This window comes from Myxocyprinus asiaticus, chromosome 5, assembly GCF_019703515.2.
Source record: "Myxocyprinus asiaticus isolate MX2 ecotype Aquarium Trade chromosome 5, UBuf_Myxa_2, whole genome shotgun sequence".
Classification (NCBI taxonomy): Eukaryota; Metazoa; Chordata; class Actinopteri; order Cypriniformes; family Catostomidae; genus Myxocyprinus; species Myxocyprinus asiaticus.
Genome location: NC_059348.1, coordinates 35,536,884 through 35,798,528, shown reverse-complemented (window position 1 = coordinate 35,798,528; position 261,645 = coordinate 35,536,884). Strand labels below are relative to the sequence as shown.

The window sequence follows — 261,645 nt, the reverse complement described above, 5'->3', positions numbered from 1 at the left end:
GATTGAAGGAGTCAATGTGTGCCCACTTTGAACATTTTTTTAAAACAAATCTATTTGCCCCGTTTAAAAAAATCCAATGTGTTTAATAGGGGCCTTTAGCCCCTGCAACAGGTGGGCTTTTACCCCAAATTAGTATTTTGTCTCAGAAGAAATGTGTTAATTTCAGGAATTTGTATTAGATTCATAAATTTACACCATTTAAAAATATATAAATTAAATAGATCAAATTGCCTTAAAATCAATCTTTAGACATTACATGCAATGAACTCATGGATCAGGAAAATTTTGCCATGTTACAAACAGATATTTTGGAAAGTGCTCTGGCCATTTTTGATGCTATTTAGTGTTCTGGGAGAAAATAAAATAAATGGAGCCTTTTACCCCGCAGAGCCATTAGCCCTTTTGTACCCTAGTACACTTCCCTTGTCTTGTTCAAAATACCAATGATTTCTTTCTTCTGTGGAATACTAAAGTTATTTTCATAAAATCATTATCAGGTTTAAGGTTTGGGTAAGGGGTTAAACTTAGTAAAACATTTTAATAACATGGATCATTAGTTTGTTTATTTTTTTTTCCTATGGCAGTCAAATTCAAACATTTTTGTATGAGCCAGCTAGTACGATTTCTTATGATTCCACCATTTCATACTATTATTATAGCTTGTCATGAGACAAGTTGAATGGGTTGTATGCAACCAATAATTCATCTCCTATAACATTCAGCTGTCATGGGAGTATATCAGCAATACAGCCATAGAAAACTATATAATGAATTTATGGATATTAAAGAAAAAGTGGAAAGACTACATTAGGTATCAGTAGCATTATTGCAAAAGAAACCCTTGATCACCCTGTCAGGGTTATTTACACAAGGCTAAATAAATAAATAAATTGACAATAAATAATTATGATTTGAAATTATTGTAATATGTGAGAAGAAAGAGGCCGCAGAGTGACACGAGAGACGTGAAACTCACACAGCTATGTAGGAAAATAAATTCCACAGAACAACGGTCAGTTATGCATTTTAACAGTCATTATACAAAAATATCTGGCTGCAGAATGCCACGAATGGCCAATGAGAAAGAATCAAGTATTCCAGAGAGCCATGTAATGAGTAATACTTAAAGCTGACATTATGCAGAGGATTTCTTTGGGATGGATGGCCACATATAATTCCTTCCTTTACTCTTCCTAAATGTGATCAGATATACTCAGAATTATCATTAACTAGTAATTCTGTGACTGGTTTTAAAATAATATTAAATCCTGTAAATGCTGGAACCGTTACACAATCCATTAGTGATCCTGCTACTGAGGCCAAAGGGAAACATTGATAAGCAGCCATGAGCTTTGACCACTTCTCAAAACAAGAGATGAAAAAGAAAAGAAGGTAATTTGTCTCATAGCTGGAGGGCGGTATCACCTTCTCATGATCATGCCTCCCTTCCCTTAAGTTTCTCTCACCTGTCTCAGAGTGACACTGCTCTGAAAATGACATTAGGTAATGTGGAAAAACAAAAAGAAAATACAAATGTAATAATGCAAAATATCAGATAAGAATTGAATGGTTACAGCAGTGCTGCTTGACATTTGACATTTCAAAGGCATGCGATGTGTTGCTGCCTAGTTTTAGCACATTGGTCAACCTCAGTCCAACACTTATATCTAAAGTAATGCACATATTCCCACAGCGTGGGGTGATTGTCAAGCATTTAATTCACAAAAAAGCAAGGTGCTGTCTTCACAGAGGTTTTGCTATTTGCCACATTTGCCATCTTAAAACCTTTCTTATCTAAAGGCTTATGCTTAATGAATGTTTTGTAGACAAAGGTGTCTATAAATGAATTTCTGAATAGTGGAGGAAAAGCAGCCAGTGAATGTCACCCTAACATGTGAACTTCTTCAATGCCACTTTAAATAAATAAAAGAAAAACAAGCATCCTGGGTGGATACCTCATGAAGTTGGCTAAAGGATAAGATAGTTTTGATTTGTTTAATATTTGTGCTTGCTATATAATGCACATATTATATAGAACAAAGAAAAAAATGGAAGGAAAAAAAAACCTTCTCCTAAGATCTCCTAAGAAATCATTAGATAACACTATACCACAGGTCTGTTGAAAGCTTCTGATTGGTTGATGGACATTCTAAGGAGTGCAATTAATTTTCAATAAACGCACGGCTAAGAAGCAGTTCCAGCTCTTGACAGCTTAAAAGTTCCATATCACTTCACCAAATTACTTCAGTAATTTCAAAGAGCTATACAGGCTACCAGAGCAGAATAGCAAAATAAAACAAAGACATTGGCTAAGTAAATCGGATAAGAATGACAAACAATTTCTATAATATTCTAAATGTATTTCAGTTTCTGTGGAAAGAACCCTTGCGGTCTCTCTTTCGCTCTCACTTACATTCACACACATAGGGCCTACATTTGCACACACATAGACACTCGCGAGCAACACACAGAACCTTTATGTTAATGCACCCCTGCAACTTAATCAATACAACAGTTTCTATATTATCCAAAATTAATTTTAATATCTGTGGAAAGCACCCTCGCTCTCTCTCTCTCGCTCTCACCAACACTCTCACACACTGACACACATACATACGCACACACATGGGTTCTGTTCTTGGAATGCTCTACATAGGCTGCAATGTCATGTGTTATTCATAGCACTCCTCACGCGCAGTTCAATGGAGATTCGACTTGCAATTGATTTCAATACAGGTGACGTGAGAGGAATTATGCAATACTCTAATAAGCATAAATATACATAGCACACACATTTTGAGTAAAAAAAAAAAAAAGACTATTATATGAAACAAATTATCGATACTTTTCAGTTATTATTCAGTCATTATTTATAAGTAAATTTATAATCAACATTTCTTTCACTTTATCCGCCATCTTAGATTTATTTTTCCACCGGGCTCATCAATTTCTCATTCATAATTTCATTATGTTGTATCAGAGACTATTTAGCAGAGACGGGACACTTCTATTAAAATTAATGGGAGAAATTGGAACGCCCAACCAAGGAGCTTGCGCCCAATGGAAAGGAAGTCCCACCTTACAGGTAAAAGAGCCAATCACCTTTTAGATGCAGACATCACCTGTCAATCAACTCGAGAATGTGCATGTGCATTAGCTATACAAGTGGAGAAAAATTTGTTTTTTAGCATAATATGCGGTAAAGAACCACAATTTACGATACCAGTTTTTTCAGATTTTACTGCTGATTTAAAATATGTTCTTTGATCACAATCTTGACCAACCGTTTTTAAGATTTCGGTGTTTCCCCATTCAAGTAGATAGGTACTGCACTGTCATGACTGGAAATAGCCTCCCAAGGGCGTTCCAAAGATGGCCGACAGTGGACTGATTTGGTTGTATCCTTGTTCATTTTGTAAGTCGTTTTAGATAAAAGCGCCTGCTAAATGAATAAACGTACATGTAAATCACAGTGCATTATGGGATCACATACCCAGGGAAGGATACACAAGATGATACATTCAAATTTGACCAAAAAGATAATTAAGATACCTACATTTTGGCATAGCCTTCATGTTGGGAGTGCACCTATGATGCCTTAAAATGCTGCCTTCAGAGGAAGCTTACTTTTAGGGATGAAAACCAGAAAAATCTTGATATAAAATTCTGAAAGATGTCTTGAGGTGTGGTAACCATGATATAAGCAGAATAATTGACTCCAGCCCATTGATATATTGAAAAATAATGCACAACCGTGGTGTGTAAAACAGTTTGCGTTGTAGCCCCATTACCACTTTGGGGTATGCATTATTTCCAACAATTCAACGGTCCGTACTCAATTATTCCTTACATGACCTCATATGCACTTACATCGCTGGGTTAAACTGAAGAAGAGTGTTTTTTTAAGGCCTAATAAATGCCTTTCCAAAGCTGTGGAAATCAGAATTTTTTGCAACCTTACATAAACTTATACATTCATAATTATTTTCCACAAAATTTTGATCAATACTTAATTACCATACCATACAGAAAAATAAGAAACACATATACATTATATAATGGAGCATAACTGATTTCTGGAAAAGGTTTGAGTAAACTGAAACAAAAAACACTGACAAAAGTACAACAAGAAAGCCTTAGTAAAGATTGTTTTGAGAATGAGGTGTTTATTTAGAGCATGACATACCCTGTGTCTACATGAAACATTGTTACATCTCTAACTTTACAAAATACTTTACAAACACTCTGCAGCAAAAATCTTATTTTACGCTACTTTCTCTGGGGCAGGAAAAATAACAACCTGCTTCTATAGATTTACACCAGTTTCCTTTTGAGTATCTTGGGTATGGTATTCACACTCCCCAGAAAACCCAGCCCATGTCTAACCCTGTCTGAGAAGATCCTACAGGAGACGCATGCACCATACTGTCCCACCACCATCATGTTGAGGAAGGTGTTCAGAAGGAACGTTGAGTGCTACCACTGATGAAAAATAGAGACTGCAGGGCTCAGATCTTATTGAGTCATTTTGGAGTTACTTGAATGTTCTGCAATAAAATTAAGCCAAGGATTTTGTCAACAACCTGTTCTGTAACAGATCTTCTATTTCCATTGTAACAGGAGACGCAGCTCAAGAAATGCCCCTATGGTTACATATAATCCCCTATAATTACAACAAGCCAAGCTAATTGTGTGAGAAAAATACAACTCCTACAAAACACACACTCATCACATTTTTCACGGGAAAATGTAAGAAAAAATTTAACACCTCATTACATAATGACTACACCCAGACAGAGCTGAAATTAAAGTAACAAATATATTTAATTTTTCGAAGCAAATAGGTTTCCTCACATGATGATTCTTCTCTAGACATTTGGATGAATCTGAGTCTAGGACAGCCCATTTCTGCTTATGCTGATTACAACACAAACTGAACCCAAGTTCGATATACACAGCTACTGTAAAGCTTTTGTGCACTAGAAAGTCAAAATGCAGTAACTACACTAACACTGAAACTGTAATGATGAGTCAGTGGAGTTGGGATCCATGTGCAGCTTTATTAACATTAAACATAGTAATATAGACAGGCAGGGGTCAATCACCAGCAATAGTAGTATCCAAGGTAAATCAGAGAGATCAGAGTCACAAAACAGGCAAGAGATCAGGGCAGGCGGCAAGCAATCACAGGTAATATCCAGGTAAACAAAGCAGTAACAGTAGGCAGGCAGCAAAGGGTCAAAACAGGGTAAACAGTCCGGGATCATACACAGGTTAGGCAGTAAATACAGATAACACTCAGAAATGTCAGCCAGGGCAAAACAAGACTTTGCAGTGATAGAGAGTGAGAGTGAGTCTTGCTGAGTAGATAGGCAACAGGTGAGGAGATAATCAGTGCCAGGTATGGGGATTATGGGAAATGGAGTCTGGAGAGTTAGTCAATACTCAGGTGATGGAGCCCTCTGGTGGTGAGTGGGAGGAACTACAGAGGTAGGATTCGTGACAGAGCCCCCCCCCCCCGTGAGCGGCTCCTGACACAAGGAGGCAGGCGACGCCGGGGTCTCCCTCAAGGTCGAGGGGCAGGTCTAAGCGGGCGAGTCCCATGAAACTCTGCAATGAGTGTGGGGTCGAGAATATCCTCAGAATTAACCTAGGACCGTTCCTCCGCACCGTACCCCTCCCAGTCAACAAGGTATTGTAGTGTCCTGCCCCGGCGCCTGGAATCCAAGAGATCTCGTACCTGATAGGCCTCCTCGCTGTCCAAGATGATGGGTGGAGGGCTTGAGCAATGAGACATGGAAAGTGGGAGGGATGCAGTAAGTGGGAGGCAAGGCAAGGTGGTATGATACAGGAGTTGTCTGTATTTGAGTATCCTGAAAGGACCAACATACCTGGGACTGAGCTTTTTGCAGGGTAGATGAAGTCTTAGATCACGGGTAGAGAGCCAGACCCATTGACCGGGGTTGTATTCAGGATTGGGGCAATGATGACGATTGGCTTGTTCCTCTTGTCTCCTGACGGCCCATTGAAGATGGACGTGTGCTTGATCCCAGGTGGCCTCGCTTCTGAGGAGCCAGTCACTGATGGCAGGAAGGTCCATGGGCTCCCCTGACCAGGGAAATAAGGGAGGCTGAAAACCAAGAACACACTGGAAGGGAGTTAGACCAGTTGATGGTTTGCAGATGGAATTCTGGGCATATTCAGCCCAAAGTAGATAGCGGCTCCAGTCAGATTGATTCTGATTGCAGTAGGTTCTGAGGAAGTGGGTCAACTCCTGATTCATGCGTTCAGTTCGGCCGTTGGATTGTGGATGGTACCCAGAAGTTAGGCTGAGATTTATGTTCAGTTGATGGAAGAAAGCTGTCCATAAGTGGGGGGTGAACTGAGGCCCTCGGTCAGAAACTATGTCCTCAGGTAGACCATAGAATCTGAATAAGTAGTTGCATAGATGTTCAGCAGTTTCAAAGGCAGTAGGTAACTTAGATAAAGGAAATAACTGGCAAGCCTTAGAGAAGCAATCTACTACTGTGAGAATGGTGGGGTGACCCTGAGAGAGAGGAAGATCCATGACAAAATCTATGGCAGTATGGGACCACTGACATTGAGGTATGGGTAGAGGCTGCAATAACCCAGCTGGAAGTTGTTTAGATGATTTGTTGATGTTGCAAGTGGAACAGTTCTGGACATCACAAATGGTGTCTGCCTGCAAGGTGGGCCACCAGAACTGGTTGCATACCAACTGAAGAGTGGCGGTGATACCCGGATGACCGGAGCTGAGCGAGGAGTGGACCCCCTGGATAACCCTCTTACGTAATGGGAGTGGGACATAGGTTCTGTCAGGAGGGCAGTCGGGAGGCGGTGGATCGTTGGAATGTGCATCAGTTATCTCTGTCATGATGTCCCATTGTACCGGAGCGATGATCGTTGTGGATGGTAAGATGGGTTCTTCGGTTGGAGCTTTCATATTGGTGAAAGAGAGCGTTAGCCTTGATGTTTTTAGAGCCAGGACGATATGTGACTGTGAAGTTGAAGTGTGTAAAGAATAGCACCCATCTTTCCTGTCTAGGGTTGAGTCTCTTGGCTGAATGTAAGTACTCTAGGTTCCGATGATCCGTCAAGATAAGGAAAGGATGTTTGGCTCCCTCCAACAAATGATGCCATTCATCGAATGCTGCTTTCATGGCTAATAATTCTCGATTCCCGACATCATAGTTCTGTTCAATGGAGCAGAGTTTGTGTGAGTAAAAGGCACATGGGAAGAGTTTAGGAGGTGTACCGTACTGCTGGGAGAGGATGGCTCCGATACCAGTGTTAGAGGCATCTACTTCGACAACGAATGGGCAATTAGGGTCTGGATGGTGAAGGATGGGTGCAGTGGTGAAACGTACTTTGAGATCCTGGAAGGATTGGAGAGCAGCTGGAGACCACGAGAGCCGAGAGCTCTTCCTCTTAAGCACTGACATCAGAGGCGCAGCCACAGTACTGAAACCTCTTATGAAGCACCTGTAGAAATTGGCAAAACCCAGGAAATGTTGCAATTCCTTTATTGTAGTAGGTTGTGGCCATTTCAAAACTGCTCTTACCTTGTTATCATCCATCGCCTGGCCCTCTGGGCTGATGACATAGCCTAGAAATGATACTGATGTTTGATGGAACTCAAATCCCTCAGCCTTGGCATACAGTTGATGGGTGATGAGACATTGCAGAACAGCTCGGAAGTGCTTGACATGCTATTCGTAAACGTTAGAATAGATGAGGATATCGTCTATATAAACGATTACTCCTTGATTCAGCAAGTCTCGGAAGACATCATTAATGAAGGCCTGAAACACTGATGGACTATTGACCAATCCGAAGGGCATGACCCGGTATTCATATTGCCCTGTGCTGGTTGAAAAAGCTGTCTTCCACTCGTCCCCCTCACGAATGCGGATGAGATTGTAGGCACTGCGAAGATAGAGTTTGGTGAAATACTTGGCAGAACAGAGTTGTTCAAGGGCAGCTGGAACCAGAGGCAGGGGGTAGCGAAACTTTACAGTGATTTCATTTAGACCAAGATAATCAATACATGGGCGAAGCCATCCCTCCTTCTTACTCACGAAGAAGAATCTGGCTGATGCTGGTGAGGTTGAGGGTCTGATAAATCCCTAGGAAAGTTCCTCCTCAATGTATGACTTCATAGCCTCGGACTCAGGTTGGGAAAATGGGAAAATCCTGCCTCATGGAGGTGAGGAACCAGGTAATAATTCTATGGCACAGTCACTGGAGCAGTGAGGAGGAAGTTGCAAGGATTTGGTTTTGCTGAAGGCTTCAACTAAGTCAAAATACTCAAGAGGTAGATTGGGAACTGTAGTAGGTTCAACTTGAACAGCAGTGGCTCTAATAGTCCAGGGAGAGATGGGCTTTAGGCAAGTGGAAATGCAGGTGCTGGACCGCTGGATAACTTGCTGATCACTCCAAGAGATCTGAGGGTTCTGTCTTTGCAGCCAAGGTAGTCCTAAGATTACTGAGTAATGAGGCGATGGGATGATATATAGGCGAATAGTTTCTGTGTGCAGTGCTCCAACTTGTAGAATATCTTTGGTAGTGTGTTGAACAAGATCATCACCAAGAGGGTGTCCGTCTAATGCTGCCACTGCCAAAAGAGAGTCACAAAGATTAAGCGGAATATTATGAGCTTTAGCGAATTCCTCGATGAAGTTACCCGCTGCCCCAGAGTCCAGCATGGCTGTAGTAATGACAGACCTCCCCGAAAATGTTAATATCACAGGTAATTCAACACATGAAGTAGAGCAGGTTAATGAACTATAGGAACTCACTGTAGTGGGGTGACGCTGAGATGGTTGGGCTGGGCAGGAAATCCACAGGTGTCCAGCTTGACCACAATACAGACACAGGTGCTGCTTAACACGACGACCTCTCTCCTCAGAGGTAAGGTGAGTGTGTCCAATGTGCATGGGTTCAGTTTCACTCAGGTTATATGAAGCGGTAGGATGTGATACAAGAGTGTTGGAGGGTCTTCGTGCTCGGAGGAGGTTATCAATGCGGATGGTCAACTCAATGAACTGATCCAAAGTCTTACCCTCATCACGATAAGCCAGCTCAGATTGAAGCTCAAAGTTCAGTCCTCTCTGAAAAAGCAGCTTCAAAGTATCATCCACCCACATGGTTTGAGCAGCGAGAGTACGGAAGTTGAGAGCGTATTCCGCAGTGGGAACATTACCCTGATGAAGAGAAAGCAGCTGATCTCCGGCGTCTTTGCCTCCCACTGGATGTTCAAAAACATTACAAAATCGAAAGAAGGGAATGTTGGTTGGTCATCGTTCCACACTGCTGTAACCCAGTCTAACACCTTACCGGTAAGTAGGGAACATACAAAGGAAATGCAGCTCTCATCAGTGGGGTATAGTGTGGGCTGTTGATTAACAAACAGTGAACATTGGAGCAGAAATCCCTTACAGGTGACCCATCAAATTTCTCAGGAAAAGCAAGGCGTGGGTTAGCGGTGAGTGTGCTAGATGAGGCCGGGTGTGCTGCTGGGTTAGATGAAGGAGCTGAAGGGTTTGGTGAGGGTAAACAGAGGTTCTGCAGGGTTTAACAAGCTCCTCTGTTAACAACGTCAGCCGGTCAAGCTGTTGGTGGTGTACGGCCAGTACATTCGCTTGGGCTGAAACCTCGGTGGTTAGTTGCAGAAAAGCCACTGGATCGGTTGGTGGCGAAGTCTTCTGTAATGATGAGTCAACGGAGTTGGGATCCATGTGCAGCTTTATTAAGAGTAAACAAAGTAATATAGACAGGCAGGGGTTAATCACCAGCAATAGTAGTATCCAAGGTAAATCAGAGAGATAGACACAAAACAGGCAAGAGGTCAGGGCAGGTGGCAAGCAATCACAGGTAATATCCAGGTAAACAAAGCAGTAACAGTAGGTAGGCAGCAAAGGGTCAAAACAGGGTAAACAGTCCAGGATAGGTTAGGCAGTAAATACAGATAACGCTCAGAAATGTCAGCCACAGAGAGTGAGAGTGAGTCTTAAATAGCTGAGTAGATAGGCAACAGGTGAGGAGGTAATCAGTGCCAGGTACGGGGATTATGAGAAATGGAGTCCAGAGAGTTAGAGTCAATACTCTAGGTGAGCGGGAGGAACTACAGAGGCTGGATTCGTGACAGAATTTGAGAAAAACAGCTTCAAATGCTTTTGAATGAAAAGCCAAATGTGGATTATAAAATAGTCTCACTCTGGTTTTCTCGAAATGTAAACGTTGTTGAGCCAAACCTGTCTGTCACTGGTTCTATATAAACCGGCAATATCAACCATCAGTTTTTCAGTTCAGCATTTTCATGCTTATGATCGCATAAGCTTGAAAATACTGGTATATAGTACAATCCCAAATTTGAAAAAGTTGGGACAGTATGGTACAGGCTAATAAAAACAAAAAGGAGTGATTTGTAAATTCTATTCACCCTGTGCTTTTTTAAAAGCACTACAACAACACATTATTTGATGTTTTACCTTGTGAACAGATTATTTTTTTCTTAATTGAAAATATACACTCATTTGAAATGAGATGATTGCAACATGATCCTAAAATGTTGAGACAGTCGTGTGTTTACCACTGTGTAACATCACCATTTCTTCTAATTAATTCTTATTAAGTGTATGGGCACTGAAGACACAAATTTGTTAAGTTTAGCAAGTCTAAATTCAATCTAGCACCTTCACTCTCTGCTTAGGCAGCCATTCACTTGTAATCCGGGCAGTATGTGGTTTGGCATTGTCCTGCTGGGAAACCATTTCTGAATGCGGTTGAAACTTTATTTGTCTGTAATGGATATCATAGCTTTGGTTGGGGAATACTTCAGTAAACCATTACTTACAAAAAGTAAGTCAGTCAAAACCATTTACACTTGTATCCACAGATGCAAGTTAAGGCTTTACTAAGCAAAGCAGAAGCCATAGATCAACACTGGCCAAAAGCGCCGCTGAGTTATCTCGGTCTCATCTGAGATAGAAAGTAGAACAGTGGAATCGTGTTTTGTGACAGACACAGTGCAGGGTGTGTGGCCCGAGTGATAGGGATCCAGCGACGGCCACACAAAATGTAATGATTGAAATAACCGTGGGCGCAACGGGCGATGAAAACGACAGTGGGGCAACCGGAAAATGCAATGAAAATAATTTGGTTCTTTTTATTTCATTTTATTTTTTTTACATTCATGGAAGACATTTTTCTTTCTCTGAAATTTTCCACAGACCCCCTAGATCCCCTTCACGGCCCCCTGGGGGTCCCCAGAACACAGTTTAAAAACCCCTGGTTTAAGAGACCTAATTTATTTACTGCATTTTTCCTTTGCACGGCAGTATAGGTCATCCTAATGCCTAGCATTTACCATAAAGCAGTGGTCATTAGCTTTAGTCCTTAATCACACACAATGCCCAATATAGATGTGGGACAGGTTAAATTAAAGGTTGGATTCTGGTGTGGTTTAGACTCACCTGCCCCACAGGTTTGGGGATGAGGTCTGAGAGTGGAGCGGTGCCCTCCTGGAGAGCAGCCGGAGGCTTCAAGGCGGTCCTGGGAAAGGAGCTGCATGCTGAGGCTCATGAGGAGCTCTCCGCCTCTCACGGCAGGGCCTCTGTCAGTCAGCGCTGGCCCCCTGCAGCTCACAAACTTGCCAGGACACAGCAAAGAGAACACACAGGTGAGTGTAAGGGAGAGGAAGGATCTCTGCGTGGGGGCTTAGATATAATACTGTATAATGTTCTCAAAGGAAAACAACTTGATGGACAAATAGGACATACTTGAGGACATTTCAGAGAGTGCTTTGTTTTCTTTGAAATTGACATTATTTTGTGATGCAATGGGGGAAATTAGAAATAGAGAAATTCTGTTGAAAAATATATTTAAAAAATGTTAGTTGAAGCAAAATAAGGTAATTTTCTAATAATGCAAGATTTATGAGCTTCTATGTTCTAGTGTAGAATCTAGTATGTACAGGTTTCAATCATTAGGTGTCATGTGCCTGTAGTTGTTTAAAAAATGTCAGGAATGAAATACCACACTTTGATAATGAAATAACAACAGTAGCATGTTTGAAGTGTATTTTCCATGCAGTCATGTGTAAAGTGGCAGTGCATGTCGCATTTAATCAGTTGGCACTCCTATAACAACCTGATGTTGTCTTGGAAATCAGCCTGAACTGTGAAAGTGTTTATTCATTTAAGATGCATTGCCATTTCTAATGCAAACTATGCCACATGGTTTGTTATGAACATCTGCACCATGCATCCCAAGCTGTTTTGTGAACAGAGTGTAGTGAACAGCTTGCAAAAATTCCATAAATCCTGGCAGGAGGTAGGGGTGTTTCCATGACTGTGACACTTTTGTGAAATGTTCCAAAATAAAAGCAAATTTTCCAAGGGAACAAATATAAAGGTTGAGGATAAAAATAAAAAAAAGAATAAAAAAAAAGAAAGAAATCAGCACTATTATCCTTTGTTAGCCAACACCAGCACCTATTGACATACAACATAATGTGCCATACTCCAATGTAAAGGCTTACAGTTATCAACAAAACCATTTATATATATATGATTTAATAGGACCACAACAGAATCTAATGAAATAATTAAGTGTACTGAGTCTGGAGATATTCACATTATGTAGATGTGTGTGCATGTGAGATTAATCACAAGTCAAAGCAGAACCCACCTAAGCCTGGGGAAGTGTGCAGAGGAACTGTTGGAACTCAGCTGGATGCAACTACCTGGACTATTAGTCATCAGACAATAGGTGCAAGTTATAATAACCGAAAGAAGAAAGAGACAGGATAAATATCATTATAGTTACTAACATGTTAGGAATTAAAAACATAAATGTTACAGATGAAATCCGAACAATGCTCAGACCTTCTGTCAAATTTCCTATTTAAATACTGTCCATCTCATTTAAGTGTCTAACTATCTCATTGTTTATTGGCTGGTGAGAAAATATGCATCCTTTGGACAGCAATTTGGATTAAGAAAATGCATTTTATAAGGACAGCAGTTATCCTGACCTGATGAAAGAAATTGCATGGTGAATTAAAAGGTCCATGGTGGTGAGCTGTCCAGGTGAGTAACAGGCAAACGTGGTGAAAGTGGTGCCACTGGTTTGTACAGGCCTGTTAATATGTCACGTAGACCATTGCATGCACATTCAGGTTCTGTTTGAGCCAACCTGGCACAGCAGAATGAGAAGTAGCTGACTCTATACACGCATTGACACTGTACATGGGTGCGGTTACACTAGTTCTAGATCAGCTAGTTCAAGGCTTAGTCAGACTGTACTATTGCCAAAACAGACACGTTGAGATGCACGTTTTGGACGGATGGTGGCACGTTGAACAACCATGTTTTCACAGTGTGACATACGTACACGTCGATGAAACTTACCGTAAACAATGTTAGATTTAAGTTAGGTAATATCTGCGGGTTGATAGTGAAGTATATAGCCAAATTTCAGGCTCATGCATGGCTAGACAGAAGGGGAGGTCAGCTAGTATCATGTCTCTTTTATGAGTGGTACCTGGTGGGATTCTTTAAGATTGCACCAGGCAGGGCGAGGCTGCCCACAGAGGAATGTTGTTGCTATTTTAAGTGACTATTACTACCTGCTGGCTCTCTTTCAGTCAGGCCTCTATTGCCTGGGGATTCGATTGGATTGGAGCTGTAAAGTCTTGTGGTCCATGGGGCTGGTCCCAGGGGTAAATTGATGGGAGGCAGGACCCTCATTCAGGCCCAGTGGGGGGCTACAATCACAGGCCTGCCCTAGCCTTTGGGCTGCCCTGCTTCCAGCTCAAGAGGCCTCAGCAGGACATGCTCTCCCAGTTCCACAGCTCAAGTGCCAAAGCAGCCCCTTACAAATCTATAGGTTTAGCTAATGAATCAACCGTTCATGCATTAAATGCGCATTGTACATCTGTACATTTCGTTAATTTGTACATTAAATCTAATATTTTTGTGGATTTGATGGATGTGTTGATATGCTGCGAACAAAAAACACTGCTTTATTCCCACAGGTGGAGCTGCACCAGATGCAGGCCTCCACCCTGACAGTTCCAATCCCACGCTTTTACTGGGGTATGATAAACACAGCTCTTGACATCCGCTTTGTAACTTAAAGCACACATAGAGCTAAAGGAAGAGGTGAGACCAGCCTTAAAAATCTCAAAAAATAACAACAAATAGTCAGCCTAATTCCAATGGGGCTATCCTGGGTGGTACAGGCCACTTAGGATGACATTTTGAAGTTTGAAGAGGTGAGGTGAAGGTGAAGTTCTTCATGTCAGATTTAGTGGTGGTCCTTACATGTGTGTGTTCATGCTGTTGAAGTCACTGGACATTAGTTTCTGCTTCAAACTTGGTGAAGTTCAAGTTTGTTAGGTCACTATTGACAGATGCCATGCTGTAGCCTTTAGTTGGCTTGCACTAATAATGGAAAGAAAACTCAACAGTTAAGCATACTGGACATCCTAATCTATGCCTTTAAAAATTCCTTAGTTAAAGAGTCATCCACTCTTCTAAAAAATGTTTTAACAATATAAATAGTCAAAACTTTTCCCATGCTGGGAAACTGTTGTCTTCACAATTTACAATCATTTTAATAATTAATATCTTAGTTGTTAAAAATTGTATAATTTTTAAGTTCAAAGTCATTTTGATGTTTTTTCTGAAGCTTTAAGACAAACATTTCTAAGTGGCGTAATCTTCCGGAAACAAATAAAATAAAATAATAAATACTTTGGAATTTCTTTAAAAAAAAAAAAAAAAAAAAGAAATGCTAGCATAAATAGTTTGGAAAAATATTTTATTATTATTTAACAAAATAAGCAGTGAAACAATTTTGTTTGAAAACATTATTAATATAAACTGTTTTATCCACCAAATCAAAATCAGGTGGTATAACAAACATACAAACAGGATCCCTTTAGACTATTATGATTTAGTGTAATGTTTAAACGATTTTGATATTTTTATGAAAAGGCACATTTTGTTCAGGTCAATTGGAGTACATCAGAAAACTTCCATCCATCCATCCATATATATATCCTAAAAAAATCGTTGTGTACACTCACATGTATTTAATGCGCATGGAAATTATTTAAATATAATTGAATATTATAATATTTAAATACCTTTTTCTTGATGGTACACCACTTGACATTGTTATAGTCATAAAATCAATTTATTTGTAGAATGCTTCAAAATAAGATTTCTAATTTATTCTTTGACAATGACCAGAATACAAAATAACAAAAGTCAAAAAAAGGTTCACAGTCGCAAGTATATATGCAAAGCAAACAGTGAACTTTTATGTATTAAAGACTGCATGACGAGAACATTCAAATGGAAGCAGCTGAAGAGGGCAGGCATGTTCCTGCAGTGTTTAACATTCAAGGTGATACTGTGGTTAAACTCTTGAGCGCCTCTTTGCTCGTTCCTCTGTTTTCACAGGTGTATGATGCTGGTTGTTTTAGGCAGAAGTGGGAACATTAGACTGAGCGATATGAGGAAAGAGGTGGACAGCCCACGTCATCACCTGCCCAGGGTCAGGTCTACTGAAATGAGGCAGAGAGCTCATGTCTAACAATGTATGAATCCTGATACAACAAGGCCGACACAAGGGTGCAAAATGTTTCCTCCAGACACATTTCTGCATCTTAGTCATAAAAGCCATAAACCAGATTTGTTATCCCATCTCATGGCCCAGGAGCCATACTGTTCTTCATAAAGCTTAGGAGAACATGGCACTCAGAGTGCATTTCCTACATCAATTGTCATGATTCATGTTTCTCTAGGGTGTAATTCAGAAAACAATCATGAAAATGCTGGTTATCATTTGATGTTCTGTTCTCTATGAAAGTTGAATCATTTAGGAATTAGCCTAAACAGAGAAGGCTTATAATACTGAACTAAATAAAAATTGTAATGTCACCTTTATGTTCAAAATTATTTTGTTATAATGGCTAAAATAGACCACAATGCACCATTTATCCCTGGCTTTATATCTACCTTAAATGACAGGTATGTAATGCCATAAAAAGTCCTCATTAACCACTTCAAACTTTCAGAAATAACACAGCATGGCTGCATATCAGGGTGAGTATTTAAGAACTGAGTAGCTCAGCAAGTAAAGATGCTGACTACCACACCTGGAGTCGCAAGTTCGAATCCAGGGCGTGCTGAGTGAATCTAGTCAGGTTTCCTAAGCAACCAATTGGCCTGGTTGCTAGGGTGGGTAGAGTCACGTTGGGTTAGCCTCCTCGTGGTCACTATAATGTGGTTCTTGCTCTCAGTGGGGCGCGTAGTCAGTTGTGTGTGGATGCCACGGAGAATAGCGTGAAGCCTCCGTGATAACGCACTCAACAAGCCACGTGATAAGATGCGCGGATTGATGGTCTCAGACGAGGAGGCAACTGAGATTCGTCCTCCGCCAGCTGGATTGAGGCGAGCAACTAAGCCACCACGAGGACTTAGAGCGCATTGGGAATCCCAAATTGGGGAGAAAAGGGGAGAAAAATAAAGAATTGAGGGCAGAGGATGACAAAAGGAAGGTAGCCCTGCAGACACAAGTGGACATGATAAAGATGTGGTCTAGCTTGGACACTGTTGCTGCTCCAGGGCAAGACAGTAGGATGAGTAAATATGTGCCATCAGATAAACTCGTCTCTCCTGTTCCTCCACATTACAGACCCCACTACAGGAATCCGCAGCAGTGCATTTAAATTGAGCCCACCTGCTCACAAAGCACAGCTACCATCCAGCCTCCAAGTAAACAGTTTTGTGAATCCCAAACATGGGCACAAATATTTTAACAGGTTTAATTGGGTACTTTAAAAGATTGTGATTTTGCTTTGTTAAACCTAAAAAACAGAAATTTTGAATTTTTGATACAATTTTGACTACAAAAATATAAGGGCTGTCAAGAAATGTCAATGACGTGAGGCAAATTTTTTGTCCAGTTCAGAACTACTACTTTAGACTAAAAAATCAAATTCACACACACACACACAAAATGACTCCTGTGTAACTGAAGCTCTATGATGAACAGTTTATTATTTTTTTTATTTCTAAATTCAAAATAATTTTAATATTTTTTTCTAGTGTAACTGTCCTGAGACAATAAATAAATAAATAAATAAAAGTTAAAAGCTGAAAGTAATAATAATAATAATAATAATAATAATAATAATAATAATAATAAAAATAAAAAGAATGTTGGTATAAATAGTTTGGAATAATCTTTTATTATTAGATTACAGCGAGGACCCTAAAAATAATGAATCTTGTAATTAACATCTTAACATATTCAGTTACTTTTTAAGGAAACAAAAAAATTATAATTTTAAGATTTATCCATTTGTGTGGATGACACTTTTAGCGAAGCATATGTGCATACTGTGTATAAACACTCCATACAAGTGAATTTCTGAAATGATTTTTTATACTTGTTTCACTCAAGCTTCTCCACAATAATTCAATGCTCTTTCCTATTTTCATCCCATTAAATGTCTCAGCCAATCAAACAAATATTAAACTAAAAGCATTTAAAACAACAAATTCTAGATTTCTCTAGATTTCAAGTATTGACTGGTTTTAGTTTCAAAATGTTTCTAATATTGGCAATTTATAAAAATGAGAATGACATTCATGCAAAGTTGTATGCAGTTGCATAAAATAAAGGTTACTATAAATAAGCTTTTGCAAACTAAGTTGTACTTGGCGCATTCTACATTTCGCCGCAGTTTCCTGGTGATATTAACACTAGAGGAGCTCCAACAACTGTGTGTTTTACTTACTTTCACATAAATGAATAAAACACGTACGAGTACAATGGCTGATTATGACTTTATAAACACTTATTTTTCACACTATTACACACACACTGCTATGGCATGATATCAACACACTTTTACTCTAACGCATCATTTGAAAAACTATACATTTTAATGCTTGTTTTACAGACCAACCTACATTTACACACTTATTGCAACATGATGATTAGTTACCGTGGTAGCTCACCTAATAGAGTGTTGGACTTTGGACTCAGAAGGCAGCGGATTGAGCCAAGTCAAGCACGCAAGCTTACTCATGAGACTAAAGTGTCATAGAAGCTATACATGAAATGATGTGGTTGCATCAGAAAATGTGCTTTTCATGTAGAATTTGCTTTTAAAACACTGCCTATCGGTTAGGTTTTGGCGTTGGTTTAGGTTAACCAACTCTCATTATTCTTTGAGGACACTACTGAAGTTTAGGCTTGAGTTTTAGGCTAGAGAGGTACATTTTACTCATTAAAACCTCCATCTAATATTCACCTTACAATCCCTGTGTTACTACAACATAATTTCACTTGCTTTTGGTGCCACCCGCTGGACATTTGACTGGGAAACTGCAGCCAAATGTGTAATACAGCAGTAAATTTTGGTTTGCAAAAATGTTGCCATGGTCACGTAAATGTCATGAGATCAGGCTAGTTGTGTCACATGCTATATGAGTTAAAAGAAACACACTTTTGGTCTAGTGTTGATCAAGAGGTACTTACTGTTGGGGCTGTGGGGGTATACCTAAAAAAGGAAGGGAGGTTGGGAGGCTATGTATTTCACATTGAAGTCTTATGTGAGAACAAATCTTATGTGAGCTACAGCCCTGCATGTAGAGAACTGTTTTACTGCCCACTGTATGATCTGGATGAAAGCTTGGGCCCCTGCTAAGAGAATGAGATTGTGATCTTTAACTCCCACATCAGCACCTATCCGTCCCCACTAATTATAGAGAATAGCCATACCATTCACACCAGCAGTGACATTCTCTGATCAGGACCTCCATCATGTTGGACACATATTTTCCCCCCTACAGTCCTCTAGGGATTATCCTTCTCTCACTGCAATTCATCATTATTTTAGTTGAGGTGTGTTTTTTCTTTATTCTTTTTGTATAATGTTTGTAATCCATGGTATTACAATACTGTTGATTTAAATGTTAAATACACATCTAGAGCAATGTCAATAGAAGCATATTTTCCTGCAGTTAACTGGTGAAAATAGAACAGAACATAAGAATGAATGTGTGCAACAGGAAATGTGAAAACTTCAGAATACAAAATTCTTCTTTGAAAATTATAAACACGCTGTATGAAAGCAAATGTACCAATACTTGCTATGAATACAACAAGCAATGGCATCTGATCACCAATGCTAATACTGTAATTCCAGAATCAAGTCTTTCCAAAACAGGAATTACAATGTATTTTAGCAGTTGAAGAAGTGTTGTAAAACAGGATAGATTGTGATTCCAAACTGCAACTTCATCTGAGGTTAAGCCATTGGTTTAAAAGCTTGTCTGCATGTTTGTGTTGAATCTGACCCAATGCAAACAGCAGTCTTTGATGTCACTGTAGGTTCTAGGGCTCGTTTGGCGTGGGGACTGACAATGTACTCTGATTATTAACTGCACAGATGGTGAGACGGAAGTCCAGGAAGCAAGGGCAAGTAAAGGAGAGGCTCAGGATTGTTGATGGTTTAATGAAGTCTAAAGGTCTTTCACAAAGCAGAAAAGGAGGGCTCTGCAAGCTTTCATGGATGGACAAAACAACACCCTCACCCGCTTTGTAGCAGTGAAGCCTGGGAAAGACCTATTTTCTCCAGTAAAACGCAATGAGAGATAGTTTGGAGAAAACCTCTTTATGATCAAATGTAATCAATGGCTCAATTAAATAAAAGCAAAACATAATCAAACTAATTTCTAAATACAATTCTTAAATACTGATTATGACTTCTAAATACCTCTAAAATAATGAATTTGTGCTGTCAGTGTTCTACTGACCTCTGGGCTCCTCTTACCTTCCTCTTAACAAAAGGTTCCAAACAGTGCACATGTTTGCATATCTATTAGCCCTGAACAGATCTTGAATAATGTATGGTGATAAGAATAGTTTTAGTCTAAGCTTAGCTGTTCAACAGCAGAATACATTTGGTCAAGGAACAACTGTTCTAGTATCTCATTCCAAAAACAATACACAATATGAAGAGTGAGTGAGGAGGACCATTTACAATACAATTCAGAACAGTAACATTTACAGTACAGTTACCAAAAAGTTGATAACTTTTTTGTTGTTTTCTTGAACAGGTACTGCCCAAGTACTAAGATACTTCACAGCACTAGAACAAGGAATTTTTTTAACCATTCCAGTATCAAGCCCAAACACATTAATTAAGTACTGGCCAATCATAAGGGCCTCTGCTTTCTGATCTACTTCAGATCAGAGCACCAGGGGATACAGAGTGAAGTTTGGGGATTTCTATTTTTCCAGGAAATTTGTGACAAATTTAGGCAATTGCCTGTCTACCTTCCTCCTTTCCCACCTTTCACACTCTGCCTATTCACATCAAACAGTCCTGGATATGGGAAAAAGGGGAAAAGGGTGACAGGGAAAACCCCAGCGCCTCTGTCCCCCCTACATGGAGCCACGAAAGCCCTGGTGAGGGACGCGGGGGTTCAGGCCATGACCACTAACAGGCCCACTGCTGCAAGACTGCGTAGGACTAAGTTAAGGATCTGGCGGTTAACTGATGGAGACGCGGCACACGGAAGTGGACTGGTTCCCCTAGCGGACACAGAGGAAGCACCTCATGCCCCAATGCATATTAAAGTCAATTATGGAGAGCCTGAATGTGGGCCAGTCTGGCCCCTGTTAATGTTCAGTTACAGAGACCCATCATTTAAGATGGAAAATGTACAATGTTCATCATGCTGTTCATGTTCATAAGTAATGGAATATAATGCAGAATAGGCCAACAACATACACTGGCATACATATGCTACATTCCTCCAGATACATTTGTATTATTTATGCAACAATTTGTGAAATTCATTATCACAATATTTAGCCTTATTTAACTACAGGTAAAGCTAACAGAATGGCACTATGGCGACATAGCGGAGATGATACAAGTTCCCTCACATTCAGATCATTACTATTGCTATGATTTACATTGTGGGAACCTCAACTAGCACAAGATGGACAGAAAGATGGGTGGAATTCCTAGGATGAGTCAGAGTCATTCCAGCTGCACCCACACAACCCATGAGCTGTGTGTAGTATTAACCCTTGTCATCTGTTCATTGCTGACAGACTGAAATTTCTTTGGGCAAAATTCTCATGTAAAACAACACACTGAAGTTGTTGCAGAACACTGGGGAAAACATGATCGGACTTGAGAGAGTTGCTCATTAAATAATTTTCAGAGCCATTGACACGTGTCACAGTATGTCAAATGCAGACCTCTACATATTCGTCCCAGCTGTGCAAACCTGGTAAGATCTACCTGTGAGTCATCTCCATCATCCCCACTGTATGCAAACTGATCTTCGAAAGTTAATATAAGATTAAGAAATCCAACACTTATTCACCACATTAGTGGACCCATCAATCAACTTTCCAACATGGGCCACAATTGAATTTAGGAGAGATTGGTCAATATTTGTTTTTATTAGTTTTTCAGTTGCTCTGACAGGACCTCAGATAAGCATACAAAATTATTTGCCAATGACCTGACAGCATGTTTATACAAAGGGAACAAAAAGTGTAAGGAACAATTAAACACTTCATTAGCACCTTAAAATTCGCATACACTCTAAAGAGTATTTCAAAGGAAAAGAAAAAAATGTCTGACAATTAGAGTTTTACTTAAAATAGCATACCGTAAAAAAATTTGCCTCACTGCAACATTAACATGGTGTCTGTCAAAAAATCTGGGATTTATGTAGAAAAGTTCTGCCACTATTCTGAAGCCTATCAAACAAATATGCAAAAAAAAAAAAAAAGAAAGAAAAAGAAAGATAATGCAAACAATTAATTTTCAAAATCACCTTGAATGTTTTGAATAAATCTAGGAAAAACACATAGGAGGTATGTGTACTGGCAGGTTGCCAAAAACTCACAAAACACTCAAGATCCCATTCCCGCCTCTGCTGCCCACAAACTAAATGTGGTTAATGTGCTGTCAGTGTAAACACATTCACAAGCACTATGCATGTCAGTCTGCCCTGACAGAGTAATCTGCTGGAATGCAATGATGAGCTCCTAAGAAACTGATTGAACTGACTGACATACACCTTGTGAGAGAGTATCCCTGTTTTAAAGGTGCACGCAGTAATTTTTTCCTCATTAAAAAAGTTTAGCTTCTAAAGACATGGCCACTCACATAAGAAATGATGACTCCAGTCATATGAGTAACCTTATAAAAGCTCTTTTATTCTACATGTTGAGGGTCCACACAGGGGGCTGCCATGTTAGAATCACATGATCAAGCTAATAATACTCGCTTAAAGGTGCAGTATGTAACAATTTGCATGTAATACGGCTTATTTTTTGCTGATGTGTGAACGGCTTGTAACGCAACTTAAAAAATGAGCCCTTCCTGGACTTCCTAGGTTGCCTATTAAAGCCTGTAGACTGATTTTCATGCGAAGGGAGCGGGTCGGTTTTGCCGGAAAAATCCAAAGGATGTGATGTTTATGCATGCTCATGAGAGCCTTGCCTCAGTGCTTCTCTTCCGCTATTCAACAGCGATAACAAACTGCAACACTAGGTAACGTTATCTTACTGATGGAATCCAGCAAACATCTGGCTCCCAGCACAACACCGACTCCTACACAAACTCAGAGTAAGTAAAAAAAAAAAAAAACATTTATCTACTGAATCCCGTCTGGCTAAGCGGGAACGTGATCATGGTCGAGCGAAAACTAGAGTGAACATCGGCAGGGCATTTGATTTCAATAATTTCAACAATATTCTCTTTATACTAAATGTCAGGTATACATTATAAATTTAAGCAAATATGCTGGTTTCTTTATCGTAGTACAACATATGACATACAAAACATACAATAGTGCAACATAACAGTGCAGTGCAACAGTAAACTGTCTGGTAGAGTTCGGTAGTATGTAGCTGTATGTGCGTATCAGTATGCTATGTTAGCTGATAAGTAGTTTTAGTTTAGTCTCAAAGTTTGTAGTAAAACGATCATAACTGTGCAATTTTAATTATGCTATCTCATCTTTCAGCATGATGCCGGTGAATCACATTCAGTCTCTTTGTACGTTACGTCATTGTTTTGGCCGATGCTCGCTCGCTCACGTCCCTTTGGAGTGTGAGCACGAATGTGAGCACGAGCAACAGGTAGCTTGCTGCAGTTCACTTAACGGCCACAGGTGTCATTAATAACAAGGGTTTCTGAATCTTACATACTGCACCTTTAATCTCAGTAACCAGTCTGTTATTTGACACTTCCACGCATTGATTAAAGTAATCATGGCTGATTGTGAATACTAAATTTCTACAATGACATCTGAAACTGAAAACTATTGATTTTAAATTATGCTGCATCCAAGCCACTAGGTGTCAGTGTAAGTCCAAAATGACACAAAGACAAAAGTTACCGAGTGCACCTTTAAGCCAATTGCTGAGATCTTTAGAACAACAAACATGTTTCACTGATTACAGAAACATAATTTATGAAGCTACCCAGGCATTATTGTTGGCAAGACAAAACAAGTTCAAAGGCATAGACCTTTTCATATGCCACGTTTGCTGGATTGTGTTGCTCTGGGGCAGACTCACAGTTCAGTGGTACAGGCAACCAACGTTTCTTCCCAAAGGTCCATTCTGACATGACAACAAGTTAAAAAATAAACAAGTAGAAATACAGCAGTTAGAATGAGTAACTTAAGAGCGACTATTTTAGGCTCCCATCCTTACAGTTAACTTAGGGGAGTCTGCAGGGCAGTCCCTATAATACTTTTGTCCTTCAGGCATCAGAGGTTCAGACAAACCCTCATGACAGTGCTTTGAGTAAACTTGCAATCTCTGTGACAATGTCTCATTTGTTTTGATGGCAGTAGGAATTACTTCCCGCCAACGATGTTCAGTACCCTTTAAGTGCTTTAGATATACCCCCCGCAAATACCCATTTGTCTTTTTTAAATACGCACAATTTCTGCATTCCTTTGTCATTGTGCAAACACCACAGAGTTTATCTTCTTGTTCTGTCATATTTACTAACATTCAGCTATATAATCAATAACAAATTCAATGCATCCAACAAGGACATTTGAAAGCCTTAGGTAAAGATCCTTCAAAAACGCCCTTACAAAAATAGAATCTCAGAAGGTTGAGGACAGTCAGTCAACAGCAGAACTCAGGTTTATGTCCTGAAGAAGTAATAGTTTAATTAATCTTTATGAATGCATGGTTTTGAGGGAAAAAGAGATGTGAGGGTCCAAACCCAAGGGGCATGGAGGTATGTGGCTCTTCTCCAACTCATCTCTGGCATGGGCCACAGCACGTATTAAAGGCCCGAGGGATTGTCGACAACCAGCAGCTTCCAAACAGAAAAGAGGAAATTCAGTGATTTTACTACTGCGCAACATCAAAGGCCTGAGATAGAACGACAATTTCCACTTGAGATTTTCTATTTAGATGTTATTGGAATAGTGGCACCAGCACTACGAAAGACATCTGTATCACAGTCACACGTTTTGAATGGGAAGTTTGGGGCGATTTAGTCTCCTGTTGCACTTGGCACCAAACAAAATCCCGCCATTCTTGATTGTGACTCCAAACATCAAATGGAAAGTATATTCTGTGTAGGCTTTCTGAATCTGATAAATGGTTTGTTTGTGCTGGATTTTGATATGCATCTATGCCGTTAGTTGTTAAAAGCTGCAATCTCCCCTCTTGCGCAGAGCAGCAGCCGTGGCTTTGCAATCATTATAGCTCATGAACTAATAAGTAAGCAGTTGATAAGGAAGTGCAGCCAAGCTGGTAGACGTGACTGTGTAGCCCAGGGGAGCCCTATCAAAATTGTCACAGACTGTGCGAAACGAAAACGTCTTGTGTTCAAACAAGCTGATGACATTGATCAGGTATTTGATAATGCAAACTAATTTGTGGTTGTTACTGCATGTGACATGAAGTTATGTGACATGTACTGTAGATTATGATTATGGCTATTGCTATTTTCATTATTAATATTATGAAGAATCAAAAGATGATACATTTCTGTCAGCTTATTAAAGTCCATCAATGTTTTATGTATGGCCCCCAAAGTTGCCACTTAACAGATTCAAGAGCTCAACATTTTCAATAAAGTCAGCCTTGTTTTGCCAACACAGTGCGTCAGGACACCAAAATGTGATGTATATGAGCCGTTGAAGAAAGGAAAGGTGACCAAATGAATAATGATGTATGTAATTCTTGTAATCCTTTGCCTAATTAGTATAGCACTCTCAAGTGGTCTCAACAGTGCATCTGAAAGACTAATAGGACTAAATGTTTCCAACAGTGCTAACACGTGTGATATAAAACTGTTTAAAAGCTACTGCATACTGAGGACAAGTAAATAATTATATATATATATATATATATATATATATATATATATATATATATAACATTCTTATATTGAGGTAGCTGTAGCCTCTGATCAGGTTTCTGGTACTGAGTACCAGAGTCATGCATACAAATCTACTATACTATTTCTTAAGTCTTGCACAGGAAATTCTCATTGACTCTGCAACTCATGCATCTCTGCACTTGCACCAAAAGTTCATAATCATAAATGTAATGAAATATCATTATGTAAGTGCATTACACAAGGTTGAAGGTTTTTCTAAAGATCTTCAGAAAATGAATGTTATGCCAATGACTAATCCTTGTTTTATATATTTATGAACTGGAATCAACAAGAACAGAACAACAAACTTTGTTTAACTTAAAACGTCAAACCGGGACTATCTGATGTAGCTTGTCTTACTGATAAAGGATGGCTCTCATTTTAAGGACAGCATTGTTGACCAGTGTTTGGGCAATGGATAAATCTGTCAACACATCCAGATATTTTACACAGTGTCAGCAAGGCTGTCAGTGTAAATAAATCAAGTTCCAGATAACTGTGACTGATCAGTGAATTACAGCTCCACGATAGGGCATCGGTAGAATCTCTGAACTCTTTCAGGAGATGACTTCCAACTGGATGCACTGCACTTGACGCTTCATTGATTTGTGAGTGAAACTGGGGTAAAGCTCAAATTAAGAGATAGTTGGGAATGATCCTGAGTGCTTCAACAGAATGATGTCACTCATGTCATACATGCTCTTTTGATACAACGACAAACAGTAAAGCATTAAATACAATTTTTTTAAAGGGCATATCTGTGTCCTTTAATTGCCTCATTTTTACTCTTAAACCAAATGTAACTGACAGAATGAATGAAAGGTAGGCTATAGTTGTACCATAACAGTAGCACAGTTGTTGCCAGTTAATGGAACACACCCGTTTGTTCCCAAGGTTCCATGGTTGACAAAAAAGCACTAGTCTTTCAATGTTCTAGGTGCATTTAAGCAATAAGGATACCATTCAACAGTATTTCATGTCAAATGTAAATGACATAAACTTTGCAGTGCAACATTGATGTAAACACTTTGACTCATTTTACTGGTAAGGTCCACCAGCACTTCATGAGTGGGGTAATGCTCTTCGTGATTGTAGATTTTGACATGTAAACCTCCCTCAGCAGGGTATACAAAAAACACTTAATATGCCAAAAGTATGTAAAATCCACAAGCTCGAAGGAACTGATTGATCACACTTGACAGCATTTGAAAAAAAGGATTTGACAAGATTTTAAGCCCTCGTAATGAGTTACATGCTTTGTTTAAGCTATGTCATCCAAAAATAAAATTAAAGCACATACACACACTCTTATGAGAATTCACCTCCCACTGGACAAATACAGATGATAATCTGTGCATTTCATATTTTAGACGATAGACTCTTTGATAAATGCAAAGAGATACAAGACAAATGCAAATATTAGTTGATCTACAGATGGGCCGCTAGATAGATAGATAGATAGAGAGAGGGAGAGAGAGAGAGAGAGAGAGAGAGAGAGAATCTGGACAAGGGCCAGGTATGTGTCGGTTTGTGCCTGAGGAGCAGTGATCTGTCTGTCTGTGCGACTGACGCTTTCACTGATGAGACAGGTGCCCCTCTTGTATTAAGCCTGGCTACATCATCTCACTGATAATTGCCCTCAAGTGCTTTCTCTGAGCCATTCTTCTGTCAGCAGATCAACCTAATCTTCACCCTTAGTTCTGCAGTGAGCCATAAACTTGCAAAACATGCAAGTATGGCTTCCTGAACACAGAATGTCATAACAGAGAATAGTTTAAAGCAAATCTTTCTGATTAATTGTTCAAACAGCGGAGCTCTTGCATTAAGGAGCTTGAAGAGACATATTTAAAGGTGTAGAGTTGACTGGAACAGACTATCCAGAGCTTTGGGTAGAGTTGGGGGCCGAGAACAAGTGCTTATTCAGAAACAGTAACATTTAAAAAAAAAAAATTTCGGAACCAAATTAAGTTAATGACATTCGTTTTGTAAACGGCTCTTGAACATGCATTCTTCTGCCCATGCAGACAGAACACCATCCTTAAATACTCTGAAAGTGTTTCCTGCACTACCATTCAACAGCATTGCAACACTGCTACTAAATCAGCTGTGCAAACCATATAACGTGACACACGTAATCCGGCAATTCCCAAACGAATGACTCTTATGAGTCGGTTCTTGTAAATCTACAACTCAAAACAAACAGCGTGCCAGTGAAGCCTAATTTCTGAACAAAACATACAGCGCTACCTCCCAAGCAAATGACTCTTACCAACAGCTTACTGAATAACTTACTGAAATGTCATTCATTGTATCATGTCTGACTCAGAATGAGCCAAGAATTACTACTGTTATGTATACTTCTAGACTTACAACAGAACAATCACTGGATATTTGTTGATATGACAAAGAGTTGTTAAAGATTTAAATTTTTAAAAAATGTACTTACATTTAAGATTTAACCAGAGGAAGGCCTATTGAAATATATGTAAAAATACTGAATAAAATATCTTAATTAGTATGTGTAAACACCTTTCACAAGAAACTGTTTTGTTAAAATTTTAAATTATCTCATCAATTTGTAAAAGGCTGCTAAGGGCAGTAAATACAATATTAATTGCATTTATTATTTCCATATTTCTTTCTCAAAAGTACTAAATCATTCATGGAACCGTTAAGGAACTGGAATCGTTAAGAGGAATCTGATCAGTTAAAATCCCTATGATTCCCATCCCTAGCTTTGAGTGACTGTCTCTCTCATGGTTCGAAGTGTTGCGTAACATACATAACATCAGGTATTTCAGGAGATTTATAAGTTTACAGAATCTTTTAATACATCAATGCAATACACACCTTGAAATTAATAATTTAAATATATTACCCAACATTACCAATAAAAGGAAAATTAAAGAAAATTAAAACAATAAACAGAAAGTGAAGCTATCTTGTACTCCTCGCCTGTCGTAATTAGACTCTATTGGACAGTGGTGGACCACACCTTCATTGTCCATGTCTGTGCAATGTGTTGGTTAGTGGATATTGCCACATAACCTGAGTTCTAGCTTGGCCTAATAACAGACAAAGCTGGAGTGCTGTGTTTCTTGTTTCACTGCACATCGAGAACTTATATTACATTGTTACTAAACCGGACAGACTTCTTCCAGAATTCCTTGCTTGCCATTCACTTAACATAAAACAAACAAAACAGAATAAACACAAGCAGGCCTATAAAAAGCAGGTATAACATACAGAGAACATTCCCACAGTTCGTTATTGTTTACTACATTCATAAAGAAATGTATCACATGGAAATGCTAAAGTTAGCTGGAGTCGTCTGCTTATGTACACAACACATTGTTGTGCTTTGGCAACATGACCAATCTATCCATACACCAATTATACACAATAATACACTATTAAAAGCTAATCAATAATTTTTATTATTATTTAAATGTTTTGACAAGTCTTATTATGCAACATTGTTATGCAATGAACATAATCCATGCTTTGGATAAAAAAATTAAAAAAATACAAAAAAAAAAAATATTCAAGGTGCAGATAAGCATGTCTCACACATAGTTCTGGCAAACCATCAGGTTTTACAGTCCTCCTGAGGTATTATCTAGTTTGTGTTCTTCTTAAAATGCAATCCAGAAAGGGGGCTTGGGTAGCTCAGCAAGTAAAGATGCTGACTACCACACCTGGAGTTGCAAGTTTGAATCCAGGGCATGCTGAGTGACTCCAGTCAGGCTTCCTAAGCAACCAATTTGCCCGGTTGCTAGTGTGTGTAAAAAGTCATTTAATTCTCCCAGAACTAGAGCAGCATAGATCTGAATCTGTTGGCATTCAGTCTTGAAGGCAGTGTGCAGTAATATTCAGTATCTCCTCCAAGGATCCCCTTTAACAGCAAGAAGATTTAGCATATTTCCTGTGACAGGTATCTACATGCTGAAAGTGCCAATCATGGTTCTCTCATAACTGATCCTTATCTGCTGCTTACTTACATGATCCTATTTGACAGCTCTCCACACTCCACAAAACAAACCTACACTAGGTGTCTAATACACTCTTTAGCTTCAAACATCTAAACATGGTCTATATTAGGGACAAACCAGAAATGAGTGCTCTTGTTTGTATTTGTAAACTTTATAGCCCGAGAGAAGACTAAGCTGGGAGGGTTGAAAGGCCTTTAGCCTCTCCCATACAATGACAGAACTCCTATGACAAAAACACATTTTAGTATGACGCAAAGATATTAATGGACACACTAACTGTAAATCTATGCAAAGTTAAAATCGTTCAACCAAAAATTAAAATTCTGTCATCATCTACAGTACACGATCATCACTGACATCTTAAAGGGTTTTTTCACCCAAAAATAAAAATTCTCTCATCATTTACTCACCCTCATGCCATCCAAGATGTGTATGACTTTTCTTTCTTTCCATCCACCTTTTTCCTGGGGTCTTACTGGGGAAACGAATGTGGGTGGGACTTCCGCCAGAAGCCATTCTATAGCATTCCCTAGCTCTGGCTGCAGTTATTTTAGACCCTGTTCACAGCTGGTAATAAGACTCGTTTCGGATGATCCCATCGCAAATGGTCAGCGCTCAATATATTGTTGTAAACGGGACGCAAAATGTTTTGTGATTGAATCACAATAACACATACAGAGGTAGTCAAAAACCACATCACATTTGAGGTTTAAAATGGCGTCCTGATGCGTCTGGGATGGCAGTGAAGCACCATCTCTCACCAGTCAATCACCCACCAAACAAATGTTTAAACTTACGTGCGAATTTAGAAGGAAATAACCGTCCAATTGGAAAACTTGAAAAACAATTACATACCCAAGGACTTCCCGGCTCTTCCTCAGTGTGTCTGTCTGATATGAACATGCAGGGTGACAAGTACAACCACACACATCTGAAGCTGAACTAACATAGGTGCTCCACTAAAACAACAATTTTTCTCAAAATGTTGCATTTGTGCTTGGATTATATCTCAACTGCATCTGGGAGAAAAAGCACAGCGGTGTTGTTAGCACTTTCTTTGTCTTTATGACTTTTTTTGCAGTTTTTTTTTATCGTTCAGTAACACACTGATATAGTGACTGATGTATGTCCTCATGAAATCATACATGCTCTCCTCAAAATCCCAACACGCAATGAAAGAATAAATGGACGAATGCCACAACAGCTGTTTACTTGACAACCGAAGTAATGCCCACATTTCACGCTAAGCATCACGGGACATAGGAAAAAGGTGGATACAATGTAAGTGAAAGGGTGCAAAAATTTTAAAGCTCCAAAATCCACATACGGGCAATCTCAAAGTATTCCAGTCGACTTTTTTTTTTTACTATAAATACTCCTCCCTGCTCAGTCAATCTCCACTTCACTTTCACTTTCCAATTCTTCTTCTTCTGTTTTTGGTGATTCACATTCTTCGTGCAAATTGTCCCCTACTGGGCAGGGAGGAGAATTTATGATAAAAATGACTTAAATTTTGATCTGTTTCTCACCCACACCTATCATTTCGTGTCTGAAGATATGGATTTAACCACTGGAGCGGTATGGATTACTTTTATGCTCCCTTTATGTGGATTTTGGAGTTTCAAGTTTGGCACCCATTCACTTGCATTGTGAGGACCTAAAGACCTGAAATATTCTTCTAAATATCTTAATTTGTGTTCTGCAAAAGAAAGAAGGTCATACACATCTGGGATGCTAGGAGGGTGAGTAAATCATGAGAGAATTTTCATTTTTGGGTGAACTATCCCTTCAAGATTTTCAGTAAATAACAACTTTCTATCCATTCCTGACAAAAAGCTATGTATAGCATCAGAAAACTTGGAATTTAGTTGTATAGACTACTTTTATTGTACTTTTGTTTTAGCTAGACAGCTGTGGGTCACCATCTACTATCGTTGAATGGAAAAGAGCAGCTTTTAAAGAAAATTAACAGTATAACATGTTACTAACAACAAAAAGGTAAGCACATGGTTTTAGAATTTGGTGAACTATCATTTTAAGCAGTGGGGGCCTGGGTATTTCAGCGAGTAAAGACGCTGACTACCACCTCTGGAGCAGCAAGTTGTCCAGATATGCTGCGCGGATTGATGGTCTCAGACGCGGAGGCAACTGAGATTTATCCTCTGCCACCCGGATTAAGGCGAGTCACTACGCCACCACGAGAACTTAGAGCGCATTGGGAATTGGGCGTTCCAAATTGTGGAGATAAGGGGAGAGAGAGAGAGAAAAAAAAAGCTGAACTTTAAGCAGAAGTTTAAACAGGACTCAAATCTAGATATTCTATGTATTCAACAACACAAAGCTTGGTTCTCATGGACAAAAATAAATGAAGGAATTGTAGGCTGTTTCTAAATGGTAAAGCAATAAACTTTATCATATTGGTTTTTTTTTTTTTTTTTTAGATAAAAGCAGAAAAGAGAAAGTAAAACAACAATGGACCTGGCAGATGACCAAAACCTGTCATGCAGGAGGAGGGCCCCCTAGAGAGCCGTTTGATGTTCTCTCAATAAGCGAGATCCCCTTTTGTCATTATCTCTTTCTTCTTTCTTTTTCACTTTATTTGTGTGAATTTTTCCTGTGCCCTCAACCTAATCCCCCTCAAACCACACACACTCTTTAATCACACACATATGCTTATTAGGTCTTTACCATTTATCGCTGAGAACAAGCATTTCCAGGCTGGGACATGCACAAACTCATTGCAGTGGAGTGCCACTCTCACTGCCATGAACCACATCCTCCCTGTCAATCCCGTTTACCTGTCACCATGTCGCACCCTCTCATGCAGAAGTGTTGGAGTTGACACGCAGGAAGTAAACAGAATGCCTGAGCTCCACAGCATAACATACAGCCATGAGAGCATTCAATATACATCACACCTGCTGGCCCAGACTGCACATATCATGCCTCAATACCCTGTGAATGAGCACCACGGGAATTTTGAAGGATGGTTGGATGTCATCGCTTTTATTTAGCAAGTTAATATGGCTTTTTTAAGCAAATATTTTGTTCAGTCCGTTTCTCTCTTATGAATTATACATCCATGTGCCTCAGTTACAGTGGAAACACGAATAGATGTTTGAAACCTTTCCTTTGTGCAAGCAGACAAAAGACATTGTCCCATACAATGCCTTCTCTCCTGACAGAAAGCTCTGGTAGAAGCAAAGACGGCCATATCATATACACAGTTAACTCTGCGCATGTCAAGCAGGGGTCATTGGAGCCAAAGTTACCTGTGTAAATCACTGCACAATGCCTTGCAATCCTGGTATTCAACAGGTGGCATAAAGGACCTTTGGGAAGTATAGTTTCCACTGGTCCTATTCTGCAACAAAGGTTCTTAAACATCACTGCCTGAGGACAAATCATATGACACTCTCAAACAGGAAATCTCAAAATCGCCCATTGTCCAACACCACATCAAAAATCTCAATACACACAGGAAGGCAGGGGGAGGGCCATGCTACAGTCTGCTCCTCTTTATTGACAGAGGATATAGAAGGACTTTAAAGAGCACTTCGAAGAATAAATGTCCTCACACTGGAGCCGCGCTTGAACTAATGCCAGCCATTGCGTGTTGAATTGGAATCGTTTTTTGTGCCACCAGTTCTGCCAGTGTTTTGTGAGGGAGATTTATGCTGGTACAAACACAGCTAAAATGGTATTAGGCAAAAAACAAGCAAACATCAGAGTATTATTTTGCTCAGTCATAACTAATCTGATATAAGCTTAGATGATAACTCATGATAAAACAACAAGGCTGTCAAACATAACTTCTGTGAGTGTGAGAAAGTGACTTAGTTTAAAATATTCCCCATTAGGCTTACAGAAGTAAACACATGCACATACTTCAAAACTGACATCAAAAGCGACAAAACGGGGGAAATGATAGTAAGGGAACTTATATAGATACTTTCAGATTTGCCTCTTTTTTTCTGGTTAAGAGATAAAACATATCCAGTGGTAATTATTTGAAGAGAGATTATGATATCATTTTGCTTCAGCACTGGGTAAAAATACTGATGCAGCAGATGAATGACTTGTGGGAGAATAGATACTCAATTTGACAGTGTGCAGTAATTACAATTTTTCTTTAGCTTTACTTAATTGTAGAGAAAGAGAAAGGTTATGCCTGGCTTTTCCATGGGAAGATGAAAAACAGATAACATGGTCTAACATCCTGGTAGGTGATGAAACACACTAGCATTTTCATATTCAGAACTGTTTCGATATTTACATTGCAGAATTATTAGGAAGAATGATAGGGTGTGTTTGCACTCTTGGAATGTTTATGTTCACAATAAAGGAAGATGTTGTGTGAACCACAAAAAAGGGGAGGAAAACAACATTCCTTTATGTCCCTGTGACATAAATGGGATGGGGATTACACTTGTTTTTTTTTTTTCTTCCCTCTCTCTCTGCATACTCAAAACATTACTCTTCCTCTTCTGTAGTGTTGACGAGTACAAGTATCTGCAATTAAAAGAAGGACAGTTTACCATTGTAAAATATTCAGCCAAAGCTCCTCATTCCAAATATGTGTGGTTAATTATGAGAAAATAAAGGTGGCAGTCAGTAACAGAATACAGTGGATTTGGCGGATTTAAAACCAGTCTTTCCAACCCCCTGTTTGCACAGGTGAGCCATGGCCGCCTCAGGCCAACACACTCTACCTTTTCTTTAAAAGAGAAAGAGGATGATAAAGGAAGAGGGTAAAAGAGCATAATCACAATTCAGTCTGCTGCTACTGCTCTTTGCAAGTACCTGTATAGATTACATTCATATGCAAAACTACAACAAAAAAGTTTGAAGATATGCCACAGGAAAGAAAACTAGCTATCAAAAATGTGATGCCCTCGAAAAAATAAATAGATAGCTATACAAATAAATAAAATGTATAAGGTGGAAGTGGAACTCAAACTTTGTTATAAATCTATTTGCTGCCCTCTAGTGGATTTCACAGTGGAAGACAGGCAGCAACAAACCAAGGAATAGCCATGGAATGACTACATGCCACATAGAAAATAAGATGAGATTAATATACTCTTGAGTAGATAACACACTAAAACACACTGGAAGAAGACAGAGCAAATATCCATTCCCTAGCACCATTGGCAGACAGGTATCACAGGTAACAATGCTCCTCCTAGCAGGGATGATGGACGAGGCAGAGTCAACGTTTTCTGGACTCCCACTATTGACTGCAGGGATCAAGGCTGTTAGTGATAACAGAGTGCACAAGCTGACATCCCGCTGTCCTTATCTTACTACTCCTCTGAGTCTGTCTCGTGTACAACAGTTGCCCAATGCCTACTGTTTCTGTTTTTCTTGGACACCCAAGACGTGGATGATTAGAAGTGAATCTGATTCATTATGTTTTAGTCATACGTTAATCAGGTACAGGCCACAAAAAAACAAAAAATAATGATAATAAATTGTCTCATCTTAAAAAAAACAAGGTTGAAGTTTGGCCATGGTTATGTAGAGAAAAGTTGTTTTTTACCACAAAAACAAACAAAAAAATTCACCTACCATAAATAGTAAAACCACAAATATTAGCCACAAAGTATTAACCACAAAAACGGGAAAGACAACAATAATTCCTTTATGTTGCGACAAAGTTAATTTATTTCATAAGTTAGTCAGAGCAGTTTTAACCGTCAGGTACATTCCACTTGAATATATTTAATTCTTCTCATTCTGTGCAAACCAAGGATTAAGTTTGGCCATGATATTTAACCAAGTCTTTTAACCACACATTTACCATCAAACTCATGCCTCCACATTAAAAAAAAAACTTGAACTGTACTCAGTACTTTGTACTGTAGTGTAATTTGTACATGATCTCTAAATCCTTATGCATACTTACTTACAAGGGCCTAACATCAACAAGAACGTTTTACAATATTGGTGTAAGATTTCTAACGGTATAGTACACTGTTTCTTTACTCCAAAGCCCACTTTAAGTATGCATTGTGTTTGTGTTTGTTTGAGAGTAAGTGTAACGTTTGCTAACTGTTGTAAAAATCCCCTCATTAGAGGCTCTTCCCATTAAACACACTGAAGACCCGTCGCAGGATTATGTCATAATTTAATGTACACAAATAGTGGTATTATAACGCAATTAGCTGAGCACATCCTCACTAAGAGAAACAAAGTAACAGAGTGTGATGAGCTGTGGCAACAGAACTGTCCTGTAAGCACTGCTCATGAAAGAGTGACAAAACCAAACAAAGACATTATTTCAGACAGTTGTCTCAGTTAAGGCTGTTTGTGTACGATCACAAGCCTCTAAACTTGTGGTTTAAACAGCTGCTTTAACGTCTTTCTTTAAAGGAAGCGATTCAAGAGAGCTCACAAACTTAACAAACAACTTTGCAAGCTTTTGAACAGCATTGAACTACTTACAACAGATTAAAGTAAAACAATATTGCTGTTGAGTATGATCATGCAGTGGATGCATATGGGAATTGGGAACTGTAAGTCTAAATTTGCAGGTTGAAACTCATTTCAGCTGTCTTTATGTCCCCAATCAACTCATGAGTGGCACTATAGGCATAATGTGAGGCCATGCTAAGACCTGTCATTCACCTATCTTTCAGATAGACAGATACTGTAAGGCACATACAAATAGCAGTCCCACACACCCTACACCCCCAGCTCCCCAACGCACAGACAAAGGGCCAGTGTTTGCCCTCTGGGCAGACGAAAGATGAAAGGTGAGGTGATGAGCGGAGTAGATGAAACAGCCACTATAATGGCGGAAGCATCTCAGGCGGCAAAGTAAAAGGCTTCTCTTGTGTGAGCGGTGTGTGTGGAGTGGGTTGTGGATAGGCTACTGGGGGTCTACAGTTTCAGCTGCTTGTGCCCATGTGGGAGCTTAAAGATAGTAGGGGTGCAAGACATTGTAATATTACAGAGAAAAACAAATGGTTAGTGACTCAGACTGAGCTTATACATTGCAGTGTTTTATTACTGTACTAAATGCCAAGTTTTGTAGATGCAGACTACTTATGGAAAGTAGAAATTTATAGAATTTAGATGTTATAGATGCACAGAGAACAGTAAATGGGCTACAGAACAACAGGAACAGGGGAGACAGAGGCTAGTTGTCACACGGGGAAGGGCTATATCTCAGATGATAAGATTTGGAGCCAAAAGTAAACACTCATGTTTTCTCTAACAGAGGATTTGTATGTTGGTTTTTGTATATTACCTTTTCTATTTTTGTTGTTTCATGTATCATTTTGTGCCTCATAATTGTTTTATTTTTTTCTGAAAACCTATAATAGGCTGTTTAACGCAAGCGTAAATTTGTGGTTGTAAAACCCTGTTCACACCACCAGCGACTTTGTCGCTGCACGTCACTAGTCTCAGTACTGTGGCCGTTCCTACTGTTGTTTACCACAAAAAGGAGGGATGAGTCGAAATTAATTTTTGTGGTAACCAATATTATGCCACAAATGCTGTCGATTGCACTTAACTTGTATTGAACCCGGATCATTCCTTAAATATTCAAAATAGAGCTTAATAATAATAATACTGTGGTGTTGTCATAAAATTAAGTCTGAACTGCCCCTAGAATCATTCAGGTCTAACATCCTCTCAGGCGAGACTCTGAAATCAGTTTTGCAACAGGAAAATCGTTGTGTGTAATTTTCGCTTCCACAGGACTGCTATATCAAATATGACTTTGGATACAACATTAACAGTCTGTTTATGTGAATGAAAAGCCAAAGGATATAAAACATTCATAAAGTAACACAATTCAGTCCCTCTCTCTTTCCTAATTTGGTTTAACCTCATAAATATACACATACTTTAACTTAGCCATTAACCGTTTCACGGTGTACATTTTAGAAACTATTTAAACATTTTTACCGATGCTCAAGTTTACCTTTACCTTTAATCCTGCTTGACGGTTTCATAATCTTAAACAGAGATCAGCAGCGACCTCATGTGGTACCTTAGTGCTACAACAACATACGTGCAGGAAATAGATGAATAGCCTGTAGTGTAGGCTACTAACCGAAGTATTCTGTTTTGAATACTATTATGATGCTAGTGATACTTTGTAATACAGCACTTTTCATACCACTGTTTCCTAAGATGATTCGCTTATGTTTTCCTCTTTTGTAAGTCGCTTTGGGTAAAAGCGTCTGCCAAATGAATAAATGTAAATGTAAATGTAAGTATATCGTTAGAACGTAGAAGTCTGAGAATCAATCACCCCTAATTTAAAATAAAGCATGCAGACCACAGTTTTTAGGATGTGTCGTAATTTTTCATGTGTTTTCACACACTCAGACTACTAATAAACCTCATATGATGTTTATTAGCAGTCTGAGTGTGTGAAAACATTAAAAATTACGACACATCCTAAAAACTGTGGTATATATACGTATATATACAGTATGCAGCGTACATGAGTACACCACCTGAACATAAAGTTATCTTTCTATATCTAAATGATTACTATTACAATTCATGCAAAGATGACAAAATTGAAATGTGTTATATTTCATAACAAAATAGAAAGATATGTTATCAATATCTGTAAAATAATTAAATTAGGCAACTTTGCTTAAGAGTTGCAAAAATGAGCACACCCTAGAATAAATTCAAATAGTGTGCAATATTTTAGTACTTAGAAAATTCTCCATATTTTTCAAATACTGCTCTGACACTTCTTGACATCAAGTGTACAAGTTCATGACATATTGTCACATCTATCCTGTTCCACTCCTGGAGAATGACCTCCTTGAGTACTCTGATGTTTAACGGGGAGTGATGCTTGACTTACACCCCGCAGGTGCTCAAACAGGGTTAAAGTTGGGTGACATACTCTCTTGTTTATCGCTAGGAATGCAGCAGTTGCTTCAGAATAATTTTTATGGTCATTGTCATGGTAAAAAAGTGCCCGACAGCCCAGGGTGGGGAGAGAGGGTTGTATCTTCTCTTTTAAGATTTTGCTGAACATCTGTGAATTCATGTTGTCATTGATGAAGTACAATTCCCCCAGACCTTCAGCACTCATAAATCTCCATATAAGAACTTTATAACCACTGTACATCACTGTGGGTACCATGCACTTCCCACTGTACTCCTCCCCGTGTGACACCATGCATTTTGGATACCATCAGATACACACACACACACACACACAAAAGACTTTTGGCTCATGAGAGCAGCTTATAGATTCTCAAAGAATTTCCTGGTCAGGCCTTTAGGGTCAGCTGGTCTGGACCAGTTCAATGTTTTCATAATCTTTTGATGTCCACAGGATTGTGGTGTATTAAAGGGTTAGTTCACCCAAAAATTAAAATGATCTCATCACTTACTCACACTCATGCCATCCCAGATGTGTATGACTTGCTTTCTTCTGCTGAACACAGTATTTCTCAGCTCTTTTGGTCCTCACAATGTAAGTGAATGGGTGCCAACATTTTGGGCAAAATAAAAGTATTCCAGATGACTCTGGTGGTTAAATCCATATATTCTGAAGAGTTTTGATAGATGTGGGTGAGAAACAGATCAATATTTAAGTCTTTTTTTTTTTTTTTTTTACTATAAATTCTCCTCCCTGCTCAGTCAATTTCCACTTTACTTTCATTTTCTCCTTCTTCTGTTTTTGGTGATTCACATCCTTCTTGCATATTGCCCCCTAATGGGCAGGGAGGAGAATTTATTATAAAAATGACTTGATATGTTTCTCACCCACACCTATCATATCGTGTCTAAACACATGGATATAACCACTGGAGCCATATTGATTGCTTTTACGTTACTTTTTTAACGTTTTGACTGTTAAACGCAAATATAAAGGTCACCTAACATTGGCCGCTAATAAATAGGCCAAAGCTTATTTGCTAATGTTAAACAATTACATGCAAAAATGTTGGTACTCATTATCAAGGGGCCCTGCCTCCTCTCTTGCGGGCAGGACACCGCTGTTTGAGCTACGCTACTGGCTGTTCTCAGTATTTCCTATGTTACTCAGTTTAGGTCACATCCCTAGGTCAAATAAAAGGTGACAAGATAAGGTGGACAAGATAGGGTGATGCTGATCATTTAAAGCATTTTAACCTACACACTTGCTGTTCTCTTTAAGGGGGAAGTTGATGAACACTGGGAGAGGTGACAGAGGATACATTGCTCTGTGGATGTGTGTGGATGCATCTTGTCGCAGGTTTGTAAGACTCATCTTGTGATTGATACGTGTAATCTTAGAGAAGTAGCGGATATGAATGCTACAGCAGATTTTCTTTGGTAATAAATAGTTCTTGGGAGAGATTACTGAGCCTGGGGAGCAACACTCCCACGCTGCCTCATTAAGAGTCAACAGCAGCGCAGCCTTAATATCTCATCTTTCACGCAAGGAGGTTTATGGTAATCCTGTCAATGATAACACACGCACAGACATGCATGCACATGCATGCACACACACACACTCTGTCACCTACACAAACACGCAAACCATTTCACCTTACCTGGTTATGAAGCAAGCAGCACTGCTAAATCCTCATAATGTCACATGGCAATCTTTTAAGCATTTGTGAATATAAGAGCAATTCAGTAAGCTTGTAACCATGAAATTAGCTTTGTAATGGTAAAACACTGACAATCACACCAAGCACCTAATTTCTCCAGGCAATCTTCTGTTGAAAATTATTTATTATTAGCTGTAAAGTTGTTTAAATTGTCGTTTTGATGGTCGTTTTAGGGTTTACGGCATTACGTTGCAATGGCAATAAAGTTGTAAAATAGGATATAACTTTACACAAAAAAAGGTTAGTAAGCAATTTTATCATGCTAAAATCATGTTAATAGGCATATTGTTTATGTATTGTGGCTATACTTTTGAAACGGTGAGTATTTTTAACGTTTACAGATTGGCCCCATCCACTCATTGTGAGTGCCTCACTGTAAGATAGAATTTATTTATTTTTTAAGAAAAGGAGGGACAAGTTCCAAGTAATTTTAGTGGTATTCAGCATTATGCTAAAAATGTTGTTGATTGAGCTCAACTTGGTTGAAGTTTAGATTTTGCAGCTCTAAAGATGAGCAATTGAAAAATATACCATATGGACACACATTTCAACATTCCACAATTTCCTCTTCTAGTGAATAACAAAACACATAAAGCCTTTTTTTCTGTCAAGCACCTTGAGTGGATCGATCTTATAAAGAGGCTGAGAAGAGGAGAGGCTCCTAATTGAATGAGTTGTACAAGCACTTCAACCAGAGCCATGGAGGAAGTAGTGGACACCGAAGGGGAGGAGACACAGAGGGGGGCCTCAAGTCAAATTCCCACATGAAGGTGTAAATTACCATTGGTACAGACAGCCAGTGCAATCGAGGAATTACCCAACACGGCAGAGAAGGCCTGTCCTATTGATTGGTCTGTGGAGATGTTTGTAAACTGGCTATAATGGCCCCACACTTTATACTCCCCATCAGGGATGGCTTTGACCTCCAAAAGCTATTTCTATAGATCTGCTTCCACTCATCTGGCTTCTTCCTGGTTCCAGCGCCACTCAGGCCACAGGGTGGGCAGTAACCTGAGCCTGGACCACAGCCTGCCTAATGCACTCTATGGATCGCACTGCTGTCTGGAACGCAGCCTTTGACAGTAAGTAAAGACTTCGTTTAGATGGTAGAGAGGTGAGATGATCCAACCACAGTTACATACTTTCACCACCACATAGGAGACACATTACCACCTTCTTTCCTGACCCCATTTTGACCTCTGGTAATTCTGGTAATTGGAGATACACTAATTGTGCACTATAATTTAAGATATGCTACCTGTTCGATACAAGTTAAGCTTCAACACATTTGTTGATTACCACAAAAAAATAATTTTGAGCAAAAATCAATGGAAGTAAATGGGGCCAATCCCTAAACGTTAAAACTCTCAGTTTCAAAAGTATAGCCACAAGACATAAACACTATGCATGTTAACATGATTTTAGTCTGATTTTAGATTGCTTACTAACCTTTTCTATGTAAAGAGATATCCAATTGTACAACTTCCTTGCTATGACGATACCGTTAACCCTAAAACGACTATTAAATCGACGATTTAAACAACTTTACAGCTCAAATAATACAGTTTAGAATATTACAATTTAGAGAAGTGCTTTTGTAAAATTAGAAGCTTCACATTTCTGCCTTGCCTTTAACAATAAATAAATACATAAAAAAAAAATGGGATTAAAATGTATTCAATCAATGCTGTTTATTGAGCTTAACTTGTATTAAACCTGGAACATTCCTTTAAACTGCAGCAGCCTCAATTGCAGAACAGCCAATGTTTACTAGCAGGTTTCCCAAGCTTGTTGTGCTCCTTTCAGAAGAAAATAACCCACAGACACTTCCAAAAGAGGGTGGAGGAGAGCTGTAAGGATTTAAAATCAGCTCCTGCTGATTTTCCAACTTACCTATTAATACTTTGTAGGCATCTGAAAGTGCTTACAGATTCTGCTACTGCTTGCACCGCAGTGATGATGAAGTACCTAGTTTGGCCACAGTTCAGAGGGTCTTCTGTGGAGGTAGTGGGCTTCTTAAAGTTTACTCCTTGTAATTTCGTTAAATTTCTTTACGGTCCTTAATCTTTCAAATGAGCACTGTGTGCTTTGATACAGCTGTTCATGTAAAACATCGGCAGGTTATTTAACCTGGAAGAACACAACACTTCCTTTTCTCATCCAAAAAGATCATGATGCATTCTTTGAGTCTGGTATGGTATAAAATCAATAGAGACGTTTCAAAAGCTCATTATCGTTACTGGATGCAGTATAATGCATAACATGATAGTGTAATGGGCACTGTGTAGATTACAATATCTTTAGGAAGCCATTTCACAATCTGACGCTCATGAGACAAACAGTATACGGATGTACTTCAAAAGTTACGTTAAAATGTGGAACAAGTGGAGTCATTAAAAGTAACACAATTCGCAGCTTCACTTTTGGAGTCTTTATAACTGAGGATCTGAAACACTGAATAAGGCATCGCAAATGGGAATGAAGCCAGCACATGATGACCATTTCAGATTTACAGTCATTTAATTTATGTCTAATGTAGCTTACAAATGAGTAAGACACGTACCATTTTCAAGAATATATACAAGAACACAAATCATATTACACAATCACCTTGTGCAATCTGTCATCTTTGGGGCAGGAGCAAACTGTTCAGCAAAGGATAGTCATAATCTTTATTTACAACCTGTATTTTACAACATAGTTGCAGAGATCTGTCTGAAGAGTTTTGTTCTGAACAGTGATTCAAATTCTGTTGAAGACTGAGGTTTGTTTACTTGGTGAAAATGAATATATAACTTATGACTACTTGATCTTAAGGTATGACCCAGCCTTTGAGGAGAATTTATAGAATACTGAAATAAGTTATAACAAACGAACATTTGACTGTTTATTGTGGTGTTGGCATCAGCAATGACCTTTCGTTTCTTCCTTTTTTTTTTAGCACTTACATCAATACAGAAATCACAGAATACATAGATGTACAAATATAAAGCACACTGTCTCACTCCAAGGGAAAATGTGAGTTTTGACTCTTCCAGTTATGTAATCCATTTTAATGTAAAACGAAAAATCATCATGATTACCATCTTTATGTCTATGAGAGGAAATCTGAACATAACTTGTAAATGAGACCACCCTAATTGTTTGACATTTTCATAAAAGTTCATTTCAGAGGGAAGAAGCTGATTATTTGTGACTGGTCAGGGGTCATAATATGCTCATTGGAATGAACAAGCAATAATTTTAATCCTTTGTAACAGGCTGACAACATTCTGCAAGGTGGGCTGGAACAATATTATATTGGACAAAATATGTCCAGCAGAAAAATGAGAGTGAACAAAAGCAAATCCTCTCATTTCTTAGAAGTCAAAGAAAAAGATATTCTCCCATGCTTTAGGGTTAAATCTAGTTTTTACTGTATATTTCAACGAAAAATGTACACCTAAATCTTTAAGTCCTAGTCTGAGTAGTTTATTATTATTATTACTTAAATTTCTTCCTGTACAATGAAATACAACTTCAACAAGACAACATCTGTTTAAAAATACAGAGGGTTTTCTTTTCATTTTTTTCTTACCAAGATTGAAACACACCCATCCCTCCCAACCCAAACCACCCCCAACTAAATCTGGACCTTTCAATCAATATATACTTCTGTGTGTGTATGCATGTGTGTATTGTTCTCTATGTCATTTACTCACAACACTGTAAACATACAGAGACTATTATACATGTGCTTGCACTGATTCATTAAATTTGGTTGACATCACTAGAACACCACAAAATAAGTAATGATTTTGGGTGAAAACAGAACACAATGGAGAATAAAGAGAGCCTTAGATGGTCAGTCCGGCTGAGAACACACAAGTCTCTTCTTATCATCATTGGCTGATGTTCCAGTCAAGGCTGACAAGTGTGAAAAAGTTGCCAGAGGGAGAGAGAGTGGGAGACTAAGAGCAGCAGCAATGCGGATATCCTTCATTTGAGTAGATGACGTTCCAAAAACCATGTTGACTTTAAAGAGGGTGGACCATGGACCGACACAAGAGGGCAGTATCACACACACCTGCCCCTGTAGGGAGGCTAGGGCTTTTCAGACAAGCAATTACAGAGGATGACTGAGTCAACACAGTCCTCATGAGTCCTATGCTTGTTTAAGTCCCCATTTAGAGTCAAGTTTTAATCAGGGAGCTCATACCTCTTATGAGCATGAGGCTGGACAAAACATCACCCCCTCAGGAGGTGGGAAAACCAAAATACAACAGAGTAAATGTAAATAAAGGAAAAAAAAAAAAAAAAAGGAATCTGGGGTGTTTTGTTCACAAGTAGACACGCCTGAGGTCCCCTGGTGATGTGATGGTGTTGCATTGAGGGCAAAGTTTCTTGTTTCCCTGTTGGAAGAAAAATGGAGAAAGTGGGTGAGAAGCTTGTCTTTAAGATTTAAACAGGCAATTTCTGTTGTAAAATGTGAATACAATTGACTGCAGGTTACTATGCTAGTCTAGGTACTCTTAGTCTAATATAATACTGCATGTATATGTACTTGGACAAAAAAAAAAAAGTGTATGGCAGAGCTTGGTGTGCCAGGCGGCCCACCCAGTTCAACAGACATGTGTCCTTCCCACTACCACTCTGATGTTCAGCCAGTACCCATAAAGCCTGTGCATAAAAGCCTGAAGAACAGCAGGAGGAGTTAGAGGAGGAAGGTGAGCTGTGTGGTCTGCTGTCTATGCCACACACATGCTGCACAGGAGATTGACTGAATATCACACCAGGATCCAGTCTTAAATTCAGCAAAATATATACTCCGCTTCATAAAATACCACATCAATGGAGACTGTACAGGTTAACTGCTGTATGTTCCAAGCCATGAGGGATATAAAATACTCATGTTTGTGTGTGCCATCTCAAGAAATAGACCCGACTGTGAAGTGATGTTTAGACAGAGACGGTAGCGTTACATTGGGGAATCTCGCTACTATTCAAGATTATGTCCTTGCGCAACTTTTGCACAAATGTGCCATTGACACCGATTACACACAGGGTGCATTTCTCTCGGTCTCATATATCATAAAGCACCTATATGCACTGACAAGTTTAGGGTGGGTTAAAATGTGTAGGAGAGAATGACTACTTTGCCCCAGACTAAAGAGTACACAGACATGAGCAAATAGAGGAGTCTGGGAGCAGTAAGGATATCAGAGTGAGAACACTGCAGTCTGCATTCACATCAATCTGTTAAGAGGATTTGTGTCTACATATGACCCTGTAGTTCATGTCTACAGTATAGAGCACCAAAAGCTGGTCCATAGATCATCAAAGCACTAAGTGAAAGAGATCCAGTAAAACTCTATTTGGCTTGTGTTGCGCTTTATCTTGCAATGGGCAATTCAATTAGTCCAACACCATGCCTCAATTTCAATCAGTAAGGAAAGTGATAACAATGGCAAGTAAATTGCTAGGGATTACGTTACCGAGTATAGAAAGTATTTATAAAGAGAGAGTGTTAAATAAGGCAACTAATATTGTGAGAGAAAAGAGGCATCCTTTGGCCTCTACTTTTGAATAGTTGCCATCTGGCTGATGGTATTGTGATCCCCGTTGTATGAAAAACAGGTCCAAATTATCTTTTATCCCTCAAGCGATTACATTTTTTAATTCTTCTTTTAATAGTTGTTAACTGATGATCAGCTGGTCTGGTCATTCATTTATTCATTCATTCCATTCATTATTCCCTTTTTAAATATTGTGTATGTTGTTTATATGCCAACCGTGATTTCTGATGTCTGTGTGATTATGCTGCAAACTCATTTTCCCTACGGGGACAAATAAACTAACTCAATTTCAAATATGCAAATAATTGTGAACGCTTTAGGTTTGGCATCATGGTCTGACTATTAGAGTGGCTCATTTTGTAATTAACATTTTATTGATTCCTATGCATATGACTCAACACATATATAATGAATCAACATTTTACATTTAAACCCTACTAATACAATCCCACCCTGACCCCTAACGAACACCCCTGTGGTCCCACATAACATACACACAATCCTATATATATATATACACACACACATACATATACATACACACATATATACATATATACATATACATACATACACAGATACACATACATACACTTACATAAAATAAAATATATTATATATAAATGCATGACCGCCCCATCACCCAAAATACAGAGCCTGGGACAAAGCAAAACCTGAGTGTTCAAAACGTCACACAAATACCTCTGAACCCTCAACCAAAACTCCTGGATCTTAACACACCCCCAAAAGACATGGGTAGTGTCTCCAACTTCTGACTGGCATCGCTAGCAAGTGGGTGTGTCTTTAAGACCAAGCCTATATAATCTAGAGGGGGTCCAATAAAATCTATGTAAAATCTTAAATTGCATAAGGCGAACCCTTGCATCTCTAGATACAGACTTGACATTTTTAAGAATCTTAGTCCACACTCCATCCTCCAATACCAATTTCAAATCTTTTTCCCATACTCTCTTGAGAGAAGTCAAGGCTCCATCCCCAGACTCTGAATTAGTAGGGAGTAATACACTGATGCTTCATGGCCTTTTCCAAAAGCAGCAATCACCTCTCCCAAAGCACCTGCCGCTTTAGGGGGGTGCATGCCACTCCCAGAAATAGTGCAGAGTAGGTGGCGAAGCTGTAAATACTTATAAAACTGAGATCTGGGAATGCCAAAATGTTGAACCAAATTTTCAAAAGATCTCAATACTCCACCCTCATATAGGTCACCAAGTGCATTAACCCCCCTCACAATCCAATCTGACCAACAAAAAGGGGACTTATTAATACATAGTTTAGGGTTCTGCCATATGCTCGAGGCAACATTTAAATAAATATCAGAATTAAACACTCTGGACACTTTTGTCCATATCGAGTGCAAATGCAAAATAACGGGATGCGACTTAACCTCTCCGGCTAGTTTAATCGAAAGGCTATGCAGTGGCGAGATAGGGGCAAGAACTTCCTTTTCAATACAAAACCAGGGAGGGGCTCTCTCAGGTGGAAGCGACCAATGAGCCAAATGTCTAAGAACGAACGCATAATAATAAAACAAAATCTTGTGTAGGCCTAGCCCTCCTTTGTCAATTGGCCTATGTAACTTATTGAAATTTAACATGGGGCGCTTACCATTCCAAATAAAGGACTTCGCTATGCTATCAAATTGCTTGAAATAAGAGAGGGGGACATCTACAGGGAGAGACTGAAGCAGGTAGTTGAATTTTGGAATACAGTTCATTTTAATAACATTAACCTTCCCAATCATCGATAAATGTAATGAAGCCCACCTGCTGACATCGCTCGAAAACCTTTTTATTAAAGGGTCAAAATTAACTCAAATTTGCTGGGAATAAAATCCCCAAATACTTAATGCCCTGTTTGGGCCACTGGAAGGCGCCCGGCTGGAAAGCCGTTTCTGGGCAGTACGCTGTCAGCGCCAAAGCTTCGGATTTAGACCAATTGACTTTGTATCCTGAGAACTTGGAAAAGGAATTAATAATTCTTTGGAGGCAAGGCATAGATCTAGTAGGTTCAGAGACAAATAATAAAATATCATCTGCGTAAAGCAGAAGCTTATGCGCCGCACCTCCCGCTGTCACCCCTGGAAAATCATCCTCCTTTCTTATTGCAGCTGCTAATGGTTCCAGGGCAAGACAGAACAATAACAGGGAAAGTGGGCAACCCTGTCGAGTGCCCCTATCCAGAGTAAAATAATCTGAAATTAATCCATTTGTTTGTACCGCTGCTACAGGGTGTCTATAAAGTAACTTAATCCAACCAATAAATGTACTCCCGAACCCATACATTTCCAAAATCTTAAAAAGATAATCCCATTCTACCATATCAAATGGCTTTTCGGCATCAAGTGAGATGGCAGCGACCGGAGATTGTTCATTCGCCACTGACCACATGATATTGATGAGATGCCTGATGTTATCAGAAGAGCTGCGGCCCTGAATAAACCCCACCTGATCTATATGTATAAGAGATGTCATAACCTTACTTAATCGGTTAGCCAAAATTTTTGACAATATTTTTACATCTAGTTGAATCAGGAAGATTGGACAGTAACTTTTACACTCGCTTGGATCTTTGTCCTTTTTAAGAATCAGACTGATCCGGGCTTGAGTCATGGTTGGAGGAAGTTTTCCCTTCTTTAATGATTCAGTATAAACTACTAACAAAAGTGGGGCCAGTTCTGTAGCATAGGATCTAAAAAATTCTGTGGCAAAACCATCTGGCCCCGGAGCCTTGCCAGTAGGTAGGGACTTAATTACCTCGTTAAGCTCCTCCAAAGTTATCTCAGAATCAAGAGAGTTTTTTTGCTCAGTCGTCAGTTTAGGAAGATCTAATGGTTCCACAAAGTTTCTAATATCTTCATCAGTAGATGAAGACGTGGAACTATAAAGATCAATATAGAATTCTTTAAAAGCATTATTAATATCAATGGCCGAGGTAAATATTTCACCACCAGCAGATTTCACTGAGGGAATGATAGAAAGAGACTCTCTCTGCTTTATATATCTAGCCAAAAGCTTCCCTGCTTTGTCCCCCGACTCAAAGTATGACTGTCTTGCCCTGAATAACCAAAACTCCGCGACAGAACAGTATTATATCTATATCGGGTTAATTCTCTGAGGCCATCAGATGACATACGGCGCTTCAGCTCTGCCTCTGCACTTTTAATATTTCCTTCCAACTCCACAAGTTTTCGTGCTTCGGATTTTTTGATGAATGAGGCATACTGTATGATCCGGCCCCTAAGAACCGCTTTAAGTGCCTCCCAAGCCACGCTCACAGAGGATACTGAGGACCAGTTGGTCTCCATATAAACATTGATTTCAGTCTTTAACATTTGTTGGAAATCAGGATTTTGTAAAAAGGATACATTAAGGCGCCAACTATATGATTTCTTTTTCTCTATACGAGGCAACACCTCTAAACTCACCAGGGCATGATCCGAAACTAAAATGTTTCCAATTGAGCAATCAACAACAGATGAAATGAGGGATTTGGATATATATATATAAAAAAAAAATCTATTCTAGAATAAATCTTATGGACTGATGAAAAAAATGTATAAAAAAAATCAAAACAAACTACAGCCAGCAGGAGGAATAAGCACGAAGAACGAACAGATGAATTAACAGCTGTTCCAAAGGAATGTTATTCAACAGAACAAGCTCCAGCCGCTAGGCAGAACCAGTACAAAAAGAAACAAAACCGGCAATTCACTTGGAGGCTGCATAAAAGTAAATACCATGACTTACACAATCCGTCAGCTTTATAAAAGACATCCTTTGTGTGGGCATGTAAATATTTTGCGGTCATCCGTAGTTTCCACTCTCAAACTGGCCGGGAACTTCAATGCAAATGTAATCTTCCATCAATGCAAAAGTTTCTTTAAGGAAAAGTGTTATTCACAAAACAAGCTCCAGCCGCACGCCGGAGCCAATGCAAAAAACCCAAAATTTCACCCAGCTTCCTCAAGAGTTAGGTACAGCGAGTCAGGCCCACTCACATAAGAAACATCCAATGGTTTACTCAGTCACTGATTCTATAAAAGACATTGCCAGATTTGGACATGTGAATACTTTGCAACCGTTTTTCGTTTCTATTCTCAGTTTGGCAGCAAACATCAGAGCAAATGAGATCTTTTTCTGATGTAAGAGTTTCTTACATTCCTTGAACCGATCGCGTTTCTCTCGTCGAACTCGCAAAGTCTGGGAACAAGAAAACATTATGGTTCTTCCAAGAAAGCTTCCCTCCTCGCCTGGCGCGACACAAGATCTTTATCGGATGATCTCAGAAATCTGGCCAGAATCGATCTGGGCCAATCTCCCTCAGCAGATCTGTGAGCTCGCTCAATTTCCAGCTTGTGGCCTGATATGTCGAGCAGACTCGGGAAGAGCTCGTCCAGGAATTTCACCATATCTCTGCCCTCCTCATGCTCAGGAATTCCAACAATTCATATGTTATTCCTGCGGTTTCTATTTTCAAGATCTTTAAGCTTTTCAAGGAGATGTTCCAAATCAACTTTGGTCGCGGGCGGATTAGCGGATAATTCACTCTCCGAAGATTCCAGAAAATCGATTCGTTTTTCAACATTAGACACTCTTGTAACCAACTCAGAGAATTTTATTTCCATCGCCATGATCGATCGACGCATTACAGGGAGATCCTCCAAGTCAGCAAGAATCTTCGTCAACATCATCGACATGTTGGACAACTGAGGCTGGATCTCCTCTCCCGCCGTGCCATCCAAATCGAGTCCCCGGTCTGTAGGCCTGTCAAGGCTTTCATCCTGAACAAGTAAGTGTCTTTTAATATCTCCAGAGCCCGAGGATTTTGACTTCTTTGCCATGTTTTGCAACAAAGGACAAATGTGTAACTGGGTGTATCAAATTTCACCAGATTATAACATGAGAATAATCGGAAATTCAGCAAAGTGCGCAGAGCTCGTCGCTCACATGTCTGCTCCTTGCATGGCGTCCATTTTCCTCCTCGAGTGGCTTATTTTGATGTGGCCAGAGTAAGAGTAAGCGATGTGGAGATCTATGAAGCAGGTTCAATATAGGCTCATATTCAAAAAAAAAAAAAAAAAACGAAGTAGTAAAACTAAGCTCATGTGTCCTTCAAATTGATGCAGCAGTGTAGCAGCAACAATTCCTAATTCTATACCTTCCTTTCCTATTCACACCCTCCTTAACCACATTGCTTTAGACACAAAGAGGGCTTGGAATTTGTTTCCTTTGTTCTGGAAAGCAGGAGTTTACCTGCTTTTAATGAACATGGGCAGGTCATGGACTAAACACGGGTTCCTCACAGCAGCAGCAAGCGGCTGCTGCGCTCCATTAGCTTCATAAAACAAGGCTATCGCTAACGCTAAACAAATTACACACATTTACTTTGATCAAGACGCAAGGAGCCCCACCGTGCTACTTTTATTGCTGTCTTCAGGCAACAATTTTAATGCCTGCATTAGTAACAAGCCGCTGTGGCAGCACGAGCTGGCACACACACGTCTCTGATCCCCCGCTCATCAGCTTGCTGTACACAGACAGCATGTGATAAGCAGTGAGTAAAAGAGCTGATTTAATATATAGCAGGCTGAGGCTAGGAAACATTTCCTTAATTTTATTAATTGCTTCCATGTGTGGTGACAGAATGTGTTAGTGGCTAATGTGGATGGGTTCCTTAAAGAAGACTGGCTAAAATAGCTTAGCAAGAAGAGGAAGAGCCTGTGAGTGTAAATGTGGGGATTACAAATACACAAGCGGAGGCAATCACGTCTGATGATAAGAGGTTAGCTCAACATGCAACTTTGTCTAAAGGGATTAGAAAATGAAGAGCTATGTGAGGAATCTCACAGGTTTGGCTGAAGAGAGATACAGGTGAACTCTGCAGTCAAATACCAAAGCATTACCAAAATAAACTACTCCATTATCTACATTATACACTGGCCAAAGCCCTGAATGACTAATTCCATGAGGTAGTTTTGGACACTTTGCAATGCATAGGATTGAAATTTAATATGCACCAGAACTATCAGCACTTGAGAGCTTAGTCATTATTAGGGCTGCATGGTTAATCTAAATTAAATCGAAATCATGATAGGACCTTGTGCGATTATTAAACTACAAAGGGCTGTTATTTAATTACATAAATGAATAGTTTGCTCGCTTCAAAGTTTGTGTGTGATGTGCTGTCCTGTCTGTATTATGACAGTGTTTTCAGAGCGGTTCTGTTCTTCACAACTCCATCTCATGCTCAGAGTAACAGATTGTTTTCGTCAGATTACTACGAGTTTGGTTTTGTCTGCTTTGCTTACGTGCACTGAGTGCATTATATTTTAAGCTCATTAGGTCGATCTTGAAAACAGGCCAAAAAGGAAAGAGGACACAGAGATAGAAATAAAAATCTTGAGGATTGACTTTTTATTTCCTCGCTTCTACATCAGAGCGCTATCTGACTGACAGGCTGCATATGCATGTGTGTGTGCTTGATGCGCACGTGCTCTGACGGTGCTCATGATAATGCAGATGCGCGCCTAATCGGTCAAAATGCCCGTATTGGCGAGGTATTAATGTAAACACAGTCAGTTATGTCAAGTCAATGTAAACAGTGGGACAAATAAGCAGATTTATTTCAAAATGTCAGACTTGAAATATAAATGTAACATAATAGACCTGCCACTGTCTAGTATGTTGTTATAAAACTAATCAAACAATATTGGAAACAATGAAATGATACTTTAGTAGCTTTAAAAAGTATTAATGCATTATAATCATACAGTGAAGACCAGTACTAGTTTTATGTCACATTTAATTTCATTCTGAACATTTATTTGAATACTTGATAATGTTGTTAAAAAGCAGTTTTCTTAATTTGTATTTTTTGTTCTTATTTTATTACAAACTGTTTCCTTGTCTTGAATAATTACTTGAGAACATGAAACAGCACTTACTCTACATAATTAATAAATTAATATTAGTATAATTTTATTTTATTTGTTGTAGTATCCAAATTGGTATCGAGAGTCATCAAATTTCACTGCCAAATAATGACATTTTGGTATCATGACAACACTGCTTACATATTGTGCATGGTAGATCATGCTATAATAACATTATGAGAAAGTGAATCTCATTCCATGTGTGTGAGAAACCCTGTTTTAAGCGCTCCAGATTAACTTTAATTTCACTTTGCATAATTCCAAATATGTTTGGCCGCTACATGTTGATATACAAATAATACACCCCATGGTTCAGGGAGGACACGTTAAAATGAGAAGCATGTGATACAGCTGTTGTGAATTCAGCTACACACAGAAACACTTCATGTAGTTGACCACCAAAATAAAAGCTTGACAGTTTAGAATGCGTTGGTTTAAATGAACCAAATAGCAATGCCTTGTACATTACAAAAATATATTATCTTTGTATAATAAAAAAATCAAGATAACATTATATTACAATAACATCATTTTCAAGTTGATCGGGATCCAAAAAATGATGATGATGAATAGTGGGCTGAGACAGTATCATAAAGGCAAAACCAGGCACACAGTGGAAAGGTACAATATGAAGAAAACTGTTTTTTTTTTCTCTTTGTTTCACTGTTTTATTTCTTTATTTGTGGTAGAAATGAAATTAGTCTTTTTAAGAGGACTGAAGTGTGAACCCTCAAAGAGTAGTCTTTTTATTGGCAGTAGAAAATGGGCAAAACATTACAAAATGTTGGTCAAAAAGAATCATGTACTAGTTTTTTCTTTATCACATCGCAGTTCAAATCTCAATCGCGATATTTTTCAAAATAATTGCGATCTGATTTTTTGGGTCAAAAATCGAGCAGCCCTACTCTTTATTCATGTCATCAAGAGCCCTCCTTTACAAACAAGCACTGTTGCAGTACCACGGTACAGTAATAGAATCTTATGGTAACACCATTGAACTTTGATACCATGGTACTAAATGATTACAATTAATACATACTTCAAAAAAACATGTTAATACTGTTCTGGTATGTTTGTTAGTGTTGTATGTTGGCTGTATCCCACCACAGAGTGATACATTTACAGAATGATGAACATAAAAACAAACCAGGGAACAGCCTGTGATGTGTAACATATGAGAGAATGTGTGTGGTTCTTACCAGAGTCCTAAGCCAGCATTCTTCACAGTGAACATGCCAACACTGGATGGAGGTTAGAGGCATTGTATACGAGTCCTGAAAAAAAGAGAGAAACAAAAAGATAAGATTAATTTAACCAGGTCAAATGCATAAAATGCAAACACCCATAAACAACACAAGACATCACTACACAACACCAGCACAGTACAGTAAGCGGGGCAGGCAGGTAGGTAGTGAGGGAGCTTAAAAGAATAGTTCACCCAAAAATGAAAATTTGCTGATAATTTACTCACCCTCAGGCCATCTCCAAGATGTATCTGAGTTTCTTTCTTCATCAAAACAGAATTTAAGACTTTTAGGATTTCATATCAGGCCTCCTCCTTTAAACAATGCAAGTGAATGTACTCCATTTTTTGACGGTCCAAAATGCATATTTAGGGTGCATCAAAATATTCCACACAACTCCAGTCGACAAATAAAGTTCTTCTGAATGCAAATGATTATTTTCTGAAACAAAACAATACTTATATACTTTTTAACTACAAACGTTCGCTTCCGTACATCTCTGAGACATGCGCTCATGAGAGGGTTGGCGCAAGCTCGTTGGTAAGCATCACGTGGAGGAGGCAGGAAGCGCGTCATTGTTTACAAGAGGAGCACTGTACAAAAGTTGAATTGTCTTTGCTGTAGATTTGTATTTGTATAAGTGTATTGTTCAAAATGGTCATTGGTGTGTGTATCCTGGATGCTTCAACCTTCAGAAACCCCAAAGAAAATGCACGTGCTTCCTGCCTCCTCCTCTATGTGACGCGTGACCTTACCAACGAGCTTACGTCATCCCTCTCATGAGCGTGCATCACAGAGATGTACGGAAGCGAACATTTGTACTTAAAAAGTATATAAGTATTGTTTTGTTTCTCAAAATCAATCACGTCATGTGGATTATTCTGATGCAGCTGAAATATGCATTTTGGACCGTCAAAAAAATGGAGCACATTCACTTGCATTGTTTAAAAGAGGAGGCCTGAAATGAAATCCTAAAAAACTTAAATTCTGTTTTGATGAAGAAAGAAACTCAGATACATCTTGGATGGCCTGAGGGTGAGTAAATTATCAGCAAATTCTCATTTTTGGGCAAACTACTCCTTTAAGGGCAGTGCAGGGGTCAGGCAGGGTCAGGCCAGTGGGAGCACAGAGAGCCTTACCCTCCGGAGGGGCAGCAGTTTCTTAATCCTATTGCTGCCCGCAGTGGCAGTGCTGCAGCCCGCTACGTAGCTTCTGTACAAACAGTACACACTGAGCTGCAGGGCCTCTGCGCTCCCGCGCCTCTCAGCCACCTGATTCTTGCCGACAGCCCCTGTTTGGGATGGCTTCCGCTGCAGGGATATTCAAGAGCGGCACTAAGAACAAGAATGTGGCCGCCACAGAAGGCACAGACACACACATCAGACAAATGGATGTAGCTGTTGACACTGAGCTTGGATAAAGGACTTGATGGATGGAGTTTCTGTTGCATTTTGCATAAGTATTCAGTTTGGGTATCATGCTAGGCATCTGATGACTGCCAGACACAGATGTAAACACATTTACAAAACTTATTGTTGTCTGCAAGTAATTGTTTATAATTAATTTTTTGTAAGTGCCCTAGCATGCCTGCTACACCTCATAAAAGCAGCGGGTGGCAGTAGACCACCACTGGGAAATGCTTAACCCCAAAGGCTGCACAGTCCAAGTGAGCATTTACAAGCATCTTTATTCAAGACAATAAGATTCGTACTCTACGAGGCACAGAAAGATCAATCTGCACCTCTTTGTGACTTTCAGGAGGTGCTACAGTAACAGTTTTGGTTTAATGAAACTTAAAAGTAAATGAGAAATTCAATAAATTCAAGAGAGAATGGCTAATCAATCTCTTGGCCCATAGTGGGGGGGTCTTATCTGTAAGAAGCACCTCCAGGACCTAAAGCTGAAAAGGTGTGGCATAGATATCCATGACTCCTGTATGGCCACAAATTCTCAAGTGCAAAATAACCTCTTTGTGGGGGTAAATTTTTCAGGCCATACTTGATTAGTTTTAGCTGAATGAGGGAGACTTTAGCCAGCTGGGTTCACGATTGCGGGTGTTAGTTTATATCACAATGGCATCTTTTTAAGGATGGGTAACAAGCACACAAACACACCAACACACACAATATTGGCAAGCAAATAGTTCTCACCATGCAGATGAGACACTTGTATCTGTCTCCTCTGAGGATTTGTTTCTCTAGTTCTCGGATTCGGGCCTTTAGCGCCTCCAGCGTGGTCGCTGTGGAGTCCTCCGTGATCCTGCAGGTAAGGAACCAAAAGCTGTGGTTAAATCAGAGCAGTACAAACCAGCTTGGACTACCCCACAATGCTGAAAACTTTGGAATGCAAATTAATTTTTAAAACTTGTGCAAAGTCACACAAATTTGCAATTTCTACTTGCTAATGTGCAGCAAATATGTACCACAGCTTCAGTTCTGTTAAACTGACTGCAAACTCCAAACAACAGCAAGGTAAAATTAAAACCAGACTACTCAACTGGAAACAGTGAATTCACTGAGCTACAGAAGGACCATGATGTCAAAATGAACCAATACATTTCTGCTTTATTGCATTACAATGTCAATTGCAGATCTCATTATATTGGGCTTCCTTAGTCTTTGGAGGTCATGCTCTGACACGTTCCTACCTCACGTCTTCATTAAACATCAGACAAATGCCTCTCAGCTGGTGAATGTATATTTAACACTGTCCATAGCATATGAACTCTCAATAACTAAATCAATATGGCCACCATTGATTGTGCAGCAAGGCGCTTGGCTAGATGTTTATGGTGATCTGCTCATTTTCCAGCCAGATGGAGCACTGATCTACAGTATTGATTTAACGTTGCACCAGCGTTCTCCTAGGCACAACCCCCCCGATTAGTGCCTGCCATTCCACTGCCTTTTCCAATAGCTTCATTTATTACATGCCTGTGTGACTCTACAATGAGTCCAAGCTCCACACACACACAGGACACCGTTCTCTTTGCAATCAGGTAGCATTAGGATGTAAATCAAGGTAAGGTCATTAAAACAGGTAAAGTACCATTTATGGACTCAATCTCTACTATAGGGCCGACCTTAGGGAAGAACAATGACACTTTAAAAGAAGAATCATAGGGCTTTTCAAGAACCTAAGCTCAACAAGTTATTTTGTGCTCAACAAAAGAAAGTAATGCAAGTCTGGAACAACATGAAGGTGAGTAAAAATTTGACAAATTTTCTTCTTTAAAGGGATAGTCCACCCAAAAATGATAATTCTCTCATCATTTACTCACACCATCGTTTACTCACTAAGATATCCAAAGATATTTGAATCCCTTCTTTAGATGGAGATATGATGTGACTATATCCATACAATGCAAGTCAATGGGGTCCAACATTTCAAGCTCCAAATAGGACAAAGGCAACATAAAGGTAATCCATATGATTTAAGTGGTTTAATCCATGTCTTCTGAAGAGATACAATTGGCTTTGGGTGCGGTTCATGCTGTCTACCCACGTACATGCGCTGTAAACTCTCTCTGTGCATGCGTCAAGCGTGAGGAGCGTAAATCGAGCTTCAAATCATGCTCACGCCAAGAAGACTAGATATAAAGATTTATAGTGAATAGGGAGTTACATTTTGGTCTGTTGTTCTCACCCAAATTCTTTTGTCTTTTTTGGAGCTTGGAAATGTTGGACACCATTTACTTGCATTTTATGGATATGTTCACACCATATCTCCAACAAAATATCTTTGTGTTCCAAAGAAGAAAGTAATATAATACGAAAATAATACGAGTTTGAGACCGCAAAAGGCTGAATTAATGATGAGAGAATTACACATTTCGAGTAAAATATTCCTTAATATATACTCCACAATACTGAATAATCTGAAAGCAGTCTTCTTAGTCTAGGGTTCATTTTGGCCATGTTCACACAGTCATTGTTTAGGGTTTTATTTATTAACAGGTGTGAGTCTCAAAATGTCCTGTTCACACAACAGAGGCTTGAATAGTGTCTGTATAAAAGAATAACCAAAGTCACAACCGTATTCTCTTCTCCAAAACGTTTATTCACAATTGGTGCTGTGTTATTTAATAAACAAGGGCAATCGAGGTGCAAATTCACCCATAGGATCATAATTAATCGACAGAGGCTTTGAATGCATTTTAACCAAGTGCAGAGCTCAGTATTTGTGTTGTGCAGCTTGCACACTCGAGTAGCCCCGTTGGAAGACGGCGACTGGATTTTCGACACGCAGATCATATCTCTGTCTCTGTGAGGTAACAAAACAGTGCATGTAAACACACGAGATGCGCGTGTTTACAGCCTCTCACATTATATGACATGACACAACTATTTGTCCAGTGCAGTTCAAACAGCACGGGTCTGTTAAAAATGCAGTTGTGAGACCTGAAATCTTATTAGTAAATAACCGAATATGAGATGAATGTAACTGTATTAAGCACACAAATACAGGACTGACAATCTTATTCCGCTGCTGCGTGAATGTGGCCTTTGTCTCAAACCTTAAGCACTGGCAAGGCACCTTCCCAAGGTCATTCTTAACCTCACCCAGGTCTCTCTCTAAGACGCCAACCATGCCCAAGGACAGCAAGCCATCCGAATGGTCTATTCCCTATAGTCTAATCAGCACTAGGACTTTAAAGCTTTAAAATCTCCTCTTATTAGTGTCCGGCTTGTAAAAAGCATTTAGTCTTGATTAGCGTGCATGCTTATAAAGCAGACAGCAGAGTAGGTGTACCATGCTCCATGCCTGCTGTTTCTTTTTAACAGCTTCATAAATCGCCGTGGTTCACTTGCCCGCATGCCGTCACTGAGCCCAAGAAAGAATACAACTTTTCCCTAGTAATGCCTGACCCACTCCAACATGAATATTCATTATGTAGTGATTTAAAGAAAACCACATTCTAAAAGTTATTTAATTCCCCTCAAGTAATAAAAGGGTTTTACTTGGTCTTTATGTGGACAGAGAAAGAGAAGGGGGTTGGGAAAGAGTGCTGGGCTGCTGTGCCTTTAGAACAAAAGCAGGTGTAAAACCTGGACAGAGGTGGCTGAGTGAGTTCACCCACAAAGAAAATCAAAGTCCTAATGACAGTGTGGAAAGTTTAAATAGATTAACCAAACACTTAATATAGGTCTTCATCTCTGCTGTGCCATGGCGTGCTGGCTGAATAATGCCATGATGTCATTAGGAAAAGAATAATGTCATTCCAATCAGAAACTAAAGTTACTAAGAAACCACAATGAGGACTAACCTCCAAACTAATAATGGTACACCCTTTATATTAAAACAAGCAGATCTGATGCTTTATTCAGGCACTGCACTCTTGTTATGGTACATTTTAATCTGTAAAGGAACAAATCTGAAATTTAATCCAGTGTGGAGCTGGGAGGCATGCACAAGTTTAAACATGAAGTTGATGAGCCGGTGTTTCAGTGTTATTACAGCTCTAGGTCAGGGTGTGAAGCTATATCTCATTTCATTATCCATCCCCTTACACATCCGTCTCCATCAGAGCTGAGTCTTAACAGTAGAAGGCGGTCACATCTATAGCTCTACATAGCCCGAAATGAGAACACCACCAGATTTCTATGCTGACCTGTTTTATGTACAGACAGATACTGTATAAAGACATACAATAGATGTCTAAAGTTCTAGAGAATAATTCATTTTATTTATAGACGATAAGGGTCAATGCATACTTTAATAAAATCTTTAACATCTTCAATCAATTGTTTAAATCACAAAAAAGAGAAAACTACTTGAAAATAAAAGATGATTATTATAATATTTATAAGTACTTGTGCTCCAAAAATCGAAGACTGCTTACAGCAGGGTTTGTTGGAAAAATTTGTTGGGAGTCATGGAGGGATACCACTTTTTTTTTTAAAGAAATAATATGGGAGAGTAGAGGGGAGTCATCACTTATGAATTGGGGAAAAATCTGATTATTGTGGAAGCACACAGAAATCTGCTACACTGTTTCAAGCTGAGCATGAAATTTGGCAGCAGTTACATGGGTGGCAAAGGAGGCCTCATTTATCTTGTGGAATGAGCGGGGACAGAGAAGACCCTAGTACCCAGAAATCATTACCCATCTGTGCAATGAGAATTCATCAGCCCCCTCTGCCTTACAAAGACACTTGTATGTATACCATTTACACAACTCACCCTCTTACTCCAACACACACACACAATCCACAATGAATCAATGTAACTAAAGGGAACAAGTCTCATTTTCATTGCAGATTGAAATACATGTGTTTTTCAAACAATGGGGTCAGAATTGTTTTCAGGCTTGAGCTGGAATAAAACCATTCAGCTCCTTAGGTGGCCTCTTTAAAGCTTGCTTAAATCAAGACCCTTCACTTTAGGAAATTGGAATTGCAACTACAGCACAGCTATGCCGTTAAGTTTGCATGCTTCATCCATTTGAATGAAATTCCATAATATAAAATCTTTTGGACATGTAAAACAAAGCACAAGTAGGCCAAGATAATTCTTCAAAGCACCAACCATATGTCATGCCAAGTACAGATATAGCAACTTGGCAGGCTTTTCATATAACAATATCCAAAGTCAACAGACATGGTCCAATTACAACAACTGCGTTTAGCCAGGAAATAGTTAAAAGAACTTGCTCCCTCCTTTTCATGACCCCTCGGGATTTGATTAATGATATCATCATTGAGATTTATGTTCCTGGTCCCTTTCATGTTTTTTTTTTCTGCGTAACATCCTGTGATACCTGATCAAATCAGCAGAAGGCGAAAGGAGAGGTGCTCCACGGAGTAGAGAGGGCTCTACAATCGGGAAGAGATGGATAGATTCAGATGGAGGGCTGAGGAGGGCGGGCGCAGACTGGGAGAAATATTGCGGCCGATATTAAATAAACGAGTGTGTGTCACGTCTGGAGCTAAGCGCTAAGCTAATAAAGCGTGTGCGGGTGGGCTGCGCTCATTGCTCGCTCTTCTCTATGACATCAAACAGCTGCAGTGATTCATACCCCAGCAGGCAAAAACACTTAATGCCCCACGATACAACGCTACAGCAAGTCTAAATGGCTGCCTGCTGCTCTGTGCATGCGTGTCGGGGTGGGGGGCAATGAATCAATCTAAACTGTCACACTCCTGCAGCTCCACTTAGGAATACTGTTCGGTCCATTTTCATCCTCCTACTCAAACATCCACACCGAGACAGACACACACTTACACGAACACTGAGAGTGTTCATAACATCATCCACTTATATTCATGTCTACAAACTCAGTCGATCCTTTCAATCAATAGATGTGCATGCAATTCTTTACACAAAGTCATGCCTATTTGTAACCATTTTGTTTGTCTCGTGGTAAACATGGTTAACTAACACAGTTTAAATTGCAGGAACTGACATCAAGCCCATTCTACAGATGTAGTCATTTCAAGCAGACATACTTAACTGAAGATGGGAGAGAGGTACGTGCTCATGACTTGCTGAGGAGAAAAATCAATTGCGTTGGGTTTGATGCGCTAATTAACCAGTTATCCGCCCTGATATTTAATATGGGCCCACTGATGGCCACTCGCACCAGATTGATTCAGCTATACTAGAAGCCTCTCTCCAGAGATGAATGCTCAGAGGAGACAGAAGAGGGAGACAAAAAGGTGTACATATTGGTGGATGCATTTAAGAAATGTGAATCTTTTTAAGAGGATGCATAGACTTCATTAGCACCAGGCAGGATGTCACAACATTGTCATTTGTTTAAAGTCAGCATGAATTAAAATGGACCCAATTTACTTTATGAATAAGCATTCCTGGTCTTATTGTGATTGAATCTTCATTGATATTGCAAAAAAACAAACACCAACAAACATTTGTAATTTTAATCTTTCATCAGAATGCAACAATTGGCTCTGCCTCAGATTCAACCTTTTATTTTTGGCTGACGTTATTTTTTTAAAAACACTTCTCTCCAACCACCTGTCATATTGAGACCACTGCACAATCTACACTGGTGGCCAAAAGTTTAGAATAATGTACAGATGCTCTTAAGGAAAGAAATTGGTACTTTTATTAACCAAAGTGGCATTCAACTGATCACTATGTATAGTCAGGACATTAATAACGTGAAAAATTACTATTACAATTTGAAACAAATGTTCAGAACTTCTTAAACTAGTTTTCATCAAAAAATCCTCCACGTACAGCAATGACAGCTTTGCAGATCCTTGGCATTCTAGATGTCAGTTTGTCCAAATTCTCAGGTGACATTTCACCCCAAGCCTCCTGTAGCACTTGCCTTGTCGGGCCCTTCTCACGCACCTTACAGTCTAGCTGATCCCACAAAAGCTCAATGGGGTTAAGATCCATAACACTCTTTTCCATTTATCTGTTGTCCAATGTCTGTGTTTCTTTGCCCACTCTAACCTTTTCTTTTTATTTTTCTGTTTCAAAAGTGGCTTTTTCTTTGCAATTCTTCCCATAAGGCCTGCCCCCCTGAGTTTTCTCTTTACTGTTGAACATGAAACTGGTGAAGCTGTCAACTGAGTACATGTGAGGCGTCAGTTTCTCAAACTAGAGACTCTGATGTACTTATCTTCTTGTTTAGTTGTACATCTGGTCTTCCACATCTCTTTCTGTCCTTGTTAGAGCCAGTTGCCCTTTGTCTTTGAAGACTCTAGTGTGCACCTTTGTATGAAATCTTCAGTTTTTTGGCAATTTCAAGCATTGTATAGCCTTCATTCCTCAAAACAATGATTGACTGATGAGTTTCTAGAGAAAGCCATTTCTTTTTTGCCATTTTTGACCTAATATTGACCTTAAGACATGCCAGTCTATTGCATACTGTGGCAACTCAAAAACAAACACAGACAATGTTAAGCTTCATTTAAAGAACCAAATAGCTTTCAAATGTGTTTGATATAATGTCAAGGGATTTTCTAGTACCAAATTATCAATTTAGCATGATTACTCAAGGATAAGGTGTTGGAGTGATGGCTGCTGGAAATGGGGCCTGTCTAGATTTGATCAAAAATGTATTTTTGTTTTTTTTTCAAATAGTGATGGTGCTGTTTTTTACATCAGTAATGTCCTGACTATACTTTGTGATCAGTTGAATGCCACTTTGGTGAATTAAAGTACCAATTTCCTTCCGAAACAGCAACATTTTTACATTACTCCAAACCTTTGGCCGCCAGTGTAATTAATTCCTGACAAATAAAACCAAGTGCCACAATACATTTTATATTTTTAATATCCGTTTCTGAAATACGTCACATAAAGGGAACAAAATGGGTTGTAAACACCAACTTTAAACAATTACACACTCTGCAAACTTAAAAAATTGGAACAGGCATAAAGTCCTGCAAAGTGGGATTAAACAAGGATAGTGACAGGCCAATGGTCTTTTGGACTGACAGCTGTGCTATTGGGTAGGCAGACTGAGGCACAACTGCGACGAGTGCGCTGACCCCGCACCAGCTCTAGACAGCAGGGGGAGGTAGAACCAGGAAAGAGGATATTCACACCACCGTGTGTAAGGTGGCAATCAGCCCCTCTCTATCAGGAGCTACGCTCTGACCTCAATTACCTATTCAGTGGGGCTGGGTACCCACACACGCAAGTAGGAGGAGAGTTTAGCAGGAGCACATGTCAGGGAATATGGATGAGGATGCGGAGATGAGGGAATTACAGGGGCCGGCCTTTCACCCACTCAGGTTATTCAAATTTATCTGCGGCTGGAGGCAGCCTGCTACACTCCCTCCCTTTTGCTTTCACTCTCAGGGAGGTAGAGTGTAGAGATTCATCTCCCTTTCTCTGTGTTCTCCCATCGTTTGCTTGTTTGCTCAGTTTTTTTTGGAGGGCAACACTTTTTAACTCTGATCTGCAAGGAAACTGCCTTGCAAAACAAAACATCTGAGCATAGTTTAGGCAAGCCTGTCTGCCACAAGACATATCAAGGTCTAAGAGACTCAATTTAACTCAGTTTTGACTAAATGTGTAGGTATGTTTTACCTTTGCCATGCAGAATGAAACAGCTGGCTTGCTTTCACACTGTAAGTTTCATGCTACATGGAATTTTTTTTCTCTTTTAATATACTCTTAATTATAATAATGTCTCCCTGAGGTATGTCACAACTGTGTCTTTGTTCACTTGCTACAACAAGAGCTATCTGGCTTTTCTTGCTATGTAAAGCCGTAGTATGGAAATGTGTGGACTGTGGAGTAATATTAGCATTCCCGAGCTGTGCAGAGACTCAGGCCCAGACAAGGCTCAGCTGCCTGGGATCAATACTGGGAGCCACTCCCTGTGATCAAGCATGCTCCGGAGAGATGAGCACACTAAATGCATCATTTATGATCTTGCAGTCCTTACACAAACTAATCTCACCCCAATACACCAGCAAACACTCGCTTTGTGAGTGCTTGTACTCACTTCTCGATCTCGCTGTTTTTACAGGTCCTAGGTGTTGAGGACGAAGAGGAAGGGCTGGGTTCCTGTTTGCTACTTTCACCATTACTGGTAGAGGGCATTTCTACAAAAAAATAAGAGTGCATACAGTGAATGTAAGACAACAAAAGCAACATTTCATCCTACTAATTAAATTCTACAGACAAAAAAGAAAAACACACTATGAAATGAGCCTAACTCACCATCGTTGGCCCATTTGGAGAATTCAGGTGTTATTCTATTGGATGGCACACCACCACTAAAGAAGAATTAATTAATTTGAGTGTCAGGGTCTGCCACTTTAATGCCTGGTATGAAATAAACTCCTGATCTAATATAAAAACATGCTTACTTCAAAACTGCTCCACGCAACGCCTCACGCTCTTTGGCTTCTCCCTGGTCCTCTCCAGAACAAGGAATTATGTCTGCTTCAGTGTATCTGAGAGCCAGAGTTAAGGAACAACTGCATCTAATGTTATTTACTGTACAGCATCACTGAAGAGCAAGATGTCTACTGGCAAGCCGAAAAGGATACTGGGCTTTGCCATACTCCAATGTGTCATCTCCATCCACATCCAGGTCTGCATCACTGTCGTGGCTCTCCTTTGTGCTACACATGGCAAAGCCTGTTCCTAAATGGAGGAAATGGAGAAACAGACCGTGTTAACTAAAGCAATAAGCCACAAGAGGCACTGCAGCACAGTAATTTTACCATGGTTAGGAGGTTTGGATGCACAATGCAAAGCAATATGATAAAACAAATTCATATGATGAAACAGCAATATGATAGAAGACACACTTGTTTAATAAATAAATAATAAAAATCACAAATATTTCACCAAGTAATAGGGGTCGACTGATTATCGGACTGAAGTGCATACGGGTCCCAAATATCAGTTGCCGGTCTCCTTGATTACTAATAATCTTTATTGATATTGATTAAAAATTTAAATAAAAAAAAACATATCGGTCGACCCCTACAAGGTATATAGCCCATTAGCAAAACCGTAGCCAAACTACCAGTTTCATAAAATTCATTTTGGAATTAATAATAGTCACAAATGAATGGCATATGTGAATTGTGAACAGTTTGTCACATGTAATGATACAAATTTTAGGTTACAATACATCTTCCGTTGCTAGCAACCATATCTCACTGTCACTGGTTCAATCCACCACATCTCTGTCATGCTGGAGAAATACCAATTAAACAGGCCTGTGCATGCCCAGATTACTGCAGACAGGCCAGGGGCTTGATGCTCTGGACCCAAAGAGAGGCATCAGAGACTGTGAATGGGAGTTGTGTCAGGTGCCTGTCAGGTGGTGGGCCCTGAGCACTAGGGCGTGTAGCCTGAGTGGCACTTCTATAAATCCAGTGATGAGCACACAGGCAAACTCCAGCCGCGGACTGACTGGGTCCTTCAGTTCTGGTTAGGGAGAGGTTGGATCGGCAGCAGCCTGAAGGGTGGGAGAGGTCCACAGAGACCGGAGCCTGATTGAGCTGCAAAGGCCGGAATAGGCCAGGCCTCTCAGGGTCTGATGTAAGGATGTCAGGGCACTACTGTAGAACAGTTTTGTCATGGATGAGGAGCTGAGGTAGGTAATGGAAGTGAGGAACAGTGCTTTCTCTCGTTCCTCACGGGATGACTACTGCACAGTGTGGAGTGGTTAACTACAACCTTCAGGAAGAGGGAAAAATCTGGAGACACTTTTGGAGAAGAGACAGAATGAGAGAGTGGATGTGGTGGCCATGATGGTGGTCTCTCCCCCTCTTATTAAAGGGATCCAAATGAGACAGAGAAGTGACAAAAAGCATCACAAATGCTTGCCTCCTTTCTTTCTTTTTCTTTCTTTTTTTTTTTTTTTACAATGTGCCGATGGTTTTTAGTGATCAAATAAAAAGGGACCTTTTAAGTTTTATTTGGTCCCTGTGGGTGCAGAGGCATATGTGCACAATAGCTGAGCTACATAAATCTGAGCTGCTTGGGCAGAGAGCTCCACAGATATCAGAGAACAACCATGTTCAACCATTACCTCAGGGTTAAACTGTGCATGCCAGTCTAAATGTATTTTACTGTCCAACAACCCCTTCCACAATTTATTGATGGGTTTCTATTAGCTAATTATCTTGCTTATGAGTACTCTGATCAAACAATATTTGTCCAGGAACTAAGAAAAAACTTTAAATATCAATGATACTTTCTGATTGCTTTAATCAGGAATTTATAGATAAAACACTAAAATTGACATAACAGAATCATTATAAACAATTAACAATCATGGCTTAACTAAACATGGCTTGGTAAGAAATGGGAGTTGTTTAATGGGGTCCAAGAATGTAAATTTAAAAAAAAAAAAACAGCCTGTTTGACAGCATTAACAAAACAAATCGGTGTGGCACTGTGTTCTGTCACACTGTTGTTCATTTGACCCATGTACAGGTGGGCGAAGGGTGGCGGTGGGGGTTACTGGAAATAACAAACATACATAATCTACAAATGATAGAGAACATTTCATTAATGCATTGTGGACAAGCGGCAGAAAAGGCAGAGGAATAAATTGTGTATAAAACCTAATAAATAGATTGTTGTGACTACTAATGGCAGCCAGGCTGGGGGAAGATGTGGCAAGCCATAAAAAATAAAATAAATAAATAAATAAAAAAATCACTATTAATCCAATCAATTGATCAAGCTATGAATCCTAGCTAATGCATTGCTGGAGCTAGGCAGGAAGGATGTCATGTAGCACTGATTCAGCAGGGACTGGCTACTACAACAATACAGGAGGACTGTCCACTTTGGTGTGGACACTGATGAAATCCAGCTAAACAAAACAAAAAAGCAATAGACACCTAATCAAGCAAGCACAACATCAAAACAACCACCTGAATGGTGCATAGTAACCAAAGCAGTGCTGTATGTCTGACTGAAAGCTGGGGCTACTGTTAAGCGGTTTTGGCAGGCAATCTAATCTGTGCCGAAAAGGTCAGTGCCACTCTAACTGCCTCTCAGTCAAATTATGCATGCCACTGCACCGCCTCTCTGCCTGGCAGTCTCAGGGACATAAGCTTACTCCTTATTTCACACAATGGATCAATATAAAACTGCACTGTCTCACTTTATCACATAATGTAACCTGTATTTAACTGTATAGCTGTGCAATTCTGATCTAGTACTTTGTATGACAATACAAACTGTATTCTTCCACTTACAATGTGCCACCTTTAAAGGGTTAGTTCACCCAAAAATGAGCATTCTCTCATCATTTACTCACCCTCATGCCATTCCAGATGTGTATGACTTACTTTCTTCAGCAGGACACAAACAATGTTTAGAATAATATCTCAGCTCTGAAGGTCCATACAGTGCAAGTGGATGGTGATCAGCACTTTAAAGCTCCACAATGCACAGACAGCTGTAGTAAAAGTAATCCATTCGACTCCAGTGGTTAAATTAATGTCTTGTAAAACGATGACAGTAAACGCGTTCCATTTTGCTCTGCACGCGCTGGCGCTACTACTGCCAACATCACAAATAAACGGTCTAGAACATTCGACGCATCCAGAGTAGATAGCCTCAAGCCGTTGAGTCGCGTCAACAGACGTGCCCAGTGTAGGGTGTTGCCATATTCACATGAGAACAGACGCAATACAACCAGAAGTGCAGCTCAATCTGTTTACAAGAGAAAGATGCTCACAAGCTTCATTGCTTTTGCTTTCATTTGAACATGCCAGTACGCTCATGTCACGCAAGAGGCAGCGTGAACTAATTCCCCTGGAATAAAACGATTATAGTGAAAATGACTTAAATATTGATCTGCTTCTCACCCAAAGTGATCATATCATTACAGAAGACATTAATTTAACCACGGGAGTTGAAAAGATTATTTTTACTACGACTGTCCATGCTTTTTGGAGCTTTAAAGTGCTGATCACCATCCACTTGCAATGTATGGACCTACAAAGCTATTCTTCTAAAAATTTTCATTTGTGTTCTGCTGAAAAAAGAGAGTCATAGACATCTGGGATGGCATGAGGGTGAGTAAATGAAATAATTTTCATTTTTGGGTGAACTATCCCTTTAAACAGGTTGCAATAAACATCCTATTAAACGTATTACTGATCTGTTCCCAGTCTTTTTGATCAATAAACTTACATTGCTTTTCTAGTCATTTGTGATTACTGGATAAGGATTTTAAAAGTAATTTTATGGAGATTGCACTAAAACAAGAGAGCAATTTCTAGACAATTAAATATTTTAGATCATAGCAGGACTATTGAATTTATGACTTTTAAAAGGAACCGTAGCTCCAAAAATGAAAATTGTGTCAACATTCACTCACCCTCATGTTGTTCTAAACCCATATGTCTTTCTTCTGTGGAATATAAAAGAAAATGAAAGGCAGAATTTTGGCCTCAGTCACCACTCACTTTCTTTGATCTTTTTTCCATACAGTGAAAATGAATGGTGACTGAGGTTAACACACTGTCTAACATCTGTGCTTTTTGAGGAAATAAAGTCATACGTGTTTGAAAAAACATGTGGGTTATAAAGGATGACAGAATTTTCCTTTTTGGGTTAACTATCTGTACAAAAGTCCCGGCTTCACGCATGCACAAGGCGAACCAATCCGTTTAGTTCTGGCGCATGCGTGCATTCTCAGTTCTGCTGCTTCAGTGCGAGAGAGTTACAGTCTCCTGGCTTCATCTTTATTCGTCGACGGATCTACCAGTTATATTTTATCAAAAGTGTTTGTTTATCGTTACAAGTTTATTCTTTATTATATGTAAATGAAAAGTTTATTTCATACTTAGACCTTTTCACAGACTGTGATGATTTGTTGCCGCTTTATCGGCATAAATCTCGCAATTATTTTTTATATTATACATTTTTTAAATATTGAGTGTAAATTTATAACATTATGCTTTGTGTTATATTACCCTGGAATTAGTTTTAAAATTAATTACCACAGCTACGAGGGGGTTTCTTAAACAGCTGCTGAGAGAGTGACAGTAAATTTGGCATCTTCCCCCATCCAACTGTCTTAATCCACCACTCTCTATTTTTTTCTTCTTCTGGAATGTCATTCAAACATAAGTGGATTTTTTCTTTTGGTCTTGGAGCAAATGGGTAAGTGAAAATAATATTTGCTGTGGTCTCCCTTGAAGTTTACCATGCAAACGTTTACTTCCGCGTTCCAAAACCCGGCGTGTGAAAAAGGTCTATTAGTATTACAAGCGCTTCAGTATTATAACAAGCGCATCTGCCGGTGTCCGTGCAGAGATCGCCCACTTGTGTAACCCGACACTGCTAATCAGGAGAAACCACATACTTACACCATACATTCACACATCTTATGATTCTTTTTTCACAATAAATATTTTGGACTTTACTCTGGAGTAGCTACTATTCTTTCTAACAGAAGAATTAGGCCAGTTGGTGTACAAGCAGTCTACTATGCACAAAACATCCAACACTCTCCCTATAAAATTTTATTGATTTCCATGCCTTTTCCAGGCCTGGATATCACAATTTTAAAATTTACCATTTATTTCCAGGTTTCCATGACCATGGGAACTCTAATGTTTAACGCCTTTAAATGTTAAATCTAGACATGCATAACGTTCTTCCTTGTTGGGTCACATTTAGCAACCTGTTTTACATATGCCATAGTTGATGTTAAGTACTAATCTACATACGTCACCCGAGACAGGTGTGTCATGTCACTGCTGAGAGAGGGACACAAAGATCCCAGATGAACAGGACATGAAACATGGCCTCTCCTCCACCCTGTTGCCATGACAATTATCAGCCTTTCGCAGTATGTGTCGCAGGTCAGAGTTCATCCAATCAGGATGGCATTTACCATGTACGCCTGTCAGGGAGGGGGGCTCAAAGCGGCCATCTTTCAAGGTTCTTTACAAAGACAAGCAGTGGGCCTCTGTTCTTCTGGCTTTTCCGACTGCACCAAATCTCCTCCATCTCTATCTCTTCATCAGCACAACAGCCCTGCTAAGCCACAGACACAGGAGGCCTTATGGGCCTCCACCACAAACTGATCCTCTTCGATTTCTCTCTTCCTCTCTGTCTCCCTTTTCCCTTATCATGCTCTTTTTATTTGGTTTAAAGCATCTCCTCCCTGCTTTTTTCCTGGTCCTCAAAGAGAGAGAGGGGCTGGCGCTTCAGAGACGATAGGCTTCTTATCCCATTGAAGACCCCTTTCAAGCCCCCCTCCCCATCTTCCCCCAGTCTAGCTCCCCCTGGGCTGGAGGGATTCTGCAATGCAGGGCCGATTGAACACTAGAGGACTTCAGCTGAGCTTTCAAGGCAACAATCCACCTTCTGAGCATCATGGGGGGAGCTTTCAAGTGACCCCTGGGCCAGAGTCACTTCTCACTGGGTCCCCCTCTATCGCCATTACACCACTGTCCGCAGGAGAGTTTGTCTGTGTTAAAGATAAAGGGCTGGAGATCTCCTGTACAGACACACAGCTTCGTTCACATGCAGAATTGATCTGGCCACCATCCGTCTAGCCAGGCGTTAGAGGTGCAACTCCCATTTTTTTAATCCACACAGCTTTGCAATCTGTTTTCTCATTGGGATCGAACAGCCTTTCCATTAAAGAGCACAGAAGTTTACAAAAGACCACTAAGGGAGAAGAACTACTTTTCTAAATATAAAACTGTCAGTCTTGGAGATAAGCAAAACTGAGGTGTTTTTGATATACGTTCACTTAGCACTTCTCCAAACTGCCGAACTTTCAAACTGTGTATCAAAATAACTGATCTTGACACCAAGTTAAAAATAAAAAATCTTTAGTATAGAGGAATGACTGGCACTTCCTCCTATTTGTAAAAATAATCTTAGAATGTAAATTTATGAACCAACAAGAATTCCCTTGAAAATCTTTCAATGAAGGTGGCAGCACATCAAAAATGGTCTTAAGGAGTGTGTGTACACCAATCAGCCACAACATTAAAACCACCTGCCTAATATTGCATTGGTCCCCCTTGTGCCGCCAAACAGCACCAACCCGCATCTCAGAATAGCATTCTGTAATGCTATTCTTCTCACCACAATCGTACAGAGGGGTTATCTAAGTTACCATAGACTTAGTCAGTTTGAACCAGTCTGGCCATTCTCTGTTGACCTCTCTCATCAACAAGGCAGTTCCGTCCACAGAACTGCCACTCACTGGATGTTTTTTGTTTTTGGCACCATTTGGAGTAAATTCTAGAGACTGCTGTGTGTGAAAATCCCAGGAGATCAGCAGTTACAAAAATAGTCAAACCAGCTCATCTGGCACCAACAATCATCCATGCTATTATCTAATCAGCCATTCGTGTGGCAGCAGTGCAGTGCATAAAATCATGCAGATACAGGTCAGGAGTTTCAGTTACTGTTCACATCAACCATCAGAATGGGGACATGAACCTGGAAGAGGTGTTTTGACATGTTTTGGCAACATGAGTGGGACCTAAACAATATTAGGCAGGTGGTTTTAATGTTGTGGCTGATCGGTGTATTTGTGATAGAGAATGTCCCAGGTGAGCCGAGTTAGTTTGGGAGCTATAATTGCATTCCTGCAATGGGGGGAAGCCCAGGGGTCAGCGCCTATTTCTCTCGCACACATCTCTGTACTGGGTGAGGTGGGTCAATTGCAGAGCTAAATGTGTTTTCCTTTGACTCCTTAAAGGCAGTGCAGGGCCTGCCAGAGCTCACCTCGTCTGGACAACAGCTGATAGCCTTTAAATGAACATACTCATATACACACTCCATCTTGCACAGAAAGGTGTAGATACACGTATGTAGACATGTATGTACACATCTTGTACACACCCTCAAACAGCTTAAAATGTCATAGTGAGTTTTGACAGAAATTCTAACAACCTTGGGTTATAAACTTTCTTTAAAAATGACCAATACTAGCAAAATGCTTTTCTGTAGCATGTCAAAAGAATCTGAGGATTGCTTACCTCTGAAGCCACCTTCCAGTAAAGTGGTGGCTCGGACCCTCTTCTGTCCGCACCACTCGTACTCTTCAAACCGCGTTCCACTCTCTCCTTCAGCATCTGCAGAATCCTCTTCTATTCCACTTTCCCTCTGAGAAAATAAAACCACTTATCAAACACGCACCAACACACTTCAATCAGTCTATTCAATATAAAAAGACAAAACCACAGAGTGTGACTACATAAGAGGAAATCAAAGCAGGGCTTTAAAATTCACTAACTTCTAATGACATCTAAATTTAGGAGCTATCAGACCACATGCAATAGAACACCAAAAATCCAACCACCAAGAGTGCATTAGTATCATGAGAACTACTGGATTAGACAGGTTAAGAGGGACCCGCTATATAATAAAGGGCAAGTGGTGCATCCTGAACCACAGAAATGGCTAAAAAGGAAGCCAGCCAGACTGTGTGAACAACAGTTTCCATTAAACCCCTTTACAAAGTCAACGTCTGATGACTACTATATAGTAGAACATCTTTAAGTAGGTTCAGAATGCAAAACTGGCAACCAAATTTGCTTAAGTAGTGAGGAGGAACCCATTTCAGGAAAGAGCTAATCCATCCACTCTTCCCTGAACACCCATAAAGGAATGACACACGACTACATAACATCTTGAGCGCTAGACATAAGTAGAAAACTTCCAAGGGCACAAATGTGGGTGTGTTTTGGTTTGTGAACAGAGGCTGATGTCCAGGGAAAGGTGAGGGTAGAAAGGCCAAAATTTCTAGAGGAGGTTGGAGCCCAGTGGTCTGGGTTTATGAAGCTACCTTGAACAGACATTGTTCCACATGCCTACTCATTTCCTCCTCTGTCCCTGTCAGCGGGGCGTTGCATAGTGGACATACCTGCCCATCCTCAGGCTTCCGGCGCTTCATCTTCCCAATCCGGGCTACAGCACAAGAGAGAGGAGACACACTATGTGATACATCAATGGAGAAAAGTGAACATAAATACTCAATTATAAATAATCAATTATAAACATGAATACACTCATAAATCATAATAAAATAAACATGAACACCACAAAGAATAGATTTGTTTCACTGGACGCACAATAATTAAACTGCTAGGCTCAGTCAACTAACTAATTAACTAGCTACTAATTATCTAACAAACAAACAAGCTAATGACAAATCCATTATCACAAAAACAAAATGTACTGTGTCACAGTAAAGCTGGCTTACAAAATTTTAGAATATTTTATCTGCATCATGGCTTAGTTGCACCTTACTCATCAAAGGGTCCATACAGAATTGTGCTGGCAGTACCCCAGCGTTCAGAAATAGCAGGCAGCATTAAGCCCACATAAAAGTTAACCAAAAGTTAACTGCTTTATAGGACTAGCCTCAGGATAGCAGGCATCTCTAGTCAAGGATTTTACTGAGGCAAAGAAGATGGTGGTCTTTCACTCCCCCTCCCCTTCCCGAACACATAATTAGAAATTTAACACAGCAGAACAGCGCCTATTGCGCCGTAAGTCTCTGTCGCTTTTTCTTAACTGCAAATGGCGTGTGGGGACATTAATTTTTAGGTGGCTGTGATTGCGAATGGGGCCGAGGGGGACTGGGGGGAGAGGAGGGCTGTTCTGCTATTACCTCCAGGAAAAGGAGGAGAGAGAAGGAGGGACAACGTCTCAATCTCTCTGTGGCCACGTTGACGGTAATGTGTAGGGGGGACGGGCATCATTAAATAGGAAGAGAAAAGGGCAGATTAATTAGGCACGGCAGGAGTTTTTCCATCCAGCCCTCACTCTGAAACCACAGCGTCTCAGATGAGAGGTGATATACATTAACGTTGGCAAGGGTTTATACAAAGACAGCACCATTTACCCTTACAGTGCCTGCGGCTGCGTTAAATGGGGGGTGGGGGTCTTACCATGCCGCAGGCAGCAAGGTGCAAGGGGCACTCCTCTGGGCACAGGGATTGGGGGACTTTTGAAACTTTCCTGGGTGTAGCGCCTGCACCAGCAAAGGTCATCGACTGTTGACACATGAAAAAACCAAGGGTTAAGGTGATTCTCTGCTTGGGCAGGCGCTACAGTCAAGGGAAGTGCAAAAACATAGGGCTGATACAAGCAAGTAAACATATAAAGAGACATGTTTTTCACAGCAGAGCAGCTCAGGCTTGTTGAAATCTCTATATTGTTCCCATTAAAGGAATAGTTCACCCAAAAATGAAAATTTGCTGATAATTGACTCACCCTCAGGCCATCCAAGATGTATATGACTTTCTTCATCAGAATAGGATTTAAGATTTTTAGGAAACTATCCCAGGTTTTTAGCTTCATCCAATGCAAGTGAATGGACACCAATTTTGATGGTCCAAAAAGCATATTCAGGCAGCATCAAAGTAATCCACACAACTCAAGTCAATCAAGTAATGTCTTCTGAAGTTAATCGATACATGTGTGAAAAACAAATCGCTAATTAAAATATTTTAAACTTTAAATCGGCGCTTCCGCTGCTCTCTGTGGCTGTTCGAATTGACCTAACTCTCACATGAAGTACGTTCCTCTGTGGTAAACAGAGCGGAACTTCTGAATTCTCACGTGAATGCACCAACGTGATGATGTCACGCAACAGCTATGAGAGGCATTGAGTGTTTACAGGAAGCGAATGTTTAAAGTTAATAAAGTTTTAATTAGCAGTTCGTTTTTCACACAAATGTATCGATTCACTGGAGTTGTGTGGATAACTTAGATGCTGACTAAGTGTGCTTTTTGAACAGTCAAAAACTGGTGTCCATTCACTTGCATTGGATGAAGCTAAAAACCTGGGATACTTTCCTAAAAATCTTAAATTCTGTTCTGATGAAGAATGTCATATACATCTTGGATGGCCTGAGGGTGAATAAATTATCAGCAATTTTTCATTTTTGGTTGAACTAATCCTTTAATGACCAAAAGACTGCTACTCTTCTTAACATGGGACAGCTGTTGAGGTTGATATGTCTGTCAAGCTTCTGGCAAGGCCATATGACAGACACCAGTGCTGATGAGCATTTGGCTGATGCACACTGAGAGGTGAGAAGTTCCTCTCCATGTCAGACAGAAACAACTGGCCGCAGATGAGACAGCTTCAGGCTCACACCATTCATGCCTGAGTGTAGCAGTTCAATCACATCCACCAGCTAATGACTATGGCTGGTGTTAAGACTAAGCTCTGTTTTCAGACAAAATGAAAAGACTTCTGTTCTATTCTGATTAGTAACTGGTGACTGAGGCTAACGTTCTGCCTAATGTCTCCTTTTGTTTACAATGGAACAAAGTATGTCATATGGGTCTGGAACAACATCAGGGTGAGTAGATGACAGAATGTTACTTTGATCGGGTGCACTATCCCTTTAAGTGTCTAAAATAATGCTCAATAGAGCTATTCAGCCATGACGTCAATTTGTAGTTAAACCCAGAAGGCTAATTTGCCATGGGTTCCCTCTGGAATTTCCTATGGGTTTTTATGATATCAGTTTAGGATTTATGAATAAAGTCTGTGGTACATATATCTTTAAGATACTTGGATGTTTTGCTCTACAGCATAAATGACACATTTTCATAGCTTAAATGTGAATTTTGAAACTGACAGTTTGTATTTTTTTAAGTATGTTGCTTCAATACGACTTCAAAATTCATGTTTGAGGTATGACTGTGTGCAATTTATGCTGTAGAAAAAAAAAAGTATCTTCAAGTAATGTTTACCATAAACTTTATTTTACTTATTACTCCAAAACTGCCTTTAAAAAAACCTTTAGGAAAATCCCAAGGGAAACCATGGCGAATTCTCTTCCAGGTTTTTGGACTACAACTTGAACAGCTCTATTAATAAGCTTATAATAATGCTTCAATGATTACACAATGACATCTTCAAATGCCCATATAAACTAGTACAAAACCAACAATTTATTTCAATTTCATTCTTGTAATATAATATAATATATATATATATATATATACATACATACATATATATATATATACATACATACACACACATATACGTACATACACACACACACAGGCGGCCAAAAGTTTGGAATAATATAAAAATTTTGCTCTTATGGAAAGAAATTGGTACTTTTATTCACCAAAGTGGCATTCAACTGATCACAATGTATAGTCAGGACATTAATAACGTGAAAAATTACTATTACAATTTGAAAAAACTTCTTAAACTACTTCAAAGAGTTGAAGTAATCCTCCATGTGCAGCAATGACAGCTTTGAAGATCCTTGGCATTCTAGCTGTCAGTTTGTCCAGATATTCAGGTGACATTTCACCCCACGCTTGTGTAGCACTTGCAATAGATGTGGCTGTCTTGTTGGGCACTTCTCGCGCACCTTACATTCTAGCTGATCCCACAAAAGCTCAATGGGGTTAAGATCCATAACACTCTTTTCCAATTATCTGTTGTCCAATGTCTGTGTTTCTTTGCCCACTCTAACCTTTTCTTTTTGTTTTTCTGTTTCAAAAGTGGCTTTTTCTTTGCAATTCGTCCCATAAGGCCTACACCCCTGAGTTTTCTCTTTACTGTTGTACACAAAACTGGTGTTGAATGGGTAGAATTCAATGAAGCTGTCAGCTGAGGACATGTGAGGCATCTATTTCTCAAACTAGAGACTCTGATGTATTTATCCTCTTGTTTAGTTGTACATCTGGCCTTCCACATCTCTTTCTGTCCTTGTTAGAGCCAGTTGTCCTTTGTCTTCGAAGACTGTAGTGTACACCTTTGTATGAAATCTTCAGGTTTTTTTTTGGCAATTTCAAGCATTGTATAGCCTTCATTCCTCAAAACAATGATTGACTAATGAGTTTCTAGAGAAAAACATTTTTTTTTTTTTTTTGCCATTTTTGACCTTAAGACATGCCAGTCTATTGCATGCTGTGGCAACTCAAAAACAAACACAAAGACAATATTAAGCTTCATTTAACAAACCAATAGCTTTCAAATGTGTTTGATATAATGGCAAGTGATTTTCTAGTACCAAATTAGCAATTCAGCATGATTATTCAAGGATAAGGTGTTGGAGTGATGGCAGTTGGAAATGGGGCCTGTCTAGATTTGATCAAAAATGACTTTTTTCAAATAGTGATGGTGCTGTTTTCACATCAGTAATGTCCTGACTATACCTTGTGATCAGTTGAATTCCACTTTGGTGAATTAAAGTACCAATTTCCTTCCGAAACAGCAAAATCTGTACATTAATCCAAACTTTTGGCTGCCAGTGTATACATACATACATACATTACAGCATGCAAGCAGACCTGAGCAACCGATGAAAAATAACAATGCCGAAACATTTCATTTTAAGTCTAATAAAGGTTTTCACAGCAAGTGTTGCTGGATTCCTCTGTGCCATCATTAATTAACTTTACAGTTTCTTTGCTGACACAAGAATGCTAAAAATATCAGTGCATTCAAGTAGAGGCTACTGGGAAAAGGGAAAGCCTCTCCATATTCGGTGATATGTGCACTCTTGATGTTATGTATCAAGTTATTAAAGTTTTTAAAGGACAGATGACAACATATTAAAAGATTTAAAAAAAAAAATAGTCATAGTACATCACTTCTCATGTGTGCAGGGATGAAATATACATACCATTCAATCGTGTTTGCCTGTTTGCTCTCACTCGTAAAAATGTCTGCAAATTAAAAAAAAAAAAAAGTCAAAAAAAAAAGTCAGTTATTTAACTGTATTTGTAATGCATTTAAGAAGGCTTCAGTGAAACGCGTATCACTGGATTGCAATGGATTCTGCAGCACATCTCGGATGTCTGAATGTAAACAAAACCTACTTTTCTCTTGCCACTGCTCTCCACTTCCTCTTCCATTGCAAACGCCAGAACTCCACAAACTCATATGATTAACTACATCGTTAGACCAGTATAATACCCCAACAAAACGCCGATATAGGACTGAATAATCAATTTATGAAGGATGCAGAAAGATTGAAATTGCAGGCTCACTAAAGAAGTTCGTTTCAGCGCGCCACCGCCGCCATGTTGCTACCGGTCATGTGATCTTCACGTCAGGGTCAAAAGTCAAAACTGGCGTAGTTCCGTCTTCTGCCACTGGGGCGCAGCAGTATGTAAATGAAGCATCTACTGTGTTCCATTCATTTGATGTTTTATATAAGGTGCACTGAAGCTGATTTTTTGTGAATGACAAAGTGAAGCTTTAACATTCTCACAAAGTTATGCATTAATACTATCTACTTAAACAGCAAAACATGTTATTGCTTCTTTTTGTTTAAAAGAAGAAAACTAAGAAAAAAAAATATCCTATCAGCTGATTTATTTATTTATTTATTTATTTTTGTCTTATCAGCTGATTTCAACCATTCAGAAAGCCCTAATCAATCGTTTGATATTAAAAACGCATGTTCCATTTTCAAGAATAACTTAAAAATAAGGATATGTTCATTTAAGGCCTAATCAACATAAACATCATCATCTGTAAACTTCATTCTAGAGTTAACGTGATACACTTTACATTAAAGTTGTATATGTTAACATTAGTTAATGCAATAGTTAGCCTAACAATGTTATTAACTATTGAATTAATAATGTACAAAATGTATTAATCTTGGTTAATGTTAATTTCTACATATACCAATACATTTTTAATATTTAACATTGCATAAGTTAATTCAGTTTAAACTAACAATGAATAATAAAAATGAACATTAACCAAGATTAATAAATGCTGTAAAAAGCTATATAGCAGTATAGCTATGATACCTAATGCATCTAAAGTTAATGAATTTAATCTTTCTGTAAAGTGTCACCATTGAAATTGTGCTGAATGTAGCAAACTTATTCAGATTCCCTCTTCTAGATGTAGGTGGGCACAGGTTCAAACCACCCTCAAATACTTCTCATGTATCATGTCTACAGGCAGTCCTCTTTAGGAGCTCTTGAGCTATTGCTGGTCAAAGTCATTCTAATTTATGATGATACACTAACTGTTAATGGACCTGTGCATCCACACTAGACAGATTGTGTTACAAAAGAGAAAGTTCATGAATTTTAGTGGAAAAGCATCATTATCTTAATCATCTGAATGAGGCCATTTGAGCATCCTTGCTTTAAATGGTGCCATTGACTTTTCTTAGGCCTCAAGATAAGAATCATTATATACTAGTGTGCTTAATTACTTTCAGTTTTGTAAAGTTGGAGGCAAATTCTAAAGAATTATCAGAACCACACAGGGGGCCTTGTTATATTCAATGAGCAAAGATCTGTCTGGAGATTTTTAATTGAGAAATTCTGAGGATGAGGGACAGATAGAGATGGGGAGGAAAATGTCCCACAGAGCCACAGCTCATTGGGGAAGCACAGGAAGAAAACAAACATGTCAAGGACACTGGAGCACATAGATGATATCCAGGGCTCGTGGGCAGCGTAGATTAACCCAGGGTTAAACTATGGATGATTACATATCAGAGCAGAACACACATTACTGCCTGAGTAAACCTGGGGCTGGAGATTAACAGAACAGATCTCAGCCTGTATTACTACATCCAGCAGTCAGATCCAGCCTGGGATAAGATAGAGGATATTGTGGAGGAGAACAGCTGGATGCACACATAAACAAAATTCCATACACATTTATATATATATATATATATAATACGGGTGGGACATGTCCCTGGCACTTTTTGCCTTTGCCAGTTTTTTTATTTATTGTTTTATTTGTATAGGGACAGTGCAAAAACCTAATTTCAGCAAAACAAAAAAGAAGAAAATATGCATTGTACATTAATTTGCATCTCAGGTCCCTTGATAGGCTTTTTTCATTTAAAACTACATAAATCAAGCAATATAATCTAATCATATCAAAAATATTAATAAATGGCTAAAAAAATACTAAGGTTGCTCCCAACCCTGGTGACATATAAAAAATTTGACCAAAAATTCATTAAGAATTAAAAATAAGTACAGCTCTGGTTTCTTTTAAACCAGCGCTTAACCAATATTATGAAAGATTTTCTGTTACTGATTTTATTTCAGATGGTAGCATGTTCTAGAGTTGGGAACCCTTCACAGAAAAGCCCCTTTGCCCCTGAGTTGTTTTGCGATAGTCAACCCTACAGTTATCATTCGCTGTGCTCCTTGTTGTTCTACTACCATCCTGTCTATTTAGCAATTTACATAATACCTGTGGAGCTATATTGTGGATACATGTATACACCAATTTTATGTAGGACAAATTTATAAAAAAATTTAAACTAAGAAATTATTATTATTATTTTTAAATATTGCAATGATGCACATGATTTGGTTTATTGTCCATAATTTTTAAAGCCTGATTGTAAAGTGACATTATATGTTTTACTGTGGATTCACTTAATATAAAAAAATCCCTGAATAATAACATATATTGTTATATAATGCTCTAAATGTGATAAAGGCCCTAAATACTTTTTGGTATGTAAAAATGCATGGTTCTTTTAAAGTTTAAAAGAATTCTACTAACAATTATTATCTACATAACATAGACTGTCCACACTTTACATATTCTTTGCCACAAACTAGATTTGTGCAAGCAAAATATCTGATCAGCCTGAAATATACAATGTCACCTGAAATATACGGCATGGCAAGAAATGTAAAATATGGATTGTAATAGAGAAACAAGTTTGACATTTGTTTAATTGTTATTTAAATTTTTACAGCCTACTTCAGAGGTTGTTCATACAACACAACACTGCCTTATGGCTTTAGAAGTCTGTACCTTAAATACATCTTTATAATAGTTGTATTTTCTTTTTTGAAACTGGACAGCCCTGATCACTATAAATTATTGTTGTAGAATATAGCTGTGTAAAGATCTATTTATCATGTTCCAATAAAAAAAAAAAAAAAAAAAAAAACAGCATACAGGTTTGTAATAATATAAGGGTGAGAAAATGGCAGAATGTTTATTTTTAGATGAACTACTACTATAAGAAATGGCTGCTGTTTATGAGCCCTGGTCTCTTTTGAAAGAAGACACTTTTATAAAGAATGAATTTATAAAGAACATAGTTCAAGCTCAAATGTATTGTTAAATACTTGCAAAAATTTTTTTTGTAATATATCTAATATTACAAAATCCCTCCTGCCACTTTTTAAACTTAACAAACTTGTGTCTTCAGTGCCTAAATGCTTAATAAGTGTTATTAGAAGAAACGGTGATGTTTCTCAGTTGAAAACACTCAACTGTCCCAACTCTTTTGGAATGTGTTGCAATCATCTGATTTGAAATTACTGTACATAAAAATAAATAAATAAATAAATAAACAAAACAAAACAAAAAAACAATGAAATTCATTCATTCATAATGTTTAGTTGTAGTGCTTTCAGTATAGCAAAGGGTGAATATAATTTACAAATCACTCCTTTTTTGTTTTTATTAGCTTGTTTCACACTGTCCCAACTTTTCCGGAATTGGCGTTTATTAGTGGCAAAAGTACAACCACAAGACTATAACAGTATAACAGTTTGCTGATCCATGTATTTATCCACTGACTAACAAAATCCCAGGACTAACAGTGGCAAGTATAAAGTTATCAAATTAATTATGTGAAATATTTATTAGAGTGCTTGAATTGGTCATCAAGAAGGACTATTTTTCAAAACAGTAAAATATTATTTAAAATTATCTGTGCATATCCTAAATAATATTCATTAGTTTCGTGACATCACAACTAGCACAACCAGACCACAAACTGTCCCCACCACTTTTTAAAACAAAGTGACGCCATTGCATCCCAGTGAATGTCATCCTAAATATTAAATCTTTAAATCAAGGAAAGCAAAATCTTTTGACATGCTGCATGAAAATCCACTTCAGTTTTGAGGCTCCCACATAGCGAGACATTCTCAACAGGCTAAAACCAGCTGAATGAAATGCTGCATCAGAGTGGAGGGTTTCAGTGGTCTTTATGTGGAGTGATGTTCAGAGTGTCAGAACTGCACTGCACAGTCTGTATGTCTCTCTGCACCAGTGACAGTTTCGCTCTGTCTAAGGTTTCCCATCTCACCTGGTATCTGTCAGAATGGTGAGCTTCATCAGAGGAGAGCGGGGACACAACTGGAGACTCGCCCTCCCGTTTGATGTGCACTGACAACAGGAGAGACTAACGAGAGAAAAAAACACAAAGCGAGAGAAAGAGGTGAGCAACCATCTGCTAGATAAACATGTCATCCACAGAAGTGATGGTGTAGCCTGTAAAAAAAAAAACACCACTACAAGAACTCCAGAATGCCAGAAGTGGAGTGCTGAAACAATGTGACCGATGTTCATAAATGTTGACAGATAACCATTAACTGTCATTTCAGCTTCAAACTAGAAGTGTTGACAGGACATCAGTGTTTAGAGTAATGGACCAGGACACCAGACAGCATGACAGGACACTTTTGATAGGCTATAAAGCTACCTCTAAATGCACTAGGAGACGCAACAGGCCTGTCCTTCTGAAAACCAAATTGACTTAATTTCTCAAATGACTGGGGAAAGGGGGGAGGGGAAATACTGCTCACTTTAACGGGAGTGTTGATCTCCATCCTGCTTTTTATGAGGCGGCTGTAAAATATTTGTATTTACAATCTGTTCTGATTAATCAGAGTGAGAGGAGGGCTCGCGGCTTTAGTGGCTGACAACTGTAATCTAATATTAATATGTGAAAAATGGCAGCCTCTCTCAACAGGGACAGTAAATTAGACATTATGCATGGCTCCTTATGCTTTTGAATCGCAAGGTCAGGAAACAATTTATTTGTGATCTCAAAACCTTTAGAGCTCAGGGAATACGATGTGCATACTGAATGTGTGTTAAGTGTTCACATTGATCTACAGCATCTAGTGTCTGTAAAGTTGAATGGTTTCTTTGTTCGATGCAACTTGATAAAAGTCCACGATGGCACGTGAATGGCCACCTCGGCGTAAAACAATATCAGAACCTAAACTTACGTACCATTAAATTTACAAAAGAGTTCCAGTTTATATTAAGGATCCCGGATGCTGATTGGTCAGTTCAATGCTCCAGTTGAGCTAAAATACACAATATAGTAGCAATTATGACATGAAACATCTAGCTACTTTACAATACACACAGAGAACAACTATAAACATTAGCACTAGGTAGTTTTCGATAATAGGGCTATATCTTTCAGCAGAAGGATGGCACTTAATACATTTGGTTTATAAAATAACATTTTAATGAAAACATGTGTCTTTAATATGTATATTATGTCAAACATGTTGCTGGGTGGTGGGAAGCGTAACACGCTGTTGCGATGCTGCAGATATAAGCGTGGTAATTGTGCTGCCTACTGCCACTGGCCTTCGCCCCATTGGATTAGTAGCCGCACAGACTGGCATGGAGTCGCTATGGCAATGGCGGCTTGAGGGAAGGGTGAAGACGGGCCAACTTGGCCCAGGGTTAATCCCCTTTAGAACTAGCGAGCTGGGCCTGATCTGCCTGTGCGCCATCTTCTAAAGGAGAAGCATGGACCCCCTCCACCGTCCCAGCTAGCCTCTTCATTCTCCACACACTCCTGAGGAATACTAAACGTGGGCTATAGAATGCTCAGTCACGCCTCACACGGCTTGTTCTCTCACCCGTTCCTGTGTCTTCTGGCTCCCATGCTCTTTCCATACTCCCAGTTTCTCACTGACTGCCAGTCAGAACCAAAGGTTTGCCCTTTGGCTGAGGCACAATCTTACGAGGACGAAACAATTATGATCTCAATTCTGTCTCATTGAACGGTTTCTACACCAAGAAATGCCACTTGGGATTGCATTTAAATTGTGATAAAAAAATACAAATATTTCTCCGATAGTGTTCAGAATGCCTTCAGTAAATATAAGGTTGATGGCAGTTTGTCAGGTGTGCTGATCACTGGAAGCTAGAAATATCTCCAATGTTTAGAAAAGTTCATGGCATCATCAAATCTGTAAAAATAAAGAATACCTTTCTAATGTCCCTCAGTACTCTCCACTGATAATGTCATATATCCATATAAAGGCATATTTAGGCTCAACATCCTTAGTTGAAATGAAACATCTGTACTGTAAGCACATCAAAAAATCTCTCTGGTAAACCTTGTAGTGAATGCTCAAGACGTTACCATAAATGACAGTTTGTCGCATAATGTGCTGTACATAATTCAATTGACGCGGATGTGAATTCAATTGGGGAAATGTACTTTGACTCTTCCTCCATTTAGGAAAATGAGACAACAAAACATTGGTATCATTTTTCATGTCTAGGTCTGTTGAATAGCCCTGACAGGAAGCATTTAAAGCTCTCACTTTTCCATGTAAGTAAATTACTTCAGGAAATAAAGCCAGATGTTTGCATCCTCTCTTGTTTAGTTAAGTGAGACTCTTTTTACCTATTTGTGGAAAGAAATAGAGCTTTAATTGCCATTAATTGTGTCTGAGCCTATCAGTAGACATAATGATTTAAAATGGCTCCACAGAGGTGGCCATCTTACCTTCGGTGTGCCTGGAGCTGCATTGATGTCCTTGTGTGATGGGTTTTTACTGTGAGGAAAAAGGAAAGTTCAGAGTAAGTCACAAAAAAGTTTCAGATGGCTATGACAGATACTGTGTAATCACTGAGACTGTCAATTTGGAGTGTGTCTGTGTACATGTGTCTCTGCCTTCAGCAATCACTTTAGCTCAGCCACACTGAGCACTCCCTTGTTGGCCTCACTTAGGACCTGAACAGGCCTTAGAGAGGACAGCTGAGACAAAAGAGAACAAAGCCACACAAATCACACTTTTAATCATCTGGAGATGTGGAAAAAAATAAAAAAAATGTGAGCTGTTTCAAACCCATCCCCTGTGCCACTCAATCCAGGCAGCCCTGGGTCATGCTGCATTTGAAACAATTACTGTCCAAAAGTACGACTGCTAAGCAGATTTGGGTTATAATTTTTTTATTGAAGTAATCATTCTCATGGATGCTTCCATCCAGACTTGATCCCCCCACCCCTCCTGCAGTTAGACTAAGGCAGAAGGAAATAAATGATTTTGCGGTTATTTGATTTGTCAGTGAAACGCCTTGAGCACTTAGGACATTGAAATATGTTGAGGACAATGCACCAGCTTGTAAACATTGTATTAAAGAGGCAGAGAATGGTGGAAAGAGAGAAAAAAGGATGGGGGTTTACTCTCTCTCGAGTCGGGCTGGTGGATTGTACATTGAATCTTTGCTTCGTGGACATTGTGGATTGAGGATGACTGATTGGAAGGCAGGAATTATATTTTCTTTTTTTTCTTTTTCTCCCAATTTGGTTAGCCAAGTCCAATTTTAAGTCCTCGTGGTTGCGTAGTGATTTGCCTCAATCTGGGTGGCGGAGGACGATTCTCAGTTGCCTCTGCGTCTGAGACCGTCAACCTGCGCATCTTATCACGTGACTTGATGAGCGCGTTGCCACGGAGACATAGCGCATTTGGAGGCTTCACGCCATCCACCGCGGCATCCACGCTCAACTTACACGCCCCACCGAGAACAAACCACATTATAGCGACCACGAGGAGGTTACCCCATGTGACTCTACCCTCCCTAGCAACCAGGCCAATTTGGTTGCTTAGGAGACCTGGCTGGAGTCACTCAGCACGCCCTAGCATGGGGTTGTAGCCAGCGTCTTTTACCACTGAGCTACCAAGGCCCCTGGAAGGCAGGAATTATTAAACGGGGCTGCTAAAACATCCACTGACAATAGGGAAAGACACATCAAATCAGATCCCTCTCTGAAACATTAATATCCCTCCTGCTATCTCTTTTTTCCATTGCTTTCTTTTCTCTCTCATATGACAAACACATGTGTGTCATTCTAGCTGAATCTATTTTTAAGACCACCACCCCATGCCTCATAGTTGGGTCATTGCTGGGTGTTTATTAAGCAGCATGATGATGACCCGGGGAACAATGATGGGTAACGTCACCCTTGTCATGTTCACTCTGAGTCATGCATTGACACCCGGAGAAATGGTTGCTCTAGCCTGGCACTGAAATGGAATTAGCCTGCACCCTAATCTGAAAGTCTGATCTGCCAGGCGCACTTGTCACCCGAGTGGACAAATGAAATGGAGAATATAATGGAGCGAAGAGCAAAAGAGCAGGTAACATGGGCCCTGTTTATGCTCATTTAGATTAGAAAGAGCAAAATGAAACAAAGGAAAACAAAGACAGTTTCCTTTAAGGCAAGTGGCAGCTAGTTGTGCAAGTACTGAAATCTGAAATCTCCAAAACTGTTTGTCAATATTACATTTCTGTAACATGTAACATTTCCACAAAAATCTGACTGAGGCTCAAATTACACTAAAAACCTTTTTCTTTTCAGACTGATCAAGCTAATTGCCATGCATGATGAAGAATTGGAGGCGAATGGTTCTTTTGACTGAAAGGTGGGACTTCCATTCCTACATTGAGCATAGCAATTTTTCCCATTAGTTTTCTACAAGTGGTCCATCTCCTCCTCCTAATACTATCTTTTGGTGGACTCAGTGACTGACTAAATCTAACATGCCTAAAGAAACTCAGCTGTGCAGACTGACAGGTGGAGGCGGGGCTATATACTTTGTCCCACCCCTCTACTCAGGTAATAAGTCTCATGCCCACCTTTTCCACAGTCAGTATGATTGATCTGACACCCAGAGAAAGAAAGAAAGAGAAGGGGACAGAGGGAAAGGATGAAAGGAGACCAAAGAGACAACACAAATCAGGACCAGGCCTTGAGAGGGAATAAATTGCCCCATCGGTGACAGTGCACTGTTTGCAAGATAATAAACGGACTCTTCAGCATCATAAATCCACTGGCGTGGCACTGTGAATCTCAGTGACCTCACACATCTCCTCTTGTAAAAAAAAACCAAAAAAAAAAACTCTTCGATACACTCCATACATTGCAACATTTTAATTGTCCCCTCTACACTCATAGGACACCAAACTACCCCAAAGCCATCTTTTCTGCACTATTCGGGCCTGTGGGACAGGCAGGGAAGGTCAATGACAGAAAAACACTCTTTACCAGTTTAGAAATGTCACACAGCACCTGAGCAATTGGGCCTGTGGGATTTTATGTAATAGTAGATGTATAGAGCATGAGTTAATATAAGACTACTGTGTTGACATCAACGTTTAAATCTTGTTGGAATTTTGCAGTGAAATTACTGGAATTAAATTGAGGCCAAATTTCTAATGTAATCATCAGACAAGGTATACTTAAAAACACCAAAGGAAAACTCACAAATGGGGTAAAATGTGCTGCTTTGGGATGTTAATCCAAGGTAATAACAAAACGGACAATGAAAGAGTAAAGGAAAAGGGAGTAAGCAGAAGACTAATATCATTTGTTAACAGTAAACATCGGTTTAATGAGGCAACATTAAGGCCTTCACCATGACTGGAGGTGAAAGAGGGATGAGGATGCAAAGACAGTCCAGAATAACAAAAAAGATAGAGAGACAGAGAGAGAGATCAGAAGGAACAAACTTCTAAGTGTCTTTTTTGTATATGTTTGAATCTATACTAACGTTTATGTTTGCATAAGTTTACATCTGTACTACAGACATATATGTTTGCATCTATACTAATGTATATGTTTGGAAATGTTTGCTCTATACTAACGTATACTGTATGTTTGCATATGTTTGCATTTATAATAATGAATACGTTTGTATATGTTTGCATTTATACAAATACGTTTGTATATGTTTGCATCTATACTAACGTATGTTTGTTAATGTCTGCATCTATATTCATGTATATGTTTGTATATGTTATCATCTAAACAAACGTATATGTTTGTAAATGTTTGCATCTATACTAACGTATATCTGTGAATTTTTGCATCTATGCTAATGTATGTTTGTATATGTTAGCATCTACACTAAAGTGTATGTTTATATATGTTACAGTAGCATCTATACTAATGTACATGTTTGTATATGTTTGCATCTATACTAACTTATATATTTGCATATGTCTGCATCTATACTAATGTATATTTTTACATCTATACTCTATACATTTGTATATGTTTGCATCTATACTAACATACATGTTTGTATATGTGTGGAGCGGGACGTGGTCATGTGTCTGTCGCTGGGGAGAGAGGAAGCGGTAAGGGCCATCACCTGGTGATTAATGATATGTAACACCTGTGTCTTGTTACAGTGACGATGGAGATGGGCTTGAAAAGGCCGCCAAAAACGCCAGTGAGAGAGAGAGTCAGAGACAAACACACACCCGAAGTTGCAATCTGAAAAGCCAATACTTTGATTGTGAAGCTGAAAAGCCAATGCTTTGATTGTGAAGCTGGAAATGCTTCAATTCAAATGCAAAAGCTTGATTTACCTGGACTGCCACCCTGCTTCCCGCTTCCTTATTGTTGATTCCTCTACACTGGTGCCGAAACCCGGGATAAGGAAGAAGACTGGTCGCCATGGACACCTCATTGCTGGACAAAGTCATCCGTGCCCTGGCCAGCATCCAGGAGTCCCGCCATTAAGCCCTCCTCGCGCAAGGATGGCGCCCAGCTGGCCGAAGCCCACATGGTGGCCTACCCGGAAGTCGGCGAGCCGCAGTCCTGTTCTCTCTCTCTCTCTCTCTCTCACTCCCTCTTGCTCCTCCTCTTGCCCCTCCCTTTCCTCCCTCTCGCCCTACACCCGCTCCCTGGAAATGGGGAGCGGTTCCACCCAAGCCGGCGCCTCGCCTTCGCGGCTGCACTATGCGCTGGCCCCCTCCCCTACCCCTCTTCGTCATCCTTCCCAGGTTGATGTGTCCGCCACCACTGGTGCAGCTGGGAAGCCTGGTCCAGGACTGGCGTCCAGTGAAGGAGGTAGAGATGTGGATTCGGGTCCCCAACACGCCACAGTCTGCCCCCGGTTGAGCAGGGACATACAGGATACTGGTACAAATTAAGGGGTGTACATACCAAGCCCTGGTGGATTCAGGTTGTAATCAAACCTTGATCCACCACGGCTTGGTTCATGACGGGGCTTTGGGTACAAAACACAAGGTGATTAGTCAATATCGGGGAGTAAAGCATAGAGTGGAGGCCGTGGTTAATTCCTGCCTCACCCATCCACTGATTCTGGGAACCAATTAGCCGGTGTTTAAAAGATTATTAAAAGCATTGTGTGTGGATGGGTCCTGCGAACCAAAAACAAGGTGTGTGATGTGTGACGTGATGGCTGCAGAGACGGAGCCGGGGCCGTCCGTGTCAGCTCAAATCAAATCAAATTAAATCACTTTTATTGTCACACAGCCATATACACAAGTGCAATGGTGTGTGAAATTCTTGGGTGCAGTTCTGATCAACATAGCAGTCGTGACAGTGATGAGACATATACCAATTTACAATAACATCAAATTAACCCAGCACAATTTAAAGTCTAATATACACATAATTACACACAACACAATATACAAATAATAACATACACTGTACAGTATACAATACACACAATATAGATACACATTATTCAATAATAAAAAAAAGTATATATAGTAGTATATATAGAATGTACAGTAGGTTGTATTGTACTGTATTGACATTCAGGCTGTCGGTTGATAGTAAGTTGTTAAGATAGAATATAATATAATAATAATATAATTTATGACAGTCCGGTGTGAGATATAAGAGTAAGAGTAATAATAATATTAAAGTGCAGCGCTGATGTATTTTGATCGTGGGAGATCAAGAGTTCAAAAGTCTGATTGCTTGGGGGAAGAAGCTATCATGGAGTCAGTTGGTGCGGTTCCTGATGCTGCGATACCGCCTGCCTGATGGTAGCAGTGAGAATAGCCCTTGGCTCGGGTGGCTGGAGTCTCTGATGATCCTCCGAGCTTTTTTTCACACACCGCCTGGTATATATGTCATGGAGGGAGGGAAGCTCACCTCCGATGATGTGTCTGGCAGTTCACACCACCCTTTGCAGTGCTTTGCGGTTTTGGGCTGTGCTATTGCCGTACCAGGCAGAGATGCAGCCAGTCAGGATGCTCTCTACAGTGCAGGTGTAGAACCGTGTGAGGATGTGGCGGTTCATTCCAAACTTCCTCAGCCATCTCAGGAAGAAGAGGTGCTGATGAGCCTTCTTCACAACGACTTCAGTGCGGATGGACCATGTGAGTTCCTCAGTGATGTGGACACCCAGGAACTTGAAGCTGCTGACTCTCTCCACTGGTGCTCCATTGATGGTGATGGGACTGTGTTCTCTGTCTTTTCTTCTGAAGTCCACCACAAGCTCCTTTGTCTTACTGATGTTGAGGGAGAGGTTGTGCTCCTGACACCAGTGTGTCAGAGTGTGCACCTCCTCTCTGTAGGCTGTTTCATCATTGTCAGTGATCAGACCTACCACTGTCGTGTCATCAGCAAACTTAATGATGGCATTGGAGCTATGTGTTGCCACACAGTCATGTGTGTACAAGGAATACAAGAGTGGGCTGAGAACACAGCCCTGTGGGGCTCCAGTGTTGAGGGTCAGTGATGAGATGTTGCTGCCTATTCTAACCACCTGGCGTCTGCTTGACAGGAAGTCCAGGATCCAGCTGCACAGCGAGCTGTTTAAGCCCAGAGCCCAGAGTTTCTCATCTAGTTTGGAGGGCACTATGGTGTTGAATGCTGAGCTGTAGTCTACAAACAACATTCTCACATAAGTGTTCTTTTTTTCCAGGTGGGAGAGAGCAGTGTGTATTGTAGATGCAATGGCATCATCAGTGGAGCGGTTGCTGCGGTAAGCAAACTGCAATGGGTCTAGAGAGAGAGGCAGCACAGAGCAGATGTGATCTCTGATTAGTCTCTCAAAGCAATTGCTGATGATGGGGGTCAGAGCAACAGGACGCCAGTCATTTAAGCAAGTTATTTTTGATTGCTTTGGAACAGGCACAATGGTGGATGTTTTAAAGCATGTGGGGACTACAGACAAAGAGAGGGAAAGGTTGAAAATGTCTATAAAAACACCAGCCAGCTGGTTCGCGCATGCTTTGATGACGCGGCCCGGAATGCAGTCTGGACCCACGGCTTTGCGGATATTCACCCGTCGGAAGGATCGGGTTACATCTGCTACAGAGACGGAGAGTGAACTAACCTCTGTAGCTTCGGCCGTGAGAGCTCTCTCCGTGAGGGCGGTGTTATTTCCCTCAAAACGAGCATAAAAAGTATTTAGCTCATCCGGGAGAGAGGCAGCGGTGTTCATGGCGGAGTTTTTATTCCCTTTAAAGTTCGTGATGATGTTAATTCCCTGCCACATGCTTCTAGAGTTGGTGGTGTTAAACTGTCCTTCAATCTTGTTCCTGTACTGGCGTTTTGCTGTTCTGATAGTTTTTCGGAGGGCATAACTAGCTTGTTTATGCTCCTCCGCGTTCACGGAATTAAAAGCGGAGGTCCGCACATTAAGTACCGTGCGAACATCGCTATTTATCCATGGCTTCTGGTTCGGATAGATCCGTGTTGTTCTGGTCGGAACAACGTCCTCCACGCACTTTCTGATGAAACACATTACGCTATCAGCGTAAAGCTCGATGTCGTCATCAGAGGCGGACCGGAACATCTCCCAGTCCGTGTGATCAAAAGAGTCCTATAGCGTAGAGTCTGATTGGTCCGATCAGCACTGGATCGTTCTGAGGGTGGGTGCTTCCTGTTTCAGTTTCTGCCTGTAAGCGGGTTTGCCAAATGGTGGGCGGGGGAGGGATTTGTAGCCATCCCGGAAGGGAGAGTAGCAATGGTCCAAAACCCGGTCCCCTCATGTGTTGAAACTAATGTGCTGGTGGTATTTTGGTGCGACTGATTTGAAACTGGCTTTATTAAAGTCCCAGGTCACAATGAACGCAGCCTCAGGGTGCGTGGTTTCCTGCTCACTTATAATCCCATACAGTTCCTTGAGTGCCCGGTCTGTGTCGGCTTGTGGGGGGATGTACACAGCAGTGATAATGACCGCTGTGAATTCCCACGGTAGCCAGAATGGTCGACACAGAAGCATGAGAAATTCCAGATCAGGAGAGCAGAAAGACTTGATAGAATGTACGTTCCTCTGATCACACCAGGATTTGTTGATCATAAAACATACACCACCACCTCTGCTTTTACCTGAGAGGTCTTTCGTTCTGTCCGCTTGGTGCATGGAGAACCCCGCGGGTTCAATGGCTGAGTCTGGAATCTCCACAGACATCAAAGTTTCTGTAAGGCAGATGATGCAGCAGTCCCTCGTCTCTCATTGGAAAGAGATCCGTGCTTTCAGCTCGCAGTGCTTGTTATCCAGAGACTGAAAATTTGCCAGTAGAATACTGAGTAGTGGGGGTCGATTTGCGCGTCGTCTTACTCTGATGAGAACGCCGGCTCTGTTTCCCCTTTTCCTCCTGCGTTTCCGTGTCTGGACTGCCCAGACAAAGGGCTCCGCTTGCGTGTTTGTAAACAACGGGTCGGCATTGAGGAATTTGAAGTCCGGTTTATGGTGTGAAATTGCTGAACCAATGTCCAAAAGTGTTTGTCTGTCGTAGACAATAAGGCAGACAACATCCAAGACAAAAAACATAAGAATTGTAAACAAAACAAACAAAACACTACCATGTTGTGTTGGAGCTCGCAATGCAGCAGCCATATTCGGTGCCATCTTGAGTCCATCTTGAGCTCAGCATCAGAATGACGCAGGGGGGGAATCCTCCAGCATTCCCGCCCTTAGGGAATTCCCGGAGGGGGACTTCCCTCTTGAGCAGTCGCGTGACGAAACCCTTAGGTACGCCTTTGACCAAGTGGGAGTAATCGATGGCCAGCAGCTCCAGCTTGACGTCACCCTCACATATCCGTATTTTTCAATTATTAGGAACCGGTTGTATCGAGTGACGCAGGACACTCAAACCCATGAAAATACAATACAAGTTATACAAGTTATTAGTCCCGAGGAGCTGTCGGGAAACACTCACAATCCTATGGCGGGTCACTTAGGGCAAGAAAGAACACTACACCATTTAATGGCCTGCTTTTATTGGCCAGGCATTCATGGGAATGTGCGCAGATGGTGTGCTGCATGCCGCGAATGTCAGTTGGTGAATCCACCGGCAACCCCAAGAGCGCCATTGTGCCCGTTACCACTAATCGAGGTCCCCTTCGAAAGAATTGGCATGGACCTCGTGGGGCCATTAGAATGGTCAGCACACGGATATCGGTTTGTGTTAGTCCTGGTGGATTACACAACGCAATATCCTGAAGCAGTGCCCCTGTGCAACATCTCAGCACGCAGTGTTGCGGAGGCACTCTTCAAAATTATCTCCCGGGTGGGGATTCCGATAGAAATCCTCACCGACCAGGGTGCTATGTTTATGTCACACACACTACGCAAACTTTATGAATTGCTGGGGATTAAATCAATTCCAGCATTTATCACCCGCAAACTGACAGGCTGGTGGAACAATTTATTCGCACCCTAAAAAACATGATTCGTAAGTTCGTACATGAGGACACTAGAAATTGGGACAAGTGGCTGGACCCTCTATTATTTGCAGTCAGGGAGGTCCCATAAGCCTCCACGGGGTTTTCCCCCTTCGAGCTCCTGTATGGACGCCGGCCCTGCGGGGTCCTTGACGTGGGAGGAGGAACCTTACCAAAGCAAAAATGAAATTCAATATGTCCTTGATCTTCGAGTAAAGCTACACACACTGGGTCAGTTGTCACAACAGAATTTGCTCCAAGCAAAAGAGACACAAAGCCGGCTGTATAACAGGGGTGCCCAGCTACGGGAATTTGTACCGGGAGACAAAGTACTTGTATTACTCCCCACACTGAGCTCCCTTTGAGGTTACACGGCGAGTCAGGGACCTCAATTATGAAGTTAAACGAACGGGTAGAGGCAGGGCACGTCAAATTTATCACCTCATCCTCCTTAAATTATGGAGAGAGGTGGTCCCCGTGTCTATGGCGATGGTAGTTCAGGTGAGGGCAGAGCTTGGGCCAGAGGTGAAGTTCAAAGCCAATCCATTCACCCCAGTCCCTTGTGGAGACCACCTCTCGCCGTCCCAGCTCACGGAGGTGGCCAGGTTGCAAAAAGAGCTCGCGGACGTGTTCTCTCCTCTTCCCGGTCAGACTAATACAACACCATATCGAGACCCCACTGGGAGTGGTAGTGCGTAGTTGGCCATACCGCATACTCGAACACAAGAAAAAGGTGAATCGGGACGAATTCGAGGCAATGCTCAAGATGAGGGTAATAGAAGAATCGCACAGCGATTGGGCGAGCCCAGTTGTTCTTGTACCTAAGAGTGACGGGTCAGTCCGGTTCTGTGTTGATTACCGGAAATTCAACACAGTTTAAATTTGATGCGTACCCAATGCCCCGAAGTGACGAACTGCTCGATCGGTTGGGTGTGACTCAATTTTATTCGACACTGGATTTAACTAAAGGATATGGGCAGATCCCCTTAACTCCATTATCCCGAGAAAAAACAGCCTTTTCCACACCGTTCGGATTACACCAATTCTTCACTCTTCTGTTCGGTTTGTTCGGGGCTCCCGCCACGTTCCAGCGCTTAATGGATAAGATCCTCTGGCCAGATGCTGCGTATGCCGCTGCCTACTTAGAAGATATCATAATATACAGTAATGCAGCATCTGAGAGCTGTCCTGAAGTTGCTGAGGCGGGCGGGGCTAACGGCAATCCCAAAAAATTGCACAATTGGGCGTATGGAAGTATGGTATCTGGGCTTCCATTTGGGTCATGGGCAGGTACGTCGCCAAATTGATAAGACCGCAGCGATAGCGGCCTGCCCACGTCCCAAGTCCAAAAAGGAGGCAGTTCATGGGGCTGGCTATTACAGAAGGTTTGTCCCTAATTTTTCCGATGTCACCAGCCCCTTGACTGATCACACTAAAAAGGGGGCACCAGATTTGGTCCAGTGGGTGGAGGCGTGCCAACAGGCTTTCACGAGAGTGAAATATGCACTCTGTGGTGGGCCGCTTTTTCATGCTCCTAATTTCTCTCTCCCCTTATTTTACAGATGAATGCATCAGAGAGGGGGTTGGGGGCCGTGCTCTCGCAGGCGGTGGAGGGTGTGGAGCGCCCCGTGCTGTACATTAGTCGTAAGCTCTCTTTGAGAGAGACTAAGTACAGCACCATCGAGAAAGAGTGTCTTGCCATCAAGTAGGCGGTTCTAACGCTCCGCTACTACCTGCTGGGGCAGGCCTTCATCCTCTACTTGGATCACACCCCGCTTCAGTGGCTCCCCTGCATGAAGAATACCAATGTGCGGATCACTCGCTGGTACTTGGCGCTTCAGCCCTTCAAATTTAAGGTGGTCCATAGGCCAGGGCCACAGATGGTTGTGGCTGATTTCCTCTCCAAGAATGGGGGGGGATTTGGCAGGCTGGACGTTGCCCAGGACTGAGTCGGGCGGTGAGGGTATGTGGAACAGGACGTGGTCATGTGTCTGTCGCTGGGGAGAGAGGAAGCGGTAAGGGCCATCACCTGGTGATTAATGATACGTAACACCTGTGTCTCGTTACAGTGACGACAGAGATGAGCTTGAAAAGGCCGCCGAGAACGCCAGTGAGGGAGAGAGAGTCAGAGACAAACACACACCAGAAGTTGCAAGCTGAAAAGCCAATACTTTGATTGTGAAGCTGAAAAGCCAATGCTTTGAGTGTGAAGCTGGAAACGCTTAAATAAAAAGCTTGATTTACCTGGATTGCCACCCCGCTTCCCGCTTCCTTATTGTTGATTCCTCTACAATATGTTTGCATCTATACTAATAAGATGGATTCATATGAACATTCAACCTTCAATGACTTACCAATTAAACAGTTTTCATTGTTTAGCCTGTGGTGCTCAGTTAAGTGAGACTCTTTTTACCTCTTTGCGGAAAGAAATAGAGCTCTGATTGCCATTAATTGTGTTTGAGCCTATCAGTTCCATTATATGATCCCAAATTTTAAAATCTCTCACAAACTCCACACTCTGGACAAACCAAGCTTTCCCTTTCCCCCTCTTGCAGCCACTGAGACGAGAGAGGAAGAGTGAGAGAGAGAAAGAGAGGGAGCTGGTGAAAATTTAATAAATGCCACTCGACAGTTGGGGGGTTGTGAGCTGAAGATAAAGATTGCTTTTTGTGTCGTTTGCCACCCAGATCTCCCTCGCTCCGCTGGAGGCAAATTGATTACATGGAGAGGCTGGGAAAGGGTGAGGGAATATGTAGATTGCTGAGGCCCTCAGAGCAGGCAGACGGGTAAAGGGCATGATGGACTTCCATTTCCATACATGAAGAGCGGAGGACGAGTCAGGGAAGGGGGCATAGCAATGCAGCCACAAGGGAGAACGAGAGAGAGAGGGAGTGCAGCGGCGGGTCCCAATCTCACACACACTCACCCGCATCCACTCAGACATCTGCCTAATGCTACATCTTAAATAGCTTTCCCCATTTTACATGCACTCAAGTCTCATTTGTTGCAGAATGAAATGCTATCATTAAAGGGAGATTTACTACAAATTGCCACAAATTCCCATGTCACTTTCAATGATCTGTGTGTGCAAGTGTGTGTTGAGCACAGCCCTGTCTGAGAGGAAGTGTGCAGGGAAGGAAGTAACCCAGAGATACACAGTGATACCTGGAGGATTGGTGGAGCTATCTGGGGTCTAATCTGTGTTCTTTAGTGATGCCTAAATCTTGTGTAATCCCTGAATGCAAATGTTGTAAATGAATTAAAATGGGATAATCAAATCATGAGCTTCTTTAATATGTGATTCTGTGTGTCAATTTTGAATTTGTTGAAAACATCAATAACTTTTTTGCAATATTATTAACCCATGACACATTTTCCTTGACTAACACCAGTCCTAACCAAGTATGACCCGAAGAAGCATCAAGCGATAAATCCTCTTCCAAATGTTTTTGTCCCATTGTGCAGCATTTTTTATTTCTTTTATTTGCTTTACATTTGGTCAGAATAATTACTTGGCAACTTGTTACTTTGCGTCTAGTTAGGACGAGGTGTAACTGAACATTATCTCATATTCTTATATGCTTTTTAATTTATTTCTCTTTTTGTCTCTATTATGTTAGCATTTGTACAAATGCACAGTTTCAACTGGAGCTGACTTGTACACTGCAATGTTTTTCTTAATAAGTATTTTTGTCTTGTTTTCCAGTAAAAATATCTAAATATTTTTAAAACAAGATATATTTACTTGACAAGAAAAATATCAAAAGATGTAAGTCTTGTTTTCAGAGAAATCTAAATAAAAAATTGTAAACTTTGTGCTTAAAATTTTTTTTAAAAATCTGACAATGGGATAAGAAAAAGACATTTGTTTTCCCTTTGAAATAAGTTTATTTTACTCCATTGCCAGATAGTTTTTTTTTCTTGTTTTAAGAATAAACCTTACAAAATTTTGAAAGATTAATCTGAAAGCAATACAAAATATATTATACCATTTTGTTTGTAAATGTGTCTTAAGAATGTTTACATATTTTGTCAAAACAAGACAAAAAACTAAGACAATAATATTTTGTATTGCTGAAAAAGCATTTCACTGCTTCTGCACTGTGTGTATGTGACAAATAGTCAAACTTTGACTTTGAAAACACAGATTAAGTGGCCATTAACTAAGCATCATTTAGAGGATTTCAGGAAATTCTCAGGAAATCAGTAAAAATTCTGTAAGTGAATTCTATATTCTCATTATTCCTTTTATCTAAACTCTGCTTCCTTCTGAAATCCCTATATACATTCACAATTGCTCTTATTTCCCTTTCTCTCTTACTTTCACAGTATCCTAAATCAGTATTAAGCGATTGGGCTGCCTATGGCTTGTAGAGAGGAAATAACTCTCCCGGCTACAAGCAGGGGTTAAAAGGAGCCATGGGCCCGTAATGCTGAGCAGCATCCAACCCTGACAGACCAGGAGTGATGATGCTATTTCCTTAAATAACCGCCACCATCAAACAGGCAGGAGCGGCAGAGGCCCAGAGCCAAGTCAGTGTCCACAGCCACTGCCCGCAGGGGAGGGCGGCTTACTGCCCTTTATTAATTATTAAAAGATAACTCCTAGTTGCCGTGAGATGGATAACAATCGGGCAGGAAAGACATCCTGCTGAGAACTAATATCTCTCTCTCTCTTTCTCTTTCTGTTTCCCCCCATATTCTGTCCAGAGGCGTAATCTATTAAAAAGGAAAAGTGGACAGGGAGATGCTTAAAGGGGAATGTGTTCTGGTTCCTCTCATCACGATACACAGCGAGGGCTCGGTACATTGTTTCCTATTATGGCTAATATTCCTCCAGGCTCGCAGGATGAGACTTCCTGACTGAAGACAGGGTTTGGGTGGGCAAAGAGTGTTAGATGCTGTATGAAAAGAACACAGTGCTTTAACTTGCTCGGTTGGGTTGATCTACAAGCAGCATGGTCCTCTGCTCCATTGCTCCAAGCTGCCTTGCCCTGTCTGAATGCCTGAGGCAGTGAATGAATGATGGGTTCTGTGCTGGATCTCTGTGATCCTGTTGCCATGCTTAATCTGGTCATTTGAAAGGCCTAAATATATGTGGGCTGATGGATGATAGGAAGGAAAAGCACTTTGCTATCATTGGAACACTACACCAGTACCAGTTGTCCACACCACTAATTTCTCAGATACAACTTTTATGTAAGGGACAGCAGCCAAAGTGTTTCATTTGTTACAGGGAGGATTTGGGTAACCATGACAAGAACTGATGGAGCTGTCAGAATATGGCAAGTACAGATGTGTGTGTTGTACCTGATGTGCATGTGGGTGAGCCTCTCCATCTCCTGCTCCATGTGCTCCTGCAGTTCTCCTGGACGCAGCAACACCTGACAGATGGGGCAGATTGGTGCCTGACTGTCATAGAGTGACACCTTCTTCTTACCTGAAAAAAACAAAAACAAAAAAAAAACAAAAAAAAAAAGACAGAAAGGGAGAAGGAGGGAGACAACAAGGTTAACTTACGGAGTACAGAACTTCCTTGAGATCTACTTGTTGCAAGAATTCTATAAGTTAAAGGAATAGTTCACCCCAAAATTAAAATTCGCTCATCATTTACTCACAATCATGCCATCCCAGATGTGTATGACTTTATTTCTTCTGCTGAACACAAATGAAGATTTTTAGAAGAATTTTTCAGCTCTTTTGGTCCATACAATGCAAGTGAATGGGTGGCAAAATTTTGAAGCTCCAAAAATCACATAAGTCAGCATAAAAGTAATCCATAAGACTCCAGTATTTTAATCAATGTCTCCAGAAGAGATATGATATGTGTGTGTAAGAAACAGATCGCGTTCACATTCTTCATCTTGTGTTTTTGGTGATTCACATTCTTAATGCATATCACCCCCCTACCGGGAAGGGAGAATAATTTTAAGTTAGAAAGGACTTAAATATTGATCTGTTTCTCACCCACACATCATATCACTTCTGAAAATATGGATTAAAACACTGGAGTCAGATGGATTACTTTCATGCTGCCTTTATGTGCTTTTTGGAGTCAAAATGTTGGCACCCATTCACTTGCATTGTATGGACCTACAGAGATGAAATATTCTTTTAAAGATCTTAATTTGTGTTCAGCAGAAGAAAGAAAGTCATATACATCTGGAATGGCATGAGGGTGAGTAAATGATGAGAGAATTTTCATTTTTTGGTAAACTATCTCTTTAAGTTTTGACAAATTCAGGTTTCCTGACTGAAATCGACATGGTTACTAAACAGATTACATAGGATTCTTAAATTAGGATGTCTGTAATATAGCTGCAGGGACTTAAAGACTAGGCCACATTTTACTAATTTAATGAGAGTTTGGGAAATTTGTAGATATTACTGCATATCTTTTACATTCAAGAGTTGTGGTGCAGTGGTTAGTGCACATACTCCAGACACATTGAGCGGTGATGCTCATGTAGGAAATGCTGGTTCAAGTCGAAGTCTGCCTACATTGTCCCGATCCAATTTCCCCTTTGTCTCCCCCCAAAAATCTCTTGTGCCTTCTTCACCATCACTAATAAAAATGAGGCAAAAGTGCCTCTTGTCCAAAAAAACTCCCTTGAAAACAGACTTTGGCACAGTTTTGATTAAGTTTAGAGATGAGCATGGGTCAGATGAGTGCTCAGTGCTGTCTTTTTCTCTCTCTCTCTCTGGACTGTGCGGATTAAGTGGCTCAGATTTCTGCAGGAGAATCCGTCACCCTCTGCCTCCTGTCTCCTGTTCCCTCATTAAACAGATCCACAGCTCCGCACAGACAGTTACGCCACTGAACTTGTGACACTTCATCTCGATCTCGCACATACTTCATACACTTACATTATATACAACACACATATACACACATTGTTTTGTTTTGTATTTTGTATTGTAAATGGACAGTCAGGACTGCTGAAAGGATTATTGGTGCCCCCCTGCCCACCCTCCAAGACCTGTGCATCTCCAGAGTGAGGAAACATGCAGGTAGAATCTCTCTGGACCCCATACACCTCTTTTTGAACTGTTACCCTCTGGCAGGCGCTACAGAGCACTCAGCATCAGGACAGCCAGGATACAAGAACAGTTTTTACCACATGAACAATTAAACTGCCATCAGGACTCTCATACAGCAATAATATAGGCTATAAATATGTCATGTACATATATAAATTCACTCTTATTTAATTAAATAACTGTACATACCCCTACCTTGCACATTTATTACCACTTGCACATGTACATACGCCATTCTATGTTATATGTCCTATTTTTTTTTATATGTCTATTTATACTCTTACATTGTTTTATATTCTGTGTCTCACTGTAATATTCTGTGTGCACTTGCTTGTTTCTCCTATCACCAAAAAAAAAAAAAAAAAAAAAAATCCTTGTGTACGTGAGCACACTTGGCAATAAAGCTCATTCTGGTTCTGATTCTGATAATTTTGTATTTGCATATTGTATGATTTCTATTCTATTCTATTCTATTCAATAAACTTATACACAAAACAAAATTACATTTCATCATACAGTGTAATACAAAGTTATATGTACAACTGTTATCTTCAGTTATCTTAAAACGCAAAAGAAGAGAAAGATGTGACTTCATTTGTAAAAAAAAAAAAAAAACAAAAACAAAAAATAAAACAAGGAAAACAGTCAGATTCTTTGGTGTCTTTGTGCAGCTTTTTATAGTATATCCATAAACAAGCAGGCATGCGTTCATGAATCACATCTCTTTCAACATGCACAGGTGGTCATACTTATTTACGTCAAAGTCTATCCATATTCGAGAGAGCGCTTTGGTGGGTGTATGGTGGCTGTTTGTAAGTAGACTAACACGAATTTTGCATGTGAGTTATCTAAAAAGCTGCTGTGCAATTGTACAAATGAGCAAAAACAATCAGGGACGAGACTTCCTGTTTCCCTCTATTTCTAGATCTCTAAGATGTGGAACTAGCAAATCAAAGCAGCTATTTTTAACCCATTGGACAACAGATGCTCCCCTAAACAGGATACTCTGGATGAACTAAATGTTACCAACAGACTACAGCTGTAAGTCACATGGTGAGTCTGATCACCCAACTCTCAGCACTATGCTCACATAGTGTACACAAACACGAAGTGAGGAAATCACGCATGTCCCAATGTGCCCTTGGAAATTCTCTGAATTATACATGCACTATATAATTCATTAGTTGATACGAAATATATGATATGACACACACTTGTCAGATCATTTCTTCACCTGTCTGCTACAATTTTACAACAATGTCACTTCCATGAAAATGTTTACCGGTAATTCAGACTTAACATATATAAAGATGTTAACATTGTTTCCATTTCAGACACGGAAACTGCAGATGTATTGTGTCCAAATATCAAAGCATATAAATACATAACGAATGTCTGATCTTTTGCAGTTTGGTTCTAATGTCTGGGAGGCAGCTATTGATCGGTTGCAGCATGGGTTAGTGAGCATCTTTTCTAGAGATGATGAGGTAACTTGGGGGCAGATTGCACACAGATGTACAAACATGCACATAAACACACACAGTGGGGCTGTAATCTGTATTTTTTGGGGGGCTGTTTTTCTCTGTACATAAAGCCCCAGGCTCAGTATGAGCACGTCCTTGACTTCAGAGGGCACTATGCGTGTCTCTACATGAAGTGTGTACCATTTGAGAGTGTGATGGATCAGTAACACCTCTGTCGATGCACACACACACACACACACACACACACACACACACACACACACACACACACACGTTGGTGCAGATATCCTTACGAGGACTCTCCATAGACATAATGATTTTTATACTGTATGAACTATAGATTCTATCCCCTAACCCTAACCCTACCCCTAAACCTAACCCTCACAAAAAACTTTCTGAATTTTTACATTTTCAAAAAAAAAAACATTGTTTATAAGCCACATTTATAGCATAATACCCTTTTATTTACCAGTTTGTAGCCTAAAAAATTTCCTCGTAAACCACCCAAACCCGCCCACACACACGCACACACACACACTCACAGACAAACACACAACAAACACTTGAAAATGCACGCATGCACACAAGTGCGCATATATGCGGCAAAGTCCTTGTGGGGGCACATATCCTCAGCACACATATTGGACTGTCAGAACTATTTCCTGCAATGCCACAGATACATATGTGAGGAGCTAGCAGGGTCAGTGTTAGCATCCCAAAACTCCCCCTCCCTCCTCCATACATTTCTCCATCCTCCCCTCCCTCCCTCTCCTGTCCCCAGTCAAGCGTGCCTACACATACCCATCCCCTATATTCTCCAGCAGCACTACTTAACGGCCCCACACTCTGGACACTTTAAGTGACTTTGAAAAATAGGTAATCGATTACAATTCTGTGTGTCTCTGTTTCTCTCACCACCCTTTTCTCGCTCACCCCCCTTTCTCCCCCTTTTCTGTCCAGCAGCATCCTGCACATCTATTTCTCATTTTCTGGCCCTTTGCTTTATTTGTTTGCCATGCTCTCCACCGTCTTATCTCTCCTCACCTATTTCTATCCCTCATTTTCTTTCTTTCTTACTTTCTTTCTTTCTTTCTTACCTTCTTACAAAAATTAACCATTTTAATACCATGTTTTTTTTTTGTTTGTTTTTTTTTTTTGGAAAAGTGCAATGGTAATAACTTAAATACCACAGTATATAAATATGGAAACCATTTAGTAGCCTACCACTTAATATTTTAAAGAACCCTGGTATTACAATCTGATACATCACTGCACCATGAAGCTGCACCAAATAATTTTTTTTGTAAAGATCCTTTCTTTCTCATGTTCTGTACCAGGACTAAAATTGATCAAGAAATTAGGGCAAAAAAATCCCACTAAAAGTGACAAAAATACCCCATATATTTAAAATGTGGAGGCAAAAAATGGCCCTGTAGACAGTTAATTTTGTCTATTATCTAACCTTTTATATATAACATATTCACATACATATTCCATTTTAGGACTACTTAGTGGCCTAAGTTATGGTTTTAGCCACAATATAGTGACCATTTCAATAAATGGATGGCATTTAAAATAGAGGTAACACTTTTCAATAAAGTTGTGTTCATTAACATTAGATGACTACATTAGATAGCATAAACAAACGACTAATGTTAACAAGTACAACCTTAAAGTATTACTAAAATATATGACTTATATATATATGACAGAGTTTATGTTTATGTCAGACACTGTTTTCTACAATATAATTTTTTTTCATATATTTACAGTATATACCCATCTTTACCACATTTCCCTCTCTCTCTCTCTCTCTCTCTCTCTCTCTCTCTCCCTCCACCTCCTCCTTCTCCTTTCTCTCCTCCTCTCCTTTTCTCAGCAGCGGTCAGCTTTATTGCCCTGACAAGATAATTTGAGTTGTGCCAAAGCAATCACCGTCTGCAAGAGTAAACAAAGAGAGGTCCAGACCCATTCTACAGCAGATAAGTCTTTCCAATCCAACTCTTTTTCACACTGTTTCTCTAATGTGGCCATTTGCAAAATGAAATCAGACAACCTGACGTTAGGGTTTGTGTAAGAATGACATAGGTTGCCATTATTCAAAACACTTCACTGCTAAATTATTAAAAAATGTTTTACTCATTTGTTAATACTTGTTATTCATTAGTATTAATGTGTAATTACTATGTAATTAAAATGTACCATGAACACTAATGCAAATTGTAGCTATGTCATGTATTTTCATGTATATTTGTATTTTTCCCTCTTTTTTGTCTATTGACATGTCAGACGGTTTTCCTAATGGAGTGTTACTCTGACTCTGTTATGTGTGCATGATGGGATCTGTTAACAGAACATGTGATTGTGTGTGTGTGTGTGTGTGTGTGTGTCCCTCTGTCTGTGTGTGAGGAGAAAATTAGTGTGTGCCTCATGAAACTGGCTCTTTAATTCATCTGTACACAATCAATGGGCTCAGTAATGGAGTCATGATGGTTCGGTCAAGCGCTTGTCTGGACCTTAACCACCTCCCTGTCACTTGTCTCCCTGAACACACACACACACACACACACACATACACACACACACACACTCGCACATACAGACAGCTGGTCATTTGGCAGCTTTGATGTTAACACAAGACGGAGAGCAATCACACAATAGAAGACACACTAAATCATCTGTCCATCTTCGCAAAGACTCATGAATGGCAATAGAGCAAAGGGGTGTGTATTTGTGTGTGTGTTGTGTGTGTCAAAGTGGCCATGGGTTTGCAAACACCTTAAGTGTGTGTGTCACAAGCTTCACATATATCCATGTATGTGTGATTGTGTGTGTGTTAGTGTGGTGGTCTAATGTTTTTCCTATAGACCGAACCATTATGTGGCATGCAGTGTAGTGCTGGTGTCCACATCCTCCCCAGAGAGGATTGACTAATACATACAGCCAGTGATTAATCATTTCTCCCTAGTGAGGGCTGCAGGGCCACGGACATACATGCACACACACGCACGCACAAACACACAAGTATATAAAGACCTTCAACCTTAGACACACCCAAATACAAATTAAATTTGAATACGAAAAATATCACAAAAGTGCTGGGTTATTATAGCTTTTAATTTCTAATTCAGCTTTTGTTTCCATTTCATTTTCAATTTGTTCTTTCAAATTTGTTTCATTTTTGTTAGTTTTCCCTCTATTGTTCAGTGTACAGTTTTAGTTTTTGTAAGTGTTTTTCAGTAGCTATATGGTTTTATTTAAGGTTTAGTATTTTAAAGCTGCCATATATATATATATATATATATATATATATATATATATATATATATATATATATATATATATATATATATATCAATCAGTTAATTATATCATTAACTGATATAATGTGAATATGTTTAACAATGTTACATTTCTCAGGGCTGTCTAATTTTATCAGCTACAGTATCTAGCAGCATTTTCATGTTTAATCCAAGATGTTTGCAGTGATGTAATTTTTTTTTTTTATATATACTGTGAATCAAAAATAAAAACAAAAAAATATTTAAAATTATTATTTATTTAGTCATACAAATGAATTTTTAGTTAATACATTTTAGTTTACTATCAGTTTTTATAGTTATGAATTTGTACTTATTCATTTATTTATTTTGCTTTATTTTAGTTGACAAAATGTTCTCATATAGCTTTGCTTTCAGTTTTCCTTAACAATATTGGATAACACTGTCGGTTACCCCATCTACACCACATGCGGTCCCTAAAGTGTCCTTTTCCTCTTTCTTATTCCCTCCATCTCTCTCATTCGCTCTATCTAAGGAAGGTGAGTGATGGCTAGCAGAAGACAGAGAGATAAATCCTGAGGTATGGAGGGGGTTTGGCGCATGCTGCTTGTCAGCACGTTAAAGATGATTAATGTGGGATGCCCCTCTACGTCGGACCCCTGCTCGGAGAAAGGTGGGGACTCCGTTTAATCTGAGGGGCCAGCGAGACCAGCACACAGAGAGGGGCAATAACAAGGAAATAGGACTGACAGAACTTTTTAGTGCTGAGATTTCTCACCTAAATGCCATGCTGTGAGAGTGAGGCACAGAGAGAGAGCTAGAGAGAGATAGAGAGGGGGATGTCTGTGACAGCTCTGACTGAGTGTTAGCCTGATCTTCTCTAATTTGCTGAGATGGATCATCTCATCTCTTTCTCTCCCTTTCTAGCTCTCTCTCTCTCTCTTACCTCTTTTTTCTCTCTCATGACCATAGCACACCTTTATCAGAGTACATCCTTTCACCCAGACCTTCAGTGTGATAGCACAGCCAATGAGAGCCAGAGCTAGCGGCCTCTCTGTGCGTTAGACGCTCCCTAATTATTAAAAGCACTTTCATCACACATAACCTCTTCCTAACCCCACTGATAGCACAATTACACAATGGATGGCTGAGTTAGCGCATGTTAATATCCCTTGTTGGACTTCAGCAGAGAAAGAGCATCAGAATTGTTCTCTCTCTGCTCAGAATGAATATCCATGCTGGTCCAGGCTGGTTTATGCTGGCGTTTTATCCAAAACAAAACATGTACTGGTGTTTTGAACAGGGCTGTTTTTCTCACTGCTTCTGAGTAGGCAGAACTGAGCTAGCTTGGCCGCTGACTGTGTGGTGATGTAGCATTTGTGTCTAGCTGCCTCTGACACTCCTTGCATGTTGTTTTACAAGCCGCTGTGTAAAAAAGAGACAGAATAAGAGCTCCACAGAAGCTGCCTCAAACGCGCTCTCCCCTGGTAGCTGGCAGCCCGCCACCGGCAGCTCCGGCTGGGGCTGTAAGCTGTCTGCCTCTCCTCTCATTTAGCATCACGCAACATAACTCAAACAGTAAGCAGCTATTTATATAACTGCTTCCAAATGCACAATCAACCTCCACGCTTCCATATCTGTGTCTAGAATAGACAGCGCAGCAGATACAGTGAAATGTTTAGATAAAAAATGTATGTATAATGTATCAATGTACAAAGCATCAGTTAAAGATTTTATCGGCATACATTTATAATCACAGCAACACCCAGCGTGTAGGCAAGTCCTACTTTGAGCTTTTAAACATTACTTTCATAATTGCGGCAAATTCACTAGTTCAATGGCTTTAATAGTCTTCATCTGGTTTGCTTGGAGAAAGCAGTAAGTTCTGAGCATAGGTGTGTGTGCCACGCATGTGTGTGTGTGTGTGTGTTTGGTGAACTGAACAGAGAGCTCTTAACACACTGGCGAGAGAACAAAGCTGCCACCAATAGGCGCAGGGAGGCAACAGGCTTTTTGAAATCTCTTTTTGCTAACAGTGCACCCATGCTGAGCTGAGCTCAAGAGGGACGTGGTAGAGAAGGGCTACCCCACATATACAGTATACACACATCCTGCCAGGCTAACCTGGGAATGACTGAATTCACATGCCCCAACTGCCTCCTGTTAAAAGGATGTTTCTAGGCACAGGCGAGCTAGACGGTCATGCAGGGTGGCACCTGCTTGGGAGGGGGGTGGGGAATAATCAAAGAGGAAGCTGCCAACACCCCCCCCCTACAGGTGGGCACCCTAGAGATCTCTCCTAGGGTTCCAGAATAGTCTGAAATGGCCCTGACTGCACCCATATGCATACTATACCAAACAGATCCCAGCTTACATAAAACAAAAAACTGACCAAAGTCTGACCAAGGATGTAACCCTAAGTTTGGTGGAACCAAATGTCTATCTTTGAAAATCCTTTATATAGATTGACCACTATATACTAGTATATACATTTAAATATGAACAGACCTCTGAAATGAATGGAACACCAAAAGGGTAGATGGAAGTTTTGAAGTTTTTGATTTCTAATACTAATACCACAATTAGTGCTGTCACACATATTATCGGGTGCTCATGTGTACCAAATTTTTTATTATTAAGGTCTAAAGGTGCTAATATAAACTATATTAATTTGAAATACACCAGTCCTCCCCAGTTAAAAATATTTGCTCTCCTTTTCCACCCTGAATACCCATTTCATCTTTTCATACCAGAGCACAGTTAAACGTGCTTCCTAGCATGCATCAAGTGTTTAAGCGTGCCTCATTCTGTCCCCCATCCCTCTCTCCGCCTGCCCTTAAACACGCCAACATCAGTAAACAGTGAAATCTCTCAGCCTCTTACCGAATGTAACCACATTACATTGTCTGATAACGTCGTCAAATAATGCCCGATAAGAGGAATTTGATTTAATTCAGAGATGGCTTTTTTCTCTCCCTTTCAGAGGCTTCACTTTTCTTCTCCTTGCTTAAGGCCACACAGACACGCACACACACCTCTTTATACTCTGCATCTTCTAAAATGACACTGCCTTGTATGTGCAATCAAATAAATCCAGCGAGGCTGTCAACCTTCATTTTTTTGCCTCCTCTCCTCCCTAAATCAGAGCAAGGTGAGCTGCTACGAGTCATCTCCATAATGGGAAATATGTGCTTTATACGCAAAAGGAGGGGAATTAGACTGATAATGGGACCGGCCCAGGCTCTGTGTGTATGTGTGAGCTTTTCCACTTTATTGTAAGTGAGCAAATTGTAAGTGAGCAAAGGAAAGCTTAAGCAAGCTGGACAGTTGCTAGGCTGATTACTCAGGGTTAGGTGAAAAAAAGGGGAGGGGAATGAGGCATCTCGCCTCATTCGAGAGGACGTCTGATGAAATGGAACGAGGTCATCCTCAGTTTGGGACCTGACGAGTGCAGACACTGGCATCCGTGCTAACAGTGAACACGGAGGCCGATCAACGCTGACAGTGATGCATTGTGCTGTTAAACAGCAGCTATACACACCCCTGATCAAGCAGCACGCACATCACACACACATACGCAGGGTGTCATGTTTAAAAAGGCAAAATCAATCAGCACCAGAGAGAGGAGTGGTTCTCTGTCTGTATCGCTCCGTCATTCACTCTCAGTGGCTGGATCAGCAGGGAGGAGTGTTTTTCTGAAGATGATATCGGTTTGATGTGTGTAATCAGCATATGTGCAGGTGTACAGATGATGCGCTGGCAGTCGTGTGGAAATGGGAGCCAGTTATTAAGGCCAAATTCATAACAATGTTCATCAGAGGGGAGGAGACGTCATTGTCAAGACGCACAAACAACTTTAAGGACTTTTTAAAGGGCAAAATGGAAAATGACAAGTTTATATACTGTACATATATTGTTTGTCAGTGGTACATGTTTGTGCATTTAATTTGAGAGCATAGTCTTGAGAATAGCGAGAATATCGGTTACAATTTCGATAATGGTGTCCACTTGGCCAATTAACAGACGTGTTACTTCCTCATTTTGTCGATTACAAAATCTACCTTGTTAATAACAGCTTTGTCAATAGAGTGCAACAGTGCCCGTCAACGTTTTTAGCTGTCTTGGTTCTGGAAATGTCTTTCCCATTAATTTCTTTCCATTGGGCTTTCATAAAAGTCTTGACGAAAGTGTTCTAAGCCGTGAACCAAACCAACCAAATCCGTGGCGAATCACAAAATTGCAAGCTTTGATTAGAAGCAATGCAGTAATAAAAAATCTGATATGAAGATGAAGGTACAAGACTGTGTACTTACCGTCTTTAATGAGGGAAGGAATTACAATCCCATGAAGCATTGCAAATGGCGTAATCAATTAAAAAATTATGGAAATATATGAAACTATTGATTAAAAATAGTTGATTATAAGAAGCAATTTATTTATTGCAAAATATTCAGATATACACAAATACATAAGTAGTTTGAGAGTGTAGTGAGACCAACGCAATTGTGTTATTCAAATCACAAAATAAAAGTGGGCAGTTGCTGCAGAGGCATTTGCTGTGACTCACATATTGGTGGATCATGCTCTTCAGGATCATGGGTGTAGTTCTTCACCAGAAGTATCGCTACTAATCATGTTTTATTTTTTTATTATTATTTATTAAAATAATGCAGACTGATGCTTTAACAGGAGCAAATACCGTCGATTAACAGCCTCGGAGCTCATAAAAGGTCTGCCTTGAAAGATTTATAAGTTATTGTTAAAAATCCCCTAAGGAAAAGACAAATATGATTTTTACTTCTGGAACTGGACTGTTATAAGGAATAATTTCTGTTTTTGTCAAAACATTTTCTGTATTCTTTTTTTATTTATTTTTTTGTTAAACTTTTGAATAAATAATGTGTTGAATAAATATTCATTTTATTTTATACATCATTAAGTTGTATCATGTATATATAAGCATTTTATCATCCATTGAAAAACTCATTACTAGTAGTCGAGAAAGCAGTATGGCTTGTTTAAGTAGAATGGTGTTGAGAAGAGGGCTTGTTGTGGTGTGTGTGTTTGGTTTGAGTGCATGGTGTTCAGGATGAGTCTTGTGATGGTGGGTGTATGCGCTCACAGTAGTGACAGCTGTTTATTCAATCAATCACCTTGTGGATGGCACAGCAGAGTGAAACGGCTAGAGATTGAGTTTTGCCTCACAGGGGAAAATGGAGCAAATTAATAGACCATTACCCAGGCGCTGACCCAGGAAATGAGGGTGACACTGCAGGGTTAGATCTGCCAGCTTGCCTGCCTGCCTGTCTCTTTCTCTCTCTCTCTCTCCCTCTCTCTCTACCCAGTCCTTATACAAAGCTAGCAGCCTCAGTCCCAGCACCCCTTGCTCCTCCCTAGGGGTAAGAGCCATTACGACTCTGGCTTTGTGACTGAAAGTAGGCAGGGAAGGGCACTTCTCTACTTAAATATGGTTGGATTTGCTCAGCTCTATGAAATCATGTGTTTGTCTGAACAGGTGGGCCATGTTTGCTGAGTAGGCAGCCAGAGCAGGGTTGTGTCCCTGAGGAAGTCAGCCCTGCTGGGCTTTGGACATGTGGGGGAAAGCCTTTCGCTCTGGGCCATTCATCAACGAGCAGAATGCCTAGCGTCGAATAATATGCACCGTTACAGAGTTTACACACATACTGTGCTGCTCCTCACTCATAGCTGAATAGGAGAGATCCAGGATGCTATCCAAAATGGCCAGGCCAAGGGGTCATATCAGTCCCTTAAGAGTAGCTCTACAGTGAAAGCTGTTTGTGCTAACAAATCCAGTCCTGAGTAAGCAGGAATGCTAATGCTGAACTGACACTGCATTATAAAACCCACTCAAATGTGCGTTTGAAATGTGCAATGTAAAGCAGTGCCCATACTATGCCCTTAACAAATGTTCCAAGAACGAAATAATGCAACAATGCTTTCAAATATAGATTTGGCTTTGTGTTAGTCAAGTGTAAAAACACAAAGAACAAATGTAGCAAATTTTATTTTATATAAAAAAAAATAAAAAAAAGAGAGACAAAGACCTAGCCAGATGGCATATATTGTGTGCTGAGTTGTTGGGCTTTGTAACTGATGCCATGTGCTGCCTACTTAATGTCTGTCCATTAGTGGGCTTGTACACACACACACACACACACACACACACACACACACATACACACTGTTTCCTAAATAATGCCTAACCATAATTGATAGCACAAAGCCTCCAATAACCTCTACAGGTTTCTTTTCATCAGTACACTGCCGTCGGTCTGCCCCTCTAACAATCTCTCTCTCTCTCTCTTCCTTCTTGCTCGCATATGTTAGTGAGGGGGAATTAATTACTAGAGCCAATTTACTGTTTATACTCTGATGTTTTAACTAATTACCACTAATGGTGACAGAACAGCAGCCAGTGGAGTTAACTGAATTTAGACGGCTGGGCAGCAGGTCCTTTTGAATAGAGCCTCTCAGGAACTGTCATAACCGACCGCCCCCCACTTCTGCCCCTGTTAACACCCCTTCCCGTCACTGCATACACACACACCTACACACACATACACAATCAATCTGTCTCCCTCACTGTCTCAAAAACATGCATAAACACACACAAATTACATTCACACAACGCGTCTGCCCATTCTGCGTCACTTCTTTTTCACTTTTGCATGCTGTAACCTCATATCATGGATGGAAATAGATAATATCTCATTATCGTCTTTGGATGACATATGTCTTAACCAGGCATGATGCAGCCAGTGTCAAGTAATTTTTCTGTCCACAATGAAAGTGAAACGGCTGTGCAAAGTGACACAATTACAGCCAATCAGAAGATGTTTCATGTTTAATATACAGCTATATGGAGCGGGATTTTGGACCAATGAGATTCCACTGTGTGTGGAATTATCCAGAATAATGCAATAAAAATAAAAACCAAGTGACAGACAAAATGTATTGTTGCATGTCACATGTCGCACTCACAGATGGTAAGGACAAGAAATTGCAGCATGTTGCTGGAACACATTAGAATAAAGTTGAATTCTGCTCAACTTTTTCATATCACCAACGGTCACTCATGTCGCCTCAACTCTCATCTTAAAGGGGTAGTTTAACCAAAAATGAAATTTCTGTCATCATTTACTCACATTCCATTCATGTCATTTCTAATGCAAATGACTTTCTTTCTTTTGTGGAACACAGAAGGAGTTATCTAGCAGAATGTCAGCCTCAGTCACCATTCACTTTCATTATATGGAAAACAGATGCAATGAAAGTAAATGGTGACTAACGCTAAGATACAGCCTAAGATCTCCTTTTGTGTTCCACTGAAGAAAAAAAGAAGTAATAAGGGTTTGGAACAATATGAGGGTAACTAAATCATGACAGAATGTTCATTTTCGGGTGAACTATCCCTTTAACATGGCTGGTTAGGACATGGTATGACAGTAACATTAGATTGTGATACTTCCTGCCTATGCACAGGATGACCCCTGATTCAATGACTGAATAATTCTCAATACATCTTGTTTCAGGAATTTGCAGCAGCTAAGACATTCATATAAAATATTTCCAGGCAAAGTTATAAAAGAGCCGCCTGATACACTAAAGGTTTAATGATTTGAAAGTTACAAGAGAAAGTGCTGCGAGCTGTCACCATCAATCATATCTAGTACCGCCGCATACGCCAAACGGTCTGGTTGCTGAGCTCACTCTTTGCATGTGGCGCAAACACTCCTGGGCAGCTTCTGCAAGTGTGTGTAATGGTTAACCTCTCTCCCCCCTTCGACCCGGAGCGTCTGAGATGAATTCCTTTTTACACGTGTTAACCTGCTGGCCTCCTCCGCAATAGATCTGATAAATGGAGCTGAGGTGTAGTCACAGTCCTGGTGAGGAAACTGGCTTTGAAAGTGAGGCTGTGATTTGAATATGGAACCATGGTGAACACGCTGTAATCTCACTTGCGACTACAGTGTATTGAATGACTGTAAATTGATTTTCTGTTCGAAAAGCCACTTTTCCCATGTACTCGGCAGGTTGAGTGCAGCCCTAAATGAAGTTTCTGTCTCTGTTTCCAGCTTTAAGCCCTCGCTGTGGCATGCAGGGTTATAGATGATTAGTCCAATCTCACCGTACTGCTGCAGTCGCTCCAGCTCGGGTGTCGACAGAGGTTGAGGGATGGCGAAAGTGAGACATGGATTGATTTGTCATTGGAGAGTCTCCTGTGTCTGACTGTCTGCAGCTTGTGCCCAAAGCAGAGAGCTGTGAGCCTAACCCTGCAGTACGACAAGCCAGCCATCTCTCTTTATCTCTCCCTCCACCACACACACCCCTCTGGCTGTTAGGGCCAGGGCTTTCCTGTTCCTAGCCCCTGCTCAGCTGTCAGCTACAGCAAGGAGCTGACATGAGCTAACACCTCTATTCCACAAACCATTTAGAGCCTAAGCCTCCCTCTGCCACCTTCTTTCTCTCTCCTTCAGCCCTCTCTATTTCTGAGGGGAGGCCTGGCAGTTAACACGACACCTGACTGAGGATCAGGGGAGAGATCGGGAGAAATAAACCTATCCTGTTAGTTGACCCAAAAATGAAAATTCTGTCATTATTTACTGACCCTGCATTTCAAACCCAAATGACTTTCTTTCTTCTGTGGAACACGAGGAGAATTTTTAAAGAAGTTCATGCTGCTCTTTTTTTTCTTCCATACAATAAAAGTGAACTGTGATTTAGGCTGTCAGTCCCTAACATTCTGCCTCACATCTGCTTTTGTGCTCTGCAGAAGAAAGACAGTTATGCGGATTTAGAACAACATGAAGGTAAGTACTGTAAATGAGTAAATACCACACAAAAAACACACATACCTCAGCATCCTTTTTGTGTGTTGGTATATGTGTACTCATCTGTCAAAGGTAGTACAGCTCAGAAATATGTTCCTAGGGGTCACGGCAGTGGAGCAAAAGGCTAACAGGTAGACGTCTCTCAGAAAAAATGGGCTGTGATTTATCCTCAACACGGCAGCACAACTGCATACTGCCTGATTTCCCCAGCCTGGTCTCTATCACTCTATCCTGTCACCTATCAAATGCTACTGTCAGTCTTGCACTCAGTCTTTCTCTTGATATGCTTCCCAATTTTCAAAAACTATGGGCTTTAATGCACTATACTAACCAGGCACAGTGCAAGAAGTTTCAATTAAGCGACAAGCTATTTGTCTGTCCAAACTGAATACGAATTTGCCACACGATGAGACATAATCGCAGTCAATCAGATGATATTTTTTGTTTAATGCACAGTTATGAGGAGCAAGATTTTGGACCAATGATATAGGACCAATAAATCTTGATGCTTGTCGCTCATTGCTTGTCATGGTCAGACAGATATACATGGAAGAGCTCATGTTTCCATCATTATAATCATCATTATTATGATGAACCTCTATTTTTTGTGACTTTTGTATATGCCGCACACTCTGGCAGGGTGAGTACAGGAACAGATCTGGGGCCAGATTCACTAAAATCCTTTAAGTAAAAAAGATAAGAAAGTTTGTTAACGCTTCACAATAAGGTTGTATATGTGAACATTATTTAACTATATTAGTTTACATGAGCTACCAATGAACAATACTCTTGCAGCACTTATTAATCTTGGTTAATGTTTATTTCAACATATACTACTAAATTTTTTACATTAAAAGTTGTATATGCAAACAATAGTTAATGCATTCTTAACTTACATGAACCAAAATGAACAATACTAAATTGACATTAACCAAGATTAATAAATGCCATAAAAAATATTGTTAATTGTTAGTTCATAATACCTAATGCATTTCCTAACGTTAACAAATAATTTTACAAAAAATCCCAAATTACAGTCTTTTTGGTAATACAAAATATTCTTCACTTGTTCCTGAAGTTAAAAAATAAGAATAAAATAGAAGTAAATAAGAATTTTATTCTTAAGAATGTTTTGAATCCAGTTGCTGGTGTCATAGAAATTCAGCCATTTTTTGCTCTTCACGAGGTCAGTATGATGGATTGACAGCTCACCTATGTTATGCTGGAGCCCATTACAGATCTCAGCTGTTATCAGGCCTAGTCACCAATTGGAGACATTCACCTAATCATCCTACTGTGCTGCCATATCTGTATCTGTAGCTGGCATACATCTGTCACTCTAGCTTTCACCTTCTCTAGGAGTCTCTCTTTGTCTTTCCTCTCAATGGGCAGGCCTGGCAGTAGGGTTTAATAAAGGCCATATAGAGGAAATAAGGGCTGATCTGGGAGATGGTTATAAGGAGGACCACCTGATATAAAAAAGACCACAGGGTCCTCAAGGGGCCTCCTGAGGAATCAGACATGGCCGATTGTCTCACTAATATGAGCTGGTGGACACCGCAATGATCTTATCCATGTCTCCAGGGTCTACCACCACCAGCTATTCCATCAGATTTCATAAGGGTTAAGGTTAGAAAATTAATACAAATTATTATTAAAATAATAATAATAATAATAATAGTTTTCTAAATAAGTATTGTTGTCTTGTTTTTCAGTAAAAATGTCTAAAATTCAGAATTAAAGAAATCAAAACCTGTTTTCAGAGAATATATCTTGAATTAAAGGGATAATTCTCCAAAAAATGAAACTTCTGTCATTGTTTACTCAACATTCTTTTCTCCAAGGAACACACACAAAAAACAAAAGATGTTAGGCAGAATGATAGCGTCAGTCACCATTAACCTCCGGAGACCCCCACGTGATTGCTGTGTGCATTTTCCATTTCGATTTTTGATTTGTAACTAGTAGCACCTTATAAACAAGCAAATAATAATAATAATTCTCTAGAGCAAATAGTTTTCTCAAACAGGTTTCAGTGTGAAAACTTAAGCTGGTTTCTTACCAGATGTAATTTTGTCACGCGGGGTCCACATGCGTGTATGGGATGTATGGGATGAATATGTAATGGAGACTGAGGTTAATATTCTGCCTAGCATCTTTGTTTGTGCTCCACAGAAGAAAGACAGTCATAAGAGTTTGGAACAACCTGACAATTGTTATTTTTTGGGTGAAAAGTTTTTCTAATTCCTTCAGTAAAAAGTATTTTGTTTTATGAGCATAAATCTATAAAAAATTGAGGTTATGCTTAAAACAAGAAATAAAAATTGCCAATTGGTAAAGAAAAATAACCAACTTAAGTTTTTTATACAAATCTTATTTCTTACACAATTTTGCTTACATAAATTTTGTGTCTACAGGAAACAAGTAAAAAATACTGATTAAGAAAAGGATTGTTTTACACTGTAACAGCAGAGGGGGATGTTACCCCTTGGCTATGATATGCATGAGTGTGGTTAGCTGGCTGTTTAACCTCTCACCTTATGGACATTACTCACCCAGCATCTGCTCTCCCATGAGGAAGCCAAAGCAAAGGAAGGCAGAGAGAAGAAATGGTCTCAACTTCTCCCTCGAGCAGGAGAGTCCAGAACTCCATTCCCTACTCAAAGCAGGAGCACAACGATCAATAGAAAATTAAGAGACTCAAATGGTTCGGCTGCCTTTCACACACTAAACTCTTCACTCCTCTATCATCTACTTTTTCTCCATCTCTCGCTCCCATTTTTCTCCAGAACCCTGGTGTCTTCCCAGTGCACACGGTGACAAGCCATACAAGCCTATTTCCACTGCCCGAATACCGAGTCGGCATGGGAATGAGAGAAAGGATGGAAAAAAAAACCCTTGTGAGGGACTGACAGGAGATGGTGTTGTTTAGGAGTTTAAGCATTAAAAAGGGTGAAATAAAGCAATGGAGCAGCGTAATAGCGGAGAGCGAGGGAGGGAGCTTTAGCAGTCTGCTGGCTGTCTGGGGACTCAAATCTCAGAGCAATTTTCGGGCCGGGTGATTGGCAGCTTGATGTGTATTCTTCCCCTGCAGGAGCGGGGCGATAACTCTGGCCCAGTCGCGAATCTCGGGCCTGTTGTGGGGCTATTACAATGACAATGCCGATAAGGGACATTTATCACTCCTGTGGTGCGTTGACAGAGAGGCACCATCAACAAGTCTACCGGGGCCGGTGAGGCACGAGCAAGGAGAGGAGGTTCACTGAGCCTGAATTACGGGGCACACTCAGCCACATAACAATACGTTTATCACACACATAAGCACATACGCAGATAGATCCACACATTTTCACATTGCATACACACACAATGTAACAACCCAGATATGAAACACGATACAGACTGGACTTGTTCAAATGTTTTTTGAAATGTGTAATATACTATTGCTATTCATTATACATTTGTATTACTCATGTTCGTATTATTCTATAAACGTCAATCTTGTAATTGTGTGTCTAGCTGCTGTATTTCAGTAAGTACTGAAGCTTCTCTTACCAAGTGAAATTCCTTGGCCAATAAAACTCTATAGCCAATAAAATTCTACATTTGCTAACTTAGTATTAGTAGTTCTTAGTAGTCACTGGTTTTGACACATAGGATGTTTAAATAGTGAGAAATATCTAATTGTGCTGATCCCCTTTCCATGTCATAAAATACTATCTAGACTCCTCAAGTCTTATATAGTAAGTTTTTATGCAATCATTTGACACTTGAGAATGTCAAATAGTAGAGTAGGCCTTTGCCTTCAGTGGTGTGTGGTAACAATCGTATTGTGCTGCAATGTACAAAATGCAGTGCTCTTTGTGTCAGCCTGCCCTCTGCAATCAAAGGGCCTATTGTGACACGGGGAAGGTGGCACGGCTCGATCCACAGCTGTGGAGTGGTGGAGGCCAGAGGCTGGTCCAATATACAGCATCCTACATTGTGACAGTGGAAAATATTACGCTCCTGTAGGGAGCGCCAGTGGTGAGAGAACTGCTTGAAAATTAAAGACATCTGGCCAATGTGTCATTCAGATTGTGTGTCCACTTTCACGCTTGTGTCAACCCTTAACAGATCTCTGAAGGTGAGAGATATATTTTTCAAAGAAAACACCTTGATGGGGAGTGAATGAACACTTCTATGAAACAGAGTTTCAAAACGGGCTAAACGGTGATTTGCTGGGGTTTACCAGCAGGCTGTTGACAGCTGAATCTGAGGTTAAGCTCTGTTCACCCTGTGAATGAGGGCTCACATTAAGACTCTGAACCTTTCTCAGCCTAACCAAGAAGCACAGAGCCGAAAGCCTCTCTCACTCACTCTTTCCCAGTTTATGGCCCTAATCTTGAGCCATTAACACTACAAACCTCCAGACGAGCCAGATACTTTACAACACTGAGAGAGAGAGTTAAGAATGGTAGAGTCTGTGGTGACTATTTGGTTTCACAATTTTCTCTAGTCATCTGCACATGATTTTGTTAATTTAACAGAAATAACTATATAATCAGTCTGAGTTTTGAAACACGCATTCTTTATTATAATTTTTTTTATTTATTTATTTATTTTTTTTCCACATTTAAAATAATAGTAAAGTCATCAAAACTATGGAATAAAATAAATGGAACTATGGGAATTATGTTGTAACTAAACAAAATCCAAAATAAATCAAAACTGTGTTATATTTTAACACAGGGTATCACCCTGGGATGCTTTTTAAACAGTATTGAAGGAGTTCCCATCTATGTTGGGCACTTATTGGCTGCTTTTCTTTATTATTTAGTCCAAGTTTTTTTTTTTTATTAATTTTTTATAAAATTGTAGTTTTATAATGAAATAGATTAATATGGTGGCACAATTATATTTTTGTCTACAAAACTAATTTAAAACATTTAAGCATCTACAAACATGTAGAGAGAGAGAGAGTCATAAATAAATCACATTTAATACTTTATATTTTATAAAATGATATGTTATGTAGTAAGGTCATATTTTTTAACTATTTTTAGTTGTATCAAATTTGTATCTAATTTATAATAAATATAATATTATTTTTTGTATATAATAATATTAAATTATTATTAATACAACTACTAATACTACTAAATCATAAAGATATTCACAAATAATATTTAATAATATTATATTAATATTAATGTATTATTAATTGAAATTATATTTTAATGTAATTATAATTTTATATAATACTCCCGGTATTTTATAATTCAAAACTGTTCACTTATTGATTATAATTTTGCAATGTTTATAGCATGAAGGAATCACATGACTAGAACTGAACATCCGTCACCTAAAACTCAAACATTGAGAAGCATGAAGACACACACTTCCATGCACCAGAATAAACATGCAGAAGCGTTCTCCATTGATCAGTAGAAATCCAGCTCTGCCCACAGTGTGCTATCACCAAGCCACAGAAACAAACTGCTCCTGATGGATGAGCACTTCTCGGGCAATAAATGTATTAACTTTTAACTATCAGCTACTGCTTGGCATGAGTAGCGCCCGCGATGAATTAACCCCCCAGGTACTGCTCCATAACTCATGACCAAGTTTTTGCTCCCCTTGGTTTTGTCCATCTATCTCTATTTCTTCAGAAGGGCATTAGTCAGGTATCTATTACCCATTAGCCTTTTTCTTCACACAACACAGGAGACTAAATGCGGGGGAAAGGTCCAAAGCTGCCTCCATGCTCAACAACAGTCATTTCCTGCTATCAAAGTACAGTACAAACAAGCCGAGAGTGGCTCTTTTGAGCCTGTAAAACTCAATGGGGCTGTTGCCCCTATTGAAAAAGTATGTTTCAGTCAGTTTCTTGCAAGCATTAAGACATTAAAGGGGTGTTATGTTACAACTTAAAAGGATAGTTCACAGAAAAATGAAAGTTCTTTCATTTACTCACCTTTGTGACTTTCTTTTTTCCGTGGAACACAAAAGGAGATGTTAAGCAGAATGTTAGAGAGTGAAAACCCTTAGTCACCATACACTAAATGAGTAAATGACGACAGAATTTCTATTTTAGGGTGAACTATCACTTTAATATTTGTGAGGGGAAAATCATTAAAACATCACAAAAATTATCCAAAACCTTGAAATTGTGTATGCTTGTGTTGTGCCTTGTAATTGCCTGCAAAGAGGGAGTTGTTTAAAGTGTGTTAGTCAAAAGGTGAGTTGATAAGTGTTTTGTGTGATTTACACACTCACACACACAAACGCACACTTGACGCATTGCAGATTGACCTATGCCCTGTTTATTGACAGACTCCAGCCAGTCTGGAGTTCATATGGAGTCTCCACAATCTCTCCAGAGATGATTAAAAATTAATTGATCACAGCAATATTATCCATACTCCCCAACCAAACAGCACAGATGATAAGGCAGCTAATAAATGTTAATTACAGCTTTTTTTGCTTCCTGTTTTATGACCCCTACCAATCTTAGGCCCCCTGATATCAGGTTGTAAATTCATTAGAAACTAACACACCTAGCAAGGCCAGCTCATTTAGCAATGACAAACAAGATTAGGACAGGAGCGAGGGTTGGTCTTCACTCTGATTCCCAGCAAATCTCTAAGGCCTGATAAGAGTGTTCAGATCATCTTATACTCTTCTTTAGTTCTGCTTCACACAGGCAGGTGTCTGAGCTAGGACGCCCCAATCAATCAACCACTTTTCTTATTTCTTTTGAATGATTATGATGTGTGTTGTTGTGATTACAGCAAATAATTGTTGGCCTTTGTATGTATGTGAGTGTGTGTATGAGCATACATCTATAAGTATGTACACAGGGTGTGTGTGAGCTCTCATTTATGAAATTGCAAAGAATGAAATGCCAAATGAAAAAGACTTTCTCAAAAAACAAAACTGTCTGATCTCCTCTTTCAAATTCAAGAGCAATGCTTACTTTCAGCTGTTTGACTACATAATTATAAAATTGGCACCAGTGAATATAACAAATAAACATCTAGAGATCACATTCACAGAGAAACAGAATGGCTAGCACTGGAGGTTTTGTTTCATTAAAGCAAAATAGGCTTTGTCATAATCCAAGTAATACTTTTAGACATACATATGCATCCGAACACACTGATCGAACACAAAAAATCCACCAAAGCTTGTAACATTAAATTGCCAAATAATACCAGGCAGACTTCAGGCGGTCATGAGGTTAGGGTACTTAAATGCTGCTGTCTGTCTGTTTAGTGTAACAGTCAGCATAGCCAGAGGACATTTTGATGGCTAATTATACAGATTAATTAGAAATTAGGATGGATGGATGGATGGATGGATGGACAGACGGACGGACGGACAGACAGACAGATAGATAATATTTCAAACGCCAATGTTGTTTCAAACACCAAAGTTGTTTAAAGCTAAGCTCAATCTATTAAACGTCTCATTTTGCATTTCCTCCATGTGAGTTTTTTATGGGAGCTGTAAAGCATGTCTCCAGTTTCATCAGTCTATGGGACATTTACCTCATGACATTTCTCCACAATGCTCTGTGACATCTGCGTCAACAACTGGTGCATAGCGCCACTGAAGGTCAGGGATAATGGGAGAAAAGGCCAAGGAAATATTAGACTGCCTGAAAACAGTGGAGGCTCAGGCTCGTCAGCAACTGTCACTCGTAACGTAAGTGTATATGAAAGGCCAAGTCTGAGGAGTACTTTCCATCGGGTTGACAGGCTCCTTAAAGGCCTGGGTGGGCTGATGTACCAGGTTCCTGCAGAAGCTGCCTGTGATGGAGATCCTTTGAGTCAGTCTCTATCATAGGATTTTAATGTGTCCAAGGACTCATAGACCTTATTCACAGCAGTGCTATCTTTGACTTTTAACGGGAATGACAATGAGGCTGTGAGGGATAGACTTACAGTCTCTTCAATGGGCTCTACTGCAGTTTAAAGTGTTTTTGGATCATTCCATGGACAAAATATTGAAAAAATATATTTTTTAGTAGACAAAAAACTCCAGACAATATGAGTTGTGGAAAATCAGATGGGATCTAGGAGCTTAATACATCTTTATACCATGTGTGCCATTAAAGAGATGGTAAGTCTACCCCTCACAGCCTGGTTTTCATTCATGTTAAAAATCAAAATGGCGCTACTGTGAATAAAGTCTATTTATTGTTTATTGATTTTTCAATATTTATTGGGGTTTTATTGTGCAAATGTTTTTATCAGTCATATTTATTGTATTTATTGGTCTCTTGTTCTTATTTATTTATTAGATGTGAATTTATTACTAATGTGAATTTGTATAAGAATGGGAAGGTGAGGGCTAAATTTATGTTAAACAAAATGATATGTTCCAATTGGTAACGGTGGTGTATGGTGTATATATAATAAACAACATCTTTGGAACACCATTCCTGCTTCCTGGTGTGACCAGCTCTCCTTGTGACTGCCTTGGTCCCTATCACACTGCCCATGATGGCAAAGTGAAAACTGACATGGGTGAGTAAAGACATGTTGACTGTTTTTCAAAGGGTTTTATTCTAAGAAATTCTGAAAGTTGAGAGAGGGACTCCTCCAGACTATAATATGCTGAAAAAAACAACTTAAACCAGCCTAAGCTGGTTTGCTGGTCAGGCGGGTCTGTTGGCTGGTTTCAGAGGGGTTTTGGGCACTTGTAAGCTTGTCAGGTTGGGACACCAGTTTGAGACTAGTTTGGCCAGGCTGTAAAACCATCTTAAACCAACAAAGACCGTTTTTGTGTGTGTGTGTGTGTTTCATCAGGGATGGGTGGGACATGTTGACAGCTGATGGTATGTTTCATCAGGGCCTTATTGTTAGACATTTTGTCAATATATATTGAGTATAGAACGTATAGCCTTGAAGAGGAACTCCTCCTGAATATGCTGTACATCATAAGTCCCAGAGGAGATGTATGTCTGTTAAGCAATAGGAAGAAGAGGTGTACCTGTGGTAGGCTCATGCCGTTAGCTCATTTAAACCACATTACCAAAGGGCCTCTTCCTCAGGCTAACGGCCAGCCAGGTGGTGCTCTAGTCTGGGCTCCCTGCCTGCTCAGAAGGGTGAGAGAGTACAGGCGAGGGGTCTCCTTACAGGAAACCGAGGTTATGATGCCGCACTTTCTGAGAACACTGTCAAAATGCTGCTTTGAAATCGGCATCCGCACCAAAACCAGGATTAAATAACAGCAAGATCCTGCAGCTGAGAAGACAGGCCACACAATAGCGAGGGAGAGAGAAGCAGACACCAAACAGACACCTTGAGTCACCCAATCTCAACTGCTCCACCACAGAAAATGATTACATTTCCCTCAGTGTGTTATAGTCGGGCGCAGCAGTCCGGGGGGCTTCTGCCGCTGGAGTTTCCTCAGGTAAAGCATTTGCTATAGCATCCGTCATTAAACCCATCCTAATTCATTAGTCTACAGCTGCTCCTCATTAGCTCAAAAGTACTGGCCACAGTCTTTCTGCCACATATGCACACACTGGCTCTGTCCGAAAGCTGAAAAAGAAGGAAAAACGGTGCACATAAAAAGAAGAAAGACACGCACTGTCCTTGCTATATGCCACCGTTACAGGCTCTTCCCATAAAGCAGGTCTTTTACTCTCTGCACACTCTCTATAATATGGCCATCACCATTAAAGCTGTCAAGGCATAAGCACTAAGTGTTATAGCCCATACATTACCCACTAACACACACATACACATGCATTCGGTGGCCTTCCCACCCCTGAGAACTGACAACACCATCCCAGCTACCCTTAGTTCTACCTCTCGCTCTGTTGCGTCCTGCCTCATCTGTCCCAAAGCTTCACCTTGCTTAGGGCTTGTCCACTGCACTGTGGGATAGCAGTGGGAGGACAGCACTACTACAATTTACGAGTGTAAAGCTGGAACCCCTATGTGCATAAAAATGTATCTTTTATGTCCTCTGCGAGGCAATTCGCTATTCAAAAACATCACTTAACAGACTGAGATCAGAGGTCACCAATTTTAAAACCATAGAATACAGTTGAAGAAAAGGGTAATTTTGAATGGCGGTGGTAAAGGCATATCATCACAGCATGATGAAACAACCGTGCAAATAAAAATAAAAGGGAAACGAAACTGAAAAGTGCAGGTGGAAATGATAAAACTGTCAGGAAGGATATAAATGACAAAAATGACAACGGAAATTCTACAGTGTAGTCAGGTTGCAGGTTTTGATTCTTAAAATGTCACCACTTTTTCATATTCTTATGATTATTTAGCCTTTTTTTGTAGTTTATATTATATTTAAATAAGACTACAATAAGGTTGTATTTGTTAACATTTGTAAATGCATTAGGTATCATGAACTAATAATGAACCATGTTTTAATGATTAGTGGTTAATGTTAATTTATAAAAATACAATAGTTAATTATTAATTTGTGTACGTTCACAGTGCATTACCTAATGTTAACATATACAACTTTACATTTTAAAAAATGTATTAGTGTATATATTGAAATTAACATTAACCAATATTAGTAAGTGCTGTAAATTATGTTCATGTTAACTAATCAAACTGTGTATTGCTATATTTTTTTGACAGTTTTATAAATGCACTGTATATTTGCCCTGCAGATGAATCGAGCTGACAGATTCTAAACAACTACTCAAAAAACAACAACAACAACAATGCAGTTTCATTTAATTCAGGCAGATCAGCCCTTGTCAAATCATCCCATTTCTGTCATCCCACTCTGCAAACCTGACCTCCATCTTGCATTCCCCCCTCCCTTCCCTAATCACTGCTGACGTATTTACCACATTAGTATTAGTGCCTCTACCTGTCATTCTGCACTCGTAAGCCCGACTCAGACATGCTGTTTGTGGCCCCCCAGCAACCCCGAGGGGGAGTGATTTGGTTCCCCTTTCCCTTCACTGATAATTTTTCCCTCACCTTATACAATGCCAGAAAACAAGGCACAGTGCTGAGGGTTTCCTGTGAGACAAAGACTGCCAATGCCAGCTTCAATATGATAAGTGCCAGTGTTATCAAGACAGACGTGAGCAGCGATGGGCGGGGTGACCTTTCCCAAATGTCACATGTCATCAGAGTTTTATGTCACCCTCCAAACAATATGTCAGGGGCATAAAAAATCATTACACCCAAGAATTATGTTATACGGGGCAAAAATAATAATTAAGATGATATTATTCAAAGCCAAATGGAGATTTGGGAAATGTATGACTAATGGGAGCATTAGTAAAAGAATATTCCCATGCATGCCTTTACAAGTTCTCCTGAAGTCTAGTTATCAGAATCAAAACGACATCCCCTCTAGTCTCCAAGCTCATTTTAGTTTGCATTAGTCTTTGTCTGGCTGTATCCTTATACTACTTTAAAAATAAAGGCACTCATAATACACTACGAGTCTCTTCAAAGTCAAAGGTAAGGTTTCAATCGGTTAACAGGGGTTTAAGCAGGTCCTCTGTGTCCTTGACTCCACTGGCCACTGTGCAAATATCAGCATAAACCAACAAGCAGATCCTTAAAGGAGATGCCAGATATTATTAAACACATTATTGATCAACTGATGGAGCTGTTTTCTGGAGATAACGAAACAGAGGGTGAGCATATATCATAAGGAGTGTGATCTTTCCTTGTACCACATTGTGGGACAGAGTAAGTCCCAACGCACTGCTAAAAATTTGGCTGTACTTCAGCTCAGGTGTAACACTTAATTATTTCAGCAGTATAGATGAAGTCAATATGGTTGGACCTGTCCAATCAGCACTATGCAATGTCTGGGATCAAAGGTCAAGATGATGTCATACATTCTGACAACACAATAAAGATTCTGTCTGAACAAGCCTGGCTTGTGATCCCCTCTGTGTCCCTCGCTCTCTTTCTCCATGACTCCATCCCTCTCTCTCTCTCTTTCAGATGGTGTAATGGGCTCTTGTCTTTGTTAGCCCCCTACAAAAGACTGCCTTTTCCAAATCTGGCAGCGGTAATAAAGCACTCTGTGAAATCTTTATTGCTTTAATAAACAAGAAAGGGTGATTAATGTTGGTCTTCTCCTTTAGTGTTTCAATTTAAATTATGACAGCTTTGTATCCTGGTCAAAGCAGCAAAATCCCTATGAAACACGTCAAGAGTGGATGGATGGCCTGATCATACAAGTGCAAAAATTAGCCAAACAATGCCTGTGCTGTGTTCTGTAATCTGCTAAAAAGTACTTCAATTTGTCATGGTTTTTCAGGTTTATTTTAGAGGGGCCATTTCTTTTTTTCTTTCCCTCTGAGTGTTCCTACTTTTTGTTTGTCTCTCCTTGCCAGCTGGGTGAACATGAAAGCCTTTAAAGCCACACTGAGAAATATTGTGTTTGACTCGAAATGATGTTGGACAAAATGGAAGAGAACTATGACCCTGTACGTTTTGAAGGAAAATGCTTGTGCTGATGTTCTGGACACAGGGCTCATCATACTGAGTCATACGCTTTAAAAGAGCGAGACATGCGTCAGTCTGTAATGGTATGATGCTGATGGGAGCCTTTATTCTGACACTCCCTAACTGGTCATTATTAAATCAGATACTGAGGATTTCAGGTCCCACGACGGTGGTGAGGGTTTTCTAGTATTTTAGAAATGGAAGTTGAGTGCTGCATTATATTAACCACATTTAGAGCTTGCACTTTCATAGCTTGGGAGATTCTCATTTGTGTTTAATTTAAAGTATCAATAAGTATTTAATGTTTGTCCAAATGAGAAAGAGAAATAGAAATAAATTTGTCAAATGTTGTCATCCAGTAAAAGTTATACAGCTATCAAATTAATGTGGATAGCATTGCTTAGAAACTTTGGTCTTTAAGGGTTAGTTCACACACAAAGAAAAATAAAATCCTCTCATGATTTACTTACCTTTAAGCCATCATAGATGTGTATGACTTTCCTTCTTCAGCAGAACCAAAGTGAAGATTTCAGCTCAGTTTGTCCATACAATGCATGTAAATGGGTGCCATCAGCCTGCTGGCTGTTTGACGGTCCAAAAGGCATATTTAGGCAGCATAAAAGTAATCCACACAACTCAAGTCGATCAGTTAATGTCTTCTGTAGCAAACTGATAGGTTTGTGTAAAAAATAAATCAATAATTAAAACTTTATCAACTTTAAAAAATCACTTCCTGCCAGCATTTGACACATCAGTGATGTAAGCACAATGGCGCGTTCACGTGAGAAGTCGGAAGAGCATACTTTGTACACAACAGATGAATGAACGTCACGTGAGAGTTAGTTCATTTCAAACAGAAATACAGTGCTGGGCGGCAGCAATGATTTAAAGTTAAAACGTTTAAATTATCGATTTGTTTCTTACACAAACCTATCGGTTTGCTACAGAAGACATTAACTGATCGAAATGAGTCGTGTGGATTACTTTTATGCTGCCTAAATATGCCTTTTGGACCGTCAAACAGCCAGCAGACTGATGGCACCCATTTACATGCATTGTATGGACAAACTGAGCTGAAATCTGCTTATAACAATCTTCACTTCGGTTCTGCTGAAGAAGGAAAGTGATACGCATCTGTGATGGCTTAAAGGTAAGTAAATCATGAGAGATTTTAATTTTTGGGTGAACTAACCCTTTAAGAATTTTTTTTTTTAGATCACATTAAAATCTCTTGACTTGACTGCAGCATTTAGTATTTTGGCAAATCTGAGCACAATGTGAGAAATTTTTGATATCCGAAACTTTTTTTGGTTGTTTTTTTCAGGAGAAACATCTGAGAAGCAGGAGGCTTCAGCAAAAGTCTCCATTTACTTTCTATTTAATGTCACTGCTGACTATAGAAGAAACAAGTTACAAACAAGATATTAAAGACCTCTTACTTGTGATTTTTCTTGTTTGACTTGTTTCATGCTCTGGCCAATAAAGAGCTGAAGATCTGTCTGGATAGAGAATTTCTGTGTGTATATGTGTGTGTTGACCTGACTGCTTCATTTATTCGGTGTGAGCCAAATGCTGGCGGTCAGAGACAGGAAGGTCGAAGAGATGACACGCCTGTTTACCCACAACAGTCTCTGTGTTAAATGCGTTCCTCCATCGTTTAGTCTCCAACAGGGAATTCCTGTTGTACCATACCATATGCTGCCCAAGACAAATCGTACTAAGTTCACAGCTACCCATCTATGTCTCTAAACCCCAACTCTACCCCACCCAGCTTTTAATAGAGCGTTAGCATGTTCCACTGTGCTTTCCAAAGGCAGGACATTTCAGTTATTTCTCTAAAATCAAACCAGATATGCGGGCGTGATGAAAGGCACCCCGTGGTGTGGTTTATTCATTGAAGTCTGCTTTTATTAGCCCCTGCCTGGCAAGCCTGAACACTGGAATTGAGAAGGAGGGGGTCACATGGAGAACTTATCAAAGTTGGAAATAGGTACCCGTAAGCTGGCGAAAGCATTGTGTGTGTGCACAAGTTATTTTTTGGTGGAGCGTGGTTGTAGTAATTGAAATTCAGTGGAAGTTACATCATGCCCATCATCTATTTAAGGGAGGTGGGAATTACGCATCAAGCGTCTGAAGTGGAAAAGCACAGCTGGCAGAAAGGTTGCCACATGCTGAGGGGGTTGCCCCACAAATGATTGTGTGGCAGGAGGGAGTCATAGCGGGTGACTGTTGCCCTGAAGTGATAGCTGGGAACACAAGATGTCATTTCAACACAGACACGAGACCCTGACGCTCAGTTAAAGCACCACTACAGCTGCCCCCTGAGAAAAGTGCAGAAGAGAACGCTTCATCTACAAAGCTGTCAATCTGGAACCTTTTATGAGTACCGAATACTTTTTATATGAAGCAGCCATTAAACATTTCCTAGAAAAGGAAAAGCAAGAATAAACCGCCTATTATATTTGTAGCCTTGGGAAAAGGCACGTGGCGCCATACCTGATAGACTCAGCGGTGGTTAGAATGCTGAACGCTTTACAAGCTCTTTATGATCTCCGTCTTCTCAGTCTTTTTCTTTAATCAATTATTACTCCGTATAATGGAGGGAAGGGCCTCCCAATGTTCTCTGCACAATGGCTTTGGACACCTGGTACACAGGTAATGAAGTGGCTCCCTATAGGCCTAATACCCAGGTGCGGGTATCATCGGCCAGGAGGGTGTGTGCGTTTGTAAGTGAGTGTCTAATGGAGCTCCAGGAGGCATGCCAAGTGTGCCAGTCCCACAACCAACAAGGACTAGTGCATGACTGGTGCACTAAACAGAAACAGTCAGCTCAACAGAACTTAATGATGCACACACTAAGAACAGATGGATGGAAATAATAGCTATTATTAAGGGTCTTGGCTCGTCTCGAAGCTTTAAAAAAGAAATGATATTTTAAGGTTTTCTTCACCATGATGTCATGGAACGATACCACCTTTAATATACATTAAAAACAAGATTTAGTTTTTGTTCTTCTAAATGAATTTAAACTTCACCAATCAAATAATCTAAACCATTTCATAATGCACTAATATCTTCTTCCCTAACCATTACTTTACATACATCATCTAATACAGTCTTCGCAAATCTCAAATTCATCACCTTTACTTCTGACCCTATTTCACTGTAGAACTTCCAATTCTGACTTTCTGTCTAAGCTCAGCATTTTCTCTTCAGCAAGGGCCCAATTATCTGGGCCAATACATTACACGGAGGCTAATAGATTAGAATATCACACCAATACAATAATTTCATGGAGAAGTCAAAGGAGTCATCCCTCTTATTAGCCTTACTGAGGAATAGAGGTGGGAAATGTTCAAACAGGAATATTAATACCACTTTACATGTAATTGTCCCCTGCCATTCTTTCCACTGAAATATCTCTTTATTGAGAGGGTATAAATTATGAATGGAACGATTTTCTCCTAACACGCAAAAGTGAGGCATAATGAATCGTAATTCTTAATCATCTTACTGCCCCAGCCTCCTTGATCTATCTCTTTCTCTCACTTCTTCCCGTGAGGAAACAGGGAGGTAGTATATCTACGGAGGGGAACAAGGGAGCATTTCCCTTTTCATACAGAAGCAACTGTGTAACTTAAAGGGATAGTTCACCCAAAAATTAAAATTCTCTAAACAGTAACTCACCCTCATGCCATCCCAGATGTCTATGACTTTCTTTCTTCTGCAGAACACCAAGCGAAAATTATTAGAAGAATATCTCTGCTCTGTAGGTCCTTACAATTCAGGTGAATGGTGACCAGAACTTTGAATCCCCAAAAATAAAATAAGTCAGCAAAAACGTAATCTCCAGTGGTTAAATCCATGTCTTCAGAAGGGATATGGTAGATGTGGATGAGAAACATATCAATATCTAAGTCTTTTTCACTATAAATCTCCACCTTTGATCAGCCCCAACCAGTAGGTGGTGATATGCAAGAAGAAAGCGAATCGCTAAAAAATAAAAGAAAGTGAAAGTGGAGATTTATAGTAAAAAAGGACTTAGATATTGATATGTTTCTCATCCACATCTACCATATCTCTTCTGAAGATATGGACTTAACCACTGGAGTCGTATGCTTTACTTAATGCTGCCTTTATGTGCTTTTTGGAGATTCAACATACTGGTCACCATTTACTTGCATTGTATGGACCTACAGAGCTGAGATATTCTTCTAAAAATCTTCGTTTGTGTTCCACAGAAGAAAGTCATTCACATCTGGGATGGCATGATGGTGAGTAAATAATGAGAGAATTTTCATTTTTGGGTGAACTAATCCTTTAAGTACGACTGCTACAATCAAATATTATATTATTATCAGTTATCCAGAACATAAAATTATCAATCAGACAAACAGGCAATTATCAATCTTTGTCATAAACAGTGATTTTGACACTTAACAAAATGAAATACTTAATGTTTCACAGACAAAATGCCTCCAATTACTGTTGCAACTGGTTACAAAAATAATTTTGTTTTAAAAGTCCAAGTTAACAAATAGGCTAATTTGAAATATTAAATTTCATAAATACATTTTCATAAAGTAATTGTTACAGAGATTAGATTGATCATGTATAGTATGGGCATATTTTATGAATGAGTTTTTCCGCTGTCCTCATCTGGTGTTAAGACTTGGAGCTAAAATACTGTTGAGCACTGACTGGGGTACAGTGGTGAATTTCGTTCTAAGTAATTACATAATAAGAGTGCTACCGATTGCCTGAGGGTAGGGAGGCAGCTTGGGATTTTTGGCAAGCAATACGACGAAAATCGTTCTTTTTAAAGACTGGCTTTCCACACCTATGACGAACCGCTGCATTTGTTGAGTGCTGTACCCCCATTCCCTGGTCTGTTTTGTATTTAGAAGATCAAACGTTTCACTTCATTAGGGCCCTTTTGTGTTGCATTTGAAGCATGTTTTCCGAAACAAAAAAACTTTGAGGAAAAACGAAATCATGCAGTCTGTACCAGTTTTATTGGGGGAAATAATGGGCAATTGAGAGAAGGTATTTAATAGGAAAATCCAGCACAGAATTGCAAAACCTTTTGGTAAAAAGTGAGAGGCCATTTTTTCATTAAATGACAATTCTTTCCTGTACCTCTCCTATTGATACCCAGTGCAGTGCTGTCAGGATGAGTGATGTCATAAAGGAGGAGGGGTGTGAGTTGTACAGACTGGAGGGAATTTGAAGACTCACAGCCTGCTCTGCATATAAATGAAAAGAGAATGGACAGAAGGCAAAACATTCACTGATCAATACTCCAATATCTGGTGCAGGAAGACTCCAATAACTGCATCAGTGACCACTGATGGCTACATAGGGAAAATGATACACAATCCAAATGACCAACTAAGTGAATCAGTGCTCAGCCCTGTGAGATATCTTCCAACAACAAACCATTTTTTCAATAGGTTGAAAGAGACATTGGCAGAGCCAGATTTCAATATACCTCATAGTAAGTCTGTCACTGTAATGCACTCATCACAAGCTATGGGATGATTCCAAAAGTTATTAAGTGGAACCCATTAAACAAAGAGGCAAAAGGATGGACCCTGTACTAATCAGATCAGCGATGACTGAAGTGGACACAGAGTGCAGGGTAGTGACCTTTAGTGACCAGTGGTCGGTATGGAACTGACCACAAAGGGTCAATAGAACATGCCCACACCCCACAAATGGCACATTCACAGTCAAATCAATGTTGAATTATGGGTTATTTATTGAATAATCAAAAAGGTATTATCACCCAGGATGTGAAAGAGGCAGTCAGGGGGGAACACTATTTATCAGCCTCCTCTCAAAATTAGGGTAATCAGTTATCATGTAAACAAGAGCCAGCAGCTGCCTGCCAGTGCATGACTATTACTCACAGCTACTTAGCACCGCTTAGGAGTGGGTGCCTATGTGTGTGTTTTCAAAGTTGAGAATAAAATGTTTTCTAAACTGTAAAGCTTAGGCACCTCGAGTCCAGTGCTGTGGGAATATAACACACAGCCACAAACAGTCACAAACACATGTGATCTGAGTGCAGTGAAATGATAGAGCAGTGACGTGCACAGACCTTAGCAGAGGCAGGGGCAAAAGGACATGGAGAGAGTGTGAAGACAAATCTGCCATCAATAGTTGTTGAGCGGGGGGTGGGGTGGGGGGGCGTGTGGGTATTCCAAATTCACAAACAGTTTTTTTTTTTTTGTCTCGAACACAAAAGTTTGTGCAAAAAAAACTTGCATATACACTGAAACTCTAAATGTTTACATATCAGCTGATATAAATAACTATATTTCCAAAAATTAAAGAACATGGCAAATTTCAGATAGTAAATAATAAATAAATAAATAAAATCCTGAACACTGCTGCTGCTTGCGAATAAACAATTTCATTAATACAAAATTTGTCAGGTATTTATAAAAAAAAGAAAGTGTGTATCACATGCACATTTAAAATATGGAGTAGCTAATCAGTTACAGATACAAACTGTTGGCCAATGACAATCAGAAAAAAAGTGACAACCTACACATTTTTTATTTAGAAAGACATGTCCACTAGGAGGTGTATTCCTCTCTACTGTCTTTCTAAATGAAAAAAGAGGTAGGCTGTCACTCTTTTTCTGATTGTCATTTGCCGACATTGGCCGTTTTTGATTGGCTACTCCATATTTTAAATGTGCATGTGATACACTCTTTGTTTTCAAATACCTGATGTAGGTTGCATGACCAAAACGCTGTATTAATTAGATTGTTTATTCGCAAACAGCAGCAGTGTGCGGGATTTTGTTTCTTGTTTATTTACTTCAGTTATTTTTCCTATGCACCTGCTGATAATTTATCAGGTGTGCTGTGTTTTTTTCTTCTTTTTTGAACTTTCAGATAGGAAGAATTGTGCTCTTACTCTCCAATTGGAATACAGAGTGGGGGATTTTTCATTTATTTATTTATTTATTTTTTGTCAGATGGTGAGTTTTAAAAACTCCTCTGCTGCTCTTTACAAATAAAATAAATTGCAGTGCAGGTTGCTCTTAAACAGCCCTATCAATCAAATACACTTACATCTGCCATAAATTTCAAAGCAATCACTGGCCTCTCTAATGCATTGGCTGGAGCCACAATGGTTAAATCTATAGTTGTGGCCGGTCCTTCCAAACGTTTCTCCCGTTTACATTATTATCTGTCGCCAGATTTTGTTGTCCCTCAAAAGCATTAGAAAAGCTGATGTTGTCTCTCTAACCAGATTAAGATTGGTTTTTGTCTCAGCCACAAGGGAGGTAGAGTTACCGACAATAAGATAAAAATGAGCCAATTCCTTTTCTATTCTCATTCAAATGAAACAAAAGGGGCTAATAGCCCCAGCATCTGTGTCCAAAGAGGTGGCAGGTCGATATACACACTGATAGATGTGAGCCACAAAATTGCCGGTTATTATGGCAGTGAAAGGGCCTTGCTCGCTTTAAGTGGTCAGCGGCGATCATATCTCACTCCCTGAGATTATCTACCATAAGGCAGAGCTTTGTTCACTTATCGGAATGAAGAATGCGCTTGAGAAATGTTCTGATAAGAAATATTGGGTTATTGCAGAGCTGTGTGGAAGCAAATATCTAATATTGTATTCCAGTTATTACACTGTTTTGGTTGAACGGCAAATATTTTAAGCCATTTCTGTAACCACTGTACCAGCCTCCAAATGTCATGCCCTGTAGTGCAGATATTTCTTATTAGTTTTGCTGGTTTTCTTTTATTGGAAATACACTGATTAAACCAGCAGACTTTAAGGGCAGGTTAAAGCCCAGCTACCCACTCAGGTGAGTGATATAAGCTGTTATAATGTGGATTGTGCACTTACAGAGGACCAGGCAACGTTAGTCACATTGACCTGGCTTGCCTCACTTCAGGTCCTCTGGGCTTTCCGTATACCTTGCGTCAGTCTTCCCTGGGGAGCTATCGCCTCTCTCCCCGATTCAATTCCAGGCCGATTTCATTCTCTTGTTGCCAGCCCCAGGCCATGGCCACACCAGCGGCAACCTTGTCTTAACCCCACACTCACTGGTGTTAATTGCATTAAGGCCACAATGTAAGCCTTGTAAAGGGTCACCTCACAGGCAAGGCTGTACGCTGCTTACCTCACCCCATCCCAGCCCAATATAAAAGACTCTATTCCCTCTCATCCTCTCTCATTAAGCAGCATTAGTCAACTCCCCCGATCAGTCCTGGGCCGGGTCCACATAAGTGTGACAGTCTTGTAACTCTGTTACCACACTTGTTAGGAAAGCGGACACTCACACCCTCCTCCCTCCTCTTCTTCTTACATAGCTCTTCACCTCTGGCTCACCTCTCCTAAACCTTTGCCTTTCTGACCTCAAATTATGTTTATTTACTTTGTAGTAGATGTCATACCTCCGCAAATACTCAGATAGCAAAAGGCCCAGCCAGATAACCATTCCATCAACTTATAAACCTTTATTTGGCAGCACTCTGGGACTTTGTCCCATTGTCCCACCCTGATCGCAGAGGGGCATAGCAGCAAGAGAGTCTTTAAGAAGGAAAACAATGTAAGATAATTATATGACAGTATTTTCCAATCCTAATCCTGGAGTACCTACAATAATGCATGTTTTGGATGTCTCCCTTATTTGACACACCTATTTTAGGACATTGAGCCTCTACTAAGGAGCTGATGAGTTAAATCAGGTGTTTTAGATTGTGTTTTAGGACACTGTATATGTAATTGGCCTGGTTCTTTTAAAACTCTCCACTGACATTGATAGCTTGTTTTTATTCTCAGCAGAGATATAGTCTTGCATTGCGGTCCTCCCCAAACTATTACACTTGTGCTCTTTTATAAAGGACCAGTTGTGCTCATATAATGTAAATATGGTGCAGTTCTAAATTGATGGCAACAATCAACGATCTGCTGGCTGCCTAAGATTAAACATATTAATTGGAGCAGCCTGTAAATATGGCCTACTGTAAATATGTCCAGAGCAGAACCTTGGCCCCTCTTATGAGAGACACATAAAGTCCTGTGTCTCCAGGGGATCTCAGGCAATAAATATCATATCAAGCTTTGCCTCAAAAGCCACCCAAACCTCACTATAGTCTGACAGCTCGATTATACTAAGAGGACCGAGGGTCTTAAATGCCATAAATCTCCACTGCCCTCCCTCCTCTTCTCCCACGGACTGATGTGAGGTTAAGCAGCAAGATATGCATCTCAGGTCTGCATGCTCAGCTTTGCTTCTGGTCCTTGGCTGGGCTTGGGGCAAATGATGATCGAAAACGTGCTTGTATAAACGTCCTCGTAAAAATGACAGCTAGACATATGTATGGATCCCCATTAAAATTTTACTACTAATCACCCGGCTGGCAGACCTGCTGCCTAGGCTGCATAGGCTTTAGGTTCACAGGCAGAGCTGCGCCAAAGGGACCAGTTCTAAATAAAGACATCAGCTGCATCTCACTGCCTTCGCTAGCCATCATAAAAGACATTCAACAACACCTCGCTGACAGAGCCCTGTAATGGGCTTTTTATTTCGGTTTGATCATGGTGATGGGGGAAATTAAACCCAATTTAGTGTTTGGGGGACATGAGGCTCAAGGTCATGAAGAGTGAGTTCGAACCACTGAAAAAGAGACAATGTTACAATGTTCCCAAGTGTCATTGGACATTCATTTGGTTGATGGTTACTTGGAAATTTGATTTTCAGGGTCATGCCATTCTGTTGAATACTTTTGCTAGCTGTGCCCTCTCAAAAGATGCAAAAACTTTGACAAAGTTAATAACCACACTGTGAGACCCTATTTGATGTCACTGTTTGGGGAAGAGTTGTGGGGGGTCTAAAATATGTAGTAAAGTGGCTGATTTGTGGTCAAAGTTGGAATGTAGTTTTAGTTTGTGGAAACTGTCCAGAGAACTGTGGTATTCAGTAATTAGAGCGTGTAAGACACCAAACATGCTGGATTAAACTGTAAACAATGACAGGTGTCTGAGGGTGAAAAGTGCACCTGCATAAATGCACAGCCATCTGGGGTTTCTCTCACTGACTCGAACACAATTAACCAACTCTGAGAGATGACTTTGAAAAGCTTGTTATGACTGAAATTGACACTTCAATTGGTCTGTTTGGAAGTCCACACTCTGATCGAAGGCAGCATAATCTCACTCAGTTACCAATCAAGTGAACATGAGTAAGGATGTATTGCCACCAAATTGTCAAATTACAAGTATTATGTTGCTTAAAGTAAGCATTAATGGAACAGAGGAAAAGGTGGAGCTTACACAACCTGTGTCCAACACAACTCACCTCTCACCTTGCAAAGATTTGTTAAATAACGACATCTTAAGTTAATCTATGTAGTCCATCACAAATAACATGAAAGAGACAGTGTGAGAACAGAGGAGTCTAGTGTAGAAAGAGCCAAGCAAGGCAGGTCAGATTGAGGAGATACCCTCTAAATGAACCCCTTTTATTAACCCCTCCCACTGCACCACCACCACCCCCCATATTTAGAACACCTCTTCTCCCTCTATTACCTCGCTGCCCGTTTCATTATCCAGGCTGAACTCTGAATAACCCCCTGTGGTCATTTTTTATGTCACTTCGGGTACATGGTCCATGATTTAAACACACAGTTGCCATAATTTGATTTCTTCATGGGGTGCACCACGTAGAAGAGACAGGAGAGCGTCAGGGGGTTGGGTCTTTGGGGTCGACTTGGTAAGCCATAGCAGAATGACTTGAAGAGGCTAATAAAGTAATCAAGCCCTTCGTTACATGGTAATAATATTGCCCCTAAAACACTGATAACTATTACTTGGCCCAATGATTAAGAACATTAATGGCTTTTTGCTTTTTCTCACACTCTGTCTCGCTTTCACCTGCTTGGCTGGCAATTAGCAGTTAGATGAGCTAAATAAAAGTCTGTCTCTGCATGGCTGACAATGGAGCTTCAACAAATGACAGCGCAGTGGCCACCGAGGTCACCGGTTTGCAAGTTTGCAGACCAAACGGCCAGTATGGCACAACACTAACCCTATTTTATCTGCCCACAAAATGTGCTTATATAAAAGACTTAAGGAACTATATGAAGCTGTTAATCTTTAACAATTAATCTTATGTAATATTTGAGCTAGACACCTTTTTTTGATGCAATTTTCCTACATGTTCCAAACCATTTTAACAACAATATCTCTGTTTAATTTTTTTTTTTTTATTATTGTTTGTGATATTGTTTGTATATATTGTCCATGTCTACAATATGGTGTTTGTTTTGTAAGAGTGTTAAAGTTAACCCTCTGTCATCATTTACCCACCCTCACCCAACATGTATGACATTCTTGCTTCTGTGGAACTCAAAAGGAGATGTTAAACAGAATGACACATGACATTCACTTTCTTTGTTTGGAACAAAAATGTTATGGAAGTGAATGGTGACTGAGACAAACATACATCCTCATGTTTCCATTTGTGTTTGTAGGAAGAAGTCATACAGGTTTGGAACAACACAAGGGAGAGTAAATGACAGAATTTTCATTTATATGTGAACAGAACCTTTAATATCTTCTGCTTTTCTCTGTGTGTTGAATGATTGTCTAAATATAAGTGATTGTATTGTAATACTACACAATTCAAAATTTCAATATATATTAATTTCCTTTTAAAGACTCGTTTTCTAGCTTCAGATCCTCTTATGTCCTGATTTGCTGGTGCAGAGGCCATTCTCACAGGAGAGAGCTATTGAGCAGCCCTGATGCCAGAAAGGCCCGATTAGTCAAGTGCCATCAATATGACCCAGCTTGTTTACACCTGGAGAGGACATGACTGTGTAGTGGAAATCAATGGGAATCACCTGAGCAAGGGGAAATGGGGGAAAAGGAGGGACTAGTCCAAGAGATAGCCACTTAAACAAACACACACTCTCTCTCTTAGAGGTGAATGGCAAAGAACCATATTCTTTGTGATGGCTATCTGTTAAGAGTTCTAGTTTCTAAGGGGCCGTTTACACGACAACATTTTCAACTAAAAACGGAAAACTTTTTATGCGTTTTGGCTGTTCGTTTACATGACAATGGTGTTTTTGGTCCTGAAAATGCAAACTTTTGAAAACGGGTTTCAAAGTGCAAGTTTTTGAAAACAATGCCGTTATCGTCTCCGTGTAAACATACAAAAATGCGAATTTGTGAAAACGATGACGTCATGCGCACGCGTATTACGTGTTATATAAAAATTGATTGATATGCATCAATTTGAGATGTATAATTATCAATATGAATACTGGTGTCTGTGCAAATAACAATAATCAACAATTTATTCATTTGGAGTGTTTTGTATGGAGTGTGAACATTGTACAGCAGGCAGAACCTGCAATTTGAAAATCTTGAAATTAATGTATGGATTCAGATGGGAAAAATTTATTTGTATTTTAAATGTTATTTATTTATTTACTTAATTTTATTTGATGTACCTTTACCCTGCAATTCATTCACCCACCGCTTATGTATATAGCCTATAGACAGAGATGTTATGCCATGTACAGTATTCAGTGATATGCTTAGAATATGAAAACATGAGGCAGTGAAATTGCATGTTAGATCCAGTGTACACAAGACCTCTCTCCGTCAGAAGATATCCATATATCAGAGTTCTGTCTGATATCCAAAACCAGTCAACATCAACAGTTTATGTTAACTTACTCTCCTACCAAACCAAGAGTCAGCAGGGGGAATACAGAAGAAGGCAAGAGACGAAGTGATGGTAAAAATGAGCAGAGTTTATTGAATAATCTTGAGAGTTCAGTCTATTGGCATGTGCGCGAGTACTTCAAAACAACGCGCGAGACATTCAAAACTACAATGGTGGACTACAGGACTGTGTTTGTGCTGCTCAAGATTTTGAGTTTATTGACGCTTCTCCAGCAAATTAATTGTTGTAATAAAGCAACCTCTTCGTCCGTCCAGACAAAATTGCTCGATGCTTTCGCCATCTTCATTGTTTGTATTCACCGCTCCGTGGAAGAATGCTTATGTGCGCAGGCGCGTAGTGTTTCTTTACAAAATGACATCGCCAACTACTGACCTGGCATGCATAATACAGCATTTTTAGTCATTTTCGCGGATCCGTGTGAACGTGGATCATTTTGACAATGTTGTGGTCTGTACGCGAAACTTTTCAAAAACGCAAAGGAAAAACTTTTCTGTTTTAAGTACCCTAAGGGCACCTATGTTTAAAAGTGTGTGAAAGTTAGAGGTCTGAGCAAGAAAGGTGCCTGCTTCTTACCATGAGGCGACTCCATCAGGAGAGCAGACTTTAGGAACTTCTGCCATTACATTATATGAAAACATTCAGATGGAACACTGTTTGTGTTTGCTTGGAGTGGGTGGGCAATGAGGTGTCTGCATTCCGTTGCCTACATTCCTCTGGTAACACTTAAAAATTTTACTTACTGAGGAGTAATTGTTGTCTGTGCTGTCACACCCATGCAGGTGTCACAAAAGTTTTGAAATTGAGGGTTTCAATACAGAAAGAAGTCGGATTCGTCCAGTTCATACTTGCTAACACTTTACAAGAAGGTTGTATTCATAAACCACATTAGTTAACATGAACTAATAATGAGCAATAATTTGGCTGTAAATATAATTTCAGCATTTATTAATCTTGATAAATGTTAATTTCAACATATACCAATACTTTTTTCAAACTAGAAATGTTATATGTTAACCTTAGTTAATGCTTTATGAACTAACATTGACCAATTGTTTTTATAAATTAACATTAAGATTAATAAATGTAAAAATATATAGTTCAGTGTTAGTTCATGACACCTAATGCATTTACTCATTTTAACAAATAGAACCTTATTGTAAAATGTTGCCACATACTTTACATTTTTTACATAATCACTGCTCTTTAAATGAGCTTTTTAAGTTCATTGTAGTATTAACTTTGCAGAACTTACTGTATGTTGTTAGATTTATGAATAATAAAAACACTTACCTGATATGTGAGAATCATGATGGGGAAACATGCAAAAAAAGAAGAGAAAGTACATATTAACAGTCATCCACATTTTTTATTAATGAAGTTCTAATCACACATTTAAAAAAAAAAGTAAATTTTCACAATAAGTCCATAAATATAATATTAACATTTATTTGCAAAAATTCCACATCAAAATCCTGCCTAAGCTTATTTTTTGATTTTTCAAACACTTTTAAAATCTGTTGAGCAATATAATTTTTTTAGGACAGATGCTGAGTGGCTCTGGTGAATTCAGCTGTGAACAAAGTTTTCATCAAGGACACTCGTGGCCAGAGGCGGACTGGCCTTCGGGAGAACCAGGATTTTCCCGGTGGGTCGACCGCGAAATGAGGCCGCAATATGCCAAAGTGGACCGTGATATGCTGAAGGGGGCCGCGATAAGCTGAAGAAGACAGCAACACTACACCAATACAGGCTGCCTGTACTAGTTCATGTCTCGTGTCCCCTCCCGCGCCCTTGCGCTGTGGTGTAAACACACATTGTTAGGTTAGAGGTTAAAAGTGTTGTGCTTAGATTCTTTGACAGTAATCTAATTTCTCCTCTCCTACGCATCTATATTTATTTGGTTTTGTCAACACTCAGGGCTCTTTTTTCTCCCTTTTGCCTTCAGTGTATTGATCTCTCTAATGGATTGGATCTGATTCCAGAGCGTCTAACATGCTTTTGTATCCCTTTATTTTCACCCAGGAAAATCGATCAGGCAGGCCTGAAAATCAGCCAGGATCAGGTTTTAAGGGATCCACCATGGTGGGAACACTTGGTAAGCAATATAAAAGACCGGGGAACTTCTAACTAGCCAGTAGGGCATTTCGGAGACATTCTGGATATTTCTACTCTTCAAAGTTTTTTTTATTTATTTTTTAGTTGGATTTGCCTAGTGTTAGTTGTTTTCAGGATTTAATATATATATATATAATTATTATTATTATTATTATTTTTTTTTTCATTTATCAATTAATGTCATACAAAGTCCAGTAAACATAAAAAATCTAAATCACTATTTGGTGTGACCACCATTGCCTTCAAAACAGCACCAATTCTCCTAGGTACACCTGGATACAGCTTTTCTTGGTTGTTGGCAGATAGGATGTTCCAAGCTTCTTGGAGAATTTGCCACTGTCCTTCTATCTATTGCGGCTGTCTCAATTGCTTCTGTCTCTTCTTGTAATCTCAGACTGTCTCAATATTCAGTTAGGGGCTCTACGGGGACCATTCTATCTGTTGCAGGGCTCCCTGTTATTCTATTCTATTCTATTCTATTTGTAAAAGAAATGTTTGGGAATCTAAAATGTATATTTCCTATTGACACACTAAAGCTGAAAATATTATTAACCATCTTAAGACAAATGTTTTTGTGAAGCATCTTATGTGCCTAAGACTTTTGCACAGTACTGTATATATATATATATATATATATATATATATATATATATATATATATATATATATATATATATATACGTATACGTGTGTGTGTGTGTGTGTGTATGTATATACAGTTGAAGTCAGAAGTTTACATAGACTTAGGGTGAAGTCATTAAAACTCATTTTTTAACCACTCCACAGATTTCATATTAGCAATCTATAATACAAGTTGTTTAGGACATCTACTTTGTGCAAGACATGAGTAATTTTTCAAATAATTGTTAACAGACAGATTGTTTCACTTTTAATTGACTATATCACAATTCCAGCGGGTCAGAAGTTTACATTCACTAAGTTAACTGTGCCTTTAAGCAGCTTGGAAAAAATCACTTCGAATGCAGCCTTCGAATGTGACCTTCTTTCACGGGAATTCGGAGGATGCAAGAGGTGTATCCTTCGTGGGCTCTCACAACTCACAATTCTTTGCTTCAACGGAAATGTCTAAAAGAAATGACGCCAATTTGCCCATAAATATGATGTTCAAATGCAAGGAATGTTAATTCCCAAGTTGGAGTACCTCAGTAGATGGGTGCAGAGTATATAATATGTATAAATATATTAATATATAATTAAAATAAAGTATTAGACTAAAAGTACACCTGTAAAATCTATTTTCTTTTCTCTTTACATCATTATAACTCTGCTAAAATGTACCTCATGCATTCCCTTCCAGAGGGACTTTGTTCCCTTCTCACTCAAAGCGCTCGCGCTTGTTAAAGAGTGGCGTGCTGTAATAGCAACCATGTTATGTTCCATTTCCGTTCGTCCTACGAAGGCCGTCTTGTTTAAACGAGACTTGTTTAAAGGAGGACACTCGGTATACTGCAGCCTTCAAAGGACGCGACCTCCGGAGGACGCATCCTTCCAAACGAGACACAGACATTCTGTCTCCTAGAGATGAATGAAGTTTGGTGTGAAAAGTGCAAATCAATCCCAGAACAACAGCAAAGGACCTTGTGAAGATGCTGGAGGAAACAGTTAGACAAGTATCTAAATCCACAGTAAAATGAGTCCTATATCGACATAACCTGAAAGGCTGCTCAGCAAGGAAGAAGCCAATGCTCCAAAACCGCCATAAAAAAGCCAGACTACAGTTTGCAAGTGCACATGGGGACAAAGATCTTACTTTTTGGAGAAATTTCCTCTGGTCTGATGAAACAAAATTTTTACTTTTTGGCCATAATGACCATTCGTTATGTTTGGAGGAAAAAGGGTGAGACTTGCAAGGCGAAGAACACCATCCCAACCATGAAGCATGGGGGTGGCAGCATCATGTTGTGGGGTGCTTTGCTGCAGGAGGGACTGGTGCACTTCACAAAATAGATGGCATCATGAGGAAGGAAATATATGTGGATATATTGAAGCAAAATCTCAAGACATAAGCCATGAAGTTAAAGCTCAGTTTAAGGACAACAATGTCAAGGTATTGGAGTGGCCATCACAAAGCACTGACCTCAGTCCGATAGAAAATGTGTGGGCAGAACTGAAAAAGCATGTACGAGCAAGAAGGCCTACAAACCTGACTCAGTTACACCAGTTCTGTCCGGAGAAATGGGCCAAAATTCCAGCAACTTATTGTGAGAAGCTTGTGGAAGGCTACCCAAAACATTTGACCCAAGTTAAACAATTTAAAGGCAATGCTATTAAATACTAACAAAGTGTATATAAACTTCCGGGAATGTGAAATAAATAATTCTCTCTACTATTATCCTGACATTTCACATTCTTAAAATAAAGTTGTGATCCTAACTGACCTGAATACAGGCAATGTTTTCTATGATTAAATGTCAGGACTGGGTTTAATGTATTTGGCTAAGTTGTATGTAAACTTCTGACTTCAACTGTATATACTGACAGCAATCATTTAATTAATGAATAAAATGAAATGTGTGTGTTTCCCTTTTTTTCTACTTTGGATTGTTGCTTTTTTAATTCTGCAACCTATCATCTTTTGACTTTGATGTGCGTGCCTATTTTGTACTTTTTGGCTATATTGAAATGTGTAAAAGTTATTTATACAATGAGAGGGTAATGTTTGACTTTCCCATTCTGCACTTTCTAGAGAAGCTGTATGAAACCTGTGGAGCTCAGCCAATCAATGAAGAGATCTAAACTGCTGATATAGCATCTTCTCTTCTCTGTTGAGCCAATTGCTGATTAATTAATACTGTAGTATCTTTTTTTGTGTATTGGCAGTGCAAGGTCTTAATATTTCTTGGATTGCTGTCCCAGTGTTTACAGTCCTTTGGTGGTAGATTTGTATGTTTAATTAATAACATGGAAAACTGAACACATGTTGTAGCTGTAGCACAGACAAACACATACAAAAGTCTTGGTTGCCTCTCCCTTGAGGAGTAGAGTTGAATATGAGAAGTAGATCAATGACCAGGCTGGATTTGGTATGTGGCAGCATCTCAGACTACAAGCTTTGAGAAAGAGAGTGAGAAACAGTTAGTCCTGAGAAGACAAAGGGCATGGAAGGGCCCCCATCACTGAAATGTGAGTGTCAAGCATGATCATTTATAAAGGGAAATATTAATGATGCTTCACTTCCACACATGGTTGAGCAAATTGGAGGACTTGTAAGGAGTTGCATCAGGGGCAGCCAGGAACGTTGAAGAGGCAACCTAGCACTGAATCTGAGAATAACAATGCAGTCTTGGCTGAAAACAAACTGGTTCAGGCAGAGCAGAAGTTAGCAGGCACAGGTTCCCATTGGGTCTGTAAATACGCCACATGAGGAGTACCTGCTTCCTCATAGCTCTCTGGCAAACAGGTATAGGCAGGGGTTGGCAAGAAGGGCATGCTTGTTAAATGAACCTGATTCCTGTTCATGTTGTGTCTCGGGTTTGAGAGTGTGCAAAAATCCTTAACTGAGATGATGTCAAAATTGCTTATTTATAGACAATGTTAGCCTCAGCCACCATTCACTTTCATTGTATGGAAAAAAGATGCAATGAAAGTGAATGGTGACTCAAAAGTGGCAGGAAGTTAAAAAGTATAGTTCACCCAAAAAATGAAATTTCTGTCATCATTATGACTTTCTTTCTTCTGTAGAACACAAAAGGAGATGTAATGCTATCCTTAGTCACCATTCACTTTCATTGTATGGAAAAAAGATGCAATGAAAGTTAATGCTGACTCTGTGTTCTACACAAAAAATAAAATCATATGGGGATTGGAACAGCATGAGGGTAAATGATGACAGAATTGTAATTTTTCTTTGAACTATCCCTTTAAAGATTGATGAACTTGCGCAACCATATCCTGAATATGCCATATTACCAGATTGAGTTTTGTATCATGTTCAGAAACTAGCTGTTTTCACTTTGCTCTTTCTAAACCAGGTGGCCGGGTCAGTGTGAGAGGTGCTGCCCCATTTCCCCCGAGACAACTCTATTTGTGAGGCTGCCAAGGGATAACAGCGCAGAGAGCAGGAGTAATGAGAGGCCGGTGACATCTCATAAACTGTTCTACCTCATACACACAAATACACACGCACACACACCTGTGAGATCCCCTCTACCAAAGGACAGAGTGACATCACTCTGATATCTGACATGTGCTCCACAGTGGTTGCTGTTGTCTGATGGAGCTGCCCATCAAACCAGTTATGATGGTTGCTGGGGAACAGCAGCTGACATGAACTGCAACCTAAGGAGGGTTCATTTGATGATCACACAAATGATAAAATCATGTTGTAATCAGAAAAAACTACGAAAATCTCTCTGTCTTCCATATACACACTTGTCCTTCAAATGCCCTGATGTTACAGGTGATTGGTACGGAATCAGCACATACTCACAGTACAGGTGTGAAGTTGTCTGCTTTCCAGCCCCACATACCTAGTGGTGCTTGTCCTTTGAGGATGAGAGGAAATGAGAAGAGATGAAACACTCTCTCTTCCTCTTCCCATATACCTTGAGCAGATACTATCAGCCTCTGTGACATCTGACAGTGGCATATTAGAGGCCTGGTACTATGTTTTGGTTTCCCAAGAGCCACAACCAGGCTACATCTAAATCTGTGATTATCTGGGTAACATTCACCATAGGAATGTCAGAGTGGAAAAATATCACTCAGGCTTGACAATAATACTGAACACTAAGGTTACCCTTTTCCGTTGACACTTGTACACAACCCAGATCTGAATTAATTTCATTTTTATCTGGGTGATGATTTTCGGATTTGCAACGTGACAATCTTTGTTTTGTGTGAGGCTATGAATTATTGAATATTTGATAGAGGGCAGAAATGCAGATGACTGCGGACAAAGAATGTACTCATACATGTTTTAATGTGATGTGCATTTAGGGTGATGCCTTCCCACACACTGATCTTCACCAGTGTGAAATCGAATCCCTCAAATCTTGGAACGGCCTCTGTGTCTACACACACATATGCACAAGGAGTACTAACATTCAAACACACACACATGCAAAAAAGCCCCTTCTCACAGATTTATCACCCAAGCCCTGCTCCCGTCGGCATCACAGTGGCTGATTTTCTCATTTCATAGGCCACCGGGGTAGAACAGACATGTGCTTGTTCAAATCCACCCAGCAAGACGCACCGGTCTCAGCACACAACTTTCTCTTTAGCAGCTTAACAGATGCCAGGCAGGGGGGTAGCTCAGAAAGGGGTGCACATACGTGGAGGGGGGTACACACCCATCAAGGGTGAGCCCTCTTTACACACAAATATACACACAAGGTAGCGACAAAAGGGGAGAAATTAGGTTCCTGCGGCCGTACGCTCTAGCAACCATGACAGTGAGTGGAGGCAAGACAGTAAGGGTTTTAATCATCATTCTTTTCCAGTAGTTTTAAATGATAGCATGGTCGCTTCACTTTTTCAGCTCCCTTTTTTCTGTGTGAGCCAAGCAGAGCACAGCTTCTCTCCAAATATAGAGATCATGTTTGTATTGTTTGACACTGAGGCCTGATGGAGTGGTTATTCTGTTCCTGCCGACATGGGTAACCCCCTTCCTATGTGCACACAGCACCCTCCCTGGATCAGCTCTGAGTAAGAAAACACAGTATAAAGATGAGGCGGGCTATTACGGAGAGCTGGGACCCACATAAAAGACACTGGGGGACCAAAGCACATTCAACAAGAGGTGTGTATGTGTCCACGTAAGTGTGCCTACACATGCAGCAGAATTGCTGTTTATGTTGGCCAGACTGCTATTTTTTGTATTTATTTTTTTCAGGGGGAGTACTGCGGATTTAACTGTGCCCTTTTTAAATGTGCCGACTTATTGATGTAATGGTTTACTCATGGTGCGGTTGAGGAGTTACAGTTTAACAATAGGGGCTTGTTAGGAGTCACGGAGTCCTGTGCACAGCATCCACATTACTTAGTGGAAGCACACAGGCTTGTAATGAGGAGCAGGACCAGTCAAATGAGTCGCTCTGTTTGGGTTGTAGCTCAGTGCAGGACAATGTAAATGCCTGTTAGTCATTGTTAGCACTGGAACGTTGAGTCAGCGCTCAGATCCAGCTTGGTTACTTGGAACCTGCTAAGATGAAACAGAGGGCCTTAACTCACAAAAACAGTGAGTTATGAGAGACACTACGTATTTGGGCAAATTAAAACAGAGTTTCTATAATCACACCAAGATACCCTTACAGCTGACAAAACTGCCCTTTTTGTAGTTCCAGGAAGACAGATGTAGACATGAGTCAAAGTTCACACTTCGGATAGTTAAAAATGGGGTAACACACACACACACACACACACACACACACACACACACACACACACACACACACACATACTCACACAGTTTGGAACAGTAAATGATGAAAGTTGAATAACCAGAGGTAAACATGCCAGAGAAAAAGACTTGGCCTTTTTCTTGCAACCTTGGTGGTTTTCGGTAAAATAAAGGGAGGGGAGATTTTTTTCCTTTGATGGGATGCCAGATGGAGTAGCTGTGGATAAACAGAATGGAGCCAGAAAAATATACAAGGCCAGTGGTAAGGCCTGGGTCTCGCCTGAGGAGTCCAGCCATAGGAAGAACACTCGGTTAGGCATGAGTTCACCTGCTCTGGCCCTGCAGTGCCACACCAAGCACTAGCAGGACCAGCCACATAGAGGCTGTTATTGTAACATGGTGAACACATGCGAGAGCTCCGTAACCATTTATTTAATTCCAGTCCTCCAGCTGAGTCTTATATGGTACCGAGATCCAAAAGGAACCAACAGGAGCTCCTCTTCCACACAAAATAGCCAGACAGTGTTTTATCTTTTTTCAAAAAATGCATATATGGATAGACAGATGGACGGACAGACAGACAGACAGATAGATAGATAGACAGATAGATAGATAGATGACAAATTGTTCAAATTGAACTGTCCTCTGTTGTTTACTGTTGGTATGACTGTTTGTGCTGCCACAGGCAGACACACTCTGAGTGCCTGGCATCCCGGCTGCTGCCCACTGCACATGCTGGCCTATTGTACTTGGCAACCTTGTTCCCACAAACAGATCACAATGCACTGGCTCCCTCTGGCTGGCCTCATGTTTGCACTGGGAGCAGCTGTTGGTGAAATGGCCCTGTAAGCTCTTCCTAATTACCTAACATACTCTGTGTCTAAGCAGCCCTCCATTTAGTCCCTTTTTTCAGGGTTCCACACTGCCAGGCTTGCGCTGGGCAAACAAGTCCCACTTTCCAATGCAAGTGGGGGGTCAGAAAGAGTGAGAAGAGAGGGCAAAAGGGGATGGGTGGGGGTGGTGGACCATGCAGCCATTCGTGACCCACCTGCCCCCCCCCCTCACCTCCTTGGGTAAGCCTGATACTCTTCTAGATAATATATTAGGCTGCTGTTCCCATGGCAGCCTAGCCAGACCTCACACACAACACTCCAGGATAGCCACCCCCTTTTCTGCTCCCCAGTACTGCCACCTGGCCCCCTTCGCCCAGCCTCTCAAAGAGAGAGCCTCATCGCTCAGCTAGCAGTCCATTGTTCAGCTCATGAAGTGACTGCCGGCCAATTAGCAAGTTAACAAGTTAAGAGGTGGACTATGTCAAATGCAGAACTTTTTCACCCCAGGGTCATCAGTAGGGGGGTTACTTTCCCTATTCTGGGAGGGGCGCTTCATAAAATGGCAGCTGTCGAGTTACTGAGCCCACCAATACACTGAGACTTCAATCTATGTTTTTCTAAACGTTTCAGAGCCAATTTGGTTTATCTTCTAATCTTACTGATGCGTACAAAAGCTCAATTTAAGTGCTCTTTTACAACCTCTCAGAATCCAGAAAATAATTACAGTGGTGAGGTGTTTAGCTATTCAAGGTTGGTTTACAAGGTTTGCTGAGATTCATTTGTAACCAAATCCGCTTCCATAAAACTAGTCTGAGCTAGACCTTTTTTCCTGTGCATCAGCATTCCAGCTTACCTGTGGTCTAAAGAACTCTACAAGCTCGGTCAACCCACAGAAAATTGCTCCTTCACTCCTCTTTCAATTAAGTTGAGCGTTTCAATTTGAAACAAAAGCTCTACATATTTTCCTTTTAAACTGTGCAATTCACAATGCATTCTATAGCTCCCACATCCTTTCAATGTCAGAGGAGCCCCCACCCTCTCATGACACTTTCTCCTCCATTCCCCCTACCTCCTTGAGACAAAGACAAAGCCCCCAATTTGTCACGTCATGTCCAGCTGTTGACTGGTAAGACCCCTTAGACAGTGAAAAAAGCACAAGCTGGGGGAGCCAAATGGCTTTTTCCCCTTTCTGTGGGAATGTTTGTCCAAGGGAACAATGCCACCTCAATGGGGCAGGGTGGGGGGACTCCCAGGGGGGTATGCGCCAAGCACCTTGGGCTTTAACCCTTTTAGGGAGAGCTGTCCACCTTGAAATGGCTCGCCATTGAGCTGCTGCTGGGTGGCAGAATAGCATCATTAAGCTTCACTAACCTTACTGTGAATACTGGTACACTGATAGCGGTGATGCCTCACATAAATTTACTGCCAGATAATGGGTTTGTTTTCTCTCCCAAAAAGGAACTAGAAGAGAAGAGAGTCCCAGGCAGGACAAAAAAAATACAATCAGGGCAACCCAGCTACGAAGGGAGTGAGAGGGCTAGGAAGCTCTTAATGAAGAACTTATAATAAACTCCAGTGAGTTTACTCTCCCTAAACCCACTCCATGGGCTACCTCTGTCACTGCTAATTGAGAAAAAAATTGTTGGTTGCTTGACCCCTTCTAAACTAATAGCACCTGCAACCAATTTAGGAGATGATTAATTGATATTCATGTGACATATAGGTTGACCCCCTAAGACCTGTTCTGTGCCTGAATGTCTGCTTCCCTATTATATAGTATGCCAATAGTGGTATTTCAAACGAGCAGGATATACAAATCCTCAGTATTCATAAAATCAATAGGTGAAAAATTCCTAAATGACCTACTGCATCCACAGAGATTCTGAAATGTGCAACCACTGGACACTTTACTATCCCTGGGTATGTATTTATATTACGCACATGCATACCTAAAGAACTTACTTTGTTAAAGGCCAAGAGGTGTGTCCTTCATCAAATGCAGTTCTGTGACAGTATGCAAATTCGGACATAGGTCTAGTCTTGAGAAACCTCTCAAAGCCAAACCCCCCCCCCCCCCATATATGCAAAACCATACATTAAACTCATAACATGGGGTTCTTTAATGGTTCAGGCCAACACCTATAATCAGAGCTTTAGAAAGATCTCATATTGGACACAACAAGCCTTTTCATAAGTGTCTGCCCATCTGATGCTGAATCTTGTCAGCTTTTCCCCTTCTTCTTCCTTGACATTGTTCTTTCAGGAAAAACTAAGGAGGAGCAGATGTTCCTCACTCACCTTTTTGCTGCCGGCACACTGTGGGTTGCTACCGGCACACTGCACGAGTCTGTGTTTGTAGCTTGCTAGCCTGCTTAGCATTGCTTATACTTCTTATATGTTCATCATTTTATCCTTTGCCATTTTACAGCGTGCTTCTTTTTTTCCCGCTTTTCTACTGTTTCAACTGTGTGTATTTTACCGCGCACACCCGTTTTCTCTCTTTTTTCTCTGCTTGTCTACATTTCATGTCTCGACTGCGTGGATTCGTTTTCTCCACTGTGTTTTACATGGATTATTGCAACAATCTCAAACCTCTGCTGATCAGGAATCCCATCGAACCACATCGATCTCAAACCCTCGCCGCTCAAGAACAACCATAACAACAACAACAACAACAACAAATAACTGCGGTAAGTCATGGCATCCACTCATGTTATTTCTGCATGCCACATGTTTACTATAGCTTCTTCCGTAAACAGAGAGGGATTTACATGTGATAAATGCAAGGAATTAGTCAGGCTGACGGAGAAGGTTAATGAGTTAGAGACACGCATCTGAACGCTAGTGGAGGTCAGTGAGAAAGAGAAGCCAGTATATACCGTTTTGGATGTGGGTAGTACATCGAGCAACACACACACTTTGGTTGCAGCTGTAGAGCCCCTGCAGCAGGGCATTTGGGTGACATCTCGGCGGCATACTCGCTCAGCAAAGTGACACCACTCTCCCATTCCTGATAGGGTTTCCAATCGATTCTCCCCACTCAGTGATACACCCACTGAGAATCATTTTGAAAGAACCTTGGTCATAGGTGATTCTATTGTGAGGAACGTGAAATTAGAGACTCCAGCCACCATTGTTAAATGCATTTCCTGGGCTCGAGCATCTGACATCAGATCAAATTTACAAGTGCTGGATAATGCTAATCATAGATTTTCTAAAATTGTTACTCATGTTGGCACTAATGATGTCTGGCTTCACCAATCGGAGATCACTAAAGATAATGTTAAAGAGGTGTGTGAACTTGCAAAAATTATGTCAGACACTGTAATATGCTCTGGCCCCCTCCCTGCTTGTTGTGGTGACAAGGTTTATAGTAGATTAGTGTCACTGCATGGCTGGATGTCTGAGTGGTGTCCAGAGAATAGCATAGGATTTATAGACAATTGGAAAAGTTTTTGGGGTAGACCTGACCTGCTAAAAGAGATGAACTCCATCCCTCCAGGGAAGGTGCCACTCTCCTTTCTAGTAATTTGGCTCATAGTCTTAATAGTGATAGTATTTGACTAACTAGTGCCCAGGTCAGGAAGCAGACAAACTGGTTAATCCAAACATCTGCTAGCTGCCTTGAGACGTCACACAGGTCACATAAACTACAACACATAGAGACTGTATCACCTACAGTAGATATCATATAGAGACTGTGTCTGTTCCCCAAACTACCAAACACAAACACCTCACTAAATCATTTAGAAAAAATTTGATTATGGTCAAACTTGGAAAAAAAAAATAATAATTTTGAAGATAAACATCATATAAAGGTAGGGCTACTAAACATTAGATCTCTTTCATCCAAAGCACTAATTGTAAATTAAATTATTACAGATCATAGTTTGGATGCTCTCTGCATGACTGAAACCTGGCTTAAACTGGATGAATATATTAGTTTAAATGAATCTACTCCCCCAGGTTATTGTTATAAACATGAGCCTCATGAAGGGTCGAGGAGGAGGTGTTGCTACAATTTACAGTGATGTTTTTGGTGTTACTCAGAGGACAGAATATAAGTTTAAGTCTTTTGAACTAATAATGCTTAATGTGACACCGTCAGATATAAATAAAAAATCTCTGTCGTCTTTTGCCCTTGCTACAGTATATAGATCACCCGGGACATACTCAGATTTCCTTGGTGAATTTGCACATTTTCTATCAGAACTTGTAGTTACTGTAGATAGAGCTTTAATTGTTGGTGACTTCAACATTCACGTAGATAATGAAAATGACACATTAGGATTAGCATTTATTGATATTCTCAACTCTCTCTCAATTTGAAGTCAGACAAAATGTGACAGGACCAACTCATCCCCATAATCATACGCTAGATTTAATTCTGTCATATGGAGTTGATGTTGGTACTTTAGAAATTCTACAGCAGAGCGATGACATCTCAGATCATTACCTCCTCTCTTGTTTGCTGTGATCAGCTAATGTCACTCAATCTATACCATGCTATCGTTTAGGTAGAACTATTCTTTCAACCACTAAAGATAGCTACACTAAAAATCTTCCAGAATTGTCTCACATACTCAGCCAAAATGTCTAGAAGAACTTGATGTAATAACAGAAAATATAAATACAGTCTTCATTAGCACTCTTGATATTGTCGCACTCCTTCGATTAAAGAAAATTAAAGAAAAAAGCCTGCACTGGGTGTTTATTCAGTACTGTGGCTAAATTGGTAATGAATAAAGCATCGACTGAACCAGATATTCTGTCGCAGCACAATATTAATGACTTCATGAATTTCTTTACTGATAAAATAGAGTAAATCTCATCAGAAATAAAATTGGAATAATGCAATCAACTGTCACTGCACCTCAGAAAACAGTGTCTCATAAATTTCCTCACACTGTCATAGGTCATGATGAGCTAACAAAACTTTTACAAAAATCAAAAGCCACAACATATATGTTAGATCCAATACAAACTAAGCTCTTAAAAGAGGTATTCCCTGTAATCTCAGAACCTCTTCTTAATATTATTAACTCCTCGCTATCCTTAGGACATGTCCCAAGAAACTTTAAAATGGCAGTTATCAAACTGCTTATTAAGAAGCCACAGCTTGATCCTGGAGAATTGGCTTATTATAGACCGATTTCAAATCTCCCATTTATGTCGAAAATACTAGAAAATATAGTGTCATCCTAACTATGTTCATTTCTACAGAGAAAATTTCAGTCAAGATTTAGGCCCCATCACAGTACAGAGACAGCACTTATCAGAGTTACAAATGACTTGCTCTTAGCTGATCGTGGCTGCAATTCTCTTTTAGTGCTTTTAGATCTTAGTGCTGCCTTCGACACAATAGATCATGACATTATCTTGAATAGGCTGGATAATTATGTTGGCATTACTGGACTTGCATTAGCATGGTTTAGGGCCAACTTTTTAGACCGCTACCACTTTGAATGTGTAAATGAATTGTCAATTGTCAAGTCAAACAAAACTTAAGTATGGAGTGCCTCAGGGATCAGTTTTAGGGCCTCTGCTTTTCTCCTTATATATGCTTCCCTTGTGAGATATTATTAGGAATTATGGAATAAGTTTCCACTGTTATGCCGACAACACCCAACTTTATATTTCTTCTAAACCTGATGAAATTTCACAATTCTCCAAATTGAGTGTATCAATGAAATCAAAGATTGGATGGCCAGAAATTTCCTTCGACTCAATTCCGACAAAACAGAGGTACTAATTATTGGACCAAAAACCTCTAAAAATAAGCAGCTAAAATATAATTTGACTCTCGATGGATGTACTGTTATGTCATCTTCAACAGCAAAGAACTTAGGTGTTATATTTGATACCAATCTGTCCTTCAAATTTCTGAAAATAAAATTTCCAATGTTTGTAGAACAGCATTCTTCCACCTCACAAATATTGCTAAGTTACGACATATGCTCTCTGTTGCTGATGCCGAAAAACTAATTAATGCGTTCATAGACCTCTAGACTAGATTATTGTAATGCATAACTGGGAGGATGTACTGCAAGTTCAATAAATACATTTCAATTGGTTCAAAATGCAGCTGCCAGAGTGCTGACTAGAACCAAGAAATATGATCATATTTGCCCCATTCTATCGTCATTGCATTGGCTACCTGTTAAATTTTGTATTCATTTTAAAATTCTGTTAACTACATACAAAGCTTTAAATGGGGCAGCTCCACAGTACTTAAATGACCTTGTGTCACGCTATATTCCATCACGTTCATTATGATCACACAATTCTGGCCTGTTAATAGTTCCTAGAATATCAAAATCCACAAAAGGAGGTAGATCCTTTTCCTATTTGGCTCCTAAACTATGGAATAGTCTCCCTAACACTGTTTGGAATGCAGAAACACTCACTCAGTTTAAGTCTAGACTAGAGACTCATCTATTTAGTCAGGCATACACCTAATTTATCCATCAACTCATAATTAGGCTGCTTTATTTAGGTCTGCCGGAACCAGAAACATTTCTCAGAAACATTTCTCATAATCTATAACTCTGCAATAAATTTAATGGCATCTACACTAATATTATTCTATTTGTTTCCCTGTCTCAATCCCGGGATTCATATCCCGAGGTTACCAGAGCCGGTCAGATCCAGCTCCATTCCTGCCTGGTGTCGAACTCCACTGCTACTTGTGGCTGAGTGATGACGATAAACTACAGCCGGTGCTAGCCAGACATCACTTCTCTCAGAGGATGAACTGATGCCAAATCCAAATGTAAGACATCGGATACTTCATATGCCACTGCCTGAAACTTGGATTTAGGATGGACTCCACCGAACCTCACCGAAATGACCTGCCGGTTAAACTGTGATGCACCTCATTGATCTCTGCCTGCATCACCTTTGTTGAGGACTACACTTTTGAAATGGAATACATAGACTATCAATTCATTGCCAACAAAAGCCTTCATCAGCCAAGTAACAAAGGACAATACATCTATGTGAACTTCTGCAGTTAATCCAGGATGGACTTCAAAGACATGAATCATTAATCTTACAGTTCATACAAAATCTTTGTTTAAACACTGGACCTTTATACTTAGTTTACACATTTTAAACCATGACTTGCACTGCACAAAAATAACTAATATTGGCATTAGATTCATACTGTTTAGCCATAGGGGAACTGGCCCCCACAGTGAGCCTGGTTTCTCCCAAGGTTATTTTTATCCATTAGCCAACATCTTATGGAAGTTGCCTTCGGATTGCTCACTGGGGTTCTAAATACAATTATTATTTAATTATTTAATCATTTATTTTTATACACAATTTACAATCATATTTAATCAAACTACACAGTGATGACTCTAAGACTTTGTAGATATTACAGTTTCATTGTCTGTTAAAGCATGATTTTCTATAAAGCTTTTTTAAAACGATGTCTGTTGTGAAAAGCGCTATACAAATAAAAATGACTTGACTTTTAATGTGCTACACAATTACAGCTGTCACAGCACAAGCCTCGGTGCAGCCCGTTTCATTACCACCCTCCCTTCCCCTTTCAGTGTGTGAAATATAGAGGCAGGGAACAAACCTTCTGTCATAAATACCCTTTCTATGAGAGCCATCAGAGAGCAGCTTCATCATGGGAGGGGTAGGGGGTTAGTTGGTAGTGGGGGGAGCGAATGCTCCTCATAAATTATTTGGGTGTATAATAATATTTTCTTATATATTCTGGAATGCCAGAGCATCTATACTGTCATAAGGAGTCTACAGAGAAGAGAGGAAAGGAGAGGAGTGGCAGAATGGCCTTCTCATGTCAACACTGGCTGCTCTCCATACTTCTGAGGGCTCACATATCTTCCTCTGACAAAGAGTGGCCTGGTTTGGCTGACCAATCGTTGCCCTTGTGCAAACTCAAACTTGCACCAATTGACTCCCACTGCTCACAGTACAGAGACAGAGCCTAATCTCCCCACAGTGACTACGGCTGGGCAGAGCCCACTGTGCCTCTCTTGTTCCTCATCTAAAGCCATCAATATGCCAATAATCAGTCGAGCCAATATCACGGCCTGCATGTGCAAATGAACAAAGGTGTTATATGTCCTGCATCTCTCTGTTCTTCTCAAGTTAGGTCACATGGAAAATCAGGCACAAGGGCAACGTCTAGCCAGGAACCCAATTCAGACTGACATTTTTGGGCTGCAGGGTCAAAGGCCAGAATGTCCATTATGGACAACCAGTTCTCCTCACCAACTGTCTGCTTTCATCTGGGTTTATTGGCAGGTTGTGAAGCTTCAGACTACGAGGACTAATGTTCACCGCTCACAGTAAATACTGTTGCATATGTTCAAGATGAACCACACAGCCAGATCTTTCCAAATGTATTTCCTGTATGATATAGTCATGCCATGAACAACCACGTTTATTTGTGGCACTCACAAGGTAGCTTTACTAGCATTACCACCGCAGAAACCTTCAGCTGTTTGCGACTGGATGCACACAAAATGGCAAACTCATAAACACAGGGTTGCAATGCCGTGCATATTTTGTCACGCTTAACCTCATGGCATTCTAATTCACAGGAAATGGCACAGATTGGGCAGACACAATGACAGGTGGGCATAGACACCAATGAGGGGGCTCTATAAACAGGCAACTCCGAATCCATTGGATCGAGGGGAGGCGAAGAGCTTCTCAGTACTCTACTGTCATAATCAGACCCTTGTAATACACTAGTACTTGTGTGGTCCCCTGGGCTCATTTGCATACTAATTACCGATTGCAAATGAGATGGGGGTGCCGATTGCGTTCTGCCTGAGACGCCGTGACAGTGGAATATTCCAGTGATGCCACTAAGGAGCTTATCCAACGCGGCAAGCCGAGCAGAGCAGTGCCCTCCCCTGATATACAACCCCTCATTAGTATTAAAATGAAGGACATGAAAGACACATAAAACATTATATACTGCCAAAGTGTTGTTTTCATACCAATTAACACAGCTACTGATTTACTATCAGAAAGGACTGAAGATCTCTGAGGAACTCAGGAACATTTCTCATACACACACATGAGGGGGGACACAACCACACACATGGAGGACCATATAACAGCTAGACTCTGATGGCAAATCATCGTGTTATTCTGCACTGTTAACTGGTGTAACAAGCCACACAAACATGTACACACATACATACACCCACAATCACTCTCGTTCACCTGACACTATCTCTCACTCTCTCTACCATCCATTTTTCTTTCTTTTGAACAAAGCTCTTTGTTTTTTTACAGCTTACACTTTCGTTCGCCTGAAAGAAGGATGAGGCGATTGTGTGTGTCATAGCTCAGTCAGATGGATAGTGGGGTTAGCCAGTCAGTGGAGATGTGTGTGTTCAGCCATGTTTTTTTTTTTCAACCTCAACCTCTCTTCTGCCACTGGAGACCTGTTTTATAGATCTCTTTCACAGCTCTTCTGATTTGCCTGCAAACTGCAGTAGGGGGTCTTTACTCTTAACTTTGTAATAACAGGGGTGTGATATCAGTGGAGCGAGTGAAATAGAGCACAAGCACATCCACACACAAATGTCATGTTACACTTTTCAACAACCTATATACACATATAGACAAGATTTTCAATGAACACAAATATAACGGCAGAAAAGCAGAATAAGAATGCCACAAATGCATAAGCAATATTTTGCATTTGTGGCATGCTGTAAATGACTCTTTTAGCTTGCCACAACATGAGTGCAACATTATGGTAATACTCAAAATCCGTTTTTGTATTTGTATTTGTGTGTGGGTATGTGTGTGTGTGTGTGTGTGTGTGTGTGTGTGTGTGTGTGTGCGTGTGTGTGTGTGTGTGTGTGTGTTTTAAATGGCCCTGTGTAACAAATGAATTTTTAAAAGAACAAATATTCCATGTAGTCTCTAAATTATTATAATAAAAATTATAATAATAAAAATATAGGTTTAAAATACTTGGCAACACTTCAATACAATTGTATTTGTTAACATTAGTAAATACATTAGGTATCATGAGCTAACAGTGAATACAATTTATTAATTATATTAATAAATATATTAATCAGAATGTATTAATCTTGGTTAATTTTAATTTATAAAAATACAACTGTTCTCATATTGTTTGTTCATGTTAGATCATAAAGCATTGACTAAATTTAACATATATATGTTAACTTGTGTACTGTATATGGTGTAAACTAACATACTTTCGATATTAAAATTTATTAGTATGTGTAAAAATAAATATTAACCAAGATTAACAAGTGCTGTAAATGTGTTGTCCATTGTTAGTTCTTGTTAATTAATGTAGTTAACTACTGTTAACAAATACAACCTTATGGTAAAGTGTCATAAAATAATTGAAGAATAGAATAGAACAGAATAGAATAGAATAACTATAGCATGTCACACCATTGGACACTGCTGAAACAGATTAAAGTTCATGTCAAATACACTAATATCAGCTAAGCTGTACCATGCTAACATTAGCTATTCTAACCCCCAGTTGGAAGATGTCTTCTCTCTTCCTTGCTTTGAAGTGACTTGAACAGGGCAGAACACCTTGCTAGCTCTCTGTCTTCCCCTTACAGCGGTGCTAATGGGTCCTGTCCCCAGGCCTTCTTTAACAGGGGAATCAATCACATTGCGGCAGCCATTTCCAACCATTCTCACTCTCACTCAGTCTTAACCATTCCAAACAGCCCATTAACCTGCATTTAATCCCCACAATGTTTTCTGTGGCCAAACACTCACACATGTGGGATCCACCACAGCCAAACGCACACACCAGAGGCAAACAATATGACTGGTTTCAAATACAGGAACGGTCTGTTCAAGTGATATTTCACTGACATAGATACAGAGAAGTTTGTCTGAATTATGAGTTTAAATAACTTTCACATCAGTTGATCTGTGGGAAACATCTGTAGCAAAGCACAGTTTGGCTTGTTGCTTGACTCCAAAATAAGGATTAAACCCTCCTCTGTAATGAACATGATTTTTAATAACACACAGTGCATGTCTCTACGAAATATACGTATATCTTATCACACAACCTCATGGAGAGCTGTGAAAAGCCTAATAGGCAGAAATGTGAGTGCAGGGATTTTTGTTTGAAGTCCTCAAATTTTCTCTGCGCACCACTGGTGACACACATCTCTCGCTCCGCACGAGTCCCGTGCATGAGTATTATATCAGGCCTAATTTTCCCCTCCATTCAGTCGGCTGCTACGCAGGGTTAACACGGATCTTTATCAGCAATCTCTCTCCTTTGCCAAAAAAGTCTGTCTCTCTCTGACACAAATGCACAGTTTTCCCCCATTCTCTGTGGAGGTGTCACATCCCTGCTGAAAAATTATCTTAAACCAGCCAAAGATGGTTTGCTGGTCTAAGCTAGTCTTTCAGCCTGGTTTCAGTTTTAGATAGTCTTGTCAACTATATGGCTGGGACACCTGTTGGCAGACCAGCCAAACCACCAGAACACTATTTTGGCCAGGCTGGGAGAGCAGCTAAACGATCAAAACCCAGCTAAGACCAGCAAGCCAGCTGTTTTTTTCACAGGAATACACTTTCTCCTACTCTCTTTCTCACAAACTTATAAAAAGAGAGACACACTCTTTCTGTTTAACATTAATCTTAAATTAGGTGACTATGTTTTACCATCTATTTAATGTGAAGTCTTTTTGGCTTAGTGCACATCCTGACAATCTCATATATTACCATCAGCCAATAACTTCCCAAATCTGTGGCCATTATTACTTATCTGCAAAACGTCAAGGCAGGTAATACGATTAGCACGTTCAAATGAAATATCGAAGACCCCTGATGCAAGTAATGAAAAGAGGAGTAGTGAGTGTGTGATATGCATGTTTGTATGAACATACTGTATGTGTATGTAAATGTGTGTGTTTTTGTGTGTGATGAGGAAATGAGATAGGGGCAGGAGGCAGCAACAAAACAAATCGATTCTAGCAGTGTTAAAGAGGAAGGAGAATGGCGAGAGAAGAAGAAATAAAGAGAGAAATAAAGAATGGACAGACGCTAGAAGGCTAAGTGTTATCTCTTCTTATTGGGATGGGTGAGGAGATTTGCACTTTACAAAGGAGTAAGCACAGCTGTGGCCTCGCTGCAGGGTAGTCTTGGTGATAGTCTTGGTATGAGGATGTGTTTTTGTGGAGATGCAGAAAGTTTAAACGTGAGCTTGATGGTCTTTAAAGGGATAGTTCACCTAAAAATGAAAATTCAGTCATTATTTATTTACCATTGTGTTGATTCAAACTCTTATGACTTTCATAAGAAAGTCACACAGGTACAAGACAACACAATGTGACTGAATGATGGCAGAATTTTCATTTTTGGATGAACTATTCCTTTAAATCTAAACTAGCCCTTGACGAATATATGCACTCTAGCAGTGATAATAATGATGCACCGATAATAATAATTTTGATGACAGAAAAAAAAAGAAAAAAAATCTGTATTTCTCCACACAGTAAGTCTCGCTTGATAAAAAAGACAGAGAGGTCTTAATCTTGCTGTCTACTGCTGTTGTCTTTGGTGTGTGGAGTGGTGTGGATTTCCAGACGTGCTCCAGGGATGGGAGGGCCCATCCCAGCCCACCCACTCTCCCTGTCCTCTCGCCTGTCCTTCATAAAAGTGCCGGCTCTTCCGGATGGTAATGAAGGTTTACAGCTCAGCACAGCCTGCTAATTACCCAGACTAACTACCAACCCCAGACACCTGTCTGCCTGCCTGGGGCTGAGATGCAACCCAGCCTAAACATAGCAAAGGGAAAAACCAGGCTCTGTAAAAAATTATTTAAAAAAAATATAATAAAAAAATTAAAGTCAAGTATATCTGCATCATACACTCCTAACTATATGTATGACTAACTAATTAAAGAAGATTCCTAATAACACATCAACCTTTAAAAACAATGCAAAGCAAAGCAAAACAAAGCAAAAATAGAGCAGCACTTAACAAAAAATTTTTTTTTACTGACAGGGTTAGAGAGGTTAAAAGGGACCTATTCCGAAGAATTACATTTACAGAAGTCCCACACCTCCTAGAGGGGGACACCTATTGTTTGACCTCATGCTAACCTTTCCCAGAATGAGGGAAAGGACATAGGTTTGGAGAAAATCTAGGATAGCTCTTGCACCACTAAGGTGTATTCAAGCAGTCCCTGGGTTTACCCCCATCAGCCGACGACCACCTAACTGCCCTATGCAGACCAATAAATCCCTCTTCATAAACAATGCCTGCAAGAGAAAGCGTGTGGGGGCAGAGAATGATGAGTGAAGAGAGAAGAAAGAACGAGAGAAGCAGAAAGAGAGAAAGACAGCCAGACTCAAATAGAAAGATGAGTTTATCTGTTGATCTGTGAGGTACAGTCTGCTGCCTGACTGAGGCTGGATGGGTCATTAGGGGCTGACCATTTACTACGGCATCACGACTCATTAGAGTGGGCAGCACAGAGGAAGGAAGGGCTACAAAGACTTCCCCAGATGGGACAGGACAGACAGGAAGTGCTCAAGGAGTCAAAAAAGACCAACCTCAATATTAACAAACATACCCTGAAAGCTCTTTTCAACCTGAGACTTAGACATTAGACAATAGGGAGATCTTCAGGTCATCTTGGGAAACTTCATGGGAAACTTTTAAAAGAAATCTAAAAGTATTGACATTTATTAACTGGAAATATATTAAATGCAATTCCTGTAAAATGTTCTGGGTTGCATTCTGAGGGATGACCTAAGCCTTTGTCTCAAAGTCAGCCAGAAGTGTTGGTGGAAAGTTGCACTGCCTTACTCCTCTCAAAAATACACATCATAATGTTTGGAGAGATGCTGTCATGTTGTGGTGATGGCGTCACCACAAAACTACAATTGCACTGTGGCCACATCACAGAGATATAATGGAAACATGGCTGAAGTTCGGCCTGGGCATTCTCCTCAGCGAGCCTGCTACAGTATACTGCAGTTGGAAATTGAGGCTGAGAGGGTGCCATAAAACATTTAATTACTGTAACTTTATCCAAACCAGGACATACATTTCTTCAAATGCAGCTATTTTACCCTTTTGGCTAGACAGATCTTGAAGCATCCGGGGATAGATTGCTCAACTTAAGACCAAAAAATAGAAAAGGATGATGCTGCAAAACACTTCTGTACAGCACAGGAGAGTTCAAGTGCCTTCATTCCATTATCTTGATCGTGACTGTACATCAAGCTTTTTAACTTTTCAATGCTGGCCTCTGAGATTCCTTCGGTTGAACTCAGAGAGTTTCTTAGGCTTGTGGGAGCTAGCGGTCTTCAGTGAGACCTGCCGACTAAGCCTTTGAAAGCAGATGGCTTCTTATCGGAGCACAGGAGCCACGTAAGAACTCCTCTACTATTAGTTTTACTGGTAAGGCAATTAGCCCCAGAGGCTTTGTTCAGCAGCCCCTTCAGAATGTTTCCAATACTGTAAAATACAGAGCCCAAGGACAGGCCACCAGCACCCTGGCTCAAACACATTTAGACACTGAACAGGCCTGAATGGGTACATATGAATTTACAAGCCAAAATGTCAGTGAAGAGCATCAATCTTCACCAATCACATCACTGTGATGTCACTCCAGGCACAATCACATTGACAGATATGCACATGAAAGGTAACTCTATCATTCGCATACAAAAGCTTGTCTGGCATTTCAGGACTTCTCCTAGTTGCACATGTGCAGAGATAGCAGAGGGCTAAGTTGAGTCTTGTGCTCCATTGCAGGGCATTCCTCCCTTTTAAACCAGCTTTAGCACTGCATGTCCACTACTCAGTATTTGCTTCAATGATTTGTGGACTCCAGGGACAAGGGATGTGCCTTTTTGTTGTAAGCCAACAATCTGAACCCCCCTTCTTCCGCTCTCTCTTCTGAATGCTTTTAGTCTCTTCCCTGCTGTCTTTGAACTGAGATCAGAGAGAAACATTTTGGCACACATGATGCTGGTCGATCAGGTGCAGGGCTAGCCTTCTTTTGAGTGGTCTGTTGTTTTAATAATGTACCCCCCCACCCCCCCCACCACACACACACCAAATCTTTTCCTAGCACTGCTCTCCATGCACCCCTCCTGTGTCTCTCTTCCCCTTTCAAAACCATTACGGCCCCCTTTGGTTTTCTTTCATGCCACGCAATTATTTCTCATACAAAGGGAAAAAAGTAAGGGCAGTTTGGGAACGTGGGTCCAGAGGCTTTGGACAGGAGTGGAGGGGGAGCACTTAGGATCTAGGAGGGAGGGGTCAGAGTTCACGCTAACCCCAAGCCATGCCTGGGACCAAATGAGTGGAACCTCTTTTAGGAGATTAAACTGTGACCGGCTGAGATCGTTTTCCCCTCGCTCCCTGGTGCTTGAAACAGAGAGGCTCTTAACATGAAGTGATGATATAAAAGTCGATGGTTTGAGAAGTGACCTCGTAAAAAAAATCAGGCAACAGAATTGTGGTTGCAGAAAATTCCATAGATTCTCTGAAATAACAAGTCAACTGCATCTTCATGGTTCAGGGGGAAAGATTGAATAAAGAAGAGGGTGGTTTTCTCTAGCGTGAAGAGAAAGGAGGTTACAGATGTGGTCTAATTGAATAGTGCCGGGGTTGAGATTCTTTGTCTTCAATTAAGGTGCCAAACTGCCATTTTAAGAAAAACAAATCTTTGATGCACAAATGAAACCGAACAGAAATAATAATATGAAAAATGGTAAAAGGAGCGAGAGTGTGTGTGTGTGGGGGGGGGGGGGGTATCTTGTTTAACTACCCCTTTTTACACCTGTCAAGCCTTCCAAAGCCCGTGCTCTGCTCTGTTTTTCTGGATAAAAAAGACAGCTTTGATTGAGTAAATCAGAGAGAGAAATGTCGGTAGCTGAACGGTGGGCAGCAAAACAGCCGGTTTCAGCGCAGTGCTGCAATTTGGTGTAAATTTGACCTGAAAAACACAGGGTGTTTATTGTGTGCTATCATATAGGCCCTGTCAAAGCACTGGCAATTATTGCCATTAGGCTTCCATCATGTCAGTGGCTGTGCCTCTCCAGCGGCCTGCCCCCTTTTTCCAAGCCCTATAATCTGAACACACTTTTGCTCCATCACAACAGCCCGAAACAGGCAGATTGTTAAACCGGCACCCATCTTCCTCTCTCTCTCTTTCCAGCCATCAGAAAGAAGGCGAGAGCTGGGTGCTAAGTCACCGTCAGTCGCTCTTTTCTTTTTCATTTGCAACCATCCATTCCTGGCACTTCAGCGACTCTGACAGGCGTTTGGGGACCTGACTGATGTTTGTATTGTGTGCGCTGAATTGAAAAGGAAATGGCCATTAAAGAATGGGAGATGGTGGTATGTGAGGGTGGATAAGTGTTGAGGTGTGTGTGTGGGGGGGGGGGATTGTGTGTTACTGTCTATGCTGTGAAGCAGTTTCTGTCCGAGTATTCTTCAACTATGCTCTAGACTGCATTTTAACATGCTTCACTGGCACTGCAAGTTCACAGATACTGGATGAATTGTCTTGTGCATTAAATTTTTGAGTCCCCCATGGTCACCCAGAGAGATAAAAGAGTGTAAGAACTCTCCTTCCGGATGATGTCATCCTCCGCCCTTTCCACAAACGCCCCTCTTCCCGAAAGACCTTGTTTCCCAACTGACGCCCAGCTCTCCCTCCTCCTCCTCTTGGTTCGCATCAGTACCCCAATACACACCCTAAATCCTCCCAGCCGCCCTCACACAAATGCACCACTCCAGCTGGGCTTGATGCAGGGGGGAAAGAGGACCACCACCTGTTATACTTCTCTGTATCCATAACACATGGCCTCTCAAACCTGATTAAATCAGCATAAACTCTGAGAGCATTGTTCAGTCATTTACCTGAGTGATAATCATGAAAAATGATACAGGTATAATCAGTTTTAAAACAAATTATTCATGTCAAGATATTCCAAAAGTTTTCCCTTGCTAGATGTGACTAAAGGAAGCAGAATCCTTACTTCAGTCAAGGCTTGAGCCAGCTGGCTAAAATGGGGGTCTCCTGTAGGCCCGAGGCCATTTGGACAAAGATCAGGAAAGGAGAGCTTTGTGTAGAAGTACACAAACACACTCACTAACACTGTGAGAGTGGTGTCAGTGTGCACGGCTGCAGATCAGTGAGCGTTCAGGTGCGCAATGTGGATAGTGTTCTGTGTGGATCATTAGGGCTATCGGAGGCACTGGAGTGGGATTAAGTGACTTTGAAAGGTAGCCGGCTCAAGCCGCAGACTCTGCCTGGTGGCCACTTAAAAGCAATAAGGTCTCTGGCACTGTGATGTCAGACTGTCATCACTGAGACTGATACTGTCTCACAGCTGCTGAGATATTCTTTCTTTCTTTCACAATAAATAAGAAACAGTGACAAATTAGTTATATATCCTGGTCACTGCCAACAGTTTCCCCTTGAGGATGGAGCAAAGTTATCTGAGTACTGCTGAGCTTGCTTTGTTATACACAAACATGTGTATGGACAAAAATGCTCAAACACACACAATTGTGGGAGGTGATAGAGAAAAGAGAGTGAAAAGAAGAGTGGGAAGGTTATATACTTTTACATTTGTCCCCAAAGGACTAGGTTCTTTTTTACTCTTCTTTCTTATTGTCCTCCTTATAGTATCCATATGGCATGATATTTCACAATCGGGCATACTGTACATATTTGATTGTTTGTTTGCTTGTTTTTGATGCCAGTGTCAAAGCATTATGTTTTTTTTTTTTTTTTTGTACCAAGATATGGAAAACACATAATTGTACTATATTAGTGTAATTCTTTTTATTAATGTTTAGGCTATTAGTAAAATATAATATTAACAAAAGGGAAACTATATATTTTTTGCTTTGTACTTTATAGGATCTGCAACTCTTCTAGTGCAAGCGAAATATAATTCCCAATTTTCAGGTCAGCTAGAACCAGCATGTGTAAAGCATTATCAACCCACTGTCTTTCAGGAAACAATACTTTTCTTACAAAATACAAACAAACCTACCGATGTACAAAGCTGCTTGCATTGTCCAATGAATACAAAATGAGTCGCAGATGGTTCATAAGAATTGGACACAAATGCTTTCCTCTCTCGCTCCTACTCCCTTCCTTGAACAGACTTAAGAAAGCGCTGCAGTGTGGATAGAGTAGTGGAACACAAAGGGTCGGTTTCTTTGCGGCTCTTTTCAGTGCTGCTGGTGGATAATGTCCGTCCTCTGTTTTGTGTTTGCATTTTCAGGGTCACAGAGGAGGGCACATTAAGCCAGCATTGCCAAGATGGTCATTTCACTGCTACTTCTGCTGGCAATTTCCACCTCCCTCTTTCAATTTCTCTGTTCTCTTTCCTTTCTAACACAGCACCAGGGTCTAATAGGCCTCAATTGCTGTGTGGGCATGGGGTCTTTATTGAGACACTGGAGTGTTTAAAACAAGAGATGAAGGTGGAGAGAGTTGTTGGTTAGCTACCTTTACCTCACAAAACTCTCGCTCTCTCTGATAGAAGGAAAAGAAGAAGGGAAACGGTAGCTAGTGACTCTTTCCTGAACCCCACCCCCACCCCCGCCCCGCCAGGATGAAAGCTGCCTCCACTTTAAAGTGGATTAGGGAGCAAAACACTGAAACAATGAGAGGTGAAAAATCAAATTAGGCTCTTAAACATCAAAAAGGGGCCTTGAACAGTTAAGCTTCCTCTCCTCAAATCTGTTTACATTAAGTCAACTATATATTCACAATCACAACCTGTTTCTCCACAAGCTTGGCACAAGAATCCAAGTCTGTTCCTGTCACTTGAAACAGTCCAGGGACTGTAACGCTGTCTTCACAAACACAGGGCAAAAGGGCAAAGCAAGTCTGTGTGGTTTAGTCTAAAGTGCTTTAAAATGATCACTTTTGAGAGGAAACTCTTGAGAGCCTAAATACTGCAGTGTGTAAGCAGTTAGTGCTGCTGCTCTTGCTTTTTTTGCTTTCTTTCTTTCTTTTTACTCTGTTTTCTCTTTGCTTCCCCCTCTCTAAATCTCTCTCTTTCTCTCTCAATTCAATTTTCAATTAAAAGTACTTTATTAGCATGATTGTGTTTACATAAAATATTGCCAAAACATTAATACACAAAACAGATAATGAGAAGACAAAAAAATAATAAAAAAAAACAGTAACAAATAACAATAGAAACAGAATTAAAATAAGGTGCCAGGTAATGAATAAAAACATATATATATATATATATATATATATATATATATATATATATATATATATATATATATATATTAACAATATGCACTATACAATATAAAATAAAATTAGCATTTAACAAGACATTATGAACATAAAAAAAATACTGTGTACCAAAGTACATTAAGGCAGTGACTCTTTATCTCTCTCTCTCTCTCTCTCTCTCTCTCCCATCATCCAGCAGGGGTGATTTTCACTAAAGAAAGCCCCAGCAGTATTCCATGTTGCATTGTTCACGCTCTGCCTCCAATTTGCTTTCCACATTCTGCAGCCCGTCCGAGACGTTACGCTGACTTAAGAGACAAATCGCACACACACACAAAAAAGGGAAAAAATGGGGAGAGGAGAAAGGGGCAGACCTTCACAGCAAAGCAATTATCGCAGCATTTGATGCCGGTGGTCGCCACTGCTGGCTTTTGTAGTGTGGCTTCTGCTCTTCTCTGCTGCCCTGTACTCCACCAGTGCACCTAATAGCCATGGAAGCAGTGATTTTTACGGTACAAGACATTAACATGGCTACACTCCCCAACAATGCCCACATTCAATAGGACTTAAAAAAGAGAGGTGGCTTCGCCTACTTAAGTAAGCCAGAACCTGCCACTGAGAGAGACAGTCTGTGAGTTTATTACACCTTTAGAGAGAGTGGAAGAAAGTGAGAGAGAGAGGGAGAGAGAGAGAGAGAGAGACTTCAAGATGCTCGAAGTCTTACCCCAAAACTAAAGCATTTCTGCTCACTAATGACACATTTATTAAATGGTACAAATAAGCTGCAGGCAACCCAAAAGTGACTTCACATCTGTCTTTCTCTCTAAACATATTTGTTTAGGCTATTTATTTAGGCTAATTATAAAATTGGTATAAAAAAAAAAAAAAATGTGCATGATCATATTTCAGCAATGAAATTAAGGAAAATTCCAGGTTCAATACAAGTTAAACTCAACTGACTGTATTTGTGGCATAATGTGGATTACCACAAAAATTTAATTTTGACTTGGAAAAAAAAAAAGTTAATCCATAAATGTTAAAATATAAACATTCAAAAATTTGTATACAAAATAAAATTCAAAAGCATATCCACAAGAGGTAAACAATATGTGTTAACATGACTTTAGAGTGATAAAATTGCTTACTAAACTTTTATGTGAACTTCGTTGCCATGACGACGTAACATTGTAAACCCTAAAACGACAATAAAAATTATGATTTAAACAACTTTACAGCAAAAATAAGTTATTTTATAAATTATAAGCTTCACATTTCTGCCTTGAAACCCCTTAAAAAATTTTCCCTATTCAGTTCCATTTTAAATGCCTCACTGTAGCCTCAGTTTTTATTTTTTTAAGAAAGAAGGAATATTGAAATACATTTTGTGGTAAACAACATTATGACACAAATGCTGTCGATTGAGCTTAACTTGTATTGAACCCAGAATATTCCTTTAAACTAGCCCATATCAGGAAATAAAAACAAACTATTCTGAGAAATTGCCTAAAATAACCAAGAGAACAAGTTTCTGCTTCCAGTTGCTGATATTCTGCTCTACACGGTTACAGATGCAATACATAGAAGAAGAGAGAAAGATAGAGAAAGAGAGAGAGAGAGAGAGAGAGAGGCGGAGGAAAGGAGTGGAGGAGGCGGAGGTGACAAGAGGGGCAGATGAGCTGGAGGGGGGTGCTTTTACAAAGACGATGGGAAGAGAAAGTTAGACACAAAGAAACAACGAGGAGCAAAATGTGGGACACAGAGAAAAGAGAGCTGCCAGGGCTATTCAAAAGACCATCTGTGATTTGAAATGGATGAGTGTTGTGAGTGCTGTGTTTTTTCCTTATCCAGTGCTGAATGGATAGAAACCAGTCAGTAACTTAAAAAGACCATAAACAAATACAGTAAATGTGGAAAAAGAGACTTTCACGGTCCCCTTCACCACACAGATTACACGGGGTGAGCTGCCACAACACAGCTTTAAAAAATAAATAAAAAATGAAATCAGGAATTAACCTTCAAAGAATTATGAATAATGAGCATATAAACAAATGGCAGTAGTAAAACGGACTGCAACAGATGTTAGAAAATACATGAAAATAGCAAAGAAACACTAACAGTACAAGCTGAAATGCATAGCGAATGAGCTGATAATAGTATTTATTATAATTATCATTAGTGTTTTTTTTTCTCTACATATGAGTAATAATTTTATTGTTGGTTGTAATAGCAATAATACTAACAACAATCATGCAGTGCACTAATCCTAATTTAAATTCATGTTACCAGACAATTCAAAGAAAATTAAAATGACCTTTGATACAAAATTACTAATGCATAATTATTACATGCTAATGGCTGTTTATAAATAAAGAGAACACATTAATTGATTGACAAAAAACATGTAAATAAAATAAAGCAATTAATCTAAAGTGTTAATACTCACTTTTATTGTTAAATTGTTAAACAATTAGATAATGGTATTATTTTGCCAAAGAGAGGCAAAGCTTAACATTGTCTGTCCACAAATTTTGTCTGCCCATTATAGATTATTTTAAAATAAATTATTCAAACACTTATATTAATACAGTAGTAATTATTTCAATAAGCAAAACATTTATCATTGCTATTATTATTATTATTATTTTTATTATTATTATTATTAATAATAATAATAATAATAATAATAATAATGCTTTTATTGAGTGAGCATTGTAAAAATAATTCCTTATGAAGTCAGACCTACAAAAGTCTTTTGGTCAATTATTAAGTTAGGCATATAACAACTTTGTATACATTACAGAATATTAAAGCAAAATAATAGACTTCTCTAAAAGCATAACTCATTAAAAGCATCTGCATGGAGCTAAACTGAGACAATGAATTACTTTTCGATTCATAAAGTAATGTGAAATATCGCATATTTTAATCAACTTCAAAAGTATTGTCATCCTCAAATTTTGGACGAGTGCCAAACACATTCATGGCAGTTTAATTAAATTAACTCATGGTACATCTATGATTTGTACCCATTAAAAATACAATTTTATGGCTCAATTTGAAAAAGCATCATAGAAGGTTAATGACTAAAAGTGGGGCATAAGAAGCTTAATTGCGGATGGAAAAAGCGGACAGTATTTTATTGTGTAAAGCTAAATTCAAGACACCAATTTTGCAGCTAAGAGGCATTAAATCACAGGGTACCCTGAGACAACTGCTCTAAAGGACATCTTTTAAGTATATGAAACATGAATGAACTTTTTAAATGCCTCAACTGAGGATTTAATTTAGCATTTTATTGCTGGACTTTGCTTTTACAAATAGTTAAGCAGAATCAACTTACCACATGGATTTAATAATATCTGAATTAACAACAACAAACCTTTTAAAATTAATTATAAAAAACAAAACAAATTTAATAAAGACAAAAGAAAAAAGAGAAAGTGAGAAAAAGATAAACAATATTTTAATATTAGTCAGTGTGTGCAATCTGCTCTACTACCTGCATCAGGCCTTTTACATATACAAATAATGGCTTATAATTTAAACATACATTTATAGCTATGTAATAACACATTTCATTGACTTCTCCAATTGCAATGTATCCAGATAAGTATGAATGCCAAATCTAATTATTAAATGTATTTTATCCATCTTCTGATGCTGAAACGCATCTAAACCGAAGGTTCTTAATATGCTCATTTTAGATTTTAAAGGGGACCTAGTATGCCTCTTTTTACATGATGTAATATAAGTCTCAGGTATCCCCAGAATGTGTCTGTCAAGTTTCAACTTAAAATACCTCACAGATCATTTATTCTACCATGATTTTATACCCCTGTTTTGTAGCCCTGTTCCAAACGGGCTGTTTTAGCGTCTGTAGCTTTAAATGCAATGGAGCTGGAAGTGGGCTGTGCCTTTCCTGCTGGTGCCATGGATACCCCGGCGACAACAATGCAGGAGAACTTAAACAGGTAAAAAATTATAAATAACACGGAGAACTCACATGTCAATTATCTTACTGTATTGTGCATAACAAAGGTCAAGTTATGAAATATGAAAAACAGCTATAGTTGTTGAAAAAACCACTATCGTTTCATAATCGTTTTTGAAATAATGACTGGTTTTATTACACGGAAAATCTTCATTGCATGACCACTCAAGCGGGACTGTGGAGGACGCCAATCAGTTTATATCGTAACCGAAACAGAGCTACAGGTTCATTGTTATGGAATTAGGTAGTTAGGGACTAGTTGCTACGTTACACAAAGCACAATGTTTTCACAATAAGCGTTTTTTGCGCAACGTACAAACAAATTGCCAAATTGCAAACATTAAAAAAGTATAAAGTGTGAATCTTACGACTTGCAAATCTGAAGTTGGGTCACGGAGAGTTTGTATCGATCCATCCTTGATCCTTAGCTTTGAAGCAAATCCAGCCTTTTGTTGACCATCGTTGATGAAGCAGTCCGAGTTAACACAAGCGGCTCTAGCGAGGAGATAAATATGGCGGTCTGTGCGTTGCACGCTCAGGTTTTAATGTGGGCAGATCTAACCTACTCAGGCAGATCTCTTTGCCAGCCGTGGGCGGTACCTTTCCCCTTTTGACATCAGAAGGGGCTGCAAGCCTGAACGGCTCGTTCGGAGACACTGTTTTTTATTGATGGGGAAAGGAAAGAAACGAGGGAATGGTCTTTTACCATATTTTGTGGTTGTCTACACACATTGGGGACTAGGGCTGCACAATTAATCGAAAAACTAATCACGATTATGGCTGCCACGATTATATAATCATGAAAACTGACGATTACAGCGTTCAGTTTAAGTCTGCTCCTGTTGCGTCAATGGTTTCTATTTACAACGTGCTTTGCAGCAGTTGAGTATTCTAACCAATCACTAACATATCCGTTGAGCAATGAAATGGCAATGGCCTATCAGAGCTGCTTAAATTAGTCCTCTGTCCTATCAGTAATGACAACTGATCCTAATGCGCAAGTTTTAAACCGTCTGAATGCCCAGATGCTTGCTTTATGTTCCACCTCTGTTCGCGGTGGCACATGAAAATTAATTCTGAAGAAACATCACCTGACACTCGAAAAGAAGCCGTAGAACAAGAGCGAAAAGCACTTTTGGATTCATTGCATTTTGCGCCGCTCGCTTTGAACGTAGATGTTAAATACACTGCAAATGAGCCATTGTGAAACTGATTTGTACAAAATAGCAATAAAGTAATTCAGCTTAACTGTTCTAAGTTTGTTTTGGAGGTGTAGCCAACATAAAGAATATGGCATGAATAGCATATTTCAGGAATCACTGTTATTGTTATCGCGTCTGCTCTAATAAGACCCATTTGCAACGCAGCTGGTATTAGTAGATTTAACATTTTCACGAATCGCATAAACTCCAATTGCAAATGACTGTTTTTAATTTCCAAAGTGCAACCACTGAGGCCAAAAATGATTTAACGATGATCTTACATAAACAAGATCACCACTGAAGATCTAACGGGATGAATGGTCCCCTATACCATGTCATAATATTTACTGTATGTGGATTAATAATTTAAGCAGTAATTTAGCAATAATTAAATTTATTCTATACAATAGATATCCATTTAAATAATTTTTATTTGGTCTGACATTAACAAATATTATTACAATATTTAATGCTTAAAAGATGCTTAAAAAAAACTGGAGCACAGCTCATTTCCACCATTGAAATCTGCTATTTTGAAGAACTGCACGGTTGCTTACTTTGTGACATCACGGTAATTTAATATTTTAATTGACAGTAATAATTGTGATTACAATATCAAGGGCAATAATCAACAATTATGATTTTTGCTATAATCATGCAGCCCTACTGGGGACACATAATGATGTTTCTAAAAAAAAATTAAAGTGGATTTTGCATAATATGTCCTCTTTAAAGGATTACAGTGCTTGGCACAATGAGAGTGTTGAGTTCAATCTAACCTATAGGTGAGGCAGGCTAACTAACTCGGCAGGAATGAGCTGATGACAGTAGTGCATACTGAAGGGATAACATTAGTTGTAAATATAATGATGCAGTGGTCTATCTCTCACTGCTAGGATCAGCTGCATTATGAAGTCAGTTAGGCAAGAGCAGAGGAGTCGTACTGACCAGGGGGAGTTTGCCGAGCACTAAATTCTCAGCAATAACAATGTAGTGAATGGGTGAGAAAGGAAAGAGAGAAGAGATCAGCCTGCAGTGTGACCTAAGATGGGGTGGCCTAGGTTTAGGGAGAAAGGAAGGATGAGGGGGGCATACAGGGCTGACGGCTAGTCTCTTGACCTCCCGTGGTCATCGGTCCTCCTGGTGCGAACCTAAAATGACAGGACCCCCCACCTTTTCTCCCATGCACTTTCTCTTTTACTCACTTTCACTCATTTTAGAAGTATTATCACATGTAAAATTTAATTAGGTAAATTAAAAAATGTGCAGACAAATTCAGTAGTATTCAAGACAAAAATATTATTTAATGACTGAATCATCCTGACTACATTAGGTAACGCCAACAAAAGTCATTTTTAAGGGTTAGAGCAGATAGAAATAGCCTTAAAGTAACAACTGCATGTATACACTCTTTGCACTGATACACATAAGCAAACACATAGTGGACAATATTCTGCTTTATCTAGATGGATTAAGAGTCTTACAAAGAAGAAACAAAACTTTTATTACCTTAGAAGTTAATATAAATTGTTATCTCTGGAGGTATCTGTCAGAACTCAAATTCCAAATATTACAGTATAAATATTCAAAACTGCTGGCCCTGACACATTAGTACATTGTGAGGGCACAGAAATAGAAAGTGCAATAGAGAAATAAACAGCGAAGAAAAGAGGTAAACAAAACATCCCCTAATGGATGGGAGTGCAGGGGTTTTAAAAGCAGTCTACAGAAGCCATTAACAGATTATACCAATTTGGCCTGATCAGCAAAGCATGACTACAAACTACTCCTAACTACTAGCAAACTGCTCCGAAACACTGCTGCCATATTCCTGACACAATTTTGAGAATCTGAAACAGTCTGAGAATCTTCAGCAGTTAAGGAAAAAAGTGTAAAGATGGGGTAATGAAGGATTGGGTCTGACCCGCATGACTGCGCCCTCCCTCAATGGTCCCCCACCACCACACACACACAATGTCAGGAGGTAGTTCCAGCCTGGTTGTTGGCAGGGCTCTCTGATTTCACGGCAGGCTGGGTGGTGCCATTGAGCAGTCATCATGCTCTTTTTCAGCCTTTTAGACTACAATCACACCCTCCCCCCACCCCCACCCCACCACCCGCTACCTCACACATACAAACAGAAGCAAACCCTAACATACACGTTCCAACATACTCATCCAAGCACTATTATGACCCTGCCCTGTTATTAAGCACTGTCATAACATTGTTTCCAAAGATCTCACACTGCTTCCTAAGATTTTCAGTGTTCACATTTTAAAATATTAAATCTGACTAAGGTAGGCTAACACTAACCCCTATACACATTACAGAGACATGACATATTTCAGATGCCATCTGAGGCAAGAGAACTGTGTGCAAAGGGTGACCCAGTGAGGTAACAACCTCTTTCTCGCCCCCTTTTCCCTATTCTCTCTTCCTCTCCTATGAAAGTGCACCCGAGTAAAGCTGTTTTTTGTTTGCAAGTAAAGTTTTCTCCTCTTCTTTGAGTGGGGCTGGAGAAAGTCTCCCTTCTCTCCTTTATCAAACTCCCCTCTCTTCTCTGAGACTTCCAGCAGGCTAATTAACATGCAACAGGGTGACTTTTCCCCTCTTGTGTTTCTCTCTCTCTCTAAAGGGTACTTAATAAAATGTGAGTCTGCGGAACGCAACAAAGGCGCAGCTTCATTTCCATTAGAGAGGCCTCCAGCTCTCACACTAACGCCTGGACCTGCAGTTCATTCTCCCAGATCGGCCCGACAACAGGTGGGAGATACACAGTGAGAGACAGAGAGAAAAAGGAAGCTAGAATGAAAGATTACAGAGCTAAAACTGATTTAGAGACAGTGGTGGTCAGTGTAGTGCTACATGAAAGATTCTAAAAAATACAATCTTAAAGGGTTAGTTTACCCAAAAATGCAAATTATGTCATCTTTTACTCAACCTCGTGTAGTTATAAACCTGCTTGACTTGCTTTTGAGGAATGTTGACACTGCTCTGTGTTCCATACAGTGAAAGTAAACGCAGACTGAGACTGTCAGTTTCTAACATTTTGCCTTGTATTACTTGTATTACCTTTTGTTCCACAAAAGAAGAAAAAAGAAGCCATACTGGTTTAAAACCAAAAATGATGGTGTGTAAATGATGACAGAATTTTTGTTTTTGGCTGAAATACCCCTTCCCCTGCCTGAACAATATCCTAGCAATATCTTTAATTTTCAGTTGATGTTCAATGTTCAGTTGCCTTTTGGGTCAGTTTGGGGCTAAGTCAATCAGCCAAAGCCTGGCTGGGACTTAAAGACAAATAGTGTTTACTTAAACTATCCCATCATCACCCGATTAAAAATTCCATTTGTTAAAATTGTGCAAATATGTGTTTCATTACTCATGACTAATAGCTTGTGTATTAATGAAACACTTTCAAAGGTAAGGAATTAATAAAAGAAGAGACAACTGAAATAAAGTATTAAAAGTTATTGAAGTACAGTAATTGTGGCTCAAAATTGTTTGACTAAGATTAATCTTGCTGCTGCTTGAGAGTTAAGGCGAGTGATGACGCCCAACTGTAATTCAAATGCTTGAATCACAGCTCCAGCTACACAGTTGCTAGTTATGCGATCATTGTGGTACGATTTCCAATGGGAGGAAAATCTGCACCACAAAACAAGAGTGGTTTTCTTCTCAACTTCATCTCTTATAACCGTACTGTATGTCCCTGGTGCCTGGCTCTCCCTAAAATCCATTCTAAATTATTCACAATCAGCTCTGCAGTAGGCTTGATTAAGTTTTAATTTCAGCAAATTACCAATCAGCAGGAGGCCACCCTAGTAAATCATATGGTTGGTGAGTTATTTATCAGAGCTGAGGAGGTGTGGTACTTCACTGCTCCCCACTCTCTAATCTACTGGACACTGACCTGGAATTCATTGTGCAAGCAGTCAAAATGTCATGGCTCCGACGTTTGCCGATTCATTCTGTTTGTTTTTCTCTCTCCCTCGTGTTTCACAGGTGGAGTCAGTGAGCATAATCGGCGGGCCATGGGAACGCCCGGGGAGGCGTCAATTACGGTAATGGGTTTCTCACACACTCCACCTGTCTTTCTCTGATTACACGCCCTACTTTCTCCCTTGTGTGTTCCCTGTATGTTTGCTGGTTTATTGTTTGCTGTACCTTAATGCTGTTCTCCTGTTTAGTGTGAAGTTCCTTTCTGTTAGTTGCTTTGTCTCTGAGTGGTGTTTGCCCATCAGATCGCCGCAGCCTGGTGATCACGCTCAAGGAGGATTCCTTGGATTCTGCCCACGTGTCGGGAGACTTGTTCTGGGCTCTGCTTCGCACCACATCACCCTTCAATGGATTGTCCAGACCTCCACAGCACTACACACTGACGAACACACTATCCTTGTCCCAGTGGCTTCCTTATTGAGCTCAACCGAGCTGGCACTGAAGCATTTTGTGTTGACTGTTAATTAAAGACTTGTGAGTTTTACCTCTGCGTTTGGGTCCTGTTTTCCCCCCAGTGTGACAGAATAAACCAGCCAGCTATGGACCCAGCTGAGGAGACCGCTGTTCGCTCTGCCCTGTCTCAGCAAGGGGCTCTGATTGGTCGATATCAAGACCATATTTCCACATTGAACCGCGCCATGGAAATGATGGCCTCACAGCTCACGGAGCCAACTATGCCTCCCTCCTGATCCTCCTCAATGGGCAGATCCGATGTGCAAATCCTTACCCCAGCTCCATACTTGGGTGAAGGATCTGTAACTCTTCTTCTCCATGCAGCCCTCTACCTTTACGTCTGACACCATGAAGATTGCATGTGTTATCACACTCATTTCCAGGAAGGCTGGAGAACGGGGAACGGCGATGTGAGACAACCATCATGCCTGCTGCTCATCCTATGAGGCTTTTTCAACTGAGCTCCACCGGGTTTTCGATTACACTGCTCAGGGCCGGGAGGCAGGGAGAGTGTTGTCTGGACTTTCCTAGGGGAACCGGTTGGTGGTGGACTTCACGATTGAGTTTCGCACACTGACTGGCCCCAGTGACTGGAATGACCACTCTATGTGGGACCGCTTTTTGCGGGTATTATCTGACTCCATCCAGGATGAAATTTATTCACTTGATTTCCCCCTTGATTTGATGACTTAGTGGACTTAGCCATTCGAGTTGATCAGCGCCTGGTTCAATGCCGAGAACATCGCTGATGCCTCATCTGCTTGGACTGCTGAGGCTCACCCTCTTGCCACTCCTCTCGTCTCTCCTGACCATCATCCTTCTCCTGAACCAATGCAAGTGTGCAGGCTCCCAGTTTCACATAGAGAGAAGCAACGTCGGCTCCTCAAGGTTTGTGTTTCACTCTCAGCTGCATGTCCGTTAAAAGACCCCACTCATCGGTAGCAAGGGGGTTACTGGCGAGCACAACACCCCTAGACAAAGCCCCCGGACTTCGCACTCTCCTTCTGGTTTGCTTGCAGAGTGGTATTAGCTGCAACGCAATCTCAGCTCTGGTGGATTCCGGCGCAGAGTGAAATTTCATTGACACGGACTTAGCCCTAAAATGCAGCTTCCCAGATTCTGACTGAACGAACCAATCACTGCACACATGCTTAGTGGAATGCCCTTCTCTGTCATCACCCACTCTACCAAGCCTGTTATCATGGTTTCCGGGAATCACACTGAAAAACTGTCATCCTTCCTCATACAGCTACCCCAGTTGTTCTTGGACACCCATGGTTGGTAACACACAACCCTCACATTGATTGGGCAACCAACTCTGTTTTGTCTTGGAACTCTTTCTGTTCTTCACACTGTCTTAACTCTGCTGTCTCCCCTGTCCAGTCTTGTGTTTCATTGCAGGATGAGCCGGCAGATATTCCAGGAGTTCCACTGGAGTGTCGCGACTTGAGAGCGGTATTCAGCCGATCCCGCGCCTCGACCCTTCCTCCTCATCGCCCGTATGACTGCACTATTGAATTGCGTCCTGACACCTCTCCACCTCGAGGGCGGTTGTATTTGCTCTCTGCCCCCTAGAGGGAGGCCATGAACAGGTATATAAATGATTCTTTAGCAGCCGGTCTCATCTGCTCTTTCTCATCACCCACAGGGGCGGAGTTCCTCTTTGTGGAGAAGGATGGCACGCTTAGACCCTGCATAAATTATCGAGGTCTGAATGACATCATGGTTAAGAACCGTTACCCTCTGCCACTTATGTCCTCAGCTTTCGAACTCTTGCAGGGGGCATCCATCTTTACGAAGTTGGACTTACGGAATGCTTACCATCTGGACCGTATTAGGAAGGGGGATGAGTGGAAGACGGTATTTAACACCCATAGGGGGAACTTTGAATATTTGGTCATGCCTTTCGGATTGGTTAACACCCCCACCATCTTCCAGGGGCTCATGAATGAAGTACTTCGAGACATGGTCGATCGTTTTGTTTTCATTTATCTCGACAATATTCTGATCTTCTCCCAGAATATGCAAGACCATGTGAGGCACGTCAGGCAGGTTCTTCAGCGACTGCTAGAGAATCAGCTGTTTGTCAAGGCGGAGAAATGCGCGTTTCATACACAGTCAGTTACGTTTCTGGGATTCATCGTTTCATCCGAGGGAGTGCGTATGGACCCGGCTAAGGTTAAAGCCATTGCTGAGTGGCCGACCCCAGATTCTCCCAAGTCTTTGTAGAAGTTTCTGGGGTTTGCTAACTTTTATCGAAGATTTATAAGGACCTACAGCCAAATCGCCGCACCACTGACGGATCTTTCCTCCATACTTTAGTTGGTCTCTGTGGGCAGAGTCCACATTTGCTAAACACAAGGAGTGGTTTTCCACCGCACCCATTTTAATTACCCCTGACCCTGCTTTACAGTTCGTGGTGGAGGTGGATGCATCAGAGGTCGGTGTTGGAGTGGTTCTCTCTCAACACTCTCCCTTAGATGGAAAGGTGCATTCTTGTGCATTCTTTTTGCACCGGTTAACTCCGGCCGAACGAATTACGTTACGTATGTTGGAAACCAGGAATTACTGGCTGTCTTGTTGGCCTTGGGTGAGTGACGTCATTGGTTAGAGGGTGCAGGGATACCTTTCGTGGTTTGGACTGATCATTAGAACCTAGAGTACATCCATAGAACTAAACGTCTTAACTCTAGGCAGGCTTGCTGGACGTTATATTTCACTCTCTCCTATCATCCAGGCTCCAAAAACGTCAAGCCCGATTCCCTTTCTCGATGTTTCAAAATCGAGACCTCAACCACCCCAGCAGACACCATTCTCCCAGATCCTCGAGTGGTGGGCATGGTATCCTGGGAGGTGGAGGCTAAAGTCTGCACCATGCTACATAACACCGCGTTGCCAGCCACATGCCCAGCGGGTAAGCTGTTTGTTCTGATCAGTTTGAACGCACGTCCTTCAGTGGGGTCACTCGTCCAATGTCGCTGCCACCCAGGGACTGCTCGTACTCAAACGCTCATTAGACAGTGTTTTTGGTGGCCATCGCTTGTGAAGGATGTCCCCCCGGCCAGGCTCCTCCAACTGTTGTCAGTCCCTTCAAGACCCTGGTCACACATAGCCATGGATTTAGTAACTGGTCCATAGCGCACATCCATAGCGCTAAACGTCTTAACTCTAGGCGCTAAACCCATCGCTGCACATAATCATATGTAGCCAGGCACAGGTAGAAGCTGTGGGACAGGGTAGCTTTGGGGAAGGGGTTAAAGTATAGTTAGGGAAATGGTGATTAGATCAAGATGCTTATTTGAGTCTAGAATTAAACTTCAGGAAGTATTTGTGCGCTTGTGTGTTTGCATATACTCTAAAAATTTAAAATGTGAAAATGTTATCTTAAAGAGCTATTTCTACCTGACCTAACCCTGAACAATTACTTTCATTGGTGTAAACCAGTGTTTCCAAACTTATTTTCTCAAAGGTACCCCTACAACCCAATCAGTAAGGTTAAAGCACCCCTTCATCGACACCAAACCAAAAGTGTGTTAATTTTAAAAAAAATGTTTAGAGTGTATGAATATAATGCAGTGACATAGTAGGCACTATTTCATTCTACAGTCACAGAGCTGAAAATTGCACTCCCAACCTACTAAAATCATGTGTGGAGTACAGATTACTACTCAACACACTGTAAATTACATTGTGGTCTCATTAAGGCCTAATAGCATCTTATTACTCTAATTTACAGATATAGGCGTTTGAAGGGCTAGCAGTGGCACTCCATACCACCGCTAACTCTGTGCTTATGGATTAGCGCTCTCCTTCACAATAATCAAACACTAACTGCAGGTAGTAATTTAGCACTCAGGATAATTACTACTAATGATCACATTGGTGTCTGCGTAAGGGAGCATGTGCATGTTATTCTGTGTATTCACGTGGCATTTTTGCGTTAGCACAAATCAACAACTGCTGTTGATTTGTGTGTGTGCTTGAAAAACAGCATCCGTCATCAGCAGCTTTTCAGCAGCGGTGTGAAGCGCAGTAGCTCATAACCCATTAGCCTGAGTGTGGGGAGGCAGCCAGGGCCCTGCGTCGGATTTATCATGCTCTCCCTGGGTGATTGTCCAACATGGCTTTCCTGTAGCTCTGACAATAGGGCTGGGATTAACGGGGCCTGTCAGTTTCCCCCACACTACAGATCTTTTTGTCCTCGTTAAAAGCTCCTCTAATTATCACATTGGGGCTTCACTGCTATCTGCTATCACTCAGACACCACAGGGTTATATCGGGAAAAAGGAAGGCATTTTTCCTCTTGGTTTCTATGGCCAACACACACATGCACACACAAAAGCCCCATTACGGCCTAGGAGATATCAGTGCTCCCCTTTCTGTGGCTTTAAGCACACCACTCATAGATCTTATTCATGGGCTGTATTGCCTTATCACGGTCTTGGCTTTAATGAGACATAATAAGGGGGGCATTTTGTAGCAACACGCCGCTCTTTTTTTATTTGCTGAACCGTATCTTTCTTTTTCTCTCTCTCTCTCTCTCCCTCCCACTCTCGCTAGCTTGGCAGATGAATCATATCTCTCTCCCTACATATGCTAAAGCCATGTAATTACAGGCCACCCTAAATACAACAAGTCTTAAAGCTGTCGGTGGAATTATACCCTGAAACAAGACAGGCGGCTCTGTAACCAAGCTGTCACTGTTAAAATTAATTAATCATGGGACAGAGTTAAAGGGAGGGAGACAGAGAGAAAGAGAGCTGTGAAATAATTTGGCACAGGAAGGCTAGAAGATGTAACAATGTGAATTAAATGGGGACAGAACGACAGAATAACTGAAATAAAAAAAAAGCCTGGCCCCTGAAGGATGGGGTAGGATGTCGGTACGATGCATCCCACACAAAATAATTTTTTCCCCTATGTGTTTCTGTTATGTTTTTAAACCACCTTCGCATTCCAGCCTACTTTGTGCAGTGATTTCTGCCTCTGATTGACTAAACTCTGTTTGTGATGTTGCATGGGTAAGGACATGCAGAAATAAAAAGGTGTGTTTTGAAGGCATCTGAAGTTTGATGTACAATGGCAATTATTGGGTTGAGTGGTTACAATTTGGGGGACAAATTTGTCCCCGGAAGTTACAGTAGCTAAATGAGAGAGAGAAAAAAATATATATATTTTTTGGAATATGTGGGGATGTCCTCATTTGGAAATAAATACGTAAATAAATAAATATTATTTATTATACATATTATTGGTTTTATATTAAATAATAACAATAAAAATAATAATAATTAGGGGCCAAGCACCAAAGGTGCGTAAGCACCCTTTGTATCCATTAGTTTTGTTCTTTTTTTTTAAAATTTAAAAAAAAAAAATTAATTATTTTTCTGTAATGTAGTGTATGGGAACCCATAGAACCATACATAGGAAAATTATGAAATTTGGTACACTGATAGAGGACACTCTCAGATGTATCTGACCCAAATCTGGGGTCTCTACCTCATATCTACCTCTAGCGCCACCAACTGTTCAAAGTTTCACTTACGTTTTGGGCTATAACCTTTAAAATGTAAGTTTTCCAAAATTCTTTTTTCCTGTGATTCCTTGGGTCAAGCCAGTCGTCTTAGACCGTTCATCCGATTTGCTCGAAATGTATTGTGTATCATCTAGGGACAGTGCTGACAAAAAGTCATCAAAAGCTTTTTGATAGACCACACCATTTGCAAATTACGCTTTCACAAATTTGACTGTGAACACGCCAAAATGGACGTGAGGCTATAACTACGCAATGCATTAGTGCAATGACAAGAAATTTACTACCTGTCAACACAGGCATACCCTAAGTGTACCTGCAGTGTTTCCCCACAGTGCCGCCTAGTGGTCAGGAGATATGAAAAAATTTTCTTTTTTTGCTTATAACTTATGAATAGTTTGGCCTAAAATGATGAGGCTGGTCTCTTCATATTCCTTGGGTCATGCCGAATATGCTGATACAAAATTTTCCATGGCCACCCATACTTCCTGTCCAAAATTTTGAATTTAATTGAAAACCCATTTTTTTCAAACTCCTCCTAGGCCGTATGTCCGATTCACACAAAATTTGTCGTGTATCATCTAGGTACACTATTGAAAAAATGTTTTTATCAAAAGCTTTTCAATAGATGAAACGGTTCTCGAACAGCACACCAACAAAATTGATGGCAAGTTGCCAAAAAAGCATCTGAGGCTATATCTCTGCAGCTTTTCCATATTTTCATGAAACTTTGTTTGTGTCATTATGACCACACCCTGACATAACTATATACATTTGGTGACAGCGCCACCTACTAGTAAAAGTTATAATATATTGTATTTAAACTTTAGCAATTCTACCCTTCCTTAAAGTCATAATCACTGATGTTCAGTGACACTTCCATACATGTCGTTATTGTGCTTGGTGTGCTTGGCTCCGGTAATTGCTGTTTGCAGCTATATTTATTATTATTATTACTATTGCTGTTATTATTACAATTATAAAGGTAACACCTCACAATAAGGTTTAATTTGCTAACATTAGTTAACAATATTAGTTACCATGAACTAACAAGGAGCAATACTTTTACTTTTACTTTTTACTTTTATTAATCTTGGTTAATGTTAATTTCATATAAAATCTAAAGTTGTATGTTAACATTAGCCAATGCACTATGAACTAACATGAATTAACAATGAACAATTTTATTTTTTTTAACTAACATTAACAAAGATTAATAAATGCTGTAAAAAAAAATTAAAAATAAAAGTTTCCCTTAGGGGATGGGTTAGGGTTAATCTATAATAATAATACATTTTATATGTAAAAAATAGAAGTCTACGGCATATTCTCATTTAGATAGCTACGTTGATGTGAAAGCGTTTTTGTGGTTCAGCTCAGTTTCAGCTCCCCCATCCTGGCTGCTAAAGGCTTTAATTCATCAGCGGGCTGCCTGATTGATCTGCTTCTCATGGGCCGCATGGCCGCTGTTGATGCTGCAGAGCACGTGTGGACGGCTGGCAAAATAAAGAGTAGCAGTTGTGTGGCTGGCTGCGAGAGTGGAGGGGACATTTTTTAAAACATATTAATCGCCTTGCCTGATGAGGCCCTGAGTGCTGCAGACAGGCCCAGTCAGAGACAGAGAGAGATGGTAAATGCAAGTCTCTGAAGGGCCGCTACTCACACCTACAATCACAGCTGAATCCCTCTGTTCTCCAAAGAATAAACACACACACAAAATCAAACACACACCCTCGCAGTCAGCATGCATGAAAGAGCATACGGCTCTCTTATGATCATAATTGGGCTTCGATATCAGCAATTCCCTGAACGTTAAACAAGCTCCATGAAGGAAAAGCAATTTGTCATAGTTATGTTTTTCTTCCCTCTCGATGTTATTTGCAATGCCCTCAAAGCTACATGATTAATGCATTATAATGGCAGTATTATTTCACTTTTCCTGGCTGTTTGTCTTTCTCTGTTTTTTCAGAGACACACAATTCAGTCCTTAATTGCAGGGGGACCCAGGGAGGAATAGCAATGAGATACCCACAAGACGAATTGTAATACACAGTGTTTTCGGCCCATTAACACAGAAGGATTTGCTACTGTGGTTATGCTACATCAGAGCTTGGCTGTATGGGTATGTGACGGCTCTGTTTAAGACGTTTGTGGTTACGCACTGTGCAACTGGTGGTGGATTAACCAATCAACTCCCTAGCTTGCCCTTCTGAAGTGAATGAACTTCCAGAATAGAGATATTTTCAGCGAAATTAAGAAAATCTAGAGAGCAATGAGCGAAAACTACAGCATACAGGACTATAAAACGCAAAGAGAAAAGCCATACAGACACATATGCCCACACACATACAGTACACAATGACTCCAACGCTAGGTAGTGTTGTGTTGGTACAGAGTGCATGAATCTTAAAGGAAGAAGACAGTTTAAACAGACAAGCTATTAATTGTCGGGCTACAAATGCACACCACAAATGTAGTACGGAAGCCATTTCTGATTGAATGATCATTGACTGGAACAGGGGAAGAGGGAGGAGCCAGGGATGAGAAAGAGAGGGAAAGAGGGTGTGTGGTCCTGGCCTCACCGGCTCCTGGGGTGTTTCACTACACTGAGGACAACTGAGGGAAGTGAGAGGAGGGAGCCAATGTGGCGAATGAGAAGGGAAGATGACAAGACATAAGGGAGAGTGCAATTAATTATTTATAAGGCCAATGATGGGCAGGCTGATGATGGGGGGGGGGGGGGGGGGGTTGGGATCAGTCAAGGGGAGGGGTAGACAGTAGAAACCAGGGACTCTTTCATGCTGTGCCCTCACATATACATGCAGACAGATGCACACGCAAGCCACCAGCTGTTGTGAGCCAGTCTGGAGAGGTAGGTTGATGGGACACTTTTTGATTGTAACAAAACCCAGGCATAAGCAGCAAGCTTCAGAGATCACGAGGAGCATGTCTGAGCATATACACTGTCCTGAGATATGAAATTCACCAGTAGGTAGTACCAAGCTCAAAAAATAAAATAAAAAAGAGAACTGTCACCATTGTTCACAGTTCTTGGCCATAAAAAGACAGTATGTTTAACCTCAGTTCCCTACCAGGGCTCCGGGCCTTGTTCTGGGTAGATGTGAGTGATGTAGTGTTGAAAGCTCGGAGCTCACATGACCGCTCTGTAGGTGTTGTGCGAGCACAGGGCCAAGGAGCTGAGGGGGGCTAGGACTGGTTAAAGCAGGGATGATGAATATTTAACCCTTGTAGATGAGAGGTGGTTAATTTGTCAGGTCCGCTGGTTAAATGCCACAATTAGCATTGGGCCCCGTTATTGACGGGTGGAGGCTGGAGGCAGGGATGATGGATGCAGCCCAAACCAGACAGCCGGCTCATCACGTCGCTGTATTGACAGAATATTATTAACACAGCAGCAGAGCACAGCTACAATAGGTATAAGTGTGAGAAAAGACCCCTGAGGGTGGACATACATTGATACCCCAACGTGCACACAAACGCACATACACAAAGCTGATAATGTACATACAAGCTAATACATGACAAGCTTAAAGTGAATGATCCAGGTTAAATAAATAAAGTTAAGCTTAATCGACAGCATTTGTGGCATATTGTTGATTACCACAACAGAGTTTTGACTCATCTCTTGTTTGTGTTTTGTTTTGTGTAATGCACTTACAATGGAAGTGAAAGGGGCCAGTTCATAAACATTAAAATACACGACGTTTCAAAAGTATAGCCACAAGACGTAAACTTTATTCATGTTAACATTAATTTAGTTTGATAAAATCAGGGATTTACTGGTGTTACAGCGTGTGACAAATTACATTGATTATCGGCGTTATGTTGTCCTGACAACAAAGTTGTAATATTGCATATAACTTTATTATATGTTATCACACTTGTTAACATATATAATGTTTATGTCTTGAGGCTATACTTTTGAAACTGTTTGTATTTTAATGTTTATGGACTGGCCCCATTCACTTCCATTGTAAATGCCTCACTGTATTGCCACAAATGTGATTCGATTGAGCTTAACTTGTATTAAACCTATGTTATAAATTATCATTATAATTTAGCTATACCATATTTTTTTTAATCTATAATAAATTTAAGCATTACATTTTATCAAGTAAATGTTTAAATTAAATTAAACTTAAATTTAATGTAGCAGTCATTGAGAAATAAGGTTGTCCGTTGTGATAAAGCATATAAATATTTTAAAAATCTGGTTTAATACACGTGTCAAGTTCGTAGACATGTAATTGACTTTGAGTTCATGTTGTTTTTTTGTTTTTGTTTTTAATTGAAAAACATTTAAAGCATTTTTTACAATAAATAAATAAATAATAAGATTTAATGACTTTAAAAATGTCTTTTTTTTTTTTTTTTTTTTACAAATCTCATGAATTTTTATGTCAAGAATATCAATAAGTTTTCTCATGGTTGCACTAAATGACCTGAACAAAATGTGCCTTTTCATTAAAATGTCAAAATATTGATATTTAATGATAAATAATGATTTGTTTTTAAATCTTCACATGGTGTCTAAAGAGATTTGTTTTATTTTTGTCACATGTAAACAAAATCTCTACCTACATTAGTTGCACCACATGACTTTGATTTGGTGGACAAAAGTTCTTCAAATATTAATCATATTTTAAAATAAAATTGTTTCACTGCATTTTTTTAATAGAAATAATCATAAAAGATTATTCAGCACAACTCATGCCAACATTTATTTTTTCAAGAATATCAGCTTTTAATGAGACTAAATTTTTTTACTGATGGTTGTTACATTTTTTACTTTCAGCCCCAGAAAAAATATCAAAATGACTTTGAACTCAGCAATTGAAAATATGTACATCATAGAAGAGGTGTATTCAAGTAATTGTTTTGTGTGAATTGCATTTGTAATGTATTTTGAATAATTTATTAGACATGGACAAAACAATTTGCATCAGGTTATTGACCTATTTACATCAACCTGCCAATGTACTTTTTAATTGTATTTTTTTACTTTTATTTATTTATTTAGCCATTTTATAGATCATATGGATAGTAGAAAAAGGACAGGAAATTATGTTGAGAAGAAGGGGGAACAGGATGGCAGCCAGATTCAAACTCATATCACCTACATTAGCACCATGAGCTCCACCTATCCGAGCATATGTGCTAACTGCTAGGCCACAGCTCCAACCCAACTGCCCTTTAACTATTTATGAAGTAAAACAAAAAAGACATTTGTAGCACAAATAGTTTTCTTAACCATTACTTCAATGTCCTTTTCACGCTTTCATGTCTTTTACTTTTTGTGTAACCCCTTTCAACACCTCTCAGCAGTACAGGGCTGGGAGTAAGGGTCATGTCAGTGGTGTTCAGACAGCCGCAGGTAAACCCCTCCCCATGCTCCACTCCCTGCCATTACTCTGCACAGCAAACCCTGAGCCCCGACCAAAACAGTTCCCACCATGGAATCTGCCTGAGGAACGCAGATGTCCCAGCCCACCGCGGTGTCTGCCCCAACCCCATCAATTGCCCATTACCACAGATATAACACCAGGTTGCTGTGTGAGGCCGTTTCTTCCCAGACACCTGCTACTGGTGCGGGCTCATAACATCACTCCAGTTGTTACTGTGACATTGCTGTAAAGACAGGACTGTTTTAAAACCTCCACTTAACAGGCTCCTCTGCTATTCACACGGTATGTCCCATTGTCTACATCCACTCCTGATGCAAACAGCCTCTTGCTGTCATTATGAAAATTCTGTTGGAGTTGTAACAGTTTGGAACAGATTTTTTGAAAATCCACCAGGGGGAGAAAAAAAACAAGAGGAAAAAACAAATCTTGTATTTCTTTGTGCATCATTCCGTGAAACACAAACACATCTGAGAAAACGAAGTGGAATATTCCACCGTGCTCACCCTAGCTCGGCAAGTCATTGGTGGCAGGTTTGTTGAAGCCTGACTGAACAAACAGTCTAGTCTCAAAAACAAGCCTGTCTTCTCTGGTGCTGTGAGAAGACCATTTCTTTTCTGTTTTCTCTTGCTCTCATTTTTTCTATCTGTCTGCCTGTACATCCCTTTCTTTCCTCCTGTCTCTTTCTCTCATGGCTTAGTCCAGTGTACTGAAGGATAGACCCACACTGAGAGGCATAGGCCCTTCTCCCCTGATACTGTTTGTTTGTACATGCTTGCTTTGTTTTCCTACTCTCTGCTCCATAGATCTTTGCATTTTGTCAGACTCTCTATGTATCTCTATGAGGGGAGCAGTAAACAAAAGTTAAAGGAGTCATGCATGGGGGGCCTGGATCAGCCCAGCTAAGCCCCACGAAAGCAAACTAGACACACGCAGGACCAAAAAAGGAGCCAAGTAAAAGCGAAGGCCCCACACGAGGAGCAAGCACGCTGTCATACATGTACAGAAAAATGGTCTCATACTGAGAAATCTTTAAAGGTGGGAGCAGAGGAGGCAAGTGCCTTTTGATTATTTGCTCTTGTTTGATGTCCCTGCAAGAAGGACAGAGACAAGACGTGTTTAACTTCTCAAAGAGAGCGTTATGCTGTGTCCAAGCTATACAACCACTATCACTAAACCCCACTCAGCCTTCCGCTTGTTAGACAGAGCACTGGAAAATCAATATATCTTTGAATGGAGGTCAGAAGGGTGGCCGCTTTGGAAGAAGTGACAGATTTGCTCTCTTTTGCTCTCTAAGCCCACCCCCTCCTCCAGACCCCATTCGTAGGCTTGACTGTGCCCCCCTCCACCCCTGTTCCCCCACAGGAGTGGATGCCATGCATTCTGCCATGGGGATGTGGTATTAGACAGCCTGTATCCAAATGACACCCGCAGAGCTGCGTGAGCACAGGAGCCAAGGGCCGACATGACTACAGGATTACACAGCAGCAGGTGTGAAACACAGCTTAACTCACAAAAGCACATATACACACACTCAGCTCATGTCAGACAGAAAAGGAGGGCCCAGTAAAGAACGTGTTCAGATTAGCCCCTGCTCGCCACTTTTAGGTGCCGTTTTCAATGGCGACAATTTTCAGCTCTGTGGTTTTCAGCTCTGAAATTGTCAGGGCTCAGGTCAGCAGGCGCACAGAACACCGGGCTGAAAATGACCGACTGAAGGGGAGCAGTTAGGGGCTTTGATAGGGATAAAGTGGAGGGGTCTCTGGTAAAGAAGATTTTTGACCCCCCTGGAGGAGATGCGGACAAATATCATCTGAGCTTTTTGATGTGTCACAAAAATAAACTTGCTCTCATGGGCTGCAAAGAACATGGTCAGGCTTGCAGAATATATACAGACAGGAAGACCGCTCAGTGCATGAGATCACACTTAATCACTGTGTCTTCCCTGTCCAATACTGTATCACTCACACTGAACAGACACAGAAAGGAACAAAGGACGGTGGTGAAAACAGTGATCTAATGAATCAATAGTCAACCTGCCAATAAATAAGCAGAAATGGACGATCGCCTCAGACTTGTCAATTACAAAACCTTAAAAGGAATAGTTCATCCAAAATGAACATTCTGTAATTATTTGCACACCCTCATGCCATTCCAAACCTTTCAAAATGTTTACAATGCAATTACAATGAATAGGGACTGAAGCATTCAAGCTTCAAACAGGACACAAAGGCGAACAATACAAAAAAATCTCAGATCTCAATTAAAGAAAGCAAGTCATAAGGTTAGAGGTGTCCCAAAACCTATAGTGGTATCAGTATCAGGTCCGATATCGCACTCTTGTACTGGTACTCGTACTCGTAAAAATGCTCTGATACCAAAAACCGATACCACCTTATGTACGAATGTCATTGCGTAAACATTCAGCCCACAAATCATGTTATGTCCTAGTGAGATTATTTAACTACAAAAGCTGCCATTTAATCAGATAAATATATAGTTTGCATGTTATTCAAATGTGAGCACTTGTGAATGTGTGGAGACAGTGTCGTGCCAATGGTAACAGCTCATACCTTTTAAAGCTCCTCCTGGCTCATACAGGGAAAACACCATCATGAGCACTGCACGCTCTGTTTGTAGCAGATGACAGTAAACAAAGTGCAAATTCATGTTGTAGCGTGAGGCTCATACAGAGTACATATTTAATTAAATAGCAGCCTTTTGCGGTTTAATAATAACTCTGTGTGGGAATCTGCCTTCACAACGTTAGAGTTTCAAAACAACACAGAAACACTCAAAATAAAATCTCTGTCAAAATTAAAGGTAAATTTATAGGAAAAAAGTATGACAGAAATATATCACTACTGTAAAGTTATGTAATATTCACTGTAATAATACTACTACTATACTACTAATAATAATAAATCAGTAGTAATTGTATTATACTTGAGCAGTGTCTAACATCTGTGAGGCTCTGTTATGCAGCACTCTTTTTGACAAAATATAACTCCAATGTTGTATTTTGGATTGTGCTGTGAGGTTCTGTATACAAGCACTTAATTTGATTAAAAAAAATAATAATATAATATTATGTTGAAAATGAATTGTTATATTTTCATTTGATTAAAGTTGTAATGAATTAATTTATTTAAATACTATTTTGATGATAAAATTGAAATAAACTGCTGATATGGATAAAAAATAATAATAAAAAAAAAAACAGATATCGGACTCGGTATCAGCGAATGCCAAAAACAAAGCATCGGTACTCGTACTCATTTAAAAAACATTTTTATTTTTATTCCTGTGTTAACTATTTCTTTAAGAAATGCATTAATTGTATTCAAAATGTTTATATTTTGGGTGTTTTCTTTTCGATATAGTTCCATTCAAATCTTGAAAGATGGAGATGCTAAAATACTGTGATGGGCTACAACTGTGGTTCAATGATATCCTGAAATGCAAATGGTTTGATTACAGCACCATGCCAGCTGACAGGAAAATATGTCCATGGATCCATGCTCACGAAATGAAAGGAAGAGTAAAAAGGAAGCGGAAAGGAGAGACAGAGAAAGAGGGAGGGATTACAGAAGAAGAGAAGAAGCCAATTTGTAATGTATACTACAGGAGGCATTGATGATTGCAATTATCAAATACGTAGCTGTTTTAAAAGGCCATTGATTTGTGTCATTAACTCAGTGAGTGTTTACTGATTGCTGCATTTGCACGATCACTCATGCTGGGAGCTCGGGCATCTGTTCTGATTAGCCCTGAAGAGGAGTGGGCCATCAAAGGAAGGATATATGCTCACACACCTCCAGCTGGCAGTGAGCATGTGGACATGCACACAGAATTACTCAAGACTTAGCATAGACACATTGAGCAAAGCACATATTAAAGGGATAGTTCAACCAAAAATAAAAATGTTGTCATCATTTACCCACCCTCAAGTTGTTCCGAACCTGTACGACCTGTATAAAACACGCAAGGAGATGTTGGGTAGAATGTTAGACTCAGTCCCAATTCACTTCCATTATATTTTTTCATACAATGAAAGTGAATTAGTGACTCAAACATTCTGGGTTTGGAACCATTTGAAGGACCTTTAATAAAACAGATATACAGTTCCAGCATGTGCACGCACACACACACACACACAGAATTCTCAGACCTACCATTGTACATTGGCTGGTACTTGAAACACTTATCTACTCAGGGCTACTGTATTCAATTATGTCAAAAGCCTTGTTAGGACACAACGGAGAACATAGCATAACCCATCATGATAGGAGAAGAGGGAGGGCGTTCTTAAGTGCCTACTTTAACAGTTTTCTCCCAGGCTGCCTGGCTACCAGCCCACCCTCAAATGGCCCTCTTTATTGGCATGTAAAAGCCCAGCTTCAGGGGCCTGGCCAGACAGACCAGCCTGACAACTGCAGGAGCGTTTTGGCTTCTTAACTGCCCCAGAGTCTGGCCCTTTCACTAACCTCATACAGCCACGGCAACCAGCTGACACAGTGCTCTTATCAGCGGGCCGCCTCCTGTCACCACAACAAACAAGCTCCTACTATCACCACACAACCACCAACACAGAGTTAGAGAGAGACAGAGATAGAGGGATGAAAGTGAAAGTGCAAGTGCAAGAGAGAGTGAGAACAGGTAACACAAAAGTCAAAAAGTAAGAGGAAATGGGTATGAAACCAAGAAAGGTAACACCAAAAATGGATACTGTGACCAGAGTTATTGAAATGAAAGACTTACAGTGGCCACAAAAAGTATTTGGGCACTTAAGTCTTTGCCACAAATAACAAAATATAAAACCAAGAGGCATTTATTTTAAAGAAATGTAGCACAAACACACTTTGCAAGCGATTCATTTCACAAAAATGTATATACAGATATACTGTTCAAAATAAGACAAAAATATTTGGATACTTCCTGTATGTCGAACGTAATGCAACATTTCACCTGTGGTTAATCTGCTAGAACACCTGTGTGAACTTGCGGGGAACTGACTTCATACATCCACTAGAAATGATATTGGTTTTAACTTAGTTGATTAAAAGTAACTGAAAAAAAAAACCTCCAAAAAAGGTTTGCAGATGCCCACTTGGTTTGATATTTTATTATCTAATGCAATGAAATTCATAAATTTTTAAGTGCGACTTAAGTGTCCAAAAGTGTACCAATCCTTTCGAGGCAACTGTATATACGATGTTTCACGATTTCTCCTGAACTCTTACTTCTCTCCTTCATTCCAGCTCGCTTTCGTTCTCAGCCAACTTTTTTTCAGAATAAAACCACTTTCAATGTGTCACCTTAAAAACAGTAGTGTGGTCACACCTGAGAGGAGGCGAAAGATACACTGTCACTTTCTCTCAGCACAGCTGTAGCATAACACGTCTCTGAAACGTAACCGTAACAGGAGACGCGAAATTCGCCCATGTTGCACGGAGCACTGGCAGTCAGACGCAGTGACAGCCATTGAATTTAAATATGAGCTAGCCACTGCGAGAGGATGCACAATTAGAATGCAGGATTGGATCAATAGGCATGCTGACAGATGGATTACTAAGGTAAATAGATGATACATGCTGCTAAATAATTAATCAGGCCTCTACGAGCGCCTGGACAGAGAGTAACGGGAAGAGGGAACAAAATGGCAACACTTTCTAATGTGTGCGAGCTATTGGCATTCAAAGGAGTGCACGGTGTCTCCATGCAGATTCTCCCAAGCCGCCTTTCCACCCCAGGTCTTGCCGACCGGTAATGAACAATGATCACACATACGCGGCCCCTCAGAAGTAATAAAGCAGTGCTTGAAGGTTCGTTAGCACCCAAAATCAAGCTCCAAACAGCTACAGGTGTAAGGGATAATGTTTCTAATGTTTGGCGAGGAGTGCCGCTTTCATTAAAGACATTTCTCATGCAAGATGTCATTGTTTTAATCTTTGAGTGCCGTGACAACCATCTGCAACTCCTGGAGCTGCCAGAAGCCCTCAACACATCCAGGTCAGTAATCACTGCTGTTCAATAATTCACATTTAAGGGAAGCAATAAATATATATAATATGTATGTCCTTTAGCCAAGTCGGCTTTTTGGAAACTAGTCTGTCACAGAAGACTGCACCCACACACGGAGAGAAGATTAGATTACAGGGGGAGTAAGAAAGAGCGAGGAGGGGTAAAGTAAGAGAGAGAAGGATAAAGAGAGCGAATCTGGGATGGATCTGCTCTGCTCTGGGTGGTGAACCTGTTAGCGAGAGTGAAGTTTCATCCCCAGCCTCTTTAAGGGACTCTGGGGGGAGAGGCTTTTCAGCACATCTGCATTAGTCCAGGATGGGCAGAATGAGGGGCTGGGGCTCATGTGAGAGTTTGAGCCTGATCTGAGGCGGTTCCTGGTTGCCAGTGGCCCAGAACTAAACTAGGGCCTCTCTAATGATGGACAGCCCACTGTGCTCCGACTGTGGTTCCGTGACCGGCTCCCTGACCCCGGGGCATCTGCAGAATGGAACTACTGCCAGCTGTGTACTTCTACAGGACTCAGCGGACTGCTTTCGGCTTGCTTTTAAAGCAAAGTGTGACATCACCACAAGGCCCACATTCAGGCCATGGGAACAAGCCTGACCAAGAACCTGGGAGACTGGTGCATATGTATGAATGACATAACCCCATTTACAGCTGAATGTACAGATCTGCCAAGAGCTTACATTAATGAATGGATATCATATAGGTCATAATGCATTTTTCAATTCTTTTAAACCACAAATAAAACACAACAAGCAACTACCTCTGCAATTTCATACCAGGCAAGTGCTGTGTTTGTCAGACTATAAAAAGCTACTGTATATTCATTAGTGTTGTGCTGTGGAGTACAAGATCATCACGGTTTACGTTCATTCACTCGTTCACTCTGATCCCAGCTGTTCGTCTGCAGAGGATGCCTGATCTCATCTCATTTCCCCCATTAATTTCCCTAACAGTGGCTCCACAAACCAGCCTGTGTCCAATTCAAGTGGATCTGCCAACAAAACTGAGACAGGAAGCGCTAATCCTTGATCTGCATCATGCCACAACAATGGCCCAGCCCAGAGCTCCTTTACACCGCACAGAGCACAGAGTCATGCCCTGCTGCTCTGACACCTGCTGTCTCTTGCCAACAGAAACCAGAGAGAAAGATGGAATGGGAAAGTAATACTCATCACTACTTATAAGAGGCAGAGAAATAACTGAGCTTAAAAGGTGAAAGGGGTAAATTTTGTGCAACTTGCACCACCGACCGGAATTACAAAAATAATGATGCCAAACACTCTCCTTGTCTGCCATTGGACGAACAAACAGATGGTCATGCTATTGTTTAAACCAGTGTTGCTGGGCAGACTGGTTGGGACGCTCAAACAAACAGAGCAATGTTTTGGTAGAACCACGGAGCCACAGTGTTTATATTGTTCGGTGAAATCAACCTATGAATGGTTTACTTTCACCCTGTCTACACCCTGTCTATAATAGAACTCATTATAATAAATGATGCTGTCTACACTGGAAGCGTCCATTGCAATGTCCCTTTCTGTAAACGCATGTCCCTTTCCACTTTGTGCTGCACATGCTGGCGCTACTACTGCCAACAACACAAATAAACAGTTTAGAACATTCATGTCGACGCGTCCAGTGTTGACAGCCTCAAGCCATTGAGTTGTGTCAATGGACATCGGTGTAGACAGGGTGTTATAATTGTTTCTTCACATTAGGTTGGGATAGGAGGTATTTTTAACATAAAAAACACCTTTAAGATAAAGAACAAAATAAAACTCTCTTGATGTTGGTTGCTAGCATATCGTCGCTGTCTGATGAAAGGCATATACCTCCAAAAAAGATATTTTTCAAGAGCATGAAAAAACTCTTTTTCTCATAAACAATCTTACAAAATGAATCAGAAATAACATAATTAGTCACCTTTAGCACCACAAATAGAATTCTATCATTAAACATCTGTTAGTGAACTGTTTGATATTTTAATTGGACTTACAGTACATGGATTTTTGTTAGTGAACGTGGACATACATGGTTTTCTTGGGTTCATGGGTTCCGATGACACATGTTCAGTTACAGACTCAAGTCTAACTGTTTGTGTTCCCAGAACTCAGTTGGTAGAGAATTTATTTTGGGATATAATCTGAGCTTTCACTTACTATTTTAGATCGAACTCAGTTTTATGACTAGGATTTCTAGTCCAGTTGTTGAGTGGACAGTTCGGTTTCGAGACACATTTCCCAGAATGTGGAATTCTTTCACTCGTTTTCGCAAGGATGGATATCTATGGCTGGTATAGTCCACTATTTAAAGCCACCTGACATTGTGTGTGCATGTTGTCAGGGAAATCACAGAGCCAGCGTGATGTAGGCAATCTTCTCTACACTTCAGCCGGACAGCTGAGGTAAATTACTTGATGCTCTTCAAAACATAAGGGTGGGACATACGCGGTTTTGATGGGACACTTCTCAAGGCCAGTGGAGATCCTTGTTAAACAGATTGGTCATTTTGATGACCAATTCAAACAGTAGGAAGAGGTCATTCAGCACATTCTGTCTGTGGTAAAAAGTCAAAATTGGCAAAAGTGGAAATATGTGTTTTTCATCGGACAGCGATGATATGTTAAAGGCCCAGTTTTGTTGCTTCACCATGCTATTGTGATCAGAGAACAGCTGTGCGATGAGTTAGATAAGAAAAAAGAAGATAAAGGGATGGAAAGACAAAGGGATGGAAAGAAAGAAAATAAGATGGCAAAAAGGGAAAATTGGAGTGGTTAAAACTCCAAGGTGCAGCTACAGCTCAGGGAGGGAAGAGAGGTCTAGTAGAGAGAACAGGGAAGAGAGGGACAGAGAGGGAGGTATGCAGGGTGGAGGGGGTACTGACAGGGAGGCAACATAAGACGACAAGCCTTTTAACATCTGGGTAAGCACAGACGAGCGACCGTTCTGCAGCCTAATTATTAGAACATTCTTACTTAACTTAACCTCGCCACTAGACCATGACAGAGAAAGGGAGGGAGCAGGAACCAGAGCAGGACAGAGGGAGGGAGGGGGGTATTTTTGTTCGGATGACAATGTGGATCTCCTTAACTCTTCACCTGCCAGATACGAGTGACAATGATGTCTGCTTGACATCTTGAAGAAGAAACTTTCATGTGGCTGAAATATGGAGAAAGACTAGCATTTTTCAGTTTAAAATATGGTTCTCTCAAGTCAAAATAACTCCTTAAAGGAATAGTTCGCCTCAAAATGAAAATATTGTCATAATTTACTCACCCTCTTGTTACAAACCATGAATGAAACACAAAAAGAGATGTTAGACAGAATGTTAGCCTCAGTCACCATTTGCTTTCATTGCATCTTTTTTCCATACAATGAAACTGAATAGTGACTTCGATTGACCAATTTATCTAACATCTACTTTTTTCCTGTGGGAATAAGAAAGTAATACGGATTTGGATTCGGATTCGTAACAACAATAGGGTGAGTATATGATGACAGAATTTTCATTTTTGGGTAAACTATTCCTTTAAGGTAAAAACTGCACATATCCTCTTTTTACACTGTGTTTGACAATAACAGATTTCCATTATTAAGATGAATCCTGGTGTACTTGCGATTTACTACTTCCACTGCAACTGTTTCCAAAGTTTTCAATACATCCAAAAGAAAAACACACACAAACACACCACTGACATCTGCTTTCTGACAAAAAAAAAGAAAGAAAAAAGAAAAGGAAAAAAAGAGGCAAAAAACAACAACTGTGTGTTTTAACAGCTGTCAGTGCACACTGCTTTTTAGAGCTTCTGAAAGGGAAAAGACGGCGGAATAACTATACACTGACAGATCTGTGCGGCCCAATCGAAAAACATGAAAACAAGAATCAATCACACAGACAAAGTGGGGAGTGAGGAGAAAGAGAGAGAGAGAGAGACAGAGTGAGCAGGAGCAGGAAAAAAAGAGACAGAGAAAGAGCACCGGCAAATAATTAAAGGCTCGAGCCCAGTGGCTGACTGGCAACTACAAAGCCAGACAGAGACAGGGAGACGCAATGCAAAAAATAACTATACTAACACAATACGTCTCTGCTCAGCAGCCGTGTAAATTAAAGGACAAGTCCCCACCAGGTTTGCCACTGTAACAATATATCCTCAGGATTTCAGTTCAGGGAGGACATGGGAGAATCTTTTAACGTGTTGATGTGTGCTATAATCTGATATATATCGACCTGAGCAGAAATAATTTAAAGTTCAGGATGAGCACATAGAAATAGCAGCAGCTCCACAGGGAAGGATGGGTGGCCAGTGGACCTGCTTTAAGGCCTGATAGCCCAGGCGGCTCACTGCTAGGGTGGTGGGGGTAAAGCACGGAGCTGTCAACCACCCAGTTCCCCGTAAATCAGCGTGGATTTATGGAGACAGGCCCACATGGATCACGAGCTGGTCACATCAGGAAGGAAGCCCGTGTGGCTTTGCTCTGTTGTCTTAAGAATTTTTTCACTTTTTATTTCAGCAGCTCAGGAAGACAGCTGCAGTCTGCGTTTCAGCTCACAGCGCTGCTGATTGCTCATCCCCTGCCTTTTATTATTTTTTATCTTTCTTTCTTCTTGCTCTCCCCCATTCCTTTCTGTCTCTCCATCTATTACTTGCTCTCATGTCTTCTCTTTCTCACTAAGGGTCTGAAAATTAAAAACACAGGTTACACATTATTGGACTGCCTCTCTTTACGACACAGACATGTACGCACACCAGCTTTCCCTCTGGATGTAGTGCTGGAATAGCTGTCCTGGGTCAGGTTCAGTGCGCAACTCTGTCGCGCTAATGTGTGCAGGGAGAATGGCAAACAAATAGCCTCAGCTGTCACACACACACAAATGAACATGTCCACACTAACACAAAAACACTAAAGTCCCATGTATATACAGTGAGGTCCAAAAGTCTGATACCACTTGTGAAAATGCTTCTATTTCACATTTTTCAAATTTAACATGATCAATGTCACTAATTCGTTATTTGATTAGGGACCTAGAGGTAGTGCAAATGGTACAGATTTCAAATTTGCTTTACTTAATTGTGCTGCTTTACCATAATGCTTACTTTTTTCTTTTTTTTTTTCAGTTTTACATTAGACTTTGAATGCCATATTTTTAACATGGTCTCAGACTTTTTTGACCCCACCATACATACAAACAACAGCAAACTTACATATACAGTACACTGTAAACATTTTGTCAGTTAACCTAAAACATCTATTTCATATGGTCACATCTAAATGAACGTGTTTTTATTAAAGTCAAAGATATTATTCCATATTAATAAATGAACCCCCAATACATTAGGTTAAATCAAAATTTGAAAAAGTAATTTTCAAAGGTCAAATAATGTAGCTACATTAGGTAACAACTGCACTCTGTACAGTGTGTTTCCTTGCAAGCATAGCAAACTTCATGCTTGGATGCTCTAGGTGCGATGTATTGTAAATCTATAAGCAAAACCTGAGATATAAATACCCACAGGGTGAGGCTGTCATATTGCATGTATCTGCAGGAATTGTGTGTGTCATGATAGGACTTCATACTGTGGTTCAACAGCGTTGAGGCTGAGAATCACACTAGCTGCAGTACAGTGCAGATTTGGAGCTTAACACCCAGAGAAAGGACAGGGCTCCTGAAGTGACAGCCAGTACCATGGTACCCAGTCAAGGGGAACCCAATTTAAGTCTCTTCTAGAACACTGCTGGAAATTCAATTGCATTAGAGCCCTTGGTGGGCCTAAGGTTTAATCTAATTAGATTCAGCTTCAAAAGAGAGAGGAAGAGATTGAGAGAGGCAGAGAGTGAGAAAGCAAAACTGTCTACCACTCTCCAAATCGTTGTATTTTAAAACTCTCTATCTTCTCTCCACAGAGAGCAGACTGGGGTTTTCCTATCCCTTCCACCACTCTAATCCCCTCTCATTTCAGCAAAAGATGCCGCTGCTCTTATCTGATTGTATGAATGTCAGATTACAGCCCAATGAGAGACTTGGATTATACCTGGAATGGCCCTCGAGAGCCACTATCTGTGCTTGATATGAGTTGAAGGTGAAGGTGTTATAATCTGTCTACACAAATGGACCGGCACTGTATCGCTGCTTCCTGTACGGCTGGCAGTTCAAAAGCGCTACTGTGGAAGTCTTAAAGAGTGCTCTCAAATGAGACCCCCTCAGAGGGGAAATTCTAGATGAGATACTGGACACAGTTTCCTCTAGTCTGTCTCTCTTCCTCCCTCACACTCCTGCCTTCCTCCCTCGTTTCTTGCTGGGTGTCATTCATGGTCCTGCCAGCCTGCGTGCTGCTGTTTTCACCGGATCAGTCTCAGCTCACCGCCCTTTTCTCTCAAATGTTCGATCAAGGGCGCTTCCATCGCTCCCTCTCTCTCTCTCTCTTTCTGTCTCTCTCTTTCCTCAAAGTAAGAGAAGGGATGATTAAAGTGAATTCTAAATCTAAAAAAATCTTTTGAAAATGTTAAAGTTTAAACATTTTAAATTTTGAACATTTGAACATTTGAACATTTGGAATTTGAAGGTTAGAAAAAAAAAAAGGAAAAAAAAGCCAAGGCAGCAGACAGACACATAAACCAAGAAATATAAAATAAAGCTGGATAAAGAAAACAGGGAATAAAATGCACATCGTTCAGCAAGACCTGCAACTCTGCATTTAACAATGACCAGACACAGCAATGAGGCCCCACACACAGTCTCTACAAAGACATACACTTTTGCCTATGTACCGTATGTGTACTGTATGTGCATACTTAGCTACACGTTGGGGACAAAACTGTCCCCAAAAGTGAGCTAAATATGTCAAAAATAATTTCTAAAAAAAATTGTTGGGGTAGGGTTTGTGTGTATTAATTATAATTAGCTTTATATAAAAACAGTAGAGGTCTATGGCTGTGCCCATTTAGATAGCTAATTAAACGTGTGTATTTGTGTGTGTGGGCAGGTTTGCGATATCTTTTTTTTAGGTTACAAACTGGTAATTACAAGGGTATTATGCTATAAATGTGGTTTATGAGGACATTTCTAGTGTCCCCATAATTCAAATCACTTAAAAAACATACTAAACAATGTTTTATTGAAAATGTAAAAATGCAGAAAGTTTTTTTGTGAGGGTTAGGTTTAGGGGTACGGTTAGGGGATAGAATCTATAGTTTGTACAGTATAAAAATCATTATGTCTATGGAGAGTCCTCATAATGACAGCTGCACCAACATGTGTGTGTGTGTGTGCGCGCGCGCATGTGTGGGCTTCTACTCTGCAGAGGTCTTATGAATCTGTGCACACATTTCACATTTTCTCACCAACGCACATACACACTCTCTCACCAAAGAAAAAACTCCAATACATTTATGAGTTTTATCTGTGAAATATATCTGTTCTGTAGTGGCAGCAGGGCACACTCTCTAAACATTCCCAGCAGTATGACTTGTGACATGGGAAACACTTTCTACATTATAGGGATAACATTTCATGGCAAGAAATTTACGGGGTAAGCTGTGCTACAATATTTGTTGAAAAAACTTGTAAAGAAGTCAAGTTTTTAACTTGAAGCTTTGGTGGAATTTATTTTACTATTTGGGGTTTTGTTTCTAATAATTAACCTTATTAATTTAAAATTATTTTGGTAAAAGTGTAATTTGTTATTAAAAGCTGTTTCTTTTTCAGCTCAATTTATTTTCTATTTTTGTTATGTTCATTCCTTTAATAATTAAATCAGACCACAATTAACAAATACCAGCTCAGTGTCAGCTATTGTGATCTAATGTGAATATGAGACCCATTTAAGAGAGTAACTATAGCTTAGAAAGAATAACCAGCAAAAAGAAAAAAAGAAAAAAATCTTTGTTTGTTTGTGCAGTAAAACAAAAATGGAAGAAATGTGTGCAGTTCATCACTTGTGCAAAAAGGAATAAAAGTGTTTTGGGATCTCAAAGCCTCTTAAGTAGCTAATGTGATTTAAGATAGTTCCAATGTTTTGTGTCATGTTAAAAGTGCACTTTGTTTCAAATGTAAAAGAGTACTCACAGCGCTCAATGCGATCCTCTGGGCTGGACGAGGTCTCCCGGTCTGACAGCAGGCCTGACACTGCAAAGATCTTCTTCCCAGCGTCTTCCACAGCTTTGAGAGCACTAGGCGAACTGGAGGGAATCTGAGAACCACCAAAGTCATACTCTTTCCCTTCCGCATCTGAGTAGCGCAGGTGCGGTGAGGCCTCTGCCTCTAGGCAGCCCTTTAGCCGCTTGGCTGGGGTGAAGGCAGACTGGTATCCCACCCCTGTTCCATCACGGTCCTCAGGAGGAGAGGCAAAGGGCCGGAAGGCCCCAACACCGCTGTGGTTAAGCATGCTTATGGGGGAGCAGTCCAGATTGGGTGGGGCAAACTGGTGGTGGAGGTGTAGGAGAGATGGAGGGAAATCCCTGTTGGGGAAGCCTGGCGGTACAGCGCCCTGCCTATGGTACAAGGAGGCAAAGGTGTAGGAACCGTTGTTGAAGGGGAGGTGAACGTCCTTCTCCACAGACACTGGCACACCAAACGGGCGAGGCTGCTGACAGGGGATGGAGGCGTCACGGCTGGCCTCCGCTGTCGATGCTAGCACCATTAGTGCTGGGGATGCTAATGGGTTGGGCAGGTAGGAGGAGCTCTCCATTTTGAAAGCTGCCCGGTGCAAGTCCATTTTGGTGATTGGGCTGGGGTTGGGCAGAGGTGGGGTTAGGGGTGAGAGCAGAGGGGTGTGGGGAAGGGGTGGAGAGAACAGAGACAGGGTAAAGGGTATGGGCAGAATGGTGCAAACTGTTCCGTTGTCAATTCTCTCTCAGAATTGGGTTCGCCGGAAGGAGTTTGGATCGCTCTCACTGATGGCTCATCTTCAATGGTCCTGCACCTAAAGAAAGTTGAACAGAGCAGGAGTTACATACCACTTCAAAAAACACTCAGAAACTCCTACCTACTTTTCCCTCTCCAAAAAAGAAAGTTTCTTTCTGCAGATCTGAGGTTCAGATCACATATAAGCCTCTTACTCCATCTCCCTGTCTGTGGAGCAGAACGGCGTCTGAGGCAGATAAGAGCAGCGTGCTGATCAGATAAAAGTGCAGCCTTGCTCGTGTGAACACTCTGGTCCTCTGCCTCCGATGGGATTCTTATACTGATATCATATCAGCCTGCCATCTGCACAGGAAATTTGACTGAATGAATAAATTAGCCACACTTCACCCCTTGACCCCTGCTGCAGCCAAACAGCCCAAGAAGCCCGGGAGAATAGCATCCACTCATTGGCAAAAGTGTGAGTAGATTTAATAAGAAGCGTTTTAGAGAATCTGTGTCTATTTGTGTGCGTATGTGTGAGTCTGTCTGTCTGTCATTCAAAACTCCCTTGAGAGTGACCCGAAAGCGATCTTCTATTACAAGTTAAATGGACACTTAAATTACCGGTACATGAAATTCACAAATGAGCGTAATGCTTAATATTAATATATTATTAATAGGTAAAAAAAAAAAAAAAAAAAAAAATACATACAATTTATACAATCCAATTTCATTATCAAAAGAGCATTTAAAAGAGTTAAAATAATGTAAACACTCTTTTTGAGAGTATAAAGAGGAAATATGTATAGGAGCAGGTAGGGAAAACAGAATTGTATCCATGCATCTGAAGAACAGTCTTCCAATTCAGAGTAATTCAAATGGATGGGCCTTTAGACTTGTGTCATGGTGAGGCCATTTCAAATGCCACACAGAATATCAGACGGCATCAGAGGAACTCCAGGGGAATTTATCAGGGCATTTTTACAGATATCAGCTGTCCAGAACACTCTTTGAAATCAATTTTAAAATTCGATCTGCACACACACACACACACACACACACACACACACACACACACACACAGTGTCCCAGTAAAAAGAGCTTTACATTATCACATACATGGCAGGGGAATGTGTGCTGTTTCCTGTCTGTAGAAAACGGGTTACACTACACCGCTTGATGCTGGCGGGAAGCCCAAGATTCGCATTACATTTCTTCTTCTCTCCCAATCTAGCTGGGAAAATAGCACCTTGAAAATGTACCAATATCATTTTTTTTTCTGTCCCTCACTCCTCAGGTCTTCGCCTCTGTATCGTATCTCTTTCCTCAGATAACCTCTAAAAAATGAGTGCGGGTGGGTGTTGATAGCAAGGTAATACAGTGATAAGTACCTGGATATTTCAATTTTATTATCATTACCATCAGCACAGTCAGGCATTGTGAAACTGACAATCCAATAAAAGGACATAGGATATCCCCCAATGACGCACACGAGAGAGAGAGAGAGAGAGAGAAGTCGAATAACTAGGCTAAGTGTTGTACAGATGTACTAATCATTTCGGTGACTGCGGCCGGTCTGCCTGGTGCCCCAGCTAAACACACGCACAAAAGCATGCACAAACTGAGCAGCCAGTGTCCCAGAGCAACCGGAGAGAGCAGTGAGTCAGCCTGACACACACTGACACGCCAGAAAGAGTGTGTGTGCGGGCAAGAGAAAGAGAGAGTGTGAAAGGTCGTAAGGGGGGTAGTACCACAACATCCAACACAACTCTTGTATTTCTCTCCTCTCTGATGCTTTTTAATTCTAAGCAAAATGCACAGCAGATCCAAGAAACCATTTTAAATGTCCCAAAATAAAATCCTCCATTACAGACAGTTCAGCGTGGAAAAGTATTTAATCATCTCTATCTGTTTCACAAACATTATTAGAAAATAAAGAGTCTTAGAATTATTAATCTTATTATAATAAAATAACTCTGCAAGAAACATATTTGTCATAGAACCTCACAATAAAATTGAGATTGATTAACCAGGGGGAAATATAAATAGTGTATACAGCTCTGGAAAAATTTAAGAGAGCACTGCAAAAATCAGTTTCTCTGGATTTACTATTTATAGGTATGTGTTTGAGTAAAATGACATTTTTGTTTTTTATTCTATAAAGTACTGACAACATTTCTCCCAAATTCCAAATAAAAATATTGTCATTTAGAGCATTTATTTGCAGAAAATCACAACTGGTCAAAATAACAAAAAAGATGCCGTGTTTTCAGACCTCGAATAATGCAACGATAACAAGTTCATATTCATTTTTAAACAACACAATGCTAAAGTTTTAACTTAGGAATAGTTCAGAAATCAATATTTGGGGGAATAATCCTGATTTTCAATCACAGCTTTCATGCATCTTGGCATACTCTCTGCCAGTCTTTCACACTGCTGTTGGGTGACATTATGCCACTCCTGGCACAAAAATTTGAGCAGCTCGGTTTTGTTTGATGGCTTGTGGCCATCCATTTTCCTCTTGATCACATTCCAGAGGTTTTCAATGGGGCTCAGGTCTGGAGATTGGACTGGACATGACAGGGTCTTGATCTGGTGGTCCTCCATCCACACCTTAATTGACCTGGCTGTGTGGCATGGAGCATTGTCCTGCTGGAAAAACCAGTTGTCATTTTCTGCGAATAAATGCTCTAAATGACAATATTTTTATTTGGAATTTAAGATAAGTGTTGTCAGTACTTTATAGAATAAAACAAATGTTCATTTTACTCAGACACATACCTATAAATAGTAAATCCAGAGAAACTGATAATTTTGCAGTGGTCTCTTAATTTTTTCCAGAGCTCTAGCTCTCTCTCTCTCTCTCTCTCTCTCTCTCTCTCTCTCTCTCTCTCTCTATAGAGAGAGAGAGAGAGAGAGAGAGAGAGAGAGTGATATAAATTCAGTGACAGATTTCTTTAGTTTATATATATATATGTGTGTGTGTGTGTGTATGTGTGATATATATATATATATATATATATATATATATATATATATATATATATATATATATATATATATATATATATATATATATATATATATATATATATATATATATATATATATATATATATACATACACACACACACACACACACACACACACATATATATATAAACTAAATAAATCTGTCACTGAATTTTTTGATAAATCTAGAATTGTATTTTCCTTTCCAAATTACATTGTTATGATATTGCACTGTCAGTTATGGTGACAATGTCTTCTCTCTCAGAAAGTTAGTGATGTAAGGAATCAGAAAGGACATCTGCAAGATACAAAGACAAATAAGAAGTTGTCAACAATACATTTGCTTGCCGCAGCTCTGGGAAAGATTGCAAATGAATCCAATTTCATAGAAAACAAACAATAGCCAGATTTGACTGCTGAGAGAAAATGCAACAAGTTTCGGCAGAGGGGTGTCATTCAAACTGCAGCTCCTGCTCCTCTGCCTGTCTGTCAGTATATTTAGATTGCTGACAACCGTGAAAGTGCCACTCTTACATTTTATTACAGGACAGGGTAGACACTGTCATTCTATACTCTCAGAAAGCACACACAAACTTAAACCCACACATCTCTACCTCACTGAGCAAGTCAGCACACCATCTGAAAAGACAAAAATGGCAACAGTTACAAGAATGTGCACAACTAAAGGATTTTATGCTAATTACTTCCCCAAATTAAGCCATGCCAGTGATTTTCCACGCTTTTTTAACTTCCACTGAAATGCTTCCAGCACTGTCAAAAAATATGATGTGGTATGAAGGCTGTTATGTATGCAGCTGCTAAAATGGAGAGCCCTCAAACGATGTTGCAGGAAATAACATAGTGTGGAGCACATTTTAACTACTTTGCTCTTGAAAACTTCCCAAACGCCACTGTCTGAAGGGTCTTAAGAGCACTCCAACTCATTATGTTTTTTAATCATCCTGAAGGGTAAACTTATGTTTATCCACAACTGGCTTCTTGAGTGTCCACTTGAAATGGCTGCTGTCACGTAGACATAAACATGGTACTCCATCCTCCCCTCAGCTTGTCAATCAGGGAGCGTGTGGAGGGTAAAGGTGGTGTGTGTATCGCTTGGGCTGCACTTGCATGGACAGCTCACTCAGTATTCCAAAGGAAGCACTTTTGAACCAAAAACAGAGGACTGTCGATATTATTGAAAATACATTCATTCACCATCGGCTGGCCTGCAACTTAGGACCACACAGATAATATATCCTGCTGAATTAGGATCAAAGCCCTCGCAATATGAAATCTAACACAGAACAATTCAATAATGTGCAGCAGCTGCAGTGTGAGACATAAAGAGATGAACGCCCGCATTCTGAAGACACGAAAGTGAGATTTAATGACAGAGTGAGAACGCAGTGAAGCATAATGGCACTTGGACATACAGCTAACTAAATCAATAATGATAGTACAAGCTGTGCCTCAACACTCCAGTTCACTATCAACAAATAAATTCCCCACAGTGTATGACACACAATAAAACCCAGCAATAAATAGTGGTAATCAATCACTGCTTTATTGGATCTTATCTTCTGCATAAGTCTACCAAGGCCCTGCCTCTAAACTTTCGGAATTTTTTTTTTTTCCAGACAAAATTTGCACAATTTACTCTCAGATAAAAAAAAAAAAAAAAGCGCCATCCAGCACGAGCTGTCAGAGTAAGTGAGGATTTGCTTTTCAAATAGAGATTTGCGGCGGGCATCGGGGAACATTGATTCATTGTGAACAAAATGATTTTCAAAGTTTCCTGTCCTGCCTGCCCTAGTCATTTCAGGGGCTGATGGACTGTTTGTCTCATCCCACCCACCTGAGCCAAGTAATTCCTCACTAAGCCCAGATTATTTGCAAGGTGTCTGGATCCTCGGTGCTTCGAGCCAGCACTGGACTGCAAAGAAGCCACACCACCCCCACCCCACCGTCCCTTACAGCTGTCCACTGCTGCCTGCCACTCTGTACTGAGACAGAGAGAGGGAGAGACTTTACATTGTTTTGATTTCATCTGGTTTGAACACTGGTGAGCACACTGTTAGCCAACCAGAGGCTCGTCAATAATAGATAACGAAGCACAATGAAAAAGCAGCCTGCCACAAAAGCTCCGAACAATAACTTGTTGGCCAGCCAGTCGTATATAACACAACATTAATTTAACTAGCACGGTCAGTCTCTTATTCCAAAATCTGTTCCACAACATATGGATGGTGCATTTTAATACCTTGTCTACAAAGTATGAAAATAAAATTAATTGCATGCACATCCTTCAATGTTTCTCTCAACATTCTTATTTGTTAAACAAAGGAACCCATTAAAGTGTGCATGCCGGTAGACTTAAGTCTAAACTATTAATAAGTAAATAACATTTCCAAATATCTCCAATGGTGAGATGAGCTCTGTCTCACTCATCGTCTAATGTTCTGTGGGAAGACAACAAGCAACACCGGGACAAGCAAACAGATATATGCCTCTTATTGATCCCAGGCAAATGCACTGGTAATTCCTTGTGGGAGAGGGTGTAAAATGAACTTATTCTACAGCACTAAAACTCACATCCAAATAATGGACAGGTGGGTAAATCAAAAAGGACAAATTACAAAAAGCTGTTGTTGACTACAGTGCAGTATCTCTATCAGCTCAGCATTTTGCATTTAAACAGTCTTTTAAAGAGATCTCACTGCATGAAATATACAGTGAGAGTTTTGACTTTATTTGTGATATATAAAGATTTTGTCTTCATTTTCATTTCAGCTTTTTATTTTTATTTTTTTTTGGAGAAAAAAAGACATATATATATATATATATATATATATATATATATATATATATATATATATATATATATATTATGCTCTATGCTCTTCAAAATAAAAAGAATGTGCTTGGCCAACGCCCCATTGTGTCACAGCAAAACATGAAGCCAAAGAAATAATAAAACTGTATATAAGGTTATTATGAGTCAATTTAATATAGTAGTAATCAATTAATTAAATGTAAACAGACATGGTAAAAACAATGTATGAGTAGTTTAAACCGACGAAAAACATTACTTGCAGACTGATTATAAAAACAAAAAAGAATAGCATGTCATGACCAGAATACAAAAGTAATATAATACTTAATAATAACAATCACAAAAATATATTTAAATAGACAAGCTAATAAGTGAAGACGAAAGCAATCATCAGTATTCAAAACCTCAGAGTATCACAAGATTTAATACAAAGGCATTACTGCGGTTGGGGCGGTTTACCTAACAAACAAAGTATCTCACTCACCATAAAATTTCAAATGTTCCGCCTCGAGACTGAATAAAAAGGTACATGAATAGGCGTGTCTGCACGCTTCAAAACATAATGGAAGGGGACATGGTGAAGTTAGGCAATCCAAGGACTACACCTGATCATTTTCATCAATGTACAGCCGTCCAAACACTTGTCACACAAGCGCATCTAAATATTTCTGAAGCGACTTCAGGTTTCCGATGGTTTCCAAAGAATCCTTCAGAGGACACGGCCTTTCGCTATACCCAAACAGTATTTGTAGATTATTTTAATTGCATCCCATCCCACCATCTGCATGACAAATGAGCTTTCAGTGAAGTGTTTATTAGCACGTGAAAACATAAACATGCGCGAGGGAGGGTGGATATGAGTCAACGGGGTTAATTCTGGCTTAATTTGTTGGGAATAGCACGCTTGCCGATAACAAAAAGGTAATCTAGCCGGTGCATTTGAGAAATGTGATCTTATATACTTTCGATGCGCCGTGTCTGATGGATTTGTGTATAGAACCCAGACCAGTAAGAATTTTTCACAGTAAGAGTTGGAGCAACAACACTAAGTCTTGCCGTTTACGCCCTCGCTCTCTATGGGAAGGATGCTCTCCCCTTCTCCTAATTATTAACAAGAATAAAAATGTTTGATTCCGCCTGCTCGCTCTCTGAATTTATTTTATTTATTTTTTTATTTTATTTTTAAATTCCACGCAGGGCACAAATCCAGATTAAAAGAACTCTGGCCATTGATCCGGCCACTGGAATCGACATTAATTTTAGTTCACTTCTCACTTTGCAAGGGGATCAATGAGAAGCAATAACAACTGACATCGGGGCTGAAAAGGATAGAAAAGAAGAGGCCGGGCTGAAAATCGAAACGCTGACGAATAAATCATCTGTTACTTTTCTTTCATCCTACTCGTGTGTTGTCTGTCTCACCGGCTCCAGCCATCGGGACTAGACCCCAACTCTTGTGTCAGATAATTTGAGGCAAGCAAAATAAATGTGCGCCTTTATAAGATCAAATCAGATGGAATTAAATGAATTGCACTTTTAGAATGGTATAGGCTGGTTGCAAGAGTGCAACAGGGTGCCATGTTTTAATTGTTGTTTTTAAAATTAATTAATTGGATAAAGTTGTTTAAAAAAAAAAAACGTGTTGTTTTAAAATCGATAGAAATAAGACTCAAATTTGCTTAAATTATAGACACTAATATATATATATATATATATATATATATATATATATATATATATATATATATATATATATTTCTAATATAGAATCGCAGTCTTTATATAGAGGGTTTGCATAGGACATAATGTAAATTAATAACATATTAACATGAACTTGTTTTAAGAAAATGCAGTAGATTTCACAAGACTCCTCCTAATCCCGCAGTCCATTTTAGTATCACTTTATTTCATTTAACACTCCGGAAATATCAGTTAACACATTTATCTTAGAAGACACTGTAACCTTTTGAGGACGATAATTTCATATTTTCGAGATTAAAAACGTAACACATTTTATGTTATTTAAATATCTAAGTGGCCATCCAACATGGTCCAATAAAATTATTAAGTGTAATAATAAAGATTCATGACTAAAATCTATAATTAATTATAGAGGAAATTAAGCGTGTAATCTTGAAAAATGATTCTGCTTGTATCCCTGTCTGAATGAAAGCGCGCGTAAAATAAAGTGCGTTCCTGTCCTGTAGAAGCATTTCAAAATAAAAGAGTAAAACATAATAAACAGTCTGAAGCACTACACTTCTGTATCATTATTTTTGAGACTATAAATAATAATAATAATAGGCCAAATAACAGTAATAATAATAGCCTAATAATAACAATAATATAGCCAACTAAATTATAAAACGAATCATCACAGTAGACTAGGCCTATTCACAATTGTAAACTGTTTAATAGTGTCCTGTTTACTAAGGACATACATTAATGAGCTAATAAGCTCTTATTTTCAAATGTAAATTCAAAATTCATGAACTAAAACTGTTAAATGTATTATGCTATTTATTAAATAACAAATGTAATCTGTGATTACAAATATTAATAATTGATGTGACTGTGCATCTAAAAAGAAAAAGCAGCTGATGTGTTGCTCTTCCCTATCACTTGACTAAAATGATTAAATGGATGAAATAAATCTATTAATGTAAATATACTATTACGCAAAAGGCTTCCCAAGTTTTGCCTAATATGTTTGATTTAAAGACAAATGTTTTTATCGTCTTTGCTTGTTTGTATATTTTCCAATAAAACATTGTTTATTTTTTGTTAATCATTTATTAAATGTAATTATTTGACTAAACATAACGCATTTAAGATTTATTATTATTATTATTTAATTAATAAAAATATAGCAAGTAACGGCCCCTTTGTTGTACATTTTTTTATTTTTTTTTTTATAATTATTTTTTAGATTAGATACACTAAAGGATAAGTCTGAAAACTTTGCTTAGGATTTTCCTTGGAATTAACAAATTATGAGTAAAGGGGAAACACTCCAGTCGGTGCTGTGTAAATTGTAGTGACCCATACAAAACAGGTGTTTCCTTGCACCATGTTTCCTTACTGCATGGATTTGATACATTTTCCTCATAAGTGCTGTCGAACTTGCCCTATGCAGGCCTCTAGTTTTCCTATTTAAGAACGATTGTTGACAGATTCATTTAAAACGAAACATTTCTTTTTCAATTAGCACACATGGACACGAAGAGAGAAAAACAGAGAGTGTTACGCGGGCCAACAGTCTATTGTGGTTTCAGTACAAAATATTAATTATCCGCAACATTGGTCTCTTGCGCATTCATTCCCGGTCTGATTACAGACTATAAATGGACAGAGGACTATAAACGGAATAGTAAAATCTCCACTCACAGTAGTTCTCACGTCCACCAGTCACAAATGAGTTGGGAGTCTGTGGGAGTGTAACAGAACTAACCAAGCAGTTGGTTTTAAAGCATCCGTAGACTGAGCTCGTCTGCTCTTAACGTTTAGTTATTAAAATAAACCACCAAACATCACATGCAACCGTGTTATTTTCATGGGTGGCCGCAGACACACGAACAACACCACAGGCTTCATTAGAACAGTTTTACATTGCTCCTCCATCTTTCAGTTCTGTCAACTTAAACATTGGTATTTCAATGACTTCTGCAAGCTGCCACGAAACGCGCGATTTCAAGACGAAGGAAGAATAGCAGCCTTTGTTTACAAACTTTGTCGGCATTTTTGAAAGACTACGCCATGTCATTTTATTATAGTTTAGAGCAGTTACACTCTCAAATCAATGTCTGTAGCCTATACATTACAGTTAGTCACCCACGGGGTCAATCGTGCAATTTTAGTAAACTGAGGTAAAAGTCCAACCAAAGTAAGCAGCTGAAATGTTTTAGGAGTTCAGTAACTCTTTCTCACTAAAAGCGGCACTGCTCCATAAAGACAGTCACTAAAGTAATTGCTGCAATCAAGCCATTAAGCGCGAAAGAAACATATCTGTTCGAGATCTATTGATATGACACAGGGATTCATAAAGTTGCGCATATTTACCTTGTGCTTAACTCTATTTCCATAAAAATAAAAAAAGACAGATAGCAATAACAACAATGTAATGCTATCCTGGAGCATGGGTCGGCCGCGCTAGATAAATGAGGCTCGCGGTCACTCATTATTAAACAGTTAGATAAAAGTAGATTTCTTCACAGATACATGAACACATTGGACGCGGGCAAGTTCCCGTTACACCACAAAACAATCTCTGTCAAGACATTCGAAGCACTTACGTTGTTTAAAAATCCTTTTGAAGGCTTGAGCTGTCCTTTTATCCCCACAACCGAAACTTTTCAAAAGAGCCGAGCGAAAGCACCGGAAATCACCCCGCGAAGCATGAGAAGCGAGGTTGAGTCGCACCTCGCGGAAAGAATGCGAGTCGGTCGCTGCGCGTGAGACTGAGTTCCCGGGTCGTGGCGCGTGTTGAAAGTTGCTTGTACCGATGAGAGCGAGTGTGCGTTTAGCGGCAAAGAAGAGACGATAGGCAGAGATTGGATATCAGAGGTGGATACAGTGTTGGAGGTGCAGTGCTGCCGCTCAGCGCCAGGTTCGCTCATTGACTGACATTCATCTCTCCTCCTTGCGGAGACCCTGACCCCCCTCTCCACGCTTTCGTGGGGGATCTCGTGGGCTGTTTTGTGAGCACGGAATGAATTATCCGCTCTCTTCACCATTTAGAAGACCAAGAAAATGAAGTCCACGGCAAAACAAAAGACGTTTCGACAATATGCGGGGAGATAGGTGAGTCTGTGTTGCCTGAACGGGATTTTTCGCGTGTAATAATTCACAGTATAAAACGATTTTAGAGGAAAAGTAGTCATAATATACTTTTTGCTTATTTGTCGCAAAAACTACTAAATCTTGTTGCTATGCATGTTGGGAACATTTGTCAAGCAGCAAAACCCGGGAATATGGCTCTGATTTCTGAAAGAAATTACCATATAAAACATTGCATAAAATAGATATTTTAAAGCTATAATATAATGTTTAACAGGTTTACCCAAGTTAAATGAGATGATGGGGAAACATGTTCAAACTGTATGGGCTCCTTATGAATCCAGTGTTCACCTGACACAACAAACAGAAAATACCATCCACCTGCTGGACAGTGCTGGAATTACACACTGCACAAGTTTAGAAATGCCAACAAGTTTCTTATTCGTTAAAGCATGCGGGAATTTATTATTGTACTTTATTATTTTTAACAATGAGAGAACATACTTATTCCGTCAAGCTTGTTCTATGTGTTCCATTGCTTGCTGTAAGTTCTCAGTCAAGTGGGTCGGAGAGAGTGCAGGTTTGGGGTGATGGGAGAAGTGTAGCCAGTAGCCATACATATGTGCATTACTGCATTACATTAGCGCTCTCTTGTATTGCTAATGACCTCTGTTAAAGCATCAGTGAAATAGAGGAAACAGCCCATCCATGCCCAAGGTCCCTTTCCATTCAAAATCAAATGTCAGGCAGGCCTCAGTCTCTTAACATGTCTCCAAATAGACTGGTGTGGATTGGTGAAGTGCTTTGATGACAGCTCTTTTTACCAGGCTTAAGCACAAATCCTCTTCTCCATTTCCAGAGCCCCCTGATTCGATTTAAATTATTTTACATTCTCTCTGGACTGTATCAAATAACAAAACATATTACTATGACATGATTGAATCCATTACAAGTAAAGCTGGGACATTCATAAGTGTACTACACTACAGTCTATATAAAAGTGAAGGTAGCTGGAGAGCATCTAATTGTAAATTATCTGCTTTTCTCTTGATGATAGAGACTTTAACAGCACGTTACAAGTTTGTAGAGGCTTCCTACTTTTATGGTTTCAGTAACCAGTTTCAACACTGAAAATGTTTGAACACTGATATTAGAGAAAATTTTGTCACTGTAACTTACTAACATTTCTATACCAAATATATACCAAAAGGTGCCCCAAATCATGCCACCACGCCCCGCACAGAGCTCGCAAGATCGTGATGGGGGAAATGTGCCCCGAGATGTTCCTGACAGGCTACTTAGCCTAAAAGGCTCTAAATGGTTAGGATTATAGATGTTCATAATGCATTCTTACATTCTGAACAAACATAAGATAAACATAATCAGCAGTATAGGTACACCATGACACAGGATCGACTCAGTGGTCTTGAGAAAATAAGTATCAACCATGTGATTGCTGGGCATATTTGACAAAGTCATTGATGATTTTGCATCAATGAAAACTAGGAGGGGAGTGTTAAATTTAAAATTAGGAATTATGTGTAATAGCACAAACAGCAATCTGTAAGTATTCTCTTATTCTCTATAATTTAATTGTGCAATTTAAGTTCTGTATATATAATGTACATATTAATATAATTTGCCAAATATATATATATATATATATATATATATATATATATATATATATATATATATATATATATACATGTATAGTTATTTCATTTCTATATTCATTGTCTAGTTATACCCAAAAATGAAAATTCTCTTATCATTTACTCACCCTCATGCCATTCCAGATACACGGCTTTCTTTCTTTTGCAGAATGCAGATGAAGATTTTTAGAAGAATATTTCAGCTATGTAGGTCCATACAATGCAAGTGAATGATGGCCAGAAACTTGAAGCTCCAAAAAGCACATAAAGGCAGCATAAAAGTAATCCATAAGACTCCAGTGGTTAAATCTATGTCTTTAGAAGTGATATGATAGGTGTGGGTGAGAAATAGATCGATAATCCCTTTTTACACTAAATCTCCACTTACACTTTCAGATTTGAAAGTGAAACTAAACAGGCATCACATGTGATTTTAAGATGTGAAAGTGGAGAAATAGAGTAAAAAAATTACTTAAATATTTATCTGTTTCTCACCCACACCTATTATGTCACTTCTGAAAATATGGATTTAACCGCTGGAGCCTTATGGACTACTTTTATGCTGCCTTTATGTGATTTTTGTAGCTTCAAAGTTCTAACCAACATTTGCTTGCATTGTATGGACCTACATAGCAGAGATATTCTTCTAAAAATGTTTTCATTTGTGTTCAGCAGAAGAAAGAATGTCATACACATCTGAGATGTCATGAGTGTGTTTTTTTTTTTTTTTTTTTTTTTTTTTTTGTGGGGTAGGAGTTGGGAAGTTAAGGGGGGCGCCACGTCGGATCTCGCCTGGGGCACCAAGTAAGCCAGAACTGACACTGAACGACCCTCAAGTCATATTTACAACTGGGAAACTCTGAGATAATTTTGATACCCGAGTTTCCAAGATGGGAGGAGTCCTAAACTTTCAATATGGCAGGGGAGAGTACAGTTTCTGTAGTGAATAACAGGTTTTGTTCATTTTTCTAAATACAGCTAATTGTTAGTGCCAGGGTTGGGAGTGTTACTATTGAAATGTATTCCACGACAGATTACAGAATACATGCTGTAAAATGTCATTTGTAACGTATTCCGTTAGATTACTCAAGGTGAGTAACGCATCCTAAATACTTTGGATTACTTCTTCAGCACTGGTAGATTTTTTTCACTTGTTTTGACTATAAAAATTCTGCCAGTACAGTAAGTCAAAATACACATGTTAAAAATACATTCTCTGAAAAACCTAAATATCTTATGCAGTGTTGTTTCTAAAACAAGATCAATCAAATTGATCTTGTTTTAAGGATTTTTAGATATTTTTACAATAAAGCTGACAATTTACACAAGGTTATTTCTATTTCTTGTGCTCCAAACTTACTTCTCTGTCTGCTCGTATGAATGTAACACATCATAAGAAAGTGTTTCACCGCTGTTAAAATGCACTTTGGATCGCATCATTTATATGTATAAATGTTTTCCATCTGAAAGGACTAAATATTAAATGAAACAAATGACAATAAAATGCAAAGTAATCTCTTCAGTAATCAAAATACTTTTGACTGTAACTGTATTCTAATAACCAATGATTTAAATTGTAACTGTAGTGGAATATAGTTACTTATATTATGTATTTTAAATACGTAATCTTGTTACATGTATTCCATTACTCCCCAGCCCTGGTTAGCGCTTACTGTTTTTGTCATATTCATTTATGTATATCAGCAACTATTTGATGCATGTTTTGACCAAAATTCCATTAACGTCAGCAATGAGTAATATTTTTTATGGTGTCAAAATAAAAGTTCCACATGAAATATATATGAATGAACTTTTTTTCCTGATAACAAAGCACTTGAACGCGACGTACTCGTAACTTCAGAAGTGGAAAGTAGGATAATTCCAAGAGCACATGAAGGCAGCATTAATTTTTTTTAGCTAAAATCAGTCTGTGCTTACCAAAATGCAAAACACTGCCTCCAGTGGCCAAAGTGGTAAGTGTTGTAGGACACATGGGCACGTGTGAGCTCCATTTTCCATGTATTGTCCACAGAGGGGCGCCAAAAGCGAGTTGTGAAGTGGGTTGTTTTCAGCTGTACAGGCTGTAATAGAGAAAAGAGGGATGCATGTTTTATAAACTGTACTCCCCAAACCTAAACTGAATTTTCAGTGGAGTAAAAATGTAATGCTAGAGGGGAAAATGTAACCCCCGAATTGTGTTCATCACTGATAATGCGAATGCACCCACTAACTGGTTTCAACACAGGATCTGAACCTGGGTTTCCCATGCAGCTGATGCAACACACTTTAGATCACACCACAGGGGAAGGTTAAAATGCTGGAGACAATACAAACATTTCTGATGGGAGATTGTGCTTTTCAGTGAGTCGGCATAATATGGCCTATACCAGAACTCTCGGAAACAACATTCTAACTACCTGTGTGATCATGTTGCATTTTCAAGTACGACTATGTTTCAAAATGTGCTTGATTTGATAAATAGTGTCATTGTGGTCTGATATGTGGTAGCTCTTTTTATTGTTTTCAGGTGTGATTTATTGTTCTTGCCATATTCATGTTAGTGCAAAAGAAACATGAGCAAAAATTCATCAGTGCTCAAAAGCTAAGTTAAACATCACACATTTATTTTGAGTGATTTTGACTTCTCGGATGTCCCTGTAATGCAGGGTGCAGTAGTAATTGAGGGACCCGGTTTTCGGAGCAGGATGACCGCTGTAATAACAGAGACATCATTTCAACACATCAGTCAGGTCTTAATTATTACCTTTACAACTGTGGTTCCAGTGAAACCGCTACCAGAGGACTTCTAGTGAGATGTCCCACACATTGGAGCCTCAGCACAGATTCCTCATTAGCATATGTCAGCCATGTGCTTCAGATGGCTATTCATTTCAGTCACTTAGCTTTGGAAGTGCTCATGCTAAGAGCTGGTCAATTAAATGCTGTATTCCAGCACTGTAACCTAAGATTATGCCTTTGTCACTGAGCCTGTCTCCACCAGTAGATTACTTTTTTAAAAAAATGAATTAATTTTAAAAGACCACACAAAAAGGAGGGAAAATATTACAGGGGGAAGAAAGAAAGGAAGCAATTTGATGGCCAGGCAAAACTGCTTCTGCTGTGGAAATGATTGACAGTTATAAAATTCTTGGAAACCAATAAGAGCAAGTGATTTACTCTTCTCTTCACCTGACAAAAACAAACATGTTATACCCAGTCTGACACATAATTTCAACACTTTTCAGGAAAAAGAACCAGGAAAAGGATGGGTAAAGATAGGAAATGAGATATGGAATAGTAAGTGCATCCATTGACAAATGTAGTAGGGTGTGGAAAGAAAAACAGAGAATGAAAGACAAAGACTGAGAGAGCAAATGAGTGTAGTCACAGCGAGACTCCGGCAAAAAAACACTCATTAAATCTCTCTTACACTGTTTCTTCCTCAACTGTTCCCTGTACTTTGGATACCATGAAGAAGATTCAGCATAGCACGGGATCTGAACCGGGCAGAACGCCTTGTTTTAACTGAAATTTCTCAAGGCCTCTCTTTTTATCCATCTGATCCCGAGGACACCAATCACTCTCAATGGATCACCAAAGTCTATTGCAATATCTCTATACATGCATATACACACACACGTACACATAAAAGAACAGAGAGAGTGAAAGACAGAGGGGGAGAGCGAGAGCGTCGGCATTCATACTGTAGACCGTGCTACATGATCAAAGGCAATGGGGAGAGAAGGGGAAATAAGAGCTCTAAAAATGGCTTTGCAGCTGATTTCATGAGTCCTGGCAGACACTATCTCCAAATACACACACATACGCATTCTTGGCGCTTTCATATTTAACTAAAGGCAGGGCTTTGTGTGTCATACTCCAACAGGGGGACATGCAGCTTTTGCTCGTTTGAGGAGCAGAGCTTTGTTTCCTCGTGGCGGTGTGGCACTGAGCATCTGGGGGGACGAGAGATTGCTTCTCTTCTCTCTTCACAGGAAACAGTATCAGGAATGAAAGGAAACTGAGATACGTGAGCAGGCAAACCTGATGGTTCTCAAGTTCCTCCAAGACTCAGCTCCAGAATATGGTGCTATAACTCCCTTACATAAAATCAATGATTTGTTTAATTTAGACAGAGCTCGTAAATGTGCTAATTTCAGAGACAGCCCACAAATCTAGAGGGCCTTGTTATCCCATTTGCTGCTCCATTAGTTGGGAAATGATACAGCAAGTGTTGTTAAGATACTGAATGTTAAGGCTGGCCATGCAATGAAGTGACGTTGCCATCATCGTCAGTAAATGAACAAAATGTACACTACAGCTGACGTCACAATTTGACGTCAGATGATCTGCATGCTATTTTTTTTTTTTTTTATCAACAATGATTACAATTTAATATATTTCCTTAAATCCCTTACTGTTATCTTTGTAATACTTTGTTTGTTTTCAGTGAACCTTTTTGCTGCTGCTCCCAGTTTAATGAATTCTACACAGTATTATGACAGCTCGTAAAAATTCGTACAAGATGGCAAAATCGTAAGATATCCTACGACTTGGCTTGTACAAAAAGGTACAGTTTTTTTTATTTATTTATTTTTTTTTTTTTATACAACAAACCGAATTTCAAATCAATACAATACAGGCATACAATTGTAGCTAGCCTCTGTCCAGCACTTTATTTTAAGAAAGGAAATATCAGTGAACAAATTTTGTTACTCAGGGTTAGGGTAAGGGGTTAGACTTTATGGTTAGGTTTAGGTTTAGGTTAGGGGTTAAACTTAGGAAAAAACGTGATAACATTGTTAGTTGGTTAATTTATTTTTCTATATGGGAGTAAAAGTCGTAGGCTTTGTACAAGCAAACTCTTAAAATTTCTTATGATTTCACCATCTCGTCCTATTTATTACCACTTGTCAGAGACTGGAATTATTTATTTTTAAAAGTTCAAGATAAAAGTAATTTTACTTTATATTTAAAATACTACATTTCATAGTGGGAGAAAAATCGGATGGACATGTTTTGGATTGCTTTAGATTCGTTATGCTTAATAAGTCTACATACCAATCACATTAAACTCATAGTAGAAAAGGTTCTAAAAAACCCAATTAACCTTATTTTCTAAGGCTACGTTTACACTAAAACATTTTCGTTTCAAAACTTTGTTGTCTGTTTCCTAATACCATTGTTTTCCAAAATACTCTATGTGGCACTGAAGAGTCTCCTTTTTCGGTGGAGGAAAATGCAGTTCCAGTGTAGATGAGAGGCATAAACATAGCAAAAATAATGTGTTTTCAACTAAAAACATTTTAGTGTAGACATGGCCTAAGAGTGTATGGGTCAAAACAACCTAATGTTTAAATCAACAAATTACACTGCCTTTATTTTTATTTTTTTGATGTGCAATCAATTTAGCTACATTTTATCTGCACATGAATGCATAAAGCGATGTCGGAAGATGTTATCCACAGCCACTGATCTAGAGTCACTGATAATTAAGGTTTGGATTTGGCTTTAGGAAACTGATCCTAGACTGATCCTACTTCCCAAAGTAGAAATCAGAAGCAACAGGTGAGGCAGTGAAGAATGAGAATTCCACTATAAATTCTCTAAGCGCGAGTGGAGGTCTTAACCAATCAAATGCTCATGTGTACGTTGGAGGCATGAAAGCAGAATGCTGTGCCAGCAATTTAGGACACAATGATTTGCAAGATCCTATATGTTTATTAGTTTTGATGCAGGGATTTTGTGTGTGTGTATTGTGTTCACCAGGATTCAAGGAAATATGCTTTTCCAATATTCAGTGTTATTAGGATTACATATTCAATTGAGAGTGTACTTGTTTGAGGGTGCTTAGCCGGGCCTGACTCTCTCACTCTCACACACTCTCTCTCTCCTATTCTCAGTGCCAGACATCAACACTCATCTGTCTGACTGAGACTGCAATTAGGGGCAACACAAGCAAATGCCACTCATGACCTGAAGCACAAAACCACTGACAAACAAGCAGAGACAAATCAAGGGGTGATTTAAAAGCATAGCGCTAAAATCTCAATATTTGGCCATTCAGATTTAGGAGCTTGCCCAGACAGGGCCATAAATCCATCTTTCCATAAATAATTAACATGACATGTAAATCTGAGTTAACCCTGTTTGGTTAAGGAACGCAATTTGCTGTCATTATGATCATTCTGTGGTTGTCTAAAATCATAAAGTAGCTTTTATGTAATCTGATAATCGAAAGATAAAACAAATAAAAATAATTAAGAAAGCAATACTTTGTCCTAAGAACACATTTAAATCTTTTGTTAAAAGTCTACCTTCATTATATTCAGTAGCTGACCCTTGCCTTAATGGAATGTTCCGGGTGCAACACAAGTTAAGCTCAATCGACAGCATTTGTGGCATAATGTTGATTACAACTAAAATGAATTTAGACGCATCCCTCCTTTTCTTTAAAAAAAGCAAAAATATGGGTTACAGTGAGGCACTTACAATGGAAGTGAATGGGGGCCAATTTTTGAACGTTAAAATATTCCTTATTTCAAAAGAACGGCCACAAGACATAAACAATATGTGTAAACATGATTTTAGTGTGATAAAATCACTAACTAACCTTTTCTTTGTAAAGTCATAGCCAATTTTACAACTTTGTTGCCATGACGATGTAATGTCAACAAACCCTAAGACCATAAACGACTGAAAAAATTACGATTTAAACAACTTACAGCTCAAATAATACAGAAGTTTTAACAGAAGATTTAATGTAAGTGCTTTTATAAAATCACAAGCTTCACATTTCTGCCTTTAAACCCTCCAAAAATTGTCCCCATTTACTTCCAATGTAAGTGCCACACTGTACCCTCAATTTTTGCTTTTTTTAAAGAAAGGGAGGCACGAAATATGATGATACTGAAAATTTGCTTTTGAGGGTGGAATTCACAAAAATAATTTCAGGTTTTGAACTAGGTGTTTGAAACCAACTTACAAAACCTCTGCTAGAGAAAATACATTTGCACAATTTGACTTTTGACTTCAAATCATATCGTTACTGAGATATAGATAGCCCTCGTGACAATTTCCCCATGTGACAACTAGCCCCTCTATACATGCTCTAACCCCAGACGTCCTCATTGGATAAGAGTTAAGAGAGCCAAAAAACTCAAGTGATGGCTTTATCTGACGAGACACTCTTACGATTGGCCGTCACATTGCATTTGGCTTATCAACTGCCACTTTGGATGGTTATATATGGCGCCATCCTAGCAAAGTGTGACACACCACACCTTCTGACAGTATTCTGGGTTATACTCCCAGCTCCCATAGAAAGACATTTAAATCAACTCTGGCATGGAACATGCTGTCTGGATCTTAGCTCTTCTGCATACCATGCACAGTAAATCAAGTGAGGCTAATATGAATCAAATCAAGACAATTTATTACACTAATTGTCTTATCAGATGGCTGTCCTAATGCTTTAAGGTCCCTTTGCAAAAGGTGTGGAGGCTGTATTCAAATAGTGGAGGGCCGTCCTTGAATAACTCAAGCGAAATTTGAGTAACAGTCTGCTAGAATAAGTAAAAAGTGTCTGGGTTCGTTGTTGAAAATGTAGGGAATTTCCAGCCCTCATACTGTATATTTTGCTTAAAGGGAAAGTTCAACTAAAAATGTAATTCCTGTCATCATTTACTCACCCTCATGTTATTCCAAACCCCTCTGACTTTCTTTCTCACAAAGAACACAAAAGGTGATGTGAGGCAGAGAGATCAATCCTGGTGACCATTCAATTTCACTGTGTGGGAAAAAAAAGATGCAATAAAACAGAACGGTAACAGGCTTTTTCCATAACATCTAATTTTGTGTTCCACAGATGAAAGAAAGTCATTCTGGTTTGGAACAAAGTAAGGGTGCATAAATGATGACAGACTTTTCATTTTTGCGTAAACTATCCCTTTGAATCAGGGGGCTTTGGGTATGTGTGTGTGTTCAGTGTATATGTCGCATCAGCTCTATAACAAAAGAGTGTTATCCTCCAGCTGCTCTTGGATCATAAGTGTGCCCTGAGCGAGGAAGATTGGTCAACAGCACACAGAGCTGCCACCTCTGACTGTGAGCATGATTCAATGTGATGTCCACTTTGTGTCCCTTTATTTGCCTCTGAAAGAAAAAGCTTGACTTTTTATGTCTGCCAAGTGGCCTTTTCCAACCCCTGCACGGCTAATCATACATCCTGTCAACACGGCTGTGTTTTACACTAAAGCCTGTTGTTCTGTTTGGAAAGCTTGGATCTGTTTATGGTGCAGAAATTATGCAGCCTTATGGCAAAATCAATAAAGTTACATTGGTTATAAATATATTAATTTGAAAGACAGCAGAGTGGGGAGTAATTATACAAATAAAACATTGTGTTCTCAGCAGAAAACACATGGACATAATTGATTAGGATTTTTAAGGTGATAACGAGACATTTTCTGCTTTGCTCTGTTGTGTAGCGTGTGTGTCAGTGTGTGTCGATTTTAACTGTCTTGACATGTCCTTGTGGAGTGATCTCAACCGTGATGGTAATAACAATAATTATCTTCTAAGTGTGGAAAGTCAAAGACATGAATTTTCTCATACAGCGTTAAGTTCAGCAGACAAGTGCTTTCACATGATTTCGTCAGGACAAATTAACAGTAATTGCACATTCAATTGTTCCAGAAATATCAGATGCTGTTGCTTTCTTAGTTTGACATTCAAAGCAAGGGATTTTTATGATTTGGTTGTGCCGTATAATTTGTTGATCATGGTTGTGAGCAAATTGTATTGCAAAAACATGCAAAGAAATATTAATAGATCAAGAAATAAGCCGGAAAACACAAAATACCACTCACTCAAGGCAACCAAGTCTTTATACTTTAATTTGAAAACAAGCTGGAAGCTGGCAGAATCTGCCATCACTTTTGATTAAATATTTAGTTACTCTTTCACAGGCACTGGATATTTGAAAAATTGTTATTAATAAGGACATGATTTCTAGAGATTAACCCCTTGTTCCTTTACCCCTGATCCAAAGACCTTTGGAAAATTGATCCTGTTAGATTGATGGATGTCCTGTTTAAGGGTTTGTCCTTGTGCTAGTGTTTTTGCTGTAATCCTGAGGGCTCGTTTGTTTAATGATGCAATTGCATCTCATTTTTTCACTTCTGTGAAATGTCACATTGAACAAACTCCAAGATTTTTAAATGGGTTTAATTAGACCTAAAGAAAGTATTTGTACAGAATGAACATTTAAATTGATGTGTGGGGAATTTGTGTTTGAGACCTAAAACTCTAGGAGATTTAGATTTGCGGCAGTCATCCCTTTATATATTTACTTCATTTCAAAAACAAAATAGAAAAAAATCAAGTTGATAAATACAAAACGTTAATTTCCATTTCCTCTCCCACCATTTAGTTGGACTCCTCAAACAAGGGCAGATGGGGGAATGGATAATATGGATAAGGAAGTGCCGGAGTGTGTTTTTGAAAAAAGCGTAGGAGAAAGAGAGAGAGGAAAAGGAATCAAATCAAATCAAATCAAATCACTTTATTGTCACACAGCCATATACACAAGTGCAATGGTGTGTGAAATTCTTGGGTGCAGTTCCGATCAATATAGCAGTCGTGACAGTGATGAGACATATACCAATTTACAATAACATCAAATTAACACAGCACAATTTAAATGTCTGATATACACATAATTACACTCAACAATATACAAATAATAACATACACTGTACAGTATACAATATGCACAATATAGATACACATTATTCAATAAAAATAAAAAATAAAAATAAAAATATATAAAAAAGTATATATAGTAGTATATATAGAATGTACAGTAGGTTGTATCGTACTGTATTGACATTCAGTCTGTCGGTTGATAGTCAGTTGTTAAGAGAGAATATAATATAATAATAATATAATTTATGACAGTCCGGTGTGAGATATAAGAGTAAGAGTAATAAAGTGCAGTGCTTTTGTTTATTGTCCATGTATTTTTAAAGAGGGCATCTGCAGCATTAGATGTGTAAATGTAGTTTGACCCTAGAAAGTAGGAAGTATGGATTGGAGAGTGGATATCTGGGTAAGAAATGACCATATAAAAATAGTCAATGCTGGTCATTCAGCTTCATTAACACTGACACACACCTAGGGGCGGACTGGGAAGAGAAATCGGCCCTGGATTTTACATGGTGGTGGTTGGGGTGTCGCTGTCCTTTTCTGCAGCCCCCTTCAGCATATCGCGGTGCCGTTTTGTGGCCCTCTTCAGCCTGTCGCGGCCCATTCGGCATAACACGGCAGCCTGTTTCAGCTTATCGCGACACGTTCGGCCCCGTTTCGCGGCCGGCCAACCGGGAGAAGTCTCAGTTCTCCCTATGGCCAATCTGCCCCTGCACACAGCTTTCACCTGTGTTATTAATGCCCCTTATTATGGCATAAAATTGCATATTAACTATTGATCACCCATTACCATTCTTCAGTAATCAATTCTAACTGCTTTAAATGCATTCTAGTCAATCTTTATTTTAATCCACTTTAAGTGGCTACTTTGTGCTTATGTGTCCATTCAAGTTAAGATAGGTCGAGAGCAAATTCGGTATTAATCATTCTATTATGTTTAAATAAACGGGATGATTAGCCCATGTCAAAGCCAGGCAATGCTAAAACAATTATTTTGCCTAACTGGTAACCTTTTGACCTATGACCTGTATATAGGGAAGTACAATGCAGGGAGCTTTCTTTCTGAATCAGTGCTGTTTGTGAAAGATTAAAGAGAGACAATCTGTTGCACCTGCCAGCCCAGTGTGTTGATCCATGTTATTATAACTCACAGTGGCCATGACAGGCCCATCTACCAACCGCAGCTAACTGATGAAGGCTAACTTTTCACTTTGTAATTCCAAAATCCACACTAGCTTATTAAACATGACAATACCTTCATGTCCAACTATTATGGTTTTTAAGGTCTGTAAAAAGAATACATTTGGAATGCAGTATTAAAATATAGCAGGGTAAACAGAACCACTGGCATAAAGAAGTAAATGGGAGACCTTGATAGAAAAGGTTATTGCAGTGTTCCCTATTGCTCCAACTGAAAAATAAATAAATAAATCCACCATTACTTTTCACGACTAAAACAGGAACAAAAATAGAGAGAGATGGATTACGGCAATCAGAAAGGGGAAGGTGCCAAATGTATTCACTCCATCAGCAACTGTATTAAAAATCCATCGAAGCAGTGTTGACTAATTAGCTTTTTTTGTTTTTCACATGAATGCCATGGTAAACACAAAGTTCCATGATATAAATATGTTTAATAATGTACAGTATAATGAGAGAGAAAAACATTTGCTATTTGTTAAAAAATAAAATAAAAGCGGAAATACTTTTTCATTGAACTCTGTAAAAAGGGTCTATTGCAGTGGACCAACAATGCGAAACTGAAATGAATCTCCATGCCAATTAGAGCAGAGTTTTGGGCTTCCCTGTTGAGTGGGGGTTGTGTTCAAAAGAAGCCTGTGATCTGGGCAGAGCTCGGTGGAACAGCAGCGGTGGGCTTCCAATAGCCCTCTACACCCCCTGACTTCACAAGACACACGTCACCTGCACTCAGCGGCTTGGTTCCATTATGGGCCTGCCGCAGCTTCAGAGCTATTCTGCGCATCTGCTCCCAGTGGTTCCACTGTCTGCATTCAAAACCCATAATGAGCTCTTCTCACTCCAGCTGTCTCACTGATAGCCTTAAACCAGCAACATGCTGGGAGCTGCAGGGACAGGCTGTCAGCAGGCTGATGGGCTTGACCCTTGACCCCTAGCTTAACTGAACTTCAGTGTCCTGACTGATGACACTAAGATTAGTGCTGCCTGGAGACACACTACCACACGTCTGACTGAGGCTTCGCTATTGAAACATTGATTCATAGGATTTCCTTGTTCCACACAAACGTAGGTTAGAGAAAGTTTTTTTTTTTGCAATCTTTGAACTTAAGCAGTGACTCTTCTGGTTATTGTGTATAGCTCGTCAAAGGAACAGCAATTCTGCTATCCAAGTCCCAGATTGGAGCAGCCATCACTGAAGTGTGATTAGAACTCCACCAAACAAACATGGTGGTATTAATTGAATTGCTGTCAAGTCCATGCAAACCAGAGGAGACAGATGTAATTTGCTTGTCCCATTGGTTTAATTTAAGCTGATACCTTTAAGATAGAGCCAGAGTGTGTGAAATGGCAAAAGGAAATGGGTATGGGGACGGTGGAGGATCCATGGAAAGTGAGAGAGAGGCCAATGGAATCGAGGAGGAATCCAGTTGAAAAGACCAGCATGACCAGCATGAATTGCCAACAGTTTATGCTGCTTAGAGCTGGATAGCCATCATAAAATCGCTTACCAGGATTGCATGGTTTACCGCCATCATGTCATCATGACAATGAAGGTGTAATATTGGATATAACTTATAAGCAAAACACACATAAATGATAGTAAGCAATTTCATCACACTAAAATCAAATAATATCTTGTGGCTATACTTCTCAAATGTTCTGAACTGACCCCATTCACTTTCATTGTAAGTGCCTTACTGTAACTGTGATTTTTGCTTCTGTTTAAATAAAGGAGGGACAAGTCAAAATTATGTTTTGTGGTTATCAATACTTTTCCACAAATGCTGTCGATCAAGCTTAACTTGTATTGAACCTGGAAGATTCCTTTAACTGGCAATGCTGGTTGACCAAGGAAGTCTTGCTGGTTAAGTTAGTCAAGCAGCCCTTTTAAAAGACCAGCACACCAGCAACCCATGCTGGGGACAAGGTACCAAAACACAGTATATGCTGGTAACTAGAGGTAGACCGATATATCGGTTTTACCGATTAATCGGTGCCAATAGTTGCTTTTTGGAACTATCGTTATCTGCAACAAATCTATGCAGATAGTTGCCAATAGTTTTAATCTAGTGAATGTAGGCTATAAAAAGCTTAATTTGGTAAATTCTTAAATATAGAGGATTGTAATGGAGCCAAGTCTCCATCATTTCAAAAGAATTAAGTGTATTCCGGGGTCTTATTGAGTTAAAAGTCCCGCGCACCACCTTAATTATTGGTATCTGCAAAATCCACTGTTCGTCAACCTCTACTGGTAACCATCTCTGATGGCTTTTTCAGCAGGTTATTCACTCAGTTCCTATCTACTTGTCTCCTCTGCTTCTAAGTATACACACCTTACAAAAGGCTGGCTGCTTCAGCCTAAGACCTTCTACATATACCTTCTGAAAACAATCCATTAAAACTGTGCTGGGCTGCTGGCCCTGCCACTCCACGACGAGCAGAAAAATGGATGGAGAGACAGCATGAGAGAGGGACACAGTGTATTAACCAGGAGTGAAGGCATCATGTGAGTAACACAGTCAGCAAGGAAGTGAGAAAGAGAGAGATATGAGGAACGAGAGAATGTAGGAGTGAGGGAGAGAGAAAAGGGATTGGAGAGAGTGAGTGTGGACACTGGCGGACAGCTACAAGATGGAGTAGCAGCATGCGGGAGATAAGCTGTCGAGGCGGAGACAGTGTGTGACAGTCCTCGAAGCGGCAAGCAGGCGAGAGTGTGACAGGGAATACAGAGAGCTGCATTATTGTTTAAATCATTGATTGCTTCCCTCCTCCTCAGCCTCTGACGTCTCTGACACTAGAGAGAGGACTGAAAAAACAGGGTGCAGAACCTCCTCCTCCTCTCCCCCTTTGTTCTTCCTCATTTCCACTGGATGCACCGTATACCTGCCGTCTTTGTCCTAACCATCAGCGGGGGTTTGTCTTCTCTTGCTTTTTTTCTCTTCATTGTTGTGGTTTGAATTGCATTAAATAAACTACAGTTTGATCTTATGGTTTTACGGTCAGAGGAGTTTCAGAATAAAGGCCTCTTTATTGTCATTTGGCAGGGCATGCTGGAAATGCAGTAATTATCCCAGCTAACATAAAAAAAAATTAAAATAAATTGCTTTTTGCCATCCTTACTGGCAGAGATGGGAAATAAGGGCAAGAAAAAAGGGATGTGGGATGGGTACATCAAACAAACAAGAACTGAACTCAGGTCCCCCATATAAAAGACTTTGAGCTTCATGTCTGGAGCACCAGCTGCCATGCCAAAGCTCCAATTCAGCTAATAAATGTATGTTCTAAAAATGTTTTCTCAACATTACATTTTGGTTGTTGGAATGTTAAATATTCAATTTTCTTAATGCAAATATTTCAGTATTTGAATATAACATTCCTGAAATCCTTTCATAACTTCATTACGAACTTTATGTTTATGATTTCTAATAGCAAGTGGTGTTAAATATGTATTATACTGTGCAAAAGTCTTATGTGCATTATATTTTTCACAAAAACATTTGTCTTAAAACGGTTATTTTACATGTTCTGCTTTTAGTGTATCAGTAGGAAATATACATTTTAGATTTCAACATTCCCTTTGCAAACAGAATTAAATAAAAGAAGAACAATGAGTCCTACAACAGATGGTGTGGCCAGATCAGTCTGGGATTACATGAAGACACAGAAGCAATTGAGACAGCCTAAATAGATAGAGGAACTATGGCAAGTTCTCCAAGAATCTTGGAACATCCTATCTGCCAACAACCAAGAAAAACTGTGTACAGGTATTCCTTGGATAATTGGTGCAGTTTTGAAGGCAAATGTTGTCACACCAAATATTGATGTAGCTTTTTTTTTTAATGTTTACTAGACTTTATATGACGTTAATTGATAGATGAAACTATATATGGAATTATTTTTGAACACATCCTCACTATGCAAGTGCCTAAAACCTTTGAGGACTTTAAGGGTCGTTCCTTGTTAGGTGGAGAGATTAAATAGAGAGGAACTGACAGAACACTCTTCTTGCACAGACTAAGGACAAAAGTTATTTTAAAAGAACATGATTTGTTTGTAGCTTTAAGATACACAGCATAAAAGGAATAGATCACCAAAAATGACAATTCTGTCATCAATCTTTTGTGTTCCACAGAAAAGTGTCACTCATATGGGTTTGGAACAACTTGAGGGGGAGCAAATGGTGATAGAATTTTCATTTTTGGGTGAACGATTCCTTTTATAAAGTTCAACAAATACACCATTGTTACGTTTGGCAATAGAAGCATGAAAGACATGAAAAAGACATGAAATCAGGTATCACTTTAGTTTTCTGCCATAAAAAGTGAACTCAAAGGCTTTAATCATGTCTCTTTATCTCTCATCTTGGTTTCATTGCTTCTCTCCAAGTGCAGGCAGTGAAGGACTGGAGGTGTTGGGCAGAAAGTGGCTAACAGTGAGGTCTTGTGACACTCCCCCCTCCCCCTCTCTTCCAGTCTACAGGCCGGCTGTCTCCCTCCCCTCGCCCAGAGCCTGACACTGACGTGACACTCGTGAAATAATTATGAACCAAAAACACTGCTGACAGCAAACAGCCCGCTCCCCTCAATGATGTGTCACCCATGATTAGCATGGGTCCTGGCATCCTTGCAGCCCGCAGGCGGAAAAGAAGTGGGGGTGAGGGGATGGAGGGAAGAACAGGAAGGAGGTTTTAGAATAGAACAGCAAGATGGACAAAGAGACAGTCAAATATAGAGTGCAAAAATTAAACAGAGGGGAACGAACTATAAAAACAACAGAGCTGGTAAACGGAAGGAGTCGTTTAAGGATGAGAGGTGGGGAAGGGGGGTGGAGTTAGATTCTCCTCTTGTAGCTCATGACCGTGGGGAATAAGCCCTGGAACTGACACCTGTATCTGTCATCTTCTGTTAGAAGACAATATGCCTTGCTTCAGGCCACCACAGATCAGCACCAGCGGCACCTCACACTAATATGCAGTCCCTGGCCTTTGCCTGTTAAATACCAAAGGTCACTGCATACGCATGTGTATATGTGTGTGGGACAGGTCTTGTCTACAGTGTGGGGACTAAAGGAAACTGTCACAAGGGCTATTTCTCATTAATGAGAAGAATTTGAGTCGAAAATCCAATAACACAAATGTGTGTTTTCTCTAGCATTGTTTTGCAGGTTTGAAACATCTAGTTCGAAATATAAATTAAAATAAATGTTTACAATTTTGTCTTCCAAAATAAAATTTTAATACCAGCATATTTTCGCTATAGCTGTTGGGTAAATAACTGAACACAATAAAACCACACTGGTAATCAAGCAAGACTAGCTGAAAGAATGAAGTGTGTTTTCAGCAGAGGTATTTTTCATAAATGACAGGTCGGAGCAAGTTGTCAGATGTGTTTTACTGTAAATTTTTTACATTTATATAATTTATCAGTTAAAATATTTGTAAGTTTGGCCAAAATAATGGTTTGATATTTTTTAATGTTACCTTTTACTTTATTGCTGTTTCATGAAATGATTGTTTTTATATTTATTTTACTCTTTAAATATTGCTACAAAGCCTATAATAGGCTGTTTAATGGCAGGTATCTTTTGTGACAACTTACCACATATACTTTGGCAACATGCCCTTCTATTGTGTGTTCAATGAACTGTATTCTTTTTCCTGGGCAATAATGGTGAAAATGTTCAATAGCTTTTTTTCCAGCCTTTAAGATATGTTCCTATACAGAAATTGACTTTCAAAATTAGACCTACCCTGAGAAAAATTCACTTGAGTAAAACTAGTGACAACTAGTCCTGGTCTTCCCTATATAAAAACAACAGAAGTAACAATAGAAGTAAAAAGAAAGCCCTAACCTTGATAGAAAAACAAACATTTGCATGTGTGTGTGTGTGTGTTGGCGGGTTTTGGTGGTTTACGAGGACATTTATTTAGGTTACAAACTAGTAAATACAAGGGTTTTATACTATAAATGTGGTTTATGAGGACATTTCCAGTGTCCCCATAATTCAAATCATTTAAAAAACATACTAAACAAAGTTTTTTTGAAAATGTAAAAATGCAGAAAGTTTTTTTTTGTGAGGGTTAGGTTTAGGCGTAGGGTTAGGGGATAGAATCTACAGTATAGTTCATACAGTATAAAAATCATTATGTCTATGCAGAGTCCTCATAAGGATAGCCGCACCAACATGTATGTGTGTGTGTGTGTGTGTGTGTGTGTGTGTATGTGTTGACGGAAAAAGGGGAGATAGGGACAGACGATGTGACAGGAATATGTTCGTGTGAAACGTGCAAGTGGACTGTGATACAAGCATGTTAAATTGCGACAAGCAAGGCGGCCAGTAAATGTTCCAGGAAGCGAGATCCATCAGGCACTTTGAAACAGGAGGACTGACCATTTAAAAAAGCAGTCTTTGTCTCTCCAGCCCTCAGTTGCAGAGTGAATTTGTGCGATGGCACTGAGATTGATAGGTGGATTGAGAAAGCCCTTCAGAACTCTGAGGAAAACAGCTTTGTTTCCATGACTGGCGGTATAAAAAAGCTGAATGTACATAACTCTTCTTAACAGAGAGTAAATCCTGGTAAAACAACTTGCCGTCTGAGGGGACAGTGCATTTCACCTCAGTATATTTGGAGATAAATCTAGGATGATCAACCATGAAACACTCACCGTCCAGAGCTGGGAAAACACTGGATTTATAGAGCTGGGAGTTTCAGAGAGCTACAAAATGTCTGAAAGACAGAAAACACAAATAAAAAGCATTTTAATAGTGAGCAAAATAGATGGGCATCCCAAAACATTTTATTAGCATTTTTTGTGCTGGGCTTTCCTTCTTCTCCATGATACTGAAGCCACACTAACAAAAGATAACCAAAAGCAAAAGGAGCTTGCCTTTACAGTATGTATGTGTAAACTCCAGAAATTGGGGCTTTTACCAAAGAGGAAACTAGTGGAAAATTGGCCAAAATTATTTAAAATGTATTTAACTAGCGCAATTTTTTTTATCCAAATAATATCACTAAAGAATATAACTATATATGCCAAAGCATTTTTCTACATACACAAGGCACCAACTGAAACTCCACTATAGACCTTAATCAGGGTAGATGTCATATTTAATTTTTCGCATTGAAAAAAAAAAGCCGTGAAGGATAGATGAACAGTCTATTTAATGGATTATACTGTTAAATATTGTGTCCATTTTTCAGCAGATGAAATATAAAAAATATGCCATGCCAGAAGTAATCCAGAATCCAATCCAATGGGTTGTTATAATTAGACAATTTAGTCCATATGTATGTGATCACACGGGAACTCATGTTGCCACCATATGTACTGGTACCCTGACATCGACCCCATTCAGCCAAGTTACTGACAAATGCCATCTCCCACCACACATCTTTCCATCAGTTTAAATGTTTCTAACTTTCCCTGTGGCGCATGATAACATGTTGCTTGAGCAACCTCAGAGACAGGTTCTGGTCCCCTGGAAACCAGGAAGTAATTGCGTAAGATTACATTTTTACTCCACTGATGTTTAGGTTTAGTGCTAGGGTGTATGGTTAATAAAATATGCATTCCTGTTGACTGTATTACACAAGGAGCTCTTTCGGAATGGCTGTCAATGATTTTTGCCATCATAGGTTGTAGTTACAGCATCTACCAGCAGGTGCTAACAGAGACCTGCTAACCAGCCAATTCATGAGCCCTGGTTTTACATTTACAACTAAAAACAACCTGCTTTACAACTCGCTTTTGGCGCCACCCTGTGGACATTTTACCCAGAAAATGAAGCTCATGTAATGGTAGCCAGCTGGTACGTGATAGCTGTGAAGTGTGTAAAACCTCATACTCCTGGCCTTAAAAGATGCACTAGCGACCAAGGCTAGAGCCATGGCTTTAATAGCCTGCTTGCTAGCATGTCCAGGATCACTGGTTCGAATCGTGCTCAAATCAGGTCGAATAGGACCGGTGACACTCACATGTGTGCATACCTTCAACAACACTTCCTGCTTCAGCCACTGGGGCAGTGATTCAGTAAGTTCTCTAAAAACTCTGAAAGTACAGACCGATTTCAACTAAAAAATTCGGTAAGCACAGAATGATTTCAGCTGATCAACTTTTGACCTTCTGCCACCGAATTTTCAATGATTAAATGTAAAAATTAAATATGACATTTACTTTCACTAAGGTCTCTTGCATGGAACCATGTTTATTTAGGTATGCATCATGGTAGCACCATGACATTATTTGACATACTTTGGGGTATCATGTGAATACCATGGTATATGAATATGGTAATCATTCAGTACCATGGTATTAATTTAAAATGTTCATGAGATCAGGCTGCATGTTTTGAATGTTCAAAATTCTAGAGGGGCCACATCCCTTTAGCTACTAACTAAAGTAAGGGCGGGATGCAGGAATCATGAAGAGGACGTCCGATGTACCAATCTTGGAGTCAGAAGAGGCAAAAAGAGGATGAAGACAAGCATGACAGTGCCGACTGGTACAGAATCTGTAATGTTTACTGAATCATGCCTTCTCATGAAAAGATTTCCAACGGCCGCGCGATTTGTGATTGGTATTGTTTACAATCACTTCACGTTATTCTACATACAATTCTTATTTAATTGCAACAAACTATACATCATTAGAAAGTCGTAATCTCCAGATTTGATAATTCACCACTGTTTTATGATATAAAGAGTAGTTCCTTAATTTACAGTAAATAAGGAGTACACATCTAACATGCAAAATCAAAACAAGAGTTATGGACATAAACATGTAATAAAGACACACATGTCCATTTAAGCAAGTCTTTTTTGTCATTGCGAGGCTCCAGTAAACAACGTCCATTTGAAGTTGTAGTCCAAATATGTGTGCATTTAGAGACAATTTTATGGATCCTCATATGTTTACTTCACATTTCTTTAGAAAAGGTTGGATTGTCATTCAGTTTTCCTCTAAATTATGTGACTCTCATGGTGTGTTACATATGTACAGAAAGAGAGGGGCACATATAAAAGAGAGTTATTACATCACAGTTAGTTTATTTTTTCTGTCGAGTTTAGATAATCAACTACTTCTATGGATTAGATCGTTTGTTTTTCATGAAAAGAGTGGTTGTGAGATTGCATTGCCAGCTTTTAAACCTATTCTGTATGTTACAAAAATTAGCTTGTTAGAGAAAGATAGTAGCTTAAATGCCCCATGCTTTCTGTTTTCTCTCTAAGAGCATTACTGAAGTCTTTACAACACCCCAGACAAGCACATGTGTATTCAGTGTATCACAGTGTGGTATTATTGATATCGATATGGCCTTCTCTCAAAAATTATTTTACCTAATTCAGTGCATTACAATGAGAATATTCATGCTGAATGAGAATATTCAAGCTAATTTGATCTGATATCTGAATGTCTGAATGTATATAATTATTTACTGATATCTGAATTTATATATATACTTTAATTATTTAGCAGTGCCATGGACTTCCAGTGCAGCCTCATGATGAAGAGGATCTTCACACATCCAGGTACTACCATCACATCAACACCTTATAAAGAGAAAGAGGCCACACCACTCCCTAGCGGCATCAAAACAAAAACAGAAGGCAGTCAGATCTCTTTAATAATATCAGATGACCCGTACTATGGCTAAGTGTCAAGTGATGCTGTGTGCTGTGAAATAGTGAAAAAGGAGTCCTGAGTGCACTTTGAATGTATTTTATTTATTTATTTATTTATTTATAAAACGTGAACTTTAAATATTTTTCTATTATTGCACAAATTTAATATATGTGCATTTTAAATATAGCTTACTGCAAATGTTCTGTTTGATATGTTCCAGTTATTTTTGGAAAATAAATGGTAAGTGTTATAAAAGGGTGTGTGTTTTATATTTTATTTAATTGTTTTGCCTAGGGCCTGTAGCAGTGGGAGGGGTGGCAGCGTTGGGCAGGGCAGCTTGTTGAAGGGTGGCATGGAGAGAGAGACACACGGTGACACCGCAGCTTTGAAAGGTTTGTGCAATATTAATATCCACGAGGGAGAATCACTAGCCTGGCCCCAGGGGTCACCCAATTAACTAGAACACACTCCCATTTTCAGTGTGTGTACCTCCTTTCTGACATCAAGTTTCAAGTTTTATTGGTCACATACATAACCATACACTTTTCTCCCCACAGTTTATGATAAAATTATGTTGGGCCTCATGTATTCAGATAGAAGACAAAGGCAGGCCTAACACAGTCGTAAAACCTAACTCAGGCCCCCACATTAGTCATAAATCTTACTGATAAAAACCGCGCCAAAATCAAAAGGAGTCAAAGGGAGTCCAAAACAGACTACAAATCCCATGAAGCCTTGCTCACTAAAGGATCGAACTCTCAGCTCCTATTGGATGAGGCACACGACAGAACGCACCTCAACCATGACATCATCAGGAGTAGAAATACCTCTGAAATGCTTCCAGGATTTGCTTCCAGCAACTTTGCTCGCCGTGTGTAGACGCAGCTCATCGCTGCTCTCAGGTGCAGCCTCGTGGCACAAGGAAGTATCTTCCGATTTGAAACTGTGGCCATACAATCTCCATCTCGATGGACGAGTTGAGATTACTCTGTGTTCAACCGAACACTCTAACGGATCCGAAGGAGACCGCCGAGCAATCCGCATCTTCATCCATTTGCCTGCAGAAGTGAAGAGATAAAAGATTTCTCTTCCATCTTCAATCAAGTCGACGTTGCTGATTTCTCCGCCAGCCTGCCGAGAATCAGCAGCCATACCGCCCGCCGACACAGCGAGGAAACGGCCTCCTGTCATCACCCGAGCCTCGAGGAACCGAATCTTGAGTTAAAGGACGGATGAACACACATTCTGCATCATCATGCGATTCAAGTAAGAGGTTTACGTCTGGGCAGAGATAGAATATTATAGTGTGTTATTCTTGTGTATCAAGATTATTGCTTGTACAGTTTACGGACCGCCATGTATAAAGTGTCACACAGTAGTACTAACACACACACACACACACACACACACACACACCCTCATGTGTTATAGGATTATTTTGATTTCCATATCTAATCATATCACTGTTTAGTTTGTAGTTGTAAGTCGGAAGTTTATTGACTGCATTGTATTAATTATTAATTGATATTACTGCATAAATAAATTTTGTTATATTACAAAGAGAAGTGTTTTGGTTTGTTTTGCATACACCTGTGTCATGCTGACGGGATGTCAGTGCTCGGATTCAAGCCTTCATTCATTGTTTTTTTCCCCAAAAATCAATATTCTTCGGATGTTGATTTTCCTAAGAAAACAATCTGATATTGAGACTGTTATACTATCTGGTTATTAGTCCCTGATTCCAGGGTGGTGCCCCGTCAATGTTAATCCTTATTAATAACCTTTTTTATAATTGATAATTATCTTTAATGATTGTTGAATTTGAGGATCAATAAGCTAGTGTTAATTTTAATTAATGTTTCATTGATGTTAACAATTAACGATTATCTTTGATAATTGTTGATTTAAAGGATTAGAAAAGCTAACATTGATTCTCATCAATGTTCTATTGATTTTAATAATAATAATTATCTTTGATAATTATTAATTATTGCTAATAACCAAACCCGCTCCTAAACGTAGCGCACTACATTTACTGGAGCCCCATATAAGGTTTTAATGAGTTAGATTCAATTAATTAATTTAAATATTAATGAATAACTAAAGAAATAATTATCAATTATTTCCGATAGTAACACTGATCTAAACAACCAGTAAAGCCCTACAATTTTATATATATATATATATATACAGATAAGGAGTAGAAATAGAAGTAAAAATAATAATTACAACGCAATAAAATGCACAATAAAATAGAAGAAATATACTGTATGTACAAAGTACGAAATAGTGCATAATGACAGAGATAGAGGTGGTAGCAGCAACAGTTTGACTGGCAATATGTACATGTGTGTGATGTGTTTGTTCATATCAATGTGTGTGTGAGAGTGTTTGTGATGTGTTTGTTCACATCAATGTGTGTGTGAGAGTGTTTGTTCATATGTGCACATTCTTTTAGTAGTAATATTCATAGCTAATGCTTTCTTCTGTTCTTATACTCTCTCTCGTCTATCTCAGTTTAGGATGAAGTGGACAGTATTTGCAGTGATGCATGGCTGTAAGAAGCTAATGTAGTGTTTTACTTTTTCAGCTTTTTAATTTGCTTGAAATTAATTGAGTGGCCTGCTGTTGGCTCCGGTGCTGAATCTAACAAATACAGTTCCCCAAGGATTTGGACCAGGCAGTGCGTAACACAATGCTCTCTCTGACTAAACAGTTTTTTGCTTTTTTGTTATTTTTGTTTTGGCACTTTTTGGCCTCTTTATTGGATATAGTAGAGAGAAGAGAGAGGACAGAAAATGGCCAAAAGAGGGGGAATAAAGGGGAGCCAAATTCAAACTCACATAGCTTGCATGAGCACCTCGGCTCAACATGTCAGAGCACATGCATATAACACTGCTATACCACAGCTCTAATGATGAGGAAAAAAATTTATACTCCAAAAAAAAAATAAAAAATAAAAAATAAAGAAAAATAAATTATGCAAAGGATTAATAGATTAGCATTCATTTGCATTAGATCTGTTCCTGTAGCTCAGGGGTCGGCAACCTATTTGACATGGCGTGCCATTTTTTATTTTCCTGGTCAATGGCTGTTCCACTTTAAGGTGAAATAATTGCTTAATTGTAGTTGTCTGCATATTACGCTGGGATATGCGAAAGAATTTTAACATCGAAAAAATTGCACACATCAGCTTTAAGAATAAATTCTATTTCTGTATTATTAAATGATAAAACATGATGCCTTGTGCCTGTGGAGCTCAAAAACACTAATCATGGTGAACTGATACATGACTAAAGTCCCTATTCATGACTGACAGTATCTCTTGGGCCATAGGTCCTTTATCTGGATGTCATAAAGGGTTAAATGTGGGCTAATGGTTAGGCTAAATGCTATTAATCTGGGTGTCAATGCCCTGATTGTGTCCTTATCAGCGCTTACAATAAAGCAGCACTATCTCAGTCTGTCTCCCCAACATCTCATATTTCACACTCATGCCTATAGTCCCCATGGCCGCAGACCTCTTTTGAGCACCTGCAGATCACTGATATTAGTTGGTGAGCTGCTGCGGTCCACACTGATGTTACATTCACTCTGCAATTCAGACCTACAGTGGCCTGGGTCATGACGTTGATAACTATGAAAGCTACATTTAGCAGTAGTAGAACTGTGACATTTTCATACAAATTGCCAAATGTCATCCTCCTTGCTCTTTTTATATAAAAAAATCTCCATTCCGCTCCACTGTATTTTCTTTGCCTGTTAAACTTACTTTGATGTTGGCAAGAGTAATTTGTGTGCATGAATTTATTTCATTGTGAATTTTAGCTGCAGCAGCAAACACTATATAAAGGAATAGTTCACCCAAAAATGTATATGCTGTCATAATTTATTCACACTCTCATGTCGCTCCAAACTCGTATGACATTGTTTCTTATGCAGAACGCAAAAGGAGATGTTTTAACAAACAGATAATCATTAAAACAAATCTTTATGTATTCTGCAAAAGAAAGCAAGTTATATGGGTTTGGAAAGACATGAGAGTGAGAAAACTATGACACAATTAACATTTTTGGGTGAACTTTTCCTTTATGCATATTTAGTCCTTGTTTTAATCTCAAACACACTCTTAAGGTGCTCAATGAATTACATTCATAACGGTCATTTAAATGCAGGGACTGTTTTTAGATTAGACCAATTATGCTAATAAATGCATGAAAGCCCATTTAAAACAATACACACCCAGGATGCTGGTGTGGTCACATTTAGACCATTTCCCCAGTCTAAGAGGACTTTTAACACACGTGTATGGACCTGAAAGGATGCAGGGTAATTTAAATAAATCTTTGAATTATTTATTAATTGAAATAAATTTTTACAATTTTATAATTAAAAATCAGCGAGAATGATGCCTCACTAATGAGTACAATTTTAAAAGAAGGTGTTTTATGAATCATTCTGAATGTCTAAACTGAAATAAATGCATGCTTGTTGCCTTTTTTTTTTTTTTTTTTTTTTTTTTTTGAAGGAAGGGATTGTAGTTGTTGGAAGGGAAATAAAGTTGATTTGTGCGGCCTCCAATCTTACAGTATATTCTACCTAGCCTTAGAATAGAGCAAATACACCCCCATTTTTAGAGATACCACTTCATAATCTCACATTTTTTAAGCAATATCTCTAAAAACAATTTGTAACAAACAAATAGAGCCTTAATTTCTATTAATTATCTGTGCATTATTTTATCCCTGTCTTTCTGAAAACATAAACATTTAATCATTTAGCAAACAATTTTAATAACTTACAAAATAACAACATCATTAGAAATCGAGCATACAAGAGCAAACAATATTTGCAGTATCGCAATGACAAGTTTCAAGAATTCCAGAATAGTAAAGAAGCTAGAGCAGAAGTAAAAATACAACATATTGGAGAAAAACGAGAACAATAATGTTTTCTTTAAGTTTATAGGAAGTGCCTTTATCAATGATTACAGTTATGGTACCTAGTGTGCTCGGGGTAGACAACATACTGTAGAATATTGAGTCTGATGAGACAAGTTTTGCACTGTCTGGAGACAAGCACTGCATGCAGGTACAATGGCCTGTTCAAAGTCTGCCAGACTCTGCCAGACACAGATTTTGCAACTGTCCAGACCAGGGGCGGACTGGCAGTCGGGAGCACCGGGCGTTTTCCCCGTGGGCCGCTGGGTAAGCCCGTTGCTGCACAAGTTCAGGCCCATCCTACAGGCGATATAGACTGCTGCCCTGAGCTCCAACATCCCCACGTGGACCTCTTTACATAGTGAACAGTCAAAATGCTCTGTAAGATTATGCTAATACAATGGCTTTTAGTTGAAAACTGAAATGACTTTTATTTTAAAAGTTCTCACACATCATAGCCCATTTCCGAATGTAAGCCACAATTCTGTACCTCGCTGGACCTCATTATTTGGCATACAAATCACAATAATGGTCACAACCAAAGTCAACATATTAAATATAAGATGAGCTCTGAATAATCACAAAATGACAAATAACTGCAAGTTATAACAAATACAATAACAGCAGTGTATATAAAATCTGCAAACATTAAAGTTATGAGAAGTACATAGTCATTTGCATAATTTATTCATTACACAGGGAGCTGAAGAGTGGCTTGCTGGATAATGCTCACACCTAATTAAAATGCAGAAAAATAAGATTACTTTGTGGCAATTTGAGTCTTTGAGGCTTACTTTGTTTAAAGGATAGCAGAAACAGTGCTTGTCAAAGCACAGGGGTTTTAACTTTTTCTCAAGAATAATCTGGGGAAGGAATTAAAACACTGCAGATATAAAGATGCAACAAACTCACATAGAGGGAAAATATGAGTAATTAATCTGCAAAATATCTTCAAAGTTCTACACTTTAAGAGATGTGTTTAGTTTGTTTTACATATATTTATATTTGTTTATATTTATATATGTACATATTCTGGCCAGTTTTGTTTTCATTGATTTTTATAAACATTTACACATAGTTAAGTGAAAAAATTAACTGTAATTGATATTAAATTTTAAGCATTGTCATCAGTGTCCTGCTGTGTGACACTTTCTTCATCTAACTATTTTAAACAACATTTTATGATCTTGTAGGCTATAGCTATACAGTACATACATAATATATTATCATTTACTTGTTGTTTCCACAACCTCATATTAACTAAGATAATAGTTTATTTGCACTTCTACAAAAAAGTTGAAAGGTGATTAAGATCTTTAAAATCCTTGAAGAAATTCTGACTTGTCACAGCACCTAAAATATACACTTTCTCTTGTATTTTCATGTACATTTTAACCTAACGTCTGTATGTTGGGAAAAAAGTTTCCGGACATGTTATTTGTCTGAGCTATAAAGTGCTTATTTTAGTGCTTTCTCTCAAAAATCCACTCATCACATTTACATTGTTTTTATATGTTTTAAAGTTATGACCATTATTGCACTGTGGAGCCCGTTGTCACGACTAGTAGTCATTAGAAATTTATTTATTTATTTATTTATTTTTTAAACACAAAAATGTGAAATTGAGCCAGAAAATGAAATCAATGAGCAGGTGTGTTATGGTGTGGTGTGTTGCGGGGCAGGATTGATGGGCGCTCTGGGCAAGAAAGTCCAGGGCCACTTTTTAGTCCCAGTCCGCCCTTGGTCCAGAGTATATTTCTGTCTGAACATGCATAAACTTCAGATTTCAGCAAAGAAAATAAAAAGATATTTGAGTGTGAACATGTAAAGAAAAGTATGCAAAGAAAAAAACAGTGTAAAAAAAATGCATAAACAAAGTGTTGCATGCACATACGCTCAGGGATGGACAAGCCATATAGGGAGTACAGACAGAGACCACCCTGCTACTTATATTATTGAAAAGTGAAGTGTAATCATCTGGGAATTGAACCTGGGATTCTATGTTTTAAAGGGATTGTTCTCCCAAAAATGAAAATTCTCTCATCATTTACTCACCCTCATGTCATCCCAGATGTGTATGACTTTCTTTCTTCTGCCGAACCCAAATGAAGATTTTTAGAAGAATATTTCAGCTCTGTAGGTCCATTCAATGCAAGTGAATGGTGACCAAAACTTTGCAGCTCCAAAAATAACATAAAGCCAGCGTAAAAGTAATTAATAAGACTCCAGTGGTTAAATCCATGTCTTCTGAAGCTATATGACAGGTGTTGGTGAGAAACAGATCAATATTTTAGTCTTTTTTAAATATTAATCTCCACCTTTGACCAGTCCCGATCAGTAAGTAATTTGTAGAAGTGAAAGTGGAGATTTACAATAAAAAAGGGACTTAATTATTAATAATTAACTTTTCCTCACCCACACCTTTCATATCACTTCAGAAGACATGGATTAAACCACTGGATTCATGGAATACTTTTATGCTACCTTTATGTGATTTTTTGAGATTTTTGGAAGTTCTGGCCACCATTCACTTGCATTGAATGGACCAACAGAGCTGAGATATTCTTCTAAAAATCTAGTGTTCTGCAGATGAACAAAAGTCATACACATCTGGGATAGCATGAGGGTGAGTAAATGATGAGAGAATTTTCATTTTGTGGTGAACTATCCCTTTAAAAATTTGAATAATACAATTCGACAATCATACTTTCGATCACCTAAACATTTCATATTAATTAGTTATAATTAATATTATAGATACTTACTTAATATGATTGATAGATAGACAGACAGACAGACAGACAGACTGAGGCATAGGCTCCAGTCCAACCCTGCATACACTTCTGCCTCAGTAAATGTGTTTGCAGGAAGTTCAGTCGGCAGTGGAGAGTATGTCGACAAAGAAGTGAGTTTGGGAGTGAGTCTCTCACTATATGACCCTGTTTGCCTCCTCCACAGCTTCCAGGGGAAATTCAATTGAGCCCAGTGACATATTAGCATTCTGCTGATCAACACAGAGGGTGGACAATCCACTTAACGAGAGAAAAGACTGCAGCACAGCTCCTCAATATACAATAACATCACACACATACAGGAAGGTCACAGCTCGGGGTGACCACTCCACAGCCCACAAACACACATAGTCCACAGAACACACTCATACAGGAATTTCACTCAGTCACACACACTGTTGACTGCTCAAGTTAATAGACTTTTTTTTTTTTTTTTTTTTTACTGTAATTAACAGTATGTCAGATTCACTGCTTTAATAATTCCAAACGAGCTTATAAAATTTAACACAATTAAGCACAACCTTCTTTTCAGACAACATAAAGGAAGGTGTATGCCAATGGATATCAAAATGTCAATTCCACACGTTCTCCTCCAAGTTTGCATACTGTATTTTTATAAACACTTCAGTCCAGGCATTTACAACCATATGTCATATTCCTTCTTATATTAAAAATTCCTCAGTATTCCTCTTATAACTCCATGTCGAATTATACCTCGTGCCACAAGGCCATTAGTCACTGATATTCCTCTGCTCAAACACAAAAAAGACCTCCAACAAATCATTATTTGTAGCAACCCTATCAGAGCAGGCTGACAGTAAACTCACCATAGTTTTATGAGCTTGTAAATACATTATCTGGGCTGCTGACCGTCACAGCCTTGCATGTGCTGAGCACTGCTATTACAGTGTTTGTGTTCTTGTGTTGATTGAAGTAATTAGGCACTCACTGGTTTTACTTTAACTCAGCCTTGCCAGCTAATAGCCAACAAATATATATAAGCAATAAACTAATGGTGTGAGTAATTAAGCAAAGCTGTATTTACACGCGTGAGGGAGCAGCCGGCGTGGATGGTTACTGCTGGAGATCAGCAGAGGGTGGAGTGTTTTTTCCTTGTCTAATAATCAGAGACTGAGAACACACAGACAGAAATCAGTGCAGAGTGTTTATGGCTAGAGAATGTTTCCTGGCAGCATGGCAAACTTTAATCTTTTGAACTTGAATTAATATGCTTGCATTGTAATATAAGGAAGTATTTCTATAAAACGGTAGATCAGACATTCAGCAGTGTGCTCTGGTCAAGCTCATGCACTTGATTAAATATAACTTGATTATTTACACAATGGCAAGAAAATTGACAGGATGCAATAAAGAGCTAAAGTAAGCCATTGCTCAGTGAAATATTGAGAGTTAAGTTACACGTGGGGAGCTTGAAATTCATTTTGATACTTTCCTAATCAACGTTAAAAATTGTCACACAGTTTATGGCCTATTTATGTCAGTTTATCAAACAGGATGGAATGTTATAGAGTGAGACAAAGTGTCAAATATCACAAAGCATCACACAATTCATTAAATAAATCCATTGCCTATACTTACTGGTGTTAGTGCTGTTGTTTTCCCTCTAAATTAATGTCAGTTCCTGGAGGATGATGTCATTAAACAGGCTTTTGCTTGTTAAAGGGATATTACAAGATTTTTTCTCAAAAAGTTTACGATTTCTGCAAAACTAAGAGTATGCCATCATCTTTGATGCGATGCCAGGTAAAGTTTTCTAATTGTTACAGAATTCTGGATATTCTACTTTTGATGTAGACCAACAACTTAATACATGTAGTGATACAATCTTTGTTGGTGATATCAACATTGAAAAAAGAGGCTGTAATAGATATATTATGGAGGTATTTAAAAGGAATTACGTGCTGTGTTCAAAATTATTTTGGTCATCTGTTTTTTTTTTTTTTTTAAGTATTAATTGGAGAAAAAAATTGTGCAATAAATACATTCTTTATAAATAATAAATTAGAGAAGTATCCTTTAAAATACTTCACAGAGTTTATCCCATTAAGCAATTATTTGAACGTTTTAATTTGGATAGTGTAAATTTTGTGGCATTACTAAAAATCTGTAATACATCTCTTTTTCCAGTGTTTATCCTCAAGAATAGACAGGTGTCTCTAACTTTCTTTGTATGACCTTTGGAAATTTGATACCAACTGAATTGTATAATGTCATGTTATTTGTTGTAGAAAACACCATTGATTTTATAAGTATTATATATTTTTCTCATCCAACTTTTTATCTTACTAGGAAAATATCATATTTTTATGGAAAACAATGGACTAAAGCTGAGCTCAATTTTGAACAATTTATGAATAACATTAAGCAATATGGCACTACTTTGGACAGTATTAGAAATAAAAAACAAAAAAGACTCATGAGGTACTTCTTTTCTTACTTATTGTTTATTTTTATTGTAGCTTATTTTTTAATTAATTAAATGTATTAATACATTTTTAATTTTACCCCTGGCATAATTTTTTTAATCTATTTTTTTTTATTTTTTTTATCCATATTTGTTGTGAGTTGTTTACCAATAATATATATATACAGGTGCATCTCAATAAATTAGAATGTCATGGAAAAGTTCATTTATTTCAGTAATTCAACTCAAATTGTGAAACTCGTGTATTAAATAAATTCAGTGCACACAGACTGAAGTAGTTTAAGTCTTTGGTTCTTTTAATTGTGATGATTTTGGCTCACATTTAACAAAAACCCACCAATTCACTATCTCACAAAATTAGAATACATCATAAGACCAATAAATAAAAACATTTTTAGTGAATTGTTGGCCTTCTGGAAAGTATGTTCATTTACTGTATATGTACTCAATACTTGGTAGGGGCTCCTTTTGCTTTAATTACTGCCTCAATTCGGCGTGGCATGGAGGTGATCAGTTTGTGGCACTGCTGAGGTGGTATGGAAGCCCAGGTTTCTTTGACAGTGGCCTTCAGCTCATCTGCATTTTTTGGTCTCTTGTTTCTCATTTTCCTCTTGACAATACCCCATAGATTCTCTATGGGGTTCAGGTCTGGTGAGTTTGCTGGCCAGTCAAGCACACCAACACCATGGTCATTTAACCAACTTTTGGTGCTTTTGGCAGTGTGGGCAGGTGCCAAATCCTGCTGGAAAATGAAATCAGCATCTTTAAAAAGCTGGTCAGCAGAAGGAAGCATGAAGTGCTCCAAAATGTCTTGGTAAACGGGTGCAGTGACTTTGGTTTTCAAAAAATACAATGGACCAACACCAGCAGATGACATTGCACCTCAAATCATCACTGACTGTGGAAACTTAACCCTGGACTTCAAGCAACTTGGGCTATGAGCTTCTCCACCCTTCCTCCAGACTCTAGGACCTTGGTTTCCAAATGAAATTCAAAACTTGCTCTCATCTGAAAAGAGGACTTTGGACCACTGGGCAACGGTCCAGTTCTTCTTCTCCTTAGCCCAGGTAAGACGCCTCTGACGTTGTCTGTGGTTCAGGAGTGGCTTAACAAGAGGAATACAACAACTGTAGCCAAATTCCTTGACACGTCTGTGTGTGGTGGCTCTTGATGCCTTGACCCCAGCCTCAGTCCATTCCTTGTGAAGTTCACCCAAATTCTTGAATCGATTTTGCTTGACAATTCTCATAAGGCTGTGGTTCTCTCGGTTGGTTGTGCATCTTTTTCTTCCACACTTTTTCCTTCCACTCAACTTTCTGTTAACATGCTTGGATACAGCACTCTGTGAACAGCCAGCTTCTTTGGCAATGAATGTTTGTGGCTTACCCTCCTTGTGAAGGGTGTCAATAATTGTCTTCTGGACAACTGTCAGATCAGCAGTCTTCCCCATGATTGTGTAGCCTAGTGAACCAAACTGAGAGACCATTTTGAAGGCTCAGGAAACCTTTGCAGGTGTTTTGAGTTGATTAGCTGATTGGCATGTCACCATATTCTAATTTTTTGAGATAGTGAATTGGTGGGTTTTTGTTAAATGTGAGCCAAAATCATCACAATTAAAAGAACCAAAGACTTAAACTACTTCAGTCTGTGTGCATTGAATTTATTTAATACACGAGTTTCACAATTTGAGTTGAATTACTGAAATAAATGAACTTTTCCACGACATTCTAATTTATTGAGATGCACCTGTATATATATATATATATATTATATTTAATTATCAATTAAAAAAGTGATTTTCCATTACTAACAATATGGAAAGTGATACTGAGTACATGGAAAAAGCTATAAATGTATTAAATTAATTAAAAACAATATTCCCAAGAAAACATGTGTAAAACGTTTCAATTAGATAGGGGGGAAAAAAAAAAAAAAAAAAAAGCAACAACATCAAAAAAGAAACACCTGGAGTAATTGTTAATGAGTTGCCAGAGGAAAATGGCAACATCTGCTCAAACCAAAGTGGTGAAATTATTTTCTTTAAATGTTGGTTATAAAACTAAATTAATATGATCTTTACACATTTTTAGCTTAACATTTAATCCAATATATATATATATATATATATATATATATATATATATATATATATATATATATATATATATATATATAAATCAAAACTGAAATACTGACATAGTAGAAAAGACCAAAAGGACATCTGAAGTAATGCATGTTTTTTTTTTTTTTTTTTTACATCTATTGCATTTTGTGTTGTTTTTGCATTTGATTATAGTATAGAAACCATTATAACACTTTTAAATGTTCTTTTTTTGTTTTTGTTTTTTTGTGCTACAGGATAGTAGTCACCAGACAAGAAAGTGGAAGGAGAGAGAAGGGGAACAAGATCAGAACATGACACAAGTCAGACTCAAATCAGTTCCCTGTAAGGACACAGCTCTTATATGTCCACACTACTCACAGTGCCATATCTCAGACTACTTTATTTCAATGTATTCTGAATTATAAAGACTTTTGTTTGTGACTTTGTACTTTTTTACTTATCATTCATCCCCTTCATCCTGTGTTTCTTTGCAATGCCCCTGAATGAAACAGGTGAGTTAGGCCTGAGGCCTTACTCCCTCCATAACAAACCTAATCTACATACATTTCAGTGGCCTTTGAAGGATCTGAAGTGTGGCTGACAGCTCAGGAATTACATATCAAGAGGACTAAAAACCGATGGATTTATTACATGCCGCAGTGTCCATGGTGCATTTTAAAGGTCGCAAATGCAACTGTTACACACCAAAGTTCCGGGGCCTCCTGGCGAATCTGAATACAAATGAGGTCCTCTGATAGATTGATGCATAACAGCTCGCAGCATGCACACCGTACCAACAATCTGCAATGTCGATTCCCTTTCAAGCTCGGGTGTATGTTAATCTGAATGTAAGCAGGTGATGTTAAGTTTTCCTTATAGGTTAAGTTCAAACATCAGTTCCCACTGCCTTCTGCCACACTTGTCTGTCAAGCTATTCTGTGAAAGATCACTCATCCAAGAAAAAAAAACAAACAAAAAAAAAAACAGCCAACTTCAAAACAAGATGGACATATTTAATTTTTCTTGATTTATAATTTTACACTTGCAGTCAAAATGTTGTTTTAAACCTTCTTTCATTCTTACAGTACATATAGATGAAAAAGTCCGTATGAAGAGAATTTTTGTCTGGACAAAAATGTTTTATTAGTTAGAGGGATAGTTCACCCAAAACTGAATTACTCACCCACATGTTGTTCCAAACCTGTATGACTTTCTTTCTTACATGGAGCACAAAAGGAGATGTTAGGCAGAAAGTTAGCCTCAGTCACCATTCATTACATCTTTTTTTCCATTCAATGAAAGTGAAAGGGGACTAAGTCATACATTTTGCCAAACATCTCCTTAAGTGTTCCATGGCAGAAAGAAAGTCATATGGGGCTGCACGACATGAGGGGGAGTAAATAAAGACAGAATATTTATTTTTGGGTGAACTATCCCTTTAATATTTTTGGATGCTAAAACAGACTATTCTGCAGACTATTCTATTTTTTTGTGTGTGTGGAATTTTTTCCTCTTTCCATCTTTGAGGATATTCAATAAACAATGTCAACATTTTCCCTATGAAACAGCATCTTACTGTGTTCATTTTACCCATGATCTTCAATATCTGCACTCCCACCAGCTCTTCTCTCTTTGTTGTCGAATTGTGTGTTGCCTTTGGGGTAATAAGGGCAAAGGGAAGAATTTTATGTCCTTTCACAATTATCAGCATTGCAAATATTAATGTGTCTGGCTATATAACTGAGGTTACTTTGAATGGTATCTTAACCTTTGACTACACTATAAAGCAGTCAACTCCCAGTGCCCATATTGGAAGGGCTGGAATTTAATTCTGAAATGATTTGGGATAATAAGGAAGATGGGTAATGTATGCAAGAGGGATATTACGTTTGGGCTAAATGCAGTTGGGGGGCCAGCGCTATTGGAGTTGAATAATCACAGCGAGTTATAATCTGGGTGATAGAAATACCGCACTGTCACAGTCAAGAGAGCAACTCTTAAATCACGCTGAGGAAGAGAGGCACGAAGAGGAGGGAGAGGAGACACAGTCAGGCCAAAGGCGCCCACCGTTGCACGTTCACTGAAACTTTCATTAATGCTCTTGCATGCCTTTGTTTCAATAACCACACCCATATGTCATCATTCTCTGGCCGTAAAATATTCCTTATCTTTAATTTCTCAAAAATTCTAAATTACACAGACAACTAAATGACATAAATCCAAAGTCAAATGTTCAGTGCCGGACTTCCTTAATGGCAAATGCATACTTTGTAAAGACCAACAGGCAATTCTGATCAAAGCAAAGGTCCAAGATAAGGCATTTTAATAAGAGAATACACTGTTTCCTGACTATTAAACTCTGTTTTAAATGCTTAAATTATGTAATTTAGCACTAATGGAGATTTTAAGCACTATAAAGACATTTCTTTTTTGTATGAATACACTATTATATGTATAGGGGAAACAATTCAGTTATTGGGAGTTGAACAGAACACAAAACACAAATTTTATTGTTCAAGGAAAATAAATGAAAGCTGGAAGTATGGAAAAGGAAAATGGGCCAGGCAACACAAATCAAACTGAAGAGTAAAAGCGAAAGATTTAGGCCTACCTAATAAATCACACAAGCTCTCCAAAAGTACAGAGGAAATACATTTGACAGTTTTTAATTACACAAATATCAAACTCGTGTATGATTCTATGAATTAGCATAATGTTTTCATGATACCATATTGTTAAGTTCCTGCTGTATCTTTGCCATGCTAATAAATCACATGATATTGTCTTTTATTTCATATCTAATTCATTTAATTAAAAAAAAGCTGCAGTCACAGAAGGCTGCTGAACTCTTTTCTGTAGTCCTTAAAATACAGCAAGGAAGCAATATTTATCATTGCACTGTTAGGGAATAAGATGCCCACCCTCGCAATGGGCAGATAAGGAAAGAATCCATTATTTCAGATATTTCTTTGGAAGGCGAGCACGGGTCAGTGTCCTGATTCTTAATGTTTTACGAGCTCGGAACACTGCGCAGTGTGCATTGTAATCTCACATGAAAATTAACATGGCATAGTCACTCCAGACCACTACCAGTCTGGACAGCATCAGTGTATCAGACTTTAACTGTTCTCTCTAAAAAGTTCACCTCTCCTCTTTTTTCATCTCTGTCTTACTCTGTCTCTCTCTTTTCTCTCATAATCCTTTGGCTCCTTTTGTTCTCGTTGTGCCTATTTATCACTGTGTGAAGGTTGAAGGAGATATTATTAATCCTGGGGAATGAAGGCAGGGTTAGTGGCATGGATCACATTGTGAGAGGGGTAATGATAGGGAGACGTGCTTGGCCAGTGGTCTGTGTGGGCTTGATGAATGAGGAGCAGGGGCAGAGTGAGTGGAGCTGGGTGGCGGGCCGCTGGGCCATGCAGTAAACCCCCAACACTCCGACACCCACCCACCTGCCACTCTTTTACAGATCTGCATTGGGAAAAGGGAAAATAGAGGGGCGGCTATATACAGACACACACTAGCACACCTACACACTCTCTCTCTCTGTGTAACTAGTTCATATGGAAACTTCTGAACTATACTGTATGCATTCAGTCCTACCTGTCAGTACAAGTTTTTTCTCTCTCTCTCTTTTGTAATTAACATGATGGTAGAGATAGACAGGGTAGTGGACAGAGAGAAAGAGACGGACGCGAACCTGTGTCCCCATGAACAAAAAAGCACTGTTCTCACTCTTTCATTTTCATTTACTTACAAATATTATTTCAAGTGGGAACGGTTTACTAGAACAGATAACAGATCTTTCATTGAAAATATATACACCTCTTGTATTATTAAATAACACATTTTCGATTAAAAAGAATAGAATCATAAATTATTTAACAGGTAACAGTAGTAGAAATGCCACTTAAAATGTGTTCTATTGGCTACAGCGCTGTTTTACATAAACCATCAGCATAATCAAAATATAAGCAATTATGCAAATCAAATCAACAAAAAGTAAAAGCAAAACAGATCATGAAACTGCAAATTATGTAAATGTGTATTTATGTGTTGAACAGCAAATAAAACAGGACTTTAAAGGCAATTGCAGAGTGCGCTAATATCTCGGCAGAGATCTCTCAACAGACTGTTCAGAGTGTTTTGCATTGTAATCTTATTGTCAAAGCTCAGCAGCATTTGATGTGAAGCCACTTGATGTATTTTCAGCAAGAGGGGAACATGATGGTTTCACACACTGCCCTTTTAAACACACTGTCATGACAGGTCTGACAATGCAACAAGCCAATCAAGCTGGCTCTATTACTCTAAGTGTCATGTCTGTGGAGAGCTCACACTCCGTCCCCTTCTACAGGGCCACAATAACACCTTACGGACCTTATCATCTCTACACTGTAAAGCAAATAGTACACCTTACTATAAAAATCATAGTAACTTAACATGATTTTAACCAAAATGTTGTGTTTACTATAGATTTTCGACAGTTGTTAACAAATAGCTGGCAGAACTAACAGAATTTAAGTAAAATTACTCAAAATGTCTAAGACATTGGCTGTGTCTCGTTTGGAAGGATGCATTTGTCGGCCGCATACATCATTGAGGCTGTCTCGTTCCATTTTTTATTTTATTTTTATTTTTATTGGGAATGCAAAAAAAAGGTTAACAATTGTATAAATGTAAGTGCATATACATAAAAGGCATTGACAATAGATAAAAAAAATAAAATAAAAAAAAAATGAAACAAGACAGCCTCGATGACGTATGCGGCCGACAAATGTGACCACCGGAGGATGCAGCCTTCCAAACGAGACACAGCCATTGTGTCAGGGCATGCACGCTGGAACAGCATTTTTCCTCCCCCACCCAAACCTGGCTGAAGCACATGACACAAGTGAGCGCCATTTTTGAAAGACGCTATATAATGCAGAGAGCATGGCAAAATTAAGGTGCAATATGTAATTACTGTATTAAGCATAAAATTATCATAATATGTTATCAGAGATTTAGGAAACATGCTAAGTTCTCTGAAAACAGTGCTACAGCCAGTATGTTCTACTTTAAAATGTCCGTTCCGGGCTGGAAATTCTGTTTGTGTTTTGGCCTGTGTGATCCCGCCACTGTCCATTTCAGTATTTCGACACCCCGGGTTGCCAGATTTGAAACAAGTTAGCGGACAATGGAAGCCAGCAATACATCTAGCTAACATTGACAGAGTTATAAAAAATCCACATGAGCTGGTTTATAATTTGCAAACAATAAAAACATTGCAAACATATACATTAGCTGATCAACTTATGTACATGTAAGGCTCGTCGCTTGCCATTGTCAGTTTGCTCGTTCCTGTTGCGTGTCCTCAACCTGGCAACCCACGTGAGCTTAGAGTCTGGGGAGGAGGGGGCGGGGAAGACAATTCTCTCCAATATTTTGAATTTGGACTGCAGTACCCATTTTAATCGCTTGATGTCAATGTTACATATTGCTCCTTTAATTATCACATCATTTACTGACGGTATTGTTTGCTAGCAGGGGCGGACTGGCCATCGGGAGAACCGAGACTTTTCCCAGTGGGCCGGCCTCGAAACAGGGCTGAATGGGCCACGATAAGCTGAAATGGGCCGCTGCGTTATGCAGAATGTGCCACAAAACGGTGCCGCGATATGCCGAAGGGGGCAGCAATATGCAGAAAAGGACAGCGACAACAATCCCCTCCCACCCAACAACTTTTGGGCCAGTTTTTATGTAAATTCCCAGGCCGCTTTCTCTTCCCAGTCTGCCCCTGTTTGCTAGTCTTAATTATTGTTCTATTTCCCACACGTTGTTGAATGAACGTCATCTTGTGGAATGTTTTTAGCTGGTTGTTTTAGTTGGATGTTACAGAAACTAGCGTTGCAAGCGTGTTTTGACTGCATATGTTATTCAAAGCAATTTATATTCAGTTAAAACTGGTTATTGCCCGCTTCATATTTGTAAAGTCAGCTGTCTGGTTTCCTATAATTGTCCGCTTGAATTCAAACTGAAACGGCTTTTTCCACAGTACACTCCAAACGAGTTTGACGCGATGCATTTCTATCTGTCAAACGCTTCTTCTGAGCTTTCTCTGATGTGTTGGCGTCCTAAGTTTTGTGTTCCCTCGCAGTCTGCTTTATTACGAAAGTTATGCTTTACTACAGTGATCATTGCTCAACAATGGTATTTCAAGTAAAACAGTAACTTCAAGATTTAACATGATTTTGTTGCAGTAACCATAGCTTAACCTTATTTGATATTGTAGCAAAACAAATTTAATAATAGAGGAAACCCACATTGTCTTTTTTCTGAGGAGTGTACATCTTTCTGTGTTCGTAATCTTTTTTAATTCATAAACCCTGGTAATAATTTGCATTAACACACACATAGGCAGACTTTGTCTCATATCGGAGCATTAATGGGGGAAAAAAATCTGCCTGTAGGTGTCAGCGCCTCCTCCGCTAGTGTCTGGTGTTGCACTCAGTCCATAATGGAGTAGACAACTGTCAGGTAAGTTAAACAGTGAAACTTGCATCTATATTGTATTCTAAATTCTAACGTTTGATATTGTTAGTTAGAGTGACGCTGGCTACCACCCCTGGAGTTCGCTAGTTCGAATCCCAGGGCATGCTGAGTGACTCCAGCCAGGTCTCCTAAGCAACCAAATTGGCCCGGTTGTTAGGGAGGGTAGAGTCACATGGGGTAACCTCCTCGTGATCGCTATAATGTGGTTCGTTCTCGGTGGGGCGTGTGGTGAGTTGAGCGTGGATGCCGTGGTGGGTGGCGTGAAGCCTTCACATGCGCTATGTCTCCGTGGCAACGCGCTCAACAAGCCACGTGATAAGATGCCCGGGTTGACGATCTCAGACGTGGAGGCAACTGAGATTCGTCCTCCGCCACCCAGACTGAGGCAAATCACTACGTGACCACGAGGACTTAAAAGCACATTGAGAAGTGGCCATTCCAAAAAGGGGGAAAAAATCTTGGCTCTTTTCCCTTTCTCTCTGCCTCCCCCCACCCCCAACGTTGAGACAAACTTTACCTCTGGTACAAGCCCAGACACCAGGCACAGCTGTCTGAGGGAAGCTGCATTTAAGCAGAGCAAAATCTCACAGAATTCCAGTGGAAAACATCCAATTAAGTACAAGCAGTAATAAGACCATAATTGAAGCAAAATGTTTGTAGAGAAATAAGAAAAACATGGATGTTATTGAAATGATGCAACACAATTTTACTATGGGCTTGTTCACATCACCCCAAAATCTCCTTTATTGTGTGGCCATTCACATAGCGCGTTCTTGTGCCCAAAACGGCAAGACGGAAACACGTTTTTGCATTCCATTTACATTATTTGTTTAAACGTTGGTCTATTGCGTCCATCTTTGGTCGATGCGTCGCATCTTGCTGCTTTTTCTTGCGCCTTGTGTGTTCTGTTTATAAGATGGTGTGTCAAGTTGAAATCAGTTCAACTTTTAAAATGCGTCTTGAGACCTGCGCATTAAATATTCCGTTGTTCCGTCTTGCTGTTTTGGGGAAAAGAACACATTATGTGACTGGCCACACAGTTAAAGGTGATTTAGGGAAGTACTGGGTGTGATGACATTGTTCAGGACTTTACCATCAACACTAATCAAATATTATTTTGTTTCAGTGTTCACTTGATCCTGGTGGCCCTGCACTGACTGACGATGACTACTTCTTCAATCTGTGAGAAATTGTTATGCTTTAATTCCTCTATTCTTGCCATGCTCCAATAAAATAAAAAATAAAAATAAATAAAAAATAAAAAAAAGATTAATGTGTGTTTTTTTATTCATAATAAATTATATATACTTAATAATTAAAAAACATTAAATAGTAATAATGCATGACATAATTACAGCTAGTTACTGTACAGTTTATATTTTTAGAGTAATATACAGTACCTCAGCTACCAATTACTTTAATCTCTAAATTACTGTACACAGAAATTGCAGTAGCTTACTGTAATCAGATTTTGCCATTAACAAGCTGGCAACAGTGTTGCCAGTATGTTACTGTAAAAAAAAAAAAAAAAAAACACAGTGAGATCTAACAGTGCAGGGTATTCTTCAAAAATCAACTGTTTGTGTTCCACGTACAAAATAAAGTCATATGGATTGGGAACAACATGAGGATGTATTTCTTTCATAGAACACACAAAAAGAGATGTTTAGCTAAATGTTCTTGCTGCTCTTTTCCATAACAATAAAGTTGATGCTGACCTGGAGCTGTCAAGCTACAAAAAGGCACCATAAAAGTAGTCCAAATGACTTGTGGGAAAAAATAAATTCACATTTCCCTCATTTTTCTCTGAGGATTCAGATGTAGATGCAGACTTCAGATTGGTGTTGTCCCTGAAGACATGACTGCCCAAACTCCACATGCCCTCAGTGGTCATTCAAGAGCTGTCTAGCTTTTATTTATAGAAAAATAAACTGTTGAGAATTTCAAACTTGTGTTAAGTGCCTTCTGTATTAGTTTTACTAAAAAAGATGTTCACTTTACTTGAAAGTTTTTCTAGTCACCACAGCTTTAAATGTAATATTACTATTTACTACAAAGTCTTATGTAAGATTAGTACACATGCTTGTGTATTTTAACTTAAATGGACATATTCAGCTAACTTGATATATATTCCTTAACTTGCCCAGGAATATTATTTACTTTTAGCTGATTAGTAACTTGACTTAAATTTTACCTTCAGGATTGCTTTGCAAAAATAAGGCAATTGGTTTCCAAACTTTTTTTAAGTAAACTGAACATATTAGAATTTACAGTGTTGCTGCAGACAGCCACACTTACATACCTGAAGGCATGCATAGCTGTTTAAGTACAATAATCATAACAAAAATCTTTTGAATTTTTAAATTTCATAAAATAAATACAGTGGGGTTAAAAAAAAGAGTTCACATAGAATATCTGTGCTTCAAAATCGAATTCAAACCTCTGATTTAATTGATTAAATCTAATTTAAAATTAAACAAAGTTTTAGGTAAAACACAGAAATGTTATGACAAAATCTCACAGTCACTAATTAAATTTGTGACCATGTGAACTCTTTTGTATGAAAGGTACAAGATTCAATATGCCTTTTGGAACTTTTTGCATAAAATTTTGGAGTTCACGTAAGCTCGAGCAGGGGTGTAAAGTAATTGAGTACAAATACTTAAGTATTAAACTTAAGTATTATTTTTTGGGATTTGTACTTTACTCGAGTGCAATTTAAATGCAATACTTGTACTTTTACTTAATTACATTTCCAAATATTTCTTTTTATTTTTACTCCGTACAATTTTATTTAAACTTGAAAAGTACTCACTACATTTTTGCAGATAATTTTCTTTCGTCTTACTGGACTGAAGCCGCCTTTTCACTGCATCTGACAAACGACAGATGACAGACCAGAGGTCAGTCGTTTCAAATGCAGTATCGCACAGAGGCTGTGTGAATTTCCAACCATCTGCAGAGGTGGAGTTTCGAATATGATTTGAGCTTCGTATACGTTGAAATATTTGTGTGACTAGTCCGTATTTGACCGCCCGACTGAATGTGATGTATTAATTCCAAACTATGAGCAAGAAATGAGAAACACTGACAGTTTTTGTCCTAAACTTTATTCTAAATGTCTGCTACAGATAGGACAGTTATTAAGTCAAAAATGATTGTTCACACTGCAAATATATATATATATATATATATATATATATATATACAGTTGTGCTCAAAAGTTTGCATACCCTTGGAGAATTGGTAATATATGTACCATGTTTAAAGAAAACATGAATGAGCAGGCAAAACACATTTCTTTTCTTTCTTATGGGATTCATATCAACTATAGGTTATAACAGAATGGCACAATCATTTTTGAACCCCTGTTCAAAAGTCTGCATACCCTTAGTCCTTAATACTGTGTATTTCCCCCTTTAGCATCAATGACAGTGTGCAGTCTTTTGTAATAGTTGTCTATGAGGCCCCAAATTCTTGCAGATGGTATAGCTGTCCATTCGTCTTGGAAAAATGACTCCAGGTCATGCAAAGTCTTTGGTCATCTTGCATGAACCGCACGTTTGAGATCTCCCCAGAGTGGCTCGATGATATTAAGGTCAGGAGACTGTGATGGCCACTCCAGAACCTTCACCATTTTCTGCTGTAACCACTGGAGGGTCAACTTGGCCTTGTGCTTAGGGTCGTTGTCATGCTGGAAAGTCCAAGAGCATCCCGTACGCAGCTTTCATGCAGAAGAATGCAAATTGTCTGCCAGTATTTTCTGATAACATGCTGCATTCATCTTGCCATCAATTTTCACAAGATTCCCCATGCCTTTAGAGCTCACACACCCCCAAAACATCAGTGAGCCACAACCATGCTTCACAGTGGGGATGGTATTCTATTCACTATAGGCCTTGTTGACCCCTCTCCAAACATAGTGCTTATGGTTGTGACCATAAAGCTCTATTTTGGTCTCATCACTCCAAATTACAGTGTGCCAGAAGCTGTGAGGCGTGCCAAGGTGTTGTCGGGCATATTGTAACCGGGCTTTTTTGTGGCATTGGCACAGTAAAGTCTTCTTTCTGGCAACTCGACCATGCAGCTCATTTTTGTTCAAGTATCATCGTATTGTGCCACACCATCTTTTTCCAGAGCAGCCTGTATTTCTCCTGAGGTTACCTGTGGGTTTTTCTTTGTATCCTGAACAATTCTTCTGGCAGTTGTGGCTGAAATCTTTCTTGGTCTACCTGACCTTGGCCTGGTATCAAGAGATCCCCGAATTTTCCACTTCTTAATAAGTGATTGAACAGTACTGACCGGCATTTTCAAGGCTTTGGATATCTTTTTATATCCTTTTCCATCTTTATAAAGTTCCATTACCTTGTTACGCAGGTCTTTTGACAGTTCTTTTCTGCTCCCCATGGCTCAGTATCTAGCCTGCTCAGTGCATCCACGTGAGAGCTAACAATTTCATTGACTATTTATACACAGACACTAATTGCAATTTAAAAAGCCACAGGTGTGGGAAATTAACCTTTAATTGCTGTTTAAACCTGTGTGTGTCACCTTGTGTGTCTGTAACAAGGCCAAACATTATATATGCAGGGTTTGGGAGTAATGGAAAACATGTAACAGGATTATGTATTTAAAATACAAAATATATGTAACTGTATTCCACTACAGTTACAATTTAAATCATTGGTAATTAGAATACAGTTACATTCAAAAAGTATTTTGATTACTGACAAGATTACTTTGCATTTTATTGTCATTTGTTTCATTTAATATTTAGTTCTTTCAGATGGAAAACATTTATACATATATATATTATGCAATCCAAAGTGCATTTGAACAGCAGTGAAACATTTTCTTATGATGTGTTACATTCATACGAGCAGACAGAGAAGTAAGTTTGAAGTAAGTCTGGAGCAGAAGAAATAGAAATTAACCTTGAGTAAATTGTCAGCTTTACGTTAAGCTAAAATACTATTTCTAGCCATTTTACATGCACATGTATCCAGGCACAATCATATTTTTTTATCAAGAAAATTCAAGTTGGATCACAATTTCTTTTTTTCTAGTAAGACCTTTGATATTAGGGCAAAAATCATATTCTTGATAATAATTTTTGTATTGTTTTCCTGTAAAAATATATAAAAATCCTTAAAACAAGATCAATTAGATTGAACTTGTTTTAGAAACAACACTGGATAAGATATTTAGGTTTTTCAGAGAATGTATTTTTAACATGTGTATATTGTCTTACTGTACTGGCAGAGTTTTTATAGTCAAAACAAGTGAAAAAATCTACCAGTGCTGAAGAAGTAATCTAAAGTATTTAGAATACGTTACTGACCTTGAGTAATCTAATGGGAAACGTTACAAATTACATTTTACAGCATGTGTTCAGTAATCTGTAGTGGAATACATTTTAAAAGTAACCCTTCCAACCCTGTATATATACAGGTATATATATATATATATATATATATATATATATATATATATATATATATATATGAACAAAAGTCTTTTGTAATTAAATGTGTACATGTAATTTATTTCTACACTTGCCTTCATATTTAAATCATATCTATGAATTTCTACTCCCTACTTGCCGAATTTTTATTGTTGTTAGGCAACTATTCATTATAATAATAACTATAAATCCAGCAATGATAATGATGATACTAATGATAATAAAAATAATGGAATCTGAGTAAATATTAATTATGAATTTTATTTAATTCATCCATCTGCTCAACAGCAAGGTTTGGTATCGAACCTCAGAAAACAGTTCACAAAACCAACAACATTACTAACTTTCTTCAAAGATTATTTTTATTTTTTATTTCTTTCTCTACATCTCAAGGGGCTGGGTGCTCTGACATCATAATTCGTGAGTGCCTTCTCCAATGCAAGGAACACTGCCTGACTGTGGCAATTATTTAGCAAAATAAAATGATGTGGTTCATTACACGTATTAATGCAGTTCCGAATTGAAATGTCCACTGTGTGGCGCTAAAAGCGAGTGAAATGTTCTCCCAAACAGATGAGGTTTTTAAGGTTAATGTTCTATCGAGATTTAAATCAACAAAACCTAACTCCCTACCCTAAACCTTAAATCTAAACCTAACTGATAGTGTCAGAAAAAGCAAATGTGAGATGAAAAACACAATTGCATCCTTTTGTGGTGCTTCTGTGACATTTTCGGCTTGTGTCAAATCACATGCTCTTCATCGCATATGCAACACTCTATCGTTGAGCAACTGCTCAATTGGATCACACTTAAACAAGCTTGCAAATGTTGTTGGTTATGTAATGCAAACGTTAAAATTAGTCATATGCTATCCACCTTTTTCCTGAACGCAGAAGTGTTCCACGATTCGACTGTTTTCAATTTCCGGTCTCCGGTGTTTTCA

The 261,645-nt window shown here is 39.5% G+C and overlaps 1 protein-coding gene across 9 annotated transcripts; it reads right to left on the bottom strand.

Annotated features, from left to right (window-relative positions):
* Positions 1-42,953: 42,953 nt before the first annotated feature.
* On the bottom strand, positions 42,954-214,056 carry rnf220a (ring finger protein 220a). 9 transcript variants are annotated; one of them, XM_051699180.1, is made up of 17 exons: positions 213,750-214,056; positions 202,832-203,687; positions 99,028-99,157; positions 84,775-84,823; positions 82,318-82,413; positions 77,890-77,932; positions 74,173-74,277; positions 73,143-73,186; positions 72,256-72,382; positions 64,813-64,909; positions 64,630-64,716; positions 64,481-64,536; positions 64,263-64,362; positions 55,981-56,089; positions 54,970-55,140; positions 53,786-53,860; positions 42,954-44,470 (listed from the first exon to the last, which is right to left on the bottom strand). In XM_051699180.1, exons 2-17 carry the CDS (start codon positions 203,478-203,480, stop codon positions 44,399-44,401), a joined length of 2,010 nt encoding a protein of 669 aa, XP_051555140.1. In that variant the 5' UTR covers positions 203,481-203,687; positions 213,750-214,056; the 3' UTR covers positions 42,954-44,398. The 9 variants fall into 9 exon arrangements, with proteins under 9 accessions (XP_051555140.1, XP_051555139.1, XP_051555141.1 ...); XM_051699179.1 differs by having other exon boundaries at positions 73,065-73,186; positions 213,750-214,055; XM_051699181.1 differs by lacking the exon at positions 74,173-74,277 and having other exon boundaries at positions 73,065-73,186.
* Between the last annotated feature and the right edge of the window lie 47,589 nt (positions 214,057-261,645).

Coding starts and splice junctions, on each gene's coding strand:
- rnf220a (XM_051699179.1), bottom strand. CDS start 203,480: ATGGACTTGCACCGGGCAGCTTTCAAAATGGAGAGCTCCTCCTACCTG. Junction 74,278..77,889: donor CAGGCAAACACGATTGAATG/GTATGTATATTT, acceptor ATGTGTCAACAG/TCGATGACCTTTGCTGGTGC. Junction 73,187..74,172: donor ACCTTGCTGCCTGCGGCATG/GTAAGACCCCCA, acceptor CTTGTGCTGTAG/CCCGGATTGGGAAGATGAAG.